The sequence below is a fragment of the Symphodus melops genome (genome assembly GCF_947650265.1).
Source record: "Symphodus melops genome assembly, chromosome: 4".
Classification (NCBI taxonomy): Eukaryota; Metazoa; Chordata; class Actinopteri; order Labriformes; family Labridae; genus Symphodus; species Symphodus melops.
In genome coordinates this window covers 15,358,374-15,646,731 of record NC_136694.1, presented here as the reverse complement: position 1 = coordinate 15,646,731, position 288,358 = coordinate 15,358,374, and the positions used below count along the sequence as shown (strand labels likewise).

The window sequence follows — 288,358 nt, the reverse complement described above, 5'->3', positions numbered from 1 at the left end:
AAGGTTGAGTGTTAATTGCATATCAGTTCTGTTGCCGAGACCTGTACCTCCTGAATGAGGCAACAGTCTTTAGGATGTGGAGTAAGTTTAACATGTGTAAATAAGCTGCCATTAAGGACAAAAGATTGGTGCTGTGCTCAGGACCATTTGTTGTAAAATCATTCAACCCTGTGGGATGAGCCCTCATTTACAAACCTGGAGTTACAATGTGTTCCCCGGGTGAAACTGACATAATTTAAATCTAATCCACAAGGAAATCTCTGCCAGGAGAACAGGCTTTCCATTCTCTTGGGTTTTTCTTTGTATTCACCGATTGCATGCGTCAGCACTGTTCGTTGCTAAGCAGTTTAGTTGGAGTTTTTGGCCTTGTTGCCATTCAGCCGTGACATCGGTGCCTGATCTGCACTGGTTTCTGCTCACTCTGCACACTTCAAACAGGAACAAACTGCCAGCTGTAATACTAAGCAGGAAGTATTACCAGAAAGCACTACAAGCCAGGACCAGTATGTACCCACAGTTCCAAAGCAGGAACCTTAAATGACCACGATTTGTTCAACATACTGTTTGAACCCTGAACTCCATAGCAGAGGATGTCGCCTGTCAAAACCAGCAGCTTGGTCAACTCAAATCAACTCAACAATAACAAAAACAACTCTGGGCTAAGGAGAGTAAGTAAACGCTACCACTGGCTGTGTGAGTCCTGGAAAGGTCTGTCACTCTAATTCAACTTTGCAAACATGCCTCACATGAAGGGTGGGGTTACTGTTGTCAATTAAGAAGCAGATTCCTGTCTTCATTCCTGGAAAATGCATGACCTGGTTGGGTGTGAAAAGTGTGGGTTAGTCCATAGAGCAACAGTGGTAATTTAACAGCTTCAAACTTTAAATTAGAATAAAGAATACATTAACTTTTATTGTGTTTGCACAAGTGTAATCATGTATAGTCTATATTAGCAAACAGGACATTCTGGTTTATCAGCTGACACAGTAAACAGAGCACAGGCCCTCAGAAGCTTCTCGCAACACTTGTCTGATGGATCCAGACTGAATGAGATTCTTTAGATTTCCTACATATCCATGTTTCATGTGTTATATTCAGTGTCAAGATAAGTCGTGCAAATATTCAAAAATAATCTCTAAAAATAATAATAAAAAAAGTCAGTTTGAATGATTGAATGTGTTTGCATCTCAATTAGTTTACTTTTTTAGGCAGATAACAAACAGATAGTAAAAATCAATTTATGGCTGCACAGGTTTCTACAAGACATTTGTTTTTTAGTTTTAAACTTTAGCCATTTATTTAAGAAATCCCATGTTATCTAAAATCCCTTCAAATAAGTTAAGTCTATTTCTGTGCTAATTGCAGACCAATTATATGTCGTTTCCATATAACTGGAAAGCTGCCAAGCTAATAAACCTAATGGATTTTACTGTAAGTTGCTACATCGTAACATTTCCTTTTTTAAAAGCTGACTTTGTAAACACAACCACTCTATGTCGAATATATCAATGCCAATGACAGATGGTTCAATATCTTAACACAGATTGCAATCTGCAATTACAACAAGCAATGGTTATAGGTGTTCCACCACAAGACCTGCATCTACTGTTCAAATCAATCTTATTCCCTTTTTTGTACACTGACATTTTTAAGGACTCATCAGTTTTATTCTGTCTTCATAAAAGAGGCAGTTCAAGAGAGGCATGAGATGAGAGCCGACAGATGAAATGGATTATCATTTCCCATTTACAGATCTAAAAATAGTCAAACATCCCAAACTCATCTGCAGTATGTTTCAAAACAGACTTAGATGATTATGTTTGGATCCACAGTATGCTTAGCCTACACACAAGCTTGTAGATGTCCTTTTAATAATGAAGCCAAACATTGTTAATGAAGGAGAGATTTAGATTAAGAAGAGGCAGCGATGCTCTGTCTTCTGTCTGTGTTGTGTCAATGATGTATGTTTGTGGGTGTACTGGTTTGGGACAAAGACAAAGCCTTGTTGACTATAGATTAACTTTTTCAACAATACAATGAAATCAATTACACAAGACTTTAAGCTAATGCTAAATAAATGCATGCCACAATTTTCATAAAAGGAAAATTGACTCAGTTGCATCTTGTTGTTTTCACAGAATTATAACAGCGGCATTGATCCCTTCAAATTCCTGTCGGAAAACATCACTTTCGACAGCCCTGCACTTACAGGTTAAAATGTATTTAGGCTGATTGTTGTTGAATCAAAGTGGTGGTTTTGTAATGTGCTAACAGAACTTTTATAGCTAAATTGACCCTAAAAACACTCAGGAAAGTGTGAATAATAAAGTAAGACCTGATCGTAACATCTGATAACGTAGTTCTTACAGAGTGCAACTCATAGTTGTTTGCGTTTTCTACAACAGGGCCTTTAGTACATACTGTATATGGAGTTGTCTGAACACATTGTGAGCTTTTCATCACAGTTCAAAGGTAATGAGAATCATATCTGATTGTTTGATAACTCTCTCCCTCCCTCTGGCTACCTACGCTTATCTATATGACACCTTAAAACACACATTCTATTACAGACATGATCTTGTATGGCAATACAGAAGCCATTTCTGACCAATGAAGCTGGATGGAAAAATGTTATATTGCATTGTAGCACACAGTCACACTCTCATTACAGCAACATCAGAGAAGTTTGTGACCTGAAAAAACCCCCCACACACAGTAGTTTAGAACCAACCAATGTTAGAGCAAATGGTCTTTTTGCATTATTAAATCACACCAGCCAACAAAGCTCCCCCCTTGAAGATAAATAAGTACATTAACAAGTTGTACAATAAGTACAACTTGATGTACAGAAATGTTCAGGAAATTGTTTGCGTTTCTTGTCCAGGCACAAAAAAGTTACTGAAATAGTTTTGTTGATTCGGGCAAATTCAAAGAGTAAACAAAATCTTCGAGGTTTTTTTTTCTTTTTTGCTCTACATTCCACTTTTAAAAGCCAAGCAAACTTAAGGTTTTTCTGTTGTACTGAAATGTTCAAGTGGTATTTATCCAAAGCCAACAATTACTGTGCTGTGCTGTGATGTACCTATAGGGAACATCAGGTCATCAAACAGGAGAGAGGATACAGTACACAATATTTATATAGGAACAGGCCATACACACATCATGCAACATGTCATATGTTCACATATATTATGATGTCACAGGCTGTTATGCAACCCTCCTTGAGCATGGGGTCAATAATGCTATCAGATAACAACACCAACCAGCGTGACCAACAAAGTGACAGAAAATCTGAAGGAGAATTTATGATACTATAAACCAGAACACATTGTGCAGTGGCCCATTTTGATATCAGTCCAGTTGTATCACACTTGATGTATCAGTTCAACAGCAGCTGTTATCCTGCTTGTATGGTTTTAAAGTTTTTCTCAATCGTTTTGGCTCAAATGAGAATTATTTATTTCCCCCAAAAACATTGAGTTCAAATCTCTGAACAGTTTGTTCTTTCACAACAGATTTGAATTTCTCATTCATTCAGGCAATTGCACATGTTTTGGCACATGAGTGCAAAAGATTAAGTTCAGTTGTCAACAAATGTCCAGTAACCATCAAAATGGATTAGTTGATTCTCAGCAAAACTGTCAAACACTACACAGCATTTAAGCATTATTTCTCACAATTGAGCCATGGCCAGAAAATGGTCAATAGGGAACTTTTGTCTAACGTTTAATCTGAGTCTAAAATTCTTATTTTGATACAGAATAAAGTTAATTCAGCTAATCAAAAAGTATATGTATAATTAGCAGTCATTATCAATAAGAAGAATAAATTTAGATTTTTATTTAAGAAACTTTTCCAGAAAAATGAAAAAAAAAACACTATTTTGACCTGTAAGGCTCACACAATGTCAAAAGAACTTAAATAGTATGGTAGACTTAAAGAATAAAGTGACCCAATTCCATTTTGAAACAGGAATTAAATAGTTTGGGTGAATTACGATGTTTTGCAGAAATGCTATAGATGTTTTATGTCCCATTAAACAGTTGAGACAAGTTTACTAACAGTTTAGTGTTTAATCTTAAAACAAAACAATTCAGAAAAACTTAAACATCTGAATCAGATCACCTCTTATAGACAGACAGACAGACAGACAGACAGACAGACAGACAGACAGACAGACAGACAGACAGACAGACAGACAGACAGACAGACAGACAGACAGACAGACAGACAGACAGACAGACAGACAGACAGACAGACAGACAGAGTTTTGGCTGAGGCCTGGATCGGGTTATATAACTCCTCGCTTGTGTCAAAGAGTGTTTTGTCTTATTTCACAGCAGCTGCCATCAAGGGTTGTGTCAGGCCATCACACATTCTTGTCTCCAAATCCAGAGTCAGCCAACTATTGTCCCATAGTTGTCAGTAGAACAATGCCTAATAGTCCATTTCACATACTTGATTCTCCAAGAAATGAACACAACTCTCAAACCAATGTTCTGTTGTTCTGGTAAAAACAGACTCTAAATATTTGAATTTACTTCACGTGCAAATACCTACAACATCTCTTGCACTTATTTTTGTATGCCGATTTCTCTGCTTTTTTATAGCAGACCCCATATAGCCAGAAGACCCCTCACTAGGTGTCAGTCACTCAGGCCTTTACTTAAAGTTCTAAATGCAAATAACATTTCAGTAATGGTTTTATCCTGAAACTAAAGTTGGACGACTTGTCTATGTGACTCACAGTCCTTCTGAATCTGTGCCCCCACACATAAAATAATAGATTTTAATACTAAATATCAAAAGAGGCTAATTACTGAATTGATAATACAGATCACGTTCATTAGGATGTCTGTGTTCCTTATATCATAACAAGATGTGGGGGACAAAAGATATTTGCATCAACATAACAGCACACTCACTCTCTCTGCAGCCATCAAAGCAGTGTTTGAGTATGTGTGTTTAAAAATACACCAGGGAAGACAAGACGGGCAGAGAGAGCTATGAGTGTACAGTTCATAGTCTGGAATAATCTGGATTAAGCCTGATGGCTGCTGATCAGTAAAGGGTGGATAACTCTTGTGGGTAATATTGTGGATTTTTACTTACACGTCATTCTCCTGTCCTAGGGCTTGTTGGGTCATCCACTGACAGCATTAATCATTCTTATATGTTTTACTTCATATGCTGTGACTGCTGTGAGTTTAATGACTCGTGTTGTCCGTATGTGAGTGGAGTAGGTGTCCTAAGTAGTCATTGAATGTTGTTTAATTACTGTAATAAAAATTATAGGAGTGAACTGTTAGAATGGTTCAATGTTATTGTGGCTAGTTCAGAAATCTTCTGCATTGTTTATTCTTGTATTTAAGCCTTTGCATTAAGATCTTATCATGAATAGACAACTGGACATCTTAAATTGATTTAGTTAAAGCAGGAGACATTTCTCCGGCCTATGGGCATTTGTTCCTGGTAGTGATAAGAGCACAGATTAACAGGTTATATAAAACAGTGCTCTGAGCACAGCTGTTAAAGTAAGATTAGTAGACGGACAAGAGCAAAAACAGCAAACACTTCGCAACTCTACCCTTAGGGGATTCAAAGGTGCTTTTATTTACAAAGCTTATCACCGTGTCAGAGAGAGCTCACGTCACCACTTGTATGTTTTCCTTCTTACTCTCTCTTTCACAAAGTTGAAGTTCAACAAGTCTTTAGGTTTATTATAGATAGTTGACACCTGTTATAGACATGCTAGCTGTCTGGCTCAAGGATAGCAGTTTTAACTTGGTTGTAGCATCACTTTAGTTTAGAAATGCTAGGTGTCTACTGATCAGTAGGTGATTATGTAACCTGGTACAAAAGGTCAAGGACACAATGTTCCTCGGCCCGCTGGATCATTGCAGTGGATTACAGGGACAAACAAATCCACTGGTTAAAAACCACTGTCCTAACCCCTGACCTCGGTTACAGCAGGCATACTGTTTAACTGTCAAGAGGGAGTACTCCGTTTTTTTCCCACAGAGAGAACCTGCTGAATCAGAGCAGTGAAAGCAGAGTAGACATCAGAGTATCGTCCTTTGGAACAGTAGACCATCAGTGAATGCAAATAATCCACCGTTTTCAAAATCAGTACTTGCAGGAAAATAAGAAAATATAAATATAGAAAACCTGTGAAAGACACAGACAGATATGAACAAAGTTGTATTTTTTTCCAGAGTGAAAGCTCGCAGAAAACCAGAGAAGCAGTTTGGTCTCACAACGCTTGATCTCATGGAGATCTTGTGATTGGTACACCCACCCGCTTACTTTTGTGGATGCAACCACTGTTCTGTCCCTCCCCATTAGAAACCTTGTGGAGAGTAGAGGGAGGTGGGTCATTGTCAGAGAACACAGCATCATCATATGATTGTAAACATTAAATATGGCCCTTCTAAAACCCCTGACCCTGTCTTTTAATATCAACCCTAAACCTATAACCTATTTAGGTGCCAGCATGAAACATGCCAAATATATACACAGACCCAAATGACCCATGGTCATTTAAAACACTTAGTAAATAAACTGTATGCTGTAGGACGCTGTGGCATGCTGTACCACACATCAGTCTTTAAAATGTTTAAATCATAACGCCATCTTAACTTTTAAAAGTGTTCCTCTTCACTCTTTCTGTTTTAAATACAGCGTATTAATCTTTGCAATTGAAGGTTTTTTTTCAGTGCTCTGGTTTCCCTGTTTTTATGTAAACAACTACATATGCTTGCAAATATGTTGCAGACTATCTACATTTTCTCTGCCTGCTCACAGACATTGATCATTTTCAGGCCACTGCTGCTCTCTGGTGGGTGTTTGCATGAAGGGAAGAATATTTTAATCAGCAATAATCTACTTGTCGATGATACTTTTCTGCCCAAATAAAATAGTGTAGTTTTCTTAAAGTCAGAGGGCCTCAGCCTCTAATATCTTAACAATTTCTGCAATTTTTTTGTTCACCCTTATGCCCTGCTAAGAATAGGTTACATTGTCACTGCTATCTACAAGATTTGTAGTTTAAACTTTAAACTGCTTTAACATTTTGAAAGATTTGTATTTCTTTCTTTTCATGAAGTTCTTGTTTGATTTATGTCATGATTTAATTATTCAGAACAAAAAATTAACCCTTTAGATGCCAGTTTTTAAAAAAGATTAATTTTGGGGCTTTTTCTGCCTTTATTAGAGAGATAGGACAGTGGACAGAGACAGAAACCAGGGAGAGAGAGTGGGGATTGACATGCAGGAAAGCAGCAACAGGCCGGACATGAACCCAGGCCGCCCACGTTGACGACTACAGCCTCCATGCATGGTGATGCGCGCACTAACCACTGCAACACCAGCGCCCTTCCAGTTTTGATCATAACTACTAACCGCTTCTTTGAAATATACATCATAATTCAATATTCTAAAAAAAAATGTTTTACTTTGATTGTAATCAGTATAACCTGCTGACTGTCAGATTGAAACAAAACGTTACAAAGGCTTGTTTAATAGATTTGTAGTTTGAACTTTAAAAAGCTGTAAAATTATGAAAGATCATTAAATCTTCACCATTTTTTTCCTTTCTCCTCATAAAGGGGTTCTAGTTTGAGTTATACATTGATTTAATCAATTACAATTAAAAATTAAACATTGAGATGCAGATTTTTCAACAGGTCTGCGGTCAACATTTTTTTTACAGGTTGGTCTATTAGTTATTGTACTGTGTTCTGAGGGCAGCAACATCCAACAACATGAATTAACTACTCTTGGGGCCTCTTTGCTTCACATATTGTAATGCTGCTCTATAGGCACCTTGTAGTATCTACAAGCAACATCGATTGGCTGCTCATAGGGAATTTTTGTTGCACACAATTTTACTGATCTCAGGGCTCGGCAGCTCGTGTGGCATTTTTACAGCACACTTCCTTATACTGCTCTTAGGGCACCTTATAGTATCATTGTGTTACATCGATTGGCTGCTCTTTGGGCTTTTTTGCAGCATCCCTACTCATAATACTGCTCTCAGGGCACCTTATAGTGTCTACATACTACATGGATAAGGTCATTTTTGCTGCACACAATCGCACTGCTATGAAGAAGAGCTTTTTGTTGGCCTCCTGCTATGGGAGCTTCTGCTATGAGCCATCTGTTTCCTGAATGGCCAAAGTGATAGCTGGTTCTATATCCTGAGCACAAAGTTAAACACGACCCTTTAAGTGCTGTTGTAATAAGGTGTCCCATGTCTCTTATTTGAGAAGTGATTTTCATGAACACAAACTCAATTAACAGCTGGTGGAAAGGGGGTCATTTTTGTGGACCTCAGAATTGCTGACCTTTTGCAAAATATGCAAGTTGGTTTTGTGATCTATTCCAGTCCAGGCACTGGATCAGTTTTGAATGGAGTTTGAAGCAGGTGGAATGAGATCATGGTTCCCAGTCATAAATGGTGGATTGCTCCCTTTGGAGTGTGAATTAGTTCCTGCCCCTGGTGAAGGAGTCCATGCATCTTTGGGTCTTTGTTCACAAGTGAGTGTAAAACCAATCACTGACCACACTTAAAAGATTAGGTAAACAAGTGGTAGGAAACAGATTTGGGTTGGGGGTAGGGTAAGGGGTACGGTCAGGCTAGGGTTAGAATGGCTGGGGTAAGTCTGAGAGTAAGGATCTCAAACATCCAGTTCGAGTTCGAGTAGAACTGCTTTTCACAGCATTGTTTTATAAATTGCATTACAAAGGCGTTTAGGCATTCGATTAGGATGCTTTTATTTAAAGGTCGGCCAGACATATCCAACTGACAGCTGAAGGGATTGTAATTTCCACCTAGCCTGGGAACATCTCAGAATCCCCAGAGATAAGCTAGAAAATGTTGATGGGTAGAAGGATGTCTGGGCTAACTTGCTGCCACTATGAATTGACCCTTCATAAGAAGGAGAAACTGAAGGGAGGGTCATTCTTAAGCATTCCTTCTTACTCAACCGTAAACGTAAGACCAACCATTTTGAAATGAATATCCCAAACACAACTTCAAATTTTCCTTGTTTTTTTAATAATTACTGTCAGGCAAAACCCATATGACCATAACATTTATGACAGGTATTCTTACAGTACAAGACAGAACTCAAGAGGATCAGTGGCAGTGGCATGACCACACCGTACTGCTAAAAAGTAAGACATTCATCGTCATAGATTGTTCCAACTTTTACATAGAGTTCACAAATGTTTATTTTGCATTTGACTCGTATCAAACACAAGTTTTTTTTTTACTTGATTACCTAGCAAATTCTAAAGACCTTAATAGAAACGGCAGAGTAGAAAACAAAACATTGTATAACAAGCAGAAGAATTCCTGATTTTATCTTAAAATCCTGTCAAGATGCAAGATATTCAATATATTGCTTTCAGGTGCTCAACTCAAAATGGGTACCCCTACTTTCCTCAGAACACAATCCTCAGTATGGCCGTCTGCCCATTATTTCTTTTCCATCTCCTGCAGGTAACACACAGGTGCAGCAGTGTATTTGACCCTCTCAAACTAGTTCAACCACAGGGGGAGCTGCCAGTTAAAGAAGATAAAGAAACTAATAAAAAAATAATAATAGACAATCACAAATATAGGACCAACAATAATAGCCCCTCCTCAAAAGTGCAGCTTTCGATCAAACTTTTTGCCTCTTCTTTTAATGAAAGTGAAACATACAGTGCCTAAAAAACAAAGTAAACATTAAAAGCTAGTCTTGCTTACTGAAAGCGAAGGACACAGTATCCTGTCAGAGCATTACATTTGAGGAGAGGGTGACGTATGTATGACGAGTAGTGACATGTTTCCCGAAGTGACATTTAAAAAAAAAAAAAAAAAAAAAAAAAAAACAACCCTGAAAGTTTAATGGGTCAACACAGTGTCTACATTCATCTGAATGACAAGATTCACAGTGTGGCCATTTTCCTCCACCAAGCTCATGATTGGAAGCTCAAATGCTGAATATGATACACTGCTGCATGACATCTACAACGTAGTATGAATACAGGAAACATGATCAATCATGAAAAGGAGGTATTTCAGCTACATTATATAAGTGTATTTTAGCATTCAGCAACAAAAAAAGCTATTATGATTGTTTGCTGGGAGAAGACGAAACTCTTTTAAAAGTATTATATGATATGGTATGAAAGGAAAAGGCAAAAAAAAAGACTACTTTCTGTTTACTTTACATTTGATAAACTGTTAGCTACAAGGAAGACTACAGATGAAATCATTACTAATCAAATGTGTTAACATTATCATTTGTGAGGCATTTAGGCCTTTCCTGTAGGATCAACATTATCAAAAGGTAATGTTAGCTTTATTAAGCCTTTTCGCCACTATGGTAATAAGATCTAGCGTTTGGTTCAACGCTAATGTTAGCCGTCGTGTTATTATAGCTAATGGTTCATAAAATGTAGCTTTGTCTCAAATATGGGCTGATGTCCCTCCAGATCATGCTGTATTATGAAATGGTGAAATGTTACTTTTTCGTTAACCCCAGATTCCCATACGTTCATAAAACCTACAACCAAGAGACAGTGTAAGGCATTTGAACATCCAAACCCTGAGTGTGTTGTCAGAGGAAAACAACAACTGCGTGAATTTGGGGAATTCAAGTAAAACTACACAATGATGTTAAAGGTGTACCATCAAATCTAGAATATAAGTCGCACCCATCTACAAGACACAGTTTGTTTTGCGTGGTCTCCCAGAGGAAAGAGGGAAGGGAAACTGTCTCCCTGCGTGATCATTTGACAAAAGTGTTCAGGGATGTTCAAAATGTGCAGTTTCTGTGCAGCTGTGTTGCTCTTACCATCTATGTTCCTCATGTGTTGTTAGCAATGCGTTTGGAGTTTGAAACAAACTTCCCTCAACCAATTAGCCAACAGATGTACTACTCATCTTTGCTGGTAACTTTTTGTTTTAAATTGATGAGTCTTTCCAATCAAACCAGTACTTAAAAGGTTGACTCACTTTACCCACTGCACATCTATGACTCAGTAAAATGAGAAACGCTGTTAAAAGCAGCGGCCCCCCAGTCATGGTTGGGGTCCCTATATATCCCAGTGAGATTTTTGCAGAGAAGCCGCTGCTTACAACACAATAAATGGGTATGAAATTTAATCATGTAAGGGTGCATTCAGGGGCGTGTAGATGTTGAACTTGTGGTCATGAAGGTTTATGTCTCATCACTTTAAACTGGTATGACCAAATATATATAGGTTGCACCAATATAAAGGACACAGCCTACTTTTCAGTTAAAAATATTTTTTAAAAGTGCTTCTTATACACAGACTTTTATGGTACTTGTTATTATATGTAGTGCGCATTGGCTTCGAATGTACTGAATTACATTTAAAAATCCTAAATCTGTGTTGCCTTCAAATGTTTAAAACAAAATGCCGTTTCAGGAGAGACATGAGTCTGGTTGTAGAACAAAACAAAACACAGAACAAGCAACTTGGTGATAAGCAGGAGAGAGAAAGACCTGCTCCCACAGTCTTCAGGCCGTTAACCAATGTGCTGGTACCAAAGGCTGAGAGACCTGTGGCCTCATTTATGAAAAGGTTTTTGTGTGTTTAAAAATAAATCTAAAAGATGTTCCTCCGAAAACTTCAATTCAAATCACTAATGTGTCCATGGCGACAATACAGTAAGTATACCATCATCTTTCTGTCGTGAACTACTCTACTCTGCTTTACCTTGCCTCGTGATTGAAGCTGTCCTACTGCCCTCTTTTCCATCTTTTTTAGGAAATCTTTTTTAAAGTGATTGTTTCTTTGACGCCTGGGAAAACATCAGAGAACATTTTCATAAATGCAGTTATTGGCGGCCGCATACAGGTCGACATCACAGTGAGAGGTACCTAGGCCGACCTCTGGGTGTAGAAGAGAATATAGGCCTGAGTGTTACACACTTCCTCCACACTGCAAACCTTCATGTCAGAGTCATTACAGTGTACCCAGAAACCTGAAGAAGGGGGGGAAAAAAAGGTTAAATGTGCAGGAGGAGAATCAGACATACACATTAAGTTTGGCCTCTTCCTCACCTCCTTCTGTGTTATAGCAGTATGCGGTGTAGTGCCCTGAGCCAAAGCCTTTCCCATGATGCATAACTACAGCAGATAGATCGTAGGTGTAGCCTCCTCTGTGGACAGAGTGACCTGAGCCTGTGCAGCAGTATGGTTTGATGTTCAGAACTTGGTCGAAGGCCACATGTATGCCGATTTTCTCCCTATGGTTCCGCCCAGACCATCTGTCACACAACAAAGACATTTAAGCGTCACATGCATCCAAATAAAACCAAACGCTCTGATTTTAGTCAGAGAAAACAACTATAAATTCCGTTCTGTAAAGTTATTCAAAGAAAAGTTAAAAAAAAAACTTGCCTGAAGCGTTTGAGGTGCAGCCGTAAAACCTGAGGTAAACGGTAGATCAGAAGCTGTTTACGCGCCTCTGACAGAGCTAAGGGTTTGTGGGATGATTTCCGTCTTCTTTCTGTCAAGCCACGGAACAATAACAAGTTACGTTATTTTAACCATTAAAAAAAAATTCAAGTGTCTTTTTCAGGAAAAAAAAAAAAGGATGACTAAAAACTGTACAAACTGTTGCAGTGGTTGCAGGCATAGATTCTGCCTTCAAGAGCCTCCATCTCTGTAAACTTGGACAGCATCTCAGTGAGGGTGCAGCTGCGTTGGTAAGCTGTGGAGCCTGAGCTTTTGTCTATACTGTGGTATCGCTCTGGAAACTCCAAAGACAAATCCCAGAATGGCTCGACGGTGTTGGACTTGTGCTTACAGGACAGACATGTAACCTAAAAAAACACAGTAAGCAGAGAGGAGACAGGTGAAGAAGCAAGCAGGAAGTTCAATTGTTAGGAATTGAACTTCACTAGGATGGGTGCTCTAGTCCGGGCTCAAGCACGGTACCATGGCACTGGTATGCTTGGAAGAGGTGCGCTTTGGCACGGTACAGTTCATGCACTAGCACAGGTAACCAACGTGGACAGGCCTTCATTTTCAAGGAGTCATGTGTTATGGTTGATTAAAATGACTCACAAAGTCAAACCCATTTATTGTAATTCTTTTACATTCTCGAGTGCGCCTGTCTCATTGATTTAGTACGCTTATTAATATTGTGAAGCCATGCATGTGTTGCATTACGATCTTATGTACAAGAGGTAACCATGCTCAGGCTCTGTCAGTCCTGGAGCAGTGTGAGTGTGAGGTGTGTGAGGACCCAAGTATGAGTATGGGGGCTGCGAGTGTGCCCTAAGACAGGTTCCCGTCTGCTCTACCCTGCTAATGCAGCTTGACCAGAACCATAGGAGCTTTATTTGTCAACAGAGCTGTCAATCAAGGAATGACTTTTTTTCATTAAATGTCTTATTTAAAAGATTTGTCTCAGAAAAGAAGATGACTTAAACACAAATCAACATGAAAATATATATAAAAAGTCACGTAAAAAAAATTGAGAAATATTTGATGTACATTTGAATTTTGTATTTTCACCAATATCCGTCACCATCTGTTATAATGAGGGAGCTGGGTTTATGGCTGATACTGCAGCCAGAAGACGGGGAGGGCTCCTTATCTTTTGACCTCCCTTTAGGCGAAGCAGTCAGCTGTCCATAATTCATACAGTCTATAATCTGGATTCTTAGACAACCCACGTTGTAGCCTCTTTTAGCTCACCTTTATTTACTCTCAACCTCAAGAAATCCGACGACAAAAATCATCTGACTCAATCTGACTGGGATGTCACCTAAAAATTGTAATTTACTCATATGTATTTTCAATCTGTTATGCGTATCAATGTTTAGTAAAAAAAAAAAGTGCCCATAGTTTTAATTCAACCATCAATTTAGATTTTATGATGTTTATGATTGTTTTAATTCCCAGTAGTTTTGTGTTTTCTCTCAGTTAGTTATATTTGCTTGTTGGTCTCTGACATAGGATAACATTGGCTTCTTGTTTGTTTTGGAACAAGTTTGTTTTTTTACATTTAGTTTTTTTTAATAAGTTATTTGAAACTTTGCTTACATCCAGTTCCTACTTCTTTCCCCTGGGTTTTATGGTATTGTTACTCCCTCATCCCCTGGACATCTTAGGAATCCTAACTATAGTGATAATAAAAAAAAGACCTAATTTTTGTAATAACATTACACCTGATTAATAAAAAAGCAACTCTGTACAACATATTACAGAATGGATAGCAGCCCAGGTTATATCATTATACTAACAGTCTTCATCAAAATGACAAATCTATGGATTTAAACACTGTCAAGTTCTGTCGATTAAACAAACATTTTTCTATCAGCATGTATCAGCTGTCTTACCTGGCTGAGTAGCTGCCCATGAAAAATGGTGTTCAGAACCTTTAGCACTTGCTTGGAAAGTTTCCTCTTTGTGATGGGGATCACTATCCTCCGTTTGGACCCTTCTGTGTCCAGCTCCTGCTGCACCTTGTCCAGGAGTTCACACAAGAACTCCTGGGCATCCTGCTGGTCGTAGCCACGAAAGGCTGGGATGAGGTTCCACACGGAGTGCAGCATGGCGAAGGGGGACACTAAAGACCACCGGCCTGACCACATGACCCTGAAAAGTGTATGTAATTCATGGCACAGAGACATCTGCTGGCGAGTGGAGCAGCGGGGCTCCTTTGGCTGGACCAACTCTGCTGCCTGTGGGCGAGGAGGGTCACTTTCTTTTTTGCCCAAGGGTAAATTCCAACTGCCTGCCTTCCCCATGCGTCCAAGAGGGCATCCTGCCAGTGATGTGTTACCACTGTTGACTACGCCTCCAGTCATACCCTTCATCCCCTGGGAGTGGTTGGTCTTGGCCAGCAACTCCTCAGTCTCACACAGGTCCAAAGTGAGAAAACACTCCCTGAATTTCTGCAGGTGGCTAAGCACTTGCAATATTGAGTTCATGTAGCATGTGTTTCCCAAGTTTCTCAGACCAGTAACACCTGGAGCGGGCCTCCGGCGAGTTACTGTGTGTGCGGAGTAGTATCTCCTCAGTTTAGCAGCTCTGCCATTCTGAGGAGCCTTGCGGGACAGGGGAAGGAGGGAAGGCTTCTTGGGAGGAGATGGAGGTAGGCGTTCTGGAGGGTCGCGAAATTTGCGAGGAATGAGCGTGATGGTTGAACGTGGAGCCTGAGTAAGAAGCCGAGCACTCTTTCTGGGTGGAACATTGCCGAGCTCTTCCATGAGTCTCCTTTTCACCTCTTTTTTCTGTCTTCTAACTTCCTCAAGTTTCTCATTGCGCTGGTTCTGCAGCTCCTGATGTTTGCTGATCCACACCTGAAGCATCTTCCCAAGAAGTGCTTTCCTCCTATGACGGAGAGCCAGCTGCATGGCAGGCTGTGGCCCACCTTCTCCAACCCAGGGGATGCACTCCCCCCCGATGGAGGAGCGTAGCGAGCGCCTACCTGGGCTGCGAACAGTTGAGAGTGCCCCTCTGAGGAGTTTGAGGTCACCCTCTGCATTGTCATTGAGTACATAGTCTCCACAGGCAAAACAGAAGACATCCAGCTCACGCACTTCCATAGCCAGAGGGTGCTGTGACTCCTGAAAGTGTTTCAGTGAGTGCTCCTCCATGAAACGACCACAGGCCACGTGGGAGCACTTGAGGCAGGCCCAAACTGAATCGGTGGTGCTGCAGTCGACACAGTGCCATTTCTGTGGATTGAGGATAGAATGGTCCTGGCCCAGACGAAGGCGTCCCACGTGCTTACAACGATCCATCTCTCCAGATACACATGTGGCCTCAGTGATAGGACACACGTCCTGTAACCAAGCAGGAACTCATTCTGAGGAGGGATTTAAGTGGGAGAAAAAAACATTTAAGAAATAGTCCAAAAAGTATTTCCATTAACTGCACGATGTTTTCAAATACATCAGATTTTATGGACAGAACTTGTCGTCAGAGAAATGATACGTTTACTTACTGCTACTTACTACAAGTAGTTTGCTTGATCAGGTTTGGGATAATAATTCATGACTCCAAATGCATACTGAAAGGCAGAATCCAGCTTCACCATCCATGTCGAACAACGGCACCAACAGGAAACCTCTGAGGAAGGAATGAAGTCAGCACAATCAGAGAGCAAGTTATTTCAAACCCCTTCCAAACCACACACTACAAGACGTCTTTATCATTATTTTCCCCCTCCTCTCTGAGAAGGCTTGGATATTGTAGTTCTGTAATTCTCATTTAAACACTTTATGCACTACTGATCTGTGCCCTCCCAATGAAATATAATGCATGATGTTAAAGACCCGTTTAAAGGGCTAAAAGTGTAGGAAAAAATGTGACATGGAGGAGAAAGCCTGTGTCTCTCTGATTACAAATTTACCCCCCCCCCCCCCAACTACTTTGCAAACTAAAAAATACAAACGAAAGCATAAACATTTTTTTAAACTTGCAAATCGCTGCAACTGGTTTGTAGGAAAGTTGCATTGACTAATCGTGCTGTAATGTTGAGCAATCGACGCGACGCCCGAACAACATAATGATGGTTTAAAACACATGTTACATCTTCAGTTAATCCGTCTTTTAAACCCTGTGTTTTAGCTCGAACTCGCCGACTCTAAAACGCAATGCTAAGCTACCTCATCCACAGCATGTTGAGCCAGAACAAAGGAGAGCCGGAGCCACTCTCCAGGAACATCCAACAACTTTGTTGGTGTGAGGCAGACCAGCAACCAGTAAGTTAGCTCATGCTGCTAGCCGCTAGCCACAGCGAATCTGCTCGGGATTAGCGTTGCACAACATTTTGGCGACATGTCCTAACGACATATTTCATTCAACGCATGTGATTTGCTTTGTACCAGCATGCTAACATTAATGTCAATAGCTTCCCACAGTAGCTAGCCTTAGCTACGAGGCTAACGCATTTAGCTATCGAAGTTAACATAGCGGCTTGTTGTTGGTCGCTAACTAATAACACTATGCGGATTAGCTCGCTAGCAAATTTGCGGGGTTATCCATTACACACTTGCCGATGACTTTCCTTTAGAAAGCCGGTTAATGTTGTGCACATTAACCCCGGGTCTGAGCTGTACTCGTTTCTGCCTTTTTAACATCTGATAATGGAAGAGATGGGTAACATTACCATCGCCGACATCCATCCATCTGGCTGGTACATTCAGAGCTGCTTGTTGTCCTCCTCACACAGATTGAACAACCCAACTCTCGATCCGAGTCCAGACCCCGCAGCTCTCATTGGATTGGGATTTAGTGGCAGCCGGGCTCTCATTGGCGGATTGGCTGAACAACAGGCAGCACGGTGGACCGTCCGTCCGTCCGTCCATCCACCGAGCCACATGGAACAATAACCAGCCGAGGCTTAAACCTGCCCCCGAAGAGCCTGACCCCAGTGTACCCCGTCTGCCCAGTGTCAGCTGCTTACTGGTAATCTCATAAAATGCATTTGAGGAATTAAGGTTTTAAGCACAGTATAAACTGAATCCGGTGGAGAATCTACCACTTGGAAGGGACTTAAAAATCAAGACTTGAGGCTTATAATGATTTTAAGTCAAGTGAACACAGGCTGCAATTGGTGCCCTGTGCTTATCCAGCAACATGCTGTTTTCTGTTCAGACTCAATGAATGGAGAGATGTCCAACCACCTTTCCCTCGATTTTCTGTTTGTTTTTTACGTTAGAAGTGACAGTTTAATACCTCTTGCTGATACAGTTCTTAGGTAGAAACACATTTTAGGAAAATGTCAAATATTCAGTGTTGAAATACCTTCTGCAAACATTTCCCATACCTTCTTGTCTGCAAATCATTTTAAACGTCCTGAAAAAGAAGAATTTATGTGCATTTCTTCAGTGGAGGTAGCACTGACTGTAAAAGAAACCCAGTTCTACGTAAAGTCCCAAGAAGTTATACAACTATTATTTATTGAAGTTTAAATTAGGGATATTGATGACACTCCTTGTAAGATGCTTCCTCTGCACCATTTTTTCACTGATGATTTTTTTTGCATATTAAAAAATCCCAGCTGTATATAATAAAGAGTCCTGGCTGAATTAATTCTATGAGCTTGGTTTATTGGGAAATTTGAATGAATCAGACCATCCTTATATTGTTACACCTGTTCTTTTCCTTCTTAGATAGGAGCAAACGTCTTTTGTGGTTTTGTTTCTGCTGAATAATAGTGGTTTTTACTAACAAAAACCTGATTTTTATTATTTATACCTTATTGCTAAGTCCAGAAACCCATAAATCAAACTTTTACAACTCTTCACTTTATCATCATCATCATCAGTACATTAGTGAATTGACATCCTCAGGTCACTGCACAAAGGAACAGAGAAATCCTTGTGGATCCTCCAGTTTCAAATATGTGCACTGCTCTAGAAAGTGTTACAACAACCACTAACAGGAAAATGCAAAGTAGTATATTTTGTACTTGTAAAAACATTAAACTGAGAGAAAAAAAATCAGCTTCTGTTTTCCAGTTGATCTGTCTTATGTTTTATATAAGGTTATATTATAACCAGAAATAGAAAAAAAAACATTCAAAAAAGACTGGAATTCTGTTCCCATGTTGCTCCATGGGAAAACATTTATTACAAAAACAAAACAAACATGAAAAATAGATTACTTTATTACTACTAACAACTTAACGTACATTACTTCCTGGGATTTGCATTTTACGAAGCTTGTTGAACAGCTCCAAGTACTGCGTCATGGTGTCAACACAGTCTGCTGGTGCAAAGAGCCCTTCAGGTTTGGCAGCAAACACAGACGGTAGTTCAGGAACACTGGAACCAAGAAAGGATGCCATGAACTCCCTTATTAAATTCCAGCAGTCCCCAGGAACTACACAGGGACAGTACTCCACCTGAGGGAACACACTAAGAGTTAAAGCCCTTCCTGAAGACCAGATGTTTCTGCCTTCAAAATCATTCACTTCACAGCTTACCTCCACTGATATCCCTCTGGCACTGGAGCTCATTGTCACAGTACCAACTTTTATCAGGAAGTCACAGTAGCGATATCTAGAACCACGACACTCCACCTTGTGCCCCTTGGCATTTTGGAAGTGACTTTTTAGTTTCACCATGAGGACATCTAAGTTTGCATCAGCGATCAGACAGGGTCCACCTTCGAACAGTGCCATGCAGCTCAAGGGAGTTTCCGAGTTGTGCATCACATAAAGGAGCTTGGTGGGCTGACCTGGAATAGAAACACAAGACTCAGGTGACAAGTAAATATGATCTTTCACTTAAGTAGTGCACTAGAAGTTTTGGTTCACAGCTGAGTTTTTTTTAAAACTTTTACAAATCGCTTTGTTCTCTCTCCCTCCCTCACACACACACACACACACACACACACAAGCCTGATGTTGCCATGGTGCTTTTGGACGCGTTCCGCCAGTTTGTACAGGTAGAAATCAGGGAAAAAGTTACTACAAAATAGGGATGAATTCCATGTAAGGGGTCCAAACCTTTCTGGCACACCTTATATGACCCAAAACAGTTAGGAGTGCTACAGAATAGAAAAGAAATATATACTTCCCTCAGAATGATTATGAGGCTGTAAAAAGATGCAATTGTAGGACAAGATATCCCATTCGTTATTGTTATTACAGCCCGAATGATAAATCAAATTTGTAAAGAATTGAATGTTACCGCTGACGCTTCCTGTTGCATGGTAGGTCTCACAGTCGACACAGAAGCTGCCCTGCTTCACAGCACCCAGCTGTTCCAGCTTCTTGTGAAGGAGATCCACTGTCTGCTGCACACTCTTCCCCTCTGCCACAGGCACCTGGCACACACTGCAGGACAAGAAAGCACAACCCCATAGACAAGATAACAGTGTAATAATGTGTTGGAGACAAAGGAGCAACACGAAAGTCTTTTTTTTTGTTTGTTATTGATGTATGCCGTAGTAAAAATACCGCTCCATCGCGTCGAGTAAATGATGCAGACTTGCATTGTAACAAAAACGTGTACGTTTGATGATTGAGGCGAGGTGGTGGATATATGGCTGAACGTGAATTGAGGAGCTGAATAAAATAGTATTAATTTTTAAATAAACCTTGAGAAACAAATGATCAACTTACCAAGTAACACCCATTGATGCTTAGCGTCCAATTGTTTGTTCGCTTTTTGGTGCGTTATTACTACTTCCGGGTGATGAGGAGTGTTCTTCCGAAAAAGAAAAAAAAGTTTCTTAGATTGTAAATAGCACAATGAAAAGATTACAATGAAGGACATTTATGATTTATGTACAAAATAGGTTAGCAACGATGACAGTTAGTTTATCTTTAAAGTGACGCTAGTTTAAAAAAGAAAATCAACGCTGCACTACGTCACATTACGTCACTTCCCCTTGACATGGTCGTCCGCACGTGTTAAACAATTGACTCGTCCACAGAGAAGGAGATAAACCACTGTTTACATTTTTTGGAATATCGACTATTAAGGCAGAACTCGCTTAAAGCAACACTTGAAGAAGCACTACTGCTTGGAAGAGAACTACAATGCCGAAAGTGAAAAAAAGTAAAGGTGGAGGAGGAGAGAAGAGCGCAGGATCTGTAGCTCTGGCTGACCAGATCCTACAGGCAGACACGGTGCGAGCCCGAGACCGCACGAAGAGCAGAGACAGCCGAGCACTAAACGAAGATAAGTATGTCGACGAGCGTCTGTCGAGGAAGATCTTACAACAGGCCCGAATTCAGCAAGAGGAGCTTCAGACGGAATATGGTCTGGCACCAGAGAAGAAGAAAACACCAGTAACCGTTCTCGGTATGTATAAGTAAATATCTGCAAACATTTACCACAGCATTGAGGATTGTCTCAGTTTTCCATAACTTAAACTTTTTAAAATTTAAATTCAACTTAGTCTGACATGAGACTTAGTTGTAGGTGTCCATACAAGCACATTACGTGTCTTTTTGTTGTTGTAACTGTTTATTAATTCTGTAATACTACTAGTAAAGCACGCTTTGATGTTTAACACAAATATTACATTTAATCCAAGGAATAACCTTGACACATCAGGCAATCTCTTAATGTTTCCATGTTGGTTATGTAAAATAAATAAAAATATAAATACAAAATGATTATACGTAGGCTTCATTATGTCACCACGTTTACCTTGTGTTCAAACTTTAGGGTCTGATGCTCAGGATGCGGACTCAGACGAGGAGTGGCCAATGCTGGGAGCAGCAGGTGCCGGCGAAGTTGAGTGTGACACCGAAGTTGTCGTTGATCCTGCTGATGAAAAAGCGATTGAGACGTTCATGAACAAAAACCCTCCAATGAGGCAAGATGAGACACAGCCTTCACTCTGTGTTTATGCGAGCACAGAGATTTTACTGGAATATCAGTTTTAATTTCTGTACCGAGCACAAGCTCAAATTTGTCATAAAAGGCTTGTTTTTCCTCTTCTTGTCCTTTGTAGACGGACCTTAGCTGATATCATCATGGAGAAGATCACAGAGAAGCAGACGGAGGTGGGGACAGTCATGTCAGAAATGTCAGGGTGTCCTATGCCACAGCTGGACCCAAGGGTAATAGAGGTGTACAAAGGTGTTGGCAAGGTAAGTTTTTCAGTGTGTATGTAACAGTTTTCTGTTAATGTTGATATTTTTTCAAACTTACAATATGAAGAGGTAACGCTTCGGTTTGCATGATAGAAAGTGCACCAGTATTAATCTGACCAGTGTGCAAAGTAATCACTGTTAACTGGAATGAACAGTATTAATTATAGTACAGTGAGTGTTTGGTGCAAATCAATGAATACATACTTCTCCCTAACAAGTATAATTTTGGAACCTGATTTGAAACGTGAATATCTCCCAAAGAAGTCTTAAAATAGTTTGTCATTTCTGCAGGTTCTGTCAAAATATCGCAGCGGCAAATTGCCAAAGGCTTTTAAAATAGTCCCAGCACTTTCAAACTGGGAGCAAATTCTCTATCTGACTGAGCCTGAGACCTGGACTGCAGCCGCCATGTACCAAGCAACCAGGTGAGACCCCAGGCTTTTTGGGTATAGCTTTACACTTGGATAGTTTTGACTATCAAAATGACTGTAGATACACCAATGGTATAATAAGATGTTTTTTGTGTGCTTGTTTCATAGGATCTTCTCTTCCAATCTGAAGGAGCGAATGGCCCAGCGGTTTTACAACTTGGTGCTGCTGCCTCGAGTGCGGGATGATATTGCTGAATACAAGCGCCTCAACTTTCACCTCTACAGTGCTCTAAAGAAGGCTTTGTTTAAGCCGGGTGCATGGTTTAAAGGTGAGACAGAAGGTTGGAGGTAAAAAAAGACAGTTTAAACATACTATACAATTGCAAAAGAGTGAGAAGAGCAGATTGAACTCGAGCTGTGTTGTGAATTATACTGGACTCCAGCAGTGTTGTTGTACCTGAGTCCAGGACATAGACTGGACTCAGTCTTGGGCCCTGATTTTCTGTGCCTTCTTGTTTAGCAGCAGTTGGTGTGTTGTGGAGATGAGCAATTTGCTGGAGTTGGCGTAGGGGGTCAAAAAATTATAAATTCTGATCATTAGTCCATGGGTTGCAGGTATTTTGGAGTCTTATTTAGACACCTGCAGTGAACAAATCCCATAGTGGCAGAAACAATGGCTGTGTCTTCCCCTTTACAGAAGTGTGGGCTGCATTTACAGCGCTGTGACTTTTATGAACGATTCAAATCTCCTGACATGCTGACAGGATCAGCCATAATCGACTGTCAATAAATGTAATTTAAGAGATATTTTTAACATTCAGACAGTCCAACACAGGGCAGCAAAGTCAGTTGAGGTTCTTACATTGAAGTAGTTTGGAGTGAAACAGCACTCATCCTTATAATCCTGAGCTCCCATCCAAGCTGTCCTGTTGTGTACAAGTATCAAGTACCCAGAGCTTGTTGATTGGATCCTGAAAGGAGATGCTAAATCAGGGGTACACCGTCCAAGTTACAGCATACAGAATGGAGCTAATATGGAGGATATTTACTGAACAAAATTATAGAATGACCTTACTATATCGTCAGACGTTGAGTAAACACTATGTTGAAGTGCTTGCTTTTCTGTCACAATGCATGAATGTGGACTTCAGTACCCGTTTTAAACATTAGGTATAGGTGCTCAGTAATAAAAACTGTCCAATGATTGTTGAGGTTTTTTTATTATCTCGATAGTCCAGTGTGTTCACAAACGTATCCCAGTTTGATGAGACAACCCTCCCAAAACACCCTATGACTTATTTTGAAAATGACCAGTATGAGACATCGCCACTAGGTGGCAGTGTTGTCAAAAAATATACAGTATTACAGTATAAAAGTTATGAGTTTATATTATTGCTTTTCTCTGTGAATAATATTGTCTATTATGATTTTCCTTTTAGGCCAAAAACATTGACTACGATCAGACCAAACTAAGTATATTACAGAATATAATTTTGGGATGGATTAATAAGATGCATTTGATGAATTCTAGATATTAGTTTTTCCACTCTGCTTTGGAACATGATACACACAAATCGGCCAGGAATACACATTACTCAGTGTGTTATTATGTTGTTTGGGAATTATTCAGTCATAGTTTTCTGAATAACATTTTTTTTAAGTTTAAGTCATTTGTCAGTAAATGAACAGAATTTACTGTTAATCCAATTAGTTAGTACCTGTTCTTTTGAATCAGATAATCTTACTGTAATCAGAGAATCTATTGGTTTGTGAAGCACCTGTAAAGTTTGTTATTCGATTTGTCTCCTTATTTGAAAGTAGTTAAGTAAGAACGAGTTCATTTTGAGGTGCAAAAATAACCACTTTAGGATTTAGTAGACAATCCTGGGCTTAAGGATGTTTGCAATATACAGATTTTTCTAAAAGACCCAGTATATCCTTGTTGTAAAATAATGGGGGCGGCAGTAGCTCAGTCCGTAGGGACTAGGTGGTCCCGATGCGGAACAAAATATGGAAGTTGGTCTGGTAACTAGAGAGGTGCCAGGCCACTTCTTAAGCACTCCGGATGTGCCCTTGAGCAAGGCACTAAACTCCCACCAGTTCAGGGAATGCTTCCAGTGGGGTTAGCATGTGTGTGATTCAGGCTGGTGTGTGTGAGAAGCAAGTCTCTAAAATAACAGAGCGCGAACTAAAATTCCCCCTCTGGGAAGAATAAAGTACATTAAATATTTAAAAAATTAAAATAATAATACAGCAATCACTCACTTTAGTCAGTTCTGATTTAAAGGCACAATAAGTAGGATTTCTTGATTCCCTGTCCGTTCCCTGTCTCAATGATACCAATAACGGCTCTGTCTTGGATGCTTGTTTAGCATCTGTAAACTGCTTAATACATCCTTACTTCTCACTTTGTGTGCTGTTATTTGCTGGCAAATACATGCCCACTTTCTGAAGGTTGATGCCCAGAAATTTCCCCAAAGCATGAAAATACTGTTATTAGAAATGAAATATCAATTTTATAATGGCCTATTCTGCATTACCTGTGAGCCTTTCCAGGCTGTAAAGTGAACAGCTGTTAAACGTTTTGTGCCTCTTTTTAACATAGGTATACTGATTCCACTGTGCGAATCTGGAACGTGTACGCTCAGGGAAGCCATCATCATCGGAAGCATCCTCACAAAGTGCTCGATCCCAGTGCTCCATTCCAGGTGAGGTTTCCTTTCACTGACACATGCCAGCCTCTTATCAACCGGTGTAGGATTCAGCCTGTTGACCTTGAAAGCCTCATATTGTCTGGTATTGGCTCCTTTCAGGAAGGTCAAGGTTACATAACGTAAAAGGTTGTTCTGTAATGCACAATCTTTCTCATCTTTCAGTGCTGCAATGCTGAAGTTGGCAGAGATGGAGTACAACGGCGCCAACAGCATTTTCCTACGTCTGATGCTCGACAAGAAATACGCCCTGCCTTTCCGTGTCCTGGATGCCTTGGTGGCTCACTTCCTGTCCTTCCGCAGTGAAAAACGTGTACTTCCTGTGCTGTGGCATCAGAGTTTACTCACCATGGCTCAGCGCTACAAGTCTGACCTGGCCTCTGAACAGAAAACATCACTGCTTGAGCTTCTCAAGATACAAACACACCCTCAGATCTCTGCAGAGATTCGCAGAGAACTGCAAAACTCAGAGTCGAGGGATATTGAAATTGGGCTTCCTGTAACAGTTGATATGGACTAAGGTTTCAGTCTGGTGTGTAGCATCCTTCTCCTGTGATGCAAATGAGTCGTGGTGTCTGCAGCACAAAGGACAGCTGGTTAAATCTAACATAATAATTCTTCCTTTCTTACGAAAGAACAGTTTCTCAATAAAGAGTCTCAAGAGCTTTAACATAAAGATGCAAATCAGTAGTGATGAAGGTATTGTATCATCAACCTGAGCTGGTTTCTTTGAGCTGTGGTGTAGTGATTGCTTGACACTATAAAGACTAGTATTGTCTATGTTTATTATATCTGAAAAATGAAGTTATGATGTTGATTAAACAAATTGGCATACAAACTTAAACCGTTGGTTAATGCAGACTTATGTCTTTAAAAGTTCAGGATTTAAACAATGAATGGTTAAAGAAAATGAAACGCATAGATAAGCAATGCGATTACTTTAACTTTCACTCTAGTATCAAACATTAATTTTACCTGACTTTGTCAAAACTGCATAGGCTACCAGACAATCGGAAATGTTAAATTAGTGACAATATTTAATGTTACTACTTTGTGTTTCCATGTTGCATAATTATTTGAAATCCAAATATTTTATTATTTAGCAATACAAAAGTTGCAGCAATAAATAAAGTGATATGTGAGTCTTTTTAACATCTATAGGCTAATGTAACTTTTTATGGAGCTCACATTACTACATATCTTACTCATGCTCAGTTTATCTACCAGCAAAGATTGTTTATCAAAACATAATTGGTTTGTTTTTTTTCTTTAAACAAAGATAGTCTGAGGCCAAGTGCAGCCCTTTTTATTTTGAGTCTGATAACTTTAAAAACGCGAAAGCAGAGTTTTAAAAAAAAAAACATTAGCTTTAATGGCTTCAACACAGTTGGCTTAGCTAGCGGTGTGTAAGCTAACTAACGGTGGCTGTAGCTAACGGTTGACCGCTAGTTTAAGGGATTAAATCGTGTTAATTATTTCGGGGAAAAAACATCAAATTATTTAATATTTAACGTTGCCAAATGGATTTTAGTGAACATTTTCAAAAACACTCCAGTGATCACAGTAGAGGAGAGACTAAGTATGATGTGGTTGTTCGGGCGGGCAGTGACCAAGTCATGACCGGCGACCCGCGAGCACTGCGACACCTGACAGCCATGGAGAAGAGCTTTCAGGTGACTCCGTCCCCGGACAGAGCCCGCACAGACGTACAACCACACATGCGGAGGATACTGACAGTGTGGATGTTCCAGGTAATAGAATCAGTCAGGTAGAGTAAACTCAGTATGTTTCATATCGGTGACGAGAATTAGAAAAGCTTGGCTGTCTTTACAGGTGTGTGAGGAGCAGAAGTGTGAAGAGGAAGTGTTTCCGCTGGCCGTGTCTTATCTGGACTGCTACCTGAGACACCTGGCGGTCGGAAAGTCTGACCTACAGCTTTTAGGAGCGGTTTGCATGTTCTTGGCGTCTAAAATGAGAGAGACTGTCCCTCTGACTGCTAACAAGCTCTGCATCTATACAGACAACTCCATTTCAGTCTCAGACATCCTGGTAACTCTTCATTTGATTATTTATTACAGAAAACATGTGATTTGATGTCAGCACAGACTTTAGGAGAGTGTGAAGACATTGGTAAAGGGTTGTCTGATCATTTTTCTCATCTCCCTTTAAACTTACATAGAAAAAATTATAATTTGTAGCACAGTTGATTGAAAGTGAAGTATCTGGAATGGGACAATTTAGTCATCAGCAAGTATGCCCATAAACATAAAATCATAGTTTATAACTTAAAATCCCCCATCACAATGACTCTTTTCCCCAACCAGGGTGTTACCTATAGTGGAAGGGGTCCTGACTGAGTGGTTAGAAAAAGCACAATTACTATTTTACATCTTGTTACACCTATAGAGAGTTTCAATTAAGTAAACTGAGAAGAGATGAATTTCTACTGTGGCAGGTTTTCATCACAGTAGTATTCTGTTGGACAACTGGTTTAGATTCACGTGTATGTTGCAGCAGTGGGAGGTTGCAGTGGTGTCCAGGCTGGACTGGTGTCTGGCCTCTGTGGTGCCCTCTGACTTTTTGGAGCCCATCCTTCACATGCTCCCCTTTGTTTGTCCCCATCACCTTCCAAACATGCGTAGGCACGTCCACTCCTACATTGCCTTGGCAGCCACTGGTGAGTTACATAATCAAGTTTTTTCTACACATGAGATGTTTCCTTTGCAAATAAAACACATCAGACGTCAGTGTACCAAGCCTGGGAGAGGCTAATTGTGATGTATTTAAAAACACATCACAATTATTCTGGTTATGTAAAATTACTCCTTGGTTAAATCCATCCACAGCAATAAAATCAGCTTTATTTATCATCTAAAATGTTAAGGCTTTAAATAGACATTACATTTAGGTAACAATTAAAGCCCGTATGTTGAGAACATTTGATTAAATGTGTTTACTAAGTTTTGTGTTGTTGTGACTGGTAAATCCTGAATGCTGAAAAATTCAATTGCGAATTGCTTTCTTTGTAAATGTCTTGTGAAAGAGGGGGTTGTATAAAGTCATTCTTCTTTCTGCTACTTTTCATTCAAGATTTGAGATTCATTGTTTGATTATTTGATTGTTTTATTTGGTTGATGAATGAAATAAACGGATATAAATAAGTAGAGTTTTGATTATAATTTGAGATGTGTTTTTTCGAACATTAAAAAGCCTGTTATTGGTCGTGAACACTGGACACAAAGCTGCCATAATTCTCATCACAATGTGTCAGCAGTTCATTTTGGAGACAGAGAGCTGAGTTTGTGTAATCCTGTATTGTCTACTTTGAAAGACCAGCGCCCGACCATTCAGCTAGCTGATTTCCCACGAATCTCTGTGATCCTGCCCGAGGCACGATGTCACAGGGATACAGTCAGTTAGTGCCTTTTTAGACTGACTCTGACATTACAGCCCATACAATGACACGAACTCCTTGCTCCTGACATTTTATCACATCCCAAAATGAGAATGTATCACATGGCGACGTATTTGTCTCATCATTTCTTCTGCCTCAAGCAATAAGGATGTTGTAACACATTAAGGTACAGGTTTACACGTAACAGGTTTTGGGAAATGTTTGCTTTTGAGTTTTCCTCTATTGTCTTGCAGGGTGGGACGACAATGCCGGCACTTTTCTTATTGTGTACACGCCTGAACTTAACTGACCTCTAACTTTTCTTCTGCTTTAAGCACCAAAACTTTAAATTAACTCCCAAGTGTTCATCAGAATAAATAAACAACTTTTTTGATGATCCTCCTCTCTTCTCCTCCTCAGACTGCAGGTTTTCAGAGTTCTTACCGTCCAGTGTTGCATGTGCCTGTGTGAGCATAGCAATGCAGAAACTAAAGCTATCGGACTCTTCCCTCAACCCTGATTCAGTTCTGAAGTTTTTGGCCAATCACCTAGCCCTTGATCTGGTAAGGCTACTGTTTAACTGACATCTTTAGATATCTTTTGACTTTGCCCTTTTGCAAACACTGACAGAAGGGGCCCTGATTAAACAGTTGGTGAAAAGGGAACAGATTGTTAAATACGTGTTGAGAAAAAACGAGGACACTGCACAAGCAGTATTGGTTGAACTTTCGTAGATAATCTGTCGTTGACCGATTCATGAACCTCTGGATGTTTTTCTTTGGATTTTGACCCTGAACAGAGTTCCGTCCTCCTCTGCCATGACCAGCTCTGGGGTTTGTTGGCGCTCAGCCTGCCGTCCTGTTTCCAGAATAGTGTTTGCAGATCAGGGGGGCACAGCTCCGAGATTAACTACACCCCTGCCACCATTAAGGATGTTGTATTTACACCAGTGAACTCAAGCTAAAACACTCCTCCAGCCATGAACTGCCTGAGTGGGCTGTACATTTGCACCAATTAACTATAACATGGCATTTAAATCGGAGATGAAATATAAATGTCATTTATACTGGTACTTTATCTAAATAGTTGCTTAAATATGGATGGTTTTGGAGAGTCCACCTTGACATGAGTTGTTGAGCTACTAGTTTGAGAAATATTTTTTTCTAAATGTCTATTGTTGTTACATTCTCATTTGTTTTTGCCACTTCTCCAGAAACTGTCAGAATGTAATTGTCCCATGATTATTGTAATTGTGTTCTTTTTTAAGATAAGAGTAATTGAATTGCCCTAATTACTTTTGCAGATTTTGCCTACAGTATGTATGATATGTATTCATGATTAATTGGTATTGACTGGTCTCTTTCTAGAGTTTTCTAAGATAATTTATCGCAACAGTTCTGATGAGATTGAATAGATGTTTATGCACTGCTCTTAATTTCCTTGTAATTACTGTATAAATAAATTGAAAACACAAAATCAAACAGTCGATAAGTCCAGGACAGATTAAGACAGCATTTGTTTTTTTCAGGTTTTTTTGTTTTGTTTAATATTGATTTAGTTCTCCAAGTCACACAACAGCATGCCAAATCCCACAGTCATACAAATGATCAGCCACTAACTTTGGAAAACATGATTTAAGTTACATTACTGTCAGAGAAAAAAAAGAAGCTTAACAGAGCCTGAACACCTGCAACTTACAGGATAGGAGAGGGAAAGCTTTGATGAAATGCTAACAAGCACATTATACTGAACAAGAATATGAAGCCAATATGTTGAGCAGTCTATCCAAAGGCTAACCACAGGTTTCTGTGACAAAAAAATGATTTATGGTTCATGAAAGATAAGACTTCACACACATTTCCAGTTTAAATCAGGAAAGCCCAGTGTTCTTTATATTCATGCAGGCCTTAAATACCTGAATAGTGTTAGTGTGCCAAAAACATCTTCCAGTTATGACCAACAACAAGATTAGGCAGTTTCTTCTCAGGTGATACTCTTGTGACAAAACTCATTGCTCATTATAGCTGGTAATTAAAGGTCATCAGGTTTCAATAATGTCTTATTCAAGGCACTGACTTCATCTCATAACCTCAATGTCAAACATGCCAATCCAATTAAGTAACTCCAATGTGAAGCATGAACTATCAATACATAGAGATGTTTCCGACCATTCATACAGGTACTTAATAAAGCAGGGTTAAGCAGTACTGCTTATACCATAAGTATAAAACGTGTTTTTTTCAAACTTGATTATCAACAGCATGTTTCCATTTTAAACTACTTTCAAGTCCCAAGGATGCAACACTTTCAGTCTGTTTGAATGTTTAAATAGTTTTTAATGAAATGCACATAAATCATTTGTGTGCAGCTATTATACACATTTCACTTTGCCATGGTTTCCTTTTAGAACGCACGTTTCAGTTTTCTAACTTCCACTTCAGACTTTCTAAAAGCGGTTGAGATAAGAAGCTCCGCCTTTAGTGAAACTGTCACCTGCTTACAGAGAAAGAATGACCACCTGTGTCAGTGTTTTCTCAAAAACAAAAGCAGGCTCTACTGGTTTCGCCAGCTGTGAGTCATGTGTGCCGGGATTATTATTCAAGTCATTATCAAAATGATTGGCACAAGTCATCTCAAGAGAAACAAAGCAATTATACAAAAAAAGTCCCTGTTTCAAACAACATTCATCTCTGCACATTTTGCTAGCTCTAACAAGTCTATCAGAAGCAGATTTGCTCTTTGGTATCATGAAATGTCACATTTCCAAATCCTTATTAGAAGCTTGAATACATCAACATTTAATCTGTGCGTAATGCCTTATTGCTGTAACCCGAGACAAATATAAGGCTGACAAATATAGCAAAGTAAGACAAAGAACTATTAAGTCACAAAAACTTCCTCAAGCTGTCTTAATAGCAGTGAACGTCCCTGACTTTGTTGTACATGCAACACCTGAAAAAAACAGACTGAGTGTTAAATAAGCTCCTCAGTTTGTGTTTATGAGCCAGTGTTAAACACGATTTCTTTTTAATATCCACAAGTTTTTGGTTTCAGGTTCCATTTTTGCATTTGCTACACTTTAGAAACTGAGCATTGATGAGGAAAGGTTCAGGCTCCTGGTTCACAAAAAGCAGCTCTCTTATGAGAATTTTTGAAATGCACTATTGTTAATTTTCACAAAAACAAACTTTGCATTCTGGTTACTTAAGCCTGTTTTCTTAGAAGTAAAATTACAACGTGATTCAAGCAGTGATAAAAATCCCCATCTAAACCACAATCTGGTGTTTCACAACATGCCTCTTCCCTTTTTGGTTCTCAACATTCCTGAAGTTAGTCAAAATAATCTTCAACTTGCTGCAGAGCCTCGTATGACCATGGCCTGTTTGTAGGCCTCAGTTACATTATCACAGTCTGTGATGGAGAAGGTGCTGTCTGCCACTCTAGACTCATAACAGTTCCAGGTTCTCAGCATCCCCTCCTGAAGAATCCCATCTTCACAGACGTCCAACAGATTGTCAGCGGACACACATCCTCTCATGTTAGTCTTGATCGGGTCATCCACTTGTGTCGGATGTCCGACACGATCAGGAAGATCAAGTTGATCAAAAGACTCGGAAGACAGAATGCTGTCCTCGCTAATTGCCCCACTTGGCCTAGACCTGGTTCTTCCATGTGGTAAAGACAGTGCCAGCTGGTCCAGAGAGCCAAACTCCTGCAGGCAACCTGAGGAGAACTTTCCATTGCGCTTTAAGATACCTTTCCTGTAGGGTGGTGCAGATGGACACTCTTTAGGACGAGGTCCCCAGCCGGAATCACTGTTCTCAGGAGATGATGAGTAATACCCTGACTCTTGTTCGGTGGACTTCTTTAGGATTCCCTTCCGGGGCTGCGGTGCAGCTGATGGAGCATTGGCTGGTGCAGACAAATCAAGGATCTTTTGCGTCTCCACTGGACCCACAGCAGGGCTTTCACTCATTGCCTTCTGCTTTCCACTGTTGCGGCTCTTTAAAATACCCTTAGAGGGACGACTATCGTTTCCTGACTCGTGAACAGTCTGGGACACATTGTTTTCTTTACGTGACCTACGCAGAGAGCGCTGTCGCACCACATCCCCTCCCCCACCTTGTGAGCGCAGCAGACAACGCATCTTGGAGCCGTTGTCCAGTAAAGGCCTGGATGTACGGCGCAGCCAACTAGCAACGCTAGCAAGCCCAGCAGGGTGTGATGATGGTGAAGGGGCCTGCTCCACTGGACTGGTCTTTGTCTCGGAAAGTAACGGCTGCTGGTAGCCCCAGTTGAGCCACCAATGTCCTGCAATCTCCTCTATTGTGGCCCTGCGCTCAGGATTTACCATCAACATCCAACGAATAAGCCCACATGCATCTGAAAAAGATCAAGAGAAATTGTTTATTTCAGTGCTCGGCTAATAATACATAGGATGTCAATGTAACAAGTATAAAACGTATCAAAGTCAGAATAGTCTTTCAGACCCTTCAAGGAAAGTTTTGCTGAAAGACTTACCAGATGGGTTGTTGGGTTTCCGGTAGTTGCCAGTGCTGATCTGTTGGACCAAAGCCTTGTGATTGTGTCCATCAAATGGCATGGTGCCATGAACCATAGTGTACAACAGCACACCAAGAGACCAAGTGTCCACCTCTGGCCCATGGTAAGGACGTCCATTGACAATCTCTGGGGAAGCATACAGAGGACTGCCACAAAACGTTTGGAGGTACTCGTCGCCGTGGTAAAGGTTTGACAGGCCGAAGTCTGCGATCTGCAAGGAAAAGAAGACGTCAGTGGGTACAATGTCAGGATGCTATTTTTATAAGACAACTGCTAACTTCTTAAAGTTTTCAAGCATCACCGCCTCTTATTAGTTATTCATAACACGTACTACTGGTTCCAAATAGTGAGTGAGCTTTAAGTAAGCCCAATGCAGGAAATACTGAATTCATATTAGATGTTCCATTGTCACATTTTGTTTAGTTAATTGTATAAACATCAACATACTTTTATTTGAAATTCTTTACTATATATAATAAATGTACAAATCAATACAAAGTCAATATTTGAATGGCTATTAACAGTGTTTGTGAATGGCATGTGTGTAAATGCTTATTGTGCTCACCTTCACATTGCCGTTGCCATCTAGTAAAATATTCTCCAGTTTCAGGTCACGATGAACTATTCCATTCTAAGAGAACAAATAAGATACATACAATATTTTACAATCATAATTTCTCCACCAGGCTATCTCATGCTTGCTCACTGGAAGTCTGTCTGTTACATAAAGGGATTAGTGTTTTACTAGGTCAGAGCACATTCTTTTCCAAGGGAAGATTGTTTAATGGTACGTCAGCTATGCCCTATTGTCCTTCGCTCTACAGGGGGGAATACCACTGACTAGCAAGGTTCAAAATTGTTTACTTTAAAATATGCAGGTCAACTCCTTTCTTCTTCGAGCACTGCATGTAGCCATGGACACAGTTTGTAAGTTAAGTTATGTCGCGTTTATTTCATGTTCAATATATCATGCAACTTTTTACAAGTAGGATTTAAATGGAGTCCATAACTGCTGACAAAATGGACACACACACACACACACACACACACACACACACACACACACACACACACACACACACACACACACACACACACACACACACACACACACACACACACACACACACACACACACACACACACACACACACACACACACACACACACACACACACACACACACACACACACACACACACACACACACACACACACACACACACACACACACACACACACACACACACACACACACACACACACACAAAAGCTCAGGTAAAGTATAATTTGCTGTTTAAATGTCCCTTGTCACACAGCTCTGGACTACAGGAACAACTGATTGTGTGTGTGTCCCATCATACTCTCATTAGAGTGTGAGACCATGCGTGTTTGTGTGTGTTGGGCGGCTGGCCTTTAGCCCTGATGCTGCCACTCCACAGACCAACTGTTCACATCCCCCTACATCATGCTCAGGCGGGCTCACACTGAATAATGCCCATTATGTAACTCAGGGGGTGCCAGCACTCTGGAAAATCACAACTAGCAGGCCGACAAGTCTGACGGGAGCTCTGTGGTTTTAGCTACGAAGAAGCAAAGATACTTTGAAGGGAACTAAAACTTATGTTTTCATGATTCAAGATTTACGAAGACACCTTCCGTCCATTTGATTTGATTTAAAAAAAACAACACAGAGTTTAGGTATGAAAACAGTTGAATGAGAAATATCGCCTTACCTGATGGCAATAATGCACAGCTGATACAATCTGTCTGAAGAAGTGCCTGGCCTCCCGTTCAGAGATGTTCCTCTTGTCACAGATGTAGTCGTACAGGTCTCCTCGGCTGGCGTACTCCATCACAATCACAATTTTGTCCTTGTTTTCAAATACTATAACGAAAAAAAGAAAAAGACAAAAAAAAAAAAAATTTTAGAGCCACATCACCACTCAAAGGACTCAAAATATCTTTGGATGACTTGAATTTAAGTCTGAACGGTGTAGAGCAGTTTGTATTTACAATAGTAACAGAAAGTTACCATGTTTTAATTTGTGTTTTTCTGTATGAGATCATCTGAACAAAATCTTCTGTCAATGCCTAGATCAAGGTAGACTGTACATAATTGGTGAATTTCTAATGCTTTGTTTTTTCCATCTGCACTGTTCAGCACTTTGGATCAACTGTGTTGTGTGTAAATGCTATAAAAATACGTTGAGTATGAGCCTGTTTGCACTGATTAGGATGAAGAGGGCCCCATAACAACTGCATTGCAAACAAACATGCACTGAGCTGGAGAAACACTGAGCGATGACCATCTCATCAGGCATGAGGGGCGCTGGAAGACACGAGGCCCTGCACATTATCCCACAGGACTGACGGGGTACCAAGGGGTATCATCACTTACATAACCTTGCATCAGTCTCCACAAAGATTTGCGTGACCAAACTGTGAATCTCTAACAGAGACTGATTTAATGAATTGCCTTTTTATGTATCACGTTTCAATACCCGTGTGGCTCAGAGATGAAGTCATTTCTAAATTATACCAAACCGAATATCTCTTACGCACCCAAGCACACACTTTGAAATGCACTTTTTTTTTTTAATACTCTACCTTCATATATGGTGATAATTTGCGGGTGGCAGAGAGTGGACATTATCTCAATTTCTCTTCGGATATGAACCAGGTCTTGCTCGTCCTTGATTTTCTCCTTTCTGATCGACTTAATGGCCACCTAAAAGGTTTATTTTAGAAAAAAAAAAAAAAAACATCAAATTAGATGGATTTGAGGTACATTTACAAAGCGTCACAAAGTCAAAAAGTTACTTAAAATCGAGGCTGTATCTTTTCACGAATGTTCCTGTAGGATAAAAGTAATTATTAGAAACTCAATGTCACAGGAGCTCACAGGAGCATAAGTTAAATCACGTTTATTTTCATGTCAGTTCGAGCATGTCGACATTTGTTTTAATTTCCCCAAGTTGACCAATTTTTCACTTCCCAAAAAAAAAAAAAAGACGGAAAAATGTTGGTTTTTTTGGGCATATAAGTCACTCCCTGCTAAGTGCTAGATTCCGAGCCCTACTAAAATGGAGGAAGGACGTATTGTTTTCCATATACAATCTATAAACGTAGTCTCAATCCATTGGGAAAAGAAAGATTAGTACGGTGATTAGTGGCTGCTCTGCTGTTGGGACAGAGTTTGGTGCATTAAGAAACTAGGCTTGGATCTTTCTGCAGTAAAACAAAAAACTGTCCTATAATGTTTCCCACAAGGCAAAGGGGCACCGGATCAACTATAGTCTGATGTTAAGAAATTGTCTGCCATCATGTCTGGGAGACTCCTAGAATAAGGAAAAGTCCATCTGTAAAGTATGTTTGGGTCTGTAATTGTCAAACGGTCACATACAAACATTAGCAGTCTAAATACATGTCATTATGTTGCATGCGTCTGTTTGAGGCTCAGCTGCCTGGGATTCCTCTGAGCACAGAGTGTGTCGTCAGTCGACTCTAACATTGAAGGGTGTCATGGGGTGGTGACTGCTTGCGGGGTGTCCTCGTTTCCTCTCTTTTCTGATAACCCTCAGGGCAAGCAGACAAAAAGGAAATGAGTAAAGCAGCGACTTGTCATATCAGTTTCAACACACAGCCATCTGGCGTTATGAGTCACTGTCTAGGTTGGATGCTCCTCCACTGGATTCTTAGCACCCAAAGCGTTTTTCTCATACAAACTGAAGTTTCCTGCCTTTTGTTTGCGTAGCTGTCGGACGGACGGGCTGAGCTCCCACTTATGACGCGTTCACACCCCTGTGCAGTTATCTCTGTGTTAGCAGTCTTTGTCGATGAAAGTTTGTTCCACGCAATAAGCACTGAAGTGGAAATATTTCATATTTAACTCTGAATTCCTGGTTCAACATCCACAAATGATCCACAAATACCTACACTAACTGGCATTACATTTTACTTTGAGCTCTTAAAACTGTTATTTGAAGAAGTTATGCTAAACATGGTGTTACTTGAATGCCTTTTTTTTCCAAGTGATTTGTGCTAATAAGACTTTTTTTTTGCAAAGCAGACTGATGTAAAGTATATACAGTATATGATGTCCGTTTTAATCTTTCAGATTTTAGCTGTTAGTCAAAGTGTGCTGTATAAACTATTCATCGAAAACAGTCATATTTAGGAGTGTAGAAAAGGAGCTCTGTTAGCAATTTTTCCGACAATTCAATTCACACTTTAAGTATTTCCTCACTTTGATATTTATAAAGTTTTAATGATTCAATCAATTAAGTAAACAAGCTGCTACAAGATACAGGTTTAACGCATCTCTGCGGAAGGATCAGGAATTATATATTTTTACGAGAGCGTAGACATCCTTCATAGAAGAAACATAAATATGCTCTCCAAACACCTCTGAAACTCTTCTCTGGGAAACCGGCCAAACAGGGCAAGGGCAAGATCATGTCACAGACTTTAGATCGATGAAGCAGTCTGCCTCCACATGGTCTGAAGGTTGACCATGGCAGGACGGGACACATGCCCTCACAGGGCCACAAAGCTCCTCCTCAAAATGTGGATTAAAATTTCAAATGATGTGGGGTTTGCTATTGTTCAGCGCCTGCTTCTCTGAAGACCTGGTTTTATACAGCACTCTATTTTCATCTCAAAATGCTGCTGACCTTATGATGTTATCATTATCACTGTAGCTATGAATCAATGTGTAATATGTTGTACCACTCTTACATGCCCATTTCATCATAAAAGTATAGATTTGACTTTATGAATGCGTACTTTAAATGTGTGAGAAGTGTGTGTGTGTGTGTGTGTGTATAGAGGTGGGTGTCTATGTCTGTAGCACACTGTATGTCAATATGTGCAGATGTCTGTATAGTAGGAAGTAATAATATCTGTATATTGAACTTGGTGAAAGATCGATTCAGTTAACATCTATAATCTTTGGAAATGTATTGTTTTTGTTTTCTATGCATATATTGCTATGGTAGAAGTTCATTTAATTTATTTCTTTTAATCAGCTTCTACAAAGTACCTAATAAAAAGACTTCATCTGATCGATTTCAACCAACTTCAGTTGGTGGGCCTTGTGGGTAAACACATTCTCCTGCATTGAGACTGTAGTCAACACTTCGTTTGTGTATCCAGGAACCTTCGACTCAATGGATTATGTAATGAAACGGATGCATTCAGACAAATAGAACAGCTGCAGTGCCACAACACACGGAAGATGAAACCATCCTTTGAGTTGTGCCACTCCCTAGCTCAAATGACAAAGCTAGGTCAATGATACCGACAATACTCTGATATGTAGTTCCAAACAAGGCAACGTAATGTTTTTCCTTCCTCAAAAGATGTCATAAACTTGCTTTTTAAGAGCATGTTTGTCATTATGCATTCACAACATTCATTTGGACTAATCCATATTTTGACATCAGGCTTTTGGCATGATGATAATGAAGCTGCCTGCAGGGGAGAATTTCAGACTCACATCCGAGACTAGCAGCACCGCCAGGTCGTATAACTGACAGAAGTATAGAGAAAGGGGTATCAGCAGGACTGAACATGCATCATGACCTTGTTTACTGCATGTTCAGAGGGGGAATTCCTGACAACTACTTCCTTGACTTTCCTACACTTTCACTCAAACCAAACGCGACCTATAATCACGGCATGTTTTTCGATAAGCATGACTTCACTTCTGGGACAAGTGTTTTCTTCAACATGTCAAGAGTCCAGCCTCCTGTGAAAGTGGAAGAAAAAAACTCAACATTCAATTTGTCATTTTTGTTTATGATATTCTGCCTGTAATTGAAGTTTCACAATTACATTTTGGACAGATTGTCTCGAAACAAAAAACAAAAAAATCGAACTGAAGGCAAATGATCAAATGTGGAAGAGTGTGCTTTATGACAGCATGTAAAGTCTGAGATGCCAGTTTATTTAGTTGACCTACTCTATTAGGTAACAAGGCTAATAAAACCGCCCTGCAATAAACCTTATCTAACGAAAGGAAACACTTTCATTTTTGTTGAAACTGCTTTATAGGTGCATCTTGAACTTTCTGTTTAATTTTTGGGTCGTAGGTTTAATAGGCCATTGAATTAGATTGCATAACACTGATGTCTTTTAATTATGTTTCAATCATACAACGAAAGGCTACCTAACATATTATTTGTGCTCAAACAAAAGATGGCACCGATTGTTAATGGGATACATTAAAGACAGGTAAAAAATGTTTCTAACAAAAGCCTTTTTATTTGCTTACTCCTCTTTGTGTCTTTAAAGGCTTATCGCTGCACAGTCTTTTTTTAAATACCTCCCTTTTCCCCTAAAGGCATGGGGACCAGGAATTCACCTGAAAGGCTCTTTGAAATGCCCCCGCTTCCTTCATGAGTAGCAAAGGAACAGTCACCAAATGTTTCTGTCGAAAGGAGTTCCTCCTATGACAAAATTCCCCAGTTTTTCCAGTGAAACGCCTTTCCTTCTTGCTTTCACTGTAGCCGTTAGACGTGACTGTGTAAAACTTCTTGTATTGACACATTAACGGGCATCTCTTTCTGCTTCGTTCTCGAGGAGGTCATCCTAAACAAAAGTGTTGACTCAAAGGATTTAGCTGTGTTTTCTCTTTAATGAGCTACAAACAAACAGTTCACTGGGCTTTTCCTAAGGCACAGACAGATTTCAAACTGGTATCATATGATTTGAATTGAGTTTACTCAGAGGTTGAACATACTGTACTTATTCAACCCTTTTAACAAACAGCTCATTATCCAAACATTGTAGCATTCACTGATGTGGTGAGACTGAAAATGTGTAATTCGTTAATACATATGGGTTGCAATTGCATACAATAATCTCATTAAACACTGCTAGTAAGAGCAACCCCCCAAAAAACAAACAGACTAAAGCTGGTTTGGCAGCTGACAAGTAGGTTGTCCCTGCATCAGTCGCACTAACCTCTTTCATAGTTTAAAACTCAAGAATGTGGCTCATGAGTTTCAATCAGGAGGAAATTTGAACGAAAACGGTGTTGTGCATGTTCCTGGTTGAAACCAGACAGTAGTCTACCTGTGTGCAAACTGCAGAACATTTCAACATAGAACAGCAGGCTGGCTCGGTTCATCTCTAAACAGATGGCCGACAGGTCAGAGCGTAGACATTAATACTGGCTGCAGATGTTGGCATCGTTAAAGGCAATTAAAGTTCGGCTTTGTGATCAAATAAAGGGATAATATGTCTTACCAGTCTACCAGACCTTTCCTTGGCTTTCTTCACTTTGCCATAGGTTCCTTTCCCCAGGGTCTCCAGGAACTCGTACCTGTGCTTCAGGTTGTGTTTGTGGTGGTGTCTCTTGACGGCTTGCTTTTTCACTTGAACCTGGGTCGAACCTTTCCCTGCCGGAGTATTTTCAGCCGGCAAAACAGGCCCAACAGACGACCTACGGTTTGTCAAAAGTCGGGCAACACTTATGCCATCCATGCTGACGCGACGCTGTGTTCGTTCTCTTCCGTTTATCGACGCAGGTGTTGTTGTTAAAGTGCATTCCTTCCCGCGGAGCCCCGTACTGATACGACGTGGTTGTTCACTTCACACGCAAAAGTGAACATAAACAGCAGGTTTAGGAAACTAAACAGCTACGGAAAGACACAGACACCTAACTTTAGACGTGCAGTGTGACTGTTGCCTACTCTCAGCAGTCCTGAGTCTGCTCCACAGCACGCTACGACCCAAGCGGACTCCGCCAGTGGATAGAGCAGACCAGCACACGTCAAATAGTCGATGGGCGTTACAGGTACACAAAGGAGCGTTTGATTTGTAACACCAGGTCTGCCGACGTTAGAGGCGACTTGCACCTCGTGGCGAGTTGCCATCCGTCAGTCTCATATATTTCCACATTTTAGTTATTTTTTTATATTAAATGTGAAACAGTAGCCTTCTAAGTAGCACATTAAAATGATAAACTCTGTCACATACGTTTTCTCTGTGAAAACTTTCTTTAAATGACTTATTTAAAAATTTTTTTTAAAAAAAGTCTGTTTCTAAGTTACTCTCCTCACCCCAGATCATTTCACAGGCTATGATATCATTTCGGGTGGCCCTGAGGTTTCCCAGGAAGAAGCTCTATTTTGATGTTATCACATGAACCCTTGGCACTTTATTTAGCCTACATATAAAATAATAATTAGGAATTCAAAGATAGATAGATTTGTTTTTTTCTTTTAAAACTTTTACAACAAGGATCTAAATAGCTCTCAGGTCCAAAAAGTGCAGGTTGTCCTTCCTTTTCTAGCAGAATAAATCATTAGGCCATATCATCTATTGTCTTTTAAAGTTCATGACTACAAATTAAACAAAGCTTCTGTTAATATATTACGTCTTTTTATGACCAGATAACCCTGATGACCTGGTCACATCTCAGTAATAACATGGAACACCCTCCATTCTCCAGTCCAGTAAAGCTTTCTATCAGAAACACAATAAAACTGCTTGGCTATCCTTCAACCCATCTCTGTAAAAAGACAGTCTTAATTACTCACACCCCAGGTATTTTATAATTTTATTGCAATAAAGGAACTATGTCATTTGTTTTGTCAAATAAATAATTATTATTAGTTAAAACTTTAATGTGTATTACAACATATTTTGAATCTGGTGATTATGCGTTAACCTTTTATTTGGCATAACCTACACGTTGAACTCTTCCCAACCAATTTTGAAATAAAAACTGAACAATTATTAGAATTTGTTCTTTGTTATTCAGCTACATAGTTAACATGGCTACGATTGGCAGCCAGGGATGAACAAATAACACAGAAGTAATATCCGGATTGGTAGTAGAAGTCCAGTAATGGGCCACCAGAGGGCATCATACTGTCACCAGATTCAAGAGCTGGGCAAACTGATCTGAGCCTGTTTGATAAACTTGCATATATAAAACAAATAAGCTAGGCCTACAGGAGGCCTGATACAAATTTCAGTTAAATACGTCTTAAAATATACTGTAAGTATGCTTAGTTTCTAATATTTTATTATACTTAGTTTAAATATTATGTTTACTATGTTGTATTAGTTCAGTCACTGCTGGCGAGTGTCCGTTTTACTACCATGAGCCAACTGGCTACTCATCAGAGAGTTTGTCTAATTTGACCTCCTAACCCATGAGGAACATCTATTGTGTTTGCCATTCATTTTTCTGAGTAACATGCCAGTGAAACTGCACTCATGCATGCAGAGGAACACTGTGCTCAAACCAAACAATATAAGGGCTTTTGGTGCTGAGGTCACCAATGGTTGGCACAATCTGGTAACAGAAGAAAACAACAATATCATCTAAAAGAACAGTCCTCAAATATTATGAGAATAGTGTAAAAAAAACACACCACCATGAAAATCTGAAAATTCTTTCTGGCCATACAGCAGACACATCACGAATCAAATAAGATTGTCACTATAAATCCATTATTATTTATTATTATTATTTAGAAAAGCAGATAGGATTTTTTTTTACACTTGGGGTGAAAGTTATTCACCCACAGCTAATCCATTTAATTATATTATTCAGCATGCCCGCCAGTGGACTCATTAGGATGGAGCATCATCATTGTGTCAAAAACGGATTATATATTGTTTCCCTCTAAACTTCCTTTACAATTTGTCGGATTGTGAAATAAAATAGAGACATCAGAATTGATTTAGCTTCATAGGCCAGGTTCAATGAATTTTACTTCAGTAAACTGTGGTCTCTTCGTACAAAGGTATACCATTAAATATCAACTGTAAACACAAAAATAAACAAATAAGCACCCTTAAACATTTGCACAATGTGGCACCCAAAAAGTGCACAAGTGAGTTGATATAATCTCATTAAAAAATAGTTTTTAGAGAAACGGAAAACTCCTAAAAATGTCCTGAATTATTCTGGGTGAAGAGAAACAGCTGCATTTTTCACCCATACTTCTTCCTGCCAGTCCCTAACTAAATATTCATAGTAAAGTTGGGGTCATGTGCCCCCTCTACCGTCCCTCCCTCATCTGACGGGGAAGACAACTTGAAGCTGTGTGAAAAAACCACACTGGGAAAATCTGAATGCATGTACGAAAACAGGTTAAAAAGGTTAAGGGAAAAACCCCACCATCTCCTTCACTGTACATGGTAAGCCAACTTGAGACATTTAATAGTCTATTGCCAAGGTTCTGTCAAGAAATGTACTGTGGATATTATATTCATGTTGAAACACTGAAATTAATAATCACGTATAATGAAGAAAAAGTAAATTCAATCTGAAACTGATCGTAGGATTTAAATTCTCTAAATTCAATAGAAAACAAAATCAGTGTATAGTTAGCTATCATGTTTAAATATCACAGCTGCTTTATATTTGGTAAAAAAAAATTAAAACTATTTCAGGTTTGTCCCTTCTTTCAGTTATTAAAACACTAGTTCATTTACCTTTTTGTAGGTCCTCATCATGTTCTCATATGCTCTCTCTTGTTTTCTTTTTAATTTGTTAAAGAATAACTTAAAGGAACATAATCTACATCATAGAATAATGAATTTTTTAAATAATTGAATAGAGTCAAAAAAAGACACCCAGGAAAAGAAAAGCTTTAAAGACCTTTCTGCATCTGAAATGTTATTATTATTTTTTGTTATTTGTTGTTGTTATTATCATTGGATGCCTTCGGATGCTGATATTCCAACATTTCCCAGATTGCATTGCGTCACCGCGGACCCCGCCCTTTCCTCTCCCTAAACTTCGGTTTCATGTCGACTTTCTGTTTTGCACTGATTTGACTGCCTGGTCCCAGCTTTGAGATTTGGTGCGTACACACCTTGCATCGCCTCACTCCTCCAGCTGCTCTCCTGAAAGAAAAGACTGTGGGCTTCGTGGTCGTCCCTCTCTCTCTCACACAAAGTGGAAGATGTCCGCAAGTTTGTCCTCCGGCCCGCAACCACTTTAGGAAGATCGGGGATTTTCCCTACGGAGTTTACTCAGGGAAAAAAACAACAACAACAGCGTTGTTTAGGTCGCGGTCATTTTAGAGGTAGCTTTCTTAGCTGGGGCCTTATTTTTAAAACACGGAGCTATATGGATGTGAAAGTGAACTCTGGACTCGTGAAGTGAAATGTCTGTTGTGCCAGGCCGGCGCGAGGACGGGCTGGAGATGCCTTCAGGCTAGCCGGGCTAACGCTTTCTGGACTACAACAGCTAACCACATTACACCAGCTAGCGCCTTTAGTCGTCAATGTAAGATTGTTGTTCTTGGTTTTTCTGTTGTTCTTTGGGACACTTCTCAGTATGCAGAGGGTAACTCGGTTGGTCGTGTTGAAAAACGCTGAATAGCGGTTGTTCAGCTAATTTCTGCAGTTTGCCTCGAGCCTGCGTTTATCTGACGCTCGAGGCAAGGCGTTAAAGCTGGTCTTCTTTAAAAACAGCAAGAGTCAAAAGTCCAGCTTTTAGTGAATGACACGAAACACCGAAGGGACTGGTGTGTTGCAGCACCACTTGACTTTAAAAAAGTGAAAGTAAGGAGCAAAGGTTTTGTTTATGACAGCCTGGAAGGTGAAGGGGAAAACCATGAATCCTAACTAGCTCTCAGAAGGAGTGATAATCAGGACTGATAGTTAAACAAGACGACACATTTAAGATATTTGCACCTGCTTAACCATCACTTCAAGGAGAACACAGTTGTCCCAAAACTGTTGACAATGGAGGGAAATGTTCAACAAAAAACCACTCCTTTGGCTCGGGAACTGACAAGGATATTTAACAGCTACAACAAGCACACGATACAGCTGAAGAAGAACTTGAAAGAGACTAATGCTTTCTTCCGGGAAATAAGGCAAAACTACAGCAATGCTTGTGCATCAACCGTGAGCTCGGATACGTTTTCTCTGGAGGCAGGTAGGTTTGAAAAAAAAAAACATGCAGCAACAACATCTCAACACTTCCACCTGTGCACATGAATGTCCCAAATGTTTTGCATGTTAAAAGCACCTTAAATGGTTTCCAATAAAACTGGTATCCATAGGAATACATCCATTACCATGTTAATCCTATAGAGAAACAAAGAATGGTCTCAGAAATGTTTCCTGCTAAGTGATTTCTCCACCAAACCTAGACTGAAAAATGCATGAAATAGGGTTAGGGAAAGCCAAAGAGATTAATCCCCCCCCCTTTAAAAGCATGAGCAGACTAAGTGCACCAAGTATGCTGAGATTTCTGCATTTAGAAACTCGCTGAGACACTCATTCTTCCATTTTACATAATATGTCTATAGGTGTCTGCCTTGCCTTATGTCCAGCTTTAAAAAATGAAACTTGATATTCATGATTATAAATTAAAAAAAAAAAAAATTCCACTCCACAAATTCCCAAGTTAATGTTTAAACATTGAGTGATGCTATACTCAGTATTATAATGAACAGCAATGACTTGTCTTCACCTGCTAATAAGTTTGATCTAAGGCTTTAGTACCAGGACTAAATTGTCCATCACATGAGCCGGAAAAGTTCCCAAAATAGCGTTACATCTATTATTTAATAAGACAATTTGCAGTTATGTCTGCACTGACTCTCTGTTTTTGCATGGTCTATCCACTGATGCTCAGCTCATTACAGCTCCTTGTGAAATTCCAATGCATCATGTTTGGTTCACAAGTGAGGAGTGCTAAATAAGAGTGAGAATAAAACAAAGTGTTTAAAAAAAGAAATGCACTGCATACTAAATATCCAACAGGCTGTAGCTGCTGTCTTAGTTATGTAAGTAGCAGGGACTGTGACTCAGCATCATTGAGGATTAGGTCTTATATCTTGTGTTGAAATGGTTCTTCTTTGTTCTCTCCCCATCTAAGTGCAAGCTCAGGGTATTATAGCCCAAGGTGATGCATCACATTTTTTCATATAGCATAAAACAAGAATTTCTTGTATGTTGTAGATGTTTCTCTCAGATACCAGGAATAGTGTTTCTCTGGGTACTCAATCTATACTTTCCAACAACTCCCAAAAATCTCGCAAATTCCAGGAAACACTTTTGTTGATTTATGTATTCAACTTTTTGTCTGTTCCCTCAGGTCAGCTTAGCTGCATTTCTTTCCCAAGTCATGAGGAAGAGTTCCTACGCAGCACTGTTGGTGCTGTCCCGTACATCCTGGTGTTGGGCCAGGACTGTGCTGCCCGCTACCAGCTACTCAACTGCCTTCTGGGGGAGAGGTTATTGCCACTGGGCCCTGAGGCCGGAGAGGCTTGTGAGGGAGTTCAGGGCTCTGTCTGTAAGAGGCGGAAGCTGTGTTTCACCCATGGAAGACAGACAAGGCTCAGCCTGGCACTGCCTGGCCAGTATGAGCTGGTACACCAGCTGGCAGCTAACTGTGGCCGATGGGATACGGTTCCTCGGGAAGACCTGGAGATCCATGAGGAATGTGAGGACCCAGCCCACAGGCTAGCAGAGCTGGAGATCACCCTGCATCACCCACTGCTTCAGGTAGAGAAATTCTCTTGTTCTTTTCAGATACCGCTCCTGATACCAAGGCCTAAGTGTTTGCTAATAGCAATGCAAAAAGCAATCTATTGTAATAATATAGCTGTATTCTCTTAACACTGTGTTTGTGCTGTATGTTTTCTTTTGAGCCTTAGCTCAGCACACTAAAGGGGTCCCCCCCCTAAAAAGAAGCAGCTCAGCTGTTAGCCTCTCTAGCAGTCATGCATGATGAGTCTTAGAGAAACTCACATTTTTCATTTAAAACGGTTTTGTTTTTTTGTCTTTACCTAAGTTGTCTAAATAATCTCAGTTTTAAATAGAAATAAATACCGCCTTTAATGTTGTGAGAGGAACACAATATTTACTGGAGAGTGTGTTAGGTTTATGGATTTAAGTTGAAACCATCGTTGTGGTATTGAAGTGGATGTTTCTAGTATGAGGGGAAAAAAGGAGAGCCACTAAAGTGTAGGTGAAAGTGACTATCATCAGATTGCTTTTCACCAAGAACTAAAGGTGATGACATTACAATTCAGTTATTGAGCATGGGAACAAAATGATAACATGGTGTCACTATTATGATATGAGATCTTATTGGACATATTTTTTCTGTATAAGAGTGTCAGAGAGACATTGGCCCGAAACTTTTAACTCCTTTTAAAAAAAAAAATAAAAAAATAAAAATCTTTGTATGTAAGTTATTATGGAGTAGTTATGCATCGAAGACTATAACATGTGAATATTTGACTCCGAGTAGACATCTGGTGGAGGATGAACCAAAAACAGAATCCTGCCCTGAAAACAAGCTGCTTCCCTCAGAAAAGCTGAGCTAATGTTGATGACAGCTCGGCCGTCAGAATCCACCTGACAAGCTCTGTCTGTTAAATAGTGACGGAGAGACACATTTTATAAAGTCAAACACCTTTCTTTTTTTAGTGTTTTTCCTGGTTTCAATTAACTTTATTACAGAAAAGGTCCCGTGTAACCATCAGGATGCACGTTAATAGCAGGATAAATATCAATATTGATGCATTCAGAAGAAGTTATTGGGATCCCACATTTCCCACCATCATTGTTGCCTGGTTACATAGCCACTAAATCAGTGTGGGCATATTTCTGCCGACATGATGAACATCCCCTCGAGATGAATCCGAATGCCGGACCCTTACTATGTTTACTTTTTGTGTGGTGGCATTTCCCTCTAAATAGCCTGCGTTCACACGTACACAAGCTTTTCTCACAAATAGATTACTGAGCAGAGCTGATTATTTCCTGTGCTGTACAGGGTTTCACTGATTTATGCTACAATGCATTCTTTACCAGTCACGTTTCTTCCATTTTTAAATACAGATTTACAGGTTCTGCCTAAAGTTTTGCGGAAAATAAAGAGTTGTTGGGCACTTTGGTGCTGTCATGCTGGTCTCCAACCAGTTAAAAACCTGAACATCTCAATGTCTTGTGTTGGGAGTGAATTGATGAAGTGTGGTGTAAGGACTGTACTCATTCCTTATTATGTGTGACTCGGAAATTAGTCTCTAATCCTTTAGACCCGGGCCCCTTAGTGAGCATTGCAGCCCCAGAAACCAGGCCTAGTTCTGCTTGAGGACAGCCCACCCGCCCAGCCCCCTTACGTAATGCCACTGGTCTGGTGCAATTCACATGACTAGGTCATATTTAAAATCCCAAACCCTTTGCTGAAATAAAGTTTCCATGGTTACGACTGAATTCTGGGACACCGGTCATTTGTCTCGTTACCAGAAACTTTTGTTGCTTTGACTTTTCAAAGCCTAAACGTTCATTCGTCTGAGCTGTGTGGGAAAGCTAGATGGCAACGTCTTGATCCGATGTGTTGTCCTAATGTTGCCACACATTATAATCATAAAAATCAAGTGTGTGCTTAAGACAAAGATGCATGTGTCAAATTCCGTTAGTGTTGAATAAAAACTTGGTGGGAACTTTGATTAGAGTTTTTTTTTGTATGACGTCAGCTTCGTGTGTTGCTGTGTTTTTAAAGTCAGGAAATTGAATTTGCATGAATCCTGTTATTCTGTTCAAGATGGTTACAGGTCTTACCTGATAAGCAGAGAAGTGTAATCGATTAAAGTCTGAAGGAAAACTATCAGGGCCGGAAGTAAAGCGTTTTACACTCCTGTTTAATGTCACGTGTGAGTAAAAGCTATGGGATCATTCAGCAATCCCTTATTTGGGTCAACAACTTTTTACACTCCAGAAGAAGTTAGTGGGGATTTATTGGCCAGGTTCTGCTTGTAAGATATTAAACAAACTCAATCATAAAGAAGGAAAAGTAGCAAAGATTATTCTGAAATGTGTTCCCTCACAGACAAAAGAAAAGGGAAATATCTACTACAATACACATATATCTATATCTATATCTATCTATATATATATATCTATATATATATATATAGATAGATATAGATATATGTGTGTGTGTGTGTGTGTGTGTGTGTGTACACACACACACAAAAATAATGATCTCTCCATTTAAAAAATACTCTATCCATCTATGAGCCGGCCTCTAAACCAAAGGTTTGACAAAAAGCTTAAGCAGTGACTGAATGAGAGCTTCACACGTGTTGGGTGGAGTAAATGAAGGCACCAAATCTCTCTGCTCTCTGTGGTATTCACACAGCCTTCTCATTATCACAGCCACTTGTTTCAGGAGCCGACAAATGACAAACCAACTTGCTAATTAACCGTCTCCTCACCGTCGAGGTTACTCAAGTTTTCCCCACCTCAGAGGACATAAAGGAAACCATATAGCCAAGGAGATCATAGAAGCTATAAGAAAGTCATAGCTTAAATATCATCATGATTCTTGAATTCTTTTGAGGTGTGCTGTTAGATATGCTTTTACACCAGTGCTACAAGACCCTTTCATTTCTTACGCTGTCGTCACGGTAACTGTGCAAAACAAAACAGCAAATTTCAAATAGCCATAGAGATTTTCTTGACAGCTCATCTATGGAGAGCTGATATAAATGAGAATATAAACATAGTATTGATTTTGATTGGCTGTGAACAAATGTTTGCAGGCCATCTTTGTTCCAAAGAGGCTGCTCAGATGGCTTCAGCTCTTGTTTCTTGGAGACAGGACTGACTGTCTCTTTTGTTGTCTCTGTGACTCGTTTATCTGCCTCTTTTTCTCTGACGGTCTTTCGCCCCGAGTTATGGTCTCTCAGGCCCTCTGTGGGACGAGTATGTTTGTTAGATATTTTTATATATATTTATTTAAATCAAGGGTTAAGTAGGTCATGGTTTAACTTTTAAGACTTTTAAGTGAAAGTTGTAATTGACTAGTCACATCAAACATGTTGATGAAACAGATAGAATATGTACATTTCACAACATTAAGGTCTGTAGGTTCTTTAAAAAGTTCCATAGCAGACATTTTCTTCTTGTATGTTTCTTTTAATGAACAATAACTCTTTTGACACTTCACGCAAATGAAAAGAAGCTGTGAGCTGCCAATGCTATATGTTCATTTTTTCACATTTATATTTTATTAGTGTAAACATTCATTCAACTACATCAGCATTCAGCAGAAATTAAGCAAAATGAAGTCTTTTGGATTTCTAAGCCCAGTAGCCTGATAGAGTTACATTACTTTTACTAATTAAAATGTTAAATTATTGGGCTGAATAAAACTGGATCTAGTCAATCGGAAATTGTGCTAACTGGCAGCTATGAAATGGCTTTTCATTTCGTTGAAAACATAAACGTTCACAAAGTAACTTTTTGTTTTGTAACCAGAGCAGCTGCCACGACTACTCTTAAAACAGAGTCGTGCTTTTCTTAGGAAGAGGCTGGGAAAGGAAATCTACATTCAACAGACACACACTGAGGTATAAAACTACAGAGCCGGGAGGTGACATGGAACATAGCTGGAAATTAATCTAACAAGTTTGACCTCATTTTGCTCTAAATAAGTTTTAATCTTTAGAGTGAATGATTTTCTCCGCCCTTGAAACTTGGGCGAAACAAAAACACAAAAGTCAGGCAAGTTCCTGAAATGTGCAACCATTTTAATAAAGACGTGCATGCAACTAGCATTTTTAAAAATGAAAAACCTGGATTGGTTGGAGGTTTCATTCTCAGCTCCTGTAGTCACATGTCCAATGTGTCCTTGGGCAAGACACTTAATCCCAAATTTCTACGGCTGCTTCATCAGCAGCAGTCAATGAAAGTGATTAGCTAATAGTGACGGTCACTTCACACAGCAGCCTCTGCCATCAGTGTGTAAATGTGTAGGTGTGACCTCTGGTGTAAGTGTGTTATACAAGCTTTACCGTTTACCATTTGAATGTAGCAAGTTTTGGTGGTGGCTTGCCGTCCCTTGTAGTCGTATTTTCACGTCTACTTGAACTCTTTTGTGAAAAATACCTGGCTAACCCACACGACCAGTAAAGTAGTGTGAAGTGGAACCAGAGCAGCGGCCTGAAGATGCCATCAAAGTCTGTAGAGTTAAAGGCGGTTGAAGAAATCTAATGACAGGTTGTCAACACAAGAACAGCTTGCATTTTGGGAATATTTATTTGATCCATTGTTGTGTTTTTGTGGTAGCAAAAAAAGGCAACTAAATGCAGTTGTATCCCTCTGTTTGTCTTGTTTTTCATTGGAGTTATTCACAGTTTTTCTTTTTTTTTTCCTGATGTTTGCCTTCAGGAAGCAAAGGTCATGGTGGTGCCTTGTCCAAGTGTTCAACCGATAGAAGAGGCGCTGGAAGACTGCACCCGCAACGTGACCCCCATCATACTCTATGCCATCAACCAGGACTCCTTAAGCACGGAGCAGGTGGCTGAGCTCTGGAAGGTCAAAGAAATGCTTTGCTTTCCCATCTGTTTTGTTCGTATCCCTGAGACTATTCCAGCCGCTTCGCCCGCTCCAGATCGTCGCGCTGAGAAAGAGAGGGAGAGGGAGAGGGAGAGGGAAAAGACGCCCCTTCATAAGCAGCTCCTCTCCCTCGGTTTCCTCAATAGCCCCACAGGAAACTGCTCCTGTGGCGCCCCCTCACAGGTGTCTGCCCCGGGTGCCAAGCCCCAGAGTATGCTGGGTGAAGCTTTTGAAAGACTGCATCGGTTACTGGTGCCTTTTACTCGACAAGTTCTTCAAAACCAGCAGGTGGAGGCTGCAAACTTGCTCAATGGGCTTCATTGTCGGTGTCTAGATCTTTTCATTAACCAGGTGAGAGGAGTTAGTGTTCCTCACTGTGTACAGTATATGATCACTTTTCTTCCCAATACACAGTTTGCTCCCAGTCTTCTTTGACCCAATATGCCCCTGACAAAAAAGCAAAACAAAAACAATTATTAGATCTATAACTTACGTTTGTCACTCTCATGCAGGCCTTTGACATGCAAAGGGATCTGCAGATAACTCCCCGCAGGCTGGAGTACACCCGAGAAAAAGAGGGTGAACTCTTCATCTCCCTCATGGCCATCGCAAACCGCAAACAGGAAGAGATGAAAGACATGATTGTGGAGACTCTCAGCAGCATGAAGGAGCAGCTGCTGGAGGATGCTGCTAACCTTGAGTTTACAGGTTAGTGATTCAGGGTTCTGGTGAAAGGTTGTGAAAGGCGAGCAGGGTTGACCTTTTTTTGAAGGTGTTTCATATAAGACACGATTAAAAATAGACTTGGTGTAGAAATATTTAAACTTAAAATTCCGGTCTTTTATTATAACTCGTTTCCATGGTGACGTAGATTAACTCTAGATTAACCTGTTGAGAATCTGACCCTTAGGTTTAATTTCAATAACCTCTTTTGTGTGTATAATTGTAGTCACGTGATTGTAACGGATATTGGAGAGGTCATATTTGACATTCTCAGTTGTTATATTATTGTCATGTGTGGCCTCGGGCCAGTGGAGACGGTTCATACATTTCTGTGACGTTGACTTTGCTGCTGTGGGCCTCAGGACAAGAAAACAAAGCTTCTTTCATACAGTGTTAAGTGATGTTGTGTCATGTCACATGCTTTAAATTATGACTTCAAAGTAGTGCTGGGCGGTATGGCCTAAATTTGATATCAGGATATTTTTTTGCCTAACGTTAACATTTGATATGACTCAATATTTATCATATTAAAAGAATACTTCACCCATTGAATCATGAGTCTGGAGTGAAATTGGGTCATATATGTAGTAGAAATGTGACATCAACTTTCAAGTTGGTGCCTTTTTGACAGAGAAAAAGCCGAAATTGTATTTTTGTCTCATGTCTCAAGACAACAACTCCCAGAATGCACAGCATTGCACCACACTCCCGCTGAAGGAGAGGACTTTTGGTGCATTCATGCGGTATCGGGGAAAAAAGAGATTCTGAGTTGTAAAATGCAGATGAGACGCCTGCTCAAGTCGGTTTTGTTCACGTTAACACACTTTATATTCATGCACGTACTGCACAGCAACCTTTAACTCAAATGTTACTTTTGACTATAAGATTTCTCCAAGTTGGGAAGTTGTTCTCCGAAACTTGGACCACACGAGCAGCGCCTAAATGCAGCATTATTTACAACAACATACTGCCGTTTTACCAACTGATTCTGGGATTTCTTCCAGAAGGAATTTGTATGCTGGAAATTCTTGGCCTCTCCATATCCAGCATTTATAAAATATCGATAGAATCGAGCTTCACGATATACAGCATCTTCCAGCACTACTTAAAAGCAAACAGCTGTGATTTTTCAGCATTTGGATTTACTTGTTTGTTGTGAAAAGGCTACAGTTTTTTTATGATCATCTTGTCATTTGTGACATACTGTAGATATTAGTTGACAGTTTATTTTTCTTTTGTCAAAAGACACATTTAAAGGTCAGTTGAAATTGGATTTTTTTTTTAAACTAAAAAGCAACCGAGCAATAAAGTTGTGTAAATGAATCAACTGTTATTTAAAAAAAAAACATTCCTGGATTTTACACTGAAAATAAATGCATCTTCAACAACAATGGACAAAAAAAGAGAAGAAGACCCGACAGTTACGTTTTATTTTAGACTCCAGGAAGTAAGAATCAATTTCACAGTAATAACCACGTGTGTTTTGTTTATTTTACTACATTTTCAAACGATTGAACGAAGGAATGAATCTCTCTTTATTATTCCTTTTTATTCAACAAGTTATTGGACTTGTGGTATCAGGACTGTAGTCTGGCCTGATTCTTTTCACTATGACCTTTTCTCCTTGGTTCAATGATGTGTCAGATGTATGTAACTCAACACATCTGACAGATCATTGTTCATCGTTATCGGCATCCTGTAAGCCTGATTTCTTTTCTTGTGTGTTGACTGCAGTAGCAGACACCGCTGTGCCAGCTGCATTTCACAATCTGCCCACAAAGTTTTGCTCCTTCTGACTCAACCATTGCATGCAGCTGTTGAGCGCCTTTCATTGGTTATTGCGTTCTGCTTCCTTCCTGCCGTTCTTCATGAGCTTTCTCCAAAAAGTATGTTTAGTGTGTTTCTCTTTTTCTGGACTTCACTAATCATACAGGAAGTTCGCTGTATGGAAACAGTTTTTAAACAGACTTAACGCCTGCTCTTGGATTGTGCAAACAGAATGTGGAGATAATTCTGGCAATGTGGAACTAGTTGTGACTTTAAGGATTAAAGGTGTCAAGAGGATTTTCTCATTTGGAAACAATGTTTCTGTTTACATTCGGTGTTACTCGAAACATTACTGTGTACCCCTTCAAATCTATCAGAATCACCAGCTTCTCCTTCCAGATGAAATATGTGGACGATAACGTCGTGAAAAATTCAAATCTTCATGTCTAATTTCTATTTTCAAGCCTGGATAGACAAAGTTGCACAAAGCAATAAAACAATCTAGATTTGTAATGTATGAAACACATAAAAGGATGAGGCAACTTTGCCAAAACATATGAAGGCAGTCTGTGTTGTCATTGCTAATAGTTACCTTTTTATTACTATGTAGTACTATATGTAGCTTGCTGTGGTGGGCAAATCTACCACAGGGAAATGTTCTCTGACTGCAAAGAGACCTGCAGATGTTAAAGAAGTATAGACTAACATTTGTCTTTTAAACATTTTATTCCCATAATGTAAAATGTCCCTTTTTTTTCCACGCACAAATAAATCATGTTAAACACTAACCGGCATTTTCACTCTACTGTCTGAAATCATGAATACATCATTCGTTCCTCCATGGTGGTTCCTCACATACACTATAAAATGATTTTTGCTTTCATCCGCAGACATCATTGTAACAACAAACGGAGAGCCTGTGACGTCCAAAGACATCAAATCTTGCATCCACCAGATCCAGGAGTTGATCGTGGTTCGTTTGAACCAGGCCGTGGCCAACAAGCTGATCAGCTCCGTGGACTATCTGAGGGAAAGCTTTGTGGGGACTCTCGAGCGCTGTCTCAACAGTCTGGAGAAGTCTCACATCGACTATTCTGTGCACAACATCACCTCCAATCACCTCAAACAGGTAGGCATGTGTATGAAGTGTGTCATGTTTGCTGATGTGTAAATGTCCGAAGTACGATCATCAGAACAGTTTAAATACTGGGAGATTAATTATTTATGTTCTATTTATTTAGATAAAGTAGTCAACCTAAAAAGGGGTGGGTTGGCTGATCGGCCACCTCAGCTGGCCGAAATCCTAAAAATCCTAATCTGTGATTGGCTGTTTGCCTTGTCAGAAACAGGATTTGTGTTAGGGCTTTTATGCAAAGTCATGCAAGTTAGACACTTTGCAGGAGTTGAAATCTGCATGCACTTTTTTAGTAATTTAACACGTTTCTTTAAACATAAATCTCATTTTTTTTAGTCATTGTAGGAGAATAATTATGAAATAATGCTGAGACAATATTTTTCATGCATTGCAATTATCTTGTGGATAACAAGATATGACAGGTGAAGTTAGTCAGCATTAATTATTGATGTGTGTGTGTTTGTGCCCTCATAACACTTTAGGCCACCCCTGCAGAAATCAGTTCCTCAGTTGGGCCACCCCAGTCAATAAAATGTGGACACTTCTCTAAAACATGTTTTTGTTTTAACGAACCAAAACAAGTACAACAGGGTATCAAAGAGATTCTTATAAAAACAAAAATCAAAGCTATTTTTGTAAGTCAAACTTAAGTAATAGTACGCCCTGCTCATTAACCTTTTTTAACCTCAGTGCCAGAAATCTCTCAACTTGTAGATGTTTCTCTGTAACTGAACATTTCCATCAAAGTTTACTCGTCCTCTTTTCTGTCCCAGTTATTAAATGCTGCCTATCATGTGGAGGTCACCTTTCATTCTGGATCTTCTGTCACAAGACTTTTCTGGGAGCAAATCAAACAGGTCAGTACTGAACAAATTCGACCGCAAGAGTTTCACATTGCTCCAGACTTCCAGAGGAGTGTTCATACTCTTTGTCCTGCTCCTAGATAATCCACAGGATAACCTTTGTGAACCCTCCGTCAATCACTTTAGAGTGGAAGCGTAAAGTGGCACAGGATGCCATTGAAAGTCTCAGTGCTGCCAAACTGGCCAGAAGCATCTGCTCCCAGTTCAGGACACGTCTCAACAGCTCTCATGAGGCCTTTGCAGCATCTCTGCGCCAGGTGAACTTTCTTTTCTTTGCTGCCTTTCTATTTATTTCCTCATCTCTTGCTCTAACTTACTGCCTTTCCTGAAGTACTGTGACCTGTTCTACATGTGTTGACCTCTTTCACAGACCACAATACTTTAAGGCTATCTAGTCTCAATTCAATTTTAAAAAAACTGTATTTGTCTCCGGGGGGCAATTCAAAGTCTTAGTACCATCAATCCAGCAGTAGGTGTCAAATTAAAAGATTAGATTGGGTAGCAGCCCCCTTCAAAGATTGGGTAATCCCCCAGCAACACCTTTCAAGCCATTAGGAAAGGAAGCAGCCCCCTTCAAAGGGATAAATAATTTAAAACTAATGTTCTGCATCTACTTGTAAGCATGAGCACGAGCTGTTCTTACTTCTTAATACATATAAAAGAAGCAACAGTAAACTTATTTAATCGTGAAGAATAACCGTTTTATACACATTTTACATTCAGCAAAAAGTTCGAACATATTTTTCATCTACTTTACATGTTGGCTGTGTGTTAGTCACTATTCAATAAGGGATTTCCTTGTATAAAATGATTCTGAATTTAAGTCAGGCATCTTTCAGTGGACTTGAGAGACAGCTCAGTGAAACCTCTGCTCTTAGGCCCTGTTCAGATATTTATTCCACTTTATTTGAACTGTTTTGCCTTTTAAGCCCCAGTGTGAAAATAACTGTGACTCCCTCTTTAAAGCCCCTGACAAATCATTTTCAGTCAAATTGCTCTGATGATGATAGGCACATGACAGGCAGTGTGGGTCAAATCACTGACTTCATGTCCATGCCTTCACAAATGCTCTGATTTATGTATCTCTGTCTCGAAGAGGAGGCGGTGTTGGGGGATATTCTGCATGATCAGTGCTTTAACCCCTTCAGACCCGCATTTTTTCTGCTGGGCAAAAAAAAAATTTATAACATGATTCTGACTCCCTTCCAACATAAAAACAAAGTAGAAAAAATTTTTTTTGGCCAACTCATTTTTTTATAAGAATTTTTTCATGTCCATTCCAATGGACGCCACGACAATATGGGCGTAAAATCTCATAAATATAATTGAACTTCTAACACATACCATACAACACCATACTTTTTATAGGAGGCTGATAACATAGTTTTTTTACTTTAAAATACTAGGAACTGGAACTTATGCTGGAGAAGACATCAGCTTGTGGATATTTCATGTATTTTAATTTTCGTGCAGTTTTGAAGTGGTTTCGGTGTGTGAAGCCTAATGAATAATCTTATGTTTGTTTTTAAAGGCCAGGAAGGTGAAATTGTTACCTGACCAGTTTCGGCTACTGCAGCCTTCATCGGGGGTGTCACATGATCATCCCACCTGACATGATCATGATGGGATGGGGGGGGGGTTGCCCCCTGCTGTCTGATGGTTTGTTAGACAGCTGGGGGTGGCTCTGCAGGACTGTGTCACAGGTGTGGGGAAAGTTGCTATGACCTTTCGCAAACCGGGATGAATTTTCCCTCTTGCAGTGGTCTGAAATGGCTGATTTCAGATTCCCCTGCATTGCTTTCATTCTTGAGTCATCAGTAGCCTATCATTCTTGAATGAAAGTAATGCAGGAGAATCTGAAATCAGCCATTTCAGACCACTGCAAGAGAGAGAACCACCTAATGGACTGGGATGCAGCCAAGGTCATATGGACAGAAAGCAAAAAGTTCCACCGATGGATCAAAGAGACGGTGAAAACGGGCACCAAGGACTGCAAACCGGGATGAAGGAACATACCAACTTTCCCACACCTGGGAGACAGTCCTGCAGAGCCACCCCCAGCTATCTAACAAACCATCTGACAGCATGGGGCACCCTCCTTACTAGACGTTCAAGGAATTCTTTGACTTTATACTCTACAACAGAGGTATCCAACCCTGGTCCTCGAGGGCTACTATCCTGCATGTTTTAGATGTCTCCCTCTTCCAACACACCTGATTCAAATGATCAGGATCATTATCAGGCTTCTGCAGAGCTTGATGACGAGATAATCATTTGAATCAGGTGTGTTGGAAGAGAGAGACATCTAAAACATGCAGGATAGTAGCCCTTGAGGACCAGGGTTGGATACCCCTGCTCTACAAGAACATTATGTACAAAAAATATATATTAAAAATTGCATAATTATGAATAACTGAACCATGGCATCATGCTTTACCAATGAAAAGCATACAAGTATGCTTTTTCTTTATATTCTAACACCTAACATTTGGGTGTTAGCTTAACTCGCCCAACTACTGCTGTCCATTGCAATGGACATCAGACTTTGAAAAAATCCTCTAAATTAAATACATGATATATGTTCAAAATAACTTCATATATTATTACTTGTAACAGTTAAAATTATACTGACAGAAAGTTTTTTTGGCCAGCATGAACATAAATGTATATTTTTGACTGAAAATGGGCACTTGCGCTTCCCTCTCTGGAGCTGCTTCACCATGCTTGTCTTGTCAGAGGTCTGACACTCTCTCAGAGCATGCTCAAAGTCAGGACATGATTGTGATTGGATAATCAGGACCCAGTTAGTAACCAGCAGTGCTGACCTCATCCAATTACAGAGTATTTATTGGTTTAGAGACAGAAATATGTCATGTCCATTCCAATGGACGCAGGGTCCGAAGGGGTTTTAATAGTCAGAAACCTTCTAATTTTGTTAGGTCATTTATATCACATAGCAATGCAGAGTGCAATTAGAAACGAGCCAAAAACGCAAACACAAAAAAACCCACACTGAACGATTCTGTCACTTTGCTGTTGGAAATACCACCGTCACAAGAAGTGTCCATGACTGATTGACAGTCCTGCCGTATGCCGGTGTGCAGTTTGATATGAATGAGCTGATATGAAACGTTAAGCAGGGAGTATTACCAGTGGAAAGTTGACCTTGTTAGAAGCAGGGACCTTTTTCTGACCTGAACAGAATTGTCAAAGACTCTAAGGACTTTGTAAGGTCACCCATGTTGCACTGTATGACGTTTGTTGCATAATAGTGAGCTGGTGGAGTATCCAAGTATTCAGCTCTTGTTTCAACCCGTTTGGCTCAGTGTGTCGCTGCACATAAGAGATTCTGATTTAAGGCCGGCCTCCATATATGAAAAGTTAGACATCCCAATTCATAGCTTTTGCTGTAAATCATCTGCGCACACTAATATATCCAACACTTGTTCTGGCAAGAGCCTTTAATAAGAACAAAAACTTGATTGCCAGCCTGTAAGCTATTTAGTAAATGACAGACAAAACACGGGTAACTAAGAACACATGGGTTACTTAAACTTGGACCGGTGGCGATGCTCTGTCGCGACCCAGGCTGTTTCATGCTGCTTTATTGCTACCTCTAATAACTTAATGACGGAGGGCATGCAAGAGTGGTTAACATGGAGGTATACGACAGAGGCTACTGAGAAGTGCTCGTTGTTGTGCAGGGCAAGTCGACACGACGGGGCACTGGAGGTCATGTGAACAATAAAGATTATCTGGTCACTCATCGGTCATGACAACAAAGGTTGTAGACAGTCTGTTGGCATGGATTTGTTTGATCCAACTGGATAGTGATTTATGGTTGTTTATGAGCTCAGTCTGTGATTGGTTGAATTGAAGGTGGCAATCTTTCATCAATTTAGAATATCATCAAAACCTGATGAAATCCTTGCAGTGATGGTGGTGTATATTGAGAAGAGCAGATTTCTTTTTTTTTTGTCTCAAAGGCAGCTGTCAGATCTTGCAGCGATGGAACTGACCAGCAGCTCTAACCAAACACAACGATTCTGTTACAGATTCATCAGCTGTTTTCAAAGCTACCACACGTACTACGTTTGATAGTAGTATGCAGTATTACTGCCAGTCAATGGTTATTTTTCCGTTTGCTAGGCCCAACCAAACAAGACCCCAGCTATCGCAAACGCTGACTAATAGCCATTGCTCTCCATAAGTTTGATCTCTGAACTGGCGCTTGGAATTGTGGGAAACAGTATGTGAGGAAGACCAGTCTGATGCATACTGTGAAGGATTTTCCTGACCAGTAAAACTTCAGGGTACTTTTGGCATACTGTGGATCTCACATTTGTCGGCACACTGCTTTTTGGTCAAATCAGTACGCACTACTACTTTCAAAAACAGCCATAGTGTTTTCTTTTTAATTGAATGACAGTTCAGAGTTCCATTATGAAACCTAATGTCTGTCTGTTGCCAACATGAAAATCAAATAGAATTAAAAAGTGCTTGTTTTTTATCCATCCCATTGATTATTGTAATTTGCTTCACATTAGTTATATGGAGCAATGTAGCACTCATTATTATACAGCAACTAACCAAAGAAGAAGTACTAATAATGGAAAACAATTATTAAAAAGATTAAGAAATCAGAGTGAAAGAACTGAAGACAGCAAAGGATAAACATGCCATCAATACTCCAAAAAGGATTAATAAATGAACTCTCGGACTGTTTTTCATGACCAATTAATCATAAAGAGGACACTCTGTCCAAAGGAGACTAGTCAGTAACTTTACAATATATCTGTTGTAATGTTTTCTCTAAAAGCTCCACCTTCAGCAGAGTAAACAGAGGTGATGTGAGCTAACCCAATGGAGCGACTCTATGAAAACATTCACATGAACCATAGGTCTCCAAACTTTAGCTGTCATGCTCCCGTCAGAGGCTGGAGAAAAGTAATGACAGCCGCCCCCATGCTTTGTATATATGAGGATTATTTACTGTCGACCTCTGGTTAAGAAACATGAGACAAATATAGGAGTAAGTTTGTGTCGGTCAGGTCATGACAGCTGACCTGTAGTCTCTGAGAACATGAGATGGGTAGTCCTCTGTCGTCCTTTTAAATCCTGAGGTTCAAGAAAAGATGTCAACATTGAATTTATCAGGATTAAACCAAAGATGAACCCTAGACGCTTCGAAGGCATCAAAGACAAGAACATCAGAGTGTTGCAGTACGTTTACTCGAGTACAGTTTTCTGGTACTTAATACTTACAATGAGATAACGTGTCATTCTGCTTGACACTTCCATATCCCGACATCTCAGAGGGAAATATTACCTTTATGACTGCCGCTCCAAATCAATGCTGCACAAAGTTACATTATATAATAAAGTTAGTTATAAAGTTGTGTTTTCTAAGTGACAGTTTATATTCCTCTGTGGGTTTGGTACCACTATTACATTAGAGTCTTCTTTAACCATTAGAAGTTTTGTTTTAGTTAAAAAAAAAAAAAATGTCATTGCTGTAAACAATTAAAACCAGCGATTTAGCAGCTGCTCTTAATGCTAACCATGAGATGCTTTGTCATGTGTTGGTGTCTCTAGCTGGAGGAAGGGCACACGGGGCGTCTGGAGCGTACCGAGGACCTGTGGTTGCGTGTGAGGAAGGACCACGCCCCTCGACTGGCCCGCTTGTCCCTGGAGAGCCGCTCCCTCAGGGATGTTCTGCTGCACGGTGAGTCATCGCCAAACCAGCTTTATCCGTTTAAATCGAGCTCAGACATTGTGCGAGTTCAAGCTTTGCAAACAGATTGACATTGCATTGTAATGTGTGTTTTTAAAAGAAGATGCATATTTTATCAAATGTTTCTTTAAAAACAGCATAACACGATCAATCTTTCTGCACCATGAAGCTCAAACATTAAAGGACTGCTACACTTTTCTACACAAGAGAAACCCTGAGAACATGTTTTTTTTCAGGGGGGGGGGGGGGGGACACTACTAACTGCTTCAACTGCTGTTACAAAAGTTCAGAAAAAGTCAAAACCTCACCATGATTACAATATCCACACGATTTGATTTTTACTCTGCAACCTGTGTTTTTTTTCTACTTGGTGGTAAAATAAGGAATGTATTTGTCGTTGACAGGCAAACCGAAGCTGGGGCGAGAGTTGGGGAGGGGCCAATATGGAGTTGTGTACTTGTGTGACAGCTGGGGAGGACACTACCCATGTGCCTTAAAGTCTGTGGTGCCGCCCGACGATAAACACTGGAATGACCTGGCTCTGGAGTTTCACTACACAAGGTGTGCTAGAAGAAGTGAATCAACACTCAACTGCGCCGATATTTTCCACACAGCATTCTGTTTGCTCAAAGTTTGAAACAAATTCTTCACCCCAAACTGTAGTAGGTAAAAAACACACATCATAGCTGCTTGTGCATTTTAGGGCACAATCAGACTGACTTGGTGGTGTCCTTTGAAAATCTCTGATCACCCCTCTTAGATGCAGCATTATTGATGTGACGGGTTAACGCCACCTACTGTACTTATAAAAGAGTTGCCTGTTGAAGCCTCGAGGCTTTTCTTTGCACACATTAAAGACATTTGATTAATGCTCATCTGCTCTGACTGCCATACTTATGAGGAATGCAGCAAAACTATTAAGACCATACTGATGTGGACCAATGGTTATAACTAAAGTGCATTCATATTCCGGTCAGTGATATGTCGTATTCCCCTCTTCTCCTTGTTGCACATGTGTCACTTCAGGACTTTGCCTAAACATGAGCGGCTTGTTGACCTTCATGGTTCCGTGATTGATCACACCTATGGGAGCGGCTCCAGCATCGCTGTGCTGCTCATCATGGAGCGACTGCATAGAGACCTCTACACAGGTTTAAAGGTGCCTTGATGATGCAGTGTAGAATAATAATAAGAAAGTTAAAGAAAAACTGTAATTGTTTTTGAAAGGTTACACACTGTTATCTTCCATCTTAATCACACACACACCTTCAGTCAAGTCCCCTTTGCTCTTTCTGTCTATACCAGGCCGGATTATCACTGAGGGAGAGACTTCAGATTGCACTGGATGTGGTTGAGGGGATTCGCTTCCTGCATAGTCAAGGGCTCTTGCACAGAGACATAAAACTAAAAAATGTTCTGGTAAGTTCTACAAACTTAAAGGTCTTCGTACTTTGAAAAACTTTGCTATTGGGCCGATGGTAATTTACTGAATAAGCTAAAATCCGAGGTCAGTTTATTTGTGTTTTTGTGACCCGCTTGACTATATATGAATCTTTATGCAACGTGTAGCTCACACAAACGTTGAATGCAAACCTGGTTTAAGATTTGCGGTCTTAAACATTTTCATGTTCGAAAAAAAAAAATGTTTGAAGTATCATCAAGCCATCAGGTAAATGTGTATTTCTAAAACAGTGTATTTCTAATCCAAAACCTTATTTCTTTTCCAGTTGGACAAACAAAATCGGGCCAAGATCACAGACCTAGGCTTCTGTAAACCAGAAGCCATGATGTCTGGCAGCATTGTTGGAACCCCGATCCACATGGCTCCAGAGCTGTTTACAGGTGTGATTGCTGAACCAATGTGCATGGTTTATAATTTCACCTCAAAGAAGCTTCTAAATAATCACAACTGTCGAGTTACTTGTGATTCAAAAAGTGTGTCACATTAACATTTACGTTTATACACACGTCTCAGCACATCACCTATGCAGGTATACTGTATACCAGTCTCTTTAAATCCTCCTCTCCATTGTGAACCTTTCCTTTCAGGGAAGTATGATAACTCTGTGGATGTTTACGCCTTTGGGATCCTTTTCTGGTACCTCTGCACCGGCTCAGTGAAACTCCCAGAAGCCTTTGAGAAATGCTCCAGTAAGGATCAGCTCTGGAACAATGTGAAAAAAGGTGAACAAACTGTTAATATACTCAGCGTAGATTATCACGTTTGCATGAAGCAACAACTGTTAGCAGGCTGCTATATAGACTGCCTGGTAAATCACTGATTGGATAGTTTTGGGGATGTCATTAGGCATCATAGGGTGGAAGTGTAGGTAAATAATATGCAAATGACTTAAAATGTTGATATGATTTGAAGTGATAATGACTTATCAGTCACAACTATGTTGTAAATAATTAAAAACATGCACGACAATGAAATAGATAACTTTTACCATAATATAACCATATTTCTTTCACTTGGTATATTTCAAAGAAACAATAAGAAAGTGTTTTCAACTGCTTTTTATAACCCAGATCAATTAAATCATTCAGTAAAAAGTTAAACATATTTGCAGAATTAGGCTAAAAAAGTGAAGCTTATATATCAAATGTTACAGGGACTCTGACGTAAGTCCAGATTCCACTCTTCTATATGCATCAAACAAACTTTAATTTATGTGGTGTTGTGGTCATATTATGGCGTTTTACGACATTAAGATTTAAATATATGAATTACATTTTTAACCCTTCTATTATCACATGATATTTCAAGATTCCTGCTGATACAACACCTTTTTTTACTTACCAACTATCAAAACTGTCTGTGGTGAGTCTGTATTCTGTCACACCATGAGCAGTTAGTGTGGGAGTGAGTCATCTGGCAGGTTGAAATAGCAGCTGAAGCTTTACAGTGAAAATAAACCAAACATGAAGATGAACTAGTTTTAGTTTAAACCAGGTGTGAAAGCAGCATGACTTTAGTCTCTATGAGGGAAGTGCTAAATCACAACATCAAGCACACCTGAGGTCGATGTATGCATATTTAAAACCTAACAAAGCATTTTCCAACCTCTCACACTGTTAGGCTTTGTTTAGACTACCTCCCAATCCAATCAGAATCTGACCTAGCTGAGTGACTGACTGTCCACATTACAAATTGCAAGTGACCACATCTGATCGAACTTTCCGTATTGATGTGGTCTTATCCACATTGATTTCTATGGTAACAGGTTACGCCGTTGAAATACTACAGCAAAATGAATGACAGAGAAGGATGTCTATTTCTGACACAAACAGTCTTGTGGAGCAGTCTGTCCGCGGGCTTGTTTTTCTACACGTTTGTTTTTATTTTCGCTGTTTTTTTTCCACTGACCAAAGTGAACTTCCGGCTTGCCGGATCTACATTGTTGTTACTGTCGATGGTGTCATGTTCAGAGTGACGCAGAAGACACATTGAAGCGACCGAGACGTTCAGATTGAGTCAGATCTGTACGAATGAGTTTTGATTCGCATTTGAAACCACCTCTGGATGTGGTTTGAATCAAATTTGGGAAAATCAGATCTCATGTGGCTTTTTGTGTCCAGACTGGCAATAAAACCAAACTACATACAATCTGGATGTGCTAAAAATCTGATTTGGATGTGCTGTGTGAACAAGGTCTTAGTGTCTGAGGAGACACTTCCATTTGTTAGAGCTGTGAGTGTCTTTGTGTCTCACTATTGTCCATGTTGTCTGCAGGAGCCAGACCTGAGCGGTTGCCTTCTTTCGATGAGGAATGCTGGCAGCTGATGGAGGCCTGCTGGAACGGAGACCCTTCCCTGAGGCCCATGCTTGGAATAGTAGAGCCCGGCCTACAAAGCATCATGGTCCGGCTCTGTAACTGTGGCTCGGAGCAGAAAAGCAGCAGCCTCGAGGACTCAAACTGAAAACACTCCAGAAAAACTAACCTGTGTGTGACCCCGATAAGGAAAATATTTTTCATGTATTTATAAGGAACGCAGGTGACCAGAGAACTAATGGAGAAGAGGTGTATGATGTTGGAGCTTTTTCTCCTTGTTCATAGTTGTTGGATTTACATTATTTATGAGGAGCTGACACAGACCCGACGTTTGCAAATATGTCTGTTTTATTGTTTGTGTTGTGTATTTGTAAAACTCCACAATAAGCTTTTGTCGTAGCTGCCGTGCTAATTGCTACATTGTTGTTAGAATTGTTGCTAGATGCAAATTGTTTTAAAAGTAGTCCACTCCAAGTATTATAAAAATATAAATATATAAAAGATTAATTTTAGATTGTATTTAAACTGAACATGTCTGCATCCATACAAAAAACAACTCTTTTTTTAAATAAAATGATCTGTTACCACATGTGATTGTGTCATTTCTTCGTTGATCAGGGTAAGATGAATGATGCTTTGTCTCACAGTGACAGGAACTGGAAAATCTGGAGCTCCTCCTAGTGTGTGTGTGTGTGTGAAATATTTTTTGTTGCTGTAATTCTTGGTACTAAAATACATACGTGATCGATCGATCTGTCTGTCGAAGTTTTCTATGTTTTGCTTTTTGAATTGTAATGTGTTTTTTGTGTCAGTGTAGAATGAGTGCCTATCTGTCTATTGTTTTCCCCCCTCATCAATTCAAGTTTAATAATTACTGTCTAAAAGTCCTGTTCATTCTTTGAGACAATGTCAAGCTAAATCTGTGTTCCTGTTTCAGAAGCAACTGGAGCTCATTGGAGGTGATGACGGACTCATTGTTGACCCTCACAAAGCAGATGAGCCGCACTAGCACCACCTAGTGACGGTTTTATGCTTCTGTAGCTCAATGTCTTCAAGAAATGATAAAAGACTTCTGTTTTAGTTTGACAACACAATCGATGGATATTTCATTTTCAAACTAAACTGTCTCTGGTCTCTGGAGACAGTTTACATTACATGTTACATTACATTTGTCATAGTTCATTATTGTCATCCCCTCCTCCAACATGGTGTGGGGAAAAAAAGCGTTAAAAAGCACCAAATTGAAGTTATTTTTGTAGAGCCATCCGTTGAAAGCTGCCTATCCTTTTCTATGACAGCCAAAATAATGTAAATTTAAATGCATCATTTAGATTTTTTACAATTTAAGGAAATAACTTTATCCGATGCTTGAGTTTCTGTTGGCTAAACTCTGCCAGAACAAAAAGTATATTCAAGGCTTATTTTAATTTCAGATGATCAGCAATAAACTACCTTTTTGACTATTTACAGCAACTTAGTTATATTGCACACAGTGTCTCCCAACAGGTCATATCAATCCTGACAAAAGATCCCACCCAACCAACAACAGAAGGTTGGACTGGGCAAAATCAAGGTGGAAGAGACCTTATAAGGGGGCAAAGGTTTACTCACACAAGTCTGAAACTTTAGAAGGGAGAAATAAGAGACTCTTTCACTCCCTGTGTGTCATTGTCTAAACGAGACAATGACACACTTCATGTATGTTTTCAGCCATCTCATTTATGCTCAGAGACAATTAATGTTAACAATGAATGTAATCGACTACTGGAAGCCTGTGCAGATTTATTCTGGCATTGTTCTCTTTATTCCCTTCGGTAAACCCGTCTCCACGGACTTCACCGACTATTTGACCTTTCTAAGGACCCCACATGTATTGATGCTATTGGGGTCCTTTGTGGAGTGCCTCATAAGTATAAACTTTCTGAGCAAATTGACAGTGGCTTTGAATCTATTTTTGTTTGGATTACACATAAAAATGTATTGATTACGTTCATTATAATGTGCAACTACTGTCTAATCTTACCTGTGATGCCAGCTGGCATTTCTGAGCAACTGGCAGCCACTTCTCTTACAGAATAGAAGGGCGCTCGACATGCTGTTGGCCAAAGAGGGCGGCGTTTGCACCATGTTTGGAGCTTACTATTACACATTCATCCCCAACAACACAGCACCTGATGGTTCTGTCACCAAGGCTCTTCACGGCCTTCGTTCCCTGTCAACTATGCTTGCAGAGCATTCAGGTTTGTGGCCCTGCTGGTGTTCTGCGGGTGTTGCTGTATTCCCTGTGCTCGGCCGCTAGCAGAGAAAGGTGTAGAACCTGCGCCTTACAGAAACAGCCCCATTCCTTCCTTTATTGAGCCTATGTGTCACTAGATGGAGCTACTGAGCTTCAGTGTTTCTACATCACTTTATCACAAATTACGTCTGAATCTGTTTGTTTCAAGCTTTCCCCCTAATAGCTCTTTACACAGAAACAGACAGGGGTTTGGTTTGTAGCGTTTACTTCTGTATATTGTAATACCAAGCTGCTTGTCAGTATAAAGTCATATTCTAGCCATCTTTAATATTGTTTATTTGTTTTATTTAAGTTATTACTGATACCCATGTTAGCAGTCCAGGTGTTAATGGACTTTGTTAAGATATTAGACTGTTACATCCTCATTACATCCTTTTGCTCTGTATGCAATTTGTAAAGCAGCCACCTGACTGTTATTTCAGACGTTACATAAGAAACTCAAAAGAATTCATTAAAACTCAGAGCAAAAGAGCAATGGGTCCGCGCTTGTTTAATCCAGACGGTCTGAGTTTTGATATGCTGCATAATTATTAACTGAGAGCTCACATAAATGTAGATAATGGTAGAATATATAAAATGTTGGGGCTCATAAACCCAGACTAGTTTAAGAGGATGTCAGTTTCTTACTTGTATTACAATCTGTGTAATAGTGACATATTTGACCTTCTGTAAGCTTTTAAATAAGTAACTATTTTAATGTTCAAAGACCTGAGCTGTCTGCATACTGCATTTTTAGCTCAGAAGAGATTCATATATCTATCTGCAGCAATGTGTGTGTTTTTGTGTGTGTAAGTGTGGGCAGTAATGTGTCAATGCACTTAGCTTTATTAAGTGATTCAGCCCCATGAGTGAGATAGAGGCTGTTTATAATCAAGTTAATCACAAGCAGCAATCTCATTGGTGTGTGTGTGTGCGTGCGTGCGTGCGTGCGTGCGTGCGTGCAAGAGAGAGACTTTGTCCCACCATTGTATAGTGTCATGAAATGTTTTATGCTCCAGATAAATCATCATTAATTGCAATGTCAACCTTTTAAATAGAGACTGGTCTGATCATTTTCTGTATATTTGTGGCATTACTTTTTGTAGTACGTTTTTCATACAGCTTTGGTTGTAGTTTCTAGTCCAGCGTTACTTCTTATAGTATCTTCCATTTAGATTGTGGTGGCAGTAGTGTGCATATGTGTGTGTGATTAACCCTTTATACTTTCCTTAGGTCTGTTTACTCTGAGAGCCTTTCTGAGCACAAAGAATCTTTTCTGCCATTTCAGCAACTCTTCCTGTCCCTTTCTGCCTACTTCCTTTAGAGGCTGTCTCCATAGAAACGTGGCACCAGATGAGAGGATAGGTAAAGGAGGGGATATTACACAGAATAACAAACCATGAATGTTACTATTAATCATTTCTGTATTCAGTCAAAACTGTGTTCATTTTAATCCCAGGAAACGTTTTCTTTTTTAACTGAAATACAGAATTTGAAAAAAAAAAATGATGGTTTAACCACATTCAAATGTGTATTTATGATTTTATAAATATATTTATGTAATACACTTCACGGGTGGAGTTAGGGTTGTTAGATGAACGCTATTAGACTTTTGGAAAAGTGTGAATAAATGCAATAGGCTTCAGGCTGGGGGTTGAGGAACAACCACTCTTTGTTGTTCTCCCTCTATCCACTCCTCCACACACACTCACTGGACCACATGTCCTGTGATGCAGCAGTAAATCAGTCAATGAATGTCACTATACCTCTCTGAACTACCCTGAGGCTGCAACACCCTAGACAGGCCAACAATCTCCACCCCAGCCTCAGCACAGTCACAGCCCAGCAGGAAGCATCAGAGACTGGGCAAAATGGGAGCAAAGTGTGGGTCAGCCAGTGCCCTGGGGAAGGAAGCTGGAATGTAGGTCTGCCTGAGAAGGGATAATGTTCATTTCTACATTACCGATCACTGCAGTTGTATCCCTCAATGACTGGTGATCTGCATTCAAACACATGATCAATCTCACCCATGAGCCAAACTCTAGGGCTCATTTGTATCCTGTCCTGTCAGGATGTGATATTGTTAAAGCCCAGAGCCATATAATCATTACATTATTATAATAAGATGTGCAAGCTTGTCATCTAGTTAATTCCTTTTGTATCACTGTATGAAGATCTTATCAAACTTCAAAGATTAGAGAAGCTGTTTACACAAACTGTAAAGGTTGGTGTGCACTAATAGTGCAGCAAATAGTAATATATAACGTATTATACATATTTCCCTCTATGGATACACATTGGAAATGTTGCTTTAAAGCATCCTGTCTTTCCACCTAATTCTAATTACTTCACTTCATTTTGGTATATATAAATCCATTACCAGCAGGGAAGATGTTGTGTTTTCCTCCCTCTGCCTCAACCTCTTTGTGCTAAATTACCAAGTTAACGAGTTTCGGTCCTCTGACCATTCGGCTGTATTTATTTTAACCTAAATATAATTAAAACTGCTCAGAAGTAATATTTTTACACTATTTAAATCTAAGCCTCCCTCATAAATTGCTTGTGAATATCAATATACAGACAAGCTAGTCCTGCTGAGGATCTGTTTGTATCAAACATCCTCTGAAATATTAAAAAATGAAATAAGATCTCAATAAGAGCTACCGTCTAATTTGTAGTTTCAAAATCCGATGCATGTTGAAGAAGCAGGTCTCATTGATGTGTAGCACTGACAAACACCTGAGAGCCCCTCACTTCTTGCAACTGATCGTCAATCAGCTGGAGATTAAAACCTTATAACCTCAACCTTCATATTTATCGTAGGACTTTATACATTGTATTTTCTTTCAGTTATTGTTATTTCACAAATTTATGTTACTTCTTTAGGTTCCCGAGAGTTTCAACAACGTAAGATCGTGACAAAGTCAATAAACAAGGGGAAACAGCTAGCTAGGTCAGTTAAAGTGGAACTAAATGAGCCTACAGATAATATCACCTTCAAGTATTTTAATTAAAAATGACATCCTCCTGAGACGAGTTGGATAAAAAGATTTATAGGACAGGTCGATAACAATAGTGGTTATGTTGAACCTCCTGTACTCGTTGCTGCATGTCATTCCCCAGCAGCTTCTCTCAACATTTGTTTTCTCTTCTCTGTTGTAACAAATAAAGGCAGAATATCCAGAAATGTAATTTTTAAAAGAAAAGATGGATACAACTTCAAAAAAATTTCTAGGTAAGAGGCTGATGTGAGCGGCTTGTTAACTTAAAATAGCATAAAGACTATGTTGGCTATCCCCCAAGGTTACCTTTTTTCGCTAGGTGTCACGTCAGAAGTCAGAAGTATACAGCTAATATCAAAGATTTGACAAAACTCTAGGATTAAAGAATATTAGACAAGTGAGCCTGAAGTTTAACCCTTTTACCCTTTTAGTGTATTGGTGACGACACGTTTGCGTGAGCACACTTTGGATTGTCGTAATTGTCGTTATGTGAGTGTTTGTGCAATCCTAAACATTTTAATGGCTTCTGAAAGTTGAGACTCTCCATGTTAAAGCCAACCAGCTACCATATTAACATTTTCGGATTGCACAAACATAATTAAAGCGATCCAAAGTCAGCTCGCGCAAATATGTCGTTGATGACACACTCGGTGTGTAATGGTTATGGAAATATATTATGAAAAATCCAATTTCCCAGTGTTTTTAATCTGAATTTGGGAAACCTAAGTGTCTATTGACCACAAAAATTTAAATAACCCATCCAGTCCTTTGTTTGTGGTCTGCATAAAAAATCCCTTCCCCTCCCGTTTTCTCTGCTCCTTGACTCCACCTCTAGCCTGGCGCAAAACTTTTGTACAGGTCTGCCATTTATACTCCAGTCTGGGTTCCGTCCCCTCCACAGCACCGAGACAGCTCTGACAAAAATCACAAATGATCTCCTGTTGGCAGCTGACTCCAGACTCTTAACAATACTCATCCTCCTCGACTTAAGTGCTGCTTTCGACACCATCTCTCATATCACCCTCCTCAACTGACTAGCCTCAATTGGATTCACTGGTACCTCTCTCACAGGTGTTCCTCAGGGCTCTGTCTTGGGTCCCCTCCTTTTCACCATCTACCTCCTACCCCTTGGTCACATTTTCAGGAAATTTGGTATTCACTTTCACTGCTACGCGGATGACACCCAGCCCTACCTCTCGTCCCAGCCCAACTCCGCCCTCCCACCTTCATCCCTCTCAGACTGTCTCCATGAAGTTAAATCCTGGTTTCTCTCACAATTTCCTCAAACTCAACAGCAACAAAACTGAAGTTCTTCTCGTAGGAACCAAATCCACTCTGGTCAAGACCGACATCTCTGCAAACGCCATCGACAACACCACCGTCCATCCCTCCCCCCAAGTTAAGAACCTGGGTGTCATCCTCGACAACACTCTCTCCTTCGAAACACACATCAATAACATCACTCGGTCAAAATATTTCCACCTGCGCAACATCAACCGTCTTCGTCCATCTCTCACTCCCAACAACACCGCCATCCTTATCAATACCCTGGTTAACTCCCGCTTAGACTATTGTAACTCTCTCCTCTCGGTCTACCTCTCAAATTACTCCATAAAATCCAACTGGTCCAAAACTCAGCTGCCCGGATCCTCACCAGAACCCCCTCCATTGACCACATCACTCCAGTCCTTCAACAGCTTCATTGGCTCCCCGTCAAATATCGTATCGACTTCAAAATTCTCCTTCTCACCTTCAAGGCTCTTCATAATTCCCCCCCCCCCCCCCCCCCCCCCCCCCCCCCCCCCCCCACACGTACACACCCTCCCGGACCCTCCGTTCTGCCTCCTCCATGCTCCTCACCACACCTCCTTTCCGCCTTTCATCAATGGGGTCTCGTGCATTCAGCCATGCAGCCCCTCTCTCTCCCACAATCCATCCGTGATATCAATTCTCTCCCCATCTTCAAATCTCAGCTCAAAACTCACCTTTTTAGATCAGCCTATTCCATATAACACACACACACACACACACACACACACACACACTCCACACTGTCGTCGTTTTTGTTTGTTATGTTCTTGACTGTGTTCATGTTTTTACTGTGTTGTGTTCATGTTTTTATTATGCTGTTTTATTTCTCTGTAAGGTGACCTTGAGTGTCTTGAAAGGCGCCCTTAAATAAAATGTATTATTATTATCATCATTATTGTTATTATTATTGATAATAATATATTCTCTCTAGTGAAGGAGTGATGTCTACTGGGAAAACTCAAGGAGTCTCATCACGTTTAAAGAGACACAAACATCAAAACGGAGCAACTCCCCATTCCAGTCTTTATGCTAAACTACACGCTAACAGGCTTTATCGATTAACTTGCCTGCAATACACTGAATACAGTCTTTCACTACTTTCATTGCAGTCAATGCAAGCTTTGCAGGTTGATGAAACAAAGCACCAGAGGGGCCAGCACTGCCAAGAACAGGCAACACACACATAAATCTAAATCATGTAAGAGGCTCCTATGTTACACACATGCAAACATAAAACTCAAAGACACACCATTAAACATCAGTACTCTCACATATTAGACTTGGACATGAATTCCCATAGCTGATGAACTTGAGTGTAATAACTGTATATTGAACTGCATAATGTTTAATGTGCCAGCCTGAGAATAGTCAAATGTGTGTTCATCTAATCCTGACCAAATCACACACTTTTGTTACGGTAAAGAATTATGGATTGGTGGCACTTCCATGCCACAAATAGAAAATGCATTTGAGGGATTTAGAAACATCAAAGAATAAAGATGGAGAATACAACAGGGAGAAGTCTCATCTTCCATTTTCCTCCCACTGTCTTGTTTCTCAACTTTTTTTTAATGCAATGAGCGATTCAATAAAAAGCGTTGGACATACGCTGATGTGGGATAGATCTTAGTTTTATTCAATAGACAAGGCTGGTATCTTTAACAGGTAAGAATGTGTAGCAGCACATTATGTGTTATTAGATGGAATATTTTTGCTTTGGATCCGACTCTAAAATCTTATTTCCATGACTGTGGCAATATATTTTTCTCTACTTCTTTAAATTATGTAATAGCAAAAGATCAAGGCACATTAAAGTTATTAGGGATTTTGTGTTTTAGGTCGAAATATAACCACATACTGCAGACATGAGAAGAGGGACCCTAAACTGAACGTGTGTGTATGTTTGGGTTTGTGTGTGCGCGCACACATGCACAAAGAGAAATGCTGAATCCAAGCAGCATAACTAATTTTGACTTCACGGTGACTTTCAGAAGAACCTAAAGGCTGAGGGAGTGATTGTATTTTAATGCCTCTTGTGTAATTAGGGTGCTTCTTTTTGACTGTATCCCTAAATAGAGGGATTATGCTGCAGTTTGTCAATTGCAATATAACGACATCTTAAGGGTTTAAAAACCCACACAGTACTGTTATGAAATATGCATTTTACATTTTAATGTGCTGAGTACCAGGAGGTACACAGGCCTGAAGAGGAATGAAAGGGACTTAACACATGCCTTGGAAAACAGTGCAGCCTCATTATGTAACAGTCTGTGTGAGCTGGTCTTAAAAGCCCACATGAAAAGGTGAGTGTGTTTGAGTGTGAACCACCCTTGTTTGTGTGTTTTGTTGTCCAACTTGTGGAAGTCTCGGGCTGGTTCCCAGCAAATCTAGCAGGATTGCAGATTTATCCTCATATCTGCATGTTAAGCTTGTGTAGAATCCAGTGCTGCTAGAACGTAATGTGTGCAGCACTTACATCGTCACCTGTTCCTCGGGACACCAACACATGCACACAAATACGGTTAAAGTCATAAGCTCCTTTGTGCACACAGAATGACTTTATAGTTCAGGCAGCCGTTGGCAGACTATGCTTCATTACATAAAAGTGATTGTGACAATGGAGATACTATTTCGTACATCCAGGGATAAATTAATCCAGAATTAATTTTATATCACATTAAATAATGATATACATTATAATTGACAATACCGTTGAAAAGCTGGTTTCTTTATGGTCATACAATACGTACAAAATATACAAAAACATAACTGTGTCTAGAGTTATGAAGTCAATAACTGGACTGTGTTTGCACCATATTGGAATATTTATTGCTGCAGTTCTGACGTGACTTTCATTGGAATTGGTCTGTTTTGATCTGTTCCTGTAAGAATATGAGTCACATACATGAGGAGGAGAAGGATTGGGAGAAATTGGAGTTTTCTCCAGGGCTGTTGATATGAATCCTGCCATTTGAAACTCTGCCATCAAAACTGAGCTGTAGCACTGAACACTTTGCATGGCTCATTTTAAGCAGTCAAAAATAAACGTGGCTCTATCAGAAGCATGCAAGAGGAAACTAAATTGGAGGAAAACAGTGATAGACCCAGAATCAATGATGAGTATAAACCTATATATTTGGCTGTAGAAAGGAAACTGAGACGGAGTGGTAACAAAGATTATAAATTCAACAAAGAGAAATGTTTACAATTTCCTCTTTTTAAGAACTATGACTCAGCAAGAGGAGGAAGTGAGCGGACTGTTACTTCCCATATAACCGAGATTCATTTAACGGTGTGGATATAATAACCTCAGCGCTGCATGAGTTTCAACCTTTGACCTCAAGGTGTTTAAAGTGGTGGCCCCTCCTCTCCGTCATCGGAGCAGCCCTCCTCTTTTCAAGGCATTTTAACGGACCTCAGCTGTAGCCACTGGCAGTCGGTGTGTGCTGCAGGTTTGTAATCTTCACAGTCGACTGTGGGTGTGACGCTGGGCGGGGCCACACACGTTTATTGACAGCGCTGATTGGATGTTTTTTGTTTAACAGAGGCGGGGCTAGTTCAGCAGTTGGCCGAACAGCGAATCAATTAATGTGATTATGCTGCATTCAAGGACTCCTCGTATTATTGGATAGTCATAAAGAGTGCATTTGGTCTACATGGGGAAAAATTGGTCTATATTTGGAAGAAAAGTGTAAACGTCCTCGTTTATCTGCACCTTGTGTGGCGTTGTGTAATTGAACATAATATTTATTGAAGTATTTTTTTTGTAGCCTATAAAAATAGTTTTTGCTATTTATATTGTGACACAAATAGGTTAGGTCTACCACAAATATCCAATGCAGACATTTTACCTTTTACTTCACTACAATTCTATGTTAGCAGTTTAAGCTATTGATTCAAACACATAAGATCAAACAGTGACATATGAAAATATCTGGCCTATCACTTTATTATTTAAATGGAGAAATTGATGCATGCCAGCAAACTTGATCAGAGTTTTATCTGCATGGTCAAATGTAGCCAACTTAATTTAAATTGCTACATATTTAACAAATGTCAGCTACATATTCACACACTGACCCAGAGACTAGAGGGGAAATTACATTAGCTTAACCATTACCAGCGGCATCGTCAAGTTGCCATGCACATGCATGGGTAATGCCAACAACAACATAGAATACCAATAAGGAGCCATAAAGACTTTGATAATTACACAAGTCCTTTTAAGTGTAAGACGTGTTTTTTTCTACCCACTCTGTTTACATTTTGATATGCTTTTTACATCCGGACCAGAATCAGTAAAAGTAAAATGCTCTGGCTGGCTGCCTGTTCACCTTCTTACTTGCACAATCGGCTAATGCATATAGCACACATATCCTACTGATTCTTTAACAGTGTATATTTAGGCAGCTAATTGCCTCATGATGTCTTTGAAAACGTTATTGTTGAAAAATGTCTAATTCTACTGTCTATTCTTTCTGCTTTCTCCAACCCCTGAGTGAAATGACAGTGAAAATGCAGGAGTGGGTTGCCTTTTCTTGTATTTAGGTAGACTCAGACTCTGCAGTAAGGGTTAAGGTCTGCAGTATTAAGTTGCTACAGATGGTCCACTGTTTTATCACCTCAAATGAAGTTAAATGTGTCAGAAAGAGGTGCTAGTTAAATTGCGAAAATAGATGAAAAATGGTGATGAATAAGGTTTTTTTTAGGTCCCCAACCATTTGCTGGAGTAACCCTCTGAATAAGAGACTATTTCCACAATATGCCTTTGTGTACCAAACATATTACACCTTTATAGCTTTTGCAAAATGTGAGTAAAACGTGAGTAGTAGAGGTAGAATTGTGTTGATCAGTAAAGTAACAGGTGGGTGGAGTATGACAGCTTTTGTTTTTTAACTGCTACTTCTTGATAGATCAGATCTACCGATCACTCTGTAGTGTAGCCAACTTTAAGCTGTGACTTCGTGATTTTTTGAGGCCACAGCTCTCTGCAAGAACGCTCCAAAGTTGATTCCAACTTTTCCTACAGCCCTTGAATGCATCAGCATCCCTTTGAGTCTAAGGTCTCAGCAGCGCTTCGTCAACGTGACCGTGTGTCTCTCAGAGAGAACAGCGGAGCGGTGCGGTCTCTGAGGAGCGCTCATATGCTTCACTCACACTCTCTTCACACAGGATGTATCGGCAGAGACAGAGCACGGACACACAGACAGAAACGGCAGATTATACTCTACTATGTGACAAACACCGGTGAGCCAGAAATGACCGCCTCAGCGGAGAAGAAGCAGACAGGAGGAGTCCGGCTGAGGCAGCTCGCCGCGGGCAGGTCTTGACGGCTGCCCCCGCTGACTTTAGACTCCGTGCACCGCCGCAGCACCGCACACTTTACCAGACACTGCAAAACTCAACCTAGCTGAAACACTCCACGGACCATCGGTGAACATTGAAAGAGATCATGGCGAGCCAGGGCGACTGCTCCGTGAAGGTTGCGTTGAGGTAAGCCTACGGCGTCTGTCTGCTAGAAATCTGCCGACCTTAGCAGATCACATTGTGTCTGCCTGCAGGCGATCATCCCTTCACACCTATAGTCTTATTCTTCAATTTATGGCCCTGCTTTAAACATTCTGTATCCCTGAAACAGAGAAGAGTAAAGCACCTTATTTGTAATACATGCACAGTGGCGCTCTGCATAGTATTGATAAGGAAAAAGCATGTGAGTCGCAATATCTCCATATGATTGTTTGCATTTATGGGCGCATACGTTCTCCTGCAGCTCCACAGCAGAGTCCACTGTTTATGAAGCTTGCTTTCATTATTTCCCATAGGTTAAAGTGGCAAGGACAGCTGCAGCCAGGTGCAGAGAGCAGAATGGGCGTTTCTCCCCAAACCAATCTTAGTGTTATTATTCTCACCTACACGCAGTCTCGCCACAATGTTAAGTAAACTTCTTATATGTATGGCTGAATCTTCTCCATCACCGTTTTCAATACCAGAGCATTTTGCCTTTTTTTTTAATTTATTTTTTTATCATGCTTCTGCAGAAGAGTCGGCACAAAGAGAGCTGTGTCATTCAATGCCTTTGTTATAAATGCACCCAAAATCTCAGGCAGCAGAACAGAAGCTTTTTGGATCCACATCAGGAGATATTAGCAGCCCATCGATTGTGTGTGCCAAGACTCAAAGCTGATTTAAAGAGATCATAGAAATGAGCATGTGCTCGCTCTGAATGCTGCTAAAACTGGAAGGCTTGGCTGTGGTGTGAGTGTGATGGAGGCTACGCCTGTATTCGTGCCCATTTAGCAGATTGTGGAGCTGAAGGTCTTGTCCGAAAGAACGACTGTCCTTTGAGTAACACCCTGACAGACTCTGTCTCATGAGCTGGTCCCACTTGGTCACAGTAGGCGTCCCTTACAAAGAGATGTTGTCATATGCACGGCATCGTGTGCGCTGCACCTGAATAGTCAAAGCTGTCATCTTCACATCCTCTTTTATTGTGGAACTGTAAAGCATTTGCTGCAAAATAGCAGTGAAATGTAAGTACCCATCAGCCAGGCCCCCAGGCTTCAACACACTATGGGGTCGGTCCTGCATGGCAGCAGGCTTTTAAGAAGAACCTTGCAACCGATGGCCTCATTTTCCAAGAGGAGAATTTAAGAGTCACTTGTCAATCAGCTGCTGAGTAGTGAATCTCCTTTGTGACTGCTCACAGCGGCAACTGTAACAGGAAGTGGGGTGGGTGGTGCTGACAAAAAAGCAAAGAGAAAGGTGAAAAGAGGGTTATAGAGAGACAGCTGGGGCATGCTGCTCAGCTGAAGTTATTGATTAAAGTCTGGGAAGCTGCAGAGGGGCTTGTTGACAGAGTTTAAGTGAATGAGTGAAGGTGACAGATATCACCATGAACATAAACACACATGTGCCTGCATCTTCAACTGTTTTATAGCTCATTTGGTGATGCAATACTTTACATGATCAGCAGTGTGTGCGAGCAGAGTTCCATTGTTGTCATCCACTAAACCTACATTTATGTCTGTGGCAGATGGATGTCCACCAATGAATCAGGTTCTTACTCGATGGTGGATTAATGTTGAGTCCCAATATTTCATTCACAAATGCAATACTGAAGTTGGGCCCAACTAGTACATGTACGGCACACCTCGATGATACATCATGGTATCTGACCAATGGAAGCGTACAAAATACCTCTTAAAAGCGAAAGCGTGGGATTACTATATTTATTCATTGTATATTGGTGACAGTTTCACCTTTTCCAACTTTTTTTCCACATCTGTCTGACATTATGTCAATGTTTTTTTTCTTCTTCTTTATCCCACTGTCAGATTCTTTTTTTGGCAAATAAACTTTCGTTCACGTTTATCGTCAATAACGTCATAAGCACCATCGGACATCTGTTTACAGGGTTGTTTAAAAAAAACAAAAAGTCTCCATATTTGGCAATAAGGATTAAATAAATGTAAACCACGAGTTAGGACGATGATATATTATGACGATGATATATTGCCATCGATATTGTGTCTCATTCCGAGACAGAACCGTTCGTTTTCTTTTGAAAGGGAGTATTTAACACATATCTATGCCGCGGGTGGACCCTATTTTATCACTTCTGATCTGTGTGTGTATTTACATGCCCTCTGAGTGCCACCAAGAGTGTCTGTAATTTTGACAGGAAATGGGAAGCCCATATATAAACACTCAGTGAGGAATAAGTTCCTGCTGTTTGAGCAACGGTTTTCCCAACGACCCCTTTATGTCTTTTTCTCTCCCCTGTATTCTCTGAGAAAGCCGGTCGCTGATAAGAGAGGCTGATGTTTAATTGCTCCCATGTTTTGCAGCCCCTCAGACAGACCCCCGCTTGTAGTCTGTGGGTGCATGTGTGAGTATGTATTTAGAAGGCAATGGGGTTATTGCTAGGGCTGAGAAATGCACACATACACACACACGTAGTCTGGGTCGCAAGCGTGCACTTCCTGAATGTCTGCAGAGTCTTCCCTAAACAATGTCCAAATAACAAGTGACATGACCTACAAGCCTGCTTTTGGACCAAGGGAAAACACGCACAACACACACACACACACACACACACACACACACACACACACACACACACACACACACACACACACACACACAATGCACAAACAGGAAAAGATCAGTGTAAAAAGTAACTCCTTGCTAAGTGGCGATCATTAAATCGTGTCTGGCTAGGTTGTTTCTTTTTTATGCAGATGCTGCACTAACTTAAAAGATAAGCTTTGTCTGATGCAAACAAGCTATAAGAAGGAGAAGACTCCCATCTCCGACTCACCCAGTGGAACCCGCACACACACACACTCTTAATCTCACATGCACGGAAAGACATACGGTGCAGTTTCACTTCCTCTTTCTCCTTTGGTTGATCTAGTGTTGAGTGCAGAGTTTTCCCCAGATTTGAAGCTTTATGTTCGGGCCAACTCGAAGGTTGGATGTGCGTCTCTTAATTTCTAACTCAGCTTTTGTGTGCGCACATTAATCAGGTGTAACTTGACATGAGAGTTTTATGTTTTTCCATTTGCATATCGATTCTTCTTCTGCCGTTTCTTTCTGCGGCTTTGCCACTTAGTCATTTCAGACCGACCAGCAACTCTTGACGTCCAAGAAAGTGCAAAATCAGCCTCCATATATCAGTGTATACAGCGGCACAAAGATAGATCTGTTTGGGTTCTTTGACCTTGTGACTGCTGCCTGATGTCTCACCTAAAACAGACTCATCCGAGAGGCTTTCCTCTCGGTCCGATTGGATCTCTTTCCCCATAAGCATCAGCTGATCTTGTGCAAATAGAGCACAACATAATCTGTGTTCTTCCAGACTCGAAACATGAATAATTGTGGGCTTTTGGACGGTTATGACGCAGAGTGTTTTGGCTCAAAGGCGATAGGAAAAGATAATTATATTCTATCTCTCTGCTCATGTGTCAGAAATGGAACTTTGTAGAACACATGAGTTTTTCATAAGTCATCTGTTAGAGGACTGCTGACTTTCGCTACCTCATGACCAAAACACTGGCTTCAAAACAAATCAGAAGCAACAGAAGACGACTACGGAAGGGCCTCCCTCACAGCTGGTGTACAAAGGCTTTATTTGGGAGGTTTAAAAAAAAAAAAAGCTTTTTGTTGTTGGACGCTTGTCCTGTGTCGGCTACCAGTCTCGCCTGTTTCCTGCCTGTAACAGTTTGCCACACAGGCTCTGTCTAGGTTACACACCTCCCCCAGGGGGGTTGCCTTTAAAAACGGCTGGTGGGAAATTGTGTGTTTATGTCTGTCTTTGTGAGCATGCGATCATCCTACAGTCGTACTGGTCACAGGTTAGTGCTGGACTTAATCTCCCCATGGGTGCATTCTTATACTTAGTCCCAACCCACAGCCCCCAGCTTTAGTAAAAAGTGTAAGCTGTTTTGACTTTGTTCCGATGACTGAAGTTGCTTTTAATCAGTGATGTTAGCCTGTACCAAAGGAAGAGGAGCAGGAAAAACCCGACCGAGTACACGCCCAAATTGCCTGTCCACAGCCTGGGCATCACTTCCTCCAAACACCGGCCTGCTAGTCACATGCTTTCTGTTGTTGCTCTTCAAGCCCCTTTCATTTAACACTTGTATGTAAAGGTCTTTTGTGGCAGCCATAAAGAAGCTGCTTGAACCTCACAACATATTGATGTACAGAAAGATTCAAGATTAAGAGTCGAATAAATTATCGATACAGTGATATCATGTGATACAATTGTTGTGTCACTGGTGCCAAATGCATATTTTTCAATAACAACAAATACAGTGCTCTAATCAGATTTCCCTGGCAATTGGACTCACTGCGTCACTACTTTCTGACCCCTCACAGTGACACTTATGACAGGAATTAGGGTAACATGAATAGAAGTCAATTTATCATCGAAGAAGGTGACAACATGATCAGAAAAGAAGAAGGTAAAACTAACGCCAAAGTGCAGTAAATAAATCAGTATGAATTAATCCTGCACTGCATTTTTAGGGACATTTTAAATTCATCGTATAATCCGTTCTTGTGATATATTTTACAAATGTCTCGCAATATATTCGATTGTTGCAGAATCACTGTTTTGTAATATTTGTATTGTATGTCATAGTATCGAATGTTACCCTTTCTTTCCCGCCTCTCGGCATGATGGTGTTGTTTCCCAGAGTAACACTAGGTGTTTAGTTCAGGGCCTGCTAGTGCATGTTGCATAATCAGGCCTACAATCGAATTGTGGCCAAGGAGGTGAAAAGTTCTGCTGGACAAAGAAGGGACTGAGGTTGCCAAGCTACACTTCTTAATCCTGGTTATACGAACAACAAGTCATCCCCTCTTAATGACACATCTGTTGGCAGGTGTACAATAGAGTGATTTGGGAATCAGGATAGTGGTGCTGGTTAGATAGTTTACAGGCTGGAACAGATGCCCCATAACGGACATGGCGTGGGCTTTGGCATAAATTGTGCAACTGCTCTGTTGCTGAACTTCTCCCAGTAAAGTGTAACAACCTCCCAAATGATGTTGCTGCTGTTGCAGAATGACTTCCTGTGAGGCTGTCGCTGTACTACCCACACTTCCTGTTCACTTCCTGCCTTGTCATCTGCTGATGAGCTTGCTGACACAGTTAATACTGAATCATCAGTGAGTCTATAAAATATAAAAATGTGACCTCTGAATTAAATCACTAAATTATCTTTTTGTGTTCATGTTGCCAAAAAATGCTTGTTCTTCCGAAGCAGAAAAATGTATATTCATATAGTGATCCAGTTAACTAAGTAATGGCACGTCATTTCAGACTTCCCTTTTAAATGCATGCCTCATCCTTTTATTTTCTCTTGCTAAAGATTGTCTGCACTGTGAGCAAAATAAAGCGTGAAACTGTGACTAAAAAGCTGGAATTTCACCAGCTCTCTCTCTCTCCTCAGCTCCTTCCTCTTCTGTTCGCCCACTCCTGCACGTGCACTCACACAGAAACATACAATCCTGTGTTTATTTGCATTCATCCAGACAGAAATGAAAGGCTCTTCAGTCTGAACATTTGCATTTATTCTGTAATCGGGGCCTCATCATAAGTCAGCTGGAGCTGGCCTCCAAACAGTCCTTTTTAGTCGTGCTGCTGGGACTTAAGGACATGATTTTTGGGATCACAGTAATGTTCAGTGTTCACGTTCACATTTCTGTGGTCTGTATATTTTTGATGCGTTACATAGCCAATTTGTTTAAATTGACATTATTGTAGTCACTTAGAAATCACTGTGTGAGGGATGGGTATAAGGCCCTTTAAACAGCAACTCTTGGTCGAGTGTAGACAGAGGATACACTGTGAATGAATCTGATGTCACTGCAGGTCTTTGTGCTCACTGCTGAGTTTGCACTCATACACACCAAAAAGATAAAGACACACTTTAGCAAGGTCAGAGAATTGGAAAGTAAATGCGGCTGAAGAAAAGGCGGTATTTTCAGCGAGTACAGTTGACGGCAAAGGAGCAACAGAAAGTGTTTTTTCGAGTCCATTTCAGATGTCTGCTTTGTTTTATAAACTGTTCTCCCACTTCAGAAAAGAGCAATGCTTCCTGCAATTCAACACAACAAAAACAAGTCAAATCAAAGAGGCGGAGGAGAGTCAGGGTGGGGGTTTGGGGGTTGGGGTGGTGGGATTGGGGGTGTCCGGCGGCAGAGTAGAAAAAGGAGCAAGTGTGTCGTCTTTTGTCAAAAGGACTACTGTAGCGTGCAAATATGAGCTCCTAGCCAAACATGCAATGACTTTGTGTGTGTATACACCATTCTTGTGTATGAGCGTGTGTCTGTGTGTGTGTTTGTGAATGTCTGAGCATTGCGTGTATGAATAATTCGGGCACAGCTGCATGTGGCTACCATATTCCCATGGAGGGAGAAAGAGGCAGAGAGATGGAGCCCTCAGGTGTTGTGTCTAGACTTTATATGTACTTCCATGGTTTGATGTTGAATCTTCTTTCTAAGCATTATAAAATTACATTGTCTCTGCTTTTTAAATCCACAAACTAGAGATACAAATCTTATAATCTTAAAATGTTATTCATGGCTTCATGTCTTTGATTCCTTTTTAATCATACACCCGTCTTTCCCTAACATCTAAAATGATTCCTGAAGCACTGGGTGCTGTAAGAAGGTCTATAATCCTGTAGCAAAGCTTAACTGTGCTGTGTTTCTAAAAGTCTTCATCTGAAGTGGATTTATTCATATTTTCAATGTTTGTCCTCCTGAATTCATTTAAGGGAATTTATTCCATTTTGCAAGCCCTTCGAGGTTTGCAAAATTGGATTTAGACAGAACAGGAAGTGCACACATTATGGACAAGACAAAAGATGGGGAGAATTTAAATTCCGCACTTGGCTTTTGTGTGTCGGTATATCCTGTCAATTACTACGTTTACATGTGCAGTTAAGTCCAGTTACTGTTATAGCTCGATTAGACCTTTTAAATAGACTTGTCCCAGCTCCATCTCTGAGGAAATATGTCATCGCCATCTGAACGTCAAATGGCTTTCTTTCTCACTGATTTATTTTCTCTTTTGCATCATCAGGGATTAACAGCATAATCAAACTAGTGATTCAGTTCTGAACACATGGATTTACTGCATTTATCAATATTTCGGGGGTTATCTATTCATTCACACTGAGGAGATAGATTTAAAGTACAGCTGGTCTCAGAATGGCATTAAAAGTATTAATAAGTTAATATCCATGCCAAGAGAACCACTGAGTTCTGATTTATCTGAGAAAACGGGCGCATCATTGGAAAATTAGACAAGGCAGACGATGGAGCTCACCTGATTTGATCCCAGATGAGTCCCCATTTGTTAAAAATTGGCCCCTATTCGAAACAAAGAAGGAAGCTTTCGGTAGGGAGTGGTGTTTTTGCTGGCAGTCACATCTTCTGAATGATTATTTTTGCGAGATTTTACTGTATTTGATATTGATATTAACCTCCCTCGATCTGCTCAGAAGATGATCACAGCCGCTTCGCGTGTAAATGTGTTCAATATTTACGATCAGGAATCCTGTTCTGTGGAGAAAACACTGAGGATGGCCGAGCAAGGACTCTGTGAATTGTCTCATGAAACGGAACAATAGCCAGGAGTGCTTGATTGGCTTGAAGACCCCTCGCTCCACTCATGATCTTAAGGCTGCATGGAAAGCAAGAGTAAATCTATCTAAGATGCAAAGGTGTTTTAGTTGGACTAGCGTACCAAGTCAAGTTTTTCTTTAATTATGTATTGAGTTCATACTGTGAAGTTATGATGGGTTCGGTCTTTGTGTGAGACCAGCTGGTCCATAATCACCTTCTGTGCTAAGTAGCTTAGTCAGTGCTGGAGTTAGTGTCTCTGAATTTGTTTGTCTCAATGTTTCTGATTGAAGAGGAAGAAAGAAAGATTTAAAACAGCTGAATTCAGCTCTAAAATTAACTATGGGTACACAAATGTATTTTCTTATATTAGTTTGACCAAAAATATTTTTTGTCCAATACTAAGATTTTAAATAGCTAGCAAATCCAACAGCTACTCATTAGCCTTAGCTGTACTCTGGGCTACGGGTTTATTAGCATCTTTGCATGCTAGCTTACTAAACTAACACTATAAAACATTATACCAGCTTGTTAAAATTGCCACTGTAATTACATCATCATGCACTCTTTAGCATTTAGCTCATAACACAGCTCTGCCATTAGCTGTGAAGAGTAGCTAACATTCTTCGAGACATTTTATATTACACAATGAAAAATAGGGAAGCCTATCTGTAGCACACTGACTGTCAGTGCATGGCTAAGATTCTGTACTGCAGGGGAAAGAAGCTAATTAAACTTACAACACAAAGCTACCGAGAATCTATGCCAAACAGGTTGTAAGATGATTTAAAGTGTTTCTAAATAATAATGGAATAATTCTAAGGCATTGTCTTATTCTATTCAATTCTGCCAGTTAGACTAATTTAAGAAAGCCAATACTGTTGTATTATCTTCTAATATTTAATAGATTAATTAACATAATATAAAGCTTATAGGTTTTTTTAAAAAAAAAAGTTTGCATCTCTGAACAGAATATTTTAGAAGAATATGTGTTGGCTTGTACCTAAAATAAAAGGTAGGTCATCAACCCCTGGCTAATTTAGCATTCCCTCAGTCATACAGACATCGTGGCTTGCTGCATAAGCACTCATGCTGAATACTGCCCGACAGAGGAGGCTGGGCTGGTGATAATGCTAGCCAACCCTCAAGGGATGCAGACAGACAAGCAGAGTCATGGCAGCAGTCTGCAGCTAAGCAGGGTGTATATGGGGATAAAGGTGAACACAACACAGCGCTGCTGTGTTTGTTTTACTGGCAACCTTTATTTCTCTGAATATTCCACCACAACATGCAAGTGTTGTGTGATCGCCGCATGTCATGTGGTTTTTTGTGCTACAAGAAGTTACATAAATTCTTGTGTGATTTTCAGGGCTAGTACATGTTAAATATAACAAAAAACCACTATATGCATCTTCAGATATTTTGTGTTTGTGTGGTGATGTTATAATTTGACTAGATCATGTTGCAAAAAGGCCCTTAAAATAATTAAAAAGAATCTAGTATCCAAAAACAACAACACAAATCCTTTTTTAAAAGCAAGTTTATTTTTAAGTTAATTGGAGTAAATCATAAAGGCCATCTGTCATGTAGGAAAGAAGCTAATTTGGTTCTTTCTTTTGCCTCCACCTCCCCCCATCGAGCAGCAGCAGACAGAGCAGACAAAGGGGAGAAACCGGGGGAAATGAGTAGGGGGTGAGGAAGTGGGGTGTGGATTGACCCAGAATCAGATCTATTGATGCAAACTGATGTGCCCTTGTAACAATGAAGGATGGTCCTCTGAAATTGAATGATGATTAGGCTGTGACAGCTGTGAACAGTTAGATTTGTATTAATGAGAAACTGTGATGATAAGACCTTTGCTCGATTTACATTTCCTGATTCACTTTAGTTATGGCACACTTTTTGCCATCCTTAAAATGTGTGTTGTATTTGAAGGTGAATACCAAAATGACACCTGTTTATTAAATATGTTTAAATATGGTAAAGACTAGGTTTCCTTAGTCAAATGCTTGAGAGATAAATGCTTCTGTATCAGCAGGTTATATTCGCCAACATTCATCCAAGCAAGTAGGCACTGGGCAGGAAATACTGCTCATGCGGAGCAGAGTTTTGCTGATTAATAGTCTTTACTGTCGCTGTAAGCTATAATATATAGTCTCCTATTGATTTCGCAGAATTGTCCCTATGTATTGTGGTGAATGATAACCAACAAGCAATGGAATCCATTAGGCCTACTAAAGACTTCTGTTTCTGCACACAAGTATGAAAGGAAATTCTGGAAAATGTCAGGACCTGAACGTCCTCAAGTTATCTGGAAAGTGTCAGCGGGTTTTCTTAAATTATGTGTTATGTTATTATTATTGCGCAGTTTTTGGACAGTGCAAATTAATAAAATGCATGATTCTACAGGGGTAAAAATGCCAGATTTGGCCAAAGTGTTTCATCTGTAGTCCCCTGGCCTTGATGTTAAAGAGGCTTTTTAAAACACAAACTACCAATGAGATAAAGGACAAAGAACAACAACACAAGCAGAAGACAACCTTGAACAAAATCAGACTCATCACAGAACAGAACGCACAAAGTGTGTGGGCCTATTTCATGTGCATTGTTTAAAGCCAATAGCTAACATCTCTCACAGCTGATGTATTTACCACATTGTGTAGCAATCAAATGTCATGTGTAGCCATGTGACAGATTCCCACGCAGCTCTGTCCCATAATTTATGTGAAATTTAAAACCCTGTGTACCACATTACCCACTCTTTAAAGTTTGGCCCTGTTTGTTTGTTTATTTGTTTTTTTTTAGGTATGGATTTTTTGTTTTTAAGAGCCACAACAATAAAAAAGAGAACAAAATCAATCAGATCTTAAACTTATGAAGATACATTTATTTCTTATGAGCTAAATTCCTGATGGAGATGTTGTGAGATTGCTGCCCAGTTAGTTGATTTTATTGAGCAGTTGACCGGGCCCTTTCCAAACAATGTAGGACAGCTTAGTTTTTAAAGTCTGGCTCAGTGAAGAAAATGCTCATGTCAACATGGATGAACCAGTTCGCTCATTTGTGCTTCAGCTCATGCTAACACACCCAGTCAAACCAATGAGCACAATATATGTGAGTTGATCCAGTTTATCACCGGTTACCAATTGTCAGCAGCGCCTAAGGCTACAGGACTGCCATCTCTGAGGTTTGTCCATAGATAAGATTGATAGAAAGGCTAAGAAGAGGGGTTTGCATGTATTACATGATGGGGCAGCACCACCAGGAGAGTGGGAAATTGCTTTATAGCCAAGTCTAGCAAGCAGGAAATGTTCTTTATAAATGGAGAGGTTGAGTCCATATATTAAAACAGTGAAGAAAACAGAACAATATTTTGGAGACTAAAGTCTTGGTTTTGAAATGTTGGTGCTGTAAATCATCACACATGGAAGTGGTAAATATTGTTCATCAGTTCAACAATGAACAAAAATGAACTGGCCATCCAAATGTTCTAAAGCCAGAGAGAGTCGTTATTGTCTTGTTTTATTAGACCGGAATCCAAAATCCTGTCATACATTTAAAGACTGTAACCTAATGTTCTTTTAAGCTTACACTGTCAAGGAGACGTTGATGTGTTTTGAGGATTTGGATTTTGAACTTAAACAGATGTTGGGCAAAAAGATCTTATGTGAAATTGTCCCTTTAAGAATATTCATGTAGCACCACCATGAGACAAGAAGGAACAACAAGACAAATGCTACATACTTACAAGTGAGCAGCTGGAAATGTTTAAAGTTTGACTGAAGAAATTATGCATTTATTTTGTGGGTAAACTGAAGACCACCGTCTATTGTGTGAAAAATCAGAGAAAAAAAACATTCATTAGGCTAATTCCTCATCACTAACTTATAGTAAGAGCCTTGGTCCTCATCTAAGTGGCCTTACAGACACACTGCAGCAGGCTTTATGCTCTGGGAGAATTTGGCACATTTTCATCATTGTGGCGACAGACACCAAATGGGAGGATGGCAGAAGGTGTCTGCCTGCTACTACCTGGGCAAGCCAGCTGTCCATGTCCAGTGACATGCAGCCTCTTATGGCTGCTATTCCACTGCTATCCCGCTGCCTCAGTTTATCTGAGTGTTCCTCATTAATGCATCCTCTTCCCAAGCTCCCACCTGAGAGATACATTTACTTTGTGAACTCTGCAGAAGAGGGGTCAACACTAGTCAAAACAATTACTGAACTCATTCGCTTTCATCTAATTCCTTATATTTAATTCATGGCTAACGTGGCATTAGCCTGCCAGGGACACAGCACAGTCAGGTGCCCTTTGCTTATTTATGCCAACCCCTAAGAGTGTTGGACCTTGACTGAACTCTGTAAAAGTGTGTTTGTGAATGAGGGTGTGTGTGTGTGTGTGCGTCTGTACGTGCGTGCGTGTGTGTGAGAGAGTGTGTGGCTAACAGCCCGTTACCCTGCTATGATGTTTGTCCCATGTGGAGAGTTGGAGGCCAAAGGGATAGACAGATTTTAAAGTGAATTGCCTTCCTGATGCATTATGGGGGTGTGTGTGCAATTATTTCAATGCACATACATACTTAACTGATTAGTATAAGAGCACTCTAAAAGACATTGGGGTGGGGTTTCTTAGATGGATTGTGCGGACCAGCAAGTAGATGGAGAGATGAGAATGTCAATCAGAGGTAGAGACAGTTGTTTTTATGAGCAGAATCACTGCAGACAGCTCATTCAGAAAATCAATGTGAGGACTGATTAAATGAGCAGCAGATACAGAAATCCTGCTGTGGCTTAATAATCAAAAATGGTGCCCTTCAACTGCTTTGGCCATGTGTTTGAGTGCTGTAAGGAATATGTTTTCATTAATGTAAGATGTAAGATAGGTAAGATGTTAATGAGTTGCTCCTGGTGGTATAGCACTTAAAGGTCGGTGGGCCTTACAGGACAACAGCATTAGTGCAGAGTTTGAGTGAGACTGAGACTGTAACCATAGCCAGCATTGCTCCAGTTAGCATTGAGCAGAGAGACTCTGTGCTGAAGTAACACAGCACAGAGCTGCTAGCTTGGCCGCAGATTCTTGTTATGTTATTATACTGTATGTAGTGACATTTCAAGTCAGGTTTCAAAATAGAGTTTCATGTTGTTGTTTTTTTTTACTTCTGAGATTATTCGTGGCAGATATAAATCAGCTATTTACAAAAAGGAAGCTCCCTATAGAGAACAAATGTTAATTTATTACATAAATATAAACCTAATCATTGATCTTGAAACCCATTTACTTCTCTGTTTTGTGAATCATTTGTCCAAATTTTTTTTGTCCCAGTTTTGATCTTATTAGCCACTGGTCTGCCTGCCCTCCCTTCATCTCTGCACCTCTGGGTGTCTCTCATTTCATCCCACAGTCATTGATATGACCCAGAGCTCCTAACCCAGAATAGGCTGAGAACAATTTCCTGAGTTCTCAGGGCTTTTCATGTCAAACGTGACAATCTTCATGAATCACCGAAGGCCAAACCCCCTCTTGTTCTCGTTCTAATTTTCCATCTTTTGCTTGTTCACACTGTCTTTCTATTTATTTTGAGTCTTTTAAAAGACAGTTACAAAGAACGATCACTAAGAATACAAAAGAGCTTAATAGGCTCCACCTTGGTGCCTTTTCAGAGATTTGTATCGGATGTACAGTGAACAGTGTGACAAAGGATGCCATAACATGCTGCCAGGACACTCCTGAATGCCTCCATAGAGTAACACTTTTCAAAAAGATATCAGACAAAAAGATGCTGTCAGTTTTTTTTCAATCTGCCCATTGCCAGTGTCCTGTGTTGTAGGTTTTCAACATCTCCAATGTTCACATGTCTTAGTCAATCATTTTAACTGACCCTAACTGCCTTTTCTATTTGGTGAAATATGCACACAGAATCCATGTCCACTCAGAAGTATCATTGTGGTTTGCCTTAAAAAATGCAATGAATAAAATACTAGTATTTTTTCATGCTATTTTTTCGGCTTGGTTTCAAACTTTTCCTTTTTTTCTTTTCTTTTTTTTTTTTTAAACCATTTTCTGCTGAGATATTTCGTTCATGTTGCTATGGGAACAGGCCATGCTCCCTTTGACAGTGCTATGCCAGACAAAACACATTCAAGTTCAGTAAGTCCGTTTATATTCCTGGTTAATTTAAGATATTTTTTTTCAGTGCCTTGTAATCAGTCTCTAAAATGCTTTAATGGACGTAACACAACACATGCACATCCCTTCCTTTTAGGCCTATTTAGAAATGTTACTGTTATTGACCAATTGAGAGAAAAATAGCTGGTTCTTATTCTAGTGTGGACAACCGCCCTTACACACAGATTGCTGTGTCATTTTTCTTAATCCTAATCTGAACTCATGAGAATGACAAAGCACTAATCGAGGTACGGTACAAGCAAACACATTTCATCCAGATGGAGACAGTGTCCTGCTGTTTATGTAATCCCTGCAGCGCTGACTGCATGAAGTTAATCTCTTTCGAAAAGACAAAGATAGTTCTGTCACGTTATGCTACATACTGTGGTTTTGATGTAAGTTTATTCAATAGGTTTATATTTTGCAACTGGGCATCTGTTTGCTGTGTTTTTATAAATATCCAAGGCTTCGAGTTTGGCAGTGTTTAAAGAATAAATGTACTCCTTCTCATTTGAAGATTAGCCTGACTGATTTGTTTCATAAATGGATCCCTGCTGGAGATGTTTGTGCATTATTTCACTGCTGAGTACCATTAGGGTTTACAGGAAGTTGAGCCTGTGATGTGTATGTGGAGCCAACACCCTGGCAGTTCAGCAGTGTGTAGTGTGGCAGGGCTGCGGTGCAGAGAAGTCAGCAGGGATGCATCCTGAAGCATGTTTGGAAAACCACTGACAGGCACTGACAGGCTTGGAATGAGAGGGGAGCACCTTTTCAAGTTATACAGAAGCATTATCAAGAATAGTTTTGACTTGTTGTGTATGTTACAATGTTTTCTCAAAGGTTTTCTCTTTGGACATGTGTTTGATCTTGTTAAGTTATGTGCTCAATCTAGAGTCTTGATTACTTTATTGTGCAATATTGAACCATTAGACGATATTGTGTACAGTTGTACTGAGCAGACAGTCTCTTCCACACTATGGACTCATTGCATAGAGGAAATGAGGTGTGTGAAAGAGGTCGGGAATAAAAAGGATGAAATGACAGGTTGCACAGTTGTCTCTTTCTGTTCAGATATTAATGAGTCGGGTGACAAAAGAGGGATATCAGGTCACACAAGTTTTTATAACAGAACCTCTTCAGCCCATCTGGGGAAGTGAGGGCGGACTCAACATAGGACAGAGTTTTGTGTTAGGATATTACAGACATGGTGCTTATACTCATGTTAGAGATATATTAAAAGGTTTTTTTTTAAATTATAATAAGCTGATTTAACGCAATGTTTACTGTCACCCTAAATTAACAATACAGTGAAAGTATTTGGAAACAGTTGCTTTCTTACACATTCAGAAAATGCAAAGCAGTTTTAGCACTTGTGTTCAGTCTTTAGGCCAACCAATGAACACACGCCTGATGTTGATTTTAATAGCTTGAATTTGTTGCAGAGCATGTAGCATAAAAAACATTGTTTCAAGGCATTTTCCTACAAAACAGCTAACAGTATGTTTACATTATGTGGCATGGCATATAACCAAAACTAAAAGCTGAGAGATAAGGGATCGTCTCTATGAACATTGCAAATATTGTCAGTGTAAATAAATTTAGTGTGGCTTTAATTTGAGAGTTGCACATTTTTTTAAACATTCAGATGTGTTTATTTTTTTCATGCAGACACTTAAAATGTGAGACAAGTGAAAGGGAACAAGAAGATGAGCTGTCGTCTTCATGAACAAGGATACTTAGTTCTCTGATCTTCAGCACTGAGGAGATATCGTGGGGATTAGGTCAATGATCAGTGCTGTCCCTGCTTGGTTAACCCTGATGCTTAAAACACAAAATCAATTCTAATTCACAGCCTCCCTATGCAGGCTTTATTTTGTGTATAGAAACATGTCGACACTGTCCTTCCATCTGCTGATCTTTCCTTTTACTGCACAGTTAGTCACCTGTAGAGCGCTCATTGTCTACCTGTCAGCGCAGCTTTTCCTGGAAGATCCGCTCACTGTTGAGCTTTTTGTCAACAGTTATTGGATCCTGTGGGGGTTGTGTGATTGCAATTAAAACGGTTAGGTAAAAGACACTGACGGATATGCAATGTTTCCATTATGAAAGCAATATTTGATGGTTTGAAAAACAGAGAAGCAGACAGGGAGGAAGTAAGGCAGCAAGGGAAAGTCCACACAAGCGATTAGTCTGTGCTGTTATCAGGGGGGAAAAAAGGAAATGGAACAGGGCCCCTGTGCTGTGTCTACCATTCAGGCTTTTGTACTGGTATGGTGTGTTTTTACTGGCAACAAAATGAGGGACAAAGCAGGCCAAGTTGGGAAGAGGAGTTGGACAGGAGTACAGTAATATAAGAGGAGTAAAGTTGTGTTTTTCTGTGTAGCGATGATAAAGTATGAAACGTACTGGCAGAGGGAGGAACCATGTTGGTGCTATATACTATGATGTATTTATTTTTTAAAGAAGATGAGCAGATAAAAGGTCTGAGTGTCACAGGAAGTAGCTTCAGCTGTTGGCTCTCTGCCAGAGGAGAGACAACAGAAACACTCACAGCTCGAAAGAATACAATTAACTGCCTGTGTGTGTGTGTGTGTGTGTGTGTGTGTGTGTGTGTGTGTGTGTGTGTGTGTGTGTGTGTGTGTGCGTGCGTGCGTGCGTGGACTGTCTTAACTCAAGTGTTTACATTAGGGAAATGAGCTCTTTGGCCATCAGCCGCCTATTCTTTGAAGGTTCAGTGAGCATAAACACACACACACACAATAATACACACACCACACAGGCACTACTGGCACTCGCAGATATTGGCGGCGATCACAGTGGGACGATTTTATTGTTGCTCTGGGCTTATGAGTAAGAGACTTCAGATTTGCTCCCGGCTATTTCTCAGATTTTGATTAGATAGCAGGGCAATGGTTGAATCTAAAGGTGGGTATGATTGCATAATATTGGGTAATAATAGCATTTCGAAATTTACAATTTACACTTTACTCATATTAAACTTCACTGGTTTAAGCAAAAGCAAAGGAACACACAAGTAGTCATTACACATTAGAAGTCCCCGAGCAGTGTGTGTGCAGTTCCCAAGGAAACCAAACGCTCTTCAGATGAGCCAACTCAGGGAAAACAATAACAACTGGAAAGCAGATTAGGACTAAGACTGTTTATTTCTGTTAGTATTCTAAATCTCTGTCCACAGTGAAAATACGGTGGAACGAATGAAAACATTTCTTCATTTTAAGAGCATTCTTTACAGCACGAAAAAAAAAGCAACCCCCTCCAGTTGGCTTATTCTAATCAAAGACAACCCTGCATCAATGTAGTATAGATCAGAATGAATATCTTACTCCAAGTCAAACAATGTAGATATTTAATTTTGTCACACATGGAAAGACTTCAAACATTCTGAAGATTATCTTATGACTGCAGTTGTAAATGTCGGTTGAGGACCTCCGATAACTCTCAATTTATCTGCATCAATTACCCTTGCCTGCCTGTGTGAAGAAAAAAAAGATGACAAGTAAATATGCAATCTAATTAGCACTATTGGGTTTGATAATCTTTGTAATAAGTGAATTCCATTAGGGGTTGCAGAAAATGTTGTGCGTGTGTGTGATTGTGTTGTTTTGCTTTCTTTTTCTTCCAGGCACTGCTTGGTCCTTATTCCTTTTTAGTGTTCAAAGATGAGGCAAGATAAACATCTACATTTTCTGCACCAGTGATCCTCAATCTGCCTCTGTGTGTTTCTCTCTCCTTCTGTTTCATACAGACATTTAATCGCTCTGCTTTTTGGCTATTTTTAGCTGCTAAAGGCCTTTTAGTGAGTCTTTGTGTTTGTGCTGTATACTGTGTGTGTGTGCGTGAGAGAGTCATTTGATGGATCAATGTTATGGATCCCATCTTTTGTTGGTGCAGCTGGCTTCAACTTCTATCTACCAGCTGAGCCCTGTGTGTGTGTGTGTGTGTGTGTGTGTGTGTGTGTGTGTGTGTGTGTGTGTGTGTGTGTGTGTGTGTGTGTGTGTGTGTGTGTGTGTGTGTGTCTGTGTGTGTGTCTGTGTGTGTGTGTGTGTGTGTGTGTGTGTGTGTGTGTGTGTGAATTGATTATTTATAGCTGTTCCATTTCTTCTTCCTGTGGCTCCCTGACAGGCTGTCATTGTTTTTGTATATGTTTGTGTATTCTGATGTGATGTCAAGTCTTTCCTGAGTATCGTCATACTGTCATGGGGACGTTTCTCTGCTCTGTGATTGGTGGGCAGACACTCAGAAGAAGTCGTACAGTACCAAATGTAGACACATTTTCTCTTACAATATGTCGGGCAGCAGCTGAAGTAAATCTTTTTTTCTGTCTGTCTTTTATTAATCCGTTTATTGTTGAGAGTACAAACATTTCTGACTATTGTCTATCACCTTGTTCGACTCTCTGGAGGCCCAGAGACAAACACACAATCACACACAATCACACTCATCAGTGTTTCTGCTCGTCTAAAATGTTCCTGCAACTATCAAAATGCTGAGGTTTTTACTCGTCAACCAACATACATATTTAAGACATCAGGGTCTGGTTAGTCTATAGGACTGTGAAGGTACTACACAAACATTCCCTTATCAACTTTCTTACATACTGTAAAATGGAAGACATTGCTGGAGTTTTCTTTGTTACTTTCCTTTGATAAAGTTTTCTCACCTATACTTTTGGAAATTCTCTGAAACTGTTTTTGGTGAAACTTTCTCGATGATGTTTTCTTTGTTTTTCTTTCTTTGTCTTGCAGAGGCTTTCTTTCAGAAAACTTAAAGAAAAGCCTCTAGAAAACCACCTCAGAAGCTTTCTTTCAATAGAAGTTTCAGTTTTTTCCAAGACCTGGAATATCTCTTTCAGAGACTTTTGGTATTTTTTCGTAATTTGTTAGTATTTTTCTTGATTTGGTCTTTTTATTAGTTCTCGTATGAATTAAACTAATATATTTTCTTTCTTTCTTTCTTTCTTTCTTTCTTTCTTTCTTTCTTTCTTTCTTTCTTTCTTTCTTTCTTTCTTTCTTTCTTTCTTTCTTTCTTTCTTTCTTTCTTTCTTTCTTTCTTTCTTTCTCTGCAGTACAGTGTTAACCATACCCCTCAGACTTTTAAATATCACAAACATCAGATAGAATTGAGTATATTTTGCGTATCTGGGGCACATCCACTTTATGTTAATAATTGGCTTAAACAGCACACATATAGGACCTGTGATTTTCGATGCATTACCCTCAGTGTCAAGGTCACCTCCAGTAATTAATTCTCATCTGTATGCAGGCTGCTGTCTCACTGCCTGTCATAAAAACGTGACAGGGCAAGGCCTGCCTTTTCTGTTATACAGTCTTTTAACACTTCCTGCAAGACCCCCTCTAGTGATGCCACCAGGCCTGAAAGAGGGCCAAAAACTGCTGTTGTCAGCTGTGTGTGTGTGTGTGTGTGTGTGTGTGTGTGTGCGTGCGCGTGTGTTTCTGCAGCATAACGGCGTGTGGTGAAGGGATTATTGCGAACTTGTGGTGGGTGTGGTTCTTAAGGCATGCTTGAGAAGAACCATGTGTGGACTCACGATAGTACAGTAGGTTGTTCTGAGCTCTCTGTACAGTGATGGACTCTTGAGTTACAGTGTGCTGTTTGTGATTTGACAGCAGCTGTATTTCTCTGTTTACAGTATATATGTGCGTCTTTGTTTTAAGCATCCCACAGGGAGTCTGCGGGCTGGTCTCTGTGTGCGGGAGGCTTGATTTGCATCCTCTGAAGATTGAACCGGGGGGGGGGGGTTTAGCAGGACAGAGTGCGCCGATACTGCTTGCTCATGGCTTTTCCTGCAGCTTAAAGTGATTACTTCCCCACTCTGTCCATATTGTAACTCTGAAGATTAACACAGGGCTGTGTCACAGATCTGCGGTTTGTTTTTATTGCTAAGTGAATTTTAGAATTGTAGTTTGCACTGCAGTTATCTTACACTTATCTTACACTTTATCAGTACTCCAGCACAAACATAAAAAGTGTCACTTTTTTTAAGTGAGTCTCTGCTAATCAGCCACGGTGCTCGCAAGACTATCTGCCGTTCTGCTGGCAAACAACTTCCAGTGACACTAAATTTAAATACTCGGCCCTCATTCTGTCACCGAGTTCAAAGATGTTCAATGTGCTCGCCTTTGGACTCATCTAATCAGGGATTATTTTATGACTGGGATGTCAGGTGAAAGCAATTGACTGTAGTGAACTACCTGTCAGGACAGAGAACTGTGAGTCCCGAGCTGCAGGATTAACAGTTATCAGCCAGAGTCGGCCTTATCATCACCAGTGGCTTGGCTTGCTCCAGTTTCTCTCAGAATTGCTCTTTTTCTGCCTCATTTCTGATTTTGTACACGTCCACTGACTGTCTATATCAGCAGTGTGTACAAGTGTGCTGCCATTTATGTGTTTTTGTCCTCAGGGTTTATTTTTCACTTTGACATTTCAGTTTAGTTCCACTCTGTAAAGTTGCATGAACATCTTGTTTGTTTTTGAAGTATCGGACGAGAGATATGATGAAGTTTGTCCTTCTTTCCTCCTGCAGTTAAACTTATTGGTTGAAGACTGTTTGAGGGGTCAACAAAAATAATAAGACCAATGTTTAATTACTTTCTTACACTTCTGGCGTTTGAAATGAAAGAAATATAAGGGTGTCTGTATTACATATCTCAACCACAGTCTGCTTTCGTCAGTGCAGAACAACGTTTTGATTATTTGACTTGTGACAGAAGAGAAAGCATGGAGACGTGTGACGTCACTTCAGTCGCTGCTGACTAGATTGAAGTATTATTGTTGGAAATGGGGGAAATAAAAGGTGTGATGAATAGTGAGATTAAAGTAAGCTGACCAGATCTCTGTAGCCCGCTCCTTATCCTTGCTTGAGGGCTAGAGATTGAGTAATGCATTCACTGCTCCAAACAAACTTGAATCTACAGTTTAGTGTATTCAGGTGAAGTCTCATTGTGGTTGCTTGGGGTGAAAAGTAACGTCTTTCCCTTGTGTGGATTGTGAGACTTACCGTGTTGTAGTCAGCTGACTGAAGAAATTCAGCATAACGTAATATAAGCGTCTCGTGTGTTTCCATTATGCGCTCTCATATTCTCCCAGTTTCTAGTTTGCACTTGAAGTGATCTTGTGGTCAAAGCAGTCAGATTGTCATGCTTAATCTGCACATCGTAAAAAAAAAAAAAAAAAAAAGCAACTATATAATTTTTGATGTATGGTTAAATAAGCATTCATTCTCTGAAACATTCTTTTGCCTTTCTTCCCAGGATTCGTCCTCAGATGGCCAAGGAGAAGATCGAGGGCTGCCATGTGTGTACACTGGTCACACCTGGAGAACCACAAGTCCTGCTGGGAAAGGACAAAGCATTCACATACGACTTTGTGTTTGACATTAACTCTGAGCAGCAGCAAATCTACCAGGCCTGCGTGTACAAGCTCATCGAGGGCTGCTTGGAGGGCTACAACGCCACCGTGTTTGCATATGGGCAGGTACCAGACGCTTAGATTTATTGTCTGGGGACATAAACAAAGGTTCCCTGTTGTTTTTTTTTTAATCTTTTATGTGAAGACCAACATTTTTATTTAGTAAATAGGCTGTATCCAATTTTTTTTTATGACTGTTTGATTCTATGTTAGTTTTGTATTTTTTCTTACAGTAAGTTCTCAAAGTGACACTCCATCATGCAAATACTAAAACAGAAAAAAAAACATACATGGGAGCAAACTCAATACCTAACTTTTTCTTTTCTTTGTCATGTCAGAGATACACGTTACAATAACATAAAGAAATCAACAACACTTGAACACAAAATGTAAGATGTGTGATGTCTGGAGGACGCTGAGAAGGAAATCTGGCTTCATGTGTTTCAGACAGGGTCAGGAAAGACCTACACCATGGGTACGGGCTTCGATGTAGGCCTTAGCCAGCAGGAGCAGGGCATCATCCCGCGGGCCGTTCATCATCTGTTCGAGGGGATCCAGAGCAGGAGGCTGCGCGCGCAGCAGGCTGGCAGCCAGCCGCCTGAGTTTAAAGTCAGCGCCCAGTTCCTGGAGGTTAGTTTCACACTCGCCTTAATGTTCATGAAAGCAGAGAAACGTGTAACCACGCTTTGATGACAGCTTATTGATCTTGCATATTAACAGTGCAGTAGATAATGATCTGGCTTACAACTGTACCCAAGGATATTGGTCCACATTACCTCGAACCAGATGGGACAAAACTGTGGGACAAGAGGATCAGCCCCCTCTCCCATAAACAGGGAGCGACGGCTCAATGACAGATGGGCAGGAATGTCTGCCTGTGCTTTGTTGGTCCTGATTAATGTGTGCTATTACTTCAGACATTATTCCTCATCAGTGTGGGGAGGAAGACGGATATGAGCGAGGGATAAGAGGGAGGGAGGGGTGTTTGCGTGGGAGCAAAAAGATAATATGACAAGTAATCATTTCCTTCCCTCTGTCAGGCACATGTTTAGGCTCTCTATATCAGTGTGTATGATTTGAACAGTTGAACATTCTGTAAAAACAATATGAATTCACTTTTCCTTCTTGCTACTTCTTATTTCATTTTTGTCTGTCCTACTCTCTTTTTCTTGTGGGTTTTCTGGACTGCTCAGGTCAGGAGGTTATCTCTGTTGATGGTAAACAGATGTGTGTGTGTGTGTGTGTGTATGGTTTGGCAGTAGGTGGGAACAGCAAAGCTTTCAGCTGACCCTGTGCCCTTTGTTTCTAAAAGGTCATTCTTTTGACCTGTGTGTGAATAAGAAACACAGCTGTGAGTCAGTGGGAGAACAGACTCCTGTAATCGGCTCTGTTGAAATGTTCTTACATACATCCTGACAATGTGATACCGATGTGTTTGTGTTCCACGCAGTTGTACAACGAGGAGGTCCTTGACCTGTTTGACGGAACCAGAGATCCAGAGAGTAGGAGTAGGAAGTCCAACATAAAGATCCACGAGGATGCCAGCGGTAGCATATATACCACGGGTGTCACCTCTAGACTGGTGCACTCAGAGGAGGAGGTGGGTGTGTGTGTGTGTGTGTGTGTGTGTGTGTGTGTGTGTGTGTGTGTGTGTGTGTGTGTGTGTGTGTGTGTGTGTGTGTGTGTGTGTGTGTGTGTGTGTGTGTGTGTGTGTGTGTGTGTGTGTGTGTGTGTGTGTGTGTGTGTGTGTGTGTGTGTGAGAAATAATAGACTTAAATTATATTACTTAAAAAAAACTTATTTTTTCAGAAGATTATATCCTATTTTGGAAGTCAAAGGATTTTTCACAAGCCCTAAAAAATGCACAACAATTACCGTTGTAATAATGTAATTAGTTTTGAACTGAAGATGCATAAATCTCTAAGTACAAGTCTACTAATATTCTACATTGTTTATTTCACATAAACTTCATAAAGTGATGAGACTAATAATTTAGTCTAAAAAGGTGGCTAAAAAGCTGTAGTTTCTGCTTTATCATGTTTAAGCTTTAGGTGTGTGTGTGTGTGTGTGTGTGTGTGTGTGTGTGTGTGTGTGTGTGTGTGTGTGTGTGTGTGTCAGAGTGTGTGTCATCTATGATCATGTGTCTTAATCATCGTTTTTTCTTCATCAGTCTTTTTCACAGTATTTTTGTACCCCATTTGTTTAAAAGCAGCTACTGTTGTGTTTTGAAGAAAAGGTTTCTAAAAATGTATATTTACAAAGGCAGAGATGCACCAATTAGGAAACTCTGAGCCATTACTGATGTTTGAAATAACAGTTTAGACGATTGCAGATTCCGATACCCATTTTTGTTACATGGCTTCTTTGGCGTAAGACCCAACAGTTGAATAAAAAAGCTCTATTAGTGAATTAGTAACCTGAATTAATAAATAGGTACACTAGATGCATTGAATTAATTTAGAGTACATCAGTGGAATAGAGAGAGCTATGATGGGGTCAAGAGGGCAGGAGGAAGGTCTGCTAGGGAGAGATATGACAAGCCACTGACCAAGAGGTTAAAGGAAGTGGCTCCAGGTGGATTTATTCAGTCTCTTTTTAAATAGTGTAGAAAGAAAGACGTGAGATGTGACGGACAAAGTAGGCAGACGAACGGCTAAATGCAGTAGAGGTCATCTGTGTTTTAAATTCCCCAAATTCTGCAGGCTGTGAGACAAGTGGAGACAGATGAGGACACCAGGAGGAGAGAAAATGTGAAAACAGAGGGAGGAGATAGAAGTGTAGAAAAAAGATAACAGTATTAGAAAAGTCAAGAAAAAATACGAGAGACGAGTTATCTTGCTGTTTGCAGAATTGCAGCTAAGCTCATTAGAAATTTGAAATTAAATTATTATTTTCCCATCTTCATAAAATACGCTGATGAGAGTTATTCTGCAACAAAAGAGTGGGCTGTTAACAGTTTTTAATCATAACCAAACATCCTCTACATTGTGTTGTAGATGCTGCAGTGTCTGAAGCTTGGCGCCCTGTCCCGCACCACTGCCAGCACCCAGATGAATGCCCAAAGCTCACGCTCGCACGCCATCTTCACCATCCACCTCTGTCAGATGAGAGTGTGCCAGCAGGCTCAAATGGTGAGGCAGTTGTTCGGATTGTACCCTAATCTTCAAATATCTGTAAGCCAGTGGAGGCGGGAGGTATGATGGGGGTCAGGCACTGTCAGGAACGGGAAAAGAAATAATGAATATGATGAAAAAAGACAGGGATATATAAAAGAAAACATAAAATGTCCAGAGATGATGAAATCATTTCAAATAAATAATAAAAAAACAGTACGAGTGATTTAGTTTTACAGTCAGAGAAGGATTAAAGGTGATGAAATAATTGCTGTTTTCAAGTAAGAAATTCCGTCTGATGTACTCGTCCTTGATTGTTCTTGTTTACCCTGCTTTCAGAATGGTGGAGAAGAGAACGGGGAGTTAGACAGTGTGGACTCGGGACCCATCACCCAGCCCGAGTTTGAAACCCTGATGGCAAAGTTCCACTTTGTGGACCTGGCTGGATCTGAGCGGCTGAAACGAACTGGAGCCACTGGAGAGAGAGCACGAGAGGGAATATCCATTAATTGTGGACTGGTGAGAGATAGAGTGTGTCTGTGTGAGTTGGGGGGTGATGCCTGTGCCAGAAAACCTTTCTAACCTTCTTGCCATGTCTGCCTGTTAATATTGTACTACTATAAACGATTCTGTGATCAATTTCTAAAAAATGTCTTTTTGTGCACGTGTGTGTTGCAGCTGGCCCTGGGAAATGTGATCAGTGCTTTAGGAGACCAGACTAAGAAGGCAGGGCACGTCCCTTACAGAGACTCTAAACTTACTCGTCTATTACAGGACTCCCTGGGAGGCAACAGGTATACACACTCAAACAAAACTACATACATACATATACAGAATAAATTATTTATCTAGTACCCTAATTGTTTTTGGAAGAATATTTAATGTCAGGGAGTTTGATGCTCAAGCAGGACTTTGGTGCTTCTGCAGGTGGATTGTTTTTTGACAATAGTTCAAAGTAGTGTAGTGCCTCAAATGCACTAAAGCTTGACATGCTGTAGAGTTTTTAATGTTTTAATTTGGTCTACAACCTTCATGTTTTCTTCCTCCCCAGTCGCACAGTAATGATCGCCTGCGTCAGTCCATCAGACCGGGACTTTATGGAGACCCTGAACACACTGAAGTATGCCAACCGAGCAAGGAACATCAAGAACAAGGTGGTGGTGAACCAGGACAAGACCAGCCAGCAGATCAGTGCCCTGCGTGCTGAGATAGTCAGGCTTCAGATGGAGTTGATGGAGTACAAGGCGGTGAGTCACGGGGATGGATGGGAGATGAAAACAGAACAAATAGAAAAAAAGTGAAGGGAAGAAAAAAATGAAGGATGAGCTCAGAGAAAGTGATTAGAGGGGATGAAGAATGAAAAGTGGCAGGTGGAAGAAGAGAGACAAGACAGGGCTGTTAGTGCATTTAATGAAATGATGCCATAAGACAGAGATCGCATTAAGAATAGCAGCTGAGCAGAAGGACAGTAAAGACAACAGTAATGGGAGTAAGAGAAGAGATAATATTGGTAGCAGAGCCTGCTGCTGATTGCTATATCAAATTAAAGATCTTTACCGGAAAACACACATCAATTAAAGCCTCTACTATAGCTGTGCAGGGATATGAAGATGAATTAGTGCAATGTCTGCATTTTGTAGTTATTTCTTTAAAGCTCTGTTTAACCTCTAAGCAGAAAGAAGATGCAGTTGAGAGTATTCAAAGAAAAGTCTGTAAAAAGTCTCCACTTTCATCATTTTCGACTTCCGGGGCTGCAAGCAATCGTTTAGTGGATACAGTCTGTTATGCGGCTTTAGAGGGTCATTGCGGTTACTAGAGGGAGGTGAATGTGTGACTAGGACGAGGGACTGCGAGCTGACCTAAATGTGGTGATAAGGGATGTAATGTTATTGGAGTCAAGAAGTAAATAGAGTGCTGGATTGGGAGAGGTCTGTGAGCCGCAACCGGATTTGACATTGACTCTCTATTTGACACTTACACAACAGAATGTTTGCAGTGTTAATCATTCAAAATGAAACAATGGGTACTTGAAGAACCCCAGACTGACCAGCGCATAGCGCATACAAAACAATAGCAATGTGTTTGGTCGGCCTGCAATATCAGTTATATGTGAGCATATGGATTTGTGAGTTGAGTTGAATATGGTGTTCAGGATCATAATTATTCATAGTTATTTATCTGTGCAGGGGAAGCGTGTTGCTTGTGAGGAGGGTTCAGAAGGCTACAGTGACATGTACCAGGAGAACGCCATGCTGCAGAGAGAGAATGACACACTGCGTCTCAGAGTTAAGGCCATGCAGGAGACCATTGACCACCTTAACACCAGAGTAACGCATCTGCTGGCCAATGAGGTCAGCACTCTGCTTACCAAATCAAGTAAGTTAACTATTTTGTATTTTACTTTGACTTTCACAGACAGTATGTTCATTGCATTCTGTTACATGTCCCTGCCTCTGTTATTTCCCTGCAGGTGAAGGCAATGAGGAGATTGGGGCTTTAATCCAAAACTACATCAGAGAGGTTGAAGAATTGAGGTAAGAGTTCAATACAGTACCTTCTACAAAACGTTCATGTATATACTTCCACTGCTTGTACTAGTTCTCCTTTGCATTAACTTTCTACTGTTCCATTTGCACCTACAAGGAGCAGCCAATTAGCTTAACTTAGCATAATGGCTAAAGCAAAGTAATTACAATATTTTACATCTTTAATAACAACAGCACAGTGAAGGATTGAATGTGAGGCTAGCTCTTTCTAGCCACTTAAGGCATTGTACCAAGCTAACCATATTGTGGTTTTAGTTAAGCGTGATTTTACTGAGACAAGTCTGATATCAATTTTCTAATCCAACATGTCAAAAAAGTGTATATCCCAAATTGCAACTAGTTTACATTTACTTGCAATTGACTGTACTTTGTGTGTCAAATTGTAAACAAAACCAAACATTCACTTGAACTGAACAACTTATGTAAGTACAAGTGTCAATTTCTGGTTAAAACTAAGTTTTAGGTGTAGTTCAAGTGAATAACTAGCAGAGTCAAAAGGTCAGTGAAGTGACTCAGTAATATCGGCAATAACTGATTCGTTGTTGTGAGGAAGATTGTGCTAAGTCTTCTTTCTTAAGTGTTATAGTCCATTGCAGCAGCTTAAGTTAGCCTCTAGTAAGTTGCTTTATTTAAAAAAAAAAAATCTATACGTATATTTATATTTTTTTGTCTTTCTCTGTCCCTCTCTTCTTCTTCTTCTTCCTCTGTTAGATCCAAGCTGCTGGAAAGCGAGGCCATGAACGAGTCTTTGCGAAGGCACACGGTTCGACTTTCCTCACGTTCACCATTCCCTTCCTCCACCCTCAGCCCCGCCCCTGGCCATCCACTTGGCTCCTCCCCCGCTCCAATGTCCATGGAAGCCGAGATGACAGATGTGTTACGCCGAGCCAAGCTTGACATTGAACGTCTTAAGAAGAAGGAGAGGAGACAGCGGAGGCTGAGGTAAGGACAGAATAACAATTCATAAATCAGGACATAAGTAACGAGTTGTCATAGTTCCAGAAAACTCTAATTTCCCAAAATATTTAAATATTTAAATTTAATTTGCCTTTAATCCCTTTAAGGCCTTTCAATTAACCTGTGAATGTTTTTTTAAGCCAAGCGGGCCTGATGAGTACATAATTGTTTCCCCTGAAACATGCCCTCCTAATAGCTTTGCTCTTCCAATTTAAGAGGTACACTACAAGTCAATTGGAGCTTTGGGAAAGCCGGCTTCTGAATAGAGTTGGGATGCAGCCAGTGCTGGGTAGTAACTCTGGCTTGGACACAGAAAAGTCTGATTCAGTCGGCCAGTGGGTCATGGGAGAGAAGAGGACACAGGCTAACAGCATAAATGAGGTTTAATGGGATAGACGTGGAGGTAGATGGGACTTTGGAGATGTGATGGGGGATAAACAGGATGGTTGTAAAAGAGGGCACAAAGGGGAGATAAAATTGGCAATAAACTAAAAGAGCTGAAATGGTTCAGATGAGCTGAAGAAGACTTTGTTGATGACTACAAAGGTCTGATATTGGTGTTGGCATATGACTTGGCAGCTTTCCCAAAGCCTTAATGGAGGATGCCAGTAAGCTAGATGCTTGAAGTCAAGGAATTAACCTTTCTTGGGAAAAAAAGTAAACGTGCCTTTATTTCTGCTTTTTACATGGCTTAAAATGTTTATTTTACTGTCCCAACTTCAGTCCAGAGTTGGAGAAAGGTCTGAAGAAGCGAGTAAAACTGCACACTCATGAGAATGGGGAGAACGGGCAGAGTCGTGAAAACGGACAAAACGGAGAGAATGGAGAGATTGATTCTGATGATAACTACACCGAGGTATACTACATTTTGATTCAATGTTATATGAGTAGAATTTAGAACCCAAATAGAGCAATGTGTGATGTCTCTTTGTTTTTCTATGTGTAGGACATCATGTCTCCCCTGCAGGAGGAAAGTGGTTGTGAAGATGAAGGGGAGGATGAGGAGGAGGGCAGGGAGGAGGAGGATGGCTTTGACAGCGACGAGAGCCAGGTGGATTCAGACTCAGACTCTGATGAGAAAGGTATGTTTTTGACAGCTTTCCCAACCAAAGGAATGCAGCCCTTTTCCTTTTTTAAACCTGCGTTTGGTCAATTTCAGTCAGTTTCATTTTCATCAACTCCATCATGATTTTTCAGACATTACTTTTTCAGACTATTCCAACAAATAGTGGCTGGATCACCGTTAATTATCTGTAACTTCTGATGATCCTCTGATTGTTATGCTAGACGGATTAGCTAGTAAATCTTTTACTCTCTTTAATCTTCATTCAGTGAAATATATTAAAATGAAGGGATTTAAAATGAGTATTTTATAGACAAATGAACAGAGACTTTGACATTCTCTGGACCTTCTCATTAAGGCCCTTATATGGTCTTAATTCTGTTTTGTCGCTATAAAAGCAGCCTCATCTGATTTTGTTTGTATTACCCTGTGTCAAATGTTAGCATGCCAACATTTAGAAGTAATGAAAAATACAACATATAATAGAAAGTTAGTATTATCTTTGTCATAATATTAGCATGCTGATGTTAGCTCAGAGAACTGCTGTTAGCATGAACAGCTTCACAGAGCTGTTAGTATGTCTGCAACTCCTAGTGCTAGCCAACTTCTCCTGCATCTGCTTTTTCTGTAAAGACTTTATGCAGGTTGCCAGACAGTTGCCAGAAAAGATAAAATTAGACTTTTTTGTGTTTATATGACCGAGAAGCACAAAGAACCGACATGTAAAACACATATTGTTGAAGTTGTAGGTTTAATTTCAATTAAAAAGAAAGAAAAATCATCTTGCAGCCTTAATATAATGAAAGTAAAACTAAGGGTTGTGGGGGCAACTTTTTTTTACTAATGACTATCTAACTTAATTTTGAATGGACTTTAAGCAGCCAACTTCCAGGCAGACCTGGCTGATTTGACCTGTGAGATCGAGATCAAACAGAAGTTGATAGATGAGCTGGAGAACAGCCAGCGGAGGCTGCTGATGCTGAAGCTGCAGTACGAGGAGAAGCTCATTCTACTGCAGAACAAAATCCGAGACACTCAGCTGGAGAGAGACCGTGTGCTGCAGAACCTCAGTGAGTTCAGACGGCATTGGATTTTGTGGTTAACACAAACATTTGGGTGTTAGCAAATACATAAATACGCATAAGGTGTAGAGCTAAAGTAGCATCCTGATAACAAGTCATTAACAGTATTTCTTGATACCACAGTGTCTATGGAAAACTACACAGAGGAAAAGGCAAGCCGGATCAAGCATGACTACGAGAAACGCCTTAAGGAGATGAACCGAGACCTCCTGAAGCTACAAGCAGCGCAGAAAGAGCATGCACGACTCCTTAAAAACCAGGGGAGGTACGAACGGGAGCTGAAGAAACTCCAGGGAGAGGTCAACGACATGAAGAAAGCCAAGGTAAGGAAGGAGCCAGCTAGGGTCATTTGGGAGGAGCAAGAGTATGAATGACAAGATTCTTAAGCAACACTTGACTATTTCCAGGTTGCGTTGATGAAACAGATGAAGGAAGAGCAGCAAAGGAGGAGGATGGTGGAGGCAAAGAGGAGTCGAGAGATTGCCCAGCTCAAGAAGGAGCAGAGACGACAGGAGGTCAGAAAGCACTTGCTTCTGGTCATTAAGCACGGAAAGATTTCTGGTTTTATGTGTCTGCAGTTGCTGAGAAAGTGTGAGCTAATATTGCACACGAGCATGTTTAATCTTTGTTACATGTGTTTTCAACATGGTCCAAATCCCCGCTGTGTTTACAGAGATGATTCACACTGAATGAGTAGGTGTGGATGCTTGCAAACGTGTGAATATACATCGGGCCTCCATCTGTTTGACAGTCTGACACATCAGAAATTGATTTAAGGATTATGAGCATATTGAATACAGATTGTCGGGATTGCTTTTATGTTTTGAAGATTCAAAATTCCACATTTAATGTTTTCCCTGCAGCATAACTCTTAAGTAATCAGCATGAAAACATTTACACTGTCATACCTTGGGCCTTGTTTATAATCCTGTTATGTAGAGTTTCATCTGAAGTGATCACATGCTTTCATGATCAACACTTTTAAAGCCTGTTGTGCAAAAAGCAGCTCAAGGATCCTTATCAAAATCAGAGAACCATGACTTTTTTTTTTATGAATGCCCAATGACATAAATATTAAACATCTTTTTGATCCTCCTGTCCATCAGTACCAGATCAGATCTCTGGAGTCTCAGAAGCGGCAGCAGGAGCTGGTACTGCGCAGAAAGACGCAGGAAGTGACTGCCCTGCGCCGACTGGCAAAGCCTATGTCAGAGCGCGTGGCAGGGCGCGTGGCCCGCTGGAACCACAGCCCCTCAGTTACAGACTCAGGAGCAGAGTTATCAGCCAGCACAACAGCCAGCAGCTCTGAACCTGAGACTGGGAGGACTGTGAGTGGACTGGTAAAGCAGTGGAACAACAAGAACAATGGATTTGGATATCTCGGAGAGAGTGAAGGGAGCATGGATGGAAACAAGGTCATTGGGTGAGATGGATTGACATTTTTGCACAACCATTTTTAAGTAGAAGTCATTTTAGACTTGAATGTGGTTAACATTTTGAAAGGAGTAGCGGTGGTGATAAGCTTTCTCCTCCTTTCCTCTCCTCCCCTCTACATACCTCTCTTCTTTCTTCCTCTCCTTTCAGCAGCAGGAAGAAGCTGCAGCGTAAACCAGCGAGCCTTGGCAGCAGCGCTGCGGCAGGCAGAGCCAGCAGTTTCTCCAAATCAGCTCGTCAAAAGTGGCAGACCCTTGAGCATCGCATAATGGACATTGTCATGCAAAGAATGACGATCTCTAATATGGAGTCAGACATGGATCGCCTTATCAAGGTGAGGATGGTCTGAAGGTTTAGCTCTGATGCGATTAAAATGAAGTGCTGTTAAAAGAAGTGTGGTTTTACTTTACTGGGATTACAACAGATGGTACTGAGATCAAATTGATTGTAATACAACAAGCCAGTAACAACAGTGTGGTGGACAGCAGTGGGTTTTTTTTTTTCAAATTAAAACCAAAGGAAAAAACGAACAGTTTCAGCATCAGCAGAAGTAGCTCTTTAAGCCACACTTTATTTCTTTATTTCAGTAGCTGTCAACGTTAATCAAAGTGAGGGGAGGCTCATCCTTCCTCCTTTTTTAAAGGCAGTGACTGTTAAAACCATGCAGAACTGTCTGCTACAGTATGCCGACTCACCTCTTTAGAAATGCTGTCAGGTTTAAACTTAGTGTTAGAACAGAGTTATCACAAATTGATGTGGAAATATGGAAATAACACTTATTTCATTTTTCTTGAGATTTTTTTATAATAGATCGGACTTTCTTTTTTTTTCTTGCTGTGTTTGCATTTATATTTTGTATGACTCAGAAACGAGAGGAGCTGACGGCCCAGCAGGAAGCGCTCTCACACAAGAGGCAGGTACTGAGTGCAGAAGGGGAGGGGCCAGAAGCAGAGGACCGCCTCATTCTGGAAATAAATGAGGAGATTGAGGTGCTGAACGCCAACATAGACTACATTAATGACAGCCTGTCTGACTGTCAGGCCACCATTGTACAGATAGAAGAGACCAAGGTATAAACACACTCGCACACAGTATCACACAAGCACAGAAAATAAAACAAATTAGCCTATCGGCTGTGTGAAGGGACAGAGGGCCTCCTGTAATGCTCAGGGTTGTTGGTTGTGTCGTCCCTCAGGATGAGCTGGACTCTGTGGACACATCAGTAGTGATCAGCTCCTGCTCTCTGGCTGAGGCTCGCAACCTGCTCGACCACTTCCTGAAGGCTTCTATTGACAAAGTAAGTCATCTTAAAACCAATGAAGCAAAATAGTCTATTTTTTAACATTAGAAACTGTTTTTAAATCCATAATGTTGAAACAAGTTAAAGTGATGTTCATATTTGAATACCAAGAACTTGGTGCATGTAGTTTGTGGTATGCAAGCGACATGAATTGTGGTTTGCTGCCATCTAGTGGCATGTAGTACAGCATGATTTTTGGATGTTTTTCATTGTACCAAATAGCTCGATACAATTACAAAATGAACACTGTGCAGATAAACAGTAGTCTGTTATCCTAGTATTTGATTCATATCTTCTTAAAACATTTATTCTGTAGCACTTTGTGTGTATGCATATGCATTTTAATTGATGACATATATGGTCATGGTGTGTGCGCAGAGCTTACAGGTCGCTCAGAGGGAGGCTCAGATCAGACTACTGGAGGGTCAGTTGAGACAGACAGATGTGATTGGCTCCTCCCATAATCACATAATCCTGGATGCCCTGCGAGAAAAGGCAGAATACATCCCTGAACTTCAGGCTCTCATCCACAATGTGCAGCAGGGTGAGTTGTGGATATTGTTAGTGTTCAAAAACAGTCTGTAACATTTAGTAAGTTTGTTCCTTCGCACTCCTCTCTTGATTCTCCTTTGCCAATATTTCTCCTTCAGTTTGCTTCTGCATACAATAAATACAGTCTACTCTCTTAATGTCTATGCTTCACTCTTTGGTGAAATCTTAAGAACAGATTTATACATGGCTGTCTTCATTGTGCTTAACACTTCTGTTTTTTATCAAACCAGACAGTACATAATTTAACGACAGTTTGAAATAATGTTTTACTTTGATTCTCACTCAGTCGTCCAATTACTACTGCTTGCTTGTTTGTGCAGTCCTTCAAAAAGAAATGCAGCAGGGCAGGCACATAGATAAAAATTGGTCCTCATCAGACTTGGTAAATATTTGTAAGGGATGATGCCATATTAGTTATACATTATCACAGATACAGTATATGCATGATTTAGTGGACTTCTTTTTAGGGAAAATACAGAAAAAGATATAACATTATAAAAACAGTTTCGTGATAAATAATTTGTAAGTGTGTTTTGCTCAGTCATGACAATTGTATATTTTTTGTGCTTCTAGAAAACGGCTATGCCAGCACAGATGAGGAGCCTTCTGAGTTCAGCCAAGCCTCTGACAGCAGGTGAGACGGGAGTCTGCTCGCCCACATGCCATTGTTGATACACATCACACAACATCCTCCTCTCACTGTGACCTTCTTTTCCTAAAACAAAACATCTCACACCATCTGCTACTGTTTGTCCTTGTTAGCAAAAAATAAATAAGAATGTTTTTCATTCTCTGAATCTTTCATCTGAAAAAACCGAGTATGCACTGCTCTCTACTCTCCTGACTGCTGATTTTCTCTCTTCCTGTAGTGTATCTCATATGAAAGAGTCCAACAGCCAGGATGATTTCAAGACAAAGGTATGGCTGATTTGCATTTTTGAGTTGTTTATTATCATTATTAAAAGTGAAAGGTTTGTACAGTGCTGCAACTTACAGTCTGTACCTTGACAGTTCATGTTGTCAGATGATGTTACTGTGCATTGACTATTGCTCTAATTTTCAATGACACATCTACACACATCCCAGTTTGTCAGAGCAGTTGTCATTGTGGTAGCAAACCATGAGGGGGCAGTGTAAGCTAAACTTTAAAACTCTTCGACCTCATAAAGCTTTTTTTGATATTCTGAGGAGGAAACCCTGGTTAGAAAGAAAATCCCTCTTATCCATAACGATGTGCTTTTTCTTTATGTGTTTTTTTTAGTTCTTGTTTTTCTCCATCCAGCCTTTTTTATAAACCACCAAGGCTGCTTTCTCTTTTAAAACATGTTTGTTTTACAATTTTAAAATTCTCTTTGCACCTTTTCCCAGCTGAATGATGTTTTCAGGCTGTATGTTAATATCCTCTGCACCTTAATTAAATGTAAACTTTGTTTATTTTATGTCTTAGTTTCTTTATCACACTGACTTTATTCTCTATGGTCCTAAAGGCTTATTACAAAAACAAAAATTGTACTAATTTTTCACACAGATGGAGCCTCGTCTGTCCGCTCAAATGAAGGCAGTATCAGCAGAGTATCTAGGTCCAGTCTTGGACCCCTCATCGGGCAGTAAGCAGCAACACATTACCAAATCTCTGGCCTCTCTGACTGACATCCAGGAAGATGGCCTGAGCCTGGGGAAAGTGAGTCTGGGACTCAGTTTGGCCCTGAGAGACCCCTTTCACAGAGACAGAGCATCCCGCACCATCAGCCTACCTATCAGGGGACACACCTTGTAAGTGAATCAGAATCACATCTGAGATAGGCGAGAGTAAGGTTTAACAGGTGTTATCGAAAAGGTTAACGATGGCGGCCTGGGTCCATATTATTCAGAAGTGTTACGACTTCACTTGACAAGTTATCATTTATTACAGTGTGTCTGATAGTAGGGTATTTTAATTGAAGCCCACACTGCTGTGGATACCAACTGTTATGTTTAATGTTTCCCAACAGTGTAACAGATCAGCTCTAGTCGCCCTTATTGACACTACAAGCATACTTGCATAACTTGTGAAGACAACTTGCAATACATTACAAGTAGCTGTTTCACCATATTCCTTTTTTTTTTTTACATTATTACACATATTTTACTTTGAGCTAGCAAACAGACATTCATCCATTAGTAATAGTTAAGTGTATAGAATTAAGCTTCTAATCCTGTTTTAAAAGCTTACAAGTTAAGGTTTTGATACATTACCTTAAGCTAACACATTTAACTTTTAGGCTACACAGTACGGTACTCATGGCATTTGGATTCATATAAAATGACTAATTACAACCAGTTTCTTTATAGCTAGCAACCAAACATATCCTTTGATTTGAGTTCACTCGACTGTATCTTCATTTGTTGCTTTAAATCAACAATTTAAATTGTTTATATAGCAATTTAGGCTAACTGTTAAGCCACATCTCTTGGCTAGTTACAAACGACTTAATCCAAAAAATAACTGCATCAACAATTAAATTAGCGGTTAACCCATGATGCTACCACAAAACACCTCATATCATCATACAGGTTGTAGTTTGCACGATGTGTGTTGTTTTCGGCTCACATTGTGTTTTGGATAAATGAATGCAACCATTACTTGAAAAGATGTGAATTTAAAAGACCTCTTCCTTGACCCTAGGCACACCTGACCTACTGTTGTAACTTCAGACAGGGATTTTTTGTGAATTTGTTGTTGACTCTACTTTAGGAAGATATATTTTTCTCCTTGGGATCTATCCTGCTCTAAAGGCTGCAACCATTCCCAGCCTTTCCTGCATATGCTTTCAATCATATCTCTCTGACTGTTTATTCCCAAATTCTTAAAATGAACAACATGACAAATATAACGTAGTGAAAAAAGTGTCAATTTGAGACTCTAGTCTAGAAGCCCAGAATTTTTTTTGCATGGGTTACTCGAAGTTCAACCAAATGGTATTTCACAAGTTTATCTACAGGAAAAAAAAGGTATCTTTTTATGTTTTGTTTTCTTAAAACTGAGTCAAAATTATTAGAAAAAAATCTGTGCTTTTCCGACTGGCACTTCAAAGCAAACAATCGCATGAGATTGGCTAGAGGCGTAATATTTTTTTGGTTTTAAAACTGCTTTTGGGACGGCAAAGGAGAAATCTATAAACCTTGCATCAGTCCCTGGAAAAAGGGAAGCCTGGTTGTGTGTGGTTTGATGTGTTAAGAAATGAGTGTACTAGTTGCTTTTGTCTGCTTTATAGATTCCCAACAGATCACATAGCTTTGTATCAACCTGTGCCCTGTTGCTTAGTTTTCTTTTGTGCGTGTGTTTGTGTATCAGTCCCAGGCAGTCTCGTGGTTATGACACTTCCCCAATAACACGAAGGAAATCTTACGACCGTGCATACAGGTACAGGCACTGTAATATTCAGAGCTTTTTTTTGTTGGATGATTCATCCCAGTTTTTGACGCAACATAATTTTCAAGCTCCTTATTTTTAATGAATCTTGTCCTCAACTGTTTGTTCACTTTTCTGCCTTTTATCAGGCCCACTGATGGCTACACTCCCCCGTCCTCCCCTCCTCTGAGGACCAGGAATGACCGAAATGTGTTCTCAAGGCTCACCAGCAACCAAACCCAAGGTTCTGCTTTAGACAAGTAAGCACACAGTTTCGCAAACTGCTTTTGTCTCCTTGTTCCCACCTGATCAATTCAGACTCAAGTTGAACCATTCTTTTAGTTGCCTTTGTTTCTTTTTTTCTCCTCCATGGCTTAGGGTCCTCCCTGGTCCACTAGATAGACTGAAGGTCAGGGCTTTGAGAGAAGTGTTTTCACCTACAGTATTGATGAGCCTCTTATGAGTGTGCTACACAAGCCGCTTTTCTTCAGAAGAATCCTGCTCTTAGACGTAGAGACCTTTTCATCTGGTATTAGTTTTGTTCCTTGGGGAACAGCTGGTGCAAACTCTCACACAATCTAGGTGTTAAATGCACTCTGAAGGCACCGAAGGTCTGATCATGAAAACCGAAACCACACTCGTCAGGCTTGCTTTTAGCAACACTAATAAAGGATGTTTAATTGTAGTGTCTTTCCAATCCATTTAGCCGTTAAAGAAAGAAAATGAGGGGAAGGGGAGAGCAGCCACTCAGATTGCATCATGCTGAATAAAAAGAAACAATGTTTGTTGTGGTAAATGGGGAAACAGTAAGATGTGGTATGATATGGCCTAATTAATTGTTGTTTTTTTCAAGCTGCAGTGATGATGAATGTAGAAGCATTTAGAGAAGCGGAAATTAAATATTGATATTTCTGATTGCATATGTGTGTGTGTGTGTGTATATATATATATATATGTATATATATATATATATGTGTGTGTGTGTGTGTGTATATATATATATATATACACTATAATATATATATATATATATATATATACACACACACACACATATATATATATATATATATATACATACACACACACACATTTATATACATATATATATATACCGTATAAAACAAAAAAGAACCATATAAAACACACACACAATATGTGTGTAATATATTAGGGTAACTGTTAATCTAAAACAGTCTAGAACAGTATTATTAGTAACATTATTTTATTGAGCCCTTTGCAATCACAGATGTGTTTATAGAGCTTGAGTCTTGTGTGTTTGAATGTTTAAATATGTGTGTGCTAGAGCCCGTGGGTCTTCAGGATGTGCAGCAGGGGTAGGTAAATGAGTTAGCCCATGCCCACTTTTCATGCAGCTGTTTGGATGGAAAGATGTAGTAATGCATGTATGCAGCTATTGGATAGCCATTTTGGATTGACTTAGGCACACAGTGTGTGAAGATGTTTATGTTTAGTGTCTGTAGTTCCCTACAGAGCATGATGAAGGATTATTAAGTGGTGTGAGGTTTAATTTTTTGTTTCAGGATGCATTGCAGTTTGCAGAAACATTATCATCATTGTATTATTTCCACTCTCTTGTTTACAAAAGTGAACATGGTGTATTTTATCAAAAGGTCAATAATTTAAACCCTTCTTTTTTATTTGTTTGGTTTCACTGTCCTAACATGAACATGTCTGACCTAACTCTGAACTAACTTAACTGATCTCTAAAAGCATGAGTTCAAAGATAAATGAAGTTAAGTCATTAGAAAACCCAGTATGAATAGTCTTGAGTTAATTCTATGTAATTGTGAAATGAGAAGTTTTCTGCTGTGCAAAGAAAAAAAGAAGAAGTGAAGCTCTGAAGAACATCAGTACATCGTTCATTGAATCTTTTGAAATGCAGTAACTTTGTGTGATTTTTACATGCATAAAGAATATTTGCAGATCACATTTGAGCAGATGGCTTGCTGACAAGACGGTGATCAAGTTCTCTACACATTTCATTTAATCAAATTTGTTTGTTATGTCGAAAGAAACTTTGAATCTCATGTCCTTTTTAAATCTTGACACCGGACTCCTTAAAAACCCATTAAATTTAAATAAAGATTTTGTCTCAACAATCTCTCAGGAGAGCAGATTACTATGCCAATAGCCACCATAGCCAGCAGTAAATAGGCCTACCAAGAAATAAAGGAAATTTCTGTCACTTTCTAACACTGTTGCTTCCTCCAGACATATCCAGAACTCTTTTTTATTATTTCATGCTCAGGACTGTAAAGTACTGGCTCTCATGGCGACAAACCAGAGGCTATCAAATATTTACAATATAATAACATTTTTATTGCACTGTGGCTTACATACCAGGCTTTCCCTTGAGGCTATTGTTGAGGTACGGTGTGCTGTGGATTTTTAATTTCAATGGCTTTGAGCAGGGTCAATTTGAGCTTGATTGAATACATTATCTTCCAGAGTGGACACTGGCATTAGGGGCCATTCAATGAGTCGCAATATAACTGTTTGTTGTCAGTGTTTTTTCCTTAAGCACTTTCCCTTTTCCCTTTGTCTACCTTATTTCTTCCTTGTTTAATTAAATATTTGGACATTTTGGGAAGAACGTATGTGAAAATATATACAGCTCTAAAGTCTGAAATAAATAATAGGCTATCGCAAGGATAATTAAGTTGAGTAACACTGGAAACGGCGAATTAGCTAACTCTGCTTTTTCCAAGTTTAACTAAATCCATCTGCCTGCACCTCTTAAGTTCACTCGTTACAAGGTATATTCTTTTTAAAACATTATGATTAAAAAAAAAAATGTCACCACCATATATAGCCTACTGTATTTGAAGGTTTGTTACCCTTTGACAGATGCTAGCTAAGTAGCTAAGCTAGCTTTTTAGCTGGTTTTCAGGCTACAGCTAAAAATGAGCCTTAGTTTTCTGTGGTGTATTTAGTTGTAATAAACACAAGACACGAGCGGTATAAATCAAGTTTATTAAAAAAGTTAATTACCCAAACTGTCACAACTATTTCTTTAAAGTTTCCGTTAATATTTAATACTAGTGCTAACAACGCAAATAGGAAGTGAACTTAACAAGCTCATTGCTTATTTTGGGTGGACCAGTAAATGTGCTTTATTGAGGAGAACATCTGTGGACAGATGTCAAAGAATAAAGCCTGTTCATTGATTAGCTTTGTGAAAAAAACAAAACATATTTGATATCAAAATGCCTTCTAATTGCTGAACAAGCTCCATTGTTTGACTAAGTTTCCTGAACAGTCTGCTCACTGCTTTGTGTCCAGAACCCTTCCTTCAGTCACTCCTCCCTTTAACCCGCTGCCAGTAGCCTAACCCTTCTGTCTTTCCTAATCGTGCTTGACCCTTTCCTGTCCCCGCCCCAACCCCACCCTCCCCTATCCTGCTCCTCTTCTGCCTCCAGGTCGGATGACAGCGACTCCTCGCTCTCCGAGGTGCTCAGGTAGAGGAACTGTGTTTGTCTCTTTCTGTTTTCCCATCAGCCTGTTTCACTCACATGGTGTCATGTCGTCTTCACTGGTAGTCCGAGCTTTGCCTGGCCTCAGCCATCTTTTACTCTCCTCTGTGATGGAGGTACATGTGGTGCATGTTTTTACCACATGCCGTTTTGTTGAGCTGGCGGCCTTTCCCACCCATGTGATGTTGTTTTTCTCTGTAGTGATTTTCCGCCTACAAGGCCTGAATGAACCTTTTCACTAATAGACAGAAAAAAAGAAAATAACACAGTTTGAAAATGTAATTGAACATGTTCGGAGTAACCTCTTGATATTTGGAGAAAACGTAACCCAAGTAATAACAAAGGATATCTGAAGACACTTACTCTTAGTTATATTTTATACAAGTCCGAAGATTCATCTGACATGAGCAAAGCACTTGGAAACATTTAGCAAGTGGAAAATGTAACAGTGGCAAAGAAAAACATCTTTTTTAACAGGTAGAATCTCCTATGACTGTGTTAGACTCTCGGATAGAGGGAGATGCAGAAAGAAAGGGATGGATAGAAAAGAACGCTCAAAGTAACAACAGCTTATTCAGACTTATTGCTACACTGCCAGTAACAATGATGAACGTTTTCAGGTATTATATTAGCATTTAAAATGACAGTATGATAATGGAAGTTACTATACACTAGAAGATTGTATTTAGTTCATTCTACAATAAAGATAGAAATAGAGTGTTAAAAAATACAACAAGTTACAGGACACATAATTTTACTAAATATTTATATTTTTTCTTTCCTTCAGAGATATATCTGCAGCCATCAGTGGCTTGCCTAGTTCTTTAACAACAACAACAACATCTCAACAGCAGCCACTAAAGCTAGTCAAATTCTTAATAATCACTGCAATCACATATTCTTGAAGGCATTCATACACAGTCAGCAATGGCCAAGGACAACATGCAAACAGGAAGAGGTAGAAACAAACCTGCTGATCTCGAGGTTAGTAGATGAAACGACCGACCTTTCTCGTCTAAAGCTTTGTATGTCTTGTTTAATCAGTGCAAAGACATCATTATAAATAGTATGTTATGTTGTGGGTGAAATTGCTAGCCTTTGTCTTGAATGAAAGCAGTGGCTCCTTCAGGTCTAATCATAAGTCTGTATAAACCAGGCACCACCAGACGATGATGTAGCTTCTTCTAAAGCTTTTGTTTAGGTTACAAAGTATGCATTGTGTTCATGTGTAAGTTAGTGAGCTTCAAAGGTGACGGTTGTTCAATGTTAGAGGGATGGAGCCATGCTAGCCATTTTTTTTTATGGTTCAGTGTTTATGCTAAGTTAAGCTAATTGCCAACTGGCTGAAGCTTGTACAGATGAGCATTAATGGTCTTCTAAAACATTTTTTTTGGAAACATGTAATATGTCTTTTCTTTTTTTCTTTTTTTAAAGATCAATCCTTCCTATTTTTTTCCCTCTCTTTCAAACCCTTACATACACTATCTTGCAAACACACAAAAATGGTTGAATCTCTCACCATGGCGCTTCTGCCTGTTTTTAGATGTACTGCTGAGAGCACACACTGATCTCTCCTCATGTTTTTCATTAGTCTGCTGGTCACACAGTTGCTGGCCCTGCCATATCCATTAGCAGCCCTAACAAAGTGCATAACACAGCACACTGTAATATCTGCAGTGCTTATCGGACCTTAATATAGCACAGTACTGTACAAAAAACTATCACTAAATGATAGTATATCATTAAATGTACAAAGACAAAAGAGAAACTGCAGATAAAGTATTCTGCAATTAAATATTTCTATGTAAGGTGTAACTTTGTTAATTGGTTATTATAATCATTGAAGCTCTGATAATAATATTTTTCTAAAGGATTAACAAAAATGAAACAGTCAAGTCTATTTGAAAGTTACATATTATGACTTTAACATCTAGACATGAATGTGTCCCACTGACTTTATATTATAACCAAAGACAATAAGACATAAAACCTTCAATCACTGCAGTCTTCAGAGTGATAAAGTTCATTCAAATGAAAAGGCACCTCAAATCCCTCTGATACTATTTGTCTTAATAGCTTCCCTTTCTTCGTGTACAGAAAACTACATCCATCAAAGTATAGGTTTCTCCTCTTTTTAATATATAGACACATATTATATATATCTATACCCTGTCCTCATTTTTTTTCATGGAATTTGGTCTAAAATGAAGATAGGACAGATTTTATGTGATGGTGTCTTCACTTCCCTTCACAGTCAGGTTTTGCAGCTGTGCATAGAAGCGGAAGCTGCTAATCTGATGGTGTTATCAACTTGTAACATTTCTCTACCTTGACAACATGTACCAAACCCTTTCCATTGGCACCTAAAGGCCACTCACCATTGAGGTGCTGACTTGAGATAAAGCCCCGTCCTGCATGTGGTGACGATGACGTCTCAGGACTTTGTGCTGTGGTTTATTTTTGAGTTGCTGGCTGCTGTGTAGTCATTGAGGCAGGCTGTGGCTGTTTGTACCATTTGTTTTGAGTGTATTTTTTGCAAGTGTGTTCTTTTTTGTTTCACAAGACTTTGCAGACATGCACGATTTTTTTTTTTGTACTTGTTGATCATGGACAGCTTTTTTTTTTTTATGCACTTAAAATATTCACTGGTGATGGAAGTTTGATTTGATGTGTGTTTGTATGTGTTATAACTCTGAGACATCACATAGCTGCATGCAGGCAGAGAAGAAAATCATGCCACCATATACTGTAGTTTCCAAAAACACACTAGCCTCTCTCTCTCTCTCTCTCTCTCTCGCACACGCACACACACACACACACACACACACACACACACACACACACACACACACACACACACACACACACACACACACACACACACACACACACTATAAAGAACTACTGGTGTTGTAGGGCAGCTCACTAGGGACCAATTTTCCCACATTCCCCCTCTTTCTTTCTCCCTTTGCCAGCTCTGTCTCAGTCCGCTGACTGCTCTCCAGGCATTCTGGGACTCTGGCCTGTCAGCAGGAGACTGTAGATTGTGGAGGGCGAGGGGAAAGAGATTGAGTACATACAGTATATGGGCATGTGTGTGTTTGTATACTTACAGTAGGTGTATGTGAGTGTAAAATGTAAGGCAGACAGACACGGTGAATACAAAGCAGCTCTCATTGTTGCTGTGTCTTAATTGAGCTGTTTCACAAAGGAAAAGGGGGATTGGGTAGTGGAGGCAGACCAGAGAGATGGAGCATGTGGGTTCACAAAACCAACAGTTAAATATGTGTTTGTACGTGTTTGTTTGTGCGGGGTTTACATGTACGTTAAATACACACATTTTCTTCAAGGGAGTATATTTGTATCTTGTGAGGTTTGTATTGCTTTCTTTTATTTTGTGTGCATGTTTTTGGATTGGCCTGTATCAAAGTACAAAAATCCGTAGAGAAGTAAATATAACAGGATCTGTATTTAAATGACTGTTACATACTGAGTGTATGTGCGTGTGTGATCTTTAGGGGTGTGATCAATCCCATCGGAGGTGTGAAGGGGGGTCGGACAGCCCCCCTACAGAGTGTGTCTGTGGCCGAGGGCCACTCCAAGCCTGTACTGTGTGTGGATGCTACAGATGAGCTGCTGTTTACTGGATCTAAAGGTACAAATACTTCTAACTGTACTGTTGTTGTTGTTTTTATATTGTAATAAATCAAATATATTTTGTACGTTCTTTATGACTGCTGTTAAATGAACATAAATTACTATTAAACGTGATTTCTAAGACTTTCTTAAATTAGTGTCTTCCCTATGAAGCAAAATACAAAATTACTTTAAGAGTGTCATGACAGAGTGCCTTTGAGGGGTTTTCTCTTGGATATTCAAATACTAAAAAAATTGTACATTAGTGTCGGAGGAGTATAGGGGTTGTTTGTTTTGCAATTGTTGGACAGGCTAAACGTTTCTCAACTTTCCAGTATTAATGCTAGTCTAAGCTAATTCGGGTGTTATTTTATTACTTATAAAACATAATCGGCATACTTTTCTCAGCTTGCTCTCTTGAATAATGTGAATGTATATTTCCCAAAACCTTCAACATGTCCTCTTTTCTCACAACAAATCAAACACAGCCAGCCAAATTGCAACAATAGAATTAGCAGAATGATTTTGATTTAATGTATTTATGTCACATCACATAATGTTATGTTGTATCTTTTAATTTTATGTCGTATCACATCGTCTATGTCAAACCAAACTAGGAATCTGTGTTTTGAAGTATTTGAACTCCCCTCTTTTGCCCCTCTAGATCGTACCTGTAAGATGTGGAACCTGGTAACAGGTCAGGAGATTGTCACATTAAAAGGCCACCCAAACAATGTGGTGTCAGTCAAATATTGTCCTGCCTCCTGCCTGGTCTTCTCCGTCTCCACCTCCTACATAAAGGTGTGGGACATCCGTGACTCTGCAAAGTGTATCCGCACGCTAACGTAAGTTACTGTTTACAATCAGCCAGATAAAAAGGGTTTGGACAATAGAACTAAAGATATTGCAGCGTAGCATATTTTAAAAAGAATGGTTTAGAGATGTGCTTCTTCAATTCAAAATAATGAATAAAATGAATACAAAACTCAGCTTATCTCTCTCCTCAAGTCATTTAATAATATTTCTCCTCTCTGCTTCCGAACAGTTCATCTGGGCAGGTCGTCTCTGGGGACGCGTGTGCAGGCACCACGACTCGCACAATAACCTTTGCACAGGGGGAGTGTCAGATCAACCAGATCGCCCTCAACCCATCAGGATCTGTGCTTTATTCTGCTGCTGGAAATATTGTACGCATGTGGGACCTAAACAGGTGTGATTCATTCATTTGTTCATTAAAATACTAATCTAATTTTAAGTTCATGTCAGTCCTTCAGTCACTCTGAAGGTTATTTCCTTAGTTTGTTCATTCGGGTAGTTTCTGCAAAGCTAGCTCTTAATTCCTTTAGACACAGATGTAGATATATATATATATTAATTTGGCAGATGTGACTCCACCAGTGAGCTGATGAACCCAACCTGACTGAAGGATTGGGAAAGGCTGTCAAAAACAGAGAAGTGCAGGAACTCAGGGATGACGATATCAAGTGTGAAAACAAGCAGGTTCCCTAGAAGACCCTGTATTTCTAATATCTTGCGAAAAAAAAAAAAAAAATCTCCTCCTGCTTCCAGGGGTAAATGATTAACAGATAGGACCAGACAGTTTACGCTGAAGGCCTCAGACCAATTTAATGATGCATAACAACCCCAAGAAATGAAAAATGTATGTATTAAATATTTCTCCAGTATCATCCCTGCCTCTGGTGTTGCCGTGTCTCCGTCGCTTTACTCTTGAGACGAAAAGTGATTTTATTCAGTGAAACTGACAACTTGAAAATCAGATTCTTGTGAGTAATGAATTTCACAGACCTTTGCTTCGCCTCTTTTGCGTGTGTGCGCGCTTGTGTGTGAATGTGTGTACTTAGGATGCAAGCGATGGGGAAGTTGACAGGCCACATCGGCTCGGTGATGTGCCTGACAGTGGGACAGTCTCTGCTGGGCAAAGACCAAGTCATCACAGGCTCTAAAGACCATTACGTCAAGGTTACATCTGCTCACACTCTGACATATTGAGACCACTTCTACTGTATGTGTCACATATTGAGACAAATCCAATGATGAACTGACTTTTGGTTTCTCCTCAGGTTTTTGACGTGGCAGAGGGAACCCTGGGTAATGTAGGCCCAGCTCATAACTTTGAACCACCACACTATGACGGCATCGAGTGTTTGGCTGTAAATGGGGATGTGCTGTTCAGCGGATCTAGAGACAATGGCATCAAAAAATGGGATTTGGAGCAGCAGGAGCTCACTCAGGTCTGTGTGTGTGTGTGTGTGTGTGTGTGTGTGTGTTGGGGTGGGGGAAGAGGGGGGGTCCTGTAAATATTGCCTGCATGTGTAAGGGATTAGGAAGTTGCATTTAATACATTAAATGATCAGACCAAACTGAAATGCTAACTTTCTATTAGACTCGATGAAAATTAAAAATGTATTTTTGGTTTGTTCAGACAAAGAACACAAGGTCAGCAGGCCTGAGTTAAACAGGAAGCAGAGTGAAAATATATTGTGGATGTGTAGCTCATAAATTCAAATTTCAAACCCTGTCCTTTCCTCGACCCTTCTCTTGACATTATATGCAGTGAGCCTGCAGATACTGTGAAAACATGCACCAGTCTTCTGTTCGTCGAGGCTAATTATTCATGACCTTTTGACCCTGAGCTCCTTGGAGCTAGTTGCTCTTTCCATATCTTATAGGTGCAGTTTCCAGGGTAGTTAGAGTGCCAAATAGTGTTAGGAGCTCTATGTAAATTGTTGTGTAAAATTGAGTCACATTAAAATAGTAGTTTTACTCCTTGTGCAGAGTAGTGATTTGGATTTTGAAATAATTTAACAAGCAAAAGACCAAAGAGTCTACAGTCTTTGTTACAACCAGCAGTACATTAAGCTGAATTCCTATATGACTGAATGCTTGCATCCTCCTAATGAGAATATTACATTGCTCATGTGTTACAGATATTGCTTGTTCTACTAATCAGTAAAAATACAAATTTGTAGAGTCAATTTGTAGACCATTAGAAAGAAGGAAAATAAGGTTGATTCTGGTTCATTGATATCCCTTCATTCTTCCAATAAATATCCATGAAGATGAGAAGTCATTCACCACCAAAGCTCAGTCCTTTTTGCCTGTACAATGCTAGTTAAATCTTACTGTGGCATTTAGCTTGTCACAGTGAAAGAGTTGAGCATTCTGTCGTTGGATGTTCCCTACATGTCCTGTTTTACCCCGTGAATTCACTCTGTGGAGAAAATCAACAGAGTGTTATCATGTGTAATGTGGCTGAAAAGCAACAGAGTCAACATCAGGGTGTTAGAACCAAAAAGGCACTGCTTTGATGCCTCTTGTGTATCCTCTTTTGCCTGCATATGCTCGTAATGCATTATGATGCGTCTTGTGGGAGGATTTCTCAATTGCATGCCCGGTCATTTTTATATTAAACTGCACATTATGTTCCAATTTCGCACAACTTCTTGTGAATCCAAACACAGAAAACAAGAACATAAGACATAATTATTTCTATTTAAGGCTGAATTATATCAACTCAGTCTGTGGTCTGCCGCATGTGACCTCAACCTCATTTGTGAAGCAGCCAACACAATCTCTTTTACAGCCTCTCTAACTCTGCAGCCTCAGTCTAATTATGTAATAGGATCAAATTGTGGCTTGGGGTGTGATAGAATATATTACAACAGACTCTGAAACTCCTCCAGAGTTGCGATTTTGCACCAACCCCTCTGTTGAAAATGCATACGTGAGTTTCTTGGGAAAACATTTGAAGAGTGTGTTTATAATTACTCAGCAGTGTGGTTAAGGGGCTCCCAGTGGCTTGATACATATTTTATAGACCTTCCAGAAAGCATTATCAAGTTTGCATGTTTACTGGTTTGTAAACATGCTTATGCAACAGTAACTACAGTGTGATGGTGCTGTGATGAGGTGTTGGAAAGCAATAACACTTTTGAAGCAATGGTGTAAGGTTGTTACAGTAAGTAGGGAGCATGTGAACTCTATCTTTGTATTGTGTAATAGCTCCTCCACATCCCAACCTCTTACCTCTCTCAGGGTTTTCTCCGTTTTCCTATTTGTGAGAAGGACACATTTCCAATTTCCTGACCTATTCTGGCCTTCAGAGGACATGCACCATTCCTCTGGTGACCCTGAGAAATGGGAAGTTGTTAGTTGTTAGTTGCGAAGGAGGCTTAAAAATGTTATATGTTAAACTTACGCACATGTACACACCTTTGAATCTAAATTTAGATAATACCAAAATATTAAAGAGACAACATGGTATATAAAATATATAAAACAAGTACTGATTTGACTGTTGAAACATCATTACTCATTTACACTTTGAAAGAAGCTGTGATTTGTTCCAAGTCGTTGACTAAGAGGACATGCAGGTAATGTTTAATGTAAAGGACCGGTGCCTACATCTAGGTCTGCATATAAATTAAATATCTACATATAAATTAAGAATCTGCTCACACGTTAACATTACACATGAGGCACTGTTTTCTCTCATGCTAGTGTGCAAGATCCACATGTAGTATGATCATTTCAATTTACATTTGGCACAGAGAGCTAAAAAAGAAAAGCACAGCGTTTAAGATTGTTGGTTCTTTGTTTAGATCATATGTAAGGGGTTTGAATACAAATAAAGAATAGATAAAGATTTTATTTACTGCCTACAAAAACTTGAGAATAGCTGTAAAATGCTAAATGTTCAGAAAAGAAAATTATGTATCTGTAATGTGAGACACCTGGTGGAATCAACTGTTAAAATGAACTGCGTATGAGGTGTTATTCTGGTGACCTTAAAGCAACATGCTGAGAAAACAGACAGAGGCAGCTGAACAGGAAACAACAGGAGAAAGTGGATAAACACAATAAAGTTTTCATCCTGTTCATGGTTTCCATTAATTAGGCAAAAATAATCTGCAGCTCAGTTTGTTACGATAAAAAATAAATTAAATAAAAAGTGTGTATGTGTATTCTACGTGAAAAAGTAGCATCTGAGATAATTATTGTTTTCTTCTTACACTAGGAGTTTTATTCTCATAGGTTCCTCATTTTCTCTTCAATTCCTTCAGTAATATGAGACTAACAATATGTTCTGTAATGGTTGCTTATAAGTATTTACACCGCAGAAGTGTGGAGCTTCAATGTGTAACAGACATCTCTATAATAACCTTTAATTATAAAGCTCTGTCTGAAAAAAGTTACTTCAAAAAAAAAAAAGATTTGCCTGGAAAAAAATGTAACCTTACATGTGCATAAAATGTAGATAATTTGAACATTTCTGACATTTCTCCTGTTATTCTTCACACGTTTTAGCCACACATGCACACATTATTAGCTTTGGCTTTGTGTACTTCCTGTTGCTAAATGAATCGGCAGCTCATGCCATTGTTGAATCTTTGTCAATGTAAGACAGAAGAATCCTTTTTAAGTCCATGAAGAGCCATTGTAACATTCTGAGCACACAGACGCATGAGCTAAGAATAACTACGGCATTGAGGCTAAATACAGCATTAGTGAGTCTGGCTTGTATGTTGCCTAGCAACAATCTGCATTTTCCATTCAAGAAATATGGTACATTACCGTAGATGATTTACATCCATTAAAAAAAAAAAAGACACTGAACATGTTTTTCTGCTTCTATATTTAGAGCGCAATAACCCACATGACTCACATTCATGAAACTGTTACTGAAACACTTTGATGTGGAAACACAACATCTGATATCTGTCTTTCACTCTTGCTGACTTTTTGTTTCTGCTTTGACTTCATAGCAAATCCCAAACGCCCATAAGGACTGGGTTTGTGCTCTGGCATATGTCCCAGGTCGGCCTATGCTGCTGAGCGCCTGTCGGGGCGGCATGCTGAAAGTGTGGAACGTAGACAACTTCACCCCCATAGGAGAGGTCAGAGGTCATGACAGCCCAATTAACGCCATATGTACCAATTCAAGACAGATCTTCACTGCATCAAGGTAAAATGTTGTAGGCTGCACTGACACTGCTCTCAATTTGCTTTCTTTGGTATGGCTGTGAAAAAATAATAATAATAAATTATAATACATTTTAATATTATTTATTTTATTTTATTTGTAAAGCACTTTACATTTTTCAATCTCAAAGTGCTACAGAGTTTAAAAGGATAAAAGAGTAGTTAAAAACACATAAAAAATCTTAAAAAAAACGAATTTCAAAGAAGGCCTTTTTAAAAAGATAATTCTTAAGGCTTTTTTTTAAAAGAAGAAATAGAAGTTTCTCAAATGATAGTCATTCAACAAAAGAAAGTTCTATCCATCCATAATTCTTTCGAGAAATAATAGACTTAAATTATATTACTTAAAAAAAACTTATTTTTTCAGAAGATTATAGCCTATTTTGGAAGTCAAAGGATTTTTCACAAGCCCTAAAAAATGCACAACAATTACCGTTGTAATAATGTAATTAGTTTTGAACTGAACATGCATAAATCTCTAAGTACAAGTCTACTAATATTCTACATTGTTTATTTCACATAAACTTCATAAAGTGATGAGACTAATAATTTAGACTAAAAAGGTGGCTAAAAAGCTGTAGTTTCTGCTTTATCATGTTTAAGCTTTAGGTGTGTGTGTGTGTGTGTGTGTGTGTCTGTGTGTGTGTGTGTGTGTGTGTGTGTGTGTGTGTGTGTGTGTGTGTGTGTCTGCCTCCTGTCCTTCATTAAGAGACATACTCCACCCTGTTGTTAAGAAGATGCTTTTCAACTGTTTGTTTGTGTGATTGGGACATTATGCGATCTCTTCAGACTGCCTACATTAATCTTCTTTTTTTTAACTGGCAGGCTTTCAACGAAGTTGGTTAACTTTCTGCTCCTGATTCCTTTCTTCTCTTTCTTTATCTCTTTACATCCTCTCTTGATGTCTTTCTGTTCCTCTTTTAAATTTTCTTTGGACAAATATTCCTCCTGTTTGGTCTTTTAAACCCCCTTTTACCCAACCTTCTTCATCCCCTTCCTCCTGTACTCCACCCTTGTTGAACACAGTGACTGCAGGGTGAAGTTGTGGAGCTATATCCCGGGTTTAACCCCATGTCTTCCTCGACGGGTCCTGGCCATCAAGGGCAGAGCCACCAGCCTCCCATGATTGCCTCTTCTCCGCTCACCAACCCTCCCTTCCTCTGGTACTCTCTTAACTAATGTCTTGCTTCTTTTTCCACCCTTGATTCATTTCTCCTACTTTTGATTTTCTTCACCTGGATGGAACCAAAACTTTTCTGTTTGCATTTATCTGATCTGTTTCAACTTTCACTCCAATTCTTTGGATATTCTTTTCTCTTCTTTTTGTTGTTTTGTCTTTAGGCTTTCTGTTTTAATAGTTTAATAATGGTTAATTCTTCATTTGCAGACCACTGCCTCCACATACAGGAATTCCCTTCACTGAATAAATATCTTTCTTTCTTTTTTTTCTCTTGTCCTTAAGTTGAGTTTGTCTGAGTGCATGTTGTTCTTTCTAAATGCCTTGCACTGCACATTTTCTCAGCAATATGTGGGTGGGGACAAGTTTGTTTGACGGACAGCTCCATTATCTCGTTTATTCTGTAGAACCAGTTTGGGCTGGACCGGAAAACTTGTTAACCTGTTATCATACTTTTTGATGCTTAGAATGTATTACATTATAAATTCTCACCATAGCTCTACAAATATTTAACCTGTCCATGTCTTATCAACTAGAGTGATTGAAAACATCTGTGTGGGTGTTCATGGCCTTCTAAGGAATAGTTGATATTTTGTGAAATTAACTTTTATTGAACTAAGACTTTAGGCAAGAAACCCTTACCAGACATGTTGACAGTTTAGGGTTTGTTGGGATTAAACGGATCATATAAACAAAATATAAACTAATCTCATATTTGACAAACAGAGAGTGGCATCAATTTCACTAAAAATCAACCCAGCTAGCATTTGGTATTAACTAACTATGGTGCACAGTTGAGCTAACTACTCCAAACAGTGAAATGGAAATGTAATGCTGGCCCTTTTTTGACCTAGCCTACCAGTGCAAAGGGTTATGACTGCTGTCGTCAGAACAGGGAAGATGTTTAAAAGGAATTGACATGGTCCACTGGGAGTAAAGTTAGAGAGAGAATGGTTACTCTAACTTTTTCCAATGTTGTGAATGATATAAACTCCTTCCACTCTTCTCTGAGAAGGCAGAGAGATGTTTTTATTTACTGACACAATAGAGAATAGTCTTTAAAGCTTGTGTGTGTGTCAGTGTCTGTGAGGTTTACTTTTAAGGCAATTCTTCATGTTGTGTCTGATGTAGAATGGTTTGTTTTGAAAGAGAAAAACAGCATGATTGATGTTCAGTTATGTTCTCTTTTTTCTTGTGTTGTCCTTTATTTCTTTTGCTTTTGCTCATCATCCCATCTCTCTCTCTCTCTCTCTCTCTCTCTCTCTCTCTCTCTCTCTCTCTCTCTCTCTCTCTCTCTCTCTCTCTCTCTCTGTCCCTCTCTCTCTCTCTGTAGCGACAAGACAGTGAAGATCTGGTCATCAAAGGTTTGGAGGAAGAGGTGACAAACAAAAGACCATGGTTCCTCTTTGTAGGCCATCTTTCCAACTCACCTCAAGCAACAAGGTGCACTGTTTCCAAGGCAATCACGGTGTTTTTTTCTTCTTTATTGTGAAGGTGCAAAATGACAAAATGGAGTCGGGATATGTATTCCAAGGCAAAAATAAAATTTGCCTCTCAGATTTTTTTTACAGCCAATTTGAAAGTGCCATTCAGGTGTGATGCTACTGGGACAAGACAAATCAAATTTTTTCTGTTGTGGATTCACAAGACAAAACAATTTCTCATCGATGTGAAAACTACCACAACCTGTTATAAAGAGGAAATGAAAAGTGTCCTTCTGTTCTTTTACCTTTTTTTTGAACACCTGAGAAACCGCTGGAGAGAAATTTGCTACAAAGATGTGTATTCATGTCTGTAGTGTCTTAGAGTCAGGACATGAAGAGAATATAAATCCATGAGAGATGTTTACTAAGAACTGGAATCTCTGTTCCTCTGGCAGGACTGTTAATGTTCATAAAAGTTGTGACTGTTTGGATACTGAACATGCTGTGAGTTCATTATGGTGACTGATCAAGAGAAGAATATGGCTGAAGAAACACAGAACACCGTCACTGGAGGTTCAGTTATTGTCTCTGGAGTCTCCTTCCAATCACTTTTGGTTAAAGTTACTCTCAGTACATCACTGAAACTAATTGCATTCTGCGAGTCATGTTTTTAATGACTTTAATTTATTTATTATTTTCCCTACCTCAGTTCTTTTGAACTTTTGCACGAGGTGGGTGGGAACATTTTTACGGGTCTCTGTGTTCACACAGCAGGTGCTTGACATTTTTAAGTCTTTATTTGATGCCTGGCTCTTCATCTCTGCATGGATGTGTCCTTTGCGGCCCTCCAGCTATCAGTCTGTCTATCTGCTGACCTTGCAAACAGGAAAGCACACATCCAGTAGCACCGCCCCCGGAGGAATCTCATGGGATTGTATTATTTGTTGTGTGAAGTGCCAAGCACAGCGGAAAAGACGAAAAACCCTGCAGATACACATGATACACACCTACAATCCACTCCCAACGCATTTGTGTGTCCATTGAGGCCAAAGTGCCAAAACTTAAAACAACCATCCACAGCTGTATGTGGTCCATACCTGCCATTCATCCTCTACATAAATGCTAAAAAAAAGCCCGACCAGTACCCCAAATGTTTTTCTGCCTGGTTTTTGCTCCCCTTTGATCTTTAAGGTTAGCAACTGTATCAGTCTGTCCAGCCTTACTTAAGAGTCCACCTCCTTCCCTGCTTCTGACTTTCTTAAGGAATCCTTTTTAATTAGAGGTCTCACAGCTCTACTAGCTGCTTTCAGAAGAGATTACTCGGGTGAAAGTAGGTCATAACTGAGGAGGATTTCTTATTAAAATCCCAGTATACTTCCACCCACTTTTGCTGCTACATTTCAAGGCAGGAGGAAACTTTGTGTCCACATGTTCTGGTGTACAAATCTGTTTCTGTGGCAAATGTGTGTGCGCAAACACACACGTATGCAACAACTGTGGACACCCACACAAAACGAATATTTTAGTGGACGTTTCGGTTATCCATCTCGCCTGATAGTTCTTGGCATTCCTCACTGTGTTGATTTAGTGTCTCTTTAATGAAGCAAATTCAGCAATACAGCACACCACTGACACAAACACATCAACAAGCAACAGTAATAACTGAAATCATTAAAGTCTCTTCAATTGTCCTTATCCTTGATGTCTAATGCTTCCTCACACAGATATATTAGCAGGAGAGCACGTCACTTTCAGTTTTAACTTGGTCTTTTTATGTTGGTCAAAAATTATTTAAAAGCTTCTTTTTTTCAGTCTTTCTGTCTGATAGAACACAATTCTATTGTATTGTTCAGCTCTGAAAATCTTTCCATTGAAAAAACAATAGTCTTCTAATATAGTGCTCTCTTTCTTGTTAAAGACCCAGAAACATTATGTAGTGTAATCAAAACAGAGCTTGGACCACAAAATAGCATTTAAAGGTGCAGAGGCAAGTGAATGCCTTCCACATACTTCCTGAAAATTCTCAGTTTTTAAGAGAGAATATGTGCTGCTGATGGCTGATGTCACCATCACAAGGTTGAAGCTGCTGAAACTCTCCAAAAGCAATTTAAGTTTATAGGGTATGGGGGAGGGGGTTTTGATTTGCGATACAAATGTGTGGTTGGGGGTAGTTGAAACAATCTTAATTTTGATAAAGTTCTACACTTAGAAACTCAGGTAATGGTTTAAGATACTGTAAGTCAAATGAGTTGACCCTTTGGATTTTAGTAACTCTTTGAATGAGCCAAATGCCTTGTTTGAGAGATTTTTTATTTTGACAAAAGCAAATGGTAATATCAGTGTGCCATCCGTTTTCTAAAATCCCCTTTTCCATGTGTTCTTTCCCATTTGAATCCCTTTATTTATTTATGTACTGTGATTTTGTTCCTTAATGAAATGAAGAGCATCTTTCCAAGAGGGTCAAAACTGAAAGTCTTTCAACTTCGAGGAGATGTGCACAGAATTTTGAACATAATTTTTTCTTAAAAATATCTGTAAAATATTGTATAATAGTTTCATTGAAAAAACTGGCTAGAGTATTACAACATTTGTTCAGTGAAAGAAGCTCTGATGTGTGATGTGATAGCAATGCTAAAGCAGCCTGTCTCTGTTTATACTTTCTTCTCTCCAGACAAATCTACCATCTTCACATAAATTTTCCTCCGACATCATACTCAGGATGTGAAGCTGAACACTGCAAAACTATTGCTATGTTCCAGTCTGAAATGTCTGTAATCATCTGAAATCTCATAAGTAGTTTTCATTTCATTGATTCTTAACTGACATCAGAAAAGACAATGGATAGCTAAAATATGGCCCAGTTGTCCCATCCTTGTATTTAATCAGAGACATATTTGATGTCATTAGCTTGATGAGTGATTCCCAACCTTGAGCTAACAACCACCTTTCACCATTTCAAAAAGTTGTAGTTATTAGTCTCAACAGCTAATTCTAGCATTCAACCACTTCCTAGCTAACATTAGTGTTAGAGTGTTACACTATGTGAATAAAAATCCCACAAATTACTAGCAAATCAGAAACGCTAGCTACAGTTAAAATAATACCAATTGGTTAAATAGTTAGCTGTTGGCTTTGCCCTCCTCGTTACTTTTTTTCCCCTTGACAGTTACATCTGCTGATGTTAGCATTAGCCAATTTAGCCTTTATTACGGTTAATTCGCTAACGTACTATTATCCTGGAAGTTTTTCTACATCTAGTATTACATATTAGTTAGTTCAAATTAGTTTTGCTAAGAGGGTTAAATGAAAATGTTAGCTGATGTTTAAGGTTGAAGTTATCAAGTAAGTTGCTGAAATATTGCCCAGTGTCTTTCCAAATTGTGTCTATCTATTGTCTTTCAATAGTTCAACAGTCATAAAGTTGTAAAATGACCATTTGTCCAATTCCCCAAATGTTAGGATTGGTAAAACGAACAAGTTCTTTTCGCTTCTCAAACTGAGTCTGACAGAAAGGGGAAAATAGGCACAATGTGAATGCTGTTTTCGTGAAAGATAATATTGTAAAACTGTAGCTTTAGATTCTCTCTGAGGTGCTTGTCATTTGGTGACGGCTCCATAATGTAAGTGGTGCTTACGACTGACTAATTGGACATTTTAAAACACTGCAATCCACTGCTGCTGGTACTTTCACCTGAGTGTGTGTGTTATTAAAACCTGAAAAGTATTTCGCTATTTTTTGGATTATGAAACTTAACCATGTTGCGTGCTTCACAAAAGGCACTTGCAGAAAAGTTTTGTGTTTTAGTCAAGCAGACACAAAAAGTTTTAATCTGGATTTAGATCAGACACACTCAAACTTTACCAAAGGTCGTAGGCTTCTAATATGCTAATGTAAGCACCACTTCATTTATTGATAATGTGTAAATATGTGTCATAGCTTTTTGAATATTACATAGTTAGATGAGGTTAATAGACCTTCCTCATCAAATAACCTTGGAGTCATCTCTGCAAGTTAGAATTAACATGCACTTTGGATCATGAACACAGCTGTGAATACTACAATAACTGTTTTACAAACATATATGAAACCTAGTTTTAGACTTAGTTTACGAAGATAGTTCATGAGACTCTAATGGGGCTTGAGCAACAGAAATTGTACTGAGAAGAACCACCGCTGCTTAGCTCCTCATTAGGCTTAGAAATTAATGTTTGTGCTTATGCGGTTATATGTGTGTGTGTATATATATATATATATATATATATATATATATACAGACAAGTCTTCAAAAGCCGTGCTATGTATGTCCCTGCTTTTAATGTCCCTTTTTATTTTTATTTTTTTACAGCAAATGATTTCTGAAAATGAGAATTTTCTCCTTCCTTATTTCCCTGGCTGTCTGCTGGTATGTTCTTAATATCGCTGACCACAACCACATGATATTATTCTATGAACGATCTAATCAGAGACACAAAATGAGATAGATCTCACTTTAATCTCGCTTACCTTCTCTCTGGTGTTCATTCATAGAGGGATATTGTCTCATTTAATTTGCCACTGAGCATGTAGTGAGTTTTGTTTTAGCAATACTCTCTGATACTTAATTGTTAGCTATGTTCTGTAGCCAAACAGAAAAAAGTCTGTTGTAGCTACCTTTTAATATCCTTTATACAATCTTACAGAGCTGTTTGACCAAAGCTACATATCACTTAAACTAAAAACATGGGTTAAATTGAATGTTCTAAATTGTGATTCTAATGCTCCTAATTGCATTAAATAACAAACAAATCTAAGCACACACAGATTACATACACAGATTTCACCCTGGGACTTTGTATGAATTGACCATTTGCGAAGCCCTGCCCCCAGATAGCTACCACTCTTGCCAAGAAAGTATTAAAAATACATTATAATAGTGCAGAATTAACCACTCAAACTGTAAAATAGTTTTTGAATTTGCTCTTATTTCAGTAGAAATGTCGAGCTAATGCTGCTGTTCCCAGTTATAGTTTGTCTGTAAACCAGTCTATATGGTATTTTGTAAATACAAAAGGCGACCAGAGAGTCAAGCTACCGGTCCCATTGATGTGCTACACACCTTTTAGCATTTCCAGCCTCGGCAAAACATCTATGACTACCAGGAAACAAAACCTCGGTAATCAGCATCTCAGCCTCGTGCCTCTTCTAACAGGCCTAACTGCCTTACCAGAACAGAATGTGTCTGCAGGACTTTAATCATTATTCACTTAATATCCTAAATCTGTAACAGATTCCTTCTGAGGATTGTAGATCATCCATACAGATTTTGTGATTCAGACAACTTCTCGGCTCACTTTATCAGTAGGACTGATAAGACTTTGCCTCAGGGTGCTGAGGGATGAGATCGCTTTAAGACACAATCAAGAGGGCTGCTGATCAAGAGGGCACTTTACTGTGAGTCGCTATCGCATGTACACATACAACACACTTCTTCACTGGCTTCTCAAGTAGTGTTTCTCAAGGTGTGTTGTTGTGTTAATCACACATTGGTGATACAATTTGTCATGGTGTCTGTGAAATATGTACTCATGGGACTTAAATGCAGGGTCAAAGGTCATTTTGTGCCTTTTATTGCACAGACTACTCCCTCTTAAATGAGTGTACATGTGTGTACAGTTTTTTTTATATGACTAAGTGCATGTGAACAAGCCATGTAAAATATCGTACTGTAAATAATGTAAGTAAGTATTTAATGAAGGAGCAAACGTTCCCTCAAAACAATAAATTAGTGGAAAACATCTGTCCTTTGTGTCTCATGGTATGTCTAATCTAGATAGGATACAGTATATACAAAAATATGTAAATACTGTTTTATCATCCTCCTCATCTTTTTTCCATCTATGCACACTGCCTAATGTAAATACTGTGAAGCTTTCTACGTCAAGTAGATAAATCTATTGGGTAAATAATTACATATTCTATCATGTATATTTCAGCATTTTTGCTCTACTCACCACAGCATTGTCTCTTTAGCATTATAAATATTAGTCTGTACTTATTGTCTGTAGTTTGTTTATATTAGATGTACTTTTTGTACATACAGAGCATTGTTCACCAAAATCAAAATTCCTCATGTGTGTAAGAACACCTGGCCAATAAAGCTAATTCTGAAATAATGTGATTGGACAAGAGGTATTCCATGAGTGCCAATATACAGAACAAAAGCATAAGGACTCTTCATATATAAAACATATCACTACAGTTCAGTCAGATATTCTAAACAGTTATCTTGGACACTAACGAGTTTAAATAGGCCAAGAAACTTAAACTACCACAACTAACTCCACAACTAGTGTTTTATATCTGTTTCCTGACAGCAATATTACAATGGAATTTATTTTGTTATGATTGAATGTCAGTAGGCTTGCTATTGCAGAGAAAGAGCCAAGGTTATATTCATTACCAGCCTTCCCTCTAATGTGATATCACTTAATTGGTGTCTTCTGATTCTTAATCTTCAAGGTAATAAAAATAAACAATGTTTTTTATAATCATAGTACAGTCCTGTGATTACTCAAACACGAGTTAATAACAAGAGTTCTGTTTACTTTAACAGCCTATTTATGCTGGTCGTTAGGGGTCAACTGCTTGGCAACGGATGAAATTAGAAACATTTAGAAAAAAGCACAGCATATTCAGAAACGCTACACATTTAAAAACAAATGCAAACTCCCAAAACAAATGCAAAGACACAAAAACGCCACAAAAAGGTTAAACAACTGCATGAGCATTAAACATGCTGAAAGTACAGAAAACCAAACTTAAGTGAAAAAAAATACACATTCAGAAAACAATACAGAAACGCGCTACACATGGCGGGTGGATAGGCTCTTAATCTTTGTAGATGATTATGTTGTGTTTGTAACCTGTTCTGTGCATGGATAAGTGAATACTTATGTGTAAATGTAGGTTGTTCACAGATACGGGACAATGGGGAAGTGGCTTTATTATCAAACCACATACCGATTAACACCACCAGGGCCTGGTGACTTTGCATTAGTTTGGGAGTTTGCATTTATTTATTCGAATGTGCAGCGTTTCTGCATATGCTGCACATTAAATGTTTGGTTTCATCTATTGGCAAGTATTTGGCCCTTACCTGCCACTGTACTTATTGCCTATTGCAACAATTAGCTCTTGATCTCCTGCCTGAAGACAGGAGAAGAAATTAAATAGTCACCTTGCAGATGGATAAGGAGTTTATTGATCATTCAGGGTAAACAGACAAACAGGTTGCAACAGATGAGACATAGACATAGGCAGATGTTTTTCATCCCGATACATTTCTTTTCACTTCAGGGCTGGAGATACAGACTCTGCACTCATACATCTTCATTTCCTCTGCAAACTCTGATCATTAACTTGAGCCGAGCTTCGCTTGTCTCAGCAGCGATGAGAGATTCAAGGGCTGTGATGTACGACGGCCATTAACGCCTCACAGGAGACAGCAACTGTTTGAAAATGCCACTCACAAACAAATAAACATCCATACACAAATCCTGTCACGTCCCAGCTGTGTGAGCTCCATCTGCTCTCTCTTCATATGATGAACTCCTGAAATTTCAATTAGTCTTTTTGAGTACACTTCAATGCTCCAGTAGGTCTGTTCTTACATGCTGATCCATCAATCTTAGTAATAAACCCTCATATCCATTATGTTTCCTGGTGATTATACAGAAAGTAATTTAAATCTAAAATCTAAAGTAAAAATTCTGAATCTTGCCAGGGATTACAGATGTCATTGGATCAAGGGGATGATGCAGAGGCCTTCATGGTCCCCATGCAGAGATGAATTGTAATTTTGGTGAACCATTAAAAAGGCACCAAAAACCCCTGACAATCAATTTACACTTATTGGCACACCTGTGCTCATTGAGAGCATGTTAACATCTTGAGCTGGTGTTAATAATTTGCTTTAACCATCAGTAGTATTGTTTACTTTGTCAGCTCATTATTTGCTTTAATGTTAGTGACACTAATTATAGGTAATAGACCAAAGCACACTGAAAAATAAGTTATATCATGACAAGTTACAACAATTCCACAATTAGTACGTGCTCAAGTGAGTTTTTTGTGCTTCAAACTCTTAAAGAGTAGCAAGAGCAATGACGGATTTTTTTCTCCCCATCTCAAGAAAGCAATTACATTATTTTACAGTTGCTTTGCAAAAAAATCTCATATTATTCTAATGTCTGCAGGAACTGCTCAATCAGCTGACTGCTGCAACTGTATCAGGGCTCTTACATATCCAATGAGTACTAACTCTTCATACACCTGAAGATTTGTACTTACACTACCCTAAAGTATCTAGACTTTTTTAGTTGCAACTTAATTATCTTTATCATTTTGTATTCATTTCAAATCTATGCAGAGTTGATCCCATTTTGTTATCCAGTACATTTTATTTTGCCAAACCTATACCTGAAAAGACAATCGTTCTGGAGGACAATGTGGATGCAGAAGAGATGTTTATGGGTGAACAACAAAAACAAATAAAAGTCATCCAACTTATAGTACTGGCTGTGATATGAAAAGAATACTGTAGGAAATGTGAGTAGTGGAGGTTCTAGACAGACAGAAAATGTATTCTACATTTTAATAAAGAAGGAGAAATAAGGCAGCTGTTACATATCAATAAGGGAAATATAAGGACATGCTGGAAGACATTGTAGAAGTTAATTACATTTAAAGTACATCCTCTATTAATGTGTCACTACTGGTAAGTCACCTATGTCCTATGAAGAGAAACAAAGCAAAATACACTGTCACTGATGGAGAGGGCTCAAAGATGATTTTAATGCCAAGGGAAGTCATGAAAAATCATCAAAAACAAAAATCCCTACTGTTTCTCAGATATACACAGCGGGCATCTGCACGACCATAGAACAAAGCCTCTGACTACGAACAAAATAGGGTGGTCTAATCCAATTATACTCTCCCCCTTTGAGTCTGGTTTCACAAAGCATAGTGAACATACGCATACACAAATACAAAAAGAGATACACATTAACTGCTCAATAAAATTGAGGAAACAGATTGCATACATTATTATTAATTAAATCTAACTTTGTTAATAGTTGAGTTTATATAACTGAAATCAGTTGCTAAAGAGTAACCTGTTTAAATTGAATAGATTCAAATAAAGAACAAATCAATCAAATCTAAACAAAAATATGAAGTCGATGTCACGGTAAAGAGCTGGCAAGGACTAGTCTTGATCTGGATAAACGATGTCAACCAGTCGAGGGATAATAATATCAAATATCAACAATTTTTTGCAATAATACTGAAAATTTAGTTGTTAAAAGCACAGATGCAATAAAGGCAGATATTTTTCATTATAATATTACATTTTATGTCCTAGAAGTGCACTATGTAGTATGGGGAAGAGGATCTTCTTCGATCTTCTTTGATTGATTTTATGACTGAGCAAACAAAGCAAACAAATTGTCTTCAAAAATATGCATCAAAACTGATCAATTTATCAGTTATACTAAAAATTTGATAGCAGCAGTCTCATAATTACGTCTTAGAAATAAGCATTGTACTGTATGTCTTTTCATCTAATCCTGGAAAGTTGCATTTAAAATAAGTGATCAAGATTTAAACTTGTATCAATCTCTAACATAATTTTGGTTGAAAAGGCTCTTGCTTCTTTTTGTTTAGCAGTTCCATTATATCTACATTATTTCATGGCTAAAATAAACCTTATTGCTGGACAAGAGAAGATAAGAGAGTCACCTTTTCTGCAGAGAAAATCTGAATTCTCTACTTTGTCACAGATGTTACAACTGCAGATGAAAAAACACTAACTTTAACACATACTGTATTAATTAGTTACTTTATGGCTATACATTGTAGCAACACTTTATAAATTCCAGAGGTAAAATGGGTTTCCCATTAGATCCTTTTTTCTTTTATAATTCATTAATTTCCCCTTTAGCTCATTTATCTCTCACTTAACTGTCACTTCATTTCCATGCAGTGTCAAGTCCTTGCTATCATTTTGTCTTCTTTGAGCCTCTTCTCTTAACATCCGGTTTTGAACTCCTCCAAGGAAGGAAGTTGTAGGAGACCAGGGCTGTGAGGAGGTATGTAGCCATGCCGGTGTATTCTCCAATCACCAAACACAGAGGCTGCGCCAACACGAACAAGCAGAACACATTCATGGACGCCCGATCATCCAGCTCAACCAGATCATTCTGAGATGCTTTCATCACACCAAAGAAATAAATCAGCGCCACCGCCGGGTAGAAAGCCAGCTCTACCATGATTCTGAAGACGGGATGCTCTCACACACTGGGAAACCTTCAGATTAAAATGAACACATGTTGGGAAGTAGTTTGTAAGATCCACTGAAGCCATTATGCAGAGTATTTCAAATACACACTCACCCAGATCAGATTTACACACACACGGACAGAAATCCCTCTGAAGTGTGACGTTAGATCTGACAGTATAACAAACTTGGACCTTTGATCTGTCACAACTGCTCTGTCAAACATTATCCAGCTCCCATGTTCCTAATCAGGAAACATATCCATTAAGCACTCTTGATAAAACCCTCGATAATGTCCGTTTGTGTATATCCTCAAACAGTTTTTATGGTACACCAAAGTGACCTTAACCTGAATGTACTACATTGTTAAACCTTGGACTTTACACTACTAACTACTCATGTCTCTGTGTTATACGTCTGGAGCTAGGAGAGGTTTAGCCTAACTTAGCATGAAAGCTGTTAAGATAAGGAAACAGTTATCTAGGCCATGCTGGAGGGAATTAGCCATGGTACTCATTATGATAACATTACTTAGCCAACTAAAATTCCTGTTCAAGTTTTATCTAGGCTCTGTAGGTGAATTAAAGTGTAAATTAATTGTTATCAATATGTAACTGTTGGAGGTAAAGCACAAACGTGTATTATGCAAAAAGTGAAATTATTATTCATCTAATAGGAATACTATTAAAATGTGAAATGGAAAAAGAGCAGATACGGCCAAATACAAAATATTTCACTAATGCACAAATGCTATCAATTAAAATCACTTACTCAATTACATTTAATTTATGGATATGACCAGAGTCTCTTAGGGGCTTTAACAAGCAAATGTAGTTTAATGAAGGCAATGGGTAACAGTGCCATCATCCACAGTTCTGACATTATGCAGCCAGTGAGTACTGTGCACACTGTTGAGTCCCTAGTGGAAACTCTGCCTGCAGGATGCTCTTTGCTAGACTTCATAATTTCTGTCTCTATATTAAGCAATTGTATGTAATGACAAAGAATTCAAGTGATTAAGTTGGGAAAAATAGAGAGGAGAAGAGTGTCCGTCAAAGGTGTAATTCCACATCCAGGTTTTTGAATCCCTCTTGCCACAGCCTGAAGGAGTGCTGTGCTGTTAGTCAATCAGCAACCCAGGCTGCTGCAAAACCCCACATGAACACTGCGTGTATGCCAGTGGCTGTTTCTTTGTGTGTGTGTGTGTGTGTGTGTGTGTGTGTGTGTGTGTGTGTGTGTGTGTGTGTGTGTGTGTGTGTGTGTGTGTGTGTGTGTGTGTGTGTGTGTGTGTGTGTGTGTGTGTGTGTGTGTGTGTGTGTGTGTGTCTCCTTCTGTCTGTCTGTCAGCAATCATTTCATGAAAGGTTTCTGCACAATGTTTGCCACCTCAGGAGGGGTTTGATTCTGGATTAGAGCACAGTGTCTCAGAGTTGGATTACACTCTGGGAGGGAACATGTGGTCCCTTTGAACACAGGTTGATCAAACCCCCCCGCTCCTCTGCATACATCAGAGCTCACTGTGGTTTACTTAAGCTGCAACAGGTGGACATTATTGAAAAATAAGTAACTCTTTCATTGTTTTCAAATTAGAAATAATATTTCTCTTGTTGATTTGTATTCCAAAACTTTGGTCAAGTATTTATGGTTGTAGCTTGACCTCATGAGCTCAAGCGATACTGTAGTAATAGATCTGGATATGGTCATACTGTTAAAACTCTTATATGAATCAGAAATGACAGCATTAAAAAGACAGGCTTCTTAATTTTTGTCTCCTTTATTATTTGTTGTGAGTTATGATTTTTTCCTTTAACACGTCATGTTAAGAAAGTGTTTTCCAATAATTCACAAACAGACATCTCCAAAATAACAATTTCCTATTTCACAGTAACTTGGAACATGAACTAAAGTCAAAACTTTAAAGAAAAATTGCAACAGATCCTCAAGCTGAAATTAGGTTTAGAATGTGATAACGTTAAGGGACATTAGCATTTACATCTCAAGTTTAATTAAAAAGCCTTGTTGGTAGATTAAAACTCAAACCAAAGTATGAAGTTTTCTGTAGAAATTGAGTTTTTTTTCTCGAAGGACCACAGCATGAAAGCCAATCATCTTTAGTTGGTAAATTATACAACAATTCAACAATTCACCACAGAATTTCTAACACCGCTGAAGGCATAATGTCTTAGAGAAAACTGCATTGCTAATGACTGCTGATACCTGTCATAACCACAAGGTAAGTACAAGGTTTGACAAAGACAGAGTTAAGTTTAAAATTTGAACGGGGATGCTGTATTTATAAGCGTGCATCACAAGCTTGGTAAAATACGCACCATCCCCCTGATTAACATATTTGATTACCACTTCTTGTATTCAGGTAAAAGTCTTTTCCATCCGAGATTTATTAATTGGTAGATTTATTTTTTTTCTTCTGGAAAGTGAAGACAAGTGATATTTGAGATTGGGAGAGAAAATTAATGTCTGATTTTGCAAGGAGCTTCTCGTCTTTCAGGGCATTTGTCTCTTTTTTACATAATTGCTTCCAGAAAGGCGATATTTTTGGACAGCATGACGCAAGAGAGAATAAACACAGTAATTAGTGCTCAGAAAAACTGCAGGGTGTCGAGGGAGGAGGACAAAGGAGGACGTAAGGGGATGTTCATGGTGTAATTAATGTGACCAGCACAAAAGCTGTGGCCACCTGCTGGTCCTCTGCAACTGGATGGCAAGTAGCTTTCAAAAGGAAATATGCAGTGTTTGCTTCTTGAGACATTCAGAAATAGGCTGGGTATTTTGATTTTTCACAGGAACTTGTTGCTGCAATTACTGCGACTAATTAACTTTAAGGTACTGTATAAAAACCCTTTCTTGTGGTTCTGTTAATTGCTTTTAGTCTTACTGCTACAGATAAAGATGGTGTAGTCTCTTGGCAATTAAAAAAAACAATGTTCTATGCTGCCAGACCGGTTTATAATGTATCCACATTCCTGACACTCAACACCACAAGTTTTAAAGGTCACATGTTATACTTTTTTCAACAAGTTTAAGTAAGTCTCAGAGCTCCCCACAACAGGTTTTTCAAATTCCCTGCTAAATTTTTGATTTTGAATGTTAACATACCTATAAACCTCTTCATTTTAGCCCTGCTCAGAACAGGCTGTGTCTGTTCATAGCTTTTACATGACATCACATGCCTATGGTACAGCCCACTTGCAAGCAGGCTCTCTACCACTGTATGCAACTGAGAAATTAGTCTCAGATGCCACCTACATGTTTTAATCATAGACTATAATGTCTTTATTGGTTTTATTTTTCAAATGAAAGACAGTCAAATGTGATGCATTAACCAACATGGAGACAGGCCGGGGTTTTACTTCCACAGAACTGAATCGGAGAAAGAAACCCCCGAAAGGAAGACATTGTGGATTAATGATGTAGATGCATTGCTGTCCCTGTGAGGGTATAAAACGACAGACCTTTCTTAATCCTGCCATGAAATATTGTGTTAACTTGATCAAAATATTCCTGACTTTTAACTAACATTACGGTCCCAGACTGACTGAGAGACTGCTTACAGGGATCCTGATAGAACTGTTACCTTAAATGCAATCAAGCTTTGTTCATCCATGTCCCTCTGAAAGGACATGGGTGGCTTGGACTTTCATACACTATGCCCATGGTTTATAGTGAGAAGGTGGACTCAGAGGGCAGAACGAACACCGAGCTGTAGGAGTGTAACTGCCACCTGTTTAAGCATTTTATGAGGATGGACTTTTCTCATAATTGGGTTTTTAGAGAGTCTAGGGCCACATATTAGTGTCAGAAAAAAATGGTGAAGTAGTGTAATTTGCATGACATGTGACCTTTATTGTGTTAATTGGAATACATTTCTCTGTGTTAATTGGAAGTTGTCAGCTATTGATTTGATTGCTGTTTGCTACAGAGCTAAACACAATAAGTGAACGTGATCCCCCCCCCCCCCCCCCCCCCCCCCCCACACACACACACACACACACACAAACACAAACAAACACAAACACCTTGCCCTCTGGCTATGCTCCATCATCCCCCCTCTTCAGAACATCTGCAATAAAAGGCTCACCGGCACCAAACAAAAAAATAACAACCTAAAAGACATGAACCATCCTGAAGAGAAATGAGTGGATTTGCAGTGTGTGCCTCTTTATCTCTGTTTATGGGTCATTCAGTGACATATGAGAAACTAATTTGTTTTTTAGATGAGTACAGTGGTGTGTGAAGTCATGATGTGTATTCCTGTGTGTGTGTGTGTGTGTTCCTGATCCTTAGCTACAGGGCTGAGTGGGCAGAAACGTCTTGTGCCGGTTTAAATTGATTTCCAGAATCCAGATGCGAGGCGCTTCTGTGCAGGAAAGGGCTGTTTGATGCTGCACACATTTATGAAAGGAGGTAAAAGGGTTTATGGCTGTGTGTCCCTCGGTCTGATATGCAAGTTAGATTGTCAAAGAAGGAAAGAGACAGAGAGGGACAGGGAAAGTAAAACGTAACAGGAATTGAGAAGTTTATGTTTCCATTGCTACCAAAAAAAATAAACGTTTTCCAACTTAGTCAAAAGAGTCTTTTCCCCCCTTGATGCAACCGACAATCTGCGAGAGACGGTTGTTACTTGATTTTTCATGACTTTTTTGATGTGGATTTCATATTTTTAGCCATATATTGTTATTCATATATAAGTGTTGGGCCATTGTTTGTCAATAAAAAAGACAGAGGAATGTAGAGTGTCAAACAAGTGGAATAAACAGAAAAGCAACACACAAAAAGCATGCATTTAGGAACTGTAGTTATCCAAAAAATGGCAAAGCCATCAATTTCTTGGCAGGGGGGAGTACCAGTTTAGCATATTTATTACAAAATGGTTTACAAAGCAGGTTTTAGCTGCATACAACAGGCTAATGAATGATGGTGGCCATTTAATCTCTATGCTATTCCCTCTATAATTAATATTGATTTAAAATCAGCCTGACTGTTGCAGTCTAATTGCTAACTCAAAATGGGAACTTTAGCCTCCAAGTATATATCTATTTGGGTTGAACAATTTGTAATAAAGGCAGACAATTTTCACTTTTTTTTGGTTTTCACTGATTTTTCACTGGTATTTTGTGGGAGCTGTCCATGGCAGTGGTGCTGAAATCCCCTCTTCCAATGCTGCTCTTCTGTTCTGTAAGTCATAATTTAAAGGCTCTGTGAGGACTAAAGAGCTGATAATGAAACAACCTTAAACTAATATTGATATGGCCCTTATCATACACAAAAGCAAAATAAACAATCAGACGGTTGATATATAAATAGTTATCTGTTTGTCTGTTAACCTGCCATTGGGTGTTATGAAGATTAAAATACCAACACACCCTCTTTGTTTCCATGCTAAAGAATAATTGTCTGTTGTACATTAGACATAAATAAACAAAAAAGGAGGACATTTTTGGTATAAAACACAAATTCTACATTACATGGTGATATCAGCAAAGTGTTAATACCAGCTTTGTCCACAGGGTGCAAACATCCACACAGCTATGAAGTTCCTCCCAGAAGCTTTAAAACACTTTGAAACAAATCAGTGAGCACCTTGTCAAGGTGAGAGTAGAATAAGTAATAACGGCTGACAGGCTCTTTTATAACATTTAGCTGTCCAGTGATGAAAAGTCTACATCTTAAATAAGTAAACTTTAAAATGATAGAACTGAAGTAAAATATTAAATATTAAACTGAAACAATATGATTTTTCCCCAACATGTTTCTTGAACCACCTTTCTGTATCCTTTGAAGCACTTGTGGGATGAGATAAAGTTTAGGACAACTTTAGACAAAAGTGCACTTTGATAATGGTTTGAAGGATATCATGCTTCATGATTCTACTACACTTAATATAAAGTCGTAAATGTACAGGAGCATTAGTATTAAATTAGTAACTACTTGAGCACACACAGTTACTGTATAAGCACAGAGGCTGTTGCAGACTGATAACAGAAGCAGCTGCAGCAGTCGCAACAACAGCAGCGGGGCACGGACAGGGTGTTTCAGCACTTGAGAGTGATTCTGTGTGGGAGGAGGATGGGTGTGTTAGAGAGCATCCAGCCTCTTCTCTTCACACGCTATGCTGTGCGCTCAGACTGAAGACAAAGCGCGGAGAGGAGTCAACCTATCCATGTGACGTGCAACAGTCCTTTCACATCTGTCCTGGTATTTATTGTCATCTTACTGTGTTTTTTTTTTTTTTTTTTTTTTTTTAAATTTACGTTGAATGGACAGTTGGACAGTGCTCCCCTCTCCTCTCCAGCTTCAACATCTGTGAAGTGGCTTCCTCTCCCGGACACCCCGGAGGCCGTCTGGTCTCTGATCTGGTCTCTCGAGTCTCCGGAGATTCGGCGCGCGCCGTCAGGACCAGGCTGTGCAGCTCTCGGATCAGACCCGAACCACTCCAAAATCTGACGATGGAGCTCATGGAGGGAGACGTTGTGAACAAGCTCGATGACATGTCATCGGTGTACGACTTCGACCCGATCACCGGAAACATCCCCGCCACCAAAGTGGAAATCACCGTCTCGTGCAGGTGAGTGAAAATGAGCCGCATAGCAGGTGACCAGGAAAGTTAGCTGCAAGGAGACTGCATGGTTGGAAAGTTGTAACGGGCCCCACCCTTTCTGTGCGATGGAGTTAGTGCTGCTCACTGAGGTTGATCTAAATAAATGAAAAAAAAACAACAACTTGTCCAATGCATTTCTAACAGATAGACTATATCTGTAGTTTTTGTGTGGATACAATAGAGTATTTTTTGCAGGACTCCTTTTTATTTATTTTAAAGATTTGTGTGCATTTCTATATTGAAGAACAAACTCTTTTTAAAGCAGTTTTCTTCTCCCATCAAGAGGGATGCCTTACATTGGAAAATAATTCATGTATTTTTTCGTTTACATCGATAATTGACAGACATCCACGAGAAAAAAACAAAACAAAACAAAAAAAACCATATGAGCACCACAGAGAGCACAAAGAAGACACTAATGTGATTAATTAATAAATCATAAATCATTAATTAATCTGATCTTTTGTGAGGTATGTGTGATTGATGATTATACAGCATATTGAGCGCACTTTTGCTGTGCCATTTTTTTTCTGAAGATGAGCCTGTTGTAGACTTTGTAACCTGTTCGCTGGCAGCACAGAAAGCCTCTCGCCCTCCTCTCCCACATTCTGGTTCTTAAAGATTAAGAGGTCCACATCACATTCACACAAACTCCTGTCCTTGACCTCGATATTAGAAACGTTATTCAGAGCAACGTTTTATTTGCTTCTCATGAAAATAAAATGCTTTCACTAAACGAATCTCCCTGTAGTGCACGTTTCATTGAGAATAAACAGTCACTGCTTTCAACGCCTCTGCCTCTCAGACATACTGTCAGTGCTGGCATGCATACACACACGCACATACACACACACCTACACTCACACACACACGCGCGCGCACACACACGCATGCGCACACACGCGCGCGCATCCACACACACGCGCGCGCATCCACACACACACACACACACATCTTTCTTTGATGATGGGTTTTAGGGTTGGTGAGCCATTGGAGCAGACTGAGTTTGAGCTATAACAAGCTGTGTGTGCATTATTGATGCGTTTTCTGACGTTCAGAGGAGAAGCTCGCTGCCACTTCTCCCAGCTCAGAGTAAAAGAAAAAAATAGAACCTGGCAAGAAATGAGTGTGTTTAAATATTCTGAATGAACAACTGTTTGCTTGTTTGTGATGTGTGGAAAACGGTGCGATAGCTGGGGCACCAATTTGGAGGCAAGACAGGAGGAAAAGTGCTGTTCTGGATTTTATGTTTCAGTCTGCAATGAGGGATTGCAATAACATGCCACACTGATGTGCATTAAGGCACCATTAAGGTTAATGAGGAATCCTTTTTTGACACCCCCTGCATTTATGAAATGTTATCTCTGACTAAGTGTGTGTGAGTGTGTGTGCATGTGTGTCTGTCTAAACACTGTGTGAAATACTTTATTAATCCCTGAGGTAAACACTGTCATTTTAGGGACACGGTCTCACACACATTTGGCCCGAATTATACACATGCACAAACAGGACCTGTGGACATGTGGAGAGATATCACAGTCGGGCTGCTACATATACTGCAATGCAGGGAGCCCACCAGAGCAGTTTTTGGGGTCCAGTGCCTTGCTCAAGGGCACCTTGGCAGTGCTCGAGAAGTGCCCTGGCTCCCTCCAGCTACCAGAACAACTTCCATATTTTGGTCCGCACCGGGATTTTAACCGGCGACCCTCCGGTTCCCAACCCAAGTCCCAAAGGATTGAGCTACTGCCGCCTAAAAGAGAGACGAGGAGTTTGAAAAGAGGAAATCTTGATGTTCTGCTCCTGCTCCTCTTGCTTCACTGCACTTTGTGTTGGTGCATGTGAATGTGTGTATGTGTGTGTGCGTGTGCATGTATGCATGTGTTTGAGTGTTTGTGAAAAAGAACAAAACAGCCCGAGAGTTTATCTTGGAGAAGAAACATTTGATTTATGCAAGATTCAAACATTCGATAAAATGTGAGTTTGATGTTATCAGCGTGGAATATGTGATATTTTCAGAACAAGCTGAGTTAGGGTTAGATTACAGAATATCCAGTCACTCCGCAATTAAAATCTAACTAGAATAAATATTTAGTTGTTTTCTGTTTAAGGCAGTCTAAAGCAACAGTATTATCTTCCTATTACACTCAATACTTCAAGCAACTCTTCAAGGCCTCACAAATCCTCTAAATCCTGTGTACAGATGTTGAGTGAGTCAGATTCCTATTGAACAGAAGAACCCCCCCTGGTTGGTGTCTTTTCTTCCTTTGTCATCTTGAACATGCTCTCTCTAAAACCTCCAAACCATGATGATAGCTTTCTGCTCTAGGTTAATACCTCTTATTAAAGGCTTCATCCCTGGCTTTGACAACATTATTATCAGGATGGATGACAAATGAGGAGGGTTGGGTCGTATTGGGATCTGTGAAAAAAGGGGAGAAATTATAGGAATTGGGTTGGAAGGCTAGAATACTGAAAGATTTGATGCAAGCACCAACCTCCAGGGCTGAAAAAAGAAGCAAACTCGGAAGTGACAGAAAATGCAAAACCATTGAATGGCCCCTTGAGGTTGGCCCAGATCCTGATATAGAAATGCTCAATCCACAGGAAAAGTAAACATATTTACTTCCAGTTTCATACAAGACTATTGGTCTTAATAGCAAACTGATCTTTTCATATCAACTCATAAACCTATATAATGGAAATAATTGTTCATAAGCAAATTCTGGCTTATTTTTCAAATCATAATTTAAAAACACATTTCAGTATGCATACAGAGAAAAGTACTTTACGGCCACTGTCTTGACTGGTTTTTCTCAAGCCGCATTACTGTGGATTATGACTGATAGAAGGCAGTTTTTTGTTTTTTTTTAATTTACGTTTTTCAGATGTGAAACTTTTGAAATATGGAGTTCCTCAAGGAAATTGTCTTGTGCCGCTCCTGTACACATTCTTTACGAATGATCTTACCTTAGTAGTAGAAAAAGCAAGTATCTCAATGTATGCTGATGACTCCACCATATATTAGGCAGACGGAAACATTATCATTTGAATAATAATTTAGAGAGTTAAAGTCAGTGGTAAACTGGATCAGAAGTAATAAACTTATTCTAAATGTATCTAAAACAAACACTTTAGTGATCGGTAGCAATTATTCTAAACCGAAGCTTGATCTAAGTATAACTCAGACAATAATTAAAACAAATAGAAGAAAACCAACCTTTGGGGGTTATCATTGACAACAGACTTTCATGGGACAAGCATATACAGACAGTTGTAACTAAATTGGGAAATACTTTGTGATCAAAAGCTGTGCAAAAAACTTGACACAGCAAACAAGTCTTTCAAGCCTTAGTTTTTTCTCACCTGGATCACTTCTCTGTGGTCTGGTCAAGTATTTCAATAAGTAACATAACACAATTGCGAATGAAGCAGTACAAGCACTCTCATGTGGGTTAAGATCAAATTTCAGTAAAATGCATGAATGTCTTTCATTTTAGACAAACTGTATGAGGGCTGAATTTTTATAATACTCCTCTGTATCTATACCCCTAACAAATAATAAGTCACTGTGTTTTGAGCTTTATAGCACTAGTTAGCCATGCTCTATCCTTTCAGATGATTGAAATCCTTGTATCAGTTCATTTATATTTGGTGACTAGTAGCAGGTATCCTGCACTTGCTCCCACAGCTCATTATTTCATTTATCAAACCTTTACTTATTTGTTGACCATTGCACTCAAATCAGGATTAGTGCTGACTTTTCCCTGGAGAGAATACAGGAACAGTAATAACAAGAAGAATGGTTCATTAAAGTTGCTTGGCACAGTATTTCATTCACTCATTTCATTCACTCTGTGAACTGTCTTAGCCTCTTGAGTCTGATCAATAAACAGCTCTAGTCAGCCATCACCACCACAAACAGAATCTCACTCTGTAAGAAACACACAGGTAAAGTAGCTCATACACATCCCTTACCTCCAGCACCAACCTCTTCTGTAAATATGGTCGCTTCTTTTGCAAGAAACCAACCAGGTGCATTGGGGAAAAATGCTAAACTTGAGGCTCCCAAAGGCAGTCGAAAAAAACAATTAGGGATTTCAAGATTGCTACAATTATTATTTTATAGTCTTAGAACTTGTGGTAAGAAGTGGTAACCATGGTATCATTCAAATGGAGATAATCTGCCTTCAAAAGTGGTTGAACGCTAATGTCAACAGTGATGTACTTTTTGCATGATCTTTACCAAAGCGTTTTAGTGTCTGAATCTTAACCATACTTTGTATAGTAAAATGCACTACTGTGATATGTGTGTCACATTTCTCTCTTCATTTATGTTTTGTGTCCAGTGCATTTGTTTCAAGGGAACGCTTAACACAGCAAGTGCTTTTGAAGCCAAAATACAACTTGTAGTTTTTTCTTACTTTCCAGTCTACTCTCCCACATGGCTTGTCAGTAAATAGCCGGTTTCCTGGGGAGAAATGGAGAAACGGTAAAAGGTACAATATAGTTGTAGACAGGGGTTGTAAATCCTCTGGCCTATTCCTGCTCCACTGTGTAACTGTGCAGTCAATTTTAAACATAATAAAGAACATGTTTCATAATTAGAAGAAGTTTCATCTAGTATTGCTCTATAGCCTTATACCAGCCTATCTGGTCAACTGGGACTGTCTGACTATCTGGGATTGAAGAGTGGGTCATTCAAAGGAGGAGCAGCAGCTGCTTACAGTGATAGTGATAATCAATGAGCTAAACTGGAAGCTGTGTTTCTGTGTTCTGAAGCCAGAAAGCCACATAAATAAGCCCTTAAATAGAGACGCATGCATTATCATTAAATTTCAGTTGCAGTGGTCATCACAGCCTTTTCTGGAAAATACATTCACATAGATCTTCAAACAACCCAAAAGGCACTTACAGCACTTACACATCAGCTATTTCTACATTTGTAAATTATGTCTTGCCTCCAGGATGAAAGTATTTCAGCAAACAGAAAATAGAAAGAGTTTCCAACCTGTCTTTTATTTTGCAACTTTAAAAAAACAAACAAAAAAAAACAAAAAACCCCACGGTTATTGAAACTTGAAACACATGAAACAAAAGCCCAGATTTGCACAGCTATACACACATTCTCAGCCTCATAATGTGGCAAACCACTACACAGTGCTTTTGCAAAACCCCAAACACACTTCTCTCCACACACGTCATTCAAAATGAAAGCCTGGGTGTGTTCGTTTCTGAACACAACCACTGAAAAACAACAATCAGCAATCACCTTAAATCAGAATGCACGTGAAGACACCTGTATCAACATCAAGGGAAGTATCAGCCTGACTGGCTAATGCATCCCCTTGTGTTGTTAAAGTAGCTAATTGGATATAAGAATCTAAATATTTAAAAAAACATAAAAAAGGGTAAGAGTTTTATTATCCATTTGGGTTTTGGGTTCCCCTGGAAATCAGCTGCTCTGTGACTTAGATATCATGATGATATTGGAGAGCACACACAGATGAACAGTCCAGATTAATGTGAAAAATTAACAAGGCATACATGTTCATGTACACCAAGTCTCTCGGAAGAGATTTTCCTACATTAAATGGCAACATTAGAACAGAGTGATTAGAGTGTCTGCATGTGTGTGGATGACTGATGGGAAGCAAATAGAGGTCAGAAAGGGAGAGGTGTTATAGCTGACAAGTACAGGGTCAAAGGTCCTATTGACTAACCTCAAAGCACATGGGACTAATTAAACCTTAATGGATTGTCCATTCCTTGATAGTGACACCTATAAATCTAAGATGGAACAAGGTGAAGATTGATGTTGTAGCTACTGAGTTTTACTCTAATTGGTTATTGGTGGTCTTCATATATTATATAATATCAAGACCACCATAATAATATTCCGACTGTATTCCAAATGTAAATTCAAAGTCCCCTAACAGTGAGATTCCTAAGCTTTTTCAGGCGTTGCAGGTTGCCAAGGTTACATTTCTTTTCTTAATGTCTGGATAGTCTGCATTTGTAAACACATTTGTGCTAATAGGAAGCCATTTTTTAACATATGCAATTCCTGCACAGATCTGGGACAGATATAAAAGCGTGTCACATATTGCAGAAAAGCTCCTCGAGTGATGCAACGACACGATTCATCAACACTTGGATTTCTCTTGCTCTTGCACATCACCTCTCTCTAGGTTCCGGTGTGAAAATGTAGCTAAAATCATCAAAGCTTTTTTAACGATAGAAAGATGTGGGATATTAAACACAAGCTCAGGTTTGCAAACAACAGCATTATTTTCTTTCAGATGACCGTCACCACAATCACAAGGATATAAACCTCTCTCTGTGCCCCCCTCTAGCTCTCACACAGTATGCTGCCAGTAAATTTGTAGCACAACAGTATAGGCACTGTTTCATGTCACACAGTATAATTGACTTTAGCTGGAAAGTAAAGTGTAGAGACAAAAAGAGAGAGAGAGATAGAGATAGTGTGGACGTAGAGGAAGTGATAAACAAAGACAGACTGCAATGAGGAATATATGGGTGTGGGCATACTCATTATTGCATTGGAGAACGGGAAGATACATTTTTAAAGAAATGCAAATAAGATGCTGATGTGTTAAGAGAGAAATCAACAGACAGTGATAGGCAAGAATTCAGCTCTAAGCAGGTGATGAAGTTCGACTATCAGCAGCAGCACAGGAGCTGTTTTTCAGTCATTTATGTGATGCAACATTTCCATAAAATGTGAGCAAAAGCAATAAATTAGAAGAAGAAAGAATGATGATGCTTAAAAATAAATCCAAGTGCTGGAGAAAAGGAACTACTTGAATGAAGTGACACTAACAGCTACACAATGGCGCCTGTAAAAAATGAATTTCGAAATCTCAATCATTTAAGAAATAAAATAATAGACTCTTATAAGTTATATAAGTCTTATATAAGCTCAAATGTTATGCATAACATGCATAACCAAAGGAATATAATTAACTTGTAACCCTTGGTTATTTCATGCTATAGAATGCATACAGAACTGTGCTTGTTTATACGCCAACCTTTTCTTTTTTGCCAATGCTAGCCAAATACCTTTTGTTCTTTAAAAATGTCAATTCGTCTTTGTTAGCTACATATTCCCCATGCTTGTCTATGTGCCCACAACTCTCTCATACAGCCTTTTATGAGAGCCTTCAAACTCTCTAAAAGTCACATTATATACAAAGTACATTTTTGTATGTTCTCCAAAAAGGAATATATGCCCCTAGCCTGTCAACAAACCCTCCAATTATGAGACAAGTCTATAGTCTCCTTCTTTTGCCCGCTCCACTTTTCAGAAACTGTGTGCTCAAACAAAATATCAGAAAGGGCTTTAACACCTCCCACAGGTGGGTCACTCCTATCGCTAGGTGTTTAGTTCTGCCCTCTGAGTCCACCACCAACAATTAGGCATTGTACAAGAAAATAATGTGTTGTCTCTGTTAAAGGGAGGGTAAATACATCAGATTATGCTATTTCAGCTGTTTTAAGTTTCGAAAAAGGAGATAAGTGCAAGGGAAAAAAAACAGAAATAGAGAGAACTGGCAGAGAGGCCATTATAAAATGATCAATCAATCAGGTAAGACCAAAGTAAAGAACTGATTTGACATCTGTGGAGAAACATGCAATGTTTAATGAAAGACAAAGATGTTGAAATGTTTGGCTCTACACTTTGTGCAACCATCGGGGACTTCACACTACTGCCTCTACTGGGCCAAAACCTGTACACACGAGACGCACACACGCGCACACACACAGGGGAAATCCTCTGCGTATAAAGGTAATGTGTTTATTTTTAATGTAATTTTAGTCTTCAATTGTGCAATTATTTTTTTTATTCAGGTCATAGGTCTTTTTCCTTCTTCCTTTTCCTTCATACAGTTTTATTCAGCATAAGCTGCAGTGTTATTAATGTAGCGTATCACCACATACCGGGCTTTCTGCTGCACTCTCTCACTCTCTCTCTTTCTGAGTCCTGCAGCCTCATGATAACCATTACACAAAATCTGTTGATAGCAGCTCACAACTTTTTCTCTTCCACCTCTACTGTTTGCAGAAAGTCAGTAGACAGCTGTGTGGTCACTGGTGGGTGTTTTATGCCAGTTTTAAACAGAAATTAAGCACATTTGGGAGACTGAGAGGCAGCACACATTAACAATAAATCTTTGTTGTTATTTGTGCTTACAACAGGTATTTCTGTTTATTTAGAACAGAGAGCAAATTGTGTATTTGTGTGAAGCTGACATATTTGAATTTCTTAACAAGAAGCACTCTTCTCCTAACCTGGCCGCCCCAATCAATGATTTTAGACTCTGTTACTTACTTACAGACACCTTGGATGAGTGCATTGTTGACAGCAGACATCCTTTCTGAGCACCGTTTACTATCTTTCACCTTTAAATGCGGCTTCTTCTCTTTTTAAATGCCTTCTTTTCAGAGTTTGGTGTACACTGATGGATAGAAAGTGACTCATGCTTTCAGTAAATCAATAAAGTGGACTGTGGGCTGCTGAAAAGATTATAAACGTGTTTATGTCAACAGCTTGTGTCCTACTTTAAAGCTATATTTCCCTTACTGCATTGTTTTATATTGATGAAAAAAGAAAATTTAATCACCAATACTTTAACCTTATTTTTTTTAATTCTTCTCTCATTACTATGATACAACAAAGAGGCAGATTGTTATCCTTCACCCAACACCCAATAATCCCCTACAGCCCTGACAGCAGCACTGTTCAGTTGTCAGCATCTTAACACAGGAATGACTATAATCAGTTCTGTCAGCTCTGCAGCTGAGTGTTAACTGTCTTATTCCTGTAGCCGTCAAATCCTTCCCTCCACACACACAAGCTTGCATCTTTCAGCTCTTATACGGCCGAGTGAGAGAATCTCCTGAAAAAGAAAACGAGCCCTAGTAAGGCTGCAATAGACAGCGGCTGAACATAAGTGAAGTTAAGTCCAAAGGAAGAAGGGGAGTGCTCTCTGTGTGTGTTAATGATGGTTCTCTGTCATGCTGGCTTTGGTGGCTGAGAGGCTGAAACATGGCTTTTGATCTGCATTCTCTAGCTGACAGGCTCGCCGACTCACTGAAAAGAGCAGAGGAATCATGGAAAGACAAAGTCAAATTTATCGCTGAAGGGCTGTGAAAATGGAGTGCCACCTGAGCAAAATCTCCTGTTCTTGCTGTTCCAACTATATAAAGAGAACCGTGCATGCTCTCTCATGCTAATAGGAAGCTACAAAATCAAAGTAGAAATGAGTCTGGCTGGAATGACAGGATACAACACAAGATCTTCACCTAGAAGACCAGTGTTCATGCTATGTGTGTGTACATGCAGTCACTGGACTTCATTGAATGGGTATCAACACATGTAACTTGCATTACCCATGGAACATAATGTTTGTAACTTGATTTACTGACCTAAAATAATAATAATTGTGGAAATGTGGAAAAGAAATGTTTCTACAGTGTGCTATTTACCACTTTAACACCTACCCTGCAGCAGTGGTTCCAGTCAATAAAAATACAACTATGTAGATGTCAATCTTTACGCTGATGGTTTGGTTTAAGTTCATAGAGAGAAATGAATTTCAATCTGTTTTAAAATGACAAATGTTCCTAATTACTATTATCCTACTTAGTTAAATTCAGATTCACAGACTACTGTAGTGTAAAGGTCAGAAAACTGTCAGAAAACAGTCAAATTGGTTTGCAAGGTGTTGCTAATGGTAGCAACTCTAGGTTAACAGCAAAATGTCTGTGTTGAATGTTACTATGGGTTGATATGGTCTTTCTCTCCACAGTTTTGGAGTCTATCCACTGTCCTATCTGAATGAAGATATAAAATCCCATAAATTAATCCTTTAAAAAATCCCATTCTTATAAATCCATTCTGCTGTAAAGCACTTTGAATTGCATTAGATTTGTATGAAAGGGGTTGTAAAATAAAACCTAATTGATTTGATTTGGGCCAAAGGTTTTTGTTTCTTGTATGAGTCTGTAGTTCACTTTTTATCACATGCTAATAATTGGCCTTGGACACAAGTAAAGCTCATTGTCATGTTAAGGCTACAAATAAGAAGAAACATTCTTTGAAATCTTGTCCTCACTCTGAGGATAAATAAGAGAATCCACAGAGCGAAAACAGAGAATCCCCTTCCACAATATTTCATTGACTTAAACAAACTCTTTTCTTCTGTGTCCCAAATACTTTCAAGGAGAAACATGTTTATTTATAAAGTATACTTAAACAACAAGGCAATTCAATGTGCTTCACATGACATCAAAGCTTGAGAGGAAAGAAAATGTAAATCCAAAATGTAAAAATCACTAAAACAAACAATTCACAATCACAGAGTGAATACTCTATTCAGTATTGGAGGCTGATACCAGATTCAACTTAGTGTTACTATCAATATACCAGTATAGGTATGGGCAGAGCTGGGCACGAGTCCGTTGATTATTGGCTTTTCAATGTATTTTCTGTACTGTTCAGAGCAGTGAATGCAAGTACATTAATTCTCCAAATTGCAAATTGGTTTGCTCCCTGTGCAGCAATGACTCACTGAAAGGACTTTGAACATGTGAGATATTTGTGAAATTGCATTTCTAAACCACCTACCTTAATCAATTCACTTTTCATTTTTCAGCTGCGAAATGTAATTTTAGTTTCTAAAGTCAACTCAAAGACTTACCTGTCAAATATTTTGTTTGTTCTCAGAAAATGTTACTCTAACATGCAATGCTCTTAACCTCTGTGGATTATAACCTTCTGATAAACAAGACAGGTGAACGAAGAGTCATTTAGCAGCATGACTTGCACCCATTGTGCAGCAATTGAAGCATCTGTCCTCGGCATATGTGATGGAGTAATGGGAGCTTAATAGCTCTCAGTCGGTGCTATTTAGGAAAATGAGTCACAGCTGTGGACAGCTAACATCACCTGGTTATTAGAAAGATGAGCCCTTTTCATCCTCACTGGGACCCCGTCCACAGCAAGAGATGTACCCTCATCAAATTCAAGGATCTAATTTGTTTTAAATGACATGACAGGGATTGCCAGCAACACAGGTGCTGGGATACTCCTGATTGAGCTTGCTGGATACAAACAATTCTGCAAATTTCATTGCAAATGTGGCACTTTCTTAGGAATCTTAAGCTTACCAGTAATTGCACCATGCTTATTCAAACACATTTTTCCTGACATGGTGTTGCTAATTTGAGTCTGTGGGGCCTAAAATTAGAATCTGCTTCCGCTAATGAGCCCAGCTTGCTGCAGGTATATGGCCTCGGGTTTGGAGCCAGCAAGATTTCTCCCTGTTGGCATCTGATGAAGCTCGTGTGCAGAAACAATGTACTACACCACCATTTTCGAAATGTGTCCAATTCAATCGTGAGATGTTTATGTTAAAGGGGTTTTTAGTGTAAGGCATCAAGCATTATTTTGAAACTGAAAATGTATACATTTATTGGAGTTGTGTCAATCTACACAGTATGATACTTCCCCCAAAAAGTCATGTCATTGGTTCAGCAAATTTGATATGACAACTAATTTAGAAAAATTCCTGATGTGTTGTACCTGTGGTTCCTTAAAAGTTCCCAGAAAACATCAGATTCAATTTACACATTTTTAGAAACATGAGACTGAAATGAATTAAAATGTCCTGATGTCATCATTGGCTACAACGGCTGTTTTGTCAGGATAGTCAGCAACTTGTTTAAGTGATAAGTAGACAAGCAGACGAGAGAATTCTGACTTTCTGTGTACAGGAAGGATTGATTTTGGGATGATGGTCCTGTGTTGTGTAGCAAAGCCGGAGTGGTGTGAAAATTGTGTGGGTGAGTTAACTGGATTTGATTATAGAGCTTCCAACCCCACAGGGAAAACAGGCTTGTTTTTGTACGTGCGTGTGTTTATGTGTGTGGCAGTGCATAACTTGTTGTCTTTGCTGTATTCATAATCATGTGATTGCATTTGTGATGGTTAAGGACAGTTATTGCTAAGGATTTTGATTTTTAAAAAATGACTGTAACTAAAGCTGTAAATACATTTCTGTGTTGGCTTTCAAAACAACGGAGTCCTCTGAACAAGGTATTACTCCTGCTGCAACTTTAAAATCCTGGTATTATTGGCCAAAAGCCTTTAAATTTGCTTTTATTTCCACAGTTGCAAGTCTTCATAAACAGTAAGCATAAGCAGTAACCCCTCCATTTTTGAGGGTATATCTGGGGGTGTTTGGCTGTGGGAGCAGTGTGACTGAAGGGTTGGCAATGTTGATCTGTTGAAATGTTATTTCCCCAGTTTGGTCAAGTTAATACTGAGTCGTTGGTCAACAAGACATTTAAGATATGCAGAGGAGGAATAATACTGATTTTGATGACCAACTATAATGACATAAGACTTTTTCTTAAAACATTTGTTTAACAAGTATTTTGTAATTAGGAAGGCCCTAATCTTTTTTTGATGAATATCAGAATCTTGGTGTGGATAATTTCACAAGCATTTAGCCAACAGCACTGCAGAATAAAAACACAGTGTCCCAAAACTTTTAGTCAGCAAGTACAGTATCTCATTGACTTAATGAGCCTGTCTGGGGGGTAGGTAAAGAAAGCATGGGAATATTTTACCATTGGGGCTTTTAACCAGAGTTAATTTTTTCCAGTTTGAACTTACAAGTTTGCATTGACACATCATTTTAATTTAGCAATGATCTTTTGTGTAAACCTTAACAAAAAGTGTTAAGGTTGTAAATTTGACAATGAGGTCTGGTCTCTACAGTGTCCTATTTCACTGACACCACCACTATTGGCACTGACCTACTTTAAAGCACTTTCAAAGCTTAAACTCTTTGGACATTTTTTTTTCATTACAGACTCACAATTATTTCCATTTTACCTTCATCTAAAGTTTCTGGCTGTGCTCGCTAAGGCAAGCTGCTGGAAGTTTTTCAATAGCAAGTATTTGAATCGGTGCATACATTGATGTATAATACTTTTTACTGTATCTTAAATGATAAAATCCTGTAGCTCACACAAATTCAGATAATGCAGACTATAAATGATCAAAGCACAACAGTTTTTCAGGGTTTAGGGCATACAGTATGTTTCAGTTTTTAATAGTGTTCATTTTCTGACCTATGATGACTTGGATGATGGCAAAACTTATGCTTTTGGGAATTTTTGTCATGATCCTGCAGCTTCCCTGCCAAGCTGCGAGCTCTCTGTCTCTGCCTGGCAGGCTGAGCAGGGAACTCCCAGAGGAAGTCCTGGCCTGAATAATTCAGTAGCTGGTGGGAAAAAAAGATCCTGCCTGGTTATGCCATCGATCCGACACTAAATCTATGCCAGCACTACAGTGAAGATGTATGGAGATGATGAAAGATACATCCCTGAAACGATGCTGCTCACCACAGTAAAATGGATTACATAGCATCATTTGCAGTAATATTTGGATGTTTAGTGATGCATTCATTATAATGTTATTAGCACAAAAGTAAGGCAGGGAAATAATAAGAAAATACAAATGATAAGACAATGATAAACTGGAGGGGTTTTCTTCCAGCTTTAATAACACTGCTGCATAATGCTTTACCCAACGCTCCTCTGCCGCTCCTATAAACAGATTATCCTCATTCTTCCACCTCCACATTTTTTCTGTTACTTCTTCTGTGTTACCTCTTTTCTTCCTCCCCCATATGCTTGTTTCATCTTCCCTCTCTTAGCTCTTCCGTCTTTTTACCTTGCTTCTCCAGCCTCCCTACTCATTAACCTCTCCATGCATCTGTCATCAAATGCTACCAAACATCTATTTAATTTGGTCTCACAGGAAACACTTTGTCACTAAAGAGTAAGGATAACCTTCATATTACAATAAATCCCAGCTCCAGTGGCCTTGAAAAAAACAGCCTGTTTTTTGCTTTTCTTGGGTGACAAATTGTCACTGCAGGATGAAAGTCTCAAATGTATCAGGCTTTCAGAATATAACTTAAGTAGTTTCTCAGTTTTTTTTCCTTCCCCAAAATTCCTACAAAATAAAATCAGTTCCTTTTTAGCACAACCTTATACAGGTTTGTATTCTAACAGGAAGCAAAGTACCCTTAGCTTCAGAAAGTACAAACATTCAAAATAAAAGTCTATTAACAGCTTTTAAAATGCTAAATATTAGGAGTGATACAAGTGATTCAAATTGCGATTAACAACAACTGATGATTGAATTTCAGCTTTTTATCGTGATTAATAAATTCAATCATTTAATTAATTCATGATGAAGTCCTGAGTTTCATGTGTCTTCTTCTCCTTATATCAGTTTTTGACACATACCATTAATATATGCTAAAGTGATTATATACATTACCCAACAATTATGATGCCTTTGTTACTATAAAAATGCAACACATGCATGGCACTTCCTGTGACTGCTTCACAATAAGAGTTACACATCCCTTGTTTCTCTACTTATTTTGAAATAAATACAATTGGATATGTTGGCTTTGCATCAGAAACAGCTATAACTGTTCGGCTAAGGTAGAGAGAAATTAACACGAGGCAGATATGAGATATAACGTCAAACAGTAATAATGTTTAACATGTTTGCATGGTTTTCTGTGAATCTGAATGATGTAGGTCAGCAAATTGATTCTTTGGGAATTATGGACTCAGCCACCAAGACTGGGTAAAAAGCAGTTTCCAAGAAATGCTGGTCACTTAAGCTGATAAATGCTTCACTGTGTTAAACTACTTTGTCTGTTTCATGTAGGAACATGTCAAGGTTTTAGTTCCAAAGGAACAAGATTGCAGTATATAATGCAAGATCTGATTAGATCCATCACATCCATTCCATTCCGTCATACTGCAGGCAATACATATCCAGACAACCGCACACACACAAATATGCACACACATACAAACACACCTACACACACACACACACACACACACACACACACACACACACACACACACACACACACACACACACACACACACACACACACACACACACACACACACACACACACACACACACACACACACACAGCTTCCCCTAGCCTTAGTTGTTCTTTGCTGTGAGCAAGCAAGAGGTCAATCACAGTGCCTGTGCTGTATGAATACACTATAGAATCATTCTACACCCACAAACTGGCCTCCTTCAACAGAAAATAAACCCCCGATGGAAACCTTTCATCCTCAAAACAAACATAGTATACAGTTCACTTGTTTTTCTTGGATTTTGATTTCCATGGAATAATGTGTTAGAATCATTGATTTTGTATATGATGCAGGATGTCGGCTATAGGCACAGTGGTTTCCATGAAACTTAAGTACAGACTTTAAACCAGTCCTCACAGTGTGATAAATATTTATTCAATGTGTACAAAATACCAAACGTGCATCTTGTAAATAAATGAATGCCTCTAGAATCCCTGCAAGAGTAAGCAGTCTTCTTTTAAGTGAACTCTTTGAGCAACCAACATTTTATCATTAGCCTGTAGCAGCCAACTTATGCTGACATGTGCTCTTTTCCAAGCGCAATATCTAATCATCTCAAATTTCTTGAAACATGTCTTAAAAAGAAGAGATATAATACGAGCATGTGTGGACATCCTGCAGGTTTAAAGGCAGGGAGTCGTCTAATTGCTACAGCTTGGGTCAGATCTCTGTAAATAAAGGCTGTCTAACAGGGGCTTCTTGTTTCCCTCTCCCCCTGCAGAACAAACTCTGTTACAGTGTCTGCTTATTTCTGATCTGATCTCTGAGGACTGAATTTCTCTCTCCCTCACTCCTCCTCTTCTCTTTTTCAACCTCTCTCTCTCCCCCATTCTCTGATGCACATTTCCTTCCCACCTTTTTTTGTTCCTACATTTGATTTTTACCCCCCTCACACTCCTTCTCTCTTGATTTCACCAATTCCCTTGCGCACAGAGACACACATACTAAAAAGCCCTGCCTCCGTTGCTTCTGCGCATCTCAGATCTTTTCATAACCTCATTTACATACACATGCAGTTATGTTTCAGCAAGTTAGTTTGAAATCCCGGTAGTATTGCTGATCCCTTTGAAATGGATTATGCAACACCTAATGCAAATATAGTGACATATTTTAAATATTTCATGCTATGTGGTGTTTGTTGTGATGCCCTGGTGAAAAGTGTATTTTTGTTTTAAGAGACACATTTAAAGCTGCTTTCGAAAAGGCAAAAAGACCCCCACCCCTTTATTTATTAGATAGGACAGCTGAAGTGAGACAGTAAACGTTGGAAGTAGAATGTGCAGAAGTGCCAACGCCAGATTTGATCCCATGGCCGCTGCGATAAGGAATAAAAGCTGTCTCTAATAAAAGTCTGTTTTTTTCTGCCACTGAGGTTAACCATTTGAGAATTTACATTTTTATTAACCTCAATTAAAACAATGGCAACACAATGGTTGGAGTCTTGTTGCAGGGCTTTGGAACTATATATTGCAAAAAGCATTCTTGTTCACACATATTAACAACCTCATGATCCTGTCCTTCTCCCAACACCAAGGCTCTCTCTAAGATACTATCTTCATTAGAAACAGGTTTTTCTTTTCAATGCTTGTTTCTAACAAATGCAGTTTGGGTAGCACATGAGGACTAATGGTGCCTAACAAATGGTTACTCGTCCATTGTTATTAGGATATCACATCTTATGGGGTTATACAGTAGAGGTCATATAGCAGATGGGCTTTTTTAGAAACGAGATGTCAATCAACTCATACTGATTCATGCTTTCTAATACATTTTAAAGAAAGGGGAAACTGAGATAATTTAGCCCTCTAATTAAGTGAGCTGTGGATAATACGTTTTGTCTGTGATGTAGAGCACTAGCTTTACAAAGAACTCACCAGAAAATGGAAACTTTAAATTATTTAATGGCAACAATTATTCTTCATTCTTTAAAGGCAGCAGAAAATGATGCCTGCGTAGTAAGTGCAAATAAGTTGTTTAGAATTTCCCCATGTTGCAGTGTTTTTGTAGTTAAAATAATGTTTAATTAAGCTGTCAATATGTATAATTTGTTTTGTTTCCATGGCATTGTTTTGTAATGAAATTAAACTGAGTGCCATATGTGTGTTTTCTTAGTTTTTATGAATATATTAAAGCTGTCAAACAATCAGCTGCATGAAAACTAAAAAGCTTATCGCTCACTCTGTGGACTGGGAATAACATGGATACAATTCTTCATGAAAAACATTGCTATAGTAACAGAATGCTCACTATCATGCTCTACAGAAAATATTGTAAAGATTATTTGATAGAAAGTATAAACAGCCTATTTTACTACCATTCATGGACAGGTAGAAACACAACTCTTAAAGCTCTCCCAGAGGACTGAGTGGACCAAATCACAGTTGTTCTACTATAACTCAGCTAAAAAGTGGAGAGGATGTACTCCCCATGGTGAAGATGTGAGGTTATTCACTCAATCCAACACAAACATACCAAATATATTTACTGGGTGATGGACCCAGTTCATATTTCCTTGAATTCAAACTTAAGGCATTTTCAATTTGTGATTTGAAAAACATAAATTCCCAATCAACGATAGAAGTTGAAGTAGAAATGGAGACAGGAATGAGACAGATACAGAGAGATTGATACATTAATGACATTACTTCATGCACCCCTCCCCACACAAGTCAGAGCCCCAGACTGGCAACTCCAGTCACACAGATATATAACACTGACTGCCTGAAGCTACAGCCAGGATAACTGTTTTGTTTTGCCAGAAAAACTTTTATCACATCAGTGTAGTGCTGTTTTAATCAAAATTAGTATTTTCTATAATAATTCATGAGGGTGCTGACATAAAATTGTTTTTCTCAAACATTCACGCCATCTCCAACTTCCATTGAGATTTGATCCTGTGATCTCTGGCATGTAGATGTCAACTCGGATTGAGTAATTAAACACTGGATGCTGCTCACGTCTAAAAAAATAAGAATATGAAAGTGTTGGCAGAGTGATTTGTTTGGAAGAGAAGAGCAGAGGTTCAGGGATGAAAGCAATATGAGGCTATGTTTAACCCAACAGATAATGGAGAGACCATTAGAGGGATAAAGCACAGGCGATAGATAAACAAGGGGTGAAATGACAAAGATAGAGAGGAGGCAGGGGTGGATAACATATGGGCTGATTCATTTTAGACCAGCGTGCAAGAAAAACATCGCCTAAATTAGGAAGGAAAGGAAGAGAATACTAAGATAATTGGTGGGATGCTTGAACGCTTGGGAGATAATATTTGCAAAGCATACATACAAAACAAACACAAAAACAAATCGTCCAAACACACCAGAAACATTTAAATGTTATTGCTTCTGTTCTACAAAGCAACATCAACAAGCAAACGTTTTCCACCCAAAGAACAGAAGAACATTTAAACAACAATGCTTCTCCTTTAATATGATGGGGGGAATTTACCAAAATATCCTGCATCAAGGTATTTAAAATAAAATGAGTAACCCCTTTACAGTTACTTTGACTATATTTTGGTTGTGCTTGCAGTTGAGTATCTATAGGATGAGGAATCATCATTAGTGTATAGGGTTTTCCAGTTTTTATGACACATTGAACGAGAAAACTGCCAAATTAAAGATAAATATAGCACACGTTGAATCTTTGGATGCCCAAACATTTCTGATTTTTTTGTTGCACTACAATATGTCATATCATAAGACACCACACATACTGTATCTCTAATTGGCTCCTGCGACACAGGCAGGGTTTCCATTCGGCATTACAGTAAGGATCACTCTGACATTTACTTAATGGCTCCTCTCTGATTTCTATACATAGAATATTGTCAGCACTGGTGTCAACATTATACACCCTGGCTTTAGTTTTCTTCTAACTTGTGGTTATAAAGGCATGATGGACTTAAACTTGATCCGATGCACTACAGTCAGAATAAATTGAAAGTCAGGTGAGTTCCCACACCAACTGTATGAATTCATAATTTTCAGAAGGGGAGAGAAAATCCTTCTCCTCCTGTCTCCAGAGCTCTCTCTTTTCTCCTTTAACTTAAAAAACAGGACACTTCTTAATTATCAAGAGTTTGCACTCTCTACTATTTTTCAGTTATCAGAGTTTCAGTATTGCAATGTTAACACACGCTTGCAATCACTTCTCATCATGTAGTATGAGTATTTTGTTTGCAAAAACCAACACTTCCAGTGATGTCAAGGCCACCTTTAGATGATGATGAAACAACTTTGCTTAATGATGTTCAGTGCCATTGTGAGTTTCAACACTTAAAGTTGTTGTGTTGTTTACTGTGTAGACCGAGTTAGTGAACCTTTCCTATTTCATTAAAGGGACCAAATGTAAAATATTTACTGAATTAAATCATACCGCCTAACCAAAATTACCTTTACTACACCTTAAAACGTTAAGGAAACGTGCTATGTTGAAGTGCTGGTTTCTCTGACAGGAGTGCAGTAGCTGGTATGTCCTCTTTTTGAGTTTTGATTCCGGTCTTGAACAAATTATTTCTGTTTTGACCAGAGAAGGTAGGCGATTTTAAGGCACCTCCACATGGTCCATTTTGGACGCCCCTCTGTTTGCGAGGCAAACAGAAAACTAACAGCTGTTGCAGTGATGGAAGTATGAAAGCAAACTGATTCAGATAAAAAGAACTGATTCTACCTTACCAGAACAAAGTAAAATTAATGGTGATGCCTACGAAAAATGGAGAGAGGCTAGAATGCAGAAAGGTTTCAAGACCAATGCAGAGCTGGTTACAAACACGGGAGCTTCAGCGTCCGGATCATTGCATCCCACGTGTGCATCAACTACAGTATGGGGAGGTGGGGGCAGACAGACAGCTCTCTTCAATGTTGGGAGTTTGGACCACAGTACCAATTTTAAATGCTGCATGTCAGAGTTACATATAGCTTCTTTGGGAGGGAATGGTTCACCATTATGTGGCCGACAAATAATTTCAGTTTATACAATCAGAGATAGCTGGGCCTCTTTGGCTTGATAACTGTCTGCTGTGTAATGAGAAATGCAGGGCATTATGGCTTTTGGTTATTTTAGCTAAAGCTAGTTATAGCGCTTGGCTTTTACTACAAAATGGCACAATCTTTTGTCTTTTTTATTTGAGCACATATATTCAAAGGAAACATGACATTTTAGATAGTGTACTGTATGCTGTTGACTGATTCTTACTGAGTATCCACTTATTCTGTGACTGTTATAACAATTTTTTTCATTCTTTTACAACATTTATGATGGGAAATGCTTAACCTTTATAAGCTGAAATAACCCAACTCTCAAGAAGTGCTGTATTGAATAAAAGCAAAGGAAACATCCTCAGACTTTGATTGATATTGAGCATATGGCTGTAATTAACTAAAGACTGAAAACAGCAATTTTTCTTCGACTTAATTTTAGCACTTGATTAGGTCTGACAAGGAAGAAATAACTTTTAAGGTCAGTGCTTTCATTCACTTTTTGAATTTGCTTGCCTTAGTCATTCCAAATGTAATTATATTTTCAGTTTCACATTTGTATAAAAACACTTCTGCCTGGAACCTCTAACTCACCAGCCTAAATTTGACAGATAGACACTTTGACAGTCACACAACTTCAATAAATTACTGCCTTTGCAATCTTGAACTAGATTTCAAGATTTCTTGTTTCTCTTTTAATCAGTAATTGTCTTCTCGAACGGCTCTCAAAAGGTATAAAGGGAGGGTTGGAGAAAAAGAGAAGCGGAGAAAAGATCAAAAGAGACCAAGGCTGACGAAAGAACACAACTGAAGATTAATGACAACAGAAACCTGACAGGAAATGAAAAAAGAAAAGAAACAAGCATCATGAGAAACCAGCAGGCACTTGCACCTTGAGTGAGAGCTCTCATGTCACTGCAGAGTGAGAGTGAGCGAGTCAAAGAAAACATGAGGGGTAAGAGTGTAAGGTACACAGTAGCCTCTGGCAGACATTATGAAAAGGTCAAGCAAGCACGATGGAGAGGCCACATGGATTCTTGAGGTGGAGAGATGAGGATAGACTTATAGTAAATGCATACAAATATGGCTCAGAAATACAGAGTAGGGGAGTATATTTGAGTGTGCATGAAAAAAGGATTGAAACCTCTCAGGTGGTTTGGAGTTTACACTAAATTTATTCAGAGCTGTTTCGAATTACTGTAAACACTTCCTATATAATTTTGGTTGGTCATGTTAATTGCTAAACTATTGATGAATGTAATTACATTACAATTGTACACGTTTAATTATTTGTTTTTATTATTCAGGTAATCCAGCTCACTTTATTCTTGGCTCAACCTTGTTCAAGTACAGATTTATGACCAAATCTGGATAACCAGTTGTCTTTTTATGATCGGCAGAGTCATTGGGAAAAATTTCAATGTGTATCAATGGACCTAAAATGCACATATAACAAGCAAAATATAATGAGAAATATGATCTATGTTTAAAATCGGCTATAAATCAAAGATCAAAAAGTGGAAACTAAAATGAAAAATTCCGAAATGGAAGGTTTTCAAACAACACATTCTGATCAGTAAGTGTTAAGAAGAGCATGAAATGTCTCCTAAAAGGGAAATCTTACAAAAAGTGTTCTACAGCATAACTTTTTTTTTCTAACATTCATGCAAAAGTGTGACTGAACTTATAGATTACCACTATAGGAGGGGAGTGAGTGGTTGGAATGTGGAGAGATTTATGAGCTGCCAGAAAACGCAAAACATGCTGCTAATCAGCAATTGTTCAAGATGCGACAAACACCATGATTTTCTGTGCTGATTAACCTGCTACTCAGCAAAGTTGGCAGTATGAGAACGTGTTAATCAGCATGAGCTTGTGCACATCAAGTGGCTCAGATTTGTACATGCAGGATTGTGAATGCAGCCCCAAACTTTATGGTTGTGGTTTCATGTTTAAGGGGCTTTCTCATCATTTAGATTTATAGACAGAACCTGGGCTTTGCTAATATCTTCGGACATGTTCTTGTACCTTTTGGACTAAATAGGCTACCTGAATGAAGAAATTACAGTCATTGATTAGAAAAGGATCTGAATGTGTGTATTGAATTTAATAAGCTGTGAAAGTGCAATTACAGTGTAGTTATCATAGCACTCTATTTAAGCTTGCCTGTTTCCCTTCCTGGACAATGACAAAGTATGCTCTTTTACAGCCATGTTACACCTGCAGGTGTACACTTCTAGAAAGCTAGTTGATTTCTTTTAAAGACCCCATGTACAGCCATGTACAGTATAGGGGTATAAAGTCAGGCTTCCTCTGTTGTCATGGCAACTTATCCACTCAAACCTTTTATCATTAGATAACTTTACAATGTTTGAAATTAAGAATTATTCTTCTATTGTAAAGTTATACAGACAGAACCTAAAAGACACTTTTAGCGTAATCTTATGTTACATTGCCACCCACTGCTTTGTTTCTTTCTACATCTCAGAGCTATTTTCATTTCTTATGGGTTACATTTGATGCCAAGTGTGGGGGTGAACATCTCAGCTTAGCAGAGGGTGCAGGGCTTAATACAATTCTGAGATTTTGAAGTGCTGCATGTTTCATGTGACTCTATGGTCAGAGAGGGAATGGTGATGATGGAGAGAGAGAGAGAGAGAGAGAGAGAGAGAGAGAGGGAGAGAGAGAGAGAGAGAGAGAGAGAGGGAGAGAGAGAGAGAGAGAGAGAGAGAGAGAGAGAGAGAGAGAGAGAGAGAGAGAGAGAGAGTTCTCCTTAGATAACTAGAAAATACTCAGTTAGCAGTGGCCTGTTTTTAGTGTAACTCTAAAATTATTGTGTGTATGAGAGTCTTCACATAAAATCCAAAAATCAGAACAGATAACCGAACCGCTTCAGACCTTGATAAGAGCCACAGTTCAGCATAAACATGGGTCTTTGCCATTGACCAACAATAGTGACGATTTCCTTTTTTCTTTTTCCAGAAATCTCCTGGATAAAGACACATTCTCCAAATCAGACCCATGTAAGTATGTCGCAGAGACTCAGTGTTTGTCCTCATACTGGCTTCCTTTTGAATGAGCATGAGTGTGTATCTCGGCCTATGTGTGTGTTCATGTTCATTAGACAGAGTCTAAACTGAATTTCCCCTCGTGGGATTAATAAAGGATAAATTATTATAATGCATATAAAGTACCTTAACCAAATTAAGATTTTTGTCCTGTTTATCTTTATTGTGGTCAATGTGGTTTTGTTGCCTTGTTTATTGGGAAAACTGTCCTTCTTTTCACAGTGCCAGGGCTGTTTGTTCACTGTACTGGAGCGAAAACCCTCCACATTGATTTCCCATTTGCCTGCCTGCCTTTCTCTGACTGTCTCTCTCTCTGTTTTGCCTCTCAATTTCTCTACCTTTCAAAACATTATATCTTCCTGTCCCTATCTTCTACTTTTTCACAGTGTGTGTGCTCTATACGCAAGGTGTTGAAACCAAACAGTGGCGGGAGGTGAGTATACGCACATGCACACAAACACTAACAATAACACCAATAAGAAGAAAGGGAGTATGTCCAATTAAGTTTCTACAGGACTCGCTGCATGCCTGTGATGAGTATGTGTATGTTTGTGTGGGTGTGTGAGGTTTTAGTGAAGACATTTCCGTTCTTCCTTTGTGTGGGCATGCAGCAGTTGGCTTCAACACTTCATTAAAGCTGTTCAGCCATCAGTTGTCTAAAAATGCCACAGAAAAATTCACTAATTGGACACTTCAGCCAACAAAGAAAAGTCCTAACAATATAATGATCAATATGTTGACACCTTGGTGCCTACACAGCACATCAGGGAGACACTGAGACAGCTCACACTGTGCGGTCTTTGGTTAATGCAGACATTCAAACACTCTCTTTACTTATCATTCAACTGTTTGCCCTTTTTTTCTTTAGTTTAAATCATTGCTTATCCATTACAGTAATCATTCAAAAATAGCTTTTGATTAAGTCAGTACAATATTACTTTAAGCAACAGAAAACTAGGGTAACACTGAACTTTATAATAAAGCTTTCAGTCATATATTTTCTTTACATTACCGCTCTCTCAAATAATGTCTATATTAAAACTAACAAGTTATTGTAAAAGTTACTAAACGAGGCAGCTAATTAAAATACTCTCTATTTTTATGCCCCCAATGAAAAGTAAAACAATATTTCCTGTTGTACTAATTAGTTACCAAACATGATATCAGACGCAGAGGAAAGTTAAAGACAAAAACTTGTAGGGAAGAAAAGTTATTTACCTGAATGAAGAAGGTCATTGAAAATAAGCCAGTCATGGAGGGCAGGAAAATCCAGTGAAAGGGTCATTATCATATCACTCTATTTAGCTTTTTTTTTTTATGGGAACCTTTTTTGTATGTCTGCAAACTTGTGTGTGTGTGTGTCCGCATCTGCATGTGTGGTGTAAAACAGTATAAATGTATTTCCAACATCCACACATTCCCATGACACTTCTGTAGTTGTATTTGAGCTCAACCCCCTCATGTGACATCATCATTCATCCTACATTACCGATTTCTCCAAGTGGCCTCAGATATAACACTGGTCCTCTCTGGCTGTATAATGCAACAGATTTGAATGTAATCCATATGTATTGATACATATGCAGTCAGATGACCCTCGCGTATTGCTTGTGTATTTACCCGTCTAAAGCAGATGGCTGTGTAAGCTCTCGACTGTGTGGCGGAGGGACTGCGGGGGAATTATGTGATTTGTTTGTGTGAAAATATGTATGCTAACTTAAAGCTTAGGCACATACATATGCAGAGGTCTCCCTACAAAAAGTCTTTCACGCTTGTTCTAGTTTCACAACCACTCTGTGTAAGACAAACTGTGATTCCTATCAGTGCACCAAACATAATTTGTATAATTGGGGTTTCGCTTGGCTTCATTTTCAAGTCAAACTTCATTATGTCATTATCACTTGCTTTTGTTCTATAAATAGGGACATTTAAAAACTAAACTGCTGGGGGAGATAAAACCATCACATCCATCATCATATTGTTAAGAGAAGGTGGGTGTTGGTGAGGCTCCAGAAAACACTGTGTAAAACCTATTGCCTTCAAACCTCAGCCAAACAGGTGACTCACCAGGGATGCTAAAATAACATCTTCTGACAGGACCCTGTGACACACCACCATAATGTCTGTCATGCTTATGCAGCTTTGGCTTTATAAAGAGGTCTCCTGTAGATGAAGAACATCCCCATCATTTCCGTACCATGAATGTGCTGTTTGACTGCACATGTTCATACTTCTGCACATGTTCTTTGCTCTATTTAGTGGGAACACACTTTTAAGGCAATTTAACAATAGGGCTGATTCTAGCAGGCATTCTCTGAGAATGTAAAAAAAGCATAGAAAACATTGGAACATCATGATTGTTGTAAATAAGACATCTTTTTTAATTAAAGCTGAATATATTCTTCTTGAAAATAATAGAGAAACATCTGGGTAAGGAATAAGGCATCGAGAATCATCATAATTTCAAGTCAGAGATGTTCAACACGCATAATGGATATCATAAGCTTGTGCAGTTTAAACATACTTTAGATAGTTTCAAGTATTATTGACTGGAGCAACCTGAGGAGTAATGCAAGCACTGACAGAGATCTGCTTTGTGGAGCAAAAAGAAAGCCTCTCCATAAACAATGTAACTCATTGTGGACTGCGGCAATTGGCTGCTGTGTATACCTGTAAAAATATTGCAAGAAAAGATACTTACTATTTAATAGACAAAAATGTTAAATTTTCTATTAAGATTTGTTATTAGTCAAGTTTATGTCAGCAAAAGTAAAAATAAAGAATCCTGAGGCTGCAATTACTTTTTTCTTTGTGTATGATCTTTTTAGGCATCATCACATGAATCCAGCATTGCCAACACCATAGTCTATAAGACTGGATATTAAAGGAAATCCTTGAGATTTGCCAACAATTGATCAAACCACACTCAATGTTCAACAGTTAGAATCGTTGTGGGCACTGTGGCCAGGCTAGCACCTTGCATACATCATTAAAGGGATTTAAAACATGCTAGAAAAAGAAATCCCAGGCCACTTACAAATGACCAGTGAAGCTGTTTTTCTCTGGTCATATACGCGCTACTTCAGAAACAGAACATCGAAGTAGGTGGATGGTGTTAATTTACCGCAGTTCTAAGCACATATGACAAGGCTGACCTTTTTCATCTTTTTTTCACCATCTAATTTGCCTGTGACATCACACTGTTATTAGCTCCATGGTAATGTGTGTTGTGGTGTAAGTGTGTCTTTGAATCATGTTATTAAAAAAACATGTTGCATCAGAACACAAGCACAGCACTGGCTCAAATTTCTAACAAACTCTGAGATTCATTTTCCCGTGAACCTAGGTTACTGGCAAATAAGAATAATAACAAAGTTTTTAGCTGTGCATTTAAACCTGTTTGAAACACGACCCTACACATTTTTAGTCAGGACAAAACAGAAAAGTCTGTACTAATTCACAACATTCCTCTGTGAGCTCACAAGACTTCATAAAGATCCTCCACACTGTGTAAGGAGAAGGAAAAGCCATGTTTGGCAAAGAGCTAGGACATTCGTATAGGACATAAATCCCTGGCAGTGGTTATTGTGTGCTCCAGGGGAGAAGAAAATGACATTTTGGTCAGGTTTGAAACAAAAGAGGCACAAAGATAATGAAGGATTAGACTCACATCCTGTTATAGCTGTCCTTTACAGGGGTTGCATTTTACACCCTGGTCTCACTTACTGCGTGTATATGTCTATAAGAGTATTTTTGTCTGTTTTTGAGTTTTGAAGACATTTTCAAGTAAGGGATATTAGCTTATCAGATTAATATGATTATGGACAGCTTGCGGGACGATGAAAAAATGAACATCAACCTTTTTTGTTACGATGAAAAATTATTTTTAACAAGATGTAACGACTGTATGTTTCTCTGTAATGTGCTGGAGGGTTTGACGAATACCTGAATACCTCTGTGCTTTGCTGAGGTAAATCGAACAGATCTTAGCTACAACCACCTAACTGTATAATCTATATATAGATTTAGACTAGGGCTGCATCCAAAATCACTCTTTAAAATCACTATTTGACATTTAAAATGATTATGTGGCTGTATTAATAATGAATGAATGTAGATTCTTGTTGAATTCTATTTACAGACAAACAATTGTATTTTTTAAGTATTCCATTTAAAATCATGATTGCCATTACCATGTAGTTAAAAAAACACCAAAGCAGGAACAAAACATAGTGGACTAGATTCTCATTGGTTTTCCCCGGCAGCATCTAATAAACTCTGCAGCATGGAATTGTTTCTTCCACTCAGCGGAAGAAAAAAAAAATCACATTATAAAGCTAATCTTCTCCATCACTCACCTATTCGCTAACATGTGCTTACATCCTCATCAACACCTCAGGGTCTCTTTGAAAGTCTGGGTTTCCTTTTCCTCCACTCTTCCTCACTGGTGTTAAATTTAGATTTCCAGTCGGTGAGTTCACATAGAGAAACATACAACCTCAACACACAGGTTATAAAAGTTGTTCAACACTGTGTAAAAACTAAAAAGTGTGAAGTTCTACAGCAGTTGTGTTGTCCTTATTGCCCACATTGAATTGAATTTGTTGTTTTTACAACACCAACCAAAGGACAAGGTGAACTCACACATCCACCTACAATACCTGCTGTTCACGTTATAGAGGAAAATCAACTCCTACTTATTGCTGGATGATAATTAAAACAGGGAGTTTTGCAGCTCTCAAATAAAACAGAGGATGTCTGGATCAAAGATGACTCTCTATTTTATATCAGATTTTACATCTTTCTTGCAGGCAAGACTCACCATACTGGAAGACTCTGATTACTGCCTTAATTGAAACACCACTCCAGTTGTAACCAAATCAATGAAGGATTTAGTTAAGGATGAGCTTGTGAAAATTAAACAGATTTGTCAGGAAGCAGGTGTTCGTCAGAGGCAATGTCTCAGGTGTATGTGTGTGAGTGTATGTCATTGTGAGAGGAGGGAGGCTGACTTAATCAAAGTGAAGGTTCTCAAAAGTGATGGAAAAGTGAGTGAATCAATAAAAACAAAATGGAAACTACATAACATATATGAACAATGTGACTATGTCGACTACAACTTTGGCACACTGAGGAAGACATAAAACTGCAGGTTAAAAGATCACAAACATCTGGTACATGAAACAGTGGAATTTAATCTTTCCAAATTCTATGGATTTGTTTTTCTATGTAAAGTATAAAATGTTTTTCTTTTGCAATCAATCTTTATCTTGTCATACATTGTTGTACGATTACAACTCCTGCAACCTGATACACCAAACAGATCATTTATTCCTGTGCATTCCTATTTAAGGAAGCTTGCCTGAGGTATACAATGTGGTTATATTTGGCCTTTGTCACAGTTGCAGAGGAGACAAAACTAGATCCAAATCCACCACATTGTCCGGACAGGCTGATGCCAAAGTGTGAGAAATCCAATGACATTACAAAAAGTCTTACAGAATACTGGAGTGGCAGTCAGGCAAGAAAAAATGACGACGTTTATGACAAAAATCAAAACCAAGCAGGCGAGAAACAAACGCTACAGAAACCTAACACAATAAACTGACAAAGAGCAGAGACAGCTGGGTGACTATATACTGCTGAGGGAATCAAGAAAAGCTACAACAGGTTTGTGGGTACGAGAGTTCAGGCTGGTGAACAGGAAAAACTAATGAGGGCAATTAAAAAAAGCGGGAAACACACAGCTCGGGAAGTAAAGCCAAACTCGACACACAAGGGACAAGAACTACAAAACAAAATCCAAAAAAACCCAAAATTCGGGACTTTGACAGAAGTCTGGCTGCCCAACTACATTAAGACCTTCAAAGGTAGATAAGAAGAAAACAATGAACAGCCTAATGAAGCATGAGAGACTGAATTGCATTGGTCCCTGGCTGTGGCATATTGTGGCAGATGAGTAGTGATACGGACTTCTTTCATCAAGCTGCAGGGACCATCTAACTGTCAACCATCAAAATAATTTTAAACATTGGCCTGCAGGGCAAAAGCCATATAGCATCCTAGTATTCCTGTCTCTTTTACACTGAAAACTATAAAGTATGGAAATCTAATGGTCAGTCTTGTTCACTTTTTACCATCCCACTGTATTTTAGCTGCGATTCTACACTATGTGCAAGAGAGTATTTGATCACATTGGGAATTCCAGAGGGCTTTGAATGATTAATGTGTACTGTTTCTCATGTTTTAAACTTATAATCAGCTTTTTATGTTGTATAGTAGCTTGTGGCGTTACAGGGTCTCAGCCAGCTTTTTCTCTTGCAAATTTCCCTGGATGCGCACTTTGAGATTGAAAATCGCACTAATTAAGAGTGTCTTAATAGCTGCATTTCTCCTCCTCTCCCTGCCCACTCATTTCCCACTCCCACTCTCCTCCTACATATCTGTCTGAATCCACCACACCAGTTTCATCCCCTTTACTCAAAGATGCTGTTCAAACCCTCTTCAACAATTTTTCTTCCTCTGTTTGTCTCTTATCACACATTTCCGCACCTCGTCCTTTATCTCTTTCTGTGTGGTCGAGGAGTGAGTTATCCTTCTGTAATTAATGTTGGAGGGGAGAGAGGATCAAGGAAACAGGAAACACAGCCCTGGCTTACTCTGCACAGCAGCAGCTTGTGAAAGTACATCCATTAATCAGGACTGTGAAAATGTATGCATGTGAATATTTGAGAACGAGAAGAAGTGTGAGGAGACAACAGTTTGAAATGCACTTGTTTTTAGAAACAGTGTTTTGTTGTCTTGCTTCATCTCAATTATTTGTCTCTCTGAACTTCATTTGTCTTTTTACTTTCGCAGTTTGGAAGAACAGAGGTGATAGACAACACTCTAAACCCTGACTTTGTACGAAAGTACATCTTGGACTACTTCTTTGAGGAGAAACAAAGCCTTCGCTTTGACTTGTAAGTGTTTTCTTTTTAATGTTTGTATCTTCTCTCTTGTACAATGTAATGTATTCTTGAGTTGACCTTTCAGAAAATGTGCCCGAACAGTGATTCCCCAGTCATAGCTTAGTGACAGTACCAACGTACAGCATGACTTGACATGATTTATAAAAACATGTATGGGTTCTATTATGAACTATATATTTATGTTTGGTGGGGTAGGTATCATTTTCATTCCAAACAAAAATATTGAGTCCAAATGATTCAGGAATGGATCAGGAGTGTACATCTGTTTTCATTTCCAAAGGCACACATCATATCTTACATATCCAGTGCATTATCTTTTGAGGAGGTTTTCTTTAGTCAAACCATCTGAAAAAAAGGTAATTTAAACAAATTTAATTGAATTGCCTTCTTGCCTGGTAAACTTGTGTACCTTCCTCACAATCACACAAATATAACGATTTTATCTTAAACGCATCAGAGGAAACAACATTAAAACATTAAATCAAAAATAAAGAATTTTTGTCTTTAAAGCCTCATTGAAAAATTCTGAAGAATTTTGAGAAAGAAATTTGCCCGATGTTCTTATTGTAACCTGCAAATGCACCACATAGAGCAGGGAAGCGTGACATGGTTGACAGTAACTAATGGGGACAGGACTTTGCAAAGCGCTTACTGTGGTTCGTTGTGCTTTTTCATAGACATAACAATTTTACCAAACAGTTCCTTTAATAGAAACGGTTATATTATCCTCAGCTTTCCTGCCCCAATATGCATAAGAATATATTTTTCAGCTTCAAATAATTTGATAAAAATTAACAAGCCATAAACAGTGTAGTGCATGGTTGCATATCAGGAGATTTCTCTAGGTTCTTCTTGCCATTATACTAAATAATTACTCAATCTCTATCTGTCTATTTGTGTCTGATTTGTTTCCAGGTGAACTAGATCTATCGTTTGATCAAATGTTTTACCTTTTTACATTGCATTTGGTCCATTAACCTCACTTTCATAGCTTTATATTCACATGCAAATCAGAGTAGGCCCTTCAATCATTATAAATGAAGAGAAAAGGTCTTGTTGAAACCCTCCACCATTAATATTCCCTTCCATACAGTAACATCTGAAAAGATTCAAATATCCTGCCTCTATTTTTTGATCACTTTATCTGTTTTGATCTCTCATGATGTCCCTACCAACTCTCTACTTACTGTGATCTTCAATCAAGTAGAATACTAAATTATCTCTTCACCGGGTGTTTAAAACAAAACATATCTTTTAATGTCCAAGCAAAAATATATGTTGATAAGTCATTCCGATTGAGGATCTTGTGTTTTTTTTTTTTTTTAATGAATGTCTTAGCACCCATTGTTGATCAAACTCCAGTTTTTATTATAAATCCTACTTCACAGGCTATGTCCTGACTTACATTAGACTATACACAACAGCTGCTTTCATTTTGTTTCCTTTCAGATATGATGTGGACTCTAAAAGCCCCGACCTGTCCAAACACGTGAGTGCATGTTTTCTTTTAATCCTGAACCACAGACAAATGGAGGCCAATCTGGAATACGATCTGAAAATTTGGCTAATTGAGAAAAAAAAGACTGTGGACTGATTAAATATAACTTCATGGAAGAAGACATTCCAAGTGATTCGCGATTGGCCTGAGCCTTTCTTTTAAATCTGTGGTCCTATTATAGGTAATGTTAGTTCTTCAATTTGACCAGCCTGTTGCATGGGTTCTCATGATGAAATAAAGCAAACCCTTCTTGTTGCCTGTTCAAAAGTCTCCAAATACAAATGTTATTCACTGTTTTTGTTTCTACTCTATAGCAGTGGTTATTTACACTGTAGTTCTATAAATGTGACATTTTTTATACATGTTATTGATTAATATGTAGTTTTACGTCATTATTCATTGGTAGGCATACTTGTTATAGTCATGTAGAGCAGCTTTGATTATAGAATGCTTTTATCCATTAGTTTCCAATAAGCGTACGTCAAATTATATTATTTAAAACATGTTTTTATTAGTGATGCTGGAAACTAGGGTGACAAAAAGCATTCACAAGAATTCATAATAATCAGTTGAGATGATTATTTGACGTATTTGGATGACAGGGGTTTGCATTTTTTCATCTCTAGCTGTGTTTCCACCTGTCTGTCTGGGGTTTTAGTCTCTGTTCAGCACTCTTTTTTTCTTTTTATTCATCTTAAGAAGTGCTAGGAATGCTAGGTATTTAGAACAGTGTCCCTTGTATATGATGTGCTCTGTTGTATTTGTTGTTGTTGCTGTTGTTGCTCCTGCTGCCCAACCTTTCTGGAAGCCCGCAGAATTCAACGTAGGTCCCGGCATCCCTTTAACTCTGACACTGCATGGCTGCTGTCGCACATTAATGATCCTTTTCCCAGGAGGAAGGATGCTTTCACTAATCAGAACAAAAAGATTCAAGCCAACCTGTGTGTGCTACTCTTTACCATCTTCCAAGAGAGCAAGATAATGTGTAAATATTCAGTCAGAATGTCTACAGCAGTTGATTTGCATATTTTTTAACATGGTAAAGATGGGTGAGATTTCCCAATCGTCTCACTTAAACCATGTGCAGTTTCATTTTAAATGTGCTATACCAATAAATATATTTGATAGTGTGTTTGATGTTTAATTATTAAATGTAACTTGTTTGTCACATCTGAATGGTGATCTGTTCAGAAATAGAAATGATACATTTTTGTCTTGGCTCGCAGATCAATATTAGAGAAATGGAGAGACAGAAACTATGTCACTCTTTCTCTAATGAGGCTCCACAGTATTCAGAATCATGATAATGGTCTTTTTTCATTGTGCTTTTATCCCTACATCCTGTCTTATTTGTCCCATATCATCCACAATACATAAAACCTGTGGTTCCCAACGGGTGGGTCGAAGTCTACGATTGGGGTTAGTCTCATTGAGTTACATTAATTCTAGTTGATTGTTGTCTAAGACATTAAAAAAAAAACGTTTTGCATGTACTGTACCTCTGAAACAGCGTGGTACTTGAAAGAGGAATTGATAATTAATATTAGACATCTTTTTTAGATGCCATCATCTGTAAATATATGTCATAATATCACAAGGTATGCTATAAATATCATTTCAATAACCTGAATTAATTTTAGTTGCTATGTGCAATGTTTGAATCACTCTCACTGGAATATCGCTTCTTTAATTAAAACTATGATGTATTTAAGTTATTTTAGTAAAAAAATTGTCAAACAACTTTGAATGTCAACTTGATTTTTTCTCCAAGAGCAATAGGCTTATAAGTGGTTATTAAAGAATGTAACAAAACCCAAAATGTAATAACTGGACAATAATGTAACAAAATACTGAGCTCAAAACATTGTATTTTTTTGCCCAAAATGTAACAAGTTATTAGGGGACAAATATTTTTCTTGCCCCATAATGTAATAACTGACCCAAAAGGTCAGGCAAAACGTTTTGGGCTCAGCACTTTGTTACATCATCGACCAATTATTACATTTCAGGCTCTAACAGGGCTTTTTGTTCATGTGTTTACCCTGACCTAATTTCTTGGGGACATTGGATGAAGCAAGACCAGTTGGGAATCACTGCAAGCATTAAACCATAACTGCTGTCATAACCAGCCTGGTTTCATTAATAGTGTATATTACATATCAATGTCTGAAGAAATTTCATGTGTTATTAAAACATTTCAGTGCAAATGATATCTACAAAAAAGATGTGAGAGGATGTGATACAAGGCTAAATGGCCATCCAGGGGACAGGTCTGGGTGGGTGGATACATTAGACAAACAAAGCGGTGTTGCCAAAGAGATGTCAGTTCATGTGATGAAACAAAATGTTGTTGACTTCCTAATATTTGTCTTAAACTTATTTAAACAACCTCACTTAATAGGGATACATCCATTTATTATCTGATAATTCTTATTTTTATGGGCGTATTATTTTTATGGGGTTGTTTTGTAAATTTGAACAATCAAATGTGTGCTCACTCAAAGGTAATGATTGCCTGTGTGACTTTAATGATCTTCACTAACATTGTAAAGTCTTAAAACATTGAATGAAGAATTGCTTGAGCTCAGTTGGTAGAGCACACACCCCCTGTACTGAGTATACAGTTCTTTATGTATTGGTTGTACAGTAGGTTCAACTCCCATTCCTGAAGCTGTTTGGTGCAGACACTCTCTCTACACCACATTTCCTGTCTATATTCAGCTCTCATAATACTAGCAACAAGCAGTTGCAGTGCTCTGGTTCATGGACCAGACAGGTGAATTTAACTAAAAGAATCAAATTTGCTATATTTATTTAAGAAAAAAGATCAGAAATTGAAAAAAACTATCAGCTGTTCAATGTTATTTTTACCATCAGCATCTGTTTTTCTTAATTGGTGCATCCAGCAGTTTTCCCAATTTTAAGTAGATTTTCGTACGAAAAATGACAAAAACTGTGACATGTTAACCATGTCATCATCATTGTTACCAGGTTGATGATGGTGACTTCCTATGATGCAGATCATCTGACTTTGTCCTGTCTTTAACTCTCTATCTCATGAAACAGCATAAAATGACTTGAATAATTAAGTGCTTTAGACAGATTGTCACTTTAAGTAACGTGCTTTACATAGACCCTGTCATAAAATACATCTGAGAGAAGCATACAATAAAGACATCTTACACAAGATCCAAGAGTTATCTAAAACATTTTTAGCCTAAGGTGTCGGAAAAAATAAGACAACATTTATTTCGACTTATGCCAGATGCAGATGCAGTCCAATGTTTACATTTCATCTGCAAATGTGACTCGATGAGCCGCTTCTTGTTCACATGTAATAGTGTGATTTTTTAATCAACTTCATAAACATGAGTTTATTTCGTAAGTCTGACTCCGGTTTCTTTTCTTTCCACTTCACATTCATAAATCTGTTCCATTTCCATCCATTTTTATTTTTTTCCTTCCCTCCAGGACTTCTTGGGTCAGACGTTCTGTACTCTTGGGGAGATTGTTGGATCCCCAGCCAGTCGACTGGAGAAGTCACTTGGGTGAGTACACGTTATAGCTAATTTTCACATTGGGAAAATACCCCTGCTGACTCCAAACTTGATTGAGGGCCACCATGTTGGGTTTACAGGAGAGCTAAGACAGAAAGAAAGGCTCTGGCCCTAAGGAAGACGGGGATAAGGATGTTGTAGGAGGAAAAATACAGTATGAGACGAGAGGATATATCATACAAAAGATGGAGAGAAAAAATATTCACTTCAGTGTCATCTATACAGTAAAATATAATTTCAAGAGAAGGTAATGGCTCTCATTCATCAAGTTATCCTGATCAAATCACCAAGAAGGTGGGCTTCTTCATGACTCCACGGAGCTGAGGCTTGCAGAGGCTGTGTAAAAGTTGTACCACAGTATTATTTTCTGTAGACCAGTGAGAAGTCATTATACCTAAAACGAATTTAGGAGCTTAGAAAAACAGTATTGTCTTCAGTATCTGGAGATTACATGCTTAAATAATCTGTTGAGTTTGCTTTTGTTTTGTCTTGAGAGAATTTCCATACCAAGGAATGAACACACTAATCTTCAGTTTTAAACAAAAAAAAAACAACAAATATCCAAGATGTGTTATTGATGGAGGATATTGATTTATTAAAAAGTCTTTGGGGAAAACATTCCAACATGTTCCTTGAAGTTGCTAGAACTGTTATGTTATAAAACAGGAGATGGGCTGATTATTTGACTAATTTTTGATTCTTTAGTTGACAACGCGTGGAGTCAAGACTGACGTGTAAAGTGCACACAAAGAATATTAAAAAACGTCTTACACATTCAGCACTCGACTATGATGACATAGTTGCAAAGCTGATGCAAAAAACTGTTTCCTGACACTCAGTGTATCTTTATTTTCCCCTTAGAGCATGCACTGTGATGTTTCTAACTCAAGGGTATGTTATATATTATATAATTGGGTCTTAAGCTTCTATGTTGGGACCATAAACCTTAATAATGTTATAACAAGCTTAATATTAAACCATTTAATTTTAAACTGGGAAATTATTTGTCATGGTAAGAAAAAGAAATGGAACTTGTGCCAAATTATTCATTTTTAATTTTAAGCATTCTGAGGATGAGAGATAACGCCATCACTTGCCAGATTTTGTTCTTCGAGCAGCCTTTTATCTGCCTGCAAACATAAAAAGCTCTCGTCATGGTGACAACTCGGCCAACAGAATTAGAAGGTTTTGCTTTAATATGTAGGCAAGTGTAACTTTGAAGTGGTCAGCAGACACAAACTAGTAGTTTTAGGGTTGATGGTGGCCATTTATGAGCTAAATTAATGAGATATAGGGATCTGTTCCATTCTCCCCTCTTACACATCAGTTAATTGTAGTGTTGATTGAGGATTTGGGCTTTCTTTTTAAGTTGTACTTAAGAGATTTGTGCACCTTTTTATAGGAGAGTTATTGAGGTGGAGGGGGAGCATGAATGTGACTATGCTGAGGCCCACTGAGCTCTCTCTGACACACACACACACACGCACGCACGCACGCACGCACGCACACACACACACACACACACACACACACACACACACACACACACACACACAGTGATTCATTGCCCTGGTAGATTTGCACCCCAGTGGAGTTTGTTTTCATGTTTTGGTGGAAATGAAGAGTGATTCATATTTCATTGCTTGGAAATGTCAATACATAAGCTGTGCTGAGCAAATGGGATCCGGTGTTTGTGCCTCAAACAGTCTGCACCTTTACAAATCATCTTCTCACTTACACAGATAATAGAAATGCTCAAATTAATCTATGTAAAAAAATAGAGTAAAGGGAGCTTTGATAGCATTTGGCTGTTGAGCAATATGTCTCTCTGACTGCCCCCTCCCACTTACAATGACACTAACAAAATCATCTTTTTTTTCCCCTGGTTGCCTCATACAGCATACAGTATCTACGTACTGTATATGCACACACATAAACACACTCATGCACACTATGGGGGTTGAATCCATTCTAAATTCATGGGCACAATGCAGAAGTCATTGTGAAGCGTGTCTGACCATTGTAGCTTCACTCATGCCACACCTACTTCTACGTTTGACAAAGATATTTATTATTGTTGTGTATCATCCAGGTGCGGCTTTTATGTGCATACACTTTAAAGTGTGGCGTAGTTGTGATGTCAGCGAACGTGTTAACGCACATCAAACAATCATGTGGACGGGACTTGTGCATTGTGCCCATTTAACTATTATAAATCTATGGAAAATGTAGGTGTAGTGTCAGACGTTGGCCATATCACAGAGGTCTTTGCAGGCGCGCGCGCACACACACACACACACACACACACACACACACACACACACACAAACACACACACACACACTAAGTGTTATACATTATACTAATTGATTTCATAGTTCCTTCTCTCTGGTTAAATGGTCTATGAATGCATAAGTGTGTGTTTTATTCTTGTTTGATGTTGTCTTTTCTCAGGCTAATTGTAATGGCTTTAATCTTTATGAAATGAGTGCGTGTTTGATTAGGCAGCAGCCGCTGTGATTTTCATAATGGAACATGAATGATAAAGAAGAAACTAAGTTATAATAAAAAAATCTTTTAAATTGTTTTAATTTCATGGTTTATCCAACCCATGTAAGAAACAGAAACCTATGACATAGAGTTTATTTTATGCACTTAACGAACGACTTAATCTCTCAGTGATTTTTTGGCACCAGGACGATGCTAACTACCAGGCTGGTCATCCCTACAGCTTTCTGAAGCCTTAAAACAAATCGACTGTATTTTATGAATACAATTAATGACATGAATATCCTTTATTGTCATCTAATTTTGGATTTAAATTTAATTTAGAATGTTTTATTTTGTATAGTGTACCTCTTAATGCATAAGACAAATAAATGGACAAGAATTAAATGAAAATGAATTTGTTCAAATGGAATTAATAAACTTTTATTTTCTACTCGAGCATGCAGAGGTGTTTGCCTTCAACTCAGCGTTGTTCCTCTGAGGTTAAACGTTTGATGTAAGCAGAGGCCACTATGCTGATTGATTTAAAAAAAAAAAAGTTTATATTGGGACAACAATCTGAAGAAAGCGTAATTCTAATGTGAGCAAGAGAATAATTAACAGTGACGAGTAATGAGTTTATTAGATTTTGGTGCCCTGAAGTACACAGGAAACAATCTTTAAGCCATGAAAACATGCAACACAGAGTCAGCTCAAGTGAATATGGTGAACATAGAATATATGTGTGCGGACAGCTGCATGCTGCATGCTGTGCAATGTTTCCTCCCCTCCTGGTCGTCAAAAAGAGATGCCATTTTATTTTGTTTAAGTAAGAAGCGGACACTAAATGTAATGAAAAGTTCAATGACTCTTGCAGTAATGTTGATTACATGTTCTCACCCTGTTCCTTCTCTGCTAATCCAGTGCACACAGCACCACAGCAGCCACATTTACACTCTAATAGCATCAAATAAGTTATGAAAACCTAACCTTCTCAAAAGTGAACTGTAAACATAAATCATCATGATAAGAGCTAACTATAATAAAATACATGTCCTGTTTCCCACAAGACCAAACATGACCTAAATGGACCTTAATAGTCACAAAACCTTTAGTTCTTTAAAGGGGCGTCAGACAAATGTGGCACTAGACTGAATGCTTTGCTGGACTTTGGAGGGTTGCCATGGCAACATCAACCTCCTCATTCACTCAGCAGGTGTCCAGTAAGGATTTTATAATGTAATGCATGAGTTTCATGCAAAGTTGAGCCACTCTTTAAGTGACTGTGTAAACTATGCAAGAAAGTGACAGATCAGTAAAAATGCATTTCACATGAGCAATACAGGCTAAGGATGGTATTTAGTTGTTCAGGTTTAGATTATTGTGCATTCTAGGTTAACTAAAAAGGTTTGTTAAAAGGAGTATCTCCTTACTATACCATAAACATGGAAGAAGCCTGCTTACTGAGGTGGACTGGCGGTCACCATGCTATAAATTCTGTCTCACCCTAAATTTGAGTCAACCTAATGACAGAATACAAGCGAGAGCTCAAAAAACACAGACCAACCCTACCCAATCCTGTGCTGTGTTCTTTCCGAGCCTGGCCCAACCTCTTAACTGTATTTATAAGCCCTAGCCTGATTTTATCCCCTCAATTTATGAATAAGTGGGCTGTCATAACTGAAGTTTCCAACTACAATTCTAAGTTGTTAATTCTGATCCATCAATGTGACCGTCTGTGTTGTTACTCCCACTCCCAAGCGAGTCTGTACAGCGTCTGTCTTTCCAACCCTCCGCCTGTTTCCGACCAGGCTTCTGCCTTTCTCTGTCAGATACATTGCTGATACAGACTGCTCCCCTGTTGCCGAACCCTCTGCTTTGTGGACCACGTCCCATATCAGATTGTACATGGTACAGTTTCATTGTGTGTTTGTGTGTGAATGTGTGTGTTACTCCCGCTCCCTGCTCTTGTTCGGTCTGCTTAACTCTAGTTTCTTGTGTGTCACTGTACGTGGCCTGATTGCCAGCTCAAGATTGACGGGGGAGGTGTGTAACATTGACTGGGTTAGTGCTTCAGCAAGCAGCAGAAAAAAGCAAAGAAAAAAAGCTAACATGCAGTTTATGTTGATAAAGACAAGAGCTATTCAGACTTATGTCATTTTTTGAATCAGGCAGCAAACATGTTTATAACTGCTGTAAAACAGTCATTTTTGAATGAGGTATATTAATGGGGCATTCATGGCTCAATAATATACTGTTGATGAACTGCCGGTTTTTTCCGCCTTCACATGGGCTTCATTTTTCAACATTGGAGCCGGTTGGTAAAGACATGCTGATTGGGGTAGCAAAGGATTCTAGCTCATGCAGGTGAGGGCCTTAAGTATCAGGTCTGACAAATGATAAGAATCTTTCCTTTTACCATTTTTGTTTCTTTTGTTGATAACTACTTAAACTTCTATAAAGTTATGAAAACAGTTGTGAAACTCCTGTTTCAGAAGATGAAAGAAGGTGAAAAGAGAAAGTCCCATGTATAGTTGTTTAGGAACTCAAAGGGAGTATGTCTTAAATCATTAGTCTGATGTAACAGTCCAACTGGTTGGTTTGAACATAAGAACACACATACAATATCAGCAGTGTTCTCTAATGATGGTTTAAACATGTACAGGGGTTTGTGTTGAGAGCTGGCTGCAGCATTTGACTTTACTTGCTTAATTGTTAATGAACCTCATTCGTGAAGAGTGTGTGTTTGTGTGTAGGTGTGTGTGTGTGTGTGTGTTACAAAGAGAAAAACAGAGCTTCCGCCAAAGAAGACATTTGTTTCATCTGAACATCAAAGCAGCTCTGCTCTTTTATGATTGCTTTATATTTTACAGCCGTCTCTTACAACATGCAGGCCTCAGATGAATGTTTAATTAAAGTTTTTTTTTTACATGTATTTACATTGAAAAAAACATTTAAAGTCACAGCGCAGGAGCAAAAGCTGACCGTGTGCACTCTGTTTACTTTGCTTTAAAATAGTTACACGTCTTCACACATCTTAATAAAAGGTTCCAACTTAATAGAACTGATAAATGAAAAGCAGCGTCAGATATGACAATGGCCAGAGAATTATTTTTTTGTTTGTTTTTTTCCGTAGCCTGTATTTACACACTATAATTACATAGTATTCTTATTACCATTCATTCAACATTTGATACACATACATTGTTTAAGTTTGCAGTGAAATCTTTCAACCGTGAAACATACTTATTTGTATGTTTTATTCAAATGGATTTTTTTTTAAGGTTTTAGCATTTGGCACTGTGTAAGCTATGTAATGATTTTTATGCTCATGAAGGCAGTTTTTAAATATATTTAAATAACCTGTCAAATGCTCTCATTTAGACAACATTATTTTCATTTTCTTAATAACATAAATGAAGGGGTGTATATCGCAAGTTTCATCACTTTGATATTATACTGATTGTTTGGACATTGATATGATTTTTGCTGGTGTCAAATGTTTGGACAATTTTATCATAGAAACAAATTTAAATGAAAAACAATCTTTTTCACAAAAGAACAAAGACCTGTGTTTCACAGTGAAATGTCATTTTTTTATGATTAAATGGAAATTACATTTAACCTTTAAAGTCCCTGATGACCTTTAAATTGTGAACATAGGTCTCTTGTTTTCATTGGGTTTAAGAACCAAACATTTATTTTCTGCATTCAGATTTTTCATTTGGAATTAAATAATTTGTTACTTTATGGGATTGGAAAAAGACAGAAGATGTCATATCTGTTACACAAAGTGATGTAGTGAAGAGTTGACCTAATTTTTATTTATTTTTTATTTGGATAAATAGAGGGGTTTGGACAAAGCATAGGCAGACACAGAGCAGCCTCATCATAAGAGAAAGAGAAAGAAGATGCTGTTCTACTTTGATCACTTCGAGCAGCAACAGAAATAATTTACACTTTCCAGATAACGTTAATTTACCCTGACTTTTCAAATATTTCTCGCTGACATTATCAGATAGATGTATGTAACTAATGACACTGCAGGGTATATGCTATTGATAGCACATAATAGTAAGCCAAACAAAACATGCACATACTTTAGTGTGATAAGGCATCGGGTAATAACAAAACAGTTTATTAGTTTCTAGACCAAACTCTTTGTAGGGTTTATTAATTTGGCCTCTGGCATTTATGAATGGGATTTCATTTCATTTATTGGCTTTATCAAGGAGCAGTGTGCAATGACATTGATCAAGCATACAAAATAAAAAAATGCTAGCATTAGATTTTGCGAGTTGCTAATTTCTATCTTTTGTCGCACATAAAAATCACGCAAGAAAAACAATATCTCCAATCAACAGAGGACAATAAAGAAACACACCTGACAACACTGCATAATAAAATGCTCTAAACATGATACATCCTTATGTAGAGGCATGTTGGCGTGTTGACTTTGGTTCAAAACTCTAATCTGTCTTTTTTTTTACAGAAACTGATGTGAAATATTACCCCCATACAGTTTCTTCTGTCATAATAAGATGTTATTGTAAACACCTCCTATAGGAACATTAAACACATTTCTGTATCTAAAACTATTTCAATCAGGGGGACTTAATTGAGAATGAACAATTATTTATTAACAATGAAATTTGCCAAATGTGCTTTTTTATCCTTTAGACTTCTTTAACTGTTTCCCACAGTTGTTTGATTTATGCTGTTTACCATTCATTCCATTATTCCAACAAAAGTTTAATTTTTCAAAGAGAACATTGCAGAGCTATAACCACTAGGTTCAATGATAAATTAAAGTTTCTACATTAGATTAAATAATTTGTATGAGTATTAGCACACATATATGCAACTTTGGTACATTTTACTAATTTAATCACTCCCCCCACCTGTTTGTTAGTTGCTATAGTGACGTGATTCTGAGGATTCTAAGTAAATAATGTTCATCTTTTCCACACCAAATGGAGGTTTTCCAAGTCTGATGTATTCTACTTTTAAATAAAGTGGTTTATTCAAATTTTACTCAAGAAACTTGAAAACTTCTCACCAGAACCTTTTACATAGATGCATGAGTAACATATATTTGAATAATTTTCATTATTCACCACAGTTTCTCCAGCACATTATCTGAAAGGTTTGTGTTCAATGTTTTTTTTGTTCACTTTTCATGTTTCCACTTTAGTTTATGCAGCCCTATCGACTGAGATTATGTTGCAATACCTACTCGTTCTTGGATGTCAAAATTTGTATCGCGGCTCAGAAGATTGATTTTGAGATGTAAGGAAGTTCAAATTGAAGGGGGGAAGGAGACCAGCCGAGGGAAACCAGACTCATAAGCAGACATCAGAAAAATGTTGGATGATGGCGAGGAGGAGGAGATATGTTTGAGCATGCTAGGCATTTTAATATTCTGATTTGGGCTGAATGTCAGCGTACATTACTACAGTGCAGCAGTGAAATGGAGGGATGTTTTATGTGAATAGAGGCATGTGTGCAGAGGACGGATACCCAGCTGAGTATGATGACAAACCGGGCGTGACATCACAGCGTCCCTGACTGGGACTCGGCCCCAGGCACTGCCAGATGAAGTGACAGATTCTCATGGATATCTGCAACCAGGAGAACTTTTAGATAAGATGTAGTTTTATTTACAGAGTGTGAGTTCACCTGTAGAGCACTACAATTATCCTCTTTCATTCATGTTCACAAATCGACAAAAACTTGTGTCCTACTTGGCCGTTTTGACTCTGATCTTTGCCTAGATCCCGACTACATTGGAGTTTAATTGAATTTATCTCTTTTAATAAAGGAAAATTATATAAAATTGTTTAAAAAAAACAATAATGTTAAGTCAGCATTTTCATTCTTACCCATGAATCACATGCATGTTAAATCTAGAGCCTGGCTGAATAATTGGCCAGCCGACAATATCGGCCTACATTAACATTTCAAGTGACTATTGGCATGGGCTAATTTTTATCTCGCATATGCGCCTATATTATTAGATTCATTCACCAGTAAAGGAGCATTTCATTTGAGTTGCACTGCTTTACACTAGCATTTCTCTTTTCACTAGCAGTGTGCTATATGGATTGCAACAAGCATTATCACTCTCCAGAGGGAAGTGATGCACGTACACGTTACTACATTATATATCTCGTATGAAAACTGCATTTCAGGGATTAACAAAATGAATGTGTATATATCTATCTGTTTAAAGATCATGGCAGCGTTTTGCATCCTTTGCACATTTGCAGAGATTGCATCCCCTTGTGCAAAATAGGGCCTCTCATGGATCGAGGGGCCTTACGCACAGCATATGTTCTGTGTGTATGGAGGGGCGGCACTGATCACAGCGTTATATTGGATCACCTTATAAAAACTGTTAAGCTGAAAAGTTGACTTTGAACAATCAAATGAACAGATTTGTGTTAGCACTTAGGTCAAGTTAGGAATAAGTTTTCAATATAGTATATTCTACATTTTATTTTACAAGAATCTCAACATGACATGCCACACATCCTGCCAATGCAACCTTTACTCCTTACATGAACCAGTGTGTTCAAGGCTAAGTAAGTTCATGGAATTTAAATACATTTGACAAGTATAGTTATAATCAAGCTTATTCCAACCTCACCTTCTGCAAAAACACAAGGAAAATAGCTCTGATGCTTCCATGGATTTCACAGTATTTCTCTTCCAAATTTCTTCCATCCCACATGCTATCAAAAGATTGTTTTCCTCACCATTCACATTGAAAGTTGGTCACATCAATTTGCCTGTGATATTGTGAAACAAAAATACAAGCAACTATCACATATTTTCAGTGCTAAAATGTGGGCCGCTCAGTTCATTTTTAAATGTGCAACATCCTGAGCTGGTGAGGAGCCACACTGGGAGCGGAGGCTGTACACAAATGGCCCTTAAGCCATGCCTTAGTCCCTCAGCGTGGTGCTGCTGCATGTGTCGGTGATGTGATGGAGCTCATGTGGTCAGGGAAGGTGAGAAACAAAAGAGCTTTGAGAGCTTTCTCCATAGGCAATGTTTGTTTCAGACAGCTTTGAAGGTGATGCTTGATAACCTGATCTCTAATGTCTTCAATGGTGGCATTCTTTTTTTTTATAATACTGAAAATACAGTTTTTTTTACAAAGCTTATTTATACTTGAGGATACAGCTTGCCATCTATGAGGCTAAATATATTGGATTCCACTAGCTTATTTAAAAACTATTAATTTACACATTGTTAGAGGTCACATTGCCGACTCCCACCTTCAGTTCTCTGGGTTTCTGAGACTTCTCTGTAGAGTTCTATCTCTATATGTGCACAGGATGCCAGTGTCAGCAAAAAACACAGCTTCAGTATTCCTATGGATGTAGTAACACATAGTGGCACCTTTGAGTCATCTTTCCACATCACACCATCTAGCGTCTTGCTCAAAAGCAGCTTAGGAACAGATGTCCAGTAGCAGGTTCTTATTCTAACCTTATTCGTCAAGACTTATAACACATGTTTAATGTTTTAAATCTCTCTGCAGGCCAGGTGTATCTGGATGAATGCCCTTACTCATCTTCTATCACATTCTCTGCCTCTCATCTCAGTCTTCTCTATTCCCACCTCACCTTGCCTTGCATAAAAAGCCCATAACTCTCGCTGTTGGTATGGCTACCAACTATTTCTAACCCACACATTGCTCCGATGCTTCTCATCATATCTCGGATATTCAGATGCATAAGAACAAACACCCTCGTAAAAAAAACCAAAAAAAAAAAACAGATTAAAACGCCTGCTGTATGAGCTCCAGTTGGCGTCATCTCAGTGTGACATTTGTGGGTGATAATGTTTTTGTGTATTTTTTTGCACTTTTTTTCTGTTCATGGGAATTGGTTTTCCAGCTTGACAAAACCTGCTTTTTTATGTTGTTGGCTGCCATTGTGTTAGATTATTTTTTATAATGTTTGCTTTATGCAGGTACTGTTTCAAAGTTTATATTGCTGGTGTCACTCTTGTGGTCGTATGTAGTCATTTGAGACCTGACATGGTTATCATGTAGAATTTACGTGATTTTCTTAAGTGGATTTTAATATCTTTCTTTAATTTGTCTTCATGTAAAATGTTAAGTGGGTTACATTTAGCAACAGAGACACTAGCTTGTTAACAGGAAGTGAAGAAGTAGACATATGTAAGTAGCTTACTAATAACTAGTGAGGGCTCAAATCAAAAAATATGGTTGCTTGGTGGCCATAAGCTTCATAATATGACAATCAAGGTATAATTTTAGATTCATTATGGTACATGTACAGTATGTGTGTACAGCTCTCTTGTCAGGAAACTGATCATTTGTTTGCTTAGTTCAACTAAACTTCATTTTAATTGTTTATGTTAAAATATTATTAATAAAAATAATGTATATTATATAACTTAAGATACCATTTCTTAAGAAAACAATACACGTTTATTTCATAAGAAGAATTATGCAGCATTAGTGCTGAAATGGATCACAGTTGATCCCGGATCCGTTCGAATCAGCCCCCCACAGTTCAGGCCGCACATGATCCATGGGTCGATAGAAAATGTATCATCATAGTATAAAATAAATGTAATGCTGCAATATCCCTGTGTGGAGACTCAGCAAAAGGAGGTCGGGTTCTATGTGTGGGCGCAAGGGAACATTTTTTTAAGGTCTTGCATGCAGAAACTGATAATAAAGCGTTGATAGTTCAGTGAGTATGAATACTTTGTTTCAAATGCTATGTCGACTTTTTTCCCTTTCAACTTGTTGTTACCTGAGTTTATCATGCAGGTAACAATTGGTGACTTTATACAACGTCAATCAGAAACCTAATGTTAGTAACATTACATCCTATTGTAGTCAGTACACTTATTTACAACAAACTCCATTATAAAGCGCTGTGTTCGGTCTAAAAACTGAAGGTTAAGTACCCAAAGGCACGTTTGAATACACCACTGACTCCCTGTGAACAAAGTATAAAGACAAAAAAAGAAAAGATTTAAAAGGAAATCTAAGCAGGGATACAAGATGAGCAAACATGAGCATCAGTATGTGGACAATGCAATCCCATCTGTGAGAATTCATCCCCCTGATCGTCAAGAAACACAAACATGCTCACGCATCCATCTGTGTTTTCCTCCTCTGGCACGGTGTGTTAATGGAGGTCTGGAACAGCGAACTGATAAAGCTGTCATACAGCTTCTCTCTCTGCACTCTTTTCTCTTCCAACACAAAGTGATAAATCTACTCTCTGCAATGGCATCCCTGTCACAAAGCAGTTTCTGTCTGTAAACCTACACCAACATGTATCCAACACCCACACACACGCGCACACACACACACACACACACACACCCACACAGTCAATTGTCAAAACCTTAGATCTGTGGTCCTGTGCCGAGGCTTTGAGTGACTATTTATGGCTTTAAAACACTATCTCCTCACCCATCCCTCTTTGGTTTATTCTGTCATGTATCTCTTATTCTCTCAGCGTCACTCTATTTCTTTCTCACACACAGTCATATACAATGACTCTCTCCTTCTCAGATGAGACCACATTCCTCTGGATCCAGTGCTCTGCTTGCTCTCTGGGGAAGGCTTCATTGGTGGCCCGAGTTCCTGTCTCAAGAGTAATGTCTGCTTGCGGAATAATTACGCAACAGATTCAGGTTTCCCTCTGGACATAGATCATACAGAAAATATGAAGTATAAGACTTATTTCCTTCGGGAGGATTTTGGTGGTCAAAGAAGAGTAATGGCCAAGAGCGTAAATACTACTTGAGGGCTTCTTTTCCACATGACCTATACTCTTTCTCTCCTCTTTGCTCTTCCTGTCTCTTTTTATGGCCATCACTGATGAGAAGCTGGTGGGCTGCCTCCTGTCTTCAGGGTACTACTGTATATATTGTAAATGGCTGCACCTGAACTTTGATTAAGAGAAGAGGTGCTGCAGATCCCACAACTCTCTGACACTTTTAGAATTTGAAAAATGTGGAAGTAAGAATCTGTATTAAGTCTTAGGGCCTGTGCAAATTAAAATGGATTACAAATTTGCTACCAATGTGTAAAGTTATAATTTACATTAGCCAATTGTTGATTCATATGCACACATCTCAGAGTTTTAAAACATACTCTTTCAAACATTCTCTGTTTAAAAACCAAGGACCTTACAAACGGACTATTTGCCAAACCACTGTACCTGCCAGAAATGACTGATCCTCGTGTGGTAAAGTAAAGGAAACTACAGGCTTGTGAAGCTTCTCTCTCTCAGCATGTCAAAGCATCAAGCATAAGGGTTAAGAGAGACAAAGAAGACCAATTACACATTAATTTTTTTAAACCCAAAATACAAAGAGTAAGAAAAATGAATAAACTATTTTATTTGCATTTAACATGTACGATATGCTGCAAAAAAGCTCAAAACGTCCTTCACCTCAAGGTAAATGAAAGTTATTTGGCAGAGGAAGCAGCTATATAGTTGCTGACATAGTTAAATTTGAACTGTATCAGTGATTAAAAACATGAATCCTGCACTTCACCTTTTTAGGCGCATTTCTTATTCTTTAGTTATTCAGTTATCCCCATGTATTGTTTAAATGATGATCTTGCAATACTGTATGTCAATTACTGCAGAATCAGTGTTTAACAAAACCTGGGCCTGTATCATAAATCATATCATAAAGTTGTGTCGTATCGTATTGTATCATATTTGTATCACGAGTAACCCAGTCATTCCTTGTAGCATCAGACGTTTAAAAACATGTTTTCAGCCCATGACAAGGCTTGGGTCCATGCATGCTTTCTTAGATTTCATTTCCAGTGTAGGCAAGATTCTTAACCTATCTTAAAAGCAACGTTGCATTAAACTGCTGTGACATTATAAAAAAAAAAGAAGAAAAGAAAAACACTGAAACCAACAGTAGTAGTGCATGTGTACTTTGTTAAGGTTTAGCTGGATGCCATTCTTTAAAAAAAAAAGTGAATTCTATTTTTTTTAGTGCCCCATGTCATCTTTGAAAGGCACACACACCCGTGTTTCCACGAGTGGAAGAAGCAATAAAAGGAAGGGAGGAAGGAAAAAAGGAAGGAAAGAAAGAAAGAGTGATGAAATATTTCCCTCTACCCCTCCCAGCTTCTGCTCTACAGCAGACATTGAGGTCTTTGATGTTGTGATGAAAAGTGACAGCTGTAATGCCCAGGGCAGCCTGTGTCTGAAGGACTAGGTGAAGTGAAACTGATGGTTCAGGAATTCTGAGCTCCATGAAAACTTGTTCGGTTGAGAGGGATTACCCCACAGGCACATCGCCAGCATCATCCAGGAATCTCTGATTGTTAAAAAAAAAAAAAAAGAAGCAAAAGATGCTCATGTTCAAAAACAAAATTTCGCTTGACAAATCACTTGAAAAACACAGTTCTGTTTTCCTAAGAACAAGAGAAATATGATTATGAATAGCAGTAGAGAATACTTCACATTTGAAATGACTGGATTAGTTAATATCTTGATACAGACTGATTAAATGTAGTTTCACAATGTTAAATGTAAGACTTTAAACTAGTGTCTTAATTAATAACTTCTTTTGATGGTTTTTCTTGCTGGTGATACCTGCCTTGTAACCTATATTGTGGCAGTGTGGATGTCTCTTTGAAATGAACAATGGGATTTTTCTCATAACCCTTTTTTTAGTCTGAACATGGCCAGGCTCTTTTGCTCATCCTGGTTTGGAGGAGAATACTGCAGCAAGGTCTTAGTTCCCCGACAGACTCATTCAAAGCAAATCTCCTCCAATGCTGCCTTGAGGCAAAAAGGTGTTTGTTGCTTGGAAGAGAGCTCATCCAGTATAGATACATGTGTCAAATATGTCTGCACAAACTCTGTTTTCTCCTCCTACAGGAAACAGCTTATCAATTTCTCTGCAAGTATGGCCATCTGTTAGACAACATTTCTTCTGCTGGATTCAATTGAAGCTTTCAATCATCCTAACAGAGGAGTTGTCCTGTGCTAAATTATCAAATTCAAAAATTGCTGTGGATTTACTGTCTGAACTTGCAGTTTTCACTCAACTGGTTGCAGCAGCCTGGTGTGGATCAGCAGAATAAAATACTTTAGCACTAAGCCCAGCCTGTTTAAACATTTGGGGAGAGCAATTTTGGCAAATAGTGTTGATTTTCCTCCAAAACCAATTCGAGAACTCAGCAGCATTGATGGCGAACAAAGCATTAGAGAGATTGGCTGCCATTGTCACAATACTAATTGCCTGAGGTGTCATTTGCTCTCTAACAGAAAGAGGGAAAAAGATGTCCTTCTTTTTTTTATTTGCCCTGTGTTTGTGACTTCAAACAAAGGAAAAAAAGAAAAGAGAAAACCCATGTAATGAAATTTGTCAAGCCTGTTTTTTCTTCTTCTTTTTGAATATTGACTTCTTTTCAACGCTCACTTCCACATCTGCCTTGTTTTGAAATTACAGTAACAGATATCGAGTTTGAAAGATGAAAGGGTTTGGCAGGAACCGCAATATTAAACCGTCAATGTTAATAATAAAGCACATCAATCAAGCAAAATTGCCTCTAATTAGCACATATCTGCTCTTAGTTCCAGGTATGAATTAGGAAAGCTGCAATTCCTCATCCTTGAAAGATGTAACAGTGTTGCCTTTTGATGATGTGTGTGCTTCATTTGTGGCAAGATGAATGCTGCTTCACTCCCTCTCTTTCAGGCAAAGGAGGACTGGAGAATCCCAGCAGCCATGGCAGTTCATTTCTTTAGTCCCCTGGGTGGCTTCTCACTCTTTTCCCTCTTCTGTTTGATTAATGGCACCTCCCCTTCGGTGGCTGTTGTAATAAAGTCAAATGAGGTCTCCGATGGCTGAGGCTTTGTAGAATCAGCAGTGGGTAATTGAGGAAGTGGAAGTCTCAGGTGGGGGGGTCTGAGTCTGTCTTACTGGCAGTGAAATAGTGATTCACTTTCCCCCTCTGGCAGAGTTTAGTGAGCTGGGTTTGAGCGGCCCTGCTCTTACACATTGCTGTATGTTTTGGATACTTGTGCTCCACTTTAGTAAGAAAGGTTACAGAGCTGCAGTTGTGGAAGGCACATACTTTGTCTCTGAATGCATCACAGTGTGCTCAGTTGGTTTTCTGAATAATACAGTGGCAGAGGAGTGAAAACTGAAACTATGTAATCCCCAGTATCTTCTTCAAACAACAATAATGTTCCCTCTTTAGAGGGACACGTTTGATTTCCCCGGATAAAATCTCTGTAAAGAATTCAGAGAAGTCCGACCTGAAACTTCTAAATCTCCTTTGACAAGAAACTATTCAACTCTCTATGATGTATATATTCAACTCCGAATGAGATTTCATGTAATACCAAATAAGTTGTTTGGGAAGTGGTTGGTAATGCATGCAGCAGGGCACTCTATTCCTATTAAATAATAAGGTTGATGCTCCAAATCCCCAGTTCCCTGAGTCTTTGGTTTAAGTAAATCTATTCTGCAGAGAAAAAAAAAATCTGTATTTATGCTTGGATATGATACAGTTTGATCAAATTACCCCCAAGTTCCAGTTAATTCCTATAAGTTTCCAATTTGCAATATTTCCAAAATTCTCCAGCTTAATTTCCAATAGAAAGTTTCTGTAAATATTCCACCCCTTCTGAGCTTAGCCCTATCCATTTATACACTAGTGTAAATATATTGATACCTGGGTGTGTGATTTCACAGAGCATCCACTTCACTTTATTGAGCAAAGAGGTGATCACTAACACAACAATGCATCGTGTATGATGTGATGTTTAACTTAGAAATAACATTGCTTTCTAGATAATTACATGGTCCTGAATATATCTGTTAGTTGGTAGTTGTTCTTTTTGTGTACATGAAGAGTAAGGACCTGCCAACCTTTGTGGCTTCCCCAACTCACAAACAAAGATCATCATTTTATGTTTTAGCAAAGGTTTTGTAGACAAAAACTTAAACAACAGAAAATCTAGCAAAAAAAAAACACTGCAACTCTGTTTTAATTATCAAACAGATACAACAGTGGAAAAAAAATCACCACCATTTATTACTGCTCGATACTAATTATCCTGTAACCAACAATTAGAGAATAGAAGTAAAATCCTTTTTTCCCTCAAAAAGGAACCCATTCAACAAACATGATGAGTGACACGCAAGCTTTTACTCATTTTGCTTGTAGAATTTGTTTTCAGTACATTCAACACTTGACCCTTCATTTAAACGCTGTCTGTTAACTCCAAGCTCCAAGACGACAGATGTTTCATTTATTATACTTAACGAGACAAATCCAGCAGGAACTCGCGTCCCAATCACCCGTCTCCTCAGTTCTCCTCCATTATCTGTTTCCTTATGTCAAACTCAAGAAACATAACACTGTTTTAAGAGAGCGAGAGACAGAAGTGAGAGAAAACTGTGACAGGAAAGTAATAATGAATCTCACTGATACTTCTAACACACTGCATGCTATAGATAGTACAATGTACTTGTACATTCAGTTCTTTGTTACAGAGCCTAATTAAAGATAATGTATAGTGAATCCAGCCATAATCTCTTCAGTTTATTGGTCTGGAATGAAAAATGAGTTGAAAACAGTAAAGTCATGTCTAGTCCCAGTTCACATTTCAACTCTCATACTGTGCTGATGTAGACAGGCAATCAAAGACAAGACAGTAAAAAATGAACGATGAATGAGGTCAATAATGTTCAGAGCCAAACCGTTTTTCACCAGAGACGAGCACTTTGCTACATATGGAGCAAACTACATCTTGCACAAAATCGACTGTTGCACTGGATATAAGACATGAGGTGCAGGTTAACGTTGATGTCGTTTCTTTAAAGCATTATAAATTAATGTGCATGATTTACATTTTCATCCTATCTTTCCCTTCCCATGATACATTAACATTAGAGCTACAGTTCCAGTTATAACACTTGTTTCAAACTTGATCTTTCACCAATAATTATCCACACTCAAATTGTCATTTTTTTAATGACAGAATTTTTCTGTATAAATATTTATACATCTTTCCCTAATTTGTTGTTTTAATTTGATATTTTGAAGCTTAAATCCTCAGCAGGCATAATGTTTTCTGTTATGCTGGAACAACTTTTGGCTGCATGATATGATGTCCGGAGAATCTCATTCACAATGCAAGCTGTCCACAGGAAGACGTTCAAAACTGTACGGAGGCAATGTAATCTGACGGTGCTCAGACCTGCACATGATCCTAAAGTAATGTGATGATTTAACTTGTGTCAAGTCAGGCTTACTGTGAATTCGTGCACATGTAATTGTTTAACACATTCAAGATTCCAGACACGCAAACAGTTTTATGGTCAGTTACATTTACATGTTCAATACATCAAATGTTCATCACTTTTTTTTCTCATGATATATAAAATACTGTTTTATGTTTTTAATCCAAAATCCATCATGTTTTACACATTTACAGTATACATAAAATCATTTGTAATGTTTTTCAAGCCCCGTATATGAGTCTTTGAAGGGTAATAAATGACACTGAAGGTAGTGTAGAAGCGACGCCTCTTATGAACAAAAAAAAAGCAAATGAGACCATCAATGACAAGATTAGACATGTTTAAGCCCGTAAAAGCAGCCAAGGGGTAGGTGTCAAACAAGACTTTTGGAGCGCACTGAAGAAAAAACCCTTCAACATATTTCCCTAAAAATATTCACGATGAGTGACACTGTAAATTTGGCTGTTTAAAAACAAACAGAAAATTGCCAACAAAAACACATTTTTTTGTTGGCATACACCATCCACTCTATGTAGAGGACAAGATAAGCAAAGAGTTATATACCACTTTGTCCTGAGGGGTCAACAACATCAACCAAAGGTTCCTCACTCAAGCTTTAAAGATAACCATTTTTGGGAATATGGGGAAGTATATTAAGTGTCCAAAATCATACCTCCAAGCAGTATTCATTTAAAAGTGCCTCTAGGCTTGACTCCTCTTAGCACCATTTGCCCTTGTGTTCCAAAATATACTTATGAGATTTTTTTTTTTTTCATGGAAGTTGATTATCGCTCTATCCAATATGCTTCCTAAAGGCCTTCCCCATCATGCTTTTCTTTTTCTCTCTTTTACTCAGCTCACTCACAGCATGCAGTTGCAGCATGCTGGAAGATCTGTAAAAACACACACCAGGAAACTAAACACTCAACCTTGTATTTTACTTGATCACCACTCCTGACAAAAGCTGTGGAGTGGAATTGATTTGGTGACCTGTGGGTGTAAGTCTGGTGATTAGACTAAGGAGCTGCAAGAAAAAAAAATCACTGACCAACATCCAGCAAACTAAAGTTACTGCATGGGCTGTAAATCACAAAACCTTTGCTTCTTTTCATGTATGAAATGAGACGTGTATGGCTTTTGGACACATTTCTCATGTATTTTGGTCTACAGAGTTGGCCAGAACCTCATATACAGAACAGGTCAAGAGGTGTGTCACTAATGAATTAGTTCAGCAGCTGTTTCCTGTTTCTAGTTCTCTTTGATGATTAGTCTTTGGGGACTTAAGTAGAGGTAAAGCTGCTTCAGTTCATAAGTCATCATTCAAGGCTCTTTTCCTTCTGGAGAGATTTTTTTTTTGCAACAGATGGTTGTCCAGCTAAATAAGAGTGTGTGCTAGAGTTCACCATTGAGCCTCCCCAACTGTATGGAAAGCATTTAAACCATGAATTGATGGAAAAGTTGTAGATTTTTGGTTAAAACAACTTTCCTGCTCATAAATCCATGTGCAGAGTCTCAGTGAAAGAAAGCATTTAGTGCTTGTAGGTGTTATGGTTATCTGCTGTTTGATATGAACAGTCTAGTCATTTATCTTTTTTCTTATCTTTTTATTACTTTTAGCAAGTATATTGTGCAATCTACACATACTGTAAAAACAGTTGTATAGCGTTGATGTCCATTATGATTTGCCACACTTTAATCAAGCAGTGTGTCTCCTGGGCAGGGAAATGTGGAGAGACAGGACGGAAGAGCATTGTTCTAATCTGTAAATCTCTTCTGTAAGTGAAAAGCCTGAAGCTTTTTTAATATAACTTTGTCATCGTTTTTTCATCATATGTGGCATGTTTGACCGTTTAAGACCTAAAACTTCAGCTGCAGCCCGGACATGCTCATTGAGGTACTGTATGTGTCTTCTAGAAATGATAACGAAGTTGAAAGCAAGAAACAGGCTTATTTTAAAATCTTGGAAGTAAAAAAGTAGATGGCTTGAGTACTTACAACATATTTTTACATGTAAAATTAATGGGTCTGTCTTGATGATCAGCTCACCGAGGGATCTGATTGGTAAGTAAGCAGAGTTTTTATTAAAGAACATTATCCAAATGTAACCGGAACAGGTTAGGTGTTCAAAATAAGCTATGGCAGTGTACCCTGGTATAAAGTGAACAACCTTTGTTTTAGTGTAAATGTTGAGTTAACCCTGGAGTTACCTCAAAACCATTAATGATGACACTTTTCTGCAGGGGGTTGGAGAGCATCAGTTCTGCATATTTATTCTCTCTTCATACAGCACTGCTTGTGATCTCTTTGTTGGGGTTGTTCTTTTGCAAATGGGTCAGTCCAGGACCATGACCAGTTCACACCAGAATCTGATTCAGGCCATATTTAAAAAGTAATGTGAACAGCCTAACAGACAGATCTGAGACAATCAATGAATAGGACGTTAAGACTTGCAACGCTAACATAGCTTCAACATGTTTGAGAGATTCTGCTCCTCAATCCATTGCTCTCGAGGTGTTAATGAGCACAAGCCTCCTATTGGAAGTGAATCTCTGAGTGATAACCCCAAGAATTGAACTGAAGGTGTTGACAGTACCTGATGTTATAAAAATGAGCTGCCTGTGTCCTGTGAATTCAACTTCAATTAATGAAGTCCAGAAAGGTGTTTCATCTACATACGTATTTCTTTAACTGATGACTGGCAGAGGGGCAGGGGATGATTATAAAAACACACATTTTCTCATGAGATAAGATTGATAAGAGGCACATGTCATGTTCTTGCTTGAGCCATTGCTTTCAATGTGTAAGATTGATGTACCCTTCTGTCTTTGAGGTACGGTGTCCAGTGCTTATCTGACTTAATGAAATCCCACTGGAGGTTGAGATCAAATCAGGGTATTTGTTTAACTGAATGATTGTTGCATCAATATAAAGTGCAGACAATATGACAGAGAAACAAAGGTATAATAAGGGGCAGGACACAAGAAACAGAGCATCATTATGTCTGGACTGTGGCCAGAGTGCTGTTGATCTAAAGTTCAAGAGATCATAATTAAAATGACTATTCGAGTTGCGTGGATATTTAGTTTCTTCTTTCATTTTTGTATTGTATTGACCCCCCCCCCCCCAAAATAAATAAATAAATAAATAAAAAGGAAAAAAAATGAAAAAAATAAATAAATAAACAAAATAATAATAATTAAAAAAAATATATATATATATTACTTATTCTGTTTGCTTATTACACAGTTCATTAATCTCTTGATTCAGGTGTTAAGGAGTCTGTTTGCTACCAATAAAAGAAAATGACAAAATTTTTCACTGTATGTCTACAGTTAAAACGTCAATTTATGAACAATGTAAAAAGATTTAAGCGTTTTCACTCAGTGCTGAATTAAGTCATAAAACCTGGAAAAAAACCCCTGTGATAATCTACTGTGACTTTTTATCCAGCTCTTCCGTCTCTCTTTTCCTCATTTGAATGCTTTACCTTATTTTTTCTTCCATAGAATAACACTTGTTAGTCTTACAATTCAAACACATCACAAGCTGTAGTGTATAGTGTCCTTACAAAAGATCAACCTTTTGCCCTTCTCCATCAGTAGAAACTTCTCGTTTTCTCTGTTAATCACTCTGTGGATTTTTCTGGCACTCAGGTGAGCTGTTGCACAGGATGAATCAATGAGCAGCTATTCTTTGCAATGGAGCCTGTGCTAGAGTGCTGTTCTGGAAGGCCTCCAGCACAAAGTCACTGTCAAGCAGTGTAATTGCATACAATGGGCCCAGGTTTGGGCCTCGGGTTACTTGGATGCTTTTGTGGTTGTTTTCACAATCCTTAAAATGCAGGATCTGTAGGAGGTGTAGTAATTTATACCTCCATAAGAAACATAACTTTAGAAAAATTAGACTTAATGTAAAAAGCTACATATGTATCATTCTTTTTCTCTCATTTAACTTAACCTGGTTAGAGGTATTTGTCGTCTTATTTGGGTTAGGTACCATGTTGATTTTATCGATTCCGGTTGAGATACCAGTTCCGAATCTTTATTCCACATTTAGACTCTTAAAGTAAAATGTCAACTGTGACAGGGATTTTCCTTTCTTCTGTTGTACTTGGTTTAATAACCTAGAAGTTAGTTTTTCTTGTTAGGGTTAGACAGGCAAGGCTTAGAGATGTTTATTCAAAGGAATATATAGATATAGATATAATGTATTTTGCATTCCTACACTGCTGTCTAAGTGACACAGAGGTGTAACAACCTTCACCACAAATCTCAACTCTACACAATTTAACTCTACTTACTCCTCCTTCATGCATTGCTGTACTACAGGGTGTTTTTAAACCTCACTATAAATCGCAGTTTAAGCTCAACTGTGCTTCATACACAAGTCAGAAAAGTTGTTGCTACAACTGCTACCGCGAGCTGTGGATGGGAGACCCCAGGACATCGATTCCAGGAACCCTTGCTGGCTGACCAATCATACTTCTAATAAGGGCCTGGTATTTCCCACGTCCTCACAATGCATTTCATGATACAATAGACTGGTATAGTTTTGAGTCCTAAAACCAGGAAGTGAGTTGGCGTTTTAGCACCATGGGTTCCTTTTAAATGAGTTTGTTAGATGCCTGAAATAAGGTCTGTGGTAAACACAAGCTGAAGAGATGTTGATGTTTTGCTAGACCAGATAAACTACATTAGCGAAGAGCCTCTAGTCATGTTTTTCAGCGCTGTTGTAAATATTAGGTTAATAAACAACTTATTAAGCTATGGTTTCTCTAGCTTGTCAAAACCGCTGATTAGATCAATGAAGCATAACGGTCGTGAGGTCAAAATAAACCGACCGCAGTGTAGTTCGCTTGTAAAGATTATCCAGTAACAGCTGTACGATCCGAAATCCAATGCAAAAATCCCATAGGTGAATTTTTGTAGGAACCACCATTGCCATTTCGGTTGTGTAGTTGGCCTACAAAAATACGTCATCACTATACCAGTCAATACATATCACAATATAATATGTATCTGGATACACATTGATTAACAGCTTTTCTTTAATGTTGAAAATAACAGCAAAATAACAGCAAAGACATTGTTTAAAGGTATTTGCAACTTTTCATCACTTCTCACCTGTGCGCCGACGTGAGTGGCCGCACATTCAGTAGCTCCGTCCCTGTCGTACCCGTCTGATATGTTATTCGTTTGTTGTGGCTCTGTGCCAACTTCTACTTTTATAGTTTTTATAGTACTATACTATATAGTTTTTATAGTACACCTTCAGTGTATAACTTTATGTATCCTATGGATACTTTTTCGTGCCTTCGTGGAAATAGCAGCGGAAAACTTTCTTATTCAAGGGAAACGCTGCTCTCGCTCCGGTCAGCGGGACAAGCCGGCATCGTTCACCCGATACCAGAGGAGCTGAGGCGGCGGTATAGAGGCTGTAGAGCCGGGGCTCTGGTAAGGGCTAAGCTCGCGGCTAAGCGATGGAGGCACAAGCCCTCGGTTCCGGTGATAGTTATGGGGAACGTAAACTGTCTAACCAACAAGACAGACGAGCTGGCTGCTCTTGTGAGGAACAACCGGACATTTAGAGAGTGCAGTTTAATGTGCCTCACAGAAACCTGGCTGACTCAAAACACCCCGGACGCTAACGTGGATCTACCGGGCTTTACTACAGTGAGAGCGGACAGAGACATGAAACGAAGCGGCAAACGGAAAGGAGGAGGACTCACGCTGTTTATTAACAACAGATGGTGCCACCATGGACATGTTACTGTGAAGGAGGCAACGTGCAGCAAAGACATCGAGCTGCTGGCGGTGGGTCTCCGTCCTTACTACATGCCGAGGGAATTTTCTCACGCGATCGTGGTCTGTGTTTACATTCCACCCCGGGCACACGCCGAAACTGCGTGTGACGTCATCCACGCGACCACCTCAAGATTACAAATGCTGCACCCGGATGCTTTCATCGCCATCTCAGGGGACTTTAACCATGTTACATTGAACTCCACACTACCGGACTTTCACCAGTTTGTAAGCTGTCCCACCAGGAAGAACAGGACAATAGACCTCCTGTATGCAAACGTGAAGGACGCCTACACTGCCACCCCCCTACCACCTCTGGGTAAGTCCGACCACAACCTGGTCCTACTAAAGCCACAGTACAAAACTATGATCCAGAGACAACCGATAACTACTCGCACCTTCAGAAAGTGGTCTCCTGAGGCAGAGGAGGCGCTCAGAGACTGTTTTGAGACCACTGACTGGAGTGCCCTACAAGAGACCCATGGTGATGACATTGAGGGGGTCACACACTGCACAACTGACTACATGAACTTCTGTATGGACGTTGTGGTTCCCACTAAAACTGTGCGCTGCTTCCCGAATAACAAGCCCTGGATCACCAGCGATGTCAAGGAGATCCTTAACAGGAAGAAAAGGGCAATCAAGGAGGGAGACCAGGCAGAGCTGAAGCGTGTGCAGGGGGAACTCAAGGTCAGACTCCGAGAGGCAAAGGAGGAGTACAGAAGGAAAGTAGAACAGAAGCTGCAGCAGAACAACATGAGGGAGGTCTGGGAGGGCATGAAGACCATCACAGGCTGCAAAAAGAAAAACAACAACGCAGAAGACGGGGACCCTGAGAGAGCAAACCAGCTCAACTTGTTTTTTAACAGGTTCGACAGCCCCGTCGCTGCAGCCAGTGCCTGTCCCCCCAGCACCCCTCTACACACCCCCTCCCCCCCTCTCACTCCCCCCAACACCTCCACCAGAACAGATACAACCTCCAGTGACAATCCACCCCCCCTCCCCCCCACCATCACCAGAGACCAGGTGAGCAAGGAGCTGAAGAGACTCCGCCCCAGGAAGGCAGCAGGCCCAGACAAGGTGTGTCCCAGGATGCTAAAGGCCTGCTCTGCTGAGCTGGGGGAGCCACTTCAGCATATCTTCAACATGAGCCTGCGGCTCGGGAAGGTTCCTGTGCTCTGGAAGACCTCGTGCCTCACCCCTGTCCCCAAGAAGAAAAACCCCAGTGAGCCAGGCGACTTCAGACCAATCGCTCTGACATCCCACGTTATGAAGACCTTCGAACGGCTGCTGCTCCAACACCTCAGACCCCAGGTACAACACGCACAGGATCCCCTGCAGTTTGCATACCAGGCAAAGGTGGGCGTGGACGATGCCATCCTCTATCTTCTACACAGGGCTTACTCTCATCTGGACAAAGGGAGCAGCGTGATGAGACTCATGTTCTTTGATTTCTCAAGCGCTTTCGACACCATCCATCCCCTCCTACTGAGAGACAAGCTGACCGAGATGAGGGTGGACTCGCACCTGGTGAGGTGGATCACGGACTACCTCACAGAGAGACCACAGTACGTCAGACTGAAGGACTGCACATCTGAGACTGTGGTCAGCAGCACCGGAGCACCACAGGGGACCGTGCTCTCCCCTGTCCTGTTCACCCTGTACACCTCTGACTTCCAGTATAACTCTGAGCTCTGCCACATGCAGAAATACTCGGACGACACTGCGATAGTTGCTTGTGTCAGGGATGGACAGGAGGAGGAGTACAGGAGCCTGATCGAGGACTTTGTGACGTGGTGCAGTGACAACCATCTGCAGCTAAACACCTCCAAGACCAAGGAGATGGTGGTGGACTTCCGAAGGAACAAACCACATCTAGAACCTGTTTCCATCGGCGGGGTCGACGTGGAGGTGGTCAGGACCTACGGGTACCTGGGGCTGCAGCTGGATGACAAGCTGGACTGGTCGCCTAACATGGACACTACCTGCAGGAAGGGACAGAGTCGTCTGTACTTCCTGAGAAGGCTGGGGTCCTTCAACATCTGCTAAAAGCTGCTGCAGATGTTCTACCAGTCTGTGGTGTCCAGGACCTCTTCTACGCAGTGGTGTGCTGGGGAGGAAGCTGCAAGAAGAGGGACGCAGCATGCCTGGATAGACTGGTGAGAAGGGCCGGCTCTGTGGTGGGCACAGAGCTGGACTCACTGGTGACAGTGGTAGAGAGGAGGTCTCTGGACAAAATGCTCTCCATCATGGACAACACACACCACCCTCTGCACAGCACCTTCACCGGGCAGAGGAGCATGTTCAGCGACAGACTGCTGTCACAGCCGTGCTCCACGGACAGGCTCAAGAACTCTTTTGTCCCCCTGGCCCTCAGATTGTACAACACCTCACTGTCACGGCAGGGAAGAAGCACACGGTGAACCCTGAACTCTTTTTTTCTTTTCACTTTTTTCTCATTCCTCATCTGCACTGCTGACCTCAGAGTCAGCCTCCAGTTGGACACTTTAATGCATATTGATAGTCACCTTACTGAGCACTGGTCACTCTAAAGATAATCACCCTAATCATGTCTGGTTTCATCCTACTGTTGTGTTTAGCTACATCTGTAATGGTTGACATGATCACCCTAATTAGGTCAAGTTTCACTCTATTGTCTTCAACACTTAATGCTAATCTGCTCCTCAATAGTTGGGTACTTAATGATAATCACCCAAATCACTCCTGGTTTCAGCTTATTGTCTAGGACACTTAATGCTAATCACTGCTCCTTTAAGTTGGTGAGCCAATTTACATTCCTGCATTGACTGTTTAACGACTGTACTCACACCTCTGGCATAAGCTCAAACACCCTGTACATGCACATGCAGAAGATTTTTTTTTTTTAACTTTTTGCCTTACATCTGCAGACAACTCTGGCACCACAGTTTCCGTAGTTAACTGTGGATCGAGAATTAAACCATCAATATGTATCTTTTTCTCCTATAGTATATGTCGTTTCAAACTCGATCTAAGAGCACAACAGCTTTCAGCTAAGGGAGTGACTCTCATAATTCAGATTACATAATTTACATAAGCAAAACTACATTTCTGTTGGGCAGTGGGCCCATCAGAGAATAAACCTTCATAGAGGCGAATAAGGTGGTGAACAAACACATCTGGAATGACCTACACAAACACAACAATGGACATCATGTTCCTCACACCTTCACACCGCCTGGGACACTCTGTACCTCCTGCACAGCGGTCCTCTCGCCTCAAACCCACACCAAGTAAGATTCGACCATGGGCCGCAGAGTACCCAGCGCATTATCGCTCTACTGCAGTCTGCAGCACTGAGGCAGCTCGTTAGTTAGCTCGTCGGTGTGCTGTCTGATACAATGGCTAGGACTAAAAGCACAGTGATGGTTAAAGATAAGAAGTGGGCGTGACCGAACAAGAAGCTGGACCAAAGGAAATATTGGATAGGCTTTTACACGTTGGAGAGAGCTTCAAGAAACAGAGCCCAATGTCAATCGCCTGAATCTTAAAACCTGAATTAAGTTTTTCTTATTATGTAAATGCAGAGAGACAACACTAAAAATCAGTGGGCAATGAGCACATTTACAAATGGTTACAACCACTTCAGAACAATGACAGTTTCTAAATGCAGTCATAACAAGAGACAAGTCTGTTCTATTATGCAAACAATGTTCAACACAAACAACTTTAGAAAACTCAACATACAAACTCAACTTTAAATGGCTCAAAAATAAGGAAAGCAAGGGAAAACAGGTATTTAAGATAGAGTCGTAATGTTAGGCTGCATCATTACCGGTGTCATCTTTATCTCACATTTAGCATCGTTGGTATGTTTATTACTGTATCTTTTCAGTCAACATGGTTCTTCATTTTCTCACAGCGTATTTGCCGGCTTACTCATTCTCTGCTTGTCAACAAATGCACGTTGTCTCAACCCAGGGGAGACGTAACCATTTTATGACAGTGCAGTTCCAGTTAAACCTGCTGTTGGCGCAAAAGTGCACCAAAACTGAGAAGTTACGTATAGACTGGCAAAGGAATGATCCCTTGAAGTGAGTTAGCTTTTTAGCACCATGGGTTCCTAACTCTAAAAGTCAATGGGGATTTTGAATGGGTTTGTGGTTAGACGCCTGAAATAAGGTCTGTGGTTAACACAAGTTTAAGAGATGTTAACGTTTTGTTAGACGAGGTAAACTATGTTAGCTAAGAACCCCACTTGTGAATTTGGGTTAGTTTTTACAGACACTTGAAACGGCGGTTGCTAATATGTAGCTAACTGAGACTACAGTGGTTGTCAGGGACATGAAAAGTCATCACACCAGGAACTCTCTGACTAATCCTCCTTACAGCCTCTCGTAATTTTTTTCCAGTGCTCTTGTAAATATTAGCTTAATAAACAAGTCATTAAGCTATGGTTTTGCTAGCTTGTCAAAACCGCTTATTAGATCAATGAAGCATAATGGTGATGATTTCAAAATCAACTGACCACGGTGTAGTTTGCTGAAAGCATAGCGTTAGCATATAAAGGATAAACTTTTTTGATCCCTAATGGGGGAAATTAGGTAAATGGGAGAAATTTTTACTTCTCTAACCTCCATTAACGCTACAAATGCTATAAATGCTGTTCATCTGGAAAGATTATCCTGCTGAACAAAACAGCTACGCATCAGAAACATGTGTTTGACAAAGAGCTTATTTTCTGCAATGATCCAAAATCCAAAGGAAAATCCCATAGGTAAATTTTCGTAGAAACCTCTGGCTACTTCTGGGTTAAAGCTTGTTTTGCATTACTTGAGTCTCCCAACTCCATGGTGTTTGCAAAAATCTCAGATTTTCCCATGTGTTAGTTTTCAGTTATGCTGAAGGTGGATAGAGTAACTCATTCATACTCAGTTTTTTATTTTATTTGAAACATGCGCTGCAGCATACAGTTTGGCTTCTACTGGCACCTATTTGCTTCATTGTGAACTGCACCAGAACCGTACCAGAGAGTTTCTTTAAAAATTGATATCAGAATATTTTCAGCCATATTGACACACATCAATCTGCATTGATGTGCGTAGTGGAAAAGCATAAATGATGACATGGCAAAATCGTTGTTAGTTTTCTTAAGGCCCCTTGTCCACCTAGTGGTTTTTTTCCGGGCAGAAAAGTGCTGGCTGTGCGCCCAGAAGCGCTCGCATGAGCCTTATGTGTGCCGAGAGAAAAAGCGCAGCACGTCAGCTCTGTCTCCATGACAACAGTTTGTTGACAACGGCCGCTGTATGAAGGACATGGTTCTGTTACTTTTTACTGCATATTTGTAATATATTTGAGACCGTTTGTTCCCTTTACTATGAGCATTAATCAGAATATTCCTGCCCTGTTACATCATCTCAATGATGAGCTTTGGCGGTCCTTCTATCACGGCTCCGATAAGACACGGAGCGAGGAGGCTGTGGGTACAACACAAACTACCCACTATAGGATACAGCAATACGGGGAATATCACTGCCTTGTCCAGGAATTGTTACTGGATGAAGCCCGGTTCCTGTCATATTTCAGGCTGACAAAAAATTTAATAAATATGAAACTGAAACGGCCAAGACCAACCTCTCCGCCATTGTTTTTGGTTGCCAAGGTGATGAGTACCGGCCTTTAAACCTTGTGATTGGTTTGTTGAAAAAAGCGCTGGTGACTTAAGTAGTGCCTTTTTGAAAAGTTGAAAGATTTTTAACTTGAGTGCTCGGAGCAGCCACACAAGAACGGCAGAGCGCTTGTTAAAACGATGCTGGGCACTGCGCTTTTCATCCGCTTTCTGCTGAAAATGCTCTCTACCTATTAAAAACAACAGAAAAAAGATGCTAGCGCTGAGAGAGAAAAACTCAAGGTGGAGACAGGGCCTAAAAGTTTAACAAGAATTCATATGACTACTGTTTTTATGTGCGTCTGTATCCCTTATATACTTTATATGTCCAATAACTTATCTCTGTCTCTCAATGCTCCTCTTTGCTCCCTGCCAGTATACTTCAGTCTGTCAGTATATGTTAATATCAACAGATCAAAAGACCTGTGTGCATCCTGTGAGTCTTTGAAGCATTGTGTTGATAGATAGGTTGTATTATGCATGCACCAAAGCTTTGACTCTTCTAAGAGACAGAAAGAATATATTTCTTTTCAGCCATCCTAAGTTATTGCAAAAAAAGAATTCTAATTTGCCCAGGTGCAGTTCAAAGAATAAGACTCACTGCTAGCCCAACACATTTATTAGATTAGTGTTTCAGGTTTTCTGTAATATCAGGGGGCACTGTGTGCCTCGGGCCCTCAGGAGGTTTATATTTGTAAGTTTGGATTTGGCATGCCTAGCAACGAAATGGGTCAAGTCTGATGTGTCTGTTTTTTGTGAGCCATCCAGCAACACAGTTATGAATAATACTACAAGTTTTTAAAGAAAGGATACAGAAAGACAAATATTGTTAAGTGTGGCTGTCCTGTTGTATTTTTTTGTTTTGTTTTTTAGCATTGCCAGCCTTTGGTTCATCTGGAAGGTACATGACAACAAACCCGTGTTGGTTAAGCATTGCTCCAGTCAAGTGGTTATATGCCAGTTTAATCTAATCTAACATCTAATCCACTACATAACTTGATAATAATACTGTAAAACTACGCTGCTCCCGCTGAATGTCATTCATCCACTTGTTCACATCCAGGCTACAGAACACAGTGCCAGCAAGTGGCACATTGCTGATGTCTGATCACAAGTTGTCCACCTTAAGTATAGGTCAATCAAGACACATAAAGGAAATATTGTTATCAAATCACACAAAAGAGGTCCTCACTCATTTGCCCACATTCATTAGGTAATGTGCAAATGTGGGCCTTGTGGACAGAGAGCCTGTGTGTGAATATTGTCGTACACACCACAGAATCTTAAAGCAACCTTTGGCTTCATAGAAAGTGCTATGTCACGCCCACACTTATCTATTTGACAGCACACTCTCTGTTGCATGTACATAATAGCTATATTTGCTGCAAGCCTATCAAAGCTAAGTTTGTCGTTTTTACATGTGAGACAATATGATTAAGACTAGAGTACGTTGTCTTTAAACTAGACAACAGGGAATGGAAAATCAAATCAAAATGGTCACAAAGAAACATGTGGAGATGTATATTTATATTTATTTTTGGAAGATTTGCACAGGCATTCTTAAAGTTACCACCTGCATTTGGATCACATGAATGTACAGTATGTTTTTCTTTATATCAAGTGTAAGTAACAACACAAACAATTTCTACTTATACTGTAGACTGTGTAGTGTTTTTTTTTTTTTTTTCAAACCAAAATTGCACAGGGGTTCTAGTTGAAAGCCTGAACAGCAAGGGTTCAATTATGCTACCCTATACTCTTCTGGGTCTTTATTTTTCACCTTTTAGCGACCTTAAAATTACAGGCTATTTCTCGGAAAGACCCATGAGGAAATTGATTCAGTTACAGGATGTGAATGAGAGGATAAGAATGTAGGGTCATATGTCTTTTTAAAGTGGTAGTTCGAGCCAGTGGCTGTATGTCTGCAAGTGTGTCAGGTTTTGGGATGAAAACACCTTCACAGTTTCTTGCATCACTTACCCATGTGAACAGGATGGTTTCCTCACCTAAAGATCAACGGGAGCCTTTCACTGTTTGGATCAAAGGTCTGCGACTACCTCTTCTGACAGACACACACATTTGAACAAAGAGAAGGAAGCACTTACATGCACAGCTGGATATCACTTTATCCAGCCTTTGGAACTCAGTATTTCTTGTGCAATACCCAAGTCCAGTCAAATCCTTGAGTCTTGTGAAGATTTTGTTGAAAGAAACATATACTGAAATTGTCAGAAAAATACCACATTTTGCTAGAAATAAGGATTTAAATAGAAAAAATTACAGATTATATACACTTATGCCAGGGGTGTCCAAAGTGCGGGCCATTTGAGGCGTGTTTTTGCAGCCCCTGAGCTCAATCAAAAAATTAGGAGATTTTGGCCTGAGGCCTAATTTAGATGGCATATTTTGTTATTTTTCTTTTTCATGTTAGCGAGGGCTGAAAGATATTCATGAAATAGAAAATGTTCAGTACAGTGTTTTTTTTCTTTCTTCTTTTAACAGCTTTGACTATTTTCCAATTTTTTGTTAACTATGAAAATGAACCTATGCATAATTTTTGCAAATAAGCGGACTGTTGTTTAACCATTTAATAACCTGAGGTAAATACAGAAAGCTTTTTTAAAAAAAAACAAAAACCAAAAACATGCTAAAGGCTTGATTCTGAGAAAAACAAGTAAAAAACAGATAAAGAAGAACAAAAGTAATTGATGTCCGTTTATTAAAGAGTTTCTTGAGTGAACATTTCATTTCTGATCTACAAATTGATAATAAGTATCCTAATTGGCTGTTTAGAGGACACATAATATACATTAGTTCTGCATTCGGTAAAGAATAACTGTACAGACAATAAAAACATCGACAGATGTTTAAGTCTTAATTTGCATTCTTCTGTGGACAGATAAAGAAAGCCTCCTGCAATCCTCCACAACCAGTGTCACCCTTCGTACAACATTTTACACTATTAAGGGACATTCCTTGTACTTTGACATGCAGGTGATGAATGAGGCAATTAACAAGCTTACAGAATGATCACCATAAACCTTCACAGTCCCCAGAGGAAACATTTAAAAGTTAATTAGTCCTAAATGGTAGGTGGGGTGGATTTTGACTGGACACAAGAAAAATTCAACTCAGAATACAGAATGTATATTCTGTTCAGTATGAATTGAAATAAGAAATGAGATCAACTAAAAATACAATAACATTATGAGGGTCAAATAGTCACTCTTTAAACAGAATTATCAGCTGTAATTAATAAGAAAAATATATAGCAGTTTACAATAAAGGCAGAATTAGTTAAATTACTCAGGGGCTTCTTAGGCAGTGCAAAGGTAACTCATTAATCTTAAATGTTAAAATAAACATTCTCTTCTTCTGATTAGATCAATTAAAAAAACAAACGTTCTTGAAATACTTTGGGAATCAGTTTGTGGTTATTGTGGATAATGACAATGGGAGGGCTAATTCACAGGCATTTATTGATTACTTAACATCCAGGATCTGACAAAAAGGAGATTTGCTTCCTTTAATCTCTGCAGAGCTCTTATTGCTTTGTCTCTTTGCTCCACAGAGGGATCCCAGGGAAGAAGTGCGGCACTATCATCCTGTCTGCTGAGGAGCTGAGCAATTGTCGAGTGAGTAAGCCATAATAATCTTCACTGACAAACACACATTAGCTGGCAAACATCTGTCAGCAAAGCCTGCTTACACAGGCTCAGTTCATAAAGTAGATTGAGCTGTATTGATGCTCACAGAGGAGAATGAAGTGTAGGTGTACAGAAGCATACGTGGAGAACTTCCTCTTGACTAGCATTACGCCCACTTTTAGAAAGAATCAGACCATTTGAAAAAAGCTGATAAAGCTGATATTTTGACATTTTTTGTCTTTTAATCCTTATTTTGTCCATTTGCAAACTTTACTTTTTTACAATTGCGTGCATTTATTGCTGATTTGCAATAATGTTGATAATATTAAACATTGAAATGTATGACAATATAATCAACACAATGAAATAACTAAATAAAAATCACATTTAATTGTAATGTTTTACATTCATCAGGTAAAAATTCCTCACAGATATAGGCTAATTGGACTGAACAGGTTTTTTTTTTGGTTTTTTTAAATTTGCACTATTAGATAGATAAAGGACATTAAAGACACTGTATCAGTATATCATGTCCACGGCTTTAGAACCATGTGCATGCACGCCTAAAAAAAAGGATAAGATCACGTGATCATCTCTGAGTTAATGAAAATGTCTTCTTTCAAACAAACTGTTTTCAAGCTTTGACCCAGTCGGATTACTTTTTATTAACGTTAGATTACTTTTGATGAATGGGCACGTCAAATTCCTTGTCAACCTATGTGCTCACTGTTCAGAGTTACCAAGGTTATCAAGGTTTGAAATCCCAACAAAAATTGACAATTGTTATGTCCCGGCCTTTTATGTACAGTTGTTAAATCTGTCATTGCCTCATGTGTTTCAGTAACTGTCATTTTTGACATTTGTTGAATGTAAAGTGACTTTGAAAGTATCATTTAAACATGAAGCTCTCACAGAACTGGAAAGACAGATCTCAGCTTGACTGTACCTTGCTTGCCAAATTAGTTTAGCAAAAAATCAATTGAGAAATGGGAAATTCAAAGTTCTTTTAATAACTGATTCAAAGCAAAGAGCTTTTCCAGGCGGCTTAATCTTTTGGAGCGTTGTGTTCAGGCGTAATTAATGACTTAAGTAGTGTAATTAGACTTTAAAAGTGTGTCTCTTTCACACTCTGAGAGTCTCCATGTCACGTTGATGTGTCCCCTATTAATTTTATTTTAGCTGAAACATCTGCTATTACTTTAATTCAGACTGTATTGACAGAGCGTTTAGGAGGAAGTGCTGTCCAGAAAAGAAGATCACTTATAGATGACACTGTGTACAGCACAGTATGTTGGTACGCACTTTCAGCCTCTCTGTGTTTGTGGGATTGATTCTTAAATAAAGTGCTTAAAGATCACTACTACCCATCCACCTATAATCATGCACATGCACACAGAATTGTTCTGCTGCATGCACACCACACGCACGCACACACAAAAACTGGTACTTTCCCTCTGTGGAGCATCCCCTTGCCTAATGAAATAGCCCAGGAACATAATGGGGTGAGTGTGGACCATCCCCACAGCTGACACTGTGGTGAAAAGCTGTGGACGCTTCACTGAGCTCCCAGCATGAAGATCAGAGGAGGATATTGAAACGAAAGAGAGTGCATCAGAGCAAGACAAAGGGAGAGAAAAAGACAGAGAGGTATAGTAAATGAGAAAAATATGGCTCAATGAAAATGAAAGAACAAATGAACAGTGATAAGATGGAGTAAAACACTGATTTGAACGTCTGTGTGTTTAGAACAGAGACATGAATCAGAGACAAACACACTGAGGTGAATCGATAGAATATTATTTCACACCCTGCGTGTCGCAGCTCTCAGCGAGAACAACAGATCGGCCGATGATGGGGTGAGACCAAGTGTTGGTTAATTAAAACGCAGCCCTGCCTGACCTTGTTGTCCCATGGGGCCTGTTGGATACACAAACATATGCACACAAAACACTTAGAAGGATATACACATATATGCAAACTGACCCGTGAACATTTAAACTAACTTTTTTTTAAAGTACTGATAAACTCCTTGTCCTGATACTTATTAACATATTAACAAAATCACATTAACAGATCTAGTACTGGCTGGAAAACACAAACAGTGCAAACAGAGAAGTATGAAAACACAAGCTGTTGTTTTTGTTAGCTAAAGCTGGTCTAATCAATATCTTTTACAATAGATCTCATAAATCTTTTGTCAATCTAGGTCGTTTAAAGGGTATTACTTCTGTAGAAAAAGTTTATGATGCCTCTTATGAGATTAGCCTGGTCCCACTGTTTTGATTGCAGTGAACGCACTGCAAACAAAGCACTAAAAATTCCTGCTTAGCACCAAAAGACCAAACCAAGAAGTTATCAATCAGTAAGAGAAAGTAGTGGAAGCTAGCACAAGAACTTCCCCTCTCTCACTAGAACAAAAGGGTCGTTAATATTCTCTTTGCTTTCTGAGAGTGGACAAAAAAGAAACTCAAAGTGAATGCTAATGTTGCGACTTCTCTGCTGGAAGTGTAAAAAAGGTGCGTGAACAGTTTCTATATGTTGGTGTAAACAGCTTCTTGTCAAGCTGGGAATAGATTCCTAAATAGCTTTAAAGTGATACTGAAACGTATATATAAAAATGAGGCCCTTTCTTTATTTCCTTTCGTTCCAAAGCTTTGATGAAGCTAAATGACCCTCACACTGAGGAAAATATTCACATCTCCAACAGATTGGGAAACAAAGTTACTGTGTTTCTATGTAATTGTATCTGACACCTCTGCTATCTCGACAAGAATTTAAATTAAAGGATTAGATTGAGCAAAACACTTGCTAGCACATTATGAATTTGTAATGATGGACATGCTGTGGGTATGGCGGGTCGCAGAAGGTTAAAACCCATTAAAAAGTCATGAACTGACATTATTCATCAGTTTCTATCTAGGATAGTCTCGAGAGAAGAGAGCACTGTTTGCGTGAGTGTATTAGCAGTAACACCCTGCACAAATAAAAATAGTCTTTTTAAGACTTGCAATGGAAGTTTTTTGTCGATACTTTCAGCCCTAGTTTCCCAACCTTATTCTTAGCAATTATATTTTGTACACTTTTAGTACTTTTTTAATTTGTATTCCATATTATATTGTTCTGTTAGTAACATTGTGTGTTTGATATCCTGCTGCCTCACTCTCCCAGCTTGGGATCAATGAAGTACATCTATCCATCTGTCTATCCATCTATCTATCCTCCCACCATAGGTCAGTCTCACTGAGAAAGTTACTGTCTCTCTCATTGGGAATGATTGTGCAGCTAGCTCATTCATTGTGCACTTGTACAAACTGAGTTGGAGCAACATTATGTTCTGATACACTTGTTTGTAGTACAGACAGTTTCTAATAGTGTGCTGAGTAGTTTGTGTTTCTCCATTTTTGCGAAAAGACCCAAAGCATCTAAATAATTTAAAAATCAGATTAAAATGTCTCGAACTTGAACAATTCTTACCTTCTACCCCTCAAAGTCTTAAGACAACAAATTCACTTAGATAACTGAGTTATCTGAGTGTTTTCTTCAAAGGTAGAAGAACATCTGGAGATGTGTTTTTATTGCTTGGATACCATTTCAAGTTTTGTTAAAGTTCAGGAATTGAACATCATTAAGATACTGACGAAAGGAAGAGCAGCAAGAATTCATAAACTAAGGTTAAAACAAAAAAGTAGATGTACGAAATGAATAAGCTATATGGTAGAAAGCAAGTATGCATTTTAGAAACTTGCCTAGAGTGTCTGTTTTTTTAAAGTAATCAACCATTTGGAAAGTTGGTTATTTGGTCTTTTACTTTGGGCTGCTTTAAAAGATTGAGGTTAAGTGTAGCCTTGAAAGTAACTGAAATCCCGGGGGGGAAGGCTTGCCCTGCTCTTTCCAAGGGTTAACACAATCTACTAAAATGCACTTCTAATATTTAATCAATCACTCAATATTTGTTTAGTGCCTATTCATAACAAATGTTTTCTCGAGACACTTTACAAAAAGCAGGTTAAAATACATTACTCATTGTTATTTTAGACCCAATGTTAATCCATCACTTAGAAACATTTAGCAAAGTTACAGTAGCAATAAAAAAAACGTCCTTGAAATCTCATCTCAAATTCAGACTCATGAAGAACAGCGGTCTGCCTAAAGTACACGAGGCTTGAAAATGGGAAAAGGGAAGATGAGATAAGGTGCAGGAAGAAGGATGTTCAACATTTCAATGATTTGACGTTATATTATATCTTTTAAATGTATTTTATGTAAAACTAAAAACATGGAAGTTTTATGGGAGTTAGGTGCTAAAACTATTATTAGTAGTAGTATTGTTATTATTGTTATAAAAGTACAACAAAATAATATGTCATTGTAGGTTCTGAGTCATAAAGGTCATGGTAAATCTAAGCTGAAAAGGCAACTACACTCAGTGAAAGATCTTAAAGAAGTGAAGTATCCTTTCAGAGAAGAGGTGAAATGTCTTTCAGATCGTTGACTAAGTCATGTTGCATTTGGATCAAGCTTTGGTATAATCTAATGTGTGTATTTGATTCAGGTCTGGCTGTGGTAACTAAAGTAACTTTTCAGTAGGGCATGGGACATAATTGGGTTGAGAGTGGTCTTTACTGAGTGCTTATACTTTCATTCTGGCACAAGTATCCATGTGTTTATTTCAAATGCATCAAATGTACCATATTTTATGGCACTGACACACTTAATGCAACTTTATGCACATGACCGATTCAACAACAAGACACAGGGCAGAAGAAAAATATTTCTAATTATTTAGATGAACTTACTTTCATAACAGTTTGTCTCTGATAAATCGAAAGCATATGGACAAAACAGCCTGAGAGGTTTGGGAACAGAACTGGTGCTTAGGAAACAATTGTCCTCCCATGTGACCAGATTCATGAGGCATGCAGTGAAGTCATCAATTTTAGTTTATTGAAACTCTCCTGCAACTTGGTTTGCTACTCATTAAAACTTTCTGCTGCTATATCTGAACACCATGACTACATAATCTGACGTTACATAAATGTGATTAAGTCCCACTTGAAATGCAATCAACATATCCAAAGCAAGTATTCGGTAAGGGTTTACTAAGGCTCGGTGGAAACAAAAAAAAAAGGTGGGGGTTGTTTTCAAAATGAGGCATTCTTCAAAATAAAGGTCACTGACATTTAATCCTACAACATGGCGTTCTGGAAAACACAGCCCACTCTATCTAAACCTAGCAACATTGTCTCCAATACAGATTTCTACTTTATACTTCTTTCAACTACTCAGCTACTTTGAAAAGAAGCTAAGTACATGCCTTGCATAATTCATTTGAAAAAGATTTAATTTTAATGTATTTTTGGTTGTTAATGTTGTTTTCTCCTAGAAAATACAAAGTAGGCAGATTACACTTTTCCTAATGTCATCATTATCTTGTTACTTCTTAAATGAAACGTAGTAAAAATTAGTGGTGGAAAGTTTCCCATACATTTCCGGAAACTTTCCATGGAAAGTTAATCTTGGGAATTTTGGAAATATTCCAAATCGGAACATTTCCATGGAAATCAATGGGAATCAACTGGAAATTGAGGGTAATTTTATTAAACTGTATTATGTATAAATATAAACTTTTTTTCCCATAAGCAGACATTTATTCAAAATAATACAATTAAATAAACATTTCAACAGATTTACACATATTATCCCATAATATCCTCAAAACTTCCATTTATGTAGTCCACAGGTTGAAACGTGTGGCTTCAATATTCTTGTGCTCTGGGCTCAAATCGAAGTCCAGGGTTCTAGAAATCATCTGTGCATGAGATGGAGGAGTGCACAGTGCATGTAGGGGGCGTGGCCTCAGTAGTCCTGAAGTAAGCAGTGTGTTCGGTGCATGTGATTGAGGAATAGCATATATATTTAAGTGTACTTGCATGAAATCTGTTTTTTTTAATCAAGATTATGCTAAAATACATTTTCTTCAACTATATTTGAAATTCCCCGTTAAAGGCCAACCTTCAGTTTTGTAAATTCCTAGTTTATACCCATAAATTCCCATTAATTCCTGTTACTTCCCATTGACAGTTCCTGGGATTTTGCAACCCTAGTAAGAATAGTGACGGCAGCTTAAGTTATTTTTTCTTTATTACACCCTCAAGTACTGACAGCATTCCAGTTCAAGACTCTCTCCGGCAAAGATATCTCAGGCTGGTTCTTTTATTCTTTAATTTTTACAAGATGTTGAACAAGGTATGTGAGAAGTGCAGAGAGAGTGAGCAAGAGATAGGGCGAGAGAGAGAGAGAACAGTGTAATTTAGCCTGAAGCATCCATATTCACTCTTACTTCCAGATAAAAGAACCATCACAAGGGGGTGGCTTATACAAGTAAAAAGAATCATCTGACCACTCACAGCCAATGTTGATGTCAATTATGAGACCAGGTTCACAATACTATTTTATTACCATTTAAAAAAAACAAAAAAAACAAGAAGTGACATTTTATGTCAATTTATCAATGCATATAATTCTTTTACTGTATCTAATTTCTCTGACAGTCGTAACGAAAATTATTATCTTTTAAATATCAGTAAAAAAAATTTGTGTTGGCTTTGTATAATTACTAATAAAATAACTCAGATTTTTCCTTTATAAAAAGAGAAAGTTATGTCTTAAAATAAGACTGCAGTCTCTGCACAATTGTTTCTGCTATGTCTGCATGCCTCTAAACTTCAGCTACTGATGTTGAACAAGAAAGTACATTTTATTGAAATACGTTTAAATTGCCATATTTGTATGGATTTGGAGTTGTAGTACACATTGTCATTACACAGTGGGGTTGTTTAGGTAGGATGTCAGCTTTTCTTTCTCTGAGGGTCTGTTTGGATTTTTTTGTGAATTATCAAGAAAACAGCAATTTTCAGTGGATCCTGCCTCCATCTGTAGGGCACACAGATGGAGACATCAAGTGGTATGAATGAAATATTTAAAAAAGTAGGAAAAGGGTTAGGGTAAGTGGAGAGGATAGAGGATGCCATGAGAGGGGTGAAAATTTTTTTATTGATTTATTCAACTCACGTACATAGCACATACATTTTTCTAAAAAAAATAAAAAAAAAGATGTAAAACAAAACAACAACATAAATCACAGATTCCACTTCCTTCGGCTTCAAATAGAGCAAGAAAAAGGAATTTCGTTCTGGCAAGAAATCCCTTCTTTACAGAGCCTCACATGTAACAAAAAAAGTGACATCATTATATTATCTTACAAGAACGATATCATGAAAGTATATTTATACTTTTAGACCTTCCCTTCTTGTCTACTACCCATCTCTTTAATTCCTGTAACCCTTGCACACACACACACACACACACACACACACACACACACAAACACAACTCATCGTCCCTGTCACAAACACTCCTTCATTACTCCCCTGAGGGTGTGAATGTGTCTCTATCCAGCCTCGCCCCCCTCTTTAAATATTGATACCCTGATTCTCTCCATATTAGCAAATGACTGTTGATCACAGACCTTTTGCGAGAGTGTGTGTTCGTGCCACAGAGCCTTAATGAGGAGGCAGCAGATGCATATTTAATACCCCCAACACATTCCATCACCATAAACGCTTTTATGTGCCTGTTAGCTTAGAGATTTCCTTTTGTGTCCTTCCACACTCTGCTATCTCAAGAGCACTAAAGCTGCCAAAGTCTGACAATAACCATCAAAAACATGCCATCATCTTTGAGAGTAACATGGACAAGTATCATTTTAGATCCTGATAACCAACCAGTGAAACCGTGTGTTTTATGTTACAAATCTCTGTTCTGTTACATGAATAAAGCCAGCAGAATGACAGTGCTGGTTGATGGTTGCAGTTTTATATTTTTCTCTTTATAATTAAAAAGGATCTACAGAAAACCTTTCTTGAGTAAGACTCAACGTGGCTGCATTAAGTATGATGCATTGCACTGATGGATCCATTTCACTTAAAAAAAAAGTAGTGATTAGTGTCTAGTAGTGATTCAACATTTGTGGATAGTTTGTCCGAATGGTGTTTCTTAACCCTTTTATGGGGGGGGGAAACATCTTCACTATAAGTGTCTTCAGAGTTTTAAAAATTGATGCATGCAGCAATCCAGAGGGGCAAGCTTGAACACTGCTTTCATGTGTTTACAAAGTACCATGTCACAGTCAGCAGTGTACTTGTTCAAGTGAAGTACTTGTTGAAATACACACGCACACACACACAGGCACACTAACAGTATCTAGGGATAGAAGCATGAGACTTGAAATGAAATCTGATGCTGCAGCAAATATTTCTTCGCATGTTCAGAAGACAAACTTTCAGCGGCATGTACGTCAGTCAGACCAGAGTCCCAGAGGATTAAAGGAGAATGAAACAGAGTGAGTCTTTCTTGTGTGTAGGTGGGTTGTGCCAAATGGCAGACGTGGTGTGTTTGTGTCCTCGGGCTGAGGGTGAAGCACAGATAAAGTTCCTCTCTCTGCTGGAATGGAGTGGATCTGTTCCTGAGTGTGTCAGAAGGAAATGTGTTACTGCACGGTGCCTGGCTGTGGGTGATAAAAACACAGAGAGGACACGGGTGGGATGCATACAGGAATTTAAATGGGCATCTGCTTATGTGTACAGAAACACTGTGACGTGACACACTGCTACCCTTGGACCCTCACACACACTTTTCAGCTGATTTGCCACTGGGCACACAGCCAGGCACAAGGTGCAGTCTGCAACATTAAAAAACTATTAAGTGATCATTAGCGGCACCATGGCTGCAAGGCCGCAGGCTCTGACAGTAACAGCAGTCTACTGTTATAGCATCTGAACATATTGTAATAAACCCAGTGTGTGTTAGAGATCAGCTACAACTCAGATGAGTCTGGCTCCGACACACACGAGGAAGTGAGATATGGTAAACAAGTAGTACAATCCCCAACAGCAGGAGAGGGATTTATGTGTGGGCTGTGTGGAATGCAACAATTCATGATAGATAACTGGTGGACAAAATGAACTATCAGGCTTATTTGTTTTAAAGATAGAGAGGATGTAACTTAAATAAAGTGAGTGAGGATTTATCTCCCAGCATCTCTTTGGTTTTGTTTCTTTTGATTTCACTGCCCTCTGTCACTTTCAGATACAGTTCATTTAGCACCACTGTGCTGAATAGTGTTTCCTGCAAAGCTAATGAAAGTACAGCAAGTTGAATATATTCATCATATTGGACAATGTCATCGACTGTATCCTGCTGTCTTTGCTTGATTTGAACTCTGAGGTTTCACTTTAATCTAAAAAAGAGACACATTAGTGTTAAAAAATGGTTCACAGGCTCGATCGAGATATTTATAGTTTTGCTTAAACAACGTTTTTCTTTCTTCTTCTCTTCCACAAAGTTCAATACTTATCAGTCGTACTACTCTTAAATTTGTTACATTTGCCATTCGATCAAGGTTTTCTGAACTATGTACACAGCAGTTTTTAAACTTTTTAATTAAAGTGTAGTGCAAAATACAAATCTTTGTTTGTTATTCAATTTTAATTAGGTGTAGAATTTTACAAGCGATAATCCTGCAAGGCTCAGCTCTGATAAAAACAGTGAGCTCTAATGAACATCACTTTAACAAAGTATACTGAGGAATTATGATGAAAAAAAACAAACAATAAATGCCAAATAAATAAGGTCGAAGTCATTGCTAAGATTGTTTTTTTTTTCACTATTTGAGGAAATTATCATTTTAATAACTTCTGAAACACAAATTCTATCATTGTAGATAATTTCCAAAACATAAGCTTAAGCAATGTTTCAAATATGGACTTACAGTAAATAACTGCATGAAGATGTACAGCAATCAGTACATCTGCATGTTTCTTGGCTTAAACAACAGGCAAAGCATGTCTCTAAAAAGTCAATTTCAACCAAAAACCTGAAAAGTGTATCTGGCGGAAATTACCTACCCTGACTTTAAGGTGTCTTAACATTTATCTGCACAGGTTAGCATGATGACCTTACTTTGAAAGGAGCGCACAATACAGGCCACAAGACTGCAGGTGAACTGTCGTTAGGGGAAAAAAAGTGGTGTGTGTGTAAACAAACATTCACACACACCACTAGGCCACCAGTGGATGTTTGGCTGACAACCAAACATTCAAAGAGAGAATGTAAGTAGGTGAACATCACACAACACAGACTAAGATGTTGAATATGACATCTTTCTACACCAACACATGTGCATATCATTTCTGTCATCTGATACATTTAATACAATAATTTCCCTCAATTTTCAAGCAATTATGTGGAAGTTCAACTTTAGGACATGAATACCACCTGAAGCTAATTGTGCTCTCTCTGTTTGAAGCCTCCTAATTCTGTGCAGTAATAAAGGAGGTTACTACCTTCCCACTGTGACTCAACGCTACATAACTTTTTAATCCCATTTTTTTATGAGCCATATGGCTGGGTCTTTATGCTTCCTGATGGCACTAAGTCCCACACATGTAAAACTCTACCTTATAACAAGTACAGCTGGTCTAATAGTTGAGGCTCATCATGCAAAAAGAATGGTGAATGTTTTAAAAGCGATATAAAACCCAGCCTATCAAATCTGTTTTGCAATGTCCTCAGTAAATAAAATACATTTGCTCAAGCATTGTGATAATATAAGAGAAGCAAATTGGCAAAGATTTTTTCCAACTTGCATATATCTGTGAGTTAAGCTCTTAATGGCCTCCCTGGTCTAATAGTGTTATTGCAGCAGTACTTGTATGTGTTTATAGTTTTTAATGTTTTGTTTTGTTAATGTCTGTGTTGTCCAAATGATCAGATATTCACATATTCCACATGGAAGAAGAGTAAATACACAGACGTAGACAGTTGTTTCATCCACTGTCTTAAAATGATTGTGTTAAAAACAAAGCAGAGGACCAAAGATGCTTTTTGTTCATGAAAATCTTAGGATAAACCTTCTACCTTTTATAATAAACCTCTAAATTCTGTCTGTGCATCTCTGCAGGACAGTGCCACCATGCAGTTCTGTGCCAACAAGCTGGACAAGAAGGACTTCTTTGGAAAGTCAGACCCTTTCATGGTCTTCTACAGAAGCAACGAAGATGGAACGTGAGTGCTTTATTTAGTCATTTTGAGCTTTTGAAAAGGGAGCTCCAAGTGCTTGTACTGCAAGTGGTCTGCTGTTTTGGGGGAAGGTTTGTGCAACCGCCACAAGACAACAATTTCAAATCAATGTTTTAATACGAAGCTGATGCCAAGAATATATTCACACCATTAAAAAGAAATTGAGAAACCACAAAATACTCATATTTAGCATATCTTCTCACTACACAATGAACTTTGTGTTATCATGTGATCATTTTCCTACTGCTTTGGGGGTTGGGTGGATTCAGTACAATGAAGTATCTGAAGACAAACATGTATCATAATAAGAGAGTTCACATATTGTGTTATTAAAGCCCATTGCAAAAAACACTGTCACACATTAGGTTGCCTTTAAAAAAAATATATAAATTAGTCCCCATGAGAGCCTGGAAATAATTTTTGAGATCAGAGAGAAATTATTCAGTAGCATAATAGGTAATTCTTAGGAAATCATCTGGGAAAGAAAAGGAACCTAACAGAACTAACGTTAGAGTAGATACAATGTTGGAGAGAAGGATAAGTGTATAGGAGGTGAGCTGCAGTGGTTACTACTGCATACAACTTTAAACAGCTGCACACAGTAACATTATCCTGTTCACAAACCCAAAACTCCCATGACTCTGCCTTACAAAAATTACTCCAAGGGAGCATACGGAAAGAGGCAATTAACGAAAAACATGTAAAGAAAAAAAGAATAAAAGCTAGAAAAGAAACATCTACATTTTCAACAATAAAAAAGCATTTGGTTTTGGAGTTAATTCACATACAGAAGCACAAACACTACCACATCTCCTTGTGCTTTTCTCTCAGAGTGCTCTTGATCCTCCCGCAGGGATGAGCAGTTGCGGCACTTTCAGCCCCATGTAGCTGGAGAAGCTTTCGCAAGTGCTTCATTAGGCTCTTCTTCAGCTTTTCTCAGTATTTTTTCTTACATACATAACTGGGTGGGAAATGGATCCCCACAGATTTGCAAGGACTATCTGTTGTGGGTGCCAGAGGGGGATACAAATTAGAGGCCTGTGTGGCTAAAAGATTCACTGCACTTGAAAAAGCCTTGAGGCATTTAGTGGAGCACAAGTAATCCAAGGCTTGTGGTGAAAAAAAAACATGGAAAATGTGATAAAACACTTTTGCTTTTTTAGAGGATATTGGGGATATATTTGAGTGAAATTTATGTGGCTCAGCACAGTGACACATTTCAGATATCAGAGCAATTTGCATATCAATGTCACAGTTGTGGTCATGGGGAGAGAGTTTAAATCAAGACTGAAATATTAAATTATTCTCTCTGGACTTTGATGCAATATAGCTGCCAATGTACAAATACTGACACACTCCTATTCAAAGCATCTCTCATGCCAATGTGGGATTTGACACTATCTTTATACATCCATCTCTTATGTTGCTTGAAGCTTTGAGTAATTAGCAAATAATTCCTTTTTCTTTTGTACATACCTTTCTCTGACTTACCCCTTCCCCTCCTCCTCTAGGTTTACTATCTGCCATAAAACAGAGGTGGTGAAGAACACATTAAATCCAGTCTGGCAGCCTTTCACTATCCCAGTACGAGCGCTCTGCAATGGAGACTATGACAGGTAGGAGCAACCTCACCCTGTTTTTAACTTCATGATCCCTACAGCTGCTGTTATATCCTCTTACTTCTACACTTATTTCCATTAATAGACATTATTTCTTTATCATTACACACATTCTGAAGGAATATTTGCACATACAAACCTTTCATGGGCAGTAATGTTGGCTCCATTGACATCCACTTCCTTAATTGATTTTAGATTTACATTCCATCGACTGCCTTAATGGCTCTCATCAGAATCTCTCCAAATTACAAACTGTGTACTAATGATAGGCTTATAGAGCCCTGAGTGTCTGAACATTTAACCAACAGGAATCAACATCAATTTAACTTTGTGCATTGTTTTTCCACACCATTCTTTCTACTATAACATTATTTCTGTGTCTCTGTGCTCAGGAAATGCTTCAGTACTGATCTTTGCTGGAATGCCAGCAGACTCAGGCCCCGTCCACACGTAGCCGGGTATCTCACAAAACAAACATATTTTTCTACGTTTTGGCCTCTTATCCACACGAAAACAGAGATTTACGGCATAAAAACAAAGCTTTTAAAAACCTCTGACCAAAGTGAAGATTTGCGAATTCTCTGTTTAACCGGGGTTTTGCATTTCAAAACGTCACTGCCTGTGATAAAATATGTTTATCTTTGTTTACATTCGGAAACAGTATGAATGTGCTTAAAAACGCACTTCTGCGGTTACGTGTGGATGAAGTTTTTTCTAAAAACGAGGTCGTGTGTACGTAGTTTTTTTTCTAGACGGAGGGGGCAGGATATTCGTTTTTACAAAAACCTTGCTACATGTGGACAAGGTCTCAGATACAATTAGCCTCTCTCATCTAAACTGACCTTCTTGTGGTTTTACTATCAACACTTTTCTCAGTAGATATAAGGTCAGCTTTATTTTTAAACAAATTGACAAAGCCAAGCCAAACTTGTTGGTACTCGTAAGCAGGTACTAGGATGAATTTTAAGGCTCAAATAACATTGTGCTAAGAATAATTTGATGTGCAACAAAATCAAAATAAAAAGTCAATGGCAAGTCACATATTTAGGGAGGGGGCTGCAATTCTGGGAATTGTTTAGCTGTCCGTGACTTCCTGGGAAGTCTTGATCAGAAATAATCCATCAGATTTCCATACAAAAACATGCATTTTAATTTTGCTGTAGTCCCCTTAAAGACAGACCTGAAAAAGCATGAATTTTTACTTTTTACAAATCTGCACCATGATGACGTTATTTCCGCAAAATTATGACAGGGGTTAAATTATTGCATTTCTTTTGATTTAAAAACACTTAAAGGTTCTTGTCTTAACACCTGCAAAATGCACCAAATGCAAATAGTTTCTCTGTTGTGTCTGAAGAGACCTTCAATCCTGATTGGCTCGTAGACTTAACAATAATTCATGTTGCCTTAATTGATCACCACCTCCCAGATATGCTCACTCATTGCCTATACTGTACAGTAGGAAGAGCATTACTTCAGACTTATTAGCTATCAAGTGCACAACCAGGAAATGGTTCATTTGTAAAAAAAAAAAACAAAAAAAAAAAAAACATTTTCAGCAGTCATTGAGCTGACATTTGCTTACTGAGTTACAGTTGATGAAGTCTTCTGACAGATGTCATTTCATCAAGATTGATGGTTTCTAACTGAAAACAAATAAAGAGCTTGATTCTAAGCCTGTCTTTATGATGTCATTAATTTACATTTTATCATATTAAACTATATAATGTCATAACTGAAAGTTTGTCCGAAATGTAAGTTTACTGAAGTAGATAACAGTACTAATTTAGCATCTTATCTATCTTTTATTATATTGCTGCAGGGCAACCCTGGAAAAGGGGCCGGTCTTAGTGTGTTCTCCCTGCTAAAATAAGGGAAAAATGAATTAAAGAGCAATAGAGGAGTTTTTCAGTCCAATGGGACATAATTGATGTACTGTATGCATTTTGTGTCAAAGGTGATGAGATATTCTTTTAGCGATGGCTTATCTGCCCGTCTCAAATTCAAAAGACAATACTGAAGAGAAAAGCAGCTAAATTTCGAAAAGCGTAAAGTGCCAAGATCTATGTTTTAATGACATGCTGATAAACCATAGCAGCTTACATAACTATCTGAGCTTTATTCATCCAACAAACATGACAATGCTTTTAAACTGAATAATTAATATTTAGCCCATATGAACAAAACTATCACTTTTTTAAAGCATTTGACAGGCACCACCAAGAAATAATGCTGTTTTTCTGTCCACTGCTGGACTCCAAATGTTCTCTCTGTTTGACTCAAACATGTGCCATTTTGCTTAACTGAGAAATATGTAACTAACACTTAATGTTTAAAATTGGCAATGCAGTCTCAAGATTCTCCTGATGTGTAGCTTTCAAATCTGTGTGCTTGGCATTGGATCACCCTTCTCTACTGGCATTCACTCTCTCTCCAGTCAAGCATATGTTGGAGAGAGCATTGAAGCACCTCTAGCTGTTAAGAGTACAAGTTTGCTCAAGTGTGTCAGTGGATGACCTACTGCTGATATACTTTGCTTTAATTAGATCAATGTTTGGACATGTTCCTCTCGCTAGGTGCAGCACAGGGCAAAAAGAGAAGTTGGAGTGCGTTCAGCAAAGGGCATTTCAATCAGGAGAGACAAGTGATATTAAGAATGAATTTATTACAATGAAAAAGTGATTGACAGAATGAGATTGACAGAATGTTTTGGCGCTTGGACTCTATGGGGTGAAGATGCGATTTTTGTGATGAAGCCCTGCTCGTCATTAGGATAGATCCCCCCATGGAGTCCAGACCCTGGTGGTGGAGGACTGATGATTTGATGAGCCCGGATGGGGAAAGATTGATGGGAGTTGCCTCTGCTCCTGAAGATGGCGGTGATGGGGAGGTGGAGGGGCGCACAAAGCCAGCTTGAAAGAACTATCAGCTGAATGAAGGAGGAACGCTGCGCCATTGGTTAGATGAGGTCCGGTGACAGACAGCTGATTAACCTGCGGACAGCCCAAACTGACAGCTTGAGAATGACAGCGGAAATGAGATAGCGTGAAAAAGGGTGACTGAGAAACCTGATTGTGGATCACTTAAAGTCTTCCTTACTGAACTTTCGCTAAGCTTCATTTCCAAAGGGAGCACTCCACTCTCCTAACTTATACCCCTAAAGGACCAAAGGGAGGAATAGCCTACACTATGTCTGTGCTAAAAGAGACAACACCCAGTTGACTCCATTCCTTTATTTTTGTTTTTTAAACCAGACTAATCATGAGACATCTAAGAAACAATGCTGAACCTTGTTGCCCCTTTTCTGGTAGGCAGTGCCATTTACTGAAGAATCAAGATTTCTTTAATGGACAATAAAAAAATGTTTTTAAAAATTATTTTTTTAATAAAAAAATAAATCAATTATAATTGATGGGATCTATAATCATAACATCAGGAAAACAACTGACATGAGCTCAGAGCAGCAAAAATAAAGCTATAACTTCATAAGCCTCTTTACTAAACCAGCTCATAAATTAACTCGTATTAATTGGGAAATTAGCGCCTTTGACACATAACTGACAGAAGATACACAGACTCCATCATATAAAAGTGGATCATAGTGTTTGGATGGAGTGAACCATATGTTTCAGGTTAGTGGATGTGCTTGTAGCAGGGAGCTACTGGTGATTATTGATCAATGTTAGCCAGCCGCAGAAGCCAATCTGCTAGCGTTAGCCCACTCGTGTTAGCTGATGTTAACTCGCTGAAAGAAGAAGCTGAAAACAAGAGAGTGGCGTTGGATTTGTAGGGTTTTGGTCAGTTACAATTGTGTGCAAATCGTTTCAAGAACATGTGATGGTTATTAAAAAAAACATAATTTATTTGTTTAGATTCATATCAATGCTTAGCCCAACACAGTGTTGCTTGTTATAACCAGGAAACATCACAAAAATTTCCGAGATGTGAATCCTCACTGAATCCTCTCGGCTGTCGGTCTGTCTACTACATTTCAGTCAAACCAGTTGGTAACATTTTAAATATTTTGCAAATTCACAGATAAAAACACCAACCCTCAAACTAGCTGGTGATAAGGGGGCCTTCTGAATAGACACACCTTCCTTCATGTGATTTGAAGAGACAAAGAAAGGAGGGGGGAAGCAGGGAAAAGGAGAGGAGCGGAAGACATAAAGAAGAATTAAGGAGGGTAAAATAACAGATAACTGGAAGCAAAGACAAGTGTACTTGAAGCGGGAGAAACAGAAATTCAATATGTCAAAGAGTCTGCTCCAGACAAGTCAGTGAAGGAGAAGAGGTTGAAGAAGTGTGAAGAGTAGGGAAATGAAAGGTGCTTCTAAGTTGTTTTGCAGTCTGCTCAACAACTGAGGTGTGAGGAAATATAAATTCGGTCCCATCTTCGTGTGCATACATCCATCAAACTCTCAACACTGTTTTCCCGCTGTATAGTACACCCAGGTGTATGTGCTATATATTTATGTATATATTTCATTTTGATAATGATCGTAAAAATGTTAGAATTATTTCTGTTTCTTGATAGCCCAGATGACTCAAACAGTCTATTTCAACCCTTCACATGGGAGTCACAGACAGATCTGTGTAATTACTGCTTAAGAATGGTTGTGTCAAATGCAGTCTCCTTTTTTCCTCAATTATTTTCACCTCCATTATAAAAGATGAGTCATGTTCATTAAAAACACCTTAAAATAGTAGCAGAAGATATCTGTTGCTGATGAGTTTTGGAGTGTTTTTTTGTTATTTGTGCTCAAGGATCCTCTCAAGGGTCTAAAGCTCTGTTTCCACCAAGCCCTTCAGTTCAGTTCATCTCGGTACAACACACATTTTGTGGCGTTTCCATCGACAAAAGCCGGGAAAGATTCTCAAATTACCGGCCTGTAGCACCCTACTTTTTGGTATACCCTTCTGCTGGGGTGCCAAGTATATCGACCCGACCCCAAAAGCTGGAGCTAAACCCTGCAGTCCGTTGATTGGTCCCTTACAACAGCAACATTAAAAGATACACACAACCCCGTCATGTTTATATATACAGTCAGTTGTTTGTTTTTTTTCCTCTGTATTTCTCCTCGCGACTGACAGCCTTCTCTGAAACAAAGCTTGATTGCGTTTTGTAACAAAGAGTGAAAATCCAATGCACAGTTTCTCACTCAGAGGTGTGTTGTCCTGATATCAAACGTCTGTGGCGTATTTCTCCTCTCCTTTTATTTCTCTGTTCCTCTCTCTTAAAAAAAATAATTAAGCAGTGGTGGTCACATTTGAGCCCTTAGCACAAATAATATAATGTTAGTTTCAAAAGAAATAAGCTGGAGCTGTGTCCTTTCAGTTACTTTACTTTCTCCTCTCTTAAATAAAAATAAAAGTCAGGTGGTCACATTTCAGGAACGGCACACCGCCGCTGCTAAATGCATATACGGGAAACACTGCAATGACAAAGTAGATGAATTGCTGGATGTTGGTCTTTTTTCTTTTTAGAATTTATTAGCGGTGTACACTGCATCGCGCTGATAATGTCTATTATGTAGCTGACATGGCTTTCGGCATCCGGCTTAAACGCCGCCCACCAAATAGGGCGTGATTGACTTTGGAAACGCAAAAAGGATCAGGCTTTACTGAACCAAACCGTACCCAACTGTACTGATCCATACCGGATCACTTGGTGGAAACGAGGCTTAAGTATCTGAGCCTTTTAATGCTGTAACTTAAGCCAGTGACTGCTGTACTTTCATTTGAGTATATTGCATTCATTTCAATCAGGAGAGACAAGTGATATTAAGAATGAATTTATTACAGTGAAAAAGTGATTGACAGAATGAGATTTGACAGAATGTTTTGGCGCTTGGACTCTATGGGTGGAAGATGCGATTTAGTGATGAAGTCCTGCTCGTCATTAGGATAGATCCCCCCATGGAGTCCAGACCCTGGTGGTGGAGGACTGATGATTTGATGAGACCGAGTTGGAGAAGAATTGATGGGAGTTGACTCTGCTTCTGAAGATGGCGGTGATGGGGAGGTGGAGGGGCGCACGAAGCCAGCTTGAAAGAACTAGGGAAGAAAAAGGATCATATTTAAAAGGAGAGCTGAACGATGATAGGCCGAAAACGAAGGAGGAACGCTGCGCCATTGGTTAGATGAGGTCCGGTGACAGAACAGCTGATTAACCCACGGACGGCCCAAACTGACAGCTCGAAAATGACAGCGTGAAAAGAGTGACTGAGAAACCTGATTGTGGATCACTTAAAGTCTTCCTTACTGAACTTTCGCTAAGCTTCATTAGAACAGTTTTCCTACATTAAGCTCAACGTTAAGACTGATCTGGGGAGATACAGTATGTCTTTTTAACTGTGACTATTTTTCTTTCTACAGTTCCTTTTTTCTTTTCCATGCTGGAAAAAGATGCATCATGTTTTTACCACCTGGGTAAAAAGCACGATCACTCTACCCCACAGCCTTGAAAATAACCTCAAAAGAGCAAACTGCCATCACAGTGCGACAGGGGCCAGGTGGCATGGAGGAAGTTGGGCTTATTTCAGGGATCTTTCAATCCCTCGGTGACAAGATAAAGCCTCTGATGTGCAGCTTGCTTTTTTTTTTTCTTTAGATCTGGGCTGGTGTCAGTTTTCATGTAAGATGAAGATGGGAGAGAGGGAGGAGAGGGGAACCATGGGGAGGAGATCAATGTGAATCGAGAAGAGGGTGCCGAAAAAGTTGTTTTTCTTTCTTCACTCTGCAGGGACATGTTTCTGTGGGGTTTTTGTAAAATGTCATCAGACTGTCTTATTTGGGATGTTTTATAAATTTAAAGTTAACTTAAATGCAGTTTATACAAAGGTTTTGAGGGGGCCAGCTGCTCAGTCATGCTGACAATCCATGCCCATTTTATTCAAGGTCCTTTCTGTGTTGAACATATCAACAGTTCACCAATCTGAAAGACACTTTTAAAGATTTAAATGAATAAGCATCTTCAAACCAGTCAATGACGATAAGCCTGATTCATATCCAGTGTTTTCAGAGTTGGCATGTAAGAGGATAACATCCCTGTAGCTGCAATCACCTGTAACTTATAAGCTACAAAAGCATCATTGGTGTCGATGAAATGGTGGAGTGATGATACAACAGCACCTGCACTATACCCTTTATTCTCTGGCCTCAGTGTTGATTAGACTGAATGGAATGGAAATATCCTCCATTAAGTTCTTTTTTTAAAGGCAACAACCTTGTGTAGACTTGAGAGGAAAAAACAAATCTGAAGAAAAGACACCACATGGAAATGTTAACAACTATAGCTCTATTACTGTTTTTATCCTGAACGTAGCTAAACCAATACAAGCAAAGAGACAGACATACCCCATGTGGCCACAGGGTTTTCATTTTAATTCTGATAGACAGATTGTGTCAGTAAAGTGGCAAGAAACGTATATGCTCGAAGGAAGGCAGTGTACAAGAGACAACAATAAGTTAAAATTAACATTATAAATCCAAAATTTGAGTTCTACTCAAAAAATGGAAAAGAAATGCATGTTTATAGACTTCAACGATACACACATTTACTCTGGTGAGAAAAAACAATTGTGTGATAAAAATAACATGTGTAAAGAAAAGTAAAGAGGGTACTTTAAAGTTCCTCAGAGATCATTTTAGGCAACAAAAGTCCGAAACTTGCTCGATAGAAAAAGATTTTAAATTGGACATTTTGCTAAATCCAATAAAGAGACCAGAATAACAAGACAGCTTGGCATTGCAGCGCAGATATTCTGCTTTGAATAGTGTACAAGATCTCAAATATCAACAAAGCTTTGTTTTGTATAGCATTTCAATTGAGTGTCAGCAAATCTAAGCAATATAGTAAATATAAAGCTTTAAGAAGAAGCTTGATACAGCAATATCAGTCATTGCCAGGCTGAAAGTGGACCATACTGTATATGTATATTCTGTCTGGCCATTATGTTCACCTACCCTATTAGTTAATTTTTCCTTTGCCCTATGCTGGTTCTGCACTATGCCCCCTCATTCTAATGTTATCTTAGCCCTTTGACCCCTCAGCATTGTGTTCTTTTAGCTCTACGATTCCTTGGTCCTGTATTGCCTCCACACAATGCTTTTTTTTCTGCTGCTCTCTCAAAGATGAAGTGTAGTGTGTTGCACAGGTGTACTTGCTTCACACTTGCCACTTTAAAAATCAACATTAAAAAGGGAAAAAAAGGTTAAACTGAAAAACAACGTGCAAAATAACAATCTCACACAAGAGAAGGAGACGCTATTTGTGTTGTTCCTTTCCTTCATGAGGGGTGACCTCATATGAGAGGCTGGTTGAATTCTGAAAGGCAGACTACACATACTCTCACTGAGAAGAGCGGGTGGTACAACAGTCAGCCAACTATCATGCTACTTGAACCTAACTGTATGCTTTTTTGATTGGATTTCCAGAACAATCAAGGTGGAGGTGTATGATTGGGACAGGGATGGCAGGTGAGAATGACTGTACAACATGACACTAGTGGTACTGTAATTCAATATATATTTCAAGAACTACCCTACTTCTATTCAAGAATACAGAAATGGAAATATAAGCTTTCCAATTGTTTTAAATCTATTCATCCATTTTGATATTTGTGTCTGACATATTTGTGTTGTTTTTTTTAAATTCAGTGTTGCTCTCATTTTTTCTGTCTCCCAGCCACGACTTCATTGGGGATTTCACAACCAGCTACAGAGAGCTAGCTCGAGGGCAAAGCCAGTTCAATGTATACGAGGTGAGCAATTCCAGTGTTTTTAATATATCAGTTTGCTCCCAAGATCTGGATCCCTCTAGACCGAGGATCTTGGTTTCCATTTCAGACAGGAGTGACATTATCATCTCCTATATCACTGTTGCATTGTTTTCCATCTTCTACTCCTGCACCAAAGACTCTTGGAAAACAAATTAAAGTTATTCCGTACAGTCATTGCTTTTTCGGGCATTTGTATGGAATAGCTTTTGGGCATGTTTTCCCACCCTCCCCAAGCAGTTATAAATCCAATTTTATATTTCTTGCACTTTACATGGTCTTCTTTTTCAAAGTTCTTGATTTATTATTCCACAATAATCACCTGAATGCTGACACACATAAAAATGTAAGCTATTAGTAGGAGCATGAAATACAGCAGGATTAATAGGAGAACAACCTAGGGATTTAGAATCATCATAGCTATTTCTCAGTACTTCTCAAGGGATAGCTTACTGTGTCTCTTAATAGCATACAATACAGCTCTGTATGCAAATTACAAACACAAGTCATCTCAATGTCTCTCCCCAGATTTCAAGCTCAATATAGGCTGGAAATGACCTAAGACTGCATTTTATCATGAAATCACTTCTTTTTTGGTACAGAGCCAAATTCATTGCGTTAATTCAATAGGACATGTTTTAAAAAGTCTTGAAGTAGGACATGTCAATACCTTCATGCTTCTGTGATTTGGTGGCCTTCAGCTGAAGAACAAATACCTGTCGTTTGGATGTCAGCTTCATTATACACAACTCTTGATTCCTCTCTACCTCCCAGTGGGACTGAAAGGCGCTTTAGCTTTTGCATCAGCAGATTGTTCAGTGTGTCAGACAAATTGCCATCCCTTCATGTTAAATGAGGGGCTGCCACTTTCATGCCTAGCAGCCATAGTGAAAAGAGGTAATGAGCTGAGACGTCTTTGGTCACCGGATTGACGTTTCTCTCTTGTCCCTGAGCTGGTATTAGCAAAGTAAATGTAGGTCTTTACGATTAAGCCTGTCTCAACCATCAATTCTGAAAACACTGACTTCATATGTAATTGTGTCCTTTATTTTGTGTCCAGTAAATGCATAATTGATGTGTATAACATACTAAGATAAAGTTTTTTATATATTAACATACAAGTAATCTAACAAAAGTTGCGTTTTTCCCTAATACCCATCTCTTACTTTATACACACTTTTTCACCTCCTCCTCACCACTATCAGTCCTCCCCCATCCGTCATACAGACAAACATACTGTTCAACCTGCGAACAAACGTTTTCAAATTGAATGTATCGCTATTCTTGCTACACATATACAACCTTACATTTGCTGTATCCAATTAAAATGGACAATACATAGTAAAAGCAGGGATTTCATTATAAAAGACACCCAGGTGATTTCCAGTCCTTGCCTACTGAGCTTGAACTCTAGGGGAGATGGATTCAAAAGGAGTAAGAAAATTAATGGAAATAAAAAATACATAATTGCCTGCCAAATCCAGCAAACAAGACATAATAGACAGTACTTTAATTATTTGCTACTTATGAAGTGTTTTCCTTGGATGTATATGGTTGACTTGTTGTGCAAGAGTTTATGTTGCTGTTCTTAGCAGAAGAGAGTATTTCTTCAGATATTTGGTTGCCAATTTTTTAACATGGTTTTACACAGAGTGGCTTTATTTAAATGTATACTTCATCATCGCCATATTTTTTAACCATTATGAAAAATAAACAAAAATATTGGGTATTACTTCACAATAGAAATATGTAAAGACTGAAGTACGACTGTGTACGTAAAGACTGAAGTACCTTTTTATTATTATTTATATAATGCGTTAAAGTCAAAATCATAACTCCTGCAGGCAGTTCGGGATAATCTGTCCTTCTAAGATCACTCCTTTCACTCCATTTTGTTTATTTTTTAGGTGATTAATACTAAGAAGAAAATGAAGAAGAAAAAATATGTCAACTCTGGAACAGTGAGTATCTCTAAAGCAGCAAAGCAAAATTGGCATTGTGCCTCTTTTCTGCTCCACACCCACTTCTCTTCTGTAACTGGATTCCTTTGTTAATTATCGTGCAAGTGTTGATGCCATGAAACATAAGCCAATCTGTACAGTCTTTGTTGTGAGAAAAAGTCCACATCCTAATGAATGTTCTTATTGCACACCAATTACTTATTTAACAGTTGAGCCAAGTGTATAATCATTGCCTGTACACAGACACTGTGCATAATGAAGTATAGTACATGGTACTGTAGTTAATTGCATAGGATGTATACTTTTGGCACAGAATCAAAGATGAAGTCACAAACCCTGAATAAATCCACATCTGAGATCAGAGTGGGCAACACCAATAAGCTATTCAGACGCCAATTTTCACACAACTTACCCCGCAGTGTGGGTATGTGCTGGTAATGCATACAAATGCATGTCATCTCAGACAAATGCAGGTAACAAGTCAAGAAGGGAAGGGTTTTTTGTATGTACCAGGAAAACATAATTACCACAATGTTTAATTACATTTTTCTCCTTGTCTTTAATTGCAGGTGACCCTGCTCTCGTTCTCAGTGGAGTCAGAGTTCACCTTTTTAGATTACATCAAAGGAGGGTGAGTGGCAATGACTTCCAGCATACTTAAGTCATAAGTCTGAAATGGCCTCTTTGCTTCTTAATGACTGCACATTTGGTTTCAACTCAGAACACTTTATTCTGAAGTGTAAACATGATATATCAGTTCAGGAGAAAAATGTGTTTAAATGGATTATAGGGGGAGTAGGGGGTCTATTGAAAAAAATTCATCACATGTAGCCATTTAGGATGAGGTAACCCTTAAAGATGTGTTACACAATTATGCGTTAAAGACATTAAGAAATGTCAGAAAAATATTAATATGCAACATGTTACATGTGTGTTTTGCAATGTTCTTTTCTTTTGCTCTTAGCTACATTTTAAGCTGAAAACCGGGCTTTAGGCTGATAATAACTGTACAGGATGTTCACCATCATTGTGTTTGGCCAAGATAGACAACACAAATAAATCTGCAATAATTCAATGTCATAGCAAGTGATTCTCTTTCATGGGCAATCCATTATCTAGATATAAGTGGGCAATGATTTACAATGTGTATATCGTATGAATAATATGTCAGCTATTTTTCTAAATAAGTTGCCCTGTGATATCCAGGAGGTTAAGAGTAATATGCTATGTATATCTTATGTACAGAGAGAAATGGTCTGTTGACATATGATGTAAACTAAAATTAAGAATGTATTTTCTCACAAAAGATTGCTATAGTGTAGAAGCCTATGTTACGCTAGTTAAGACTGAACTGTGATTGGAGCATGTAACGTTGTAATGTTATGAAGTACTGAACCACTTCAACAGAATTTTCTGGTGTTTTATAAGTCCATGAGGGTTGGGCACATTGCGTGCATCACATGAAAATAAATCCTTCCTTATACTTACAAAAAATATTGGATGTTCAATAGTTCAAGAAAATAATTTAAGCAGTTAATGACTTTCAGAAGAATATTTCTGAGGAATCTTCATTAAAAACTGTATTTTAAGTGCATATATTTCTACTTTCCAATCTATTGTGTAGTGGCACCAGAAGTAAAACTGTAGAAGGGATTTCTAAGTTATGAGTAGGTATTCTCTGTAGCATTAGATTGGAAAATATTAACCTAAAAATAGCTAGCTTAGGCCAAACTGTCTTTGCCTGTGGGTAGCAACCCTCTGCCCTCAGTTTAGGTTTAGAGATGGAGGCTGTCATGTGAATATTAAGTAAGTCTCAGGTGAAGTGAGCCTTGCTTTGATCTCCTGTGTCCCATCACAGCAGGGGTGCTGTCCAGGGTTTTATGGGCTGTGTGGCAGAGCTGACAAGTGTGACAGATTCTATTGACAGGTCTCAGCGTTGGTTGATCCAGCTTCAGATTTAGTGGCCTCAAAACCAAAATACCAAAATCATTGTCATCAGCCTGGCCCCCAAGATTCTTCTGGCACTGATTGAATGACATGTTAGGGAGTTGGTTTTAGCTAATGAAGAGCTCCTACCTTTGAAGAATCTGGGGGAAAAAAGCTATCCGTAGGTCATTTAAAAAGTCCAAAATTGTTGCAGCATTATAAATGTACCTCGTATGTAAAAGATTTAAAAGCTGGGGTGCTGTAGCAAAAACAGCAATATTGCTATCTTTTTACAAACTAACTACAAACTACAGGAGAAGGCAAATTTCCATCACAGCTATTCATCTTCTTTTCCTTCATAATGAAGCTAACATACATTGATAGGCATCATCTATTCTAAATGTTAAAACAATGGTATTTAAACAAGGCAAACATGTAGATTGTCCATGTCAACTGCTTCCAGTGTTTTGAAGTTTTAGTTTAACATCTATTTTAACATTTATTTTAATCCAGATCAGATTAATTTCCATCAAAACATATCTATTGAGAATATGCAGTTTTAGATGCGTGTTAACTACACATAAACTTTATCCACTGTCTCTCTACTTTCCCACTGGTCCTCTTCGCTTTTTGGGGGACAACAGTACTGTTCTATTTTACAATATTCGAGAATGACAAGTATTAATTAAATCTAAATAAAACCCTAGAGATGGAGGTGCTTATAGCTTTTTTTGCAGCGTTATAACACTCGTTATAAATCCTTACAGGGGTAAATTAATTTACACCACGATTGACCCACTTGGTTCATGTAAAAATCAAAATAATGGTACAGAAAAAAAACTGATTGTTTGCTTCTCTTCTCATCACAGATACATTCAAATATGCAGTAGTTGGAACAGAGAAACTAAGAACATGAGAAGAGAAAATACTCCTGTGTTTTAGTTCAGAGGTATATTTTGCAAACCTGCCCTTAAATGTCAGGACACATTCAAAGAGCACTTATGAATGAATAAAATCCAGTTCAATTAAGGTTGGTAAAGTCATGCAGTGGCATATTTACTACCAAAATGTAAAGGTTAATGTGAATCTTTACTGTATTACTTTTATTGCTTCCTTTTTTCTTTTACCTCCCATACTCATGGCTATTATATAGAACATGATTAGAGGCTGCGGGGTCCCTGAAGGCATTGTCTCATTGTCATAAATTAGCAAAAAGAAGAGGGTGCTTTACCAGCACAGAAAATTGGATTATGATTTGCTCTTTAGAACTCCATCAGTCTAATTTATTTTTACCCTGTTCAGAGTCTCAAAGGCTCCTCCTCACCACCTACTTCTCCTTGTGGTGGTGAAAGCCAGATAAACAGAAGTGAAAACAGTTGAAGAAAATTAAGTGGCTTCATTTTGATAGAGGAAAAAGAGTGGGAAGGAAGAATGGGAAACTGAATCTATAACTATATCGGTTTGAAGTTATATCAGCATAACAAATAACTGATGTAAATGAATTGTGATGTTTCATATTTAATTTATCTTCATTCTAGTATCAGAACAAGTGTGGATGTGTTTGAGGGCATTGGAATTTAAAATGACAGACATTTTCATTCACTGCTGGCTTTTCTCTGAGGTTATTTTTTTGTTCCTCTCTCCACCTGCATTTCAGGACGCAGATCAATTTCACTGTTGCCATCGATTTTACAGCATCTAATGGTGAGTGATACAACCTGTGAAAGTGTGTGGGCCTACGTGCGTGTGTGTGTGTGTGTAGAGGGATGGATAGAAGTGCCCTTTAAATGTGGCATGTCCAGTCGAAGAATCAATCCCACAAACACAGAGAGGCTGAAAGTGCGTACCAACATACTGTACTGTACACGCAGTGTCATCTATAAGTGATCTTCTTTCCTGGACAGCACTTCCTCCTAAACGCTCTGACAATATTGTCTGAATTAAAGTAACAGCAGATGTTTCAGCTAAAATAAAATGAATAGGAGACACATCAACCAGACATGGAGACTCTCAGAGTGTGAAAGAGACACACTTTTAAAGTCTAATTACACTACTTAAGTCATTAATTACGCCTGAACACAACGCTCCAAAAGATTAAGCCGCCTGGAAAAGCTCTTTGCTTTGAATCAGTCATTAAAAGAACTTTGAATTTCCCATTTCTCAATTTATTTCTTGCCAAACTTTAGCAAGTAAGGTACAGTCAAGCTGAGATCTGTCTTTCTGCGAGACCTTCATGTTTAAATTATACTTCCAAAGTCACTTTACATTCAACACATTTCAAAAATGACAATGCACTCGTTACTGAAACACATGAGGCAATGACAGATTTAACAACTGTACATAAAAGGTCAAAGATTTCAAACCTTGTTAAATCTGAACTTTGAGCACAAGACATTTGACAGGTCCAATTATTCAAAAGTAATCTAATATTATTAAAAAGTAATTAGACTGGGTCAAAGCTTGAAGAGAGTTTGTTTGAAAACATGATTATGAACTCAGGAATGATCACGTAATCCAATACTTTTTCCCCCCCCCCCAGGATTAAACCTCCAGTTTGAGTTGTTTAAAAATATCAAAGAAACATTTATATTATTATTTTATTTTATTTTTTTTAAATATATTTTCTAACAAGATACACGGTAGGACCATATCGCTAATATCAATAGTTTATGTTGTATTAAAATATCGTTGTATGTGTCTTCCATATAGCTGCCAGTTTACTCATTGTACTTCATATTCATGTCCATGTTGACGTTGAGAAGCCAATTGTTAATCATACCCATTTGACCTGTGTGTACAGTATTTGACTCAACACTTACTTTGATTGTACTTCTTTAAAGAAAAAAATATTTATAAATATGTTGAGCATCGCCATAGAGCTAAATAATATAGAGATATGACTTAAGGCCCATTTTGACCAGCCAGAAAGCCATGTTATTACATGAAGAAATGTGTGAAGGTCACAGTAATAAACAAGCAATAATTCTCAATGCTTTATCTATTTGGAATTGGAGGTAATATCACAATGGTTTCCTACCCATGGTATTTACTAATGATCTATCGTCTAATCAGCTAGTTGTGATACATGGCTGCGATTGAAAAAAAAAAAAAAAAACTTTCCAGAAATGCTTTCCATATCTTTAAACCCCCACAATGAACTCAAGATTGATTGATTGTCCACAGGTAACCCCTCACAGTCCACTTCTCTACACTACATGAACCCCTACCAGCTGAACGCCTACGCCATGGCCCTAAAGGCCGTGGGGGAGATCATCCAGGACTACGACAGTGACAAGATGTTCCCCGCTCTAGGCTTTGGAGCCAAACTGCCCCCTGATGGACATGTATCACATGAGTTTCCACTGGTAAATAACAGCTCAAAAAACTTCTTATTATATTTTTTTTACTTTTACAAAATAATGCCTGAGTTTTATTGTGCTTAGAACTTGTTACAAAAAAAGAGGTTTGAGTTTTTTAATGATTCAATGTTTTCATATTCAAGTCTATGAAGTAGTTTTTCCTATATATCTCTACTTTTCAGAATGGAAACATGGAAAATCCATACTGTAATGGTATTGAGGGCATTCTCGAGGCTTACCACCAAAGTCTGAAAACAGTTCAGCTGTACGGGCCGACAAACTTCGCTCCTGTGGTGAACCATGTAGCCAGGTGAGGGAATAATGTAGCTGGTGAATAGCTCTCTGCCTTTTTTGCTCTCATTAAAGGGACAAAAGAACAATGACAAAAATATGCTTGTTGGTTAAAGAGCCCTTTTTTTATTTTACTCTGTCTGTTGTCCATGGTGATTTTTACATTATTCAATATTTTTTGTATTTATCATCATTCTTATATTTCTAAGGTACACTGGGAGCTGACATTTACATTTTTTGTGGTTGAATTGCATCATAATATTCTGCCAGAAAAAACTTGATGTAATATGCCTAACACTGATAGACAGTTATCAAACAATGAGTTAATGGAGAGAGTGAAACTGATGGAAACAGATTAGTAGCTGTTAAAACATAATCACACACAACAGGCATTAAAAAGCACAAAAAGAGAAAACGCTGACATGATCTTTCTGGATTTTTGTACCCCTGACACTCACCTCCACCCAACACTGTCACTGCTTTCCTCCCTTTTCAGTGATCACGCCATTTTCAAACAATTCTTCATCTGATTATACCGATTCACTGTTGTAATCAGAAATGCCATTTAGATAAAATTGAGTCACGCCTTTTAAACCGAGAGCCGCAGGCTGCAGCTGTGATAATAGTATTGATATTCAATTTGTGTGAATAGAATAACTCAAGTAGGAAGAGATTGTAACAAAGGTGATCATTTGTAATACCAGAGCAGGGCAGCTTTGTGCTAAACTGGATTGTTTGGGCTGATCTATGAGGGTCTGTTGTTTGGGTATTTTAATGAGCGTTATCTAAAGTATGACAATGACAAAAAGCCCTTCAATGGAATTTATATGTGTGTGTGCATGATAACATGTATTGCCATTGTTATCAACATGATTTTTTAAAATAAATCCAGAAGAAGTCCTTCAGTAAATCAGTTTTGTTCTTGTATTCACAATGTTTCTTTGTTTTTATATGCCTATGTTTGCAGGTACGCAGCTGCAGTGCAGGACGGCTCTCAATACTTTGTGCTCCTCATCATCACAGACGGCGTCATTTCAGACATGGCCCAGACTAAAGAGGCCATTGTAAATGTAAGGATGAAAAATGGTATACAAGACTATACACGGCAAAACACTTTTGTTGAAGTTGGTTTGAAATAGTGATGTGCAAAACCGACCACATTCCTAATTGTGTGGAGCTGTGAAAAGCAAGCTTGGCTCAGTCTGAAGGCATCAAATCACCAGCTGGTTTTTTCTCTCCTCGCATGAAACAACAACTTTTCCTTATTCTTAAGTTTATTTAATTGGATGGAAGAAGGCTGGCTTTTTATCCCTTATATGATAACTTTATTATTTGCTAAGCAACAGTAACAGACAGAAATTTTTACATCTTGTTCTCTGTAAGAGAAAGTAATTGTGTTTTGTGAAAGGCCCAATTATTTCTTAGAATTTAGTTTAAAGTACAAATGCATCCAAATATTGTGAACATTTAAACGTAATGATCAGGCATCAAACCTCAATGGGTAAAATATATGCATGCTGATTGAGAAAGCATTGTTTTACACGTGGAATAGTTTTCTGCTTCAATGCAATAAAATGTAAACAACTTTGCGATGTGCTTACTGGAAATGTTCATGTTGCAATAAGGATGAAATTGCTATTTAATTGTGCAGCTATACTTAACTCCCAGGTAATGTTTCGGTTTTGATAAAAACAAACAAATGCTGTGAGCGAATCCTCTTCTGTATTCCAGAATTGCTTTAAAAAGTTTTTTTTTTTTAAATGATTAATGATGACTGTCTCACAACATTGTGCTTTATACTTCTGAGCTTTCCATAAATGTGTCTTAACTCTTTTCTTCTCCCAGCTCTAAATGGCAGGTGGCTCACTTTCTTCGCTTTCCTACTCTTCGGGTCTTTCTCTCCCTTCTGTTCCTCAGCGTGCCGCGGGCACAGAACACCCAGCAGACTGGATTTAAAGGGAATTTGCGACTGTTAATCAAAACATTAGAACAGCCACACCTTCCTTTTAAGATCTTGCCTGCTGCTGTATCTCACTGCCTCCTCTCCAACCCTCCACTGATGCTTGCTGCTTCCCCTTTACTCTACATGGATCCTGTGCAAAGGAGGACACACTGCTGAGGTTAAATTAGACTTATTTGATCACACTTATTCATGCTCGAAGGAAGCCTGAGGAAAACCTAAGAATTAGAGTCTGCACAACATCTGGAACATCTGGACTGGGTTTGTAGGTTTTTGTGTGCTTGTGTGTTTTGATCGGTGTGGCAGGACAATTTCAAAGTATCTGTCCCCTGTGTTGTCAGCAATATTGAGCCCTGTGGTGGAACAATGGGGGTTATCACTCAGTCACACCAGCATCAGCTATAAACACAAAAACACCCGTCAATCACTCACGCCTCTTCTGCAGCCTTGATCTCTTTTTCTCTCTGTAGAGCCATGAGACCCCCTCGTTCTGAAATACAAAGACTTCAGCTGTCTCTTTCCATCTATTTCCCTCCCAAGGATCGAAACAATTCTGTCTTCATTTGTTCGCACTATACTGTCTCTCTGTCATCACATAGAGCTGAACCGTCTGCTGCTTTTTTCCCCTTTCTGGTCCTTTCTTCTTGTTATCTGCCAGTGCTTTGTACTTCAGTACTCTATCAGTGGCAGAATCTTCCAAAAGTACGTCACCATACAACAATTTTTCCTGCATGTACATCTCTTTATATACAAAACATTCAACATTCAAATTCAAAAACTTAGTCCTCTGCGTGACTGAGAAACAGTCTATCAGCCCATTGCTTTATGAAGAAATTGTTCAATGTGCTATTCAATAGTACCAGTTTTATGTATGTCATCACCCTGTTAAGTCTCCAGAATAACTTTTTTTTAAGACAAACAAAAGTTTGACAAATATTGGCTCATTGCTTAAATCTCTTCAAGGACACATCAAGTTTTTATGCTAATGAAGTCAGCCAAAATGACAGGTCATTAGTAGATGTTTTTAATGAAGCCCACGCTCTATAAATGATCTGAAAAAGCTTTCATTGACTGAATCTTTTTTTTTTTTTTTTTTACATTTTTCATGTAGACAGTTCATAAAACAGGAACCCAGTCTAAATGGGCTTTAGACTGCTATATAGCTATATGACCTTGTGCAAAAAGAACTGATGTTGAAGTTGCAATTCCCTGCTAAAAGGTCAGCTTCTCTACAAGTTCTCTTCTGTATTGTAGACATAAATAAAAAGCAATGTTTGATTTGCATAGGAATACTTGAACACTCTGTACTTGCTCAATTAAATCCAGCGCTTCTTTAGTTCCAAGCTAACTCTGAAGGATCAATCTATGAAAATTGAGGAGTTAGATATTAAAACATGGAATGCTATACTTCAAGTAGGCTAACGGTGGCAAAGGTCACTGGTCATCTAGTAACGTTTCTAAATTACCACCTGTTGTACTAAACCCCAAGAACAATGACGTACTACACTACTCAAGATAAGTTAGGGATATTGTTATGTACATGAGTGCTTTTTCCTATTTGTTCTGAATTTGAATGAAATAAGTAATATTTACTTTGATATTACTATGAATGAATAAGAAAAATCACCATTTTCATGTGTGCAATATTTATTACCCCAACAATTTAGACAATAGCAAAGATAACCCCAAATAACCAAAATTGACAAAGTCAGTAGCGAGTGTTTCCACCATTTGCCGCAATGACAGTGACATCTCGTGCTCCTAACTAAATTGCTGGCTATAACATATAGGACACCCTGACTTCCTGAAGTCAAGCTGTGACAATTCTGGCATGACGGTGGTGGAGAATTATTATCCATGAACAGAAAGTTGGGGGTGTGCTGGTAGAATTGGGTGATTGGAATTGGTTCTACAATATCTCTGAGGTGAGAACATGCAGTGACTGAGCCGTCTAGAAATCACTAAATCTGTTTTGCGCTGCCTGGTGATGTCTTCCCAGACTGTTGCACCTCCTCCATCAAAGCGAACCCTGGGGACCATGTTGACCTCAGTGCATCGCTCACCTTGCCTTCTCCAGCAATGCTGACGACCATCATTTCTGTGCAAGGTGACCTGACACTCATCAGTGAACAGGACGGGAGACAACTGCTGCATTGTCCAGGTCACATGGTCTTGTGCCCACTGCAAACGGTCACGGCGGTGTCTTGGTGTCAGTGGAGTCACCTGCAACTGTCGTCTGGCATTCAAGCTAAAGCGGTGGAGTCTGATGTGAATGATTTGTCTGGAAACTCTAGTACCCCTCACTTTAAGGACTGTGCAGACCAGCTCTGTGAGGTCTTTCTGCACATCTTCAACCTGAGCCTGAGTCTGGAGAGGGTCCCTACTCTGTGGAAGACATACCGCGTAGTACCAGTCCCAAAGACATTGCACCCTTGGGTGGACATCGGGTGGATGACGTCATCATCTACCTGCTGCACAGATCCTGGACTCACCTGGAGACCACCGGCAGCACTGTGAGGGTCATGTTCTGTGACTTCTCCAATGCCTTCAAGGGACAGTGCTCTCCCCCTTTCACTTCACCCTTTACACCTCGGACTTCTGTTCCAACTCTGGGAGCTGCCACTCGCAGAAGTTCTCCGATGACACAGCCATTGTGTGTGCCTAAGGGGAGTGACAGGGAGTACAGGCAGGTCATGATGGACTTTGTGGATTGGAGTGAGCTCAACCACCTTCAGCTCAATGCCAGCAAGACAGAAGAGATGGTGATAGATTTCAGCAGGAAGTCACCCCAGACTGCACCAGTGAACATCCAGGTTCTGGACTTTGAGATTGTGGGGACATACAAGTACAGAGGTGTTCACCTCAACAATAAACTAGACTGGTCACATAACACTGACACCCTGTGCAAGAAGGGCCAAGGTCGACTGCATCTGCTGAGACGACTGAGGTCCTTTGGAGTGTGCATCATGGACCATCGTGGACAATCCCTCTCACCCCCTGCATGACACTGTGAGGTCTCTGAGCAGCTCTTTCAGCAGCAGACTGAGACACCCACCTTGCAAGACTAAGCGCTACCACAGTTCCTTTATTCCATCTGCAGACTGTTTAATAGCATCATCGCCACATAACTGTGTTTAAAAACCATCAATATCATTTATGCTGCACACTGTGTGTTTTTAATATCTGAACTGTCTTTCCAGAAGTGAAAGTGTACATAGTGTTTATGCCATGTATTATTTAAGCCTATTGTATTTTTTCTCTCTTTATTTAATTAATTTAAACTTGCTTATAGCTGGCGGTTTTTAAACTTTTTTGCTATTGATGGTGTTTATATTTCCTGTTTCCCTGTTTTTTGGAGCTGCTGTAGCACCCAAAGTTTATCCTTATCCTTTTCATAAACAGGTCCGCAGCTGTGTGGCAGTAGCATAACGGTGTCTGAGTGCATAGGTCCTTAGGTACTGGTCATCATTGCGGTCCATCACTCATGGGGCTCCACTCGTGGGTCTGTCACAAACACTGCTAGTAGTTCTGTGTCTTGCTGCAAGTCTGCTGATGACACTTTGAGACACACCAAGTTCACGAGCAACATCTGACTGCCTGCTACCGACCTGACTGACTATCCATAACTTATTGTGAGTAGTGTATTTGGCCTTGAAACCAATAAAAAAACTATTTGTTCAAGTTTAGCCTTACCTCCAAACTCCAACCTGCTGCCTGTAGCTCTAACTAAATCCTTCAGAACAGAGCTTTATAAAGTGAAGAAATCCCAACCTTGACAGGTCTGCCTTGTTCAAGGGATTCAAGGATTCAAGGTTGTTTATTGTCAAATATGCTCCATGTTAAACATACAGCACAGATGAAATTGCAATCCCCCCCAACCCCAGTGCAAACCTGCAGTGCAAAAAAAGAGCACTAAAACCTAGCAATAAAAAAACAATACTATAAAACAAATAACTTAACTAAAGACATTTGGACAACAAATAACGAACAACAGACAATCGACAGACAAGGGCACTTGTGAGTAATTCACCATGAGGTAGTAGTGTGTAGATAAATTAAAGTATTTACAATATAAACAGAGTGCAGATTAAGCTAAAAAGTGAGGTAGTGCGTTGAAAGGTGGCAAATGGTGCAAATAGCAAAAACAGTAAAACAGCTGTGCAGAGTTTTTAGGGTGCGTGAATTAGTGGAGCGCGCGGGGGGTGGAGGTGGAGGGGGGTGAATATCAGTTCACAGCTTCATGCAAATGGGTGAAGTATCCCTTTAAGGTACCCCTGATTATGTCTGAGTTATGTCCTCAGTACAATTCAATCTGCTAGTTTGATTAAGAGCAGGCTGTATATGGTACATTATTTTGGGCACTTTAGTCTTTACAAATGAATAAAGTCATCTTAATGTAAGGCCACAGTTATCTGCAGTCAGCTGGTAGTGTTTTCAGTCTACAGCTTTAAGCCTTTCTCTGAGCTGAGCTGTGAAAGCCAAAGACAGAGGGTCTAGTGGTCTAGTAATGCGTGTTGATTGGCGTTTTGTTTTGTTGTCCCATTAGACTTGGATGTCGGTTGTCAGTCAGGGTGACAGCAGGACGGTTAAAATGGGGCATGGTGCACAGTCAGGATATTGATGGAGGCATTTGATGTTCTGATGTGTGAGTTTGTCTTTGGCTTCACATAGATGCATGTTTAACTGTGAGTTTGAGTGTTTGTGTTTGTGTGTGCATGTGCGTGGGCGGACAGGCACTGACAAGAGGTGTGTTGAACACTGATATAATCGCATTGATGTACTGAGGTTGAGGTAATGTCGACAGAAAGAGTTCTCATCCCTGTGGCAAGCGGTTGCCTAATTTGTAACAGAACATTTGACCGGTGCCAGAGATACAGTACAGCTGTTTGTTAAAAGTGCTTTGTAAAAATATCATCTTTATTCAAAGTTAAGCGCAAAATAGAAAACAAGAGCATGCTAGCATAATAAAGTGAACACTGTTAACATTTTATCTGCATACCATGAGGTTGTTGAGTTGGTTACTTGGTGCATGTCTTCATGCTAACATGAGCATTTATCTTCAAGGACATCAGTGCCTTCTTGCAGTATATGTCATGGAAGTAAACTTTTAGTCTCTGAGCAATACATTGTTATTAAAGCATTTCCATTTAAATTCGTTATGCAGTTCTATGAAACAATTCCCCAGCCATAAATACTTCATAAACATTATTTTCAGTTAAATCATTTTTAGTCTCGATTTTGCCTTTGTTTAGAGAAAGTAAATGTTCTTAGTTTGGAGTGGCTATTAGCAGTGTCATGTGAAATGAGGTAGGGCTTGGGAGTGGCTGGGTGGGTGACTGAGGATGGCTGCTGTACTGGTGAAAAAATTGCACCTCCTCCCTCTCCCTCTGCTCCCAGCTCACAAATGTCACCATTCCACAAAATTCCCTTACATAAGACTTTATCAACGTGTCAGCCAGTAGTGCATTACTTTTTCTCTCAAACTGAAGTTTCCTTTCAGTCCTAACCAGGTCCTGGTTCTTTTTGCAGGACAGCATTTCCTAAACCCAGGAAAGGTATTTTGAGAAAGAATCTGATTCATAGTTGTAGTTATCATATTGTTAATAAACTGCTAAATACTGAAATTACTGACCTGCTGCCTGAGTATCTTGAAGGATGCTGTTAGCAATGTCAGTGAGTTTAATCTCCACTCTCCAGCCTGATACCCAGCATTTAGCGGCAAAGACAAATTGCCACAGGGAGATAAGAGCAGAGGAGAAGTCTAGCAACAGAAATTGGATTTAGAGACATAAAATGTGTGATAAGAGAAGCCAACACAAAAATGTTCAAGTGAAGTGTCTCCCTATGTTTCGCCCTCTTCCTCTGACTTACTGTTTGGAACTTGGAACACATTTCTCTCTCTGGAGGTCTTGTCTCACTTGAAAGGTCATTCTGCTAGTTAAAGAGCGGTGCAGAACATAAGCGTGGTTGTTATCTGTGAGAGTGAGCATGTAACTTCTTTAATGTCTGATACACAATAATGAGTACTGTAGGTCAGTGCTGATGTGGACAAGTGTCTCTCCTCTCTTTGTGTAAAAGGAATCTGTTGAGAATATGTTTTCTTTTTGGGAAAAAAGAAAATGTTTGTAGGAAAAAATTCTTCTTATTTGAGTGTATTTTTTGTGTGTTTTTATTTCTCTGCAGGGTGCCAAGCTTCCCATGTCCATCATTATAGTTGGAGTTGGTCAGGCTGAGTTTGACGGTATGGTCACTTTATTATTTAAATTATCCACCGATTGTATAGCAGTATTTTAATTGTGATTTTTATTTTTATTTTTTTCATAATTTTATAATAACACCTCCATGACAACCAGTGACAGACATCAATTTACGGCTTGGAACAGAGTGTGAGCAGAGCTACATAGTTGACAGCACCTGGTGCTAAAATCAAAGCACTGTCATGGTAGCAACAGTTACAGACAGTATTCTATAAAAAAAAAAAAAAACCTGTACAGTACGATTTGGCTACAGAATACATAATGATAGGCTTTGTACTTTGTGTGAAAAACGGCTTCTGCCATGAATTTTTAAATATCTGGTGATATGGTTGTCACATTTATCTTTTATAAGGTAGTGCTTAAGTCAATTCCTTGTATCTATATCGTTGAGGTGAATATTGAAGGGCCACCCAACTATGTTTCCGGCCTATTTTTATTCACTCATACAATTGCCACAACGACTAGATAGATGGAGAGAGAGAGAGAGAGAGAGAGAGCAGATGTGTGGCATGGACATAGATGATAGAGATAGATGTCACTTAGCACACATACAAAACTCCTGCTATAAAATTTCCCTTGCAACTGTGTTTACCACGACAGGTGAGGTTTGTATTGGGAGCCATGTTATCAATGTGTTGGAAAACAAAGATAGTACAATTACACCAGCATTAGAGAGAAGGAGAGAGGTCTGCTGTCCACACATTCCTTCTGTAAATGCATGGATTAAGTGGCAACAGTAATGACAAAACAGATTCTTATGCTGGTGCATTAAAACAAGCAGTTGGTCAGTCTGAAAATAAAACTGATACACAGGAATTTTTTTATCATATTTTTTTCAGTTAATTAACAATTTCATGACTCAAAGAGAGCAGAATAACAATAATTAACTGTTTTTATTCCACACATCGTGTGGCTCTGATTTAATGTAACAGAAAACATCTCAAGCCTCAGATGTGTCTCTATTTACATGAATAATATAAAGTCAGTTAAACAGATCAAAACATTCGCCATGATAATTTACATTTTAATTAATCTAACTCTGTCTATTTCCAATGCAGCCTGCGCTCACCTGCTCTGGCAGTAATTTAAAGAAATGCCCCAGAGAAAATAACTAGAGAGACTCATTTAAATCAGTGGAGACATGAGTGTGTAGGTGGGTGTCATTATAAATGTAGAGAATTGGCGGAGGTTAATTGCTGGGCTTTTCGTGTTTTGTAAAGATTATTCTAAATTGCAGAGAGGAAGTAGTAATGGACTTATTAGTTGATTAGACAAGCTCTAAGGATAAACTGAGGCTGTACAGCTCCATAACCTTTGTGCTTCACTGATGCTAAAGGGTTAGAGTTAGTACTATACTGTATAATAAGTGTATTTCTGTCCTAAAAAAGAGCTGTGCTTTCTCAGGTCTCACACTGCGTTTGTGTGTTTGTGGGAACTCATCTATGCGTCTGTGTGTGTGTGTGTGTGTGTGTGTGTGTGTGTGTGTGTGTGTGTGTGTGTGTGTGTGTGTGTGTGTGTGTGTGTGTGCGTGTGAACTTATGCCCTTCAGCTATGGTGGAGCTGGATGGCGATGACATCAGGATCTCATCCCGGGGGAAATTGGCAGAGCGAGACATTGTTCAGGTGACTTCACTTTACAAGATTGAAGAAACTTTGTTTTAATTTACAACTAATTTAAAGACTAGGGGAAAAAAGTGCATTGTAATAGTTTAGAGATCAAAGAAATATCAGGGGAATTTCAATTACCCGATGACTGTCAATAAAACTTTATCAACCTTCTACAGTATGTGGCGAGCCAAAACAGTTCGATAAAGTGTTTCCAAGGACCGACACTATACACTGTGTTAAAGATGACATATTATACCCCTTTTCCACCTGTGCTGTGCTGTGCTCCCCCCCCCCCCCCCCTCCCCACGAGTTTTCTTAGTAGACACATCTCCTCTGTAGTGACAATAAAAATGGCAGTCCTTCACAGTTTTGCTCAAGGTTGGGGGTGGAGTCCATAGGTGGAGATACCAGGGGAGGGGAGGGTATTTTTAAAACCAGAATCCAACTTGTAATGTCACAAGTTGAGAAAATTTTCGACGGAGCATTTAATACTTAAAAATAAAGGACTGGATGGGTTTATTTCAAATTGTGTGGGTCGATATACACGTTTAGAAACATTGTAAAAGTGGATCTTTCATAATATGTCTCCTTTAAGATTAACAATCTGCCTTGATATTATTTCCTTTGTGCATCAAAATATTTATTCCTGACAAAGTGCCATCTGTTAGGACTGGCAGCTTCAGCAGATGTGAACATCTGTGAATTTACAAATGAAGATAAGCAGGCTGAAAAGTGGAAACATTTTGTAAAGTAAGAGAACGCAGAATGGAAAAGAAATGCAATTCTCCCCAATGTGTCCCCCTTGGCACTGGCTCCAAAGAAAAAAAGTACATTTTGGGTGTATTCTATGTGTGGAAATAAAAAGCCTTATTATGTAAAATCAAATGATTTAAAGGAGATGTTACCAAATCAAATATCTCCAGAGGCAGGTGCGTAGGAGCTATATCTGTAGCCTTGGAAAGAGAAAATCCTGCAAAATCCTCTTGCTTAGTTTATGAGAAAATATATCACATTTTGGTCCTTGCATAGAGACTTAAACATAAACACAACAGAGACTCCATTAAATTAATCACCCTGCATCATACGTTTATCATTTATCAGGAATACTTTATTAACCCCAGGGGGAAATTTGTTTGTTACCCTTGCTCTAAAACACAGTACCGAAGGATGGAAATAATTTAAGTGTAAAATAGAGTGGATAGAGATACTAAAATAAGCAATAAGTGCTAGGTAGGAATGGTATAATATGTACCAATCACAAATGACTTAAAGATAGGACATCTATATACTATACAATGGTTATCATTGTGGATATTGCACATTGTTTTTATAGGTTCATTATGAACTCAGGGTGTGTGACCGGTTTATATTGCACGATTGAACAGATTGCAGAGTGTTAAATTAAATAGTCCAGTGTCCAAGTGTCTGACTCTCAAAGGGAGGAATTGTAGAGTTTGATGGCCACATGCAGGCAGAAATGACCTCCTGTGGCACTCTGTTGCGCATCGTGGGGGAATGAGTCTATCACTGCCTGACCAGCATGTTTTGGAGAGTTTAAAAAGTCTTTAGAGCTTTTACAGAACCACTATCAGCAATATGATAAAATTCTGCTCTCTAGAGGAAACCTCATATGCTATGTTCTATTTAAATAAAAAACTGTGTTAACGTCTCAGATTATTCAATACTAGTTTCTTCTCTTCTTCTTCAGTTTGTTCCATTCAGAGATTATATGGACCGGACAGGTAACCACGTGTTAAGCATGGCTCGGCTCGCAAAAGACGTGCTAGCAGAGATTCCGGACCAGTTCATCTCATACATGAAGAGCAGAGGGATCAAACCCAACCCGGCCCCACCTCCATACACACCACCTGGACACACACACCACCACACACAGATCTGAAGTTCGCCTCTAAACTGTTCACTGAGGACTGTTAGCATTCAGCAGCCAATCAGAGTCCAAAGAGAAACTCTCTTTACATTGTTTCATGATGCAAACAGACAGGAGCTGATGCACCAGAAAATGGGTCTTGACTCTTGAGTTTGTGCCGTACCCTCTCAGTGACTCCTGGAGTAGGTTTTTTATTTTTCCTCTTCTGTTATTAACTTGCCTGAGCTTTCCAGGATTCGTTGGTGAAAGCCTTCAAATAAACACTGAGGCCGTGACTGTTTCATGTCTGGTTTGACAGCAGGTTAGTTTTAAAAGACCATGTTGTAGTTGAATTGTGCCTGTATATGGTTGTTTCTATAATTGTACCAGGATATGAATGTTGACCCTAGTCTTGCCCCCTCTCTCCCCCTTTTCCCTCCTGAAAGTAGTTTTTATATTTTGGAAATATCTTCTGTTGAATCCCTGACAATGGAGGAAAATGTACAAGAGTGTAGTGTACAGAAATCAGGCTTTTCATACCACGAGGTTTCCCAGCCTCTCTTCTTAATGTGAATGTTTCTTAAAGCATGCTGTATGAGAATGAGAATTGTATCCACATATCCCAGAAAATATATATCAATATATTCTCGAAAGTTATCAAGTGGCATGGACATTTGAAAGATCAGTTATAAACTATTCATTTGAAGTGGTCACCAATTATTTTAAAGTTTTTTTTTTACATATAAAAAGCACAAGATAACCTGTCTCTACACCAAGGGCAACATTTTGAAAATGCAACTAGGTTAATACTATTGAAATTATTTTGTACTGCAGCTTCAACTCAGCAGACATTGTGGCCCAGGCTTGCTTGGTGATGATGCCACCAGCCTTCACCTCACATCCTACGCGATCCAGCATCAGCAAAAAAAATCTTGATTCAATTGTTTCCTATTGGAGTGTGCTAACTGCCCCAGAGTGATGCAACGATTTTTATCTCAATGTCTTGTTTTCATTTTCCTCTTTGTTGCGTAGACGCAGAAAGAATGTGGAGGAAGGGGCTCTACTAGGCACTGGCACTCACTTTTTTTTAACAGAGCTTGTTAGCTTTAGGTATGAAGGGTAGATAACGTTGCATAAATAATACCCACATCCATCTGTGTGTCTATCTTTAATACAAAAGCACTATATGGCATATGGTTTGCAAGGAAAAACTGACCTTCATGAAGCAAACAATGAAATATTTAAGGAATGCCGTATGGAGAGCCAGTGTGCAATCATGCACGACATATGACGCTCACGAGTTGTTCGGACACTATTTGAAGCCTGGCGGTCCAACATAGCTGAAGCTTTTTTTTAGACATAAAGGGCTCATTCTAAAGAATAGATCCTCTCCAATCCTAAAAACGGTCCTTTAAGGTTGGCGTTCAGGATGAACTCCCAACATGAATATTGACAGCATCCAATAAATCCAAACCTCTGTTTTTATACACAACAAATAGTAAGGGTTTAATACTAAATACAATATGATATACATAGAAGCCTATGAACAAGGAAGGAAGTGAAGGACAGAAATGCAACAAACATGTAATACATTTTGCTTAGCATTCCATACATGCTAATGCAGGTGACTGATGTCTTCTTGTTTATATGTCACTTTACGGTAACAGCACAATACATGACGTTAACAGAAAGTTATGTTCTTCAGGGATGACTGATGTGTCTAATAGTGAGGCACTGGGGCAAGATGTAGCTTACATTGTTTCTACATTCTTACTTGCACTTTGGGAAAACTTAGCATTCAAACGCAGAAAGAATGGCTGGGATTGGTTGCAAAAGTATGTTGGATGACAAGACAGTACAAAGACGTATTGGAGCTTAAATCAAATCTTGGCATGTTAATCTTGTTCTTAAAAAAGCCCCTACACACCAACCTGTTCGACCATGATACTCCCAGCATAGCAAGGTTGAAGCCCCCAAAGGCCATGCTTGAGTAGTCATTTAACAACCACAATTAAAGCTTCACACTATATGTCAGTTTGATCACAGCCAGAGTTATTCCCTGGAGATTTACATTCTACATAGCCCTGTCTACTTTATCTGATGGGATACAATTAACAAGTGTCTCCAGGGCTTTAGGATTTATGTTCATTGCATTCCAATTTCCTTTCTTGTGTGAACATTATCTATACCACTGGGTGAAGAAGGAGCCTAAAGTGCAAATATTATTTGGTCTTTTTTAGCCTTTTACAATCTGTGCGATAGTTTAGCATTTAGAACCAAAACAAACTGGCTTCCACGTAACATGTCAAGTAAAGCTTGTTACCAGAGGCTACAAAAATGCAGAAGTCAAAGAGGGAACATGATCAGTGTCGGGATGTTTTTTTCAGCAAAGAAAGCAGGTCAACATGTAGGTTATAACAACAGTGTGAGGAGAGGTTTAAAAAAAGAAAGTGAAGAAAAAACAACTGAAGTCTTGTTTCTTTCAACCAATACATGTTACTTGACATCACACAGTATTCCTGCTCATGATGGACAAATAACGTTTCTTCTCAGATGTCAAGTTTGACTTTGTGACATTTTGCTTTGACCACATCAATGGCATGGGTAGTGTGTTTAAAGGTAGATAACATCTTAATAAATTCATCAAGTCGATAAAGACTCCAACGTTGTTTTATTTTATCAGCACTAGCAGTATATACAGTAAAATAAAAGACAATTCCTAATGCCAAGGGTGTTCTTTTATTTTGTGCGCTTATAAGTAAAATGTAACATGCTAAGAGCGTGCATTCCTAAAACTGGTTTATAGACATAGAGTTAAATAGATCAACAGTGTCTGTAAATCTTAGTTCTACTGTCTCCCTTCTTTTGGACTCTTAAAGCATCCATTATTTATTTATAAATTCCAACATTCCAATCCTCCAATCTCACTTGTGTGTTTTTTATTACTACCTTGTACTAAGTAATGGTGAAGACTGCTGCAATGAGAATAATAGACTTTAAAAATGGGCCCCCATTCTTTCTTTAAAACACAACAAAGTGAAGAAAAAGCAGAATGACTGAGCTTTAAAGGTTCTTTTCAAATGTCCAATGTAGCAAACTAAAGGCCTTACTAAAGAGAGAGATAGTCACTCCATCTCATTAAGTTCCGGTTTGAAAAGTTCAGGTGGATAAGTATGGCAATTAGGCGGAGGAGAGAAATTTAATAAATGGTGGTCAAAATTATGTTCAGCAATTTGCTTGTGAGAGAAAAACGTTTACAGAATAAAAGGTTGACGAGCAAATGGTTTGCATTAAGATCCCAAAGGCAGTTTGTGCGTCAAAAGAGTGCTTTATGTACATGGTTGATATATTTTTGGAATATTACTGTATTAAAAATGTATTTATTTTTCAAGTCAGTCTGACAAGCCATTGCTGCCGTTGTCTATGTAATGACGGTGACTTCTCCTCTTAATGCCCTGATTTATCAGTGTGATGGATGGGCTGCATGTTTACTTGGGGTACAGTAAGGAGTATTTTACACAAGGTACTGTTATCTGTAGAATAGGAATCAGCCTAACAAGATTACAATGCATGTCAATGCCAAACATGGCAGTGAGCTCTGTGGACTGTTTGCTATCTTCTCTCTCTGTGCCTGGTTCTCCAAACTTCTCTCGTCTCAGCAGTGCTTAAAAACTGAGACTTGTTAGCAATCGTTACAGTTAACATTGTTTTTGATTCTTTTTTTTTGTTGAACTCTGCATCTTCTCTTTGTAGATTATATTTCTCCAGTTTTCTGATTTGCATGACTCCCTGCTTTCCTTTGAATGGGTTTTTATTGTACATGGTTATTGTCATATGGTGGGTTGTGAAATGCTTTGTATTGGATTGCCTTAATTGAAAATTATAAATAAAAAAATACTTCTTTTATAAAAATGCTTGAAGTGTTATAGTTTGATTTCACTCGTCATTTTGCTTTACAATGCAGCCTACTAGTTACTGATAAGATAAAAGAGCCTGCAGGGCAAAGGCTCAAGGGAGATTCCTCATAAATATTCATGCTATATCGCTTTAACAATGGTGATTTACAAGATTCAAGATGTCTTGAAAATCAGTGAAAGATGCTCTCTGAACATCTCTACACAAAAGGTTATATTTACCTCTGTATCAATCAGTCTTTAGATTGATTCTACATAAATCTGCTTCCAGGTTTAGTTATCTGTTTGAAAATGCTCATTGAGTAGTACCCTATTGTAGTGAATCCAATCATCACGTCTCCCTTTAGAATGCATTTCTCATTCCTTCATTATATGTGTTCATCTTATCAGATTTTAACAGTTTTAGGGTAACTCCCAATAAATTGCAGGGCTCTTTTGTTGTTTTGGGTTTGGTTCTTCTTTTTAGAGTTGGTATTTTACATCTGAAGGAAGTCCCTGTATTAATACTACTCTTTTTTAAATGAAACCTTTCCAAGACAGCACTCGAGTGCAAGATTACAACTCCATATTACAGCATGACAGAAACAAACGAGCAGCAGATGCACAATACAAAGTGCAGCTTGACTTTTGTTTAAAGCAACTTAAAACCTAATGTGGAAAAAACATTGAAGAAACAAGAAAGACACAGCTAAGGCTTCTCAATGTCATAACAGACCAGCCCCTGGAATAACAAGGAGACCCCCCTAAATGCGATATAGATTTTCGTTTGCGCTTACGAATAGCATTAAAATGTGTACATGCCATGAGAAATTAGCCTTTCATGGAAATATACTTCAGTTTAATCATCTTTTACACATTGTATATGGCTTCTTGGCACAGAAATGACAAGAAGTGATGTCAGAAGACTTACACTTTATTCCTGCATTTGTTGCAGTCACCTAAAGCTGATGTGTAATGTCACATAAAAAAAGCTGCAAAACAGCACAACTTGCATCGTAACTTCTTAAAAACAGAGCTATTGAATCAAGCCTATTTGGCCACAGCAATTACAGAAAAGGCCTGAAAATGCATTGAAAGACTACATAACACTTTGTTCAAAAAGTTTGGCATACATTTCCCCTAACCCTAATCTATCATTTATCTACACATTTAGTGATGTAAAAGATAGACAAAATAATAATAATAATAATAATAATAATAATAATAATAATAATGATAATAATAATAATAATAATAATAATAATAATAATAATAATAATAATAATAATAGGACAGACATTAAAGAATGTCTCCAGTTTCTTTATAGGCTAAAATAAAAACTTTGTCCTCCTTAAATTATTCAGTTTGCATTATGTTCTTTGTACATCTCTTGTCTCAGCAGTCTGTGGTGTGGGATGTAGAGGTGACAGCTGTCAAAAAAATGAATCAAATCCAAAACTGAGTGTAACAACATACATTCAGCAGCAGAGTTCTGCTGTTCTCAACACGTCACTACAAAACCACAACATCTACTTAGCATAGAAAATGTAAACATTGGTCCATACAAAAATATAAGTATGCATGTAACGAAAAAAATAATACATATTCTCAATGTAATAAATTCCCCTTGGGAAATATAAAGATCCCACTCATGTAAACACAGAGCAGACTTGACAAGAGCTGGGGACAGTACAAAACCTGATGGAGGCTTCACCCTGTCATGTTTGTCATTTACTATTTTATATAAATTAAATATTATCATATTGTTGTGTATGGGAACAATTATATGCATCTCTGAACTGCGATAAAATCCTCATTGTAATCCTATTATCAAAAACTGGGTTTCAATGTTGCCATGGATATCCATATCCAATATTGGATAACTGTCATTTTGGTGCAGTTTTGTTTTTTGTGTGACACAGGGTTTGGAATTTGATGAGGGCAGCAATTAAACAGAACCAGCTGAGGGACATGTCTTATTTTGAGTTAGAAAAATCAATCATGCTGCTGCATTCTGGATCATCTGCAGAGGTTTACAATTATTTTGTAAAATTACAGGAGAACACGAGGATGTGAACTATGAGTTTCTAATAATGTGCACACCTTAGCATTTATTTAGCACACTTTATATCATATCTGTATTGCAAAATTATACAATGTGGTTGCAGGTTAATTTTTTTCTCATATGTCTGTTAACAAGCAAAGCAATAAATAGTTTACGTGATAAAGGGATCTCATGTGCCAAACTTGTCTTCAAGACTCCAGACTAATGTCTGAATTCTTCCTCAAAGTTTTTCCACAGTCTGTTATTACTCAGGCCAATGAAGTGTATCACAGAAATGAGCCCTATAACATCTATTTTGGTTCACCCACACAATCTCCATCCTCGCTGTGAATGGATGGCTTCAAACAACACTTGTGCTTTGGCTCGAGTCTGCAGGATGGTCTTTTAACCTTCCTGCAGCAATTCTGTGGTCGTACACTGATAGCTGCTGCTCTGTTTCCTGTAAATGAGATGATAATGGCAGCTGGGATGCAAACTATTATCCCCCTCCTGCCAGCAAATGCAGTTATATGACTTAGCAGTCATTGGACTCGTCAAATGAAGGGATAGAATCGCAGATGTTTGGCTGAATTAAACCCTCAGCACCTTAATTAACACACAAACCCTGCAGCCAAAATCCTAAAACCACACACAGAAATGTCACTATACAAATTTCTGACCATCAATGAATAAAAACATAATTCATTATTAGTTATTTGACAATCGAGAAGCTCCCTTTAAATCGCAGGTTGGTTTAAATTAGTTTTTGATATTGAAAGCAGTAACAATATAAACTTTCTGTCCAACAAAAGAGATTTTTATGAACATTTTAACATTTTACATATGCTTGTGTAATTCAGCTGGCCTCTGTCCCCTCACAATGAAGCAGATTCAGTTGTGGGAGAAGTCAATGACATAACAATGTTAGTTGTGGCGCCGGCGGGTTTATGCTGGAGGTGTCTTCGATTATGGCGGACAGAGCAAAATGATAAAAAGTTTGGGCTCACTGCATCAAACTTAACTCCTCTAAAGAAGAAGGGCCATCTTCCCCTGTTACAAGTCCTGGAGTGACAATCTTGATCCCTTTGCTTTAAAACTATCTGCACAACTAATCAGCTAATGCATAACTCATATTTTGTACCTGAGCATACGTCCAGCATCATTCCTACAGCTTGGAGGACGTTCTTCCTCTACATACTGTAAAGGGGGTTGCAACTCTGATTTGAATAACTATTGTCAAATTTCTAAATCATCCTGCCTTACTAAGATACTGGAGTCACTTGTTAATGTACAGTTAAAATCATTTTTATAAACATACTCCATACTTAATCCATTTCAGTGTGTTCATGCCAAAGCACAGCACCATTTCTCTGGTTATTAACAACACTATTTTCGCACCAAATTATAAAAAACATCGTGCAGGTCTGTCAGGTTTGTAGATGTGTTCAAGGCATTTCAAACTTTGACCACTTTTTGCTTTTGCAAAAACTCCATAATTGAAGCTTTGATAGCAATAGTTGAAAGTGATTTTATAATTACCTCAAGATAGGTTATGTGATGTAAGTTCCCTTTTTCAACACCACAAAGGGAGTTCCACAAGGTTCAGTGCTCGGTCCAATGTTGTTTAACATTTATATTAATTACATTACCACTTCATTACATAACTGAAATCTACATCTTTATGAAGACGACACAGTCCTTTATACTTTCCTGACTACCATTTGTGATTCAACTGAGAATCTGCAGAGATTAACGTTTTTTATAATCATCTCCACAAGTTGAAACTGGTCCTGAATTGTGTAAAGATTACATGGATGATATTTTCAAATGCGAGGCATGCTACCTATAGAGATTCATTTTTGGAGACAACTATGGGATACATCACTGTCTTTTATCATAAAGCTGATCTGCCTATTATTAAAAAAAAGAACATCTTTTAATTAAGTGATTTATAAAGCCCATTGAAATAGAGCTCATCTGTATGTTTTATGGATTCTTGCTCATTGATATGGCTCACCCTGCAGGTTCCTAGAATCCACTCAGAGTCATTTTAAAGATAACCATATGAACAACAATGTTTTAATTTCAGATCTTATTGATTTTAACTGTTTTCGCTTTCAATATTTTAATTCTTACTTCTATTTCATTGTATTTTCTTGCCTTTTCACTGAATTTACTTCCTATATTATTCTTGCTGTTTTCTTACTTTTTATATCTTGCCTCGTGGAGCTGTGCACAAGTTCATACAGAAGGACTGGTGTTCTTTCTCTCCTTCATTCACCTTCTCATTCATTCTCAAACCACTCCCCCTACTACTTGAGACAGACGCCTTCATCCAGAGTACATGAAGTCATCACGATGGAGTCTAGCCTCCCAAAAGACTTTGCACATTTCATGTCGCACATTTTATTGTTAATAAATCATTGTTCATTCTCAATTAAGTCTCTCCTGACAGACTTTTCTATGTACATCATTGCAAATTAGGGTTCTCCCTCAATGTGTTTTCTTAGGATTTAAATCAATTAAATGACAAAATGATGACGATTGCTCAGGATTAACTGCTCAAAGTCTCTGTGACAAGCCTTACTCAAAAATTACAAAGCTCAAATAGTCATATTACAATTGAATTGCACTATCATTTATAATGTGAAGATGGAGGACATTTTCTGCCAAAAGGATAAAGGTGAACATATTTTAGACCCATAATCTCATATCATTCCTGTAAACATAGGGTCTAATGTCATATTTCTTGCAGTCCAAGTCAAAGTTAAACTAAAAAGCAATCAATTGATCCACATGGAAAATGTGGTATCACAGCATCAGGTTATACAAGTATAGAGAACAGAAACAACACACAATAAATAAACAAAACCTACCAATCTATCAAAAGAAGAAGAATCATACACAGTAAAAACATAAAATCCTAAAACCACGATATGAACATTTGATATGGCCTTTTTAAATGAATATGTCAACAACAAAAATATTTGATGTTTTTTATGAGGGAACATTTTATTAGGAAAAGATATTAGGGAATTAGAACATGTTCCTGATAACTTTAGGGATCTTCCCATTTCTGGTCTTTTGTCCGAATACAAGTTCATGCAGCTGCTACAGGTTCATGCAGCTGCTACAGGTTCATGCAGCTGCTCACCTCACAAAAAAGAGAAAACTAAGTTATTTAGAAACCTGAGCAAAAACTTTTGTAGGAGGTTGTAGTCTGACAAACATTGAAGGTAGATCATTTTCGAAAACTAGCATGATTTTGAAAGCAGCATTCCCTCTGTGCTCTGTCTTCATCCACCACCTCCCCTCTTTTTTTTGTCAAAAGCCACCTCTCACTTAAATGCACTAGGACCAGTGGTCCAGATGTGGATTTTAGCTCATGATTTGATTTTGCATGGGGTAGAGAACGAGCAGGGAGACAGGGAGGCATGATAGGGTCATAAAATTATACCGAGCACAGACATTGGTCGAACTTTTTATGAGTTTACATGACAGACTTTCTTTGTTTCTTTTTCAAACCACATGAATTATTAATTTCTGGAGGACCTAAAGACAATATAAGCCAACAAGTGTATCTGGTGGAAATTAAATATCTTTAAGATGTTTGATCAGTATTTCAGTTTGACATCAATAACAAAAGGGATCACTAAACTACAGGAAACTGGGTCTTGTGTGTGTTTAACTTTCTGAAACAACAGATTATCTGGTCAAATCGTTCTTAATTGGCCTTTGTTTAAATCATAATTTCAAGCTCAACTCAATTAAAAAATTTTGCTTTTTAAGTTTTATATATATATATAAACTGAGCTCATGATGAGAAACCATCTTTTACATATAAAGTTTTATCAAACTTATTATAATGTGTGACATTTATTTCACTTCAGATAGAAGTCAGCTACAGCTAACAAATAAAAAAAAATGTTTTGATCTGCCATTTCAAAAGGTCACTTGCACCCAGAGAAAAAGGGCAGAAACAAAAACATGCAAAATGAAACACAGTGGTCGCAGTGTCAATAGGTAGACTACTAGAACTTGGATTCTCTAAATATTACGAAGAATTTTTTGTAACCGTATTTCAAGTAGGATCTTTTTTCCAGCGACACAAAGACCATTTTGGAGAACATTTTCATTAAGAATTACCATTTCAAGTGGCAAGTGGTGGAAAGTGGTTTCGTGTTTAAAATGAGGGGATGCTATATGTTCATCAGCAACGCTTTAAACTAAGAACAACCATGTTCAGTTTTATAATTGGTGAATGTCACTATCCTTATATCTTTCCATGTAGTTATCTGTACTCTAGGGATGAGAAAAGGAGACGCAGCAAACAATTAAATTGACAAAAAAAGCATATAATCCTTGGGAATTCATTAAAATAATTGAAAGTCCATGTCTGTGTCTTCAGACAATGAACAAACCAATTAAAATGGTGCCATCAAGGCTATATACTGTAGTGTTTAAATACAACCTTGGTTTCAATCGAAGTCCATTATGTTAATAATTTATGAGCTTCCCCCTCACCCCTGCATTGGAGTTTGAATACAAAACGTATGTAATGTAAATGTATTAACTATCAGATTATTTGGTTTTCACACTGGGAAAATACAAACAACTGTAGTTTCTTAATATTTTGTTGAATTAGTAAAATACTCATCTATGAAACTATGAGAGTTTATCACACTCACTAACCCTAACCCTAACCCTGAAAAGAGAGCTTCTTTGGAGGCGACGGCCAAAGTTTTGTGCGGTAAAGCGAACGTACAACAAGATCAGGGACTTGCCATCATACCTTGCATAACTTACTTATTCCATAGTTCACAACCTGGCTAGCGACTGAAAAAGCGGGATTGTAGTTGGAGTTAAAAAAGGACGTGTTGGAGCAGTTTGCAAACTGAATTTAAAGCAAATACTTTCGGAGAGATTCGCTCAAGCTCAATAGTTGTAAGATTTGAGCAAAACAACAATCCCTGCATACAACATGTATTTAAAAAAAGAATAGCCTACATTGGACATTATCAAAAGCAGGACCATGGTCTTCATAAAAGCCTGGATGATGAGCAGCATAAGTGAATTATGGTGGAATAATGCAGACTGACATCCTGTGAACCTTCACAATCTTTAGAACTGGAGGAAAAACAACACCTGCAAGTATCGATCAGGTGTTTCACTGAGCGGATCCAATAATCTGAAGAGCAAGTAAGCAAACCAGCAACGGTGCTTGTTCTAAAGCCACCGTGTTTGTGCGCCTAAAATCACAGCATTGAGAGATGAGTGTAAGAGAAAAGGACAAAAGCTGCTCCCCTTTCTTGTTTTATGCTGTGACTTCATAATTTACATTTCTTTTTTTGTTTTCTTATGCACTCATGTGAGATCATTTTTCATTTTCATAATGATAAAAGTGAGCTTATTCAGACATCAATTAAAAATGTAACACCAATGTTTTATGAAGTTGTGGCTGCTGAATCACATTCAAATACCTACCATTATATGTATTGTGTTGGTAGGGAAGTTCTTCCTCACCATATGTCCAGATAGTTGCCACAATTGTCTTTTACTTTTTCTTGCTGGCGCCCCTTAAACATTTCATACCCTGGTGTCATAATTGTATATTCCTGCTAATCTTTTCTAGGGATTTGCATGTTTGGTGTTTAAATTTTATTAATGAAACATCTACTGATGAAAAGGTCTGTGATTTCACAACATATGATGATACTCCATCACACACGTATGATTGTCATTGTGCTTTTTTATTCAGGAATTCTCTTTTTCATTTGTATTATTCATTTCATCTGTGTCTCGTGAACACAGTTTTGTGTTTTTTGTGTATTACACTTTTTTGTGTGTGTCAGACAGCACACACGTGACTGTGACTTCCCCACTGGTTATCCTGGTGCATGGTTCCTAATCAAGACTTATTATTTTCAGAAAAAAAAAAAAGGAATTGCATGACTGGGCAATCAAATTTTCATCTCATCCTCTGACATCCCAGAATTACAATGTGAATATGAAACATGCTTGTTCATTATTATTTCATCTTTTTGTCAGTCTTCACAAACAAGCCACTTGCCATGGGGTGGGCAGAAATAAAGACACTTTATTAAAATGTGGTGAGAGGAATCATACGCGAGGAGTCACAGCGTCTTTGCTTGATTTTTATCAGATGTATTCTGAATGGATTTCTTGGTGCAGGGTGGATGCTCAGTGTTTGAAGACCTCTATATTAGTGGGTGTGGATAAAGATAATCATAATATGCTGCTTTCTGATCTGGTCCTGTATGGACAAAGAGAGGAATATATAGTATGAAGTAATGGGAGAGGTGTCAGATCATGTGACCGAACGAAGCTGTTCTTGTTTGGCTTAGCTAAAAAAGATAGAATTTTAGAATTTTTCAGTGTTTGCTTGTAACACAAATCAGTCATTATTTCATCTTTTAAGGATTATAATGTTGACTTTTACATTTTATATGGCATCAAACATGAATCTTTTATGATTCAACTCCGGCTCACAATGCGAACAGTCGCTGTTAGGAAGGGTTGTCAAACCTCTTCAGCTCTGGTATTTAAGGAAGGAGAATCCCTGTAAGTGCGTGGGGTCTTCTGCTGTGGCTTGCCTGAAATCTCACAGTGTGTGCACATCAAGTTCTCTTTTATATATTCCTGAACATGTATTCCTTCTGTTGTTTTTTTTTATGTAGCTAATGTTGACATTCAATTTTTAAAAAAAATCTGCAGCCTGTATTTGTGATATTCCTTCATCCTCCATTTATTTTCAGTCATTGTGTTATGGTAACCAGGGTGGGGCAGCGTGCTTGAAGTACAACATCAGTAGGTGAACGTCGCCATCTTGTGGAGCTCAAATGAAATAGCACTGGTTTGAAGGTTTGTCGGTTTTCCCCGATTTGTCGACTTTGACCACACATCAGTCGAAAAATGTGGGTCAAACTGTTATGAGAATGTAGCCAAAGGTAGCAAGACCCATAATCTGTTGATACAGGTTTTATGTAATCCAGAAAATTATTCATGTTGCCAGTAACCTTCATGGATTTGAGTTCCTCTGATGATTTCTTTTTATTAGCATTTGAGACAGATCAGAAGCTTCTGAATCACTACATTGTGTTCCAGTGGATACTCAGACTGTACTATGTCTATCTGTCCTTCAAAATTATCCCATACATAATCATTTTTGTCTTGTCTTTGAGTTAATAACAGTTATTATCGGAGCTCAATTTGCAGAAGGACAAAAAAAAAGTCATAATTGTAATAGTTGTCTATCCTCAGGTGTCAGACAGAAGTAGTAGTTAATTAAAGTTAATTAGAGCCACCTGGGAGTGTAAGATCATTAGCAGGTGGATCTAATTAACTAAATCTGCCTGTAATTAGACAACTATAATTAGAACCTTAAAAGCCCACATCCCAAAAAATCGCTGTGTGCCTTATATAATACATTTTTTATGGAGGGATTGAAATTTGAATTAATTAGAAACCAGTGTGAGTTCATTTAATTGCATCATCCTTTCCACTTTTAACAAACTGACTTACTTTCTTATGACCTATTTGAACTTCAAATATCTTGAGTCTTAGATTTATATCTTAGATTTTATTAAACATGGAGGCAAAGAAATCTTGAGAGAAATTATTATTGCATTTTTGAGTCTTCTCATATTGTTTTGAATGTTTTGATTCATAGGCTAATATATAACCTGTGACAAATGACATACTTTCAAGATTCAATACAACCCTAACCCTATACATGAAGGAGTTTTGTAACATGACTATACATCTCTGAGTCACCAGACCTAAAGTATGTTGAAGAACCCATATTAATAGTTCCCATAGCCAAAAGGCTACATGAAATAGTTTATTCTTGTGTAGTGGGATGGGTGACCTTATTCCATTCAGTATTGTTTTGTTACTTACAGTGTGTGTTTGATGTCCTGCTGCTGTAACGCCTCAATTTTCCAGTTTGGGATCAATATAATAAAGTCCATCCATCCATCCGAGATAACATACTGCAGGCTTTATGGCCTCCGTCTTACTTTGGTCTGATAGGACAGGTTCAGTTTGGAGTTTACAAGCAGGCTACTTAAAAGTCAAATTAATCGATTGAATATTTTCACATCAGGGCTAGGCTATAATGGCATCTGAACAAAAAATATTGCCCTGCCAGCCAGATGATAAGTAGGATAATTGGCAAAAACTACTATTCCCATAAAACACCGGGACGTTCTCCGGAAATTTGGGCGTAACCGCCTCTGTGCGCATGCGCAGAGGCTGATGAATGAGTGTCGGCTGTTTACGGTCAGTCGAGATAATGGCTCCAAATGGAGAAACTGTTGAGTGGCAGACCAGTGAAATAATCAAATATCTACTTGCGGACGAGGAAGAAATTGAAAGCCGTCTACACCCGCAGTGTGCTTCTGGTGAGGTGGAAACAGACGGCCCAGATGGTAAGTTGTTTCATGTTTTTTTTTTTGCTTGTTTCTTTCCACACCTTGAATGACATTATGTGCCAGGTTCAACGAGTCTGTGTCGTTGCATCATAACCTGCCGTTCACTGTAACTTTCATTTTCAGACACAAAATACACAGACATAACAAACATCAAAGGGGTTTCAGGTATCAGACATTTCTGGTGTTAGATAACTTAGCTTAACAAGGAAATATTATTTGTACGCACGCTTTTATTTATTTATATATATATGCCTATTAGTTAGCATTACTTTGTTTTTTAAATTATATAAAACCTAACCATGACCTGTTAGACCTCTTGATCTCATAGGTTACCTATAGCGTTGTGGTTGTGGTTGTTGTTGTGGTTGTGACTGTGACTCCTTCAGTAAACGTCATGTCCCCTGTCGGCACTACAGTAAACGCAGTCAGTCACTGTAACACCTGATATTTTGTGCTTTTTGCAGACGATTTTGATGCAGTTTTGATCGCTGATAAACTAAGACATGTGGCTGATGCTCTGAATGAAGACTACAAGTTCCGAGCTGTATTGGCTGACCTAAAGAAAGCAGCCGCAAAAGAGGTAAGCTTCATACTACATCTTAACTCATTTGCCACGGTCAATGGCATTCAGAGGATTTTGAAGATTACAATATAATATTAAACATGAATCTATTCACACATGCATTGAGGCTTGCAAAGCCATTTTTAAATCAAATAAAATATGATTTCAGGACTGATTCGGGTTTTTAAAACTTTGGTTGACTGCTTTATACTTTAAGCATATCTGAATTGTTTTAACAGAAATACTAAGAGATAGCAAACTTAGAATTACAAATTCTGTAATTAATACAACAGAAGTGGTCCTCACATTGGTTTTTCGTGGCAAGACTTGTTTTAATTGTAAATGTGTGTCTATTGAAAGATTATGAGTTAAATGTTCTTTAGAAGACAGGCTTCTGGTACCATTGTTGAAAGTTAATCCTCCACGTTCTCCCTAAGGACAAATGAAATGATAGATTTGGTTCCTTCACTTGGCAAAAAAAATCCTGTGACGATCTGATTAGAAATGAAGAAATATTCATCTCTTTCTTAACGGAGGGACACATGCAAGTGCTTTGCTAGTCTCCTAAAGCTCTACATTTAATAGCCCAAACTTAACAAGGTGCTGTTTGCCTTTTGTGGGTATTGATTTGAAAATGATTTTAAAGCCTTGACGTTTATTGAGATGAAGTCCAAGTCAGTAGAAAACCATTGACACTGTACTGTGAACAGAATTTAATCTATCAGCAACTCTTCAAATCTGCAAGGATGTGGACTTAAGGAGTCTACTGGATAACTTTGGGTGTTTTATTTTGAAATGGCAGTATTACAAATTGTTATACAGTGCAAGCTAATACAAAGGAAAAGTTTTAAAACTACGTAAGCAAATATTTGACTTGTTTCAAAAGATTTGGATGAGGACTTAGGTGTGGCCAGAATGCAATCTTAATTCTATATAAGTCATCAGCTGTGTCTGTTTTTTCAGGTTTTGTACAAATCAAAGTAAAATAAAATTATGTATTCATGATAATCTGTTATAAATAACTAAATTATTATCCCTGTTGTAGCTGCAGTGCAAAACTAACTGTGTAAATAGGATCATGCATAAAATTAGTATAAGGCATACAATCCTAATCGACACTTCGCTGCTGTCTTATTAGTACACTGTTTTAAGATTATTTTTTCTCTGTATTAGATATAGGACAACTTGAAAAAGACAGGAGCGGTGGGGAGAGAGGGATCACATGCATCAAATGGTGTCAGCACCAGAATTTAAACCTGTAACTGGTGTGGTGAAGACCATAGACTCAGTGCATGGGGGTACCTGCTCCACCATCCAAGCCCCCGCCTTCACATGTTCCTCATGCAAACAGGGAACTTATGAAAGGAGAAACATTATTTAGATTTCCTCGATCTCAAACTAAAAGCATGAACCATCCTATGATACATTACTGCACAACTTCATTCCTAACAATGGACTTGTTTTAGATATCCTTTAGATGACTGGGTTTTTTTTGTTGTTTTTTTATGACTCCAGGCTGTTGAAGAAGCTTTCAGTCAAGGCGTGGACAGCGTGTTTCAGTCTAAGGTCCTTGAGAAAGCTGAAGTGGCCCCAGAGATGCAGCTGATCAGGGCCTCTGTGGCCTTTGGACTATATGTCAAGAAATCCTGCCCTGATCTGAAAAGCCAAGTCCAAAGTGCAATGACTTCCTTCCTTAACCGACGTGTGGGCACGTGGGTTACTCAGCAAGGTGGATGGGTAAGTGGATTTTCTTTTCTCTTTTTTTAGCACTTGCACATGTCAGGACAGTTCCAAATGATAATATAACAGAGAGCAGATCTTTCAGATGCAGTGAGTCATTCATTGTTACAAGTTTCCTGTTTACTACTGACTGTAAACCACCTGCCCTTTGTACCCAATGACTTATCAAATGTATGACCTCTTCCTTCCAAGCAGCAGACACTTAATGTGGAAAAAACAATTTACACACTAAGGATAATGTTGATAATACAACGGCATAACCTCAAAAAGAAATTGTGCCTCAGAATTGAAATACAAGTGAATCATTTTAATTTCCTACATTTCACCAACATTACTACTGCAGAAGAAGACATTTTAAAACAGGTTTCTGTTTTTAATTCTGCATCAAAAAATGTTGTTTGACAGAAATCATTTTCTGATGGGTTTAAGTCGCCAGATATCACTTTAATTTATTTTCTGTGTCCTCATTTTCAAAGATTTTACGTTCAGTGGATGTATCCGGCCACGCCTGGTCGGATATACACTCATGATGCAACACTACATGATGTGATGTCATGTGTTAACCCAGCAGTCATTCTCGCACTAATCTTACGTCAACTTCCTCATTAATTTCTTGTGAAATGAAACTCCAATGAACTTGTTAAACCAGACCAAACTTTCATAGCAGGTGTCCAGTAGCTGTCACATTAAAGCTCCACTCCATCAAACTTTAATAGATCTCCATTAGGACAGCCTAAAGTTTTTTCGGTTTCAGTTCATTCTTTGAACTATTTTTGAAAAAAGTATTTTCTTTTCGGTTTGGAAAGTCTGTTTTTTCTCCTAGAATTGTACACCTGCGATTATAAAAACAAACAAACAAAGAAAAAAAACTCTCCCACCCCAGATGGTGGCAGGGTTGAGAGTTTGAGAGGGATACACATGAAGAATGTATGTAGGACACATGTTTGAGCCTCTGAGCAAAAGAAACAAAATCCCTGCCCTGTCGGTGAACACAGAACTAACAAACCCTGCTAGGGAGTTTGACTCGCAGGATTATATTAAATATCTTCTGTCATAATGTTTAAAATGTTGCATATTTGACTTTTCATATTTACAGGAATATAAGATATTGTTTGCCTAACCTTTTGTTTGTTACTATAAATAAACCCCCATCAAGATCACAGCTGACCCTCTGCACTCCCTTTGGTCGGAGTATGAACTCCTTATTTCAGGGTGCAGGTACAGAATGCTGACTAAAAGATGCATTACATCCTTTATACCATACAGTATTGATCTGATTATACAGAATGAACTCGGCACTCTGCACTTTATTTACCTTGTTACTGAAATCCCTTATTGAATCATGTGATGCTTCAGCGTGATAGTGTTTTTGCTCTCTGTTCATTCTAGTGTTTGATAGATTTTTAATTCATGCAGGATGATCATAATCTGTGTGGCTTAGATTGAACTTTAACCTTTCAGTCAGCTCTAAACTGTAGCTATCCAGTCTGGTAGAAAAATAGAACAATAAAGAAGAGAATGATTGAGGCGGGAATCTTCGTCAGGCGGACAAGAGTTTCTGAAGTTTCTACATCTTTTGTCACAACCAGAGATATGATTATCAAAGTGATTTTCTAGAGTTAAAATTCCTTTGTAACAGTGATTAAAAAAAGATACTGCTGTGTGTTTGGTGTCTTGTAAGTTTTAAACACAGATCCACATTTCAAACTGGAGTGTCATATTTCATTGAACCACAGCTACTTGAAACAACAAGCTCTAAAAGGAGAGCTGTCTTTAGCTGCTATGTCTGATAAATGTTTTTTTTGTTTTAAAGGAAACTGAAATGGTATAATGTTACTTTAAGTCTTTATTTAAAATGCTGTGACTTGTCCATGAAGGATTATATTAAGACACTGATTGTATTAAAATAATTTAAAACAGTTTGGCATCACTCATATCTCTTGTGACAGTCTGTAATGATCTATGTGTTGTGTTTCTTTCAGGATAAAGTCAAAGTCTGAGAGCAAAGCTTGCCACCGCAGCCTCTTTGTAATGTACAACTTCACCTACCTGTACAAAAACACTTCCCCAGATGACCTTGTGGAGCCCCTGTATTCACCTTTGACCTGTCTGTAATCACACAGGCAGGCAGCTGATCACTGCCCATACACTCACGTCTCTAGAATAAACTCTCACTGATTTACTGTTTCATGCAATCTTACACAAACTGGGTGATGTGAATTTAAATCCCAGGTTAAAGCAATCAATGTTTACACATTTTTTAAATTAAAGTTGTTTAAACATTTATCAAGAAAATAAACCTCAAATTGACAGTCATTGTTTGTTAAATGTGAATAATTGTTGTGCCAAGAAGGTTGTTACAAAGCACACAGACAATGACACGAGTAACTTTCACTTTTATTCATAAACAAATGTTTTCACGAGAAGCCATTCACTATAAGAGCGTCTTACTTCTAGATTTGTTCCCCACTACATCGATGTTTGCTTAATAGTAAAAAGAAACCACTAGATAGCGTTTAGTGTTTGAGCTCTTTTTTATTTCTGTGGGTTATTGTGTACTTGTGAGAGTTAAAACATATATTAATAATTAATTTATTTAATTTTAATTGTACTCGTCAAGACTATACACTCTGAGACAAGACCAGCTTTTCAGTGGTGGTCTTAACTCGTCTTGATTTAAAACCCGGAGTTGACCCAGTCTGAGACCAAGACAAGACGTGTAAAAATGCTTTTGATTCTTAGACGAGATATTCAAAGTGTGTTCTCAAGACCAAGACTGATTTTGAGCACCACAACATTAGTGCCAAGTGAGCAAAAGTGATTATTTGTTCAGTGATTCATTGTGAGACTGTTAAATCATCCATGATCAAACTTTAGGATTTGTACATGGCACATTTATTCAATCAAGGGATGACAATGTGGGTGTGTGGATTTGAATGTTTTTTTTTATTGAAAACTACGGGTAAACAATCATGTCTTAAGCTTTTCCACTCTGATGTTCATGCTAATGTGCTTTGATCAATAAATGAAATGTTCAGATGGACTATCAACATACTACACACATTTGTAATGTTTGCTGCAACTTCTACATCTGCAGGGTTAAATAAGTTAAACAAATCATTGAAATGTAAAATCTTTTTTGAAACTTTGTTTTTATTTCCAGCCTGTTGAAACTTGACCACTTTTACCATTTACTTTTTTGATTAAAAAAAGTGCAACTTCAAAACCATGTTTTTGTTAGCTGAAGTGTGACATTCATTTTAAATGTTTTTCAAATCACATTTTAATCGTTTGTTCACATAAAACATGAGTCAGCTATTCCCTGCAAACAAGAACAAGCCTACTTAACATGCTGTCAGAAGAAACTGACTTATTACTATTATTTTATTCAGGTCCTTTTAAGAAAACTACTTGCAACCTACAATACAACACTGTTAAAATGCTGTTTCAGATTCATGCTATAAAAAAAAAAGTCACTGTCTGCATCCAATGATAATTTGGGAGTAATATACCAATTTATTCCTCCATAACTGACCAAACAATACTACAAAAAGGAAGAATCCAATGTAATTAATTTTAAGGAAAAGCAGCAAACCCTCACATCTGAAAAGATGGAATTATGAAATTAAGTGATTTTGCAAGACTAAAACGTATTAACTCCAAAGGACTCCTTCGCACTGTCCAAAGAATCCAAAGAACGTATTGCAGCACACGGGCAAGTTAAGGCACAAGCAAATGTATAAAAGTGCAAAGGACTAACGTTTTATCATTTTTGGAAAAACCTGAATACCCTCTTACCTGTCATTGTTTAAGTAGGTGCTAAATAGACAGTTTGCCAATACTGTGACTGCACTCATGTAGCCCTATAATATAACATTCCCTCCAAAGTGTTTTGTACTCTTTGGAAACATTGCACAAAAAATTATAAACAAAAACATGTCTTACTGTAGGTCCTTCAAGGAGAGCACTGACCTTCATGTGTGGACTGGCTGAAGCGCAAGAGTTCTTCTACTTTAAACGTTACATCACAGTTTTAACCCTTTAAAGTCCTCACCAAGAAAAAAGCAATGAAAAAATGTTTTCTTCATATTTTTTATTTCCTTGGGGTACTAATAATTAAAAAAAAAAATTTGAACAGACCCCACAGTTTTTGAAATATTGACCTCTACCAAACGGTTGAGATGTCGCTTCATGGTAAACGTGCATTTTCAATAATCTGCATAGATTTTTATGCATTTAACTGAAATAAAAGATATTTCTATGCATAGATAACTCTATGAACATGACTACATATAAAACTGAAAATTATAACATACTTTCAAAATTGAATAACTTAAAACAGCCCATGTATCAAAATACATTGACAAATACAGAAAATGTAGAAAAAATAAAATAAACTGTAGACAACAGCAGAAATAAATCAAAATTGCTCAGCTATCTGGTGGTGCAACTGCACAAATGTTTTTGGATCCATTCATTTCTGGTGGTATGCTACGAAGCATTGCTGGTTTGCATTCAAACACAGGAAAACCATGGATTTCTGGCACTTCCACCTGGACAGAGGTTGCACCGTCCCCGCTTGTCACAGTGAAGTGGCAAATGCCCACAGTTGTCATACAGCACATCTGGTTGTGATTGTGAGGGTCTTGGCCTGTAGCGTTTCTTCTGAGATGGCTCGTGTAGTGGCGAGGACGTAGATGGTCGGCCAACTTTGGATGCAGGCTTGTTGACTTGCTTCAAACTGTGCACGACTGCCAGTCGAAACCTTTTGAGAGGGATCGGCTTCTCTTTCAGTAGGCCACAGTCCCTCTTGTAGACCAGCCAGGAATTTGAGATGCACAGGTCAAGGATGTAACCAAACAGAGGAATGTACCATCGCCTTGACTTGGCTGGAGTCTTGTACAAGTGCACCAGCATGTCAGAAAGATCAATGCCTCCAATATGCTCATTGTAGGCAAGAATGAATGATGGGCATGGGATGGAGATCTTTGCATGGGCCTCCTTGCTCCACCATTTGACAGTTGAAAGAGGCTTGATCCCCCATGCATTGCTGAGAAGGTTGACACATTTGTTGTCAGACCATTTCACCCCTTCAGCTGACCGGTAATCAAAAGCTCCACGACCTTTCTTCATCAGTTCTTTGTCTGTCATCAAGGAAGCAGTGCCAATGCACTTGACACCCAGACATCCAGAACTAGGGTCAGGGCTGTCCTTTATCTCTTCCAAGGAAATGGTTTTGAGGACATTTTTCCCTCTTCTCCTCTTCTTATGGGGCGTTGGTTTGGTAGGTGTGCTTGTTGAAGCAACTTCCTCCTCATCCAGAGAGTCAAAAGAAGAATCCCCAGTCTCTTCTACTTGTGTGGGCTGATAATCAGGATCCTCTGTACAGTCACATCAGCATCAGAGTCTTGAGGATTTTCTGGTATAAGGGCCAGAAAGGTGCGTGGCCTAGCACCATAAAATGTTTTCGAATCCATCTACTATTTGCAAAAATGAAAGTGAAATACCATACTGATATATTTCATGATGAAATCACATTAAATCAACAGTAATAGTGTTTTAATTTCACAGAAATTGTAAATTATTTTTATTTTACAAAAAATGTAAATGTACCCAGTCTTACAACTAAAGGACAATTGAAACATTTGGTCAAGCATGTTTTTAGACAACTTTCTAAAGTCATTTCATCATATAAAATGATATTATATCAAAATGTATCATATGAACATCAATTAATGATCAGAAGTTTTTTTTATTTTTAGCAAATAGTCCATTTTAATTACATTTGCTTAGCTTCACTACCTTTACCATAAAGCGCCAAATGAACCGTTTGGTCGAGCACTTTTTGCAAAAATTATTTGACCCTTTTTCGTCTCTCTTTTTATCATTCAATTTACACAGTTATGTTCAGTAACTCCTCAGGCATGATAATATGCCAGAAAACATGAGCATACATTTGAAAATTATGGCAAAAAGAGGCCTCGTGTCAGGAGTGGTTTTGCTCTGGCTAACTTCCTGTGAGGAGGCTAACTTCCTCTGCATGCTATTTCAAAACGCAGTGACATCTAGTGGACCTTTTTAGTATAACGTACCTCAACAACTGGTAGAGATGGCTGAAACAGGTGGAATTAAGTAAAACATGCTTTTCAGTAAGATATAGTGATTCAAAATGTGCTCTACCATATGGTCGACCAGAACGTTAAAGGGTTGCTCTGCCTGACTTATTTAGGTTGACTTTTTATGCATTAAATGAGTGGACTTAGTTAATTCAAACTACTATTTAAACTAAATAAATTAAATGTGTCCTTAAGATTTGTCATAGAGGAATCCTACTTTAAAGTGTGCCGTTACCTTTCAGCAGTTCAAACGCTGTTCCATACATTTGAGCTGGCCTTGTTACAGCAAACTGAATAGTTTGAGAAAAAAAAAGAGTTAACTTATACACAGCATTGCTTTGAGCTAAATGCTTAACAAAGCAACAATCTTAGTTAAGCATGATGTTAGCCATCCGTTCTGAGGGGGGATTGATGAGTGTCAACACTTTTGAACTAAAAATATCACTCGAAAAGCTAAAAATGTGAACAACATGCTAGAAGTGTAGCAAAAAAAAAAAATCCTAAAAGTCACATCGATATCTATATTTAGGATCAAAGTAGTGGACAGAATGAAAGATAGACTTTGCCATCCCAAAGAGCTCTGCTGCCTGCAAACAGTGTAAAGGTTGTTTCTTTAAGTAAGAGCAGGTGTATTTCCGTACTATTTAGAGCTCTTATTTCAAAGCAGGTCAAATGTTTTTTGCAGCAGGCGAGATATTTAGACAGTTGACCTTCAGAGCCACTGTAGTTATCTCAAATAAGTTTGATACAAACAGTAAACATTATTCATTAATCCCAGACTGTGAAGTTTTATGATGTATTAACTGGAAACACTGTAGATTCAGGAGGAAAAACAGGACGTATGAGAAATTTCAGGGCGGAGAAATATGTTTGTGTTCCCGTCTGTACACTGGGGATGGTTACACCCTGTATACTTTGAATATGTTTTCATAAAACAATTGATAATGCTTTTGTGAAACTGTATTTCCATATTTCCAATGCATGAGTTATGTCTGCTCTTGTGAAGATTTCAGTGCAGGTTGATATTATGTTAAAATATCATGACAACACTTCCATGTCTTTATAGCCAGTAAATTTATACATTTATTCCAAGGAAGGATTGGCAAAATATGTAGATGATTTGTTAGATGACATATAGCCTTTAAGAATAGTTAAACATGTTTAAAGTACACAAATACAGACAGATCTGTAAAGATAAGTGTATGCAATGTTGAATTAATCTACACTGATAGCTACCTGTATCTGAAAGTTTCAGTGTCCTTTTTTAACATCGTTTTAACGGTCGTAATCTTGTTTGAAATCTCAGTTGCACCTCATGTTGCTCGTACTTGTCAGTAAGCAGAAGAGGACAGCACTGCTCACATTTAAACACTAGATGCCAGTAAAATGAGTGCCAACCATATTTTATTATAGAATCCGACTGTAGTTTTTCACCTCTGTGAGGAAGGTGTACAGTCAAGGTGCTCATAAATGTGAGACAGATTCTTGCTGACAGTCTGGAAAAACAACCACCTCGATATTTTCTTTTTGTGTATTTACAGTATATGATTAGAAGGATTATACAGCCAATGGTTGAGAAGAGGTTCTCACTCATTGGCATCGTAAAGTTGCTGTTTTTCTCGGTGTTGCTCTTCAGTCTGCACCAACCAAACACTAAATCTGTTAGACATTGCAGGAGAGTCCTCGAACCCCCGGGCTTTTAAAGCAGCTACGAGGTCGCTCCTCAGGTTCAGAGGGTAACATGAAAAATATGTGCTTGACCTCATAAAGAGCTAAAACTCAATCTCTCTATTTATAAGATTGATATTTGTAACAGACACTGTACACACATTTGAATCTATAAGTACCTTATCTAAGGGGTCCTCAAACATAATGTGATCTAAAGATAATGATAATGAACGGGCTTGTCTTTAGACTTACCTTGCACCGTGGTTCAAAGATAACCGTTTTTCTTCTTTTTTTTCTATGTCCAGCAAAATTTAAAATAAAGATGACTTGATTTTGAAAAAGACCTACAGTATTATGCAAAAAAGCTTCAGTTCACTGCTATATTAAAATACTAACCATTCCAATCATTTCTGACCAACAGGAGTCAGCCTGTTCATGGTCATGTTTAGTGCTTTTATTGATTCAGATTTATGTTTTCATTATGTGTTACTTACCCTTGTCTCTGTGTTTCAGATCCTCCTCTCGTTTCCACCTGGTGTGCCTCAGATTGACCACACCTGTGTCTTGTTGCTTCCTGATTGTCTGTGATGTTTAAGCCTCATGTTTCCTCCCTCATGTTGCCAGTTCATAATGTTTCCTTGTGTACCTACTCGTAGTGTTTCTTGTGTCCGGAGCTTGTACGATACCTGCCTGCCTCTTTTTACCGACCTTAGCCTGCTCCTCTGGATTTGTTTGCCATTCTGACTACCGAACCTGCTCGTATGACAGGACTTATTATTGAACTCTCCACTGGGTCTGCGTTTGCCTCCATACATTCCTTGGCAACGTGTCACTGGCTAGCAAGCCTGACACCTTGTCATCCAGGACAGTATTGTTTGCTTTACTTCTTCCAAACAAATGACATTATGGGGCCTTAGAAGAACAACATGACTTCACAGATAAAACATGTTTGTTCTGTTTGTGAAAGTGAGTGTTTCGAATGTATGCAAAGAAGTTTAAGCATTTTCAAAGCATTAAGAAACATTAAAATGCAGTGCAGCAAGTCTGACTGCTAAGAACAAGATCTATTTAATTGAAGTTTTGATAGAAGCTATTTCATATCAGGTACAATCATACTAAGAATATGCACAATAATTGATGGGGTTGTAGCACATTGTATGTAATATACTTTGCAGATTGTAGAGCCTGCCGGGACAAAACTGAACTTTTTCGACAGAGAAAAAAACAAACGATTTCATTTTTTTGTAATTTTGTTGTTATAACCTGCAAAGAACCTCTTTCAATTATCAAAACTGCTTAGCCCTCTAGTAATCAAATTCTTCTTAGTCAGCATGTATAATAAAAAAATTTATTTCATTTTGCATGTGTTTGATGGAATTTTCTTTTCCAACAGTACAACAAAGAAAAAAAGCTGCATTGACACAATGTACACACTCACCAAATATGAACAATCTGATTTCTGTGTTGACTTCATCTTGTTTTCCCATGTATTCCCTTTTCCTTCACAATAGGGATAAACAAAACATATTAGCACCTACTACTTTGAGGCTCCAGTGCTAGGTTCTGGATCACATTGTTCACATAAACAATTTTAAGTTAAAGATTTCTAATATAGTTAGTATACATTTAGGAATATTGCACAGATCATGTTAATTTTATTACACTGAAGTAAACATATATCTAGAATTAAAAATGTCAGACTTTGGCGCCCCTAGTGGCAATATCAAAAAGATACTTATGAGCTGCACCAGGTCTACAAGTCAATAACATACTATTGAATAATATGCTATTGTAGAAATGCACCGTTGTAGTTACTACATCCACTACATACTATTGCTACTTGTCCAACCTGCAAATCGCCCGCAGGAGGGGTCGTGATAGGCACTGAGCAGTGCTTCCAAAAATATATATGCTGTATATATGCCAACTACTGCTTATTATAGCACAAACAGATTTGAAACTATAGAACACATATAAGGTATCCAGTGCAAAGTCTACATTTCCATCCTTCACTTTGTTCATATATCGGCTTGACTTGAGGTCACAGGAACAAATGGGCTAAAACAAACATACGGACTTTGTATCGACTGTCTCTACAATTGTCTAATTTGTCTACATTCAAAAAATAAAACCATAATTTGCAATAATATCTTTAACAAATTCTGCAAATAGTGGCTTTGAACATATTTTGTGTGTGTGTGTGTGTGTGTGTGTGTGTGTGTGTGTGTGTGTGTGTGTGTGTGTGTGTGTGTGTGCGTGCGTGTGTGTCTTTGAATGTGTGTGTGTGTGTGTGTGTGTGTGTGTGTCAGAGTTTGCGTTTGTGTTGTAACAACAGGCATTATGACATACAGTAAGGTCACATTGACCGGTCTGGTTATTGGTTGAGAGAGCATCTATAGGTGGCCCCCATGTTGACCTCATCAGAGATAAAAAAAAAAAAAAAAAACAACTCTTGGTGGGTTCTTCAGCTGCATTCTTGCCTGCTGCTTCCCCTTTGTAAACAGAGTAATCCTTGTAACAATTCCTATGTATCTCGGTGACTTCTGCCTTCTCATTACCTCCACATTTTTCCTGTATGACAGAAGATTGAAGCATGCACACAGAAATGGCCTCCTATCACTGATGCCTTTAGTCTGGATTGGACACTTACATCATAGTAAATTTGAAATGTGCTTCCCAGTATCCTTATAATATTTTTCTCTTTATCTCCATGTGCATTAAAAACAATCCAGCAAGAAGCTTAGGGGGTTGATTTCTCAATCTGCTTGCTCATTTTACAGCTAAATTGCATTAACATTCATATATTAGTCTCAAATTGTTCAGTCTTACTTTTTCTCAAGATAAATACTTATATTAAATACTTTTTATTAGGATACCACATTGGTATGCATACCTCATCACACAGAATCAGGAGGGACGATTACGAAAATGAACAATAAACCCCTGTGATTAGTGGAAAGGGGTGAAGATATATGTACAGAAGAAGCACATTATGGCGCAACATCATTGTAAACCAGAAAAAAAATAAAGTAATTGGATTAATCTACAAGATTAATCACAACCTTCAAAAATCAGACGAAGCTACAGTGACACAGTAATTATAGGTAGGTGGATGGTTTTTTACCGTCCAAATATTCACAGCTAATACATTTTCATTATGATGCTGTTTAACCTTCAAATACTGTATTGGCAAGTATTATTTATTCCACTATACAAATGGCCTCAGAAACATAATGAACCTAATCTTCACAACCCCAAGAACACACCTCATATATGTTAAGGGCTTGCCTCTAAGGACATTTACTCCTGGGTTATTCTTCCAACCTTGCTTCCACTTTGCAGTTCTTCATCTATGCAGCCGGAGATACAGTATCTTCTGTGTTCCTGTCCACCACTTAAAACCAAGCAGGTTTTGCAAACTTTCTGCTTGCTGACCACTGATTTTCAAGTCACACATGCAAGGTTCCTTATCACTTGTTCTGTTACAGAATTAAGCACATAATGCAACACTTGCGATCATTCACGTGAAATCATCATTTACAGCATATATAACTACTTTAGTGCATGTGCTATAGTTTTATACTTATTGTTTCAAGCTCAACAAGTTTGTGTTGAAGCTGATGAGAAGCCCCTTATCCCATATGACACTGAAAACATTTTGTCAGTCAGCTGACAAAATGTATAATTATTTAAATCAAGGTTTGGTTTAGGATGTCATTCTTGTCTCCATGCTGATTTGTCTTCCTGCCCTCTTCCTCTTGTATTTGATGGAGAAAATGAGCCAGACCACAATTAAATTCCTTCATCTCATTTAGACCTCTGACATTCTTCAAGCCATTATGGCCATTTTGACCAGTAATCCCTCAAGCATACAAATAAGGCTGAGTCTTCTCCACTCAGTTAACTCGTTGAGTGAAACTTAACAGTTAACAGACATCCAGTGTTTCCAAAGGTCAGACATCATCGTCATCATCATCGTTTTGCCTCAGCCTCCTCTCATGATTCTGTCCTCTCTGACTCCCTCTTTGAGGAAGTCGACCAACTGGATCCTGACAAAGCACGTACAGTTTCCATATTTTCCGGAACGCAGTGCGAAATTTCTTGATGCGGAAAGCGTAAACGATGGGGTTGACGGCTGAGTTTCCATGGGAGAGGATAATGGCGATGTATATAAGAAAGATTGGCTTGTCACAGGCAGGGCAATAGAGTGTGATGCAGTTGAGGATGTGAAGGGGGAGCCAGCTAACTGCGAAGAGGAACAGAACCAGGGCCAGCGACTTAGCTAGCTTGAGTTCCTTGCCATAGTAACGACTGGGGTCTGTGTGGCTAGCTGTCACCTACAGATAATTAAAGGAAAACATCATCAGTGTACAGCTTTAGTCTGACAGTAGGATTGCTAAACAGTTGTCTGTGCTATTATTTTTAGTCAAATAATCATATTTGTCCTACACAAGAAGAGGGATTCCTTACCTTTTTGTTGAGCTGCTTGTGGATCATATAGAAAATCTCCACGTAGATGGCAAGCATGAGGAGCAGAGGGGGAAGCACCCAGCCGAAGAAGTTGAAGTAGACCATGTAATCCATGCTAATGACTGTCTCAAACTCACAGGTCACCAAAAAGTCCCCAGTGTTATTAGTGTGATTGGTGCGGTTGTTACGAAGATGCTGCAGGTTATTCCAGCCCAACATGGGCGTGAGGCCCACCACGATGGACACTAGCCAGCACAATAACACAGCGGTACCAGCTCGCCGTGGGGTCACCACCCGCTTATAGCTATGGCAACAAAGGAGAAATAAAAGTGATGAGTCTCAGTGCACAAACAGACAGAATTGGCAATGTGTATACAATGTTTAATTTGTCCATGATAGCCTTCATACGAAATTAATATCATCAAATCAGAACAGGATTTTACTTCAAGCTCATACATTTTTCGTGTTTAGAACACAATTTGGTAGGGGTAATAATATTCATAGGCAAAATATCATAAATAAGTACTTTTTAATATAATCAAACCTAACATCTGAGTGGTAAAAATGTGTACAACAAGAGCTAAACCTACAGAAAATTTGAAAATGCTTAAACATATGTAATAGCATTTACTGCATATAAAAAAAGTGAACATATCCTTGTGGTTCCAGAAGTGAAGTGTGCCTCAAGCGCCTTAGATACCAGGACCAACATAACTATGTTGTGGGATCCGCTAGCTTGCCCAGCCTGGGGGGCGGCGTCCCCTGTGGCTATAAGCTGTGCCGCTTCCAGTGTGGACGGCCCCCAAATGTGGTGGCTCTTTCCTCATCTTAGTCCTCAGTACTGTGCCATGTCTCCATACTACCAGGTGTACCTCTGTGTGTGTGTGTGTGTGTGTGTGTGTGTGTGTGTCTTTGAATGTGTGTGTGTGTATGGGTACGTGTGTGTATTTCTATATATGCATCTACATTTCTATATTTTCATTCAAATACATCTCTCAATGCATTGCTTTTAATATTCAGCACTTTGTATTACATTTCATATGTATTAAAAGTGCTAAATAAATAAAGATGATTGATTGATAGAAGTCTGTAAAAAGTAGTGTGCTTTTCAGTAGATCAAAAATGTTGGAGGATGATGCATCTGGTTGTGGATGCTTTGGCTAATGATTTTCTGCTCTGTGACCAATGAAATGTTGACCTTTGAAAACGATACACATAATCCATTGTTAGGCGTGTAGCTGACATGATTGACAGGTGGACGTGATGTAATGGTTCAAGAAGCTTTAAACCCGCCTCAGCTCGAGCTCTAAGCCTGTCGTTAGGTTGACTAAAAGTTAGGTGGAGACAGCATGTCCAGCATAGCAGCGGCTGCCGATTAGCCTCCGGAGCCTTAACAGATGGCTGACATCACTCAAGCTTTGTCTATTAATATTTACAGTCCACAACCCTGTTGGAAAATCTCTAACTATTTACTTGAGTTTCAATTTTATTTTCAAAAATCATTTATCATTGTCTTTTAAAAAACATGGTGTGGTTTGTGAAAAAATGTGTAGATAGATAGATAGATAGATAGATAGATAGATAGACAGACAGACGGACGGACGGACGGACGGACGGACGGACGGACGGACGGACGGACGGACGGACGGACGGACGGACGGACGGACGGACGGACAGACAGACAGACAGACAGACAGACAGACAGACAGACAGATAGATAGATAGATAGATAGATAGATAGATAGATAGATAGATAGATAGATAGATACTTTATTGATCCCGAGGGAAATTCAAGGCATCCAGTAGCAGTATACAGACAGGCAGGACACAAGACATTAGTTACAATACACACCCGCTGTCCCCCCTCCCCTCTGTATACAATAATCTCCAAACAAGATTTAGGAGCCCCCTATGTGACTAAGAGTAAACATAATTACAGGTTAAACCTGTGCAGTTAACATTAGCATTGTCTGTGACAAGTGTCCTATAATCTTCAATCTTTTTAATCTATTTGTGGAAAATGGAATTGTAGCAGGACCCAAAGCATAGTTGCTGTGAAATCTTACATTTTCTGAGAATTACCGTGGACACATTTAAGACATCTTTGTCATTCAGAACAGGAAATTAGTCTTTGCCCAACATGACTATGTGCAATCCACTCATGTCCCTCATCCTGTTTCTCCCACATGATGGTCTATGATTGGACAAGTCCATAAATGAGTCATGGTTAAACGGATGTGAAAGGGCTCTGTGGTTGACAAGGATGTGGATTTTTGTTATTTGGCATTTATTTCTAAAGTGTAAGTGCTGACTGTGTTTCGGGGTCATTTTCACTTTCTCCCACTCGTACACTTTCACTGCCTGTTTGCCAACAAATGACTTTCTCGAAACCACTTTCTTCCACCTGTCTCAAATTTTAATGGGATTTTGATTCTCAACTCAAAGCTGCAACTCCTATCCTTCACTTGAGCAAACTCACAATAATTTAAAATCTCAGATACACAAACCTGATCCTGACAGTGTGCCTCCGCTACAAAAAGCAATCAGTGGCTGTTGAACGGCGTCCCTCTAGAGGATTCATTCCCAACATGTGGTCTGGGCCCCCTTGGGAAAGGGGGGGGGGGGGGGGGAGAGTCAGAATTGACTCCAACCACCCTACCCAGGGGCTGTCAAAATTAGATTTTTACTTAATAGGGAAATGTATTCAAAAGTCGTTTAGTATGTGGGCATATTCGGGTGGAATTTTATAGATTAACTTTAAAATAAATGTCCATTTTTGAAAGCAATGTATTGCTTTTGTCTTGTGTGTCCTGGGGGAGGCTCAGCTTTTATAGGTGTTTGGAATCACTGCCCTATAAGTGCCATGGGAGATTTAGGGGGGTGGACACAATTTCTTGCTTAAATTATCACTTTGTCTTTTCTTGTTCTTCATGTGCACCCTGTTTACAAGGTAAACACTGCCTTATAAAAATAACACCCTGCAAAAAAGTAATGCAATCACAATTAGATAATACTAAAAAAATATATTCCTAAATGTTCCTCTGCTTGCAGCCTGTGTGAATTGTCCTTTGTAACAGTGTGGTGTGTAGTGCATGTTTATGCTGTTTTCCAGCTTGAAAAATTATGCAATCCATCAACCAGCCACCATGAGCCCATTGAGCAATCATGCATTCACAACCCGACTTTTTCCAGGGTTTTTTGTTAAGTGAACCAACTTAAAGTGATAACTTGAACTTTTAGTTGAACAATAGAGAGGGAAGAAGAGAAGAGGATGATAAATGTGAACACATGGAGAGCCATTGCCATTTTACCACTCAGTTAGTCCGACAAAAGTGCAACATACTGTATATACCCTTGCTTCTTGTGCAGGTTTAGCAGGCTGTAAAACAGCTCCAAATACATTGTGTGAAATTCAGTAGCTTTACAATGTTGACGCCTGCATCTAATTTCATCATGTATTGATCAATGTATCTGTATTCGATATGACTATATCATCCAGATTATAATTTAATCACTTAATCAAAGCACTTGACAACTTTTTTTTTTAAGATTGTGGAGCTAAATAAGAGAACATTTTCACCTATGCGTTTTTAATTGGGTTATGCATAAAGCTGTTTTCACGTTTTGAGCCTCTCTTCTGCACCTTGCAGAAGAAAAAACATTTATCTCTGACAGACTCATTTACATGAGAGATATAAGAGATGTCAAAGCAGAAATCATTCATGAGTAAGAATAATTGTAATTGTAATAATTGTAATATATTTATAGTATTGTTATTCTTAGCTTAGCTAAAATAATGACACACATTTGCAAAGGTTATTAGACTCCTTTCTCGTCTGAGGTAAAATAAAAATCATTCACGACACTGTAACCAGCGCTTTGGTTGGTGCCCTTGGTCCGAGCGGTGCTGACACCAAGGCTGCTGTCAATCAGTCAAGATTTGAAAGTAGAAGAATTCACCTTTGTGCTTACCTCATGGGAATTTTGACTCGAAGATAGCGGTCGATGGCGATGGCCAGCAGCGCCAGTATTGAACTTTGAGTGAGGACGAGCACCGTGCAGGCAACCAGCAGGCAACTGTAAAAGTGCGTCTCGAGTCCGATGCTGATGGTTATGGCGAGCGGGATAACCAGAGCCCCGACCGCAATGTCAGCCAAGGCCAGGGAGACGATGAAACAAAACGTGGTATCTCTTAGAGAGCGGTTTATACGCACAGCCAGGACCACCATCACGTTCCCAATGACCGA

General features: G+C 38.8%; 10 protein-coding genes and 1 long non-coding RNA gene across 23 annotated transcripts in view; 6 read left to right on the top strand and 5 right to left on the bottom strand.

Moving 5' to 3' along the window:
- Window positions 1–9,035: 9,035 nt before the first annotated feature.
- Window positions 9,036–15,840, bottom strand: usp49 (ubiquitin specific peptidase 49). Its single transcript, XM_079340674.1, has 5 exons — window positions 14,372–15,840; window positions 12,640–12,847; window positions 12,423–12,531; window positions 12,084–12,289; window positions 9,036–12,004 (listed from the first exon to the last, which is right to left on the bottom strand). Exons 1-5 carry the CDS (start codon window positions 15,779–15,781, stop codon window positions 11,901–11,903), a joined length of 2,037 nt encoding a protein of 678 aa, XP_079196800.1. The 5' UTR covers window positions 15,782–15,840; the 3' UTR covers window positions 9,036–11,900.
- A 2,796-nt stretch (window positions 15,841–18,636) lies between these two features.
- On the bottom strand, window positions 18,637–20,331 carry med20 (mediator complex subunit 20). The gene is made up of 4 exons (XM_079340780.1): window positions 20,116–20,331; window positions 19,682–19,827; window positions 18,973–19,226; window positions 18,637–18,891 (listed from the first exon to the last, which is right to left on the bottom strand). The coding sequence occupies exons 1-4, from the start codon at window positions 20,127–20,129 to the stop codon at window positions 18,670–18,672; spliced, it is 636 nt and encodes a 211-aa protein (XP_079196906.1). The 5' UTR covers window positions 20,130–20,331; the 3' UTR covers window positions 18,637–18,669.
- Window positions 20,332–20,366: 35 nt separating this feature from the next.
- Window positions 20,367–25,526, top strand: bysl (bystin-like). Its single transcript, XM_079340764.1, has 7 exons — window positions 20,367–20,800; window positions 21,170–21,320; window positions 21,459–21,597; window positions 21,892–22,025; window positions 22,140–22,300; window positions 24,577–24,679; window positions 24,848–25,526. Exons 1-7 carry the CDS (start codon window positions 20,536–20,538, stop codon window positions 25,200–25,202), a joined length of 1,308 nt encoding a protein of 435 aa, XP_079196890.1. The 5' UTR covers window positions 20,367–20,535; the 3' UTR covers window positions 25,203–25,526.
- Window positions 25,527–25,887: 361 nt separating this feature from the next.
- Window positions 25,888–29,572, top strand: ccnd3 (cyclin D3). Its single transcript, XM_079340775.1, has 5 exons — window positions 25,888–26,433; window positions 26,516–26,731; window positions 27,197–27,359; window positions 28,497–28,639; window positions 28,876–29,572. The coding sequence occupies exons 1-5, from the start codon at window positions 26,203–26,205 to the stop codon at window positions 29,038–29,040; spliced, it is 918 nt and encodes a 305-aa protein (XP_079196901.1). The 5' UTR covers window positions 25,888–26,202; the 3' UTR covers window positions 29,041–29,572.
- nuak2 (NUAK family, SNF1-like kinase, 2) lies at window positions 29,561–40,441 on the bottom strand. Its single transcript, XM_079340750.1, has 6 exons — window positions 39,894–40,441; window positions 35,250–35,370; window positions 34,376–34,527; window positions 33,205–33,270; window positions 32,598–32,850; window positions 29,561–32,459 (listed from the first exon to the last, which is right to left on the bottom strand). Exons 1-6 carry the CDS (start codon window positions 40,128–40,130, stop codon window positions 31,423–31,425), a joined length of 1,866 nt encoding a protein of 621 aa, XP_079196876.1. The 5' UTR covers window positions 40,131–40,441; the 3' UTR covers window positions 29,561–31,422.
- A 2,917-nt stretch (window positions 40,442–43,358) lies between these two features.
- On the top strand, window positions 43,359–65,568 carry dstyk (dual serine/threonine and tyrosine protein kinase). Of its 2 annotated transcripts, none has more exons than XM_079342581.1 (14): window positions 43,359–44,556; window positions 45,724–46,133; window positions 50,814–51,332; window positions 51,494–51,689; window positions 54,362–54,600; window positions 55,380–55,463; window positions 55,550–55,726; window positions 61,065–61,194; window positions 61,608–61,764; window positions 62,230–62,362; window positions 62,509–62,622; window positions 62,931–63,045; window positions 63,253–63,425; window positions 63,709–63,759. In XM_079342581.1, exons 1-14 carry the CDS (start codon window positions 44,361–44,363, stop codon window positions 63,742–63,744), a joined length of 2,679 nt encoding a protein of 892 aa, XP_079198707.1. In that variant the 5' UTR covers window positions 43,359–44,360; the 3' UTR covers window positions 63,745–63,759. The 2 variants fall into 2 exon arrangements, with proteins under 2 accessions (XP_079198707.1, XP_079198706.1); XM_079342580.1 differs by lacking the exon at window positions 63,709–63,759 and adding an exon at window positions 64,940–65,568 and having other exon boundaries at window positions 43,360–44,556; window positions 63,253–63,387.
- An 11,072-nt stretch (window positions 65,569–76,640) lies between these two features.
- Window positions 76,641–135,272, top strand: kif21b (kinesin family member 21B). 10 transcript variants are annotated; one of them, XM_079340726.1, is made up of 35 exons: window positions 76,641–77,060; window positions 98,166–98,388; window positions 98,770–98,952; window positions 99,773–99,922; window positions 101,319–101,453; window positions 101,775–101,954; window positions 102,114–102,229; window positions 102,487–102,682; window positions 103,622–103,811; window positions 103,906–103,969; window positions 104,693–104,923; window positions 105,662–105,794; window positions 105,885–106,020; window positions 106,883–107,071; window positions 107,207–107,406; window positions 107,491–107,598; window positions 108,190–108,506; window positions 108,671–108,851; window positions 109,384–109,587; window positions 109,713–109,814; window positions 110,196–110,361; window positions 110,943–111,003; window positions 111,239–111,287; window positions 111,898–112,142; window positions 113,704–113,772; window positions 113,910–114,020; window positions 117,204–117,242; window positions 120,776–120,912; window positions 121,558–121,738; window positions 121,939–122,103; window positions 122,756–122,873; window positions 122,975–123,145; window positions 126,680–126,879; window positions 127,923–128,059; window positions 129,407–135,272. In XM_079340726.1, exons 1-34 carry the CDS (start codon window positions 77,020–77,022, stop codon window positions 128,020–128,022), a joined length of 5,091 nt encoding a protein of 1,696 aa, XP_079196852.1. In that variant the 5' UTR covers window positions 76,641–77,019; the 3' UTR covers window positions 128,023–128,059; window positions 129,407–135,272. The 10 variants fall into 10 exon arrangements, with proteins under 10 accessions (XP_079196852.1, XP_079196850.1, XP_079196851.1 ...); XM_079340724.1 differs by having other exon boundaries at window positions 108,668–108,851; XM_079340725.1 differs by having other exon boundaries at window positions 106,880–107,071.
- Window positions 135,273–136,721: 1,449 nt separating this feature from the next.
- On the bottom strand, window positions 136,722–139,140 carry LOC306822843. Its single transcript, XR_013778959.1, has 2 exons — window positions 138,263–139,140; window positions 136,722–138,050 (listed from the first exon to the last, which is right to left on the bottom strand). It is a non-coding gene; the product is annotated as an uncharacterized lncRNA (long non-coding RNA).
- A 6,563-nt stretch (window positions 139,141–145,703) lies between these two features.
- On the top strand, window positions 145,704–259,079 carry LOC306822038 (copine-8-like). 3 transcript variants are annotated; one of them, XM_079340752.1, is made up of 22 exons: window positions 145,704–146,028; window positions 146,126–146,398; window positions 169,411–169,451; window positions 169,883–169,929; window positions 176,355–176,458; window positions 177,917–177,956; window positions 179,373–179,384; window positions 181,437–181,513; window positions 214,323–214,386; window positions 225,419–225,522; window positions 227,049–227,153; window positions 235,596–235,637; window positions 235,846–235,921; window positions 237,844–237,897; window positions 238,467–238,528; window positions 241,481–241,527; window positions 243,007–243,188; window positions 243,365–243,492; window positions 244,441–244,543; window positions 251,617–251,674; window positions 253,240–253,313; window positions 255,007–259,079. In XM_079340752.1, the coding sequence occupies exons 2-22, from the start codon at window positions 146,280–146,282 to the stop codon at window positions 255,196–255,198; spliced, it is 1,731 nt and encodes a 576-aa protein (XP_079196878.1). In that variant the 5' UTR covers window positions 145,704–146,028; window positions 146,126–146,279; the 3' UTR covers window positions 255,199–259,079. The 3 variants fall into 3 exon arrangements, with proteins under 3 accessions (XP_079196878.1, XP_079196879.1, XP_079196880.1); XM_079340753.1 differs by lacking the exon at window positions 179,373–179,384; XM_079340754.1 differs by lacking the exons at window positions 145,704–146,028; window positions 146,126–146,398; window positions 169,411–169,451; ... (2 more) ...; window positions 177,917–177,956; window positions 179,373–179,384 and adding an exon at window positions 178,073–178,788.
- Window positions 259,080–269,352: 10,273 nt separating this feature from the next.
- Window positions 269,353–275,086, top strand: LOC306822818 (uncharacterized protein). Its single transcript, XM_079342053.1, has 4 exons — window positions 269,353–269,552; window positions 270,020–270,135; window positions 271,633–271,854; window positions 273,840–275,086. Exons 1-4 carry the CDS (start codon window positions 269,384–269,386, stop codon window positions 273,855–273,857), a joined length of 525 nt encoding a protein of 174 aa, XP_079198179.1. The 5' UTR covers window positions 269,353–269,383; the 3' UTR covers window positions 273,858–275,086.
- Window positions 275,087–281,322: 6,236 nt separating this feature from the next.
- Window positions 281,323–288,358, bottom strand: part of LOC306822203 (adenosine receptor A1-like) — a 7,347-nt gene continuing 311 nt past the window's right edge. The window contains exons 1-3 of the mRNA XM_079341059.1: window positions 288,084–288,358; window positions 284,112–284,415; window positions 281,323–283,978 (exon numbers count right to left, since the gene is read on the bottom strand). The exon at window positions 288,084–288,358 is cut by the window's right edge and continues 311 nt beyond it. Coding sequence (XP_079197185.1) covers window positions 283,595–283,978; window positions 284,112–284,415; window positions 288,084–288,358 — 963 coding nt within the window. The 3' untranslated portion in view covers window positions 281,323–283,594. The remainder of the gene's footprint in view (window positions 283,979–284,111; window positions 284,416–288,083) is intronic.

What these genes read in the sequence shown, in the direction of transcription:
- LOC306822038 (XM_079340752.1), top strand. Translation starts at nt 146,280, where the DNA reads ATGGAGCTCATGGAGGGAGACGTTGTGAACAAGCTCGATGACATGTCA. An exon ending in TATCACATGAGTTTCCACTG is followed by an intron (nt 243,189 to 243,364) that starts GTAAATAACAGC and finishes TCTACTTTTCAG; the next exon opens with AATGGAAACATGGAAAATCC. An exon ending in CTAAAGAGGCCATTGTAAAT is followed by an intron (nt 244,544 to 251,616) that starts GTAAGGATGAAA and finishes ATTTCTCTGCAG; the next exon opens with GGTGCCAAGCTTCCCATGTC.
- med20 (XM_079340780.1), bottom strand. An exon ending in TGCAACAGGAAGCGTCAGCG is followed by an intron (nt 19,227 to 19,681) that starts GTAACATTCAAT and finishes TTTCTATTCCAG; the next exon opens with GTCAGCCCACCAAGCTCCTT. An exon ending in CCAGAGGGATATCAGTGGAG is followed by an intron (nt 18,892 to 18,972) that starts GTAAGCTGTGAA and finishes GTGTTCCCTCAG; the next exon opens with GTGGAGTACTGTCCCTGTGT.
- nuak2 (XM_079340750.1), bottom strand. Translation starts at nt 40,130, where the DNA reads ATGGATGGCATAAGTGTTGCCCGACTTTTGACAAACCGTAGGTCGTCT. An exon ending in AGGAAAGGTCTGGTAGACTG is followed by an intron (nt 35,371 to 39,893) that starts GTAAGACATATT and finishes TAAACCTTTTAG; the next exon opens with GTGGCCATTAAGTCGATCAG. An exon ending in CTGTGCATTATTGCCATCAG is followed by an intron (nt 33,271 to 34,375) that starts GTAAGGCGATAT and finishes TTGTTCTCTTAG; the next exon opens with AATGGAATAGTTCATCGTGA.
- bysl (XM_079340764.1), top strand. Translation starts at nt 20,536, where the DNA reads ATGCCGAAAGTGAAAAAAAGTAAAGGTGGAGGAGGAGAGAAGAGCGCA. An exon ending in TGTACAAAGGTGTTGGCAAG is followed by an intron (nt 21,598 to 21,891) that starts GTAAGTTTTTCA and finishes TCATTTCTGCAG; the next exon opens with GTTCTGTCAAAATATCGCAG. An exon ending in GCCGGGTGCATGGTTTAAAG is followed by an intron (nt 22,301 to 24,576) that starts GTGAGACAGAAG and finishes TTTTTAACATAG; the next exon opens with GTATACTGATTCCACTGTGC.
- ccnd3 (XM_079340775.1), top strand. Translation starts at nt 26,203, where the DNA reads ATGGATTTTAGTGAACATTTTCAAAAACACTCCAGTGATCACAGTAGA. An exon ending in TGACAGTGTGGATGTTCCAG is followed by an intron (nt 26,434 to 26,515) that starts GTAATAGAATCA and finishes CTGTCTTTACAG; the next exon opens with GTGTGTGAGGAGCAGAAGTG. An exon ending in ATCACCTAGCCCTTGATCTG is followed by an intron (nt 28,640 to 28,875) that starts GTAAGGCTACTG and finishes GACCCTGAACAG; the next exon opens with AGTTCCGTCCTCCTCTGCCA.
- dstyk (XM_079342580.1), top strand. Translation starts at nt 44,361, where the DNA reads ATGGAGGGAAATGTTCAACAAAAAACCACTCCTTTGGCTCGGGAACTG. An exon ending in TACGTTTTCTCTGGAGGCAG is followed by an intron (nt 44,557 to 45,723) that starts GTAGGTTTGAAA and finishes CTGTTCCCTCAG; the next exon opens with GTCAGCTTAGCTGCATTTCT. An exon ending in TGCTAACCTTGAGTTTACAG is followed by an intron (nt 51,690 to 54,361) that starts GTTAGTGATTCA and finishes TTTCATCCGCAG; the next exon opens with ACATCATTGTAACAACAAAC.
- usp49 (XM_079340674.1), bottom strand. Translation starts at nt 15,781, where the DNA reads ATGGATCGTTGTAAGCACGTGGGACGCCTTCGTCTGGGCCAGGACCAT. An exon ending in TGCCTGCAACCACTGCAACA is followed by an intron (nt 12,532 to 12,639) that starts GTTTGTACAGTT and finishes GTGGCTTGACAG; the next exon opens with AAAGAAGACGGAAATCATCC. An exon ending in CTGCACCTCAAACGCTTCAG is followed by an intron (nt 12,290 to 12,422) that starts GCAAGTTTTTTT and finishes GTTGTGTGACAG; the next exon opens with ATGGTCTGGGCGGAACCATA.
- LOC306822818 (XM_079342053.1), top strand. Translation starts at nt 269,384, where the DNA reads ATGAGTGTCGGCTGTTTACGGTCAGTCGAGATAATGGCTCCAAATGGA. An exon ending in GGAAACAGACGGCCCAGATG is followed by an intron (nt 269,553 to 270,019) that starts GTAAGTTGTTTC and finishes TGCTTTTTGCAG; the next exon opens with ACGATTTTGATGCAGTTTTG. An exon ending in AGAAAGCAGCCGCAAAAGAG is followed by an intron (nt 270,136 to 271,632) that starts GTAAGCTTCATA and finishes TTATGACTCCAG; the next exon opens with GCTGTTGAAGAAGCTTTCAG.
- kif21b (XM_079340722.1), top strand. Translation starts at nt 77,020, where the DNA reads ATGGCGAGCCAGGGCGACTGCTCCGTGAAGGTTGCGTTGAG. An exon ending in CCGTGTTTGCATATGGGCAG is followed by an intron (nt 98,389 to 98,769) that starts GTACCAGACGCT and finishes CATGTGTTTCAG; the next exon opens with ACAGGGTCAGGAAAGACCTA. An exon ending in CAAGGTTCTGCTTTAGACAA is followed by an intron (nt 114,021 to 117,203) that starts GTAAGCACACAG and finishes TTCTGCCTCCAG; the next exon opens with GTCGGATGACAGCGACTCCT.